General features: G+C 39.2%; 1 protein-coding gene and 1 long non-coding RNA gene across 2 annotated transcripts; one reads left to right on the top strand and one right to left on the bottom strand.

Annotated features, from left to right (window-relative positions):
- Positions 1-6,173: 6,173 nt before the first annotated feature.
- TBC1D22A (TBC1 domain family member 22A) lies at positions 6,174-145,674 on the top strand. Its single transcript, XM_058190068.1, has 13 exons — positions 6,174-6,446; positions 12,015-12,071; positions 21,178-21,512; positions 23,078-23,254; positions 37,101-37,171; positions 41,785-41,913; positions 45,418-45,480; positions 48,281-48,395; positions 78,063-78,169; positions 80,343-80,418; positions 93,219-93,346; positions 112,230-112,325; positions 141,606-145,674. The coding sequence occupies exons 1-13, from the start codon at positions 6,385-6,387 to the stop codon at positions 141,732-141,734; spliced, it is 1,545 nt and encodes a 514-aa protein (XP_058046051.1). The 5' UTR covers positions 6,174-6,384; the 3' UTR covers positions 141,735-145,674.
- A 116,680-nt stretch (positions 145,675-262,354) lies between these two features.
- Positions 262,355-279,326, bottom strand: LOC131202139 (uncharacterized). Its single transcript, XR_009156078.1, has 4 exons — positions 279,305-279,326; positions 272,121-272,167; positions 270,704-270,797; positions 262,355-262,669 (listed from the first exon to the last, which is right to left on the bottom strand). It is a non-coding gene; the product is annotated as an uncharacterized LOC131202139 (long non-coding RNA).
- Positions 279,327-288,358: the final 9,032 nt, after the last annotated feature.

The following is a 288,358-nucleotide window of genomic DNA, read 5'->3' on the forward strand; positions in this document are numbered from 1 at the left end:
TTCCATGTAGATTTGTCAGTAGGTTCAGATGAATCCTGTGAAAAATGATCTGCACCTTAGATCCAGATTTTTGTGCAATAGGGGTGGCAAAAATGATTAGATCTGTGATTGTAACAGGGCTTGACAGGTGTGATGCTTTTTGATGGTGGTTTCAGGTAGAATCCATTGAGAGGACATATAACTTGGATCAATTTTTGTATCATAGTGGTTCCTCCAAATAACTGCATTCGGGATGGGCTTTTTTAAAATTATGTGCAAATCAATGAGATTTTTTAAAAAGTTTTAGCTTGCCTACAACCAGTCCTGTCCCAGTGATGAGTCCTATTTTGGAGGATTCACTATTCTCCTATGACAGACCTTGAATTAAAGGCTTAACTATCTCAGTTTAATAACTCCAATGCAGGGGTAAAATCCAGCAGGTTCTGACAAGTTCTGGAGAACCGGTAGTGGAAATTTTGAGCAGTTCGGAGAACCGGCAAATACCATCTCTGGCTGGTCCCAGAGTGGGGTGGGAATGGAGATTTTACAATATCCTTCCCCTAGGAGTGGGGAGGGAATGGAGATTTTACAGTATCCTTCCCCTGCCATACCCACCAAGCCATGCCTACCAAGCCACACCACGCCCACCAAGCCACGGCCACAGAACCGTTAGTAAAAAAATTTGAATTTCACCACTGCTCCAATGGCTACGCCATGGAACGCTGGGAGGCAGATCAGTGGTCAGTTGCTATCAAGTATCCCTGCATGTGCTAGAAGCATTTGGCAACTTATTATTAGATCTAGAACAGGGGTGTCCAAAGTTTTTTGAGTGAGGGCCAAATACAGAAAAATAAGCAAAGGCCTGGGCCACGGGGTGGGGGTGGGGGGGCTAAATTTTTTTGTACCAGTTCTGTGGGCGTGGCTTATTTTGGGGTGTGGCTTGGTGGTCATGTGACTGGTGGGCGTGGCTAACTCCTCATGTGACTGAGTGGATGTGGCTATGGGCATAGAAACCTAAATACATAGAGACCTAAATACTGACAGCGGCTACCAGTAATCCTCGGCTTGCAACCACTCATTTAGCGACCAATACAACAGCACTGAAAAAAGTGACTTACCACCAGTCTTTGCATTTATGACCTTCGCAGCATCCCCAGTTACATCAAAAGTCAAGCTTTTGGCAACCAGCATGTATTTACTGGGGATTTTCCGCCGTCCGTCGCGAACTCTCTTCCCACTGAGGGAGACACAGCAGCCAATGGAGGGACTCCGGGGAGGCCCAGGCGAGACCCGCACTGCTTCCTCGCAGCCACTCAGGTGTGCCACGCGGCTCCCACCCAGGCCAGAAAGGGATGGGGCTAACTAGGGGGCGAGAGTGGGCGGGCACCGGCCCCTCCTCCGAACGCCGAGTGGCGGCGCGGCGCGGAGCGGCAGGCGCGGCGGCCAATGGGAGCGGGCGAGCTCGGCCGCGTCACGGACCGGCACATGGGCCCGCGGCTGAGGTAAAGCGGAGCGTGTGGCGGGGCGCCGCGGCGGCTGCTTCGGCGGCGCATGGAGGCGATGCCTTGCCGCGACCGCGGTGGTGGACCCGCGGGGCAGAGGCCGGATGCCGGCGAGCGGCGAGGGCGGGCCTCGCAGCTGCGCCGCCGACCCTGGCCCGGCAGCGGTGACAGCCTGAGCCCGGACAGCAGCAGCAGCAGCGCCGACGGCAGCCGGCGTCGCTGCGCTGGCGGGAACAGCTGCTGTGCGGGCGACGGGGCGCCGAGGAGGCCACGCCACGCCGGGCGACGGCGACGTCACGACTGGCCGGGATCGGCGGCGGCCCAGCTCAAACTCCTGCATGGAGATTTTGCAATATCCTTCCCCTAGGAGTGGGGAGGGAATGGAGATTTTATAGTATCCTTCCCCTGCCATACCCACCAAGCCATGCCTACCAAGCCACACCACGCCCACCAAGCCACGCCCACAGAACCGTTAGTAAAAAAATTTGAATTTCACCACTGCTCCAATGGCTACGCCATGGAACGCTGGGAGGCAGATCAGTGGTCAGTTGCTATCAAGTATCCCTGCATGTGCTAGAAGCATTTGGCAACTTATTATTAGGTCTAGAATATATCTGATTCTGCCTGCTTACTTGTCCCATCCTGGTTTCTGTCCTTATTTGAGTATCCTTTTTCAGGTCATGCTCTTGTGCTGTTGCAGTTGCCAAATATGTGATTTCTGATTTGTCAGTGACTTTAGATTGATCCCAAGTAAACATTGTAGGGCTCTGCTTAGGACAAAGGTCTACCTTTTTTCCAGTGAAATCCAGACAAGCTGTGTGTGTGTGTGTGTTTGTGTGTGTGTGTGTGTGTAAGGAAAAGCAATCTTCCTTTTCTCTTTTGTGAAAGCCAGCCAGAAGACCAAAGAATAAAAATTTCCTGCTTTTTCTTTATAAATCTTCGTGTTAACATTTTGGTACAAAGATTAAATTAGCTGATCTTGTCTATGTTCAGAAAGCTAAGCTGGGTCAGGTCTGATTTGTACTTGGATGGGAGACCATCAGGTAATCGGCGAGCTGAAGAGTGAGAAGTAAAAACAAAACATCCTGGAAGAAGGCTGCGGCAAAGTTTCTATACTGTTGCCATGAAAATTGAACAATTGTGCTCTGTGTATCAATGTGTTCAGGAGGATGTTACACCTATAAAAAAGAATTATCCAGGGAGATTTGATGAACTGCATGCTGAACCTATCCTCTTTGATACAAACCAATACATCTGAGTTGAGAGAATTTTGAATCTGGACTATGACCATGCAGAGAGGGAGTAATTGAAATAATCAGATATATCTTATTCTATGATGCATTTTATGCTGATACCTGCTGTGAGCTACTAACCCTGAAACTAATCAAATCCCCTAATCATTTTAATCATTTTATATACAGACAAAAATGGATTCTGTTTCAAGTGTGGCCAAACTTTGTCAAATCATGCAAGATGTGTTGTGATTTGACTGATATACCTACTTAATCAATCTATTAATATTAGTTCATGAACTGTGTTTTATGGGCTAGTCACTGACTATAAAAAAATATCTATCTATTGATGTAGTGTCACTCTGCTACACACACCAGTGTCAGGACATCTATGAATGATTGACTACATACAAACCAGCATGCTTCTGATGCGGTTACGAAATTTTGTGCAGCTACTTTGGGATCCTACTAACAGTTTACCCAAATGAGCCAAGAATGTTAATTGTACATTTTACATTTTATGGTGTCTTATTTAATTGTATCTTATCTCTGATCATAACCCAACAGATTAAAAAAAAAGAACTTTTCCTGTATTTTTACATCCTTGTTTTAAATTGGAGTGAAAATTTAATAAGATTGCATTATACTATGCCAGTGTTTCTTAAACTTTTTCTCTCAGCCCTTCCTACTTTTAAAAAATATGGTTGATTCCAAAGGCGCTTTTGTTGGGTTATATTTATAAACAATTTATATTGAAAATTAAATTTGATGCATGTACTACAGGTAGCTCTTGACTACAATTGAGTCACATCCAAATTTATTACTTTGTCAGAAATGTTAAATAATCACTGCTGTTCTTAAGTGAATATGTGGTCTTTAAGCAAATTTGCTTTCCCCCACTGATCTCGCTTGTCAGAAGCCAACTGGGAAAGTTGTTGGAAGAAATGTCCATCTGGGTTCAGTTCCAAGTGGGGAGAAAGACACTGGAATCATGAAAGATGTTTGGAAAGATGGTTTAATGGTGGACAGGACCACATGGTTTGAAGTCCTGGGCAATCAAGCACATGGGAGAGAGAGAGAGAGAGAGAGAGAGAGAGAGAGAGAGAGAGAGAGAGAGAGATTTATACCCTCCCTTGGGCTTTGAACTTTTTTCATGTTTCTGTGAAAGAAATGCATTCTGATTGGTTGTCAGACTCCCATGGGGCCATGCAGGGGTAACTTTGTAGGTTATCTTGAGTCCCAGACTTGGTTGAATCTTGCTGGGTGATGTAATGTAGGAAGTTAGCACCCACCCCTCTCCTAGAAGGATGAAATATTTTAGGAAATATTAGAAAAGCAGAATATATTTTCCTGGATGAGAAATGGAGAAACATGTTTTAAAGACAAAGCAGCTCCCACCTTCCTGCCTCCCCGCCCCACACCTTTGCCAATGGACCATCATCTGCAACACAATAGGACCCATCTAGCAACAGAAACTCACCACGTGGCACGTGGGAAGATTACATCAGCCAGGAAGGCTAGTTAAGACCCCCACCCCCTGGGAGTCTGACAACCAATCAGGGTACTCTTCCGGTGCCCCAGGAAGTTCAAAGCTCAGAGAGGGCATAAAACCAAGGCACATTCAGCATCTCGGTCCTTTTCTGTTCAGGAATTCAAACCATGTGATCCTGTCCACCATTAAATCATCTTTCCAAGCAGTCTCCATGTTTCCAGTGTCTTTTTCCTGACTTGGAACTGAACCCAGAAGGATATTTCTTCCAACAGTAATGAAGAGGCTTTGGACAATTCCTATTATGGTTTAATGCAGGGGAAGGATACTGTAAAATCTCCGTTTCCTCCTAGTTAGCTGGGACTTGAAAGGCAGACAATAGATGGGGGTGGGGCCAGTTAAAATTTTTACTACCGGTTCTCCGAATTACTCCAAATTTCTGCTATCGGTTCTCCAGAACTGGTCAGAACCTGCTGAAACCCACCTCTGGCTTAATGGCTTTGTCCTGGTTTGGATCTTGAGTGAGGGCTAATCCTATCACCCTGGAACTGAGGGCCTTTTGTCTTGTAGATAAGCTGGCACCAAAGTATTTGCTGGGGCTGAGTTTCTGTGTCCCTTAAGATTTCTATTTCTCTTTTAGGAGAAATATTCTGCCTTTTAAATATTTCCTAGAATATTTCATTCTTCTCGGAGAGGGGTGGGTGCTAACTTTCTACAGTTGCAAATGGCAATTGCATGACCCTGGGACTATAACTGTGCTAAATATTGTATATGTCAGTTGCCAAACACCCGCATATTGATCACATAGGGATGCCATGATGATCTTAAGTGCTAGGACTTTGTCACTTTTTTCAGTGCCATTGCAATTTCAAACGGTTGCTAAAAGAATGGTTGTAAGTTAAGGACTACCATTTCTCTTGATGGCTCGATGGGATTTTAATATTATATTCTACACAGGCTGCCTTTGTATGGAGGATCCCAAGATTTTTTTTTGGGGGGGGGAGGGAAACTCAGTGGTAAAATCCAATTTTTTTTTATTACGGCTTGTGGGTGTGATGTGGCTTGGTGGGCGTGGCAGGGGAAGGATATTGCAAAATCTCCATTTACACCCCACTCCAGGGAAAGGATATTGCAAAATCCCCATTCCCTCTCCACTCCTGGTGGGAAGGATACTGTAAAATCTCCATTCCCACCCTACTCGGGGGCCAGCCAGAGGTGGTATTTGCTGGTTCACTGAACTACTCAAAATTTCCGCTACCGTTTCTCCAGAACCTGTCAGAACCTGCTGGATTTCACCCATGGGTGGGGTGGGGAGACTCTCAGGGTGCCTAGGACCACATTTTTAAGACATACTATACTCTTGCATTTTCTACTCTATTTTCACCTGTTGGTTAAGAGTCTCATTTTAATATCATGAGCCCATGTATAAAAGCATCATGGTGTTTTAATATTATTGCATCATCTTAGCAATGCTAGCCTTTAGGGATTCTTTGACTATCTCGTAGGTTTTATTGTCAGGATTGAAATGATTGTTGTTCTGAAATTGCTGTTACTTTTTATTGATATGCCCAAAATAAAGATTTTTTATGCAGCCCAGACTCAGAAATTTCATGAATCAAGGCTATGTGCGATCAACCCTTTTTAAATACAGCCTTCTGTGTTTAATGTTTTGACGTCAGGCCAGTTTACGATGCCACTAATTACTGGGCGGCGATGATTCTTGTTGTTGTTGCGCTTGTTCTTCTGCAAAGCCAGCACTTGTCAGAAGAGCTCTACATGGGGGCGGGAAAAGAATGCTAAAACAGCCAATCGGCGACCGAGAAAACCCTCCCTTCTGCTCAAAGCCTCCCGGGGATGACTCCCGTTGATTGCAATCCCAACTCTCCTCCAATGGGATTCGCTGATGTTAATTGAACCCACACGGAAGTATGCTCACTTGTGATAGGACGAAAGAGACAGCTGATGCTCGGAGCCAATAGGGAGAGGGATTGCTCTGGGGTATCAAGATGGCAGCGCGCAGGTCTCTGAGGAAAGGGAAAGGGGCCGGGATGGAGTGAGCCCCGAACCTTTCGGCCTTGGTTGGAGAAGAAATCGGGATCCGCCGGTCGAGGTCCGGCATCGGATCCTGTTGCCCTTTCGCCGCTTCCGCTGCGAAGAAGAAGGGCTATGAGGTGACGGGAAGATGGCGAGCGACGCGGGGAAGAAGCAGTTTTGGAAGCGGAACGCGGCTCGGGTGCCGGGCAGGTAAGCAGGCGAAAAAAAGTTGTGGGGTGGCTAAGCGGAGCGTGTAACGTGGCCGGGCCCTTTACGGGGTGAAAAGTACGCGGGCGTTTTCATTTTGAGCAAGAGGCAAGACGGTATGTCGCGTCTACTTTTCTGCCTCCCTGTTTCTCGAGGCGGTCGGTTCCGCAAGATATGAAGCGATGACTTTAGAATCGGATATTTCGGGTGGTGGTGGTGGTTTTGGCAGAGGCCGGGCCTTGAGGGCGAGGGCGGCGGCAATTGTTCTTCGGCTCTGGTCCTACAATGGTAACAGTTAACAGAATTGGAAGGGACCTTGGAGGTCATCTAGTCCAACACTGAGCCACCAAGTCAGGTGTTGAGCTTGCTCGAAGTACTTTGCCCATGTTTCCCCGTGAGAAAAGAGGACCTGGCAGGGCGGTAGGAGTTGTAACTAGAAGAGGTGAGACTTGTATGATGATCTTACTGGGCTGAACCGTGCCTTTAAATCAAGACTAAAGTTATCAAAGAATGTTTAACACAGCCATTCAGAGGCAAGGCATCTCTCGCGAATCTGTTATTCATTTTCTGATAGATAGATAGGAAATTAGATATGTGTTTGGCCACTGTTGTGTTTTTCTCATGGTAGAAGTGATCAGATAAAGACAGGAATGGAGAATAAAGTGAAATGTCCTTATTGGATTCTGGAAAGTATCCCTAACTTTGGAGAGATGGGGGAGGCTTTTTATTTTTTATTTTCTATATTCTGAAGCCTCAGAATGGAGTGCTTTGGGTTTTAATCTGAGAGGCCATAAGTATATTTTGCATTTCTGTGACCTGGCCTTTTTATGGGAAGGGAAGGGGGGAAAAATTTGTGTTTTAAGGGGAAAAAATCTGATTCATAAATATCTGAGATAGAAAACTGGCTCTTTTTAAGTTTAGTTGGCAACAATATTTTATACAAATTAGTCCTCCACTTACAACCATTTGTTTATTGACTGTTCAAAGTTACCACAGCATTGAAATAAGTGACTTATTACTGCTTTTCACACGACTGACCGCTGCAGCATCCTCCTGGTCACATGATCAAAATTCCAAATTCCCTGCAACTGACGTGTATTTATGACAGTTGCAATGCCCTGGAGAAGTGATACCTTTTGTGACTTTTTGACAAGCAGAGTCAATTTGGAAGCCACAATCACTTAACAATTGTGTTACTAACAGTAGAGATCTTCAAGTTTCTATAATTTCTCAGGACTTGAAAGGGACACCTAATATTAGAACCATCATTAAAAAGGATCGACAAAGAATGGTTTATCTATGTCAACTCAGGAATCTCAGATTGTCCAAGAATCTGCTGATACAGTTCTACAAAGGAATTATTGAGTTTGTCATTTGTACCTCTATAACTGTCTGGTTTGGCACAGAGATCAAACAGACCGGACAGATATGGACTTCAATGGATAGTTAGGTTGCAGGAGATGGAAGGCGGGGTGGTTGCAGAAAAAACTAATGGAACTATCCTGCTTTCCCATTGAGGACCTGCATACTGCATAAGCCAGAAAGAGGGCTGAGAAAATATCTATTGACTCATAAATCCTGGACATAAATAGTTTCAACTTCTCCCCTCAAGATGCTGTTGTAGGGCATTGCATGCCAAAACAAGTTTCTTCCCCCATGCCATCACTTAACTAAATACCTAACTTCCACAGTCTTATGCCTAATGCTATTTAGTAGTAGTAGATTGTATTGCTATTATGCTTCTTATCCTTCCCATCTTCTCATCCTTCTCACCTGTCATCTTTCCTACTACCTTCTTCTATTGATATATTGTGATTTGTCAATTGTTGTATCATTTGATTTATGACTGTATCTTATGATTTATTATCTATGACTTATCACTTCGTTGTTTGTAGGTACACTGAGAGCTTATGCACCGGAAACAAATTTCTTGTGTGTCCAATCACACTTCGCTAATAAAGTATTCCAGTCTAGTCTAGTCTCTTTCTCTTTCTATTATTTCTCTTTCTGTATTTATTATTTCTATATTTCTATTTTTATTTCTATTTTTATTCTAGTTTTCTAGTCTATTCACAATTTCAGTGATTCACTTTACAACTGTGGCAAAAAACTTTTAAATGGGACAAAATTCATTTAAAAACTGTCTTGCTTAGTGAAGCTAAGGCAAAAAAATTAGACAAGCAGAGATAAATTAGATAACTTTGGATAACATGCAGGATTTTGGGGGTTGAAAAATCACATAGTTTGTTGAAAGTTGTCCCTGTAACTTTTCTGTTAAGGTGAAAAATCATACCTTCACATCCTTATCTTTGATGGAAAAGTAATCATCAGAACCTATTGTTATTAGACAGTTACTATTTTCTCACAGAAAGACTTTGGACTGGAATTGGAATGTAGGAGGCATAGTTTTGTTGGGACAGCTTGACTTTGTTGATTACTGTGGAAGACTTCAAGCTAAAATTTAAAAGTCAATATTGAAGCATAGTTTGAATTGCTAGGAATGAATTTGCATTCAATGTTAGAAAGTCCTCTAGGGACATGAAAGGTCAGAATATTCTTTAAAAAAAATAATTTCTTCATTTCAGAATTAGAGAAGTTCACCTGGAAAATCACAGGCTTTTTGGAAAATCACAAATAAGGAATGGTGAAAGGACTAGAATAACATAACAGCAAACTTTTGAATTTGACACAGTCTTATTGGGAAAAGATCTAGAAGCCAGTATTAATTCATGAAATGCAGGAAGCATTGTTGTAAGATAGTGATGAAACTGAGCATTAAAAGGATTCTAAAGGCAATTTGACCAGTAGATACTTTAGCCAAGAGACCTGGACACCAAATTGCTCTTCATGTACAGGCAGCAGAAGGTGTTGACAACAGAAAAAAGTGTTAGCCTGATGGGAAGATGGGAATTTAGCTAGGATACAACTTAAATTGTTCTGGTTTGAGGAAGGAGCCATTAAAAGCTTATTTGCTAGGAAAAATATTAAATGATTCTTATTATAACCAAGCTTTACATACAGTGGAAGATATAAATATACTTAAGCAATTGCAGCTTATAAATACATTTATTAAGGAACACTGTCACACTTTTCATCAAAACATGCTATTATATGTAGAGTATTGAGAGCAGTTTTGAGTCTATCTATAGAACTAAAATTATAAATTAAAGGGTTTATTTTAATGGTAGTAATTTAAAGTTTTTTTAAGTCCATCAAAGTGCTTCTTCAAATCAGGGGTAGTGATTGTATGAACTGAAGTCTTACAGTTCTCAAACCTGGAAACACAGTCTGTTGTTAAGAAATTAATATGTATGGACACATATTTCATAATTATACACAGATCGCAATATAATGATATAATTTAATACATACATACATACACACACACACACACACATATATATATATATAACTTGTCACAGTAGTTTGCAATACATAATTAACTGCTCTCAGAAAAACATTCTAGTTGTTAAATCTTTGATAGGAAGAGACTTCAGTTGAGTAAAGTATTTTTTCATAACTAGTTAATATTTTGAGAGGAATAAGCTTTGCTGGAAATAGAAATTTGGAAGAGCAACAGATCACTGGTTTACTATAAATCTGGATGATTTGCTTCACATAATTCTTTATTTTGGAGAGGAAGAATGTTATATCAGGTAGAATATAGTATTTCTAAATTTTATCATGACAAATTGAGATGAAGGTTTGGGATGAAGAATGGACTTGGATGTGGACAATAAAATTGTTCTTGGTATGGTACCTTCCAGAGTAGTTGAATCTCCTCCATTAAATGATGATAACATCTGCCAGAATAACTTCAGCAACTTTGTTGCGCCTGAAAGCATTTTAATAAATATGAGGTTCATCAAACCTCTTTTGCATACTTTGGTATAATATAAATAAACATTTTGTTAACTATTTCTGACTTTTAGTTTTTAAAAGATGTAGATTGCATATAATTTTCAGTGAAATAACATGATTATAAAATAAAAACAAAAACAAATGTTCCATGAAAGAGTACAGTATATCCTTTCTTATACGGTATACTGTATTTCAATTGCAGCATTCAGTTATTGCATTTTAAAGTGAGGGTGAATTAGGATTGTTTCTGTGAACCAAATTTCCTTGCTGAGTTTTATTTTCTCAGTAATAATGATATTTTGCATTCCGAATAACAGAATTTATTAGTACTTATGGAAGCAGCTATATGGAGTACAAAGGTTTGCAGAGCATATTAGAAAGTCTTTACTTCAAACCTTGCATAGTAGTAAATTTACTAGCTGTCCAGGATTGTATGTGACCTATAAGCAATGGGTTGGACGCATCTGCTCTAAATATTGTTCATTCTTAAAGTCTTCTTCAAGAATAAACTAGCTTGGGGGGGGGGCATTTTATCAATTTGATTACTATTTTAGGAAACAAATAATAACTTTAGAAAATGAGTGCTAGAATAGAAAATTACATTGATCCCATATTGACTACATTGATTATAGCCGATGTAGTGGATTGTAAAATACCTGTTCGCATATGGAAATGATTGTTTTCCTTCAAATTTCCTTTTCATCTGTGTTCACTTTCCATTTTCACATAATTCTTAAGGATTCCAAGTACTGCATTATCTAAGGCAAGAAAAACCTCTTCTATTAGATCTTGCCATTTGACCGGGCAGCTAACAGTCCATAAAAATAACAACAAAATATGCATAAGAAAATATCTGTGCCAATAAATAAATTTTATACACACACACACACACACACACACACACCCCTCTTACGTTACTGCAAATAACGTAAGACTGATAATTAAAGAATGATATTTCATGGGCTCGGACTAACCTTCTGACTCCCACGATCAGTAATACAACCAGCTCTTTAAGGCTTTCCAAAGGTTAACCTAATGTTAGCCTTTTGTGTGTATTAGTATCGTGTAGTATAGGTATTAGTTATAAAAATCAGTGCACATCTTTTTTGGATGGTCTTTTTAACCAAGTTAAACATTTCGCCAGTAGATTTTGTTCTTCCATTCAGAACTGGAGGGTGTTAAGTGCTACCACGGAAGGTGAGATAGCTAAGTACTTGTTTTCGCTCCTCTCCTTCTTTCAGTAAGTATTTAGGGCTACCAGATCTAGAATGCAGAAATCTGTGCTCTAGATACAGTAGCAGCACAGGGATATTCGATGCCTGAATTCTTTCTGGCCGTCTAGTCATTGCCCTGATTTTTGCACTAATAGTAGTCAAGCTCAGAACTCCAAAGTTGCTGCTTTGTCCATCTGCAAGGAAGAAGGCAGTTGTGTCATGTTTCCAAACTCTTTGTTTCATTTTGGAGTTGGGGATGAGATCGAGATTACTGTAAAGCTTCAGTGATGACCTATAAGCATCTCCATATTTTGAAAGCTGTTAGGATCCTTTCATGTAAGCTGTAATCGGTATAATTATGAACTCCGTATCATGAAACCTGCTGTAGAAAGTTATTATTGAATATGCCACACTCACATTTTTTTGGACTTACTTCCAAGTATTAGAGACTTGCTGTAATTGAATTGAATGTTATTTCTCTTATTTTTCTTTTTAGTATTCAACATGTATACGGAGCTCAGCATCCTCCTTTTGATCCACTGTTGCATGGAAAGTAAGTTGTTGTTGTTTTCCTTTGGGGACTGAGGGACTTTATTTTTGTGAAAATCTTACTTACAGGTTTACCTTAAACCTGAGTAAATGCTTTACTCATAGTTGTATTCCTATTCTGCTTCTTTCTGGCATAAGAGCCCTCATGAGTACAAGAGCCATTTTAGTTAGGTTAGCTTATTGAATGACTATTTAATGCCATGCATTTTAAAGTAATAAGTAATCATTTCTTAGAGATACAAATAGCCTGATAGACTGAGTCGTATTAACATTTTCAGTTATAATGTTTAAATACAAAGTACCTTCATCGTAATGTTTATAAATGACATTTACTGTTCTAGTACTGTACTGTAGCTTAAAAGGAACTGCAACATACAGTTTTAACAGTGTATTTTACCTTCCCTATATATAAACTGGTGATATTAATTAATGGCTTATGTATTGTATTATCAATACATAACCTTAATCTTTAATTGGACAAAACAGTGCATTATAGGGCAAAGGTTTTTTTAAAAAAAATCAAGGTACTTCATATGGGTTAACTTACAGAATGCATCCGAAATCCAGGACTGATGACTCTCGTGCAACTGAAATTTGGCAAATTTTATAAAACATTTTATAACATAAAAACCTATCATGAAACAATTTGCGACATAATACAAAATGTCATAAAGTATTTCCTGTGCTGTTGTTTGACTGTGCTATGTAGTTCAAAATGGGCTATTTTGAAGGCAGACACATCACTGAATGTATCTCAACCTTCCCAGTAAAGACAGTACACCAGAAGGTCTGTTATTATTGAAGGCATTGAGGAACCTGGAAAGGAAATACGTTTGGAAAGATGCCCAAAAAGTTATAGATTGTCTAGTTTAATTTAAAACTGCTCTATTGCTTGCAGGGCTCTGAATTGTGTTTTGTTTTTACTTTTGTGTTGTGAAACCGTAACTAGATTACTATTGCCATGAGTTCTCTGTTTCATTTGATTGCATAAAGGGAACATAAATGAACAGGTTTTATGTACCAGCATGTGACTTACTCACCATAAACACTTAGCCAAGAATCCTGGATTGTAGCTGTATGTGACTACTGCTCATTTCTTTATGCAAAATGAAAGCTTTGTGATTTGCTTTGCTGATACTAATGCTGGATACTTTGCTTATTTCCGGACAGGAAATCCTACTTTCTAACAAACAATAATTTGATGTTATATATGAACTATAATCTGGTTCACATTTATTTGCTGTAATGGTTTCATTTTCTTACTGTGAGAAATTGGGAAAGCAAGTAGAACACTTGTCTCGTTCTTTTTCTTATATCACAGTAAATATTATTTGGAAATATGCAAGCCATATTGTAGGACCTTGGAATGGCAATCTTACAGATTTACATTGCTCTATAGGAGGGATGCACATACATTCACTGACGTTACTTTTTGTGAATAGAAGCTGATCTGTTTTCTTCTAGTGAATTTACTGTGGACATCAGAATACATTCTGCTGATATGACTAGTCTTGTAAGACATCATGTCAGGTTGAGTAATAATGAATAGAGTTCAATCTAATTCACAGATCAGAAAAGTAAACAAAGGATCCTTACTGTGATAACAGAGAAGACATAAGAACCTAGTCTTTCAGCTATCTCAGTTATAATAGATTTTTCAGTAGTGCTTGCAGTTCCAAAGAGTATTGTAGAGTCTCAGGAGTGGCAATTCACAGTTTATGGCTGTTTCTTCAGTACTGGTAATAAAAGTTTATAAAACAAAAAGCCAACACAGTTCTGGGCTGCATAAACAGAGGGATAGAATCAAGATCACGTGAAGTGTTAGTGCCATTTTATAATGCCTTGGTAAGGCCACACTTGGAATACTGCATTCAGTTTTGGTCACCACGATGTAAAAAAGATGCTGAGACTCTAGAAAGAGTGCAGAGAAGAGCAACAAAGATGATTAGGGGACTGGAGGCTAAAACATATGAAGAACGATTGCAGGAACTGGGTATGTCTAGTTTAATGAAAAGAAGGACTAGGGGAGACATGATAGCAGTGTTCCAATATCTCAGGGGCTGCCACAGAGAAGTGGGAGTCGGGCTGTTCTCCAAAGCACCTGAGGGTAGAACAAGAAGCAATGGGTGGAAACTGATCAAGGAAAGAAGCAACTTAGAACTAAGGAGAAATTTCCTGACAGTTAGAACAATTAATAAGTGGAACGACTTGCCTGCAGAAGTTGTGAATGCTCCAACACTGGAAATTTTTAAGAAAATGTTGGATAACCATCTGTCTGAGATGGTGTAGGGTTTCCTGCCTGGGCAGGGGGTTGGACTAGAAGGCCTCCAAGGTCCCTTCCAACTCTGTTGTTGTTATATTGTTATTGTTAAAACTAAACATTATTTGCTCTTTAAGTGTCTACTGAAGTTTTAGATTTATTTGGTTATGCCGATGTCTGTTTTGATGCCTAACATTTAAATTTCTCTTCATATAACCCATAGTTTTCTTTCTTATATAATTCTTATATTTCTTATATAACCAATGCTATTCTCACAATGTTGCAGACAAGGTCCCAGTTAGGATGTGGACAGTCATGAACCACTTAGGAATTCACCAGATGCAAACACATATATTTACAATTACATTAAGTCACGGTTAAACTCCCTTTTACAACCCTGTAATCTCTTAATTTGGTAGAGTTGGGGTGACTGGATGGAGCAAAGCATTTACTGGCTGGTTGCCCTTCCTGTGACCAGGTGGAGTTTGCAGCAAATATTTTATTTGCATCCTAGGAGAGAAACGTTTGCCACTACCTATGATTGAACTCTCAACCTTCTGAGTGGGAGGCAAGTGTTTTCAGCACTAAGCTACCTCACCACTCACCACTAAGTTAAAGTTGATTACCTAAAAATAAAGTAATAAACCAATAGTATTTTGAAAATTAAACATTGCAGATTACTTCCCTGAGATCTATACATATCTAAAATAAATGCCTGAACAAATATTAAGGGGCAAAAATCCAAGTTATTGTTGCATGATGCATTTAATATGTATAATAACATGGCTCAGGTATGCTATAATCATAATCATTATAGATAATTGTGGAATTGCTTGCTATCTCTTGCATAACTTTTCTGTGTTCTTGCTTTTTGGTATGTAATTAGTACTTGGGTTTGCATGTTCCAATAATTGGCAGTATGTTGGGCAAGGCGTTGACCTGCTTTATGCATAATACTCTATTATTTGCAAATAGCAATGCTTAAGTATCACACAACTTTAAATGAATTGCTTAGTCTGTCTTAATTTGAATGAATCTTGTCACTGTTGTATCTGCACCAACTGTCATTAATGCAAATCAGAATTCAGAATAAGGTTGCAACGCCAGCTTAACAAGAAAGCTGGTTAATATAAAAATATTTCCACTTTCTATTGGTAAATGTACATCGGTAATTGTAGGAGATGAGCAAGATGAGCCCAAGGGTAATTGTAAGTTTTCTAATTTCTGTAAAATTGATGTGTAAGCTTTAGCTCCATGAAAGATTAATGATGAAGGACTGATAGTGATTACTTAAGCTTGACTTTGTGAGGGGATCATCCTGGCTATTAAAGGGACCCTCTTTTGTCTAGTTGTAAGATTCAGACAATGTGAGACAAGGAGTATTATTTAAGTATCAAGTTCGCTAATGAAAGTATTTTTGATACTAATTAGTACCTATTGTCGATTTATTTGCCAAGCCATTATGTGTATATATTTTCTTCTTGAAGTTTTTAAAATATATAACAAAGTTTTTATTTCACAGATGGTAGTAAAAAAAGGCTAAAATGTATAAAATAGTTATGCAGTTTTTTTTCGTACTAGTCTGTTTTCTTGATATATCACTGTTTTATAAAGCCAGACTGAATTTATGGATACAACATAGATTATACATGTTGCATGTTCTGTATAGCAACACTTTTTAGCTTTTACAAAGGCTTTTATTGTCATGATTTTTATTAAATAGATAAACAAGTATTATATATATCTAATGTTATGTGTGTGTGTGTGTATATGTGTATATATATATATATATATATATATATATATATATATATATATATATATATATATATATATATATATATATATCTAATGTTATGTGTGTGTGTGTATATATATATATATATATATATATATATTTGCTCCCAGAAGCACGGCTGAAGCCTGAAGATGACGAATGAGACTTCGTCCAAACGTCGCCAAGACACTTCCAATTTTACGCGGGAGAAAACCCGAATAACCAAAGACCTACATATATATATATATATATATATATATATATATATATATATATATATATATATATATATATACATACATACACACACACACACATACATACACACACACTGTATGTGTATATATATATATGTATGTATGACCAGAACTATCGCCAAAACTGAACACTTTAACAACAGAATAATCAGAGAAGCCATCGAGATAGAAAAACGCCCACACAGCATGAACAAACGAGATGATACCTCCCGCCTACCAGCCATTTGGAAACCTGCCCTTATTGACAAACGTGTCCCTAACAAGAGGAATGACACCAGACCCACACTCACGAGGTCCACACAGGATGTCACCACCACACATCCACCCAGAAAGCAGACCCAAACCCACACTGATCATGAAGCACGACCAAGGACCAGAAGCCAGACCGCAGCTGCAACATTAACCATTTCAAACCCCTCCAATCCATACATGCAGCAGACTGACACCCACTATGAAGATGTAGCACGACCACGAACACGAAGCCAAACAACAGCTATGCAGCTCACCAGCTCAAATCCCCCTGCAGCTCAGACTAATCTGAGCACAACCAAGCCCCCACCCAAACAGGACACACCCCCAGCCAATCAGAGCACCAAAAAAACCCCATCCAATCAGAACACAGCCAAGCTCCCAACCAATCAGTTCAACCCCCCCACTAGCAGTTAAAAGGAAGAAACAGCTGCAGTCACACATTGCTCCCAGAAGCACGGTTGAAGCCTGAAGATGACGAATGAGACTTCGTCAAACGTCGCCAAGACACTTCCAATTTTACGCGGGAGAAAACCCGAATAACCAAAGACCTACATACAAACACCCGCGAAAACCTCAGAAAACAAATATATATATATATATATATATATATATATATATATATATATATATAATGTATGTATGTGTATATATATATATAAATAAATAAACAGCATTAGCTTCTATCCTTCCCTCTTCAAATGAGATAACCAGCAGCAAGTAGGTGTAAAAGAATTTTTTCAAGCTTTCTGAAATAAAGACAACTGTTGAACCAAATGGAACAAAGGAAAAATGGCTCTTTGTGCTAAAATATCCAAAGCCACATATCCAAAATGGCTCTTGATTTACAACTGTGTGTGTGGGCCCTGCGCATTATGGTCACATGTTACGATGACAATTAAGTGAAGCATCTGACTTAACAATCCCTATTCCTGCTTTCCCCATCGCAATTGTTAAACGAATGTGTGGGTCATTAAGCAGAGCATAGGGTGCCTCAGGGGGAAGCTCTTGGAGGCCTAGCACAGGCCCAGGCTCACCTGCCCCAAGCCCCCCACCCCAGAGACACCCGGTGCTCCGCTCTCTGCCCTCAGGGTTACCCAGGCCTCAGCCTGCTCCTAAGACAGCTATTCAGCCAGGTAATGGAGCCTAAAAAGTAGTCTGCAGAAATGGCTGGCACACAGAGGATAGTTGCAGCCTGTAGGCCAAGATCCACTTCCCAGCCACCCGTTTATAGGACTTGAAGGGACCGGGGGGGTGGTGGCTTGGGTGGCTAAATGGGAAGTTGGTCTACAGGCTGTAATTGCCTCCTGCCTGGCTGAGGGGATGATTTGGGAGCAGGCCGAGGCCTGAGGAGGACCCAGTGGGATGGTTGGGGGAGATTGGTGGGAAGATGCTGCAGCATTTATGTGGTTGGTCATAAGGGTAACTATGTTGGGGGCATTGCAGCAGCCATAACTTTGAAACCAGTCTTAAGTATGTTTCAGAGGGTCTATTGTAACTTCAAAAAGTTGCTAAGTGACCCATTGTAACTCAAGGACTGTCTATACTATTTAATTAAAAGATGTTAAAAGTATGGGCAGTACAGTATTTTCAGCAGTATACTAAAGATTGTTGTGGCTCCAGCGCCCCCCTTCCTCCCCGGGCCTGGCTCCCTGCCAGAGAGTGACTCAGAGAGTGAGGGGGAAGGGCCGTCAGGACTCCCTTCTGCAGGGCTGGTCTCTCTGGCTCATCTCCAGGAGCCAGAGGCAGGCCAGGTGGAAGAAATAACGAGGCCTCTGTCTCCTGTATCTCCCCTCGCCCAGGCAATGCTCCCAGACCCAGCTGAGGACAATCAGTCCTGGTTGGATCCTAGGTTTCATAGACAGGAGAGGCGGGAACAACAGAAGCAGGGGTGGGGCAGGCCTAGGAAATGCTGAGTCACGGAGCCACACCCCACAGGGTATAAAAGCAGCAGGGGCTGCTATACTACTCTGTGGCGAACAAATCAATTGCTTAGAGAGAAATTGAGCTGAAGTACTGTTTGTTCCTGGTTTCCTGGTTGACTCGCTGGCATCAAGAAAAGATAACAGAGAAACTTGGCAGATGCTCGCTAGTTTGCTGCCAGAGCTGATAGCTGCCATGGATTGAATTGCTGGCTAATTAAGTCATCGCTCGTGCCTCCTGGACTGAGGTGGGGGGGACAGAACAAAGATATTTTTAGAAAGTAAAACAATGAGGCTATTTTAAACACTTTATCCAAGCAAGCAAAAGAAAGATCTACTTTAATAATGCCATTCCTAAAATTATAATTACACAATATATTTTATGGCACTTTTCAACTAAATATTCTCCCAAGATTTAAATTTTCTTTAAATTATTATGTCAAATGTTTTTAAAAACAAACTCAGTCTTCTGATTTAGCTGTTTTCATATTGTGTTTCTTAATCCACATCTCATGTCTGTGAAGGCCAGCATTATTTACATAAGAAGCAAAATAAAGAAAACACAAACACCTTGTGGAATTTATGTATTACATATTTTAAAAAAACTTATTACTGAACAAGTTAATGTATTAAATGATTTCTGAGCTGTCCTTTAGCATTCAGAAATGATATTCAATCACTGCTTAAAATGTAATGAAATTACCTTTACTTCTTTAGTCAAACATTTAAAGATGTTTTAAACTTCAGTTTCTGCTGTTCTGTTATGATACGATTTTAAAAAGAATCACATTAATTCTTTACTTCTGAGGGGAAAACACACACATTACAGAGTTTTATGTATTTACAAGACATAGAAACTATTTCATGATATATCAAGTAAAGAAGCTCAAATACTTCAATTGCCATTGTGTCTACATCCTTTCTTAACTCTTGATTGATACCATAAAAGCTATCAAATTTCATTGTGGCTTATTAAACCTGCCAAACAGCTCTTACAAGATAACCAATGTTATAGGCAGTTCTATGCTGAAATTTGTTAAATACACTTGTTCATCTCAGAGCCTGTCTTGCTGTGTAGAACCTACCAATTTATATAATGTAATGCTGATAGAAAAATGGGAACAATATTAGGGTTGAGTAGACAACCTGCCACCCCCGTTGGACCATCATTTCAGAGATTTTTCTTTACCTAAACAGAAAAACGGAATGACTACAGGTGGGCAAAAAAAGCAGTGGGGAGCAGGAGTGACTTTGGACTTCCTACCATCTTCTCCATTAACTTTCCCTTTGGGAAGCTGGCAGGGAGTATCAGAAATATTCTCCCCTCGAGTCCCTGCCAGCTTCACATTTACTTTGATGTGGAAAATTTTCAGGGAGAAAGTCAGTGGGGGAAGCCAGCAGGAAGTTGCAAATCGAAGGTCGGTAAGTGGGTATTCGGTAAGGTAGGTGGGTGCAGAGGTGCAGGTCACAAATGGTATGCGGGAGTGAGCTATAGGTGCCATGTGGGTCAGAGTGGTGGGTGAGATAGATCAGAAAGGTGCCTGGAGTACAGGAGAGATGCTGTGCTGGCCAGATAGGGTGCACAGTGGGGTAGCATGAGTCAAGAGAGTATGGAGCTCATGGGGAGCATTAAGAGGTACTGTGTGAGTCAAGTAGGCACGTGGGGGAGGCAAAAAGAGTGTTTGGGTGTCGCAGGGGTATGTGAGAGGTCCCACTCTGGTTGGAAATGGTGCAGGGAAGATGGCCTGTGTTGGGACAGATATCTGGGGTGCTTAAGAAGTCATGTGCAGATCAGGGACAGTACGTGGGGTGGATAGCACAGGTTGGGAAGGCTGTGTGTGGGCGCCCAAGAGGTGCTGCGTGAGTTGAGGAAAGCCTTTGGGGTGAGCATGGGTTGGGGAATGGTGTATGTAGGTGCCCAAGGGATGCTGCATGAATCAGGAAAGGTTAATCCATTTGAGATACCTTGATTTAAAAATTGTTGCCCTATGATACATTGTTTTACTTGTTTAAAAGTTCACAACAACATGAATTTTAGTAGTATATAGATTGTAATTACCTCTGAGCACTGTTTTCATATTGTGTTTTTTAATCCACATGTCTGTGAAGTCCAGCGTTATATTGGAACACTCTTGAGTCTGTAATATATCTGATTGATACTGTTTGTGATAATTCCAGCTGGCATGGCAGAGAAGTTTTGTTTGCACAACGGTTATTCACGTTGAACGCAAACGAAGCATATGAAGACCATGTGTCCTTGAGGAGGACTTTTTGCTGTGGTGTTAATACCTCATACATAACTGCTGCTTACAATTGTTAATTGAGAATGGTCTCTCCGTTTCTCTCTCTTTGCTTGTTTTATTTGAACAGCTACAACTGAATAAATGAAACTTTATGGAAATTCTGGACAGCCATTTTGGACAGCCATTGTCCAGATGAGTCTTCTGCTCGTGCAAGGGGGTTGGACTAGAAGACCTCCCAGGACCCTTGCAACTCTTTTATTATTCTTAAAATGACATCCTAATCTGCTTTGCTTTTTCATCAGAAATATATCCCTTTAGTCAGCTTGAATTTTTTCCTTAATTAAATTTTACAGTAATAAAAGTATTAGTAAAAGCTGTTTTTGTTTGTTTGTTTTTAAACAGTTTAAAACAAGGAACCAAGCCTCCTACAACCCCAGTAAAAACAAAGAAAGTCAGCACATTTCAGGAATTCGAAAGCAACACGAGTGATGCCTGGGACGTAGGGGAAGATGATGATGAACTTTTAGCAATGGCTACCGAAAGCCTCAACACTGATGTAGTCATGGAAACGGCTAACAGAGTAATTCAGAATCACAGTAAATTACAAGAGCAGCACAAATTGCAGGAGGAACAGATAGAAAGGGAACAGCCCCAGAAAATTTCAGACTTGCCTTCAGCTGCTGGTGACAACAGACTGGTTAAATCTGTCAGTGAAACAAACGCATCAAGTTCTGCAGGTATATTACATTTAAGAAATTCATTTGCTGCCCACCTGAATGCAACCAGTTGTTCCTGAGCATCAATTGAAAGGTCATGCTGATTTTTCAAAAATGAAGTTGGAAAATGGCTAATAGCTCAATTCTGATACTGTGAATATTGAATTTATTATCCCGACTTACATGGAAACTAATCCCTCTTAGTTCTCCTCTGGTAGGAGAAATGGGAAAAGTCTACTTTTACTATTTTCAGTATGAGAAAACTGAAATAATGGATTTCTAACAATTATATAAAAGCAGCACTATACTTTCTTGTTATAAGTAGAATACTTCCTTTCGTACAAAAGGAAATTTCAGTTTTCCCATCCGCTTCTTGACAAGCATGAGGTTAATGGCAGGATAGATCTATTCTTGTATCTGATTTTGAGGTAAGGGGATAAATATTGCTATTTATAGTCAAAGGTTTATTGAAAATACATAGTAATACTGTATAGGTAATCCTCCACTTAAGACCACAATTGAGCCCAAAATTTATGTTGTTAAGTGAAACATTTGTTGAATGAGTTTTGGCCCATTTTATGACTTTTCTTGCCACAGTTGTTAAGTGAATCACTGCAGTTGATAAGTTAGTAACACGGTTACTAAGTGAATCTGGCTTCCACATTGACTTTGCTTATCAGAAGTTCGCAAAAGGGGATCACGTGACCCTGGGACATTGCAACAGTCATAAAAATGAACTAGTTGCCAAGCATCTGAATTTTGATCACATGATCATGGGGATGCCGGAAAGGTGGCAACTGAAAAGCAGTCATAAGTTTGCTTTTCTCAGTGCTATTAAAACTTCAAACTATTTTAAGTTGAGGACTACCTGTGTGTGTATCAGTGGTGGGTTTCACTTACCTTTGCTACCGGTTCGCTCATGCTCCACTTCTGCGCATGCACAAGAGCGTATTTGATGACATCTGGCCAGGTGGGCGGAGCCTCCCGCCACTGCTGCTACCGGTTTGCCTGAACCGGGACGAACCCACCACTGGTATGTATGTGTGTATGTGTGTATATGTATATATGTATTTGTTTTCGTAGGTTTTCACGGGTATAGGTATGTAGATCTTGGCGTATTCGGGGTTTTTCCCATGTAAGGTTGAGGCACACAGCTAGGACCACACCCATACAGGATGCTACAAAACACCCGATTAATCTGCAAACATCATCTCCACCAACCAATCAAGATTTAACAACACAGCCAACCAACCCGCTTATAGCAACAAAGCCAGCAATCCCCACCTCCCCACCAGTATTTATAGAGAGACGGCAGCTCTGACCACGCTTTGTCACACAAGCACGAAGCTGTAAGCGCCAGCCTGAAGATGACGAGTGAGACCTCGTCAAAACGTCGCCAAGATACTCTCAACCTTACACGGGAAAAGACCCGAACATACCAAAACCTGCTTATACATATACATATACATATACATATATACGTACATACACACATATATACATATGCAGGAAAATATATATCTTTTCTTTCCCCCATTTCAGATTTAATCAACTTTATGCCTTTTTTCCCCTGTTATATTTTCTAGATGACACTAATGGAAATACTTCTGTGCCAAGATCTCAGTCTCTTCCACAAGCCTCTACATATGCACTTACTGGTGGGGTGGCAGATAATGCCTCTGGTGTCCATGTATTATCTGAAAGAGAAGCATTGCGATTAGATAAATTCAAACAGCTTCTTGCTGGCCCAAATACAAACCTTGGTAAGTATTCATAAACATTAAACAGCACATTAGATTAAGGTCTCTTAAATAGTTGTGAGAAAAGAGTAAGGTGTTTGCTCTTTCCTAAAATGCATATCGGAATTCTTTCACTGCCTTCTACTCTGTTTAATTCTTTTGGCTTAATGGAAAGATAGGTGGTCTATTTCAGTACCTCTCCAAGGATTTTAACTGTAAGCCTATTGTTGAGCTTTTGTTGTCAGATCATATCAATATTAGAGAGGCATTGCAGTTTTAAGGATATCTGGCTGAAATTTCCTCTAAAATGGCTTGGGAAAGAATAAAAACAATGTTATAGATCCCTATAAGATTTTTTTCCCCCATAAAGTTTTTATTTTTTATTTTAAATTAATACATACCATTATGTGGATGGTGTGTTTGAACATCATACATTTCAATACAGAAAAACATATTCATAATTATTACATTCCATTTTCTTTATTCCATATTATTTACCCTTATCTTTTACACAAAATTTTTATTTTCCTATAAATATTAACAAGTATGCAATAACATCTAAACCGATATGCTTTAACGTCCACCGTATTATCTTTTGTTATAATTTCAATAGTATAACCCTCAAGTAGAAAAAATACGAAATTGTCCATCTGTTTTCCCCCGTACACCATATTTCCCAATTTTACAACAATAATCCCATCTCCTTTCCTCTTTCTCCTCCCTCTCTTCCCTTCCGGGATAGGAGAGAGATTTTAACTGCATCCCCAGAGATCTCATCTCTAGGTAGGTTATACCAGGGGTGGGTTCTACTTATCTTTGCTACCGGTTTGCATCGTGCCCGCACGCATGCGCAGAAGAGTTTTGATGACATTTGGGTCAGTGGGCAGAGCCTCCCACTGATTTTACTACCAATTATATAGAACTGGTCCGAACCAGGGGCAACCCACCACTGGGTTATACTCTTCCCAGACCTTCAAGCAATTGTTTGGTAGCCAAAAGGAGTGCGATTTCTTCTAGCTGTAGTAAAGTGTGCCTGTTATTTAAACAGACACAAGAAAATTAAAAAGCCAGAATTTTGCAGGCACCCTACTTGCACAAATTTACTTAACGAAGAGCTTCCTTCTTTTTAACCTCTGCATAGGGAGACATTTAAATTTTTTATCCATATTCAGAGATAAAGATGGAGAATGAGTCTACATTTATAGGTACCTTGGTCTATTTTTCTCTGGAGGTTTTCTTTAATTACCATAGGTTCTGAAGCAGAAGATTTCATGAACATGAGCAATTAATGATATAAATTATACTTCAGATATTCGTTAAAGAGTTTCCTGGGTCCCCATCATAGCCCTGGTCTAGAATTGCACCAGCTATTGAACTGCTCTGAATATATTCCTGATTAGTTAAAAAATATATTGGTGATGGTGATGATAACAAAGAAGAAGAACAAGAAGCAGTAAAAAAAAAAAGGATTCCTTGGCAGGTTTTTTTTTCCCCATTCACCATAAAACAATGAAAGTTTCATCTGTATGTTTTATGTTAAAGACTAAAACATTTTCACATATACACATGCAAAAAATACACATGCTGTTTTTTAGTAAACAGGGACAGGAACAAATTTCAGCTTTGTAGAGATGCCAGTTTTAGGAAACTTTTAATCTGTTTTCTATATAAATGTGGAGGGGAGGAACTGTCATTAAAAATTATCACATAAACCCATAGGTACTTTTCTTGACATTTACAAGGAAGATACTTATCAATTGATGCATCATCCCGTATGTTAAAGACTTGCTTGGGATAGCGCTCTTTCTCGTAAAGAATTTGAAAATACATCATATTTTTTATTTCAATAGAGAGTAATAGAATAGAAGTGTAGTGTGGCAGACTAACATTTCATTATATTTTTGGGTTGCTGCTTTTGCTAATTGTAAGTGGTCTGCCTTTTTACTTTTGCTGTTCTTATTATAACGTTCTTTTGAAAGTACTTTTTGAAACTATTTGAATTAAATAAGATATCTCATTCTGTGCCATTTTTCTTTGGTGACAAGCCATTTCTTTATCCTCTCACCTTTGATCCCTCACCAGGTTAGACAGTTTGTCCGTTGATAACAACCAGGCATTGATATTTACTTAATTCCCAAGTTAAACACAGAACACTAATTTTTTTTACACATATTTCACTTGCAACTTTTGCAGCTGCTGTGTTCTGCTGCCGTGTTTCCCTGATTTTAAATGGTTTTAAAAATTTTGGCCATGTTATAATATTTCTTTTTAACTTCTTTTTTAATGTTTATACATTGTATTTTTACTAGGCTGTACACCGCCCTGAGTCCTTCGGGAGAAGGGCGGTATAAAAATTGAAATAAATAAATAAATAAATAAATAAATAAAATAAGACCCAACTGGAAAATAAGCCCTAGCATGATGTTTCAGGATGGTCATTATATAAGCCCTACACCCAAAATAAACCCCAGTTAAGATCATCAGCCAGATGGACGTATTTAGTACTGTATTTCCCTGAAAATAACACCTAACCAGAAAATAAGCCCTAATGAGTCTTTTAGAGCAAAAATTAATATAATACCCAGCCTTATTTTTGGGGAAACACTGTACTTATCCCTGCTAGGCTCATTCTTTAACTCTTTTTCAATTAACAAATCCAGATGTTAAAGAAAATTTGGAGATGTGGAAGGTTAGGACAGCACATACTATACAGCATATAAAGATTGTGGAAAGATGTGATACAATCTAGGAACAAGAACCTATTTAGATAGCTATTGGAATTTGGGGAAAAATTATAAAAGAAAACTGAATTCAATATTAGAATACTAGATGAGACTCAGAAGTATGTCTGGTTTTGATATTTCTATATATTATATTGGAGCCTTAATTTACCTCTGGCAATAGAAAGTATCCCACTTCTAAGTATACTATGAAGCATGGTAACGTGGTAAGTTATATCTATTTGTAGATATTACTTACTTTTATGTTAATAGCACAGCATAGAAAGCAATTAGACCTTGTCCTGGTTGCTTATTTGTAGCCTATGACTATCATTAAGTATTGTAAGTATTGTACCTTGATGAATATATCTTTTATGTACACTGGGAGCATATGCACCGAGACAAATTCCTTGTGTGTCCAATCACACATGGCCAATAAAAAATTCCTATTCTGTGCTATTCTATTCTATTCTATTCTATTCTATTCTATTCTATTCTATTCTATTCTATTCTATTCTATTCATAGAAAGCAATTAGACTTTAACCCAGTTTGCAGTGCTTTACTGAAGAGGCTTTAGCAATGCTTTAGCCTTTTTGAAAAACAACAATAACGAAGTCCTCCTGTCCTCTCTCACAAGAAAGTGCTAGTCATGTGGAATATTTGAAAGGCCTTGTCTCCTGTGTGAGAACTGAGAAGGGTACATGAGAGAACTATACGTGTGTAAGGGAAGAGGAGCATATATGTGTATGTGTGCATGAAGAAGCAAGGGGCACAAGAAGCAAGCAAGGCAGCAAGGTGTTTTTTGATTTGACATCCATATATGAAATTCTTCTGTATCTTATTTGGGAAATTTGGGAGCAAATATTGAGTTGTCGCTTAAAACTCCCCAAACAAGCTAACCTTGGAAAAAAAATAGTACATATTTATAAATATGACCCCAATTTCCTGAATGGGAAAGAGATTCCATGAAGCACTAAAGCTGTGTAGATCAGCAATATTCCTATATTTCAGCAATTCCCATTTCTCTTGGTAGCCACTCATATTTCAAATTCTCTCTTAATGGTCTTCTACACAATCTGTGTTGTCATTCAGTGATTAATCTGCGTGGTGCTGTTTTTGTTTCTTTCACATCTCTATTTCATCTATTTTACTAGAACATTTTGTACGTCAGCTGAGTTTTTTCGGTTGAAGATTGTTTTCCAAGAATATAATGTGTTCAACATGCTCCATTTGTCTGATACTTCCTAATTTCTGAATCCATTCAGGAAGAAATAAATGCCGTATTGACATGGGTTTTTAGAAATACGTATAACAGAACTGTCTTTTTTTTATTTTTTAAAAAAGCAGTTACTCTGGTTACCCATAGCAATATCAAGCCATTTATTAGATCAATCTCTGTGCTGTTTAACTTCTCAGATACTGTTGGGGGAGCTGCAGTTCCATGAATCTCTATTGTTTTAGAAGAATATTCTAGTTCTTTGGAGTTAAATTATGCTAGGAATTTTTTTTCATAAGAATTTGAAGCTTATAAATTTAGTTTATCATGTCCATCATTTAATTGTTCATTCAAATCACGTTACGATTTACAGTCTCTCAGTGAAGTAACTGTTTTGTGTCAAAAAATAAATAATGCATGAGCAAAAATTGTGGGTTCCCTTAAAATTATACAGCCAGAAATATAACGCTTAAAGGGAAATAATAGAAGAATGCTTTTGTGTTTTGAGCAAAATATTGTGCGTGGTTAGTTGCTTGGTTTTCAGCAGGCCTCCAGGCCAGCAATGACTCCTATTTGAAGCGGAGTCTAATTTTTGATAATAGCAGAGGACCAAATCTCCATGGTAAAAGTATCGTTCGTTGGTATTTATCCTATTGTAATTGTATTCTGTTAACTGAAGGTTGCTGAATTGAAACAGCATATAATGAGTGTATCTAGTTCAGGCTGGAGAAATGTTAGAGATAGGTAAATTATATCTGTTTTAATTAAATGTAAATGCTGATGATTTTCAAGAGGTTACAGATAGGCATACATTTTATATACTGTCTTGGATATTTTCTAGAACCTAGCAATATGCTTGAGTTGTTCGAGTGGAGCTCTTGATACTGAAATAGCCAAGGGTCGATCTGTTTTACCAGAAGGAAGAATAGGCAAGCTTAAAGTGCTCCCTTTATGGGCTTTTCCTTCCTGGAAAGAAAAAAAATCCTTGCATCGCAAGAGTGGCAGTGCTTCATTGCTTCAGGGAAGCCCGAGATGGTGTTCTTGATGTGGTATGATTTCATTATTAAAAAAAAATATCAGTAGTTATTGGGATGAAAAATTATTTTGTTCCTCCACGTTATTTGGTCGGTTATGATTCCATCGTTTAAATAAGAGGTTAGGCATTTTAGTGTTTGGTTGTCTTTTGATCTGGTGCTCTCTTTCTTTCTTTCTGGAAAAGTAGTTTTAATGACTGCCTTACTTTCCGTCTTTTTAGTAACTGTCTTCCGCTTTTCATGTGAAAACTTAAATATATTTTCTGGACTGCTTGATGTTCCCTTGAGCTTGATCGTTTGCTTTGCAGATCTTTCATTACCCAACTTAGGTAACACCATCAATGAATGGCAAGCAAACAAACTAGGCTCAGAGAGCACCAAGGACTCAACATTCAACCCTGAACTCCGTATGTTCTATTGAAACCTGCTTTGCCTAAAATCAAATTGGTTAAATAAGACGTGCAAACAATTATATGATAGAATGAGTCTTGTTTGGTTCCTGGGTCACGTTTGTGCCTGTTGCGTGATCTCAAATGAAACATGGGAACTATTCTTACTAAAGTTAAAGGCCATATACTAACCTGTGAAAATACAGTAAAGTCTGTTTGCCGATAAAAGAATAATATTTAGCCTATTTTAAATTAAGCCAGCGTCTTGGAGTTGCTCAAGAAGGAGGTATTTGCCTTTTAAGCCTTGCACAGAAAGCAATATACACCAATGCAAAGAACTCAAAGGGAAAATGTTGTTTACGTGGTCCAGTTTCTGGCATGCCACAGCTTGGTGCTGATTCAAGGACCCGGATGTGGAGACCCTGAGTTCAGAAACCATCTCTCATCTTCCTCATCTGTTCACTTGTTCAAGTTCTGTTAAGGGGCCCATTCCTTAGTGAAACCCTCTTTTGATGTTTCCAAAAGGAGAAAATTCAGACAAGTCTTTGAAGTCTTTAAGCTCACCTTCCAGGATGTTCACACTCTGTAGAAACAGTGTCTGCAGTTACTTGCACTCTTGTCCATTTCTTTGTTTTATTCTCTTCTTATTTGAATCTAGTGAACGCTGTGTTAAGTGTTTGGCTTCTTGCAGATTGAATGTCAGAGTAGTTGTCTTGTCTCTAGAATCTTGTCAATAAAGTTCAGCTGCCTTTGTAGCGGTTTCTTTCTAGTCCTTTGATACTGGTTAAAATTCCTGGTTACTTATTAAATGTGACAAGTCTAAACGGGAAAAGAGCAGCAGCAAAAGAAAACATCTAATTTTTTGCTTGTCATACCTTTCCTTCTTCTCACCGATCTACTCCCGATACCTCTCAGTTTCATAAAAGAAAGAGTGTGATGTTGACACTGAGGCTTTTAGTTAAAATAATTGGAACATGTTTCTCATGTGCCTGGGTATTTGAACTGCAGGTAGTCTCTGTTTAGAGATTGCCTCATTTAGCAACTGTTTGTAATAATAATAATAATAATAATAATAATAATAATAATAATAATAATAATAATAATAATAATAATAATAATAATAATAATTTAATTTTTATACCGCCCTTCTCCCGGAGGACTCAGGGCGGTGAACAGGCAAATAAAATAATACAATATTACAATAAAACACATTTTAAAAAACTTATTCAAAATAGCCTAAATTTAAAATACCATACAAAATATAAAAAATAAACCCCAATAAAATCCATATTTAAAAACCCTATTTAAGCCAGTCCTGCTCGAAAGAATAGATATGTCTTCAGCTTGCGGCGAAAGGTCCGGAGGTCAGGAAGTTGTCGAAGTCCTGGGGGAAGCTCGTTCCAGAAGGTAGGTGCGCCCACAGAGAAGGCTCTCCCCTTGGAGGTCGCCAGCCTACACTGTTTGGCTGACGGCACCCTGAGAAGACCCTCTCTATGGGAGCGTACCGGCCGGTGGGAGGCATGTGGTAACAGAAGGCGGTCCCGAAGATATCCCGGTCCTATGCCATGGAGCGCTTTAAAGGTGGTAACCAACACCTTGAAGTGCACTCGGAAAACCACAGGTAGCCAGTGCAGCCTGCGCAGGATCAGTGTTATTGATGACAGCATTAAAAAAAATAACTGCAAACAATCCTCATATTTAGGCCTTTTTCAGGTTTTTAAAGCATATAAATGGCTAATTTAAAATCATAAACAGTCATGCTTTCACTTAGTGACTGCTCCACTTAACGACTGAGTTGCCGGTTCCACTTGTGATCTCTAAACAAGGACTGTCGGCTATCTGTATTTATCTGCAGGCGGCTAGGAAAAGAGATGTTGCTACCAGTATTTCTTTTTTTCTAGGAACAAAATGAGCATTTCCATAACTGCACAAGTGTCCTTGCTGAAGGGAGGACGCTTCTTGAAGCTGCATATTCTCCTCTGAATCCATCACTGAGATTTCTTTCTCTCCATCAATGTTGTTTTCAACCCAGATCTGCTTAAATGAGTCAGAAATACTTTGTCTTCATACTTTGAAATATAATAGACATATTTTTAGTTGCCGACATCCCCATGGAATATGGACAAGGATGGCAGTCAGTTCCTTCAAAGACAGCATGTACTCTCTGATGCTAAATATGGTGGAAATGGCTGTTTGAGCAGGATCCCACCTCTTTAAAAATACTTTTATAGATTTTTTAAAAACAAATTACAATTAAAAACAAAAAAATCCTGTAAATACAATTTAAAGAGAATGAAATATTTGTAATATAAATCTAATGATTATCTAACAGACCATATCTCCTATTAATTTGCACGAAAAGAAAAGTTAGAAATCTCTTTTAACCGAAAGGGAAAAAAAAATAAGGGAAAAGGATTCTAATGGAATGTTACAACACAAATACATTAATTGTATTTGTATGAAAATTACCATTGGTCAGTTTTTCAATCTTTGACCACATGGAATCCTATGGTCCAGACTTTCCTTTTTGCCGATAAAAAAACCCAATTCAAAGATTGAGAATTGGATCCAATCTATCTGGCTTCCCCTTCTTTCAAAGTGAACTTGTGATACAGTATATTAGAAAGGGAATATTGCTTTTTGGACCTTCTTCTGGAATGTGCAGCTAAAGAACATTCACATAATTTTCATGTGCAAAAATAATCATTTGAACTATATCAGTCAGCTGATAGTTCAGCTGCCTTTTAAATTTTCATTTACCTTATTTGAAGCTTGTTCGAGCATATGTATTTGTTTCTATATGCTATGGGCAAAACATTCAGTAAAGAAGGTCTATGGAGATTCTCAATCACCAGGTTATGATTGTCCCCAAGGTACTTTTTCAAGAAGCAACTGAACTTTCTTTGTTTTTCCCTTGAAGATGTTTTACTTCTCATCCAAGAAGCTTCTTCAGTTCTGACTGAAGAAGCCTCTTGGGTGAGAGACAAAATGTCCAAGAAAAAACAAAGACAGTCCAATTGTCTCTTGAAAAAGCACCTTTGAGATTAAGGAAATGACATATTGAAGAATGTCACCTACATACAGGCAGAATGGTGAAAGCTTCCACCTTATATTTAGCATTTTATGGCAGGATTTAAGATACTGGCGAATTCAGTGAGCAAGTTTTTTTAAAAAAAAAAAAAATCTAGGAATTCTAAATGCTTCCTAAACGATAACTAGCATACGTGTCTAATGCCCTCCTTAATGTCAGTATAATGACTTATTCATTTATTCACTTAGTTATTAGATTTCTATCTCTTTTGTTTAGAATCATAGAATCATAGGGCTGGAAGGGACGTTTGAGGTCTTCTAGTCCAACCCCCTGCCCAAGGCAGGAGACCTTATTGCATCCCGGACAAATGGCTGTCCAATTTTTTCTTGAAAACCTCCAGCGATGGAGCACCCACAACCCTAGGAGGTGAGCTGTTCCCTTAATTAATTGTACTTACTGTCAGGAAATTTCTCCTTAGTTCCAGATTGAACCTCTCTTTAACAGGCTTTTCTTGTCCTGCCCTCGGCTGCTTCAGAGGATAAGTTGCCTCTCTCCTCCCTCTGACTTCCCCTCAAATACCAGAAGGCAGCTATCGTGTCAGAATACCAAATAACAGATTTGGAAGGTCTTCTAATCCAGCCCCCAGTACAGGAGGAGACACTGTACTATTCCATACAAATGGTTTTCCAATCTCTTCTTAAAATCCACCACTGATAGAGCACTCATAACTTGTTCTCAATGGCAGGAAATTTCTCCTTAATTCCAGGTTGGATCTCTTTTTGATAACTTTCCATCCATTACTTCTTGTTCTGCCCTCAGGTGCTTTGGAGAATAGGTCAGTCTATTCTTCTCTGGGACAGCCTGTCAAATATTGGAAGGCTGCTATCATGTCACCCCTAGTCCTTCTCTTCGTAGACTAGACATTCCTAGTCCCTGCAACCATTCATCCTGTGCTTTAGCCTCCAGTTGTCTCCAGTCTTTGTTGTTCTTCTCTGCGGCCTTTCTAAATTCTCCTTGAGCGTGGGGCCAGCAGTCAGCAATGGGTTAACTCTGTTTGATATCCGAGGACTGAGTCTGCAAGCTGTTAAGCTCCTCCACTTCCTCTTGCTTCCCAGCTTTCAGACTCGGTCTGATCTGGACAGACATAAATTGATGAACTGCCCATTCCTGATTGCTTGGACATCAGATCTGCTCCCAAATCCTTGGTTGAGCCATCCCAGTGTGAAGGGTGTTCGTGCCCGATCCCGCTGAAGGCTGCTCCTTGGCAGAACATTGCTGAGGGTTCCCAGCTCCCTGGTTGAGCCTTCAGCTTGCCAGCTAACACCTGATCCCACTGAAGATCGCGTTCACTGGTGCTTGCAGGTGCCTCCTGGCTTGGCTGGTAGCATGCCCTGCCTTCCAGCGTGAACGGCACATCTTTTTTGTATCGTGGTGGACAAAACTGGACACAGATTTGCAGAATTCCAATCCTTCTCTTTGTTAGGCAAGCTCCTTGTATGATTTAGCCTCCACATCCCTTATCATTTCTACACTCTTTCTAGGGCTTCAGCATTTTTTTTTTTGGTATCATAGTCACCAGGATTGGAAACTACTCCAAATGTGGCCTCACTAGTGCAGTATAGAGTACTATCACTTGTTATCTTGATGGTATCCCTCTGCTAGTGCAAGCCAGGACTGCAATGGCTGCTGACTCATACTTAAGTTATTGTCCCGTAGGACACTGACATCCCTCTCATATTTACTACTGCATCAGGTACTGCTTAATCTATATTGATGCCTTTGGGTTTTTTCCTGCCTAAATTTTTTCTTGCTTTTCTCTCCACTGAATTGCATCTTGATCCTTCTGAATCATGACTCTGTCTCCCAAGGTTTTGGCAGTTTGCTATTGTCTGCAAATTTGATGAGTCCTCTAACCCTAACCCTGTGAGATAGGTTGGTCTAATATCACACAGTGACCCTCCATGGATGAAAGTGGACTTGAACACCAGTTTCCCCATTGCCAGTTCATCACCTTAACATTTACACCACACTGGATCTATTCTGGGGTGAAATCTACTTACCTTCCTTACTGGTTCGGAAGTGCACGTGCTCCGCGTGTGTCACATGCGCGCGCAGACCTGCGCATGCACAGAAGGTAAAAAACAGATTACTTCCTGGTTAAAACCAGGAAGTATGGTTTCTCTCCGCCATCGCTACCGGATCGCCGAACTACCACCCACAATCACTACCGGATCGTGCGATCCGGTCCAATCCGGGAGCATTTCACCCCTGGTCTATTCTGTTAAGGTATCTTGTCAGTTTTTCCTCCCATCCCTCAAAATTTTAGACTCTCTACTACAGGCTCCTGCTATTTTAGATTCAGGAATATAACTAGAGGTGGATGTATAATACCAAGCAGCAGTACATTTTTCAAAATTAAAACTCTGGAACATAGGATACTGAATCAATTATTAGACAACTTGTAACTAGACGTTTTTTCCCAGATAGTATTTTTTATTTATGGGAAGCATAGTTAAGCAAGTATCAGATTTCTAGTCCTTCTTGGATCTAGGCTCTTGATCGTTTTGGAATTAGATGTCCAAATTGTTTTTGTGATTTAAAATTAATTTACCATACTTTTTGGAGTATAAGACACACTCCCCCCCCCAAAAGAGGGTGGAAATGTTGGTGCATCTTACACACTGAATACAGCCATTTTTGGCCTCCTGAAGCCCTGGTCTGCGCATCCCGTTTTTGTGAAAAATGAGCCCGTTTTTTGCAAAAACGGGTTGTGCAGAGGCTTTGGGAGGCCTGCAGAGTGCTCCTGTGGGCTGGGGAGGGAAAAAACCTTTTTTCCCCCTTTCTTTCTTCTTTGAAATCTTTGTGCGTCTTATACACCAGTGCATCTTATAGTTCGAAAAATACGATAATCTAATTTTTTTCCTGATTTTATATCTTCATCTCTTGTGCTTTTTAATCAAAATGTGATGTGAATGTACTATGCAATAAATAATAATTCTAATGCAAACTTTTCCCCATTTTTGAATTAAGTTGATATATTTTATCTGTACTGCCCATCATGACTCATTTTGGAGAAGGAACAAGAAGCATACATAAAAATTATCCTTTGCATGTAGAGAAAAAACTGGAGTGGGATAACGCAAACAACTTCATTGGAACTATTTTAATAGGTGATCCATTGTAGGAGCTCAGGTCTTGCACTTTTTCCCTTTTCCATTTTCATGTCTTTATAAAAAGCAGAATTGCGGTTGATGATGTGGTGATGCCATTAGAGATAGGCGGGGGAGTGAAGGCAAGCATGTCAGGGCAGAAGTATGAGATCCTTGCTTAATGATGGTGCGGTCCTGGCTTAAGGACCTCAACTGGGACTCCTGAAATTGCTGTCACCAAGCAGCACAATGTTTCACCTGATGACCACTTAGCTCCCTTTAGGATCCTTTAAGTTAGGATTATCTGTATTTTCCTACTGGGTGGCCAGTAGATTTTAGAAAACCAGAGTAAAATGGATGTTGGGATTTTATGGAGAACCATAGTCCTTTCTCCCAACTGCCCTGTGTACTCAATTTTAATATCTGTGGTATAACTACATAGAAATTCTTCTTCGAGTGAAATCTGCAAAAGAAGAATGTAACTTTAGTGACATTTCACTCTTTCTGATGTTTGTGCTTTAACTTAGGCCATCTCTCCATCTGCAATGTGCAGCTTGTATGTAAATGTTTCAAATGGTGTAACAAAGGAATTAAATATTTGCATTAAAAATCTTTGATACGGCCTTTCTACTTCCCTCCAAAAGAGGGAAGAATGTATATGTATTAACAGATTATATCAGGTAAACAATGCATGTACTATTTATAAATGCCCAGGATGTTGGACAACATAGCAATCCCTTGCATCTAAGGAGCATATCTAAAGTACAATTAAGTAAGAGCTTCATATGACTTCCTTGTTTCCATTTTTAATCATTGCTTGAAAGTGTGGACATACACTGAAGCACAAAATGGCTAAGTTGCAAACATGTTACGGTGGTGTTTTTATACTTTAAGGCAGATCTAGAACTCACAATTTCCTGGTTTGTAGGCTAGCCATTAACCAATACACCAAACTGGGTTTTATTCAGCCTCTCTATTTAAATGTGTTACGGTAATGTATTCCAAATGTATTAAAAATAATAATAAAAAAGAGAGGTAAAAATGACCTTCATAAACAAAACAAGTTCACTTATTTTGACCTTATTATTTGAAAAGTTTTCTTGTCTTTTTTGATGAAACACTCCCCTCCCAATTCAAATATTGTCAAAAATCCACAAATCCATAAACTATTGCTGCAATTTAAATATAGATTCTTTCTTCCAGTGTTGTACGATAATTCTTTTTAAAAGCTCCTAGTACCTGAGAAATCTTAAATTCACGGTCTCTTAAAAGGTTGTAAATATTGAAGAAAATAATCAAGGAGCCAACTATCTTTTGCATACAATGATTCGGAATCATTGTGTTTCAAACATTATTTGCCGTATCCAGTATACAAAAGGCATTTTGATTAACCTCTTTGTATGATCAAAATAAACTAATTTTATGTTGCAACATTTAAGCACTTTGTTCTAGAAGTAAATAATATCAACTTTGTTTAAAAAAACATTTAGAAACCAAATTCCTCCGAAAATTAATCATTACATAAACTTCAGAAGCAAAGTTAATATTTGAAAAACATAGACTAAATTACTATTAGATTTAGATGCCAAGAGGTTTGTCATATTTTTCAGAACCAAGTTGATCCTGATTAATAATCCTGTGAAAAGGCAATTTTACCTCAAAACAGGTTTAGATGCTAACTTTAAGCCAGTATTTATTCCATAATGTAAATTTTACATGGTTAAAAAGGTCATAATTATATTTGCAAGTCAATATTTTTGAATTGTGTCTTTCATTGTTAAGTGCCGCAGTGGTGGGCTTCAAACTTTTTTTGTTACCCGTTCTGTGGGCGTGGCTTAGTGGGCGTGGCATGGGATGGCTTGGTGGGTGTGGCTTGGTGGGCCTAGCAGGGGAAGGATACTGTAAAATCTCCAAATCCTCCCCACTCCAGGGAAAGGTTACTGCAAAATCCCCATTTCTTTCCAATCAGCTGGGACTCGGGAGGCAGAGAATAGATGGGGGTGGGGCCAGTCAGAGGTGGTATTTACTGGTTGTCTGAACTACTCAAAATTTCTGTTACTGGTTCTCCAGAACTGGTCAGAACCTGCTGAAACCCACCTCTGAAGTGCAGGCATTAAAATCAACCCATGGGGCAACAAATAAACCAATCACAGAAATTCTTTGATTTACATTTCAAGAACCTTTTAATGGTAGGCATAGGAACTGATGTGTAACAATCAGAGTTTACACATAATTTTATAAGGAAATGTTTAAGGAAATGATCTTAACCCCTCAGTATTTTTTTTCAATTTCTTAATTAATTGCTTTTTTTCTTTCGGTTGGGCGAGTAGAAGAATTGCGGAAGCTGAGTTGGTCAGGAATTCCAAAACTTGTACGACCAATTACATGGAAGCTCCTGTCAGTAAGTACTTAAGGATTTTATGATGATGGTGTTGTTTGTCTGCCATATATAATTTTGCTTGAATCACAACTGTTAAATAGCATTACAAACAGTGTGGCCAAAGGAACGGTGTTCTTTTTCAGTTTCAAGAAAAGCTTCAACATGCTTTCAAAGTTCTGTTCTTCTGTCCTACAACAATAAAGACCATTACTGAAATCCTTATTGTGGTTATTCCCTGACTTTGCCTACCTCAGAAGGATAACAAAGCTCAATAAATAGACACAAAGTCAGTTGATCATCAACTGTCAAGTTCCTAAGACAGTGATGGCTAACCTTTTCTGGACTGAGTGCCCAAAATGTGCACATCCGAACCCCCAAAATGCAATGCATACGCAGCCCCGTGCACAGCCCCCGCACACACGCATGATCCCCTGCACGTGCCCCACCCCCTGTGCATGCATGTGTGGCCCCCCCAAGTGACTCATCCTGCATGCATGTGTGCACGGCCCCCCGTGCATGCGTGGCAGAGACCCGTCAACCAGCTGGCCAGCAGGAGGCGTGCGCGCATGCGTGGCAGAGCTGAACTGGGGTGACAATTCGTGTGTCCACAGAGAGGACGCTGCATGCCATCTGTGGCATGCGTGCCATAGGTTCGCCATCACAGTCCTAAGAGGCAGAGGAAGCTGGGACAATTTGCAAATTGCAGAGACAAATGGGATGTAAGAGAGAAATGCATGAGGGAATTGGAAGGACAATCAGGTCACTGTCTTATTTATATTCAGCTTGAGCAAAGAACATCCCAAGTCAAAACAGTAATGTGATTTATTTGGCCATGTATCTTCATCAAGAACCACAAGAGGCTGATAGAATATTATCAGTGAAACAGTGGTACTGAAGCTCTTACCCATGAATTGGCGTATTGAAGGGAAAGGTATAAAGAATAACGGAGGATCCAGAATTGATCTCTGACACCTGCCATAAGGGAAAACTCCTGAAGTTTTCCTCTCAGCTCGCTCAGCTACAGTTGTATCAGATGCCGTGAGAAGAAACAAGCCAACTTGGTTTGCTTTCCGATAGTGACTTCGTTTATTAGGTCTGCTACAAACCGGGTCTCAGTAAAAGTTGAAGTCTCTCTCTATAAAGACAGCGCTGAGAGCTTCTGCCTCTTAGCCCCCTTTTAAACATCCCGCGCTGCTCATGCCCCGCCCATGGCTGAACTGCTCTGTTGATTAGACGCCCGACTGCTCTCTCCCTCCTCGTCTGACAGCCTCAGCTGCCAAAGTAATTCACTTTGCAGACAAACCAGAAGATAGACAAGGGTTGAATCAGTATAAAGCTCCATTATTGATGCCAGAGATTAAAAAGTAGTACCTATTGTCATGTATGTATGAAATACTGCTGTCAAGTCCTAAAGAATCAACCTAGTGTGAGAATTTGGAACTTGGTCACCAAAGTAACATTTAGAACTTGAGAAAGTACTATTTCTATTAAATTTCACAAAATGCTGATTGATACGGATCATGAAGGCCATTGGAAGACAAACAGAAATCATTGTGACAAGGCAAATCTCACGAGAACTTCGGATTAAAAAAGGAAATAGAGATATAGTTCAGTATTGTAATCACAAAGAGGGATCCTGGAATGTTTTTTTCCCCAACAAGATCATACTTAAAGGAATCTGGGAGAGTCCCATTGGGTAATGAAATTTGAATGTCTTATAGCTCTCCTGATGTACAGTTGAATTCCTTGTTTGTAACAATAAACAAGGCTGCTGTATTGTTTTTGAAACTATAGTGATTCATGTTTGTGGGTAATGTATGTTATTTATAGTTTAAAAATAAAAGTTGGCTTGGTGTGTAGAATTTTGAAATTGTTGATCCAAAGAGACAGTGCCTGTGTTAATCTTAAAGAAGACATGTCTGCCCTAAGAAAAACATTTATATCCCATGGAGAGTTAAATTTACTATTGGAAATTAAATTGTTTTTAATGATACTAATAGTATCATGCATAAATGCAAACTGTTGACAAGAAGCGAAGTCTAGAATTTAATATTTAACCTTACATAAATCCATGCAAAAGGATATTCAATGTCAGATTTCATCTAAAATTATAATGCAAGCTAATATAATGTAAAAAATAGCTGGGAAATACTGTATCTCTATGTATGTATGTGCACACTTTTAACAAAAAATGCTTAGCTGGTGCTAGAAAATAGAAGCTGTGCAGATGCCGCTCCTCTAGCTATTTAATCTGACTGCCAGGGAGGTGTAAAGGATCAGATAATTTTTTTTTACATCCTGTTATTTAAATAGAGATTAAATAACAGCTTTTCTGATTTGGCCATAATGATAATTGAGCTTAATTTTGCCTGGACAGTTCAGGAGGTAAAAAAGAATGAACTGAATAACCAGAGAGTTGATTCCCACCCCTGCCTTAGTGTAGATCTTAATAGATTACAACTAACTTTTTCCTGAGGGGTTTGAAGTCAGCTTTCTTAAAATTAAGATATAGACAGTATTTAAGTATTGTAGGCTTAGTTTTATTATCCCTCACTGCCATACATGCTAATATGTGTGGTGTAGTTGTTAGGCATGGGATTAGTATTGGGGAGATCTAGTTTCAATTTGCAAAATGAAGCTATTAGCAAGCAAGACAAAATGTATTAGTTATTCTATTTTTAATAGCTGCCAAGATTAGCTGAAATTGTCCATTACTTCTGTGGCATAATATGAGTGTTTTATTTTTTTGGAAAGCGTAATCTATAATCTATATCTTTGAGTTAGTTGCATTAAGAATTTAAGCCGTACTTCACTGGATCAGGTCCCTGGCTTGTCTAGGCCAACTGTCTCTTCTTTTAGTGATCAACCAACCGCACAGGACAACTCACTAATCCTCCAGCAGATGGTCTTCAGAGACAGCCCCATTGCCATTGAAGCTAATAGCTATTCATCCTCATGATATCTGTAGATTGGTCCAATATTTTTTTTTGAAACCAGCCATCCTGGTAACAATTTCCCACTGGTGGTGGCAAATTCCAAAGTTTAATTATGTAGTGTATAAAAAAATATTTTCTTTTTATCTGCCCTAATTCTTCCAAGATCCAGTTGCGGGTTCCAGTACTTTTAGAAGGGGGAAATAGCTTCACATTGTGCATAATTTTGTAAATTTTTCTCCATTTCTGCTGAATCAATTTATTTTAGGAGAAAAAAAACTGGTAATTCTCGCTTGAGAACTTAAGAAGTGGGACTGGCAATTGTCTGTAAGCAATGCAGCTGTTAAGCGACACTCCATGTGACTATGATGGTCTTACAACCTCACTTCCATAGCAGTTGTTAAGGGAATTACCCACTGGTCATTAAGCAAGACATCCCATGACCATGGCTTGTGATTTTACCGTCAGCTTTTCCATTGACTTTGCTTGTCAGAAGCTGGCTGTGATGCGCAGAATGGTTATCACATAACTGCAGGAGGCTGCAACGGTTGTGAACGTGCCTGAATGTCAGCCACGCAGCCACAGAAATGCTCCGAGGACGAGTCATAAAGTTATTTTTACAGTGCCATCATTACTTTGAACGGTCACAAAACAGGGCAGTCGTCAAGCGAGGACTGCCTCTATTTGAATTTTGACTCGCATTCACCAACTCTCAGTAATTTAATGTATCATTCCTTATTAGGATTTCAGTTCATTTACGAACAAATGATGGCTATTATCTCATTTTCGTCCCTTGTTCTTTAACTTTAGCTTATGTACATAAGAAAATAAGCAGAAAATGGATGTTTAAGAATTCTGTGGAAGTAATGGAGCTCCGTATAGGGACGTTCTCTTCTTTTTCATGCTGAAAAATAAATTGGGCAATAAAGTAAATTAATCTTACTTTTTTCAATTATTTTGCACTGAGTGCACTGCCTTTTTTACATGGATATATTAACATCTATAAGACTGCAAGATGAAGATGAATCAGGCCATGTTCTTTGCTTATGCTTCAGGGATTGGCAATATGGTTCCTGTGATACACTTTTTATGGTTAATTTCAAGAGACTGTCTAAATTTGTGAGTTTTCAGAGTAATGATTCTGAAAAATTGTACACTTTGCAGACTCCCTAAGATTTCAATCATTTTTAAAATAATTTTCTTCTTTAACGATGTTGCCTGTGCCATTATGCAAAATCACATTAGGGTGTTTGGAAAGTTGCCAAAATCTGATTTACATTAATGCTGAATTTATTTGCAAGGAAAGTGTATCTTAGTTTATTTTAAAGTTTTAAAGATCAGATTTTTCTGTTCATATAATGTTTTTTTTATTTGCGTACCTTTTTAATTCGATTGAATTTAAATTCAGTTAGATGAAGTTTCCATCTGTTTGAAATTTAGTAGGTCTTATCCCTTTGAATATTTTCTAATGTGAATACTAAAATAAAAGTGTAAGTAGCAAATATAATTTGGGTCTCCACTGCAGTCATTGGCAAAATGGTTCAGTAAAATGCTGCTCAAAATTTCAAAGGTGAAAACCCCCAATTTACTTGGCTATTTTGCTGATTGAAATTAATTTGAAAATACCTGATACCATGATATTGATTTTTTCCCCTTGAATTAATGATTAACAACTGCCTTTTTTAACTTCTCAATTTTTAGGGTTATCTTCCTGCAAATACGGATAGGCGAGAAGGCACTTTGCAAAGAAAACGGAAAGAATACTTCGCTTTCGTTGAACAATATTATGATTCAAGAAACGAAGAAACTCACCAGGATACATACAGACAGGTAAAGGAATTGTTAAAATGACTCTAATGAGGGCAATTTCAGAAGTGTGTCCTGTAGCAAGACTATCCCTGTTATTTTTTTGTTACCGTAATATTATCCCAAACTGAATGGACATTTGAAATGCACACATTAAAAGTTGACTCAGCCTTCCATCCTTCCGAGGTGGGTAAAATGAGGACCCAAATTGTTGGGGGCAATATGCTGACTCTGTAAACAGCTTAGAGAGGGCTGTAAAGCACTGTGAAGTGGTATATATGTCTAAGTGCTATTGCTATCTGATCATAAGAAACAACTTAGGTTATGGTTTCTGTGATGACCCAGGACGTGGCACGAAAGCAACACAGCCAGAGAACCGGTATGAGTCCCTTTATTGGCACCAACTTTGCCCCCAACATCCTGTTTACTCTCTGGCCTGAAGAAAAGCTCTCCCACAAACCTGCAGCAGCTTTTGATTGCAGATACTTCAAACCAAACAGCTATAAGCAGAATGACCTCAATCAATCACTCCAGCAGGGCAAGATAATGAGTCAGTAATTCCAGCAAGACAAGATAAGCAGACAGAAGTACAGCACTAATTCAAACAGTCAGGAGGAATGCCAGGAATGCAGGCCACAACTCTCATCATTGATTCAGCGTTTGTTCCCGACTAAAACCCCTCCCAGCTACCTCTCCTTTAAACTCCATCCCCAGGTGTGCCTTGTCAAGGGAATCGGGGCTCTCTCCTTCCTTGTAAGCCATGCAACCCACGTTCTGTTCTGCGTTCTTCCCTGCACGCCCTAGGATGAGGAGGGGGTGAGCCTTGGTCTTCATTGGAACCCCCTCTCCCTTGTTCTACCTCTCCCCTGCTCTGCCTGGCCTGACTTTGCCCTTCCCCAGTTTCCTCTACAGCCAATGGAGCTACTTTCCCGCTCTCTGTCACCTGTTCATCTTCCGTCTCAGATTCAGACTCCGATGGGGGCATGTCAGTTTCCCATAGGTCCTGGTTGTCGGAGTCCTGGCTTGGTTTATAGACAGCTGCAACTTTTTTTGAGTTTGCCTACCCAATTATGGAAAGTAGCCTTCCTTGTATTGCACATAATCTAATATGGTCCTTCACCTGATACAACTGCCTAAACTCTAAACTACTTACGCTGTTCATTTCCGTATATTGCATCCTTCTATTCCTAATACACAGATCATATTCAGTTTCTTCAGTCTTCAGGTCCTTCCTTCTGGAAAAAAGCTTTTGGTGTTTATAGAATAGAATAGAATAGAATTCTTTATTGGCCAAGTGTGATTAGACACACAAGGGATTTGTCTTGGTGCATATGCTGTCAGTGTACATAAAAGGAAAGATACATTCATCAAGAATCATAAGGTACAACACTTACTGATAGTCATAGGGAAACAGTCAATATAAATCTTAAGGATACCAGCAACAAGGTTACAATCATACAGTCATAAGTGGGAGGAGATGGGTGATAGGAATGATGAGAAGATTAATAGTAATGCAGACTTAGTAACTAGTTTGACAGTGTTGAGGGAATTATTTATTTAGCAGAGTGATGACGTTCGGGAAAAAACTGTTCTTGTGCCTAGTTGTTCTGGTGTGCAGTGCTCTATAGCATCGTTTTGAGGGTAGGAGTTGAAACAGTTTATGTCCAGGATGCGAGGGGTCTCTCAATATTTTCACAGCTGCCTTTTTGACTCGTGCAGTATACAGGTCCTCAATGGAAGGCAGGTTGGTAGCAATTGTTTTTTCTGCAGTTCTAATCATCCTCTGAAGTCTGTGTCTGTCTTGTTGGGTTGCAGAATCAAACCAGACATTTATAGAGGTGCAGATGACAGGCTCAATAATTCCTCTGTAAAACTGGATCAGCAGCTCCTTGGGCAGTTTGAGCTTTCTGAGTTGGCGCAGAAAGAACATTTTTTGTTGTGCTTTTTTGATGACTTTTTGATGTTAGCTGTCCATTTTAGATCTTGCGATATGGTAGAACCTAGAAATTTGAAGGTCTCTACTGTTGATACTGTGTTGCTAGTATTGTAAGAGGTGGAAGTATGGAAGGGTTTCTCCTAAAGTCCACCACCATTTCTACGGTTTGAGTGTGTTGAGGTTAGGGTTAGGCTTAGCTTTTCTCCTAGGCTTTAAAATCCTGGCATTTGGTATCGATATGAGGATGTGATATTGTTTCTCATGTAAATCAGGAAAGGAACTGATTTTGTAGGACTTTTATGAGACCAGCTTTAGCACACCAATTTTTTTTCTTTTCCCCTCTTTTTCAATTTGTGGCTAACTTCAGAAATAAATATACTGTAACTCATGATATAAAATGGTTAATTGGATTTTGGTTTTTTTTTCCCTAGGTATTTTATGTAAAATTGGGTCAGTCTTCCAATCATTCTATTTCTTCTCTACTTTGTTTCCTTTTGCTTCTCTTTTAATATTAAACTACCTAAAGAGTTGGGGACCCTGAAAATTGAATTGAATGAAGAAAAAAAATAAGTAATTTCCAAATCTTATAGCTTCAGAAAGAATTTTTCTTTGTGACTGTAGCTGTGGGATCTCTCCACATATCAGAAACTGTTCCAACATTGTATAAAACACATATATTTGGTTTGCCCATGAACTAAGCAAGACAGGTTTCCGCTATTAATAAATCTATTAAATAAATTAAATCTCACAAGAGCACTCTGCTTTTGGTTCTGTTCATTGCTGAGGAAGATAAATATTTTTTTCAGGACAGTCTGAAAGTAAGGTCTTTCTGTCACAGATTATCCATGAAAGCCCTTAAAAGATACCTTGGAAAAACCGCTGTGTTAGATCAAAGCTGGAATACTTGTCATTACCTTCAGAAAGTTGCTGAAGTTCAGCTTCTGATTCCTCATCATTGAATTTATCCAGCGGTTTACTGAAGCTATGGGATTGTAGTCCACCAACTTTTAGAGGTTATAAGATTCACTAATGTGATTATATGTCAGTTGTATACAATGAATTAAAAAATAAATATAATTTCCTCCTCTTCATTTGGAAGGAATTCCTCTCTTCTGGAAAGCTAGTATATTGTTTGTGAAATAATTGAAAAATATCTTCATCACCAAAGGTTGCTGTATAAATCATCTGCATAAATTGTTTCCTGTGTCTTATTGTTTGTCTTCATTTTGGGGGTGCTTGTGTAACTGATGGTTTTTATTCTATTAACTGATTAAAGAAAAGATCAAGGATGTCATGCGTTTAGCGTGGTTCAAGGATGATTAAACAGTATGCAATAACAGATGACACCCTATCTTGTACCTGCGGAAGGATTTGGCATGCAGAGAATTTTTAAACAGAAAATAATATATAAGCTGCCACTCATTATACTGAATAATTGTAAGTTTATATTATAAAGCTTTCTAAAAGATAAGGCTCTTAGGAAGCTAAAGATGAGGTACTTTTTTTTTTGAAAAGTAAAACCTGCAAACACATCTGACTTGAAACTGCTTGTATATTTTGAAGGTTTCTGAATTTAAATGCTTCTGTTACAGATTCATATAGATATTCCTCGCATGAGTCCAGAAGCTTTAATTCTTCAGTCCAAAGTAACAGAGGCAAGTATAACCCTATGGTTCTCCAACTTGTGTTTGGATATATAATAAGTTAGAATATATCACTCGCATATGCTATGTTGAAAAAAGGTATTTCCTTTATAAGCAATGCTTATTGGATATATATGGTTTGCCAATCTTAATACAATGGTATTGTTTAGTTAAAAACTAAGGAAAGTTCAATCATGCAGCTGGGCTTCCAGATAGACAATATACCACAGAAGTGACTATATCCCCTCAAGTTTTGTAAATATTTTAAGTACATCTTCTCATGTGACAATGCTGAAGAAATGACACTTGGCTACAATATAAAGTAGTGAGTGTACAGCTTGTATAACAGTGTAAATGTGCTGTCCCCTCAAAATAATGCAACATACAGCCATTACTGTCTAAACGGGTGGCAACAAAAGTGAGTACTGACAGGCTAACCCCCCACCCCTTCAACGTCTGCAGCAATGCTGGCAGCACTCATATGTCTATTTCCCAAAGCCAACCTCTGGATATGACGCTGAGCACGGGCACTCAACTTTTTCGGTCAACCATGGCGAGGCCTGTTCTGAGTGGAACCTGTCCTGTTAAACCGCTGTATGGTCTTGTCCACCGTGCTGCAGCTCAGTTTTAGAGTCTTGGCAATCTTCTTATAGCCGAGGGCTAGGCCACTTTTATGTAGAGCAACAATTCATTTTTTCAGATCCTCAGGGAGTTCATTGCCATGAGGTGCCATGTTGAACTTCCAGTGACCAGTATGAGAGAGTGAAAGCAATAACACCAAATTTAACACACCTGCTCCCCCTTCACACCTGAGACCTTGTACCACTAACGAGTCACATGACATCAGGGAGGGAAAACTTGGGCCCCATTTGGACATTATCACTTAGGGGTGTACTCACCTCTGTTGCCAGCAGTTAAGACATTAATGGCTCTGTTGCGTTATTTTGAGGGGACAGCACATTTACACTGTTATACAAGCTGTATACTCACTACTTTACATTGTAGCCAAGTGTCATTTCTTCATTGTTGTCACGTAAAAAGATATACTTAAATATTTACAAAAATGTGAGGGGGTGTACTCACTTCTGTGATATATAAGGGGCGTGCATAAGAGCACCAGCGGCACTACTGTTCCTGTCCTAATGTTCCCTTTGGTTGTATTCATTTTGTGTGTTTATTTCATGCTTATACTTACATATATTGTTTAGTATGTGTTTGACAAAATAAATAACTAAAATACATAAATAAATAAAATAAAATAAAATAAAATACTGTATGTCTATCTGGAAGCCCAGATGCATATCTCATGAAACTGAACTCTTGGCTTCATTGTCACCCTACCTTCCAGAATCCTAGAAAAAGAGTGGGTACAGTTAATTTGGAGAGAAGATAAATGCTTATTCTCATCCCAATACTCCCATTACTGATGATGTATCCAGCATGAACAAATCCAGAATCTTTAAAGGGGACTTGAAGCTACTTCTTCCATTTTCCCTAATTGGTCCACTACCAACCGCCCTTTTTTTGCTCATTCAGCTGCATTTTCCCATCACTTCTGAAGTCTTTTAGTGTATACCAAGCATTTCCTTAGCTCAGTCTACTACATTGCCCTAATGATATTCACAAGAAATGAATAATCTCAGATTATAGGGCAGGGGGAAAGGATCTGCAATTATACAGTAAGCTTTGGAGAGAAATAAGCTATTCTACTCTCCCTTGATATTAATCCTATATTGTAAAACCTTTAGAGCCTTGATGTTAATCCTATAACATAATACATCTTAATGATCTCAATATGTAAAGTCTGTACTATGTTAATTAGACTAATAAGTATACATGAAAGCTAGAGAGCATGAACTTCCCAAAATATCTACATAAAAAAAGAATCATTTACAGCAGCCCTTGATTTGAAATATTTCTCCATAATTGGGCATATCAGAGTGTCCGTATTACAGCTACAAAGATTGTTTACAAGATTTATGGGACTTGATAGCTCTGATAAAGGAATATCAATATATTCATTTATGTATGTGAATATACTTTATGGACATTGATTTTTTTTTTAAAAAACATGTATTTTACTTCAAGCTACTTAATTCTTACTGCTTTATATTTGTTACTTTAATATTCTCTAGAAAGGCTGGAATTAGCTGATTTCATTGCTGTTATCTTTTTTTTCAAATTCAGCAAATATTTATATATGGAATCTCCATAAAAGTACAATGTGTAATGGCTAATTCAGTTTTGTTAGCTGAACACTGTATAATAACGCTATTTAAATTCTGTTATAAATGTTACTATTTTCCAAGAGCTAGGCATGCTTCTTGCATTTTTATTGTAATGTGTTTAACAACTTCACCAATATCTTGGTGCTAATTTGGTTTTCTGAGTATGCACTGAGACCTCAAGTAGGCTGCTTGAGATTCCTCACCCATCATCTAACTGTTTATTTTCTATTTTTACTTAATATTATATTTATATCCTACTTTTTGTTCATACAAATATACAAGGTGGCTTCTAATAATTAAGAAATTGCAAATTAGGATATATATAACAAAAATATAATTAAAATCAAAATTAAATCTTGTATCGTTAAAATCAGTTAAAGGGTTGGTGAAAGAGACACATTTTTAATGCCTTTCTTCTGAGTATCAAAACTTGGTAGCCAATTATATCTTCTTAGAGGTGGTTTCCATTGCATAAGAGCCTCATAGGAAGAGCCATCTTCCACATATCCAGTACATGAATTTCAGACATATGTGCCTTCTGCTATAACTATATTTTTGTTCCTTATATCCCCCCCCCCTTCCAGATTTTTGAAAGAATTTTGTTCATCTGGGCAATACGCCATCCAGCCAGTGGATATGTTCAGGGCATTAATGACCTCGTGACTCCTTTCTTTGTTGTCTTCACTAGCGAATATACAGGTAAAAATTCATGTTATTGTATACATTGTTTTAATCTGATATTATATTGTTGTCTTGTGCTCCTTGACATTTATATTTTTGAAAATGCACAGTGTATAAAGAATAACCAATTAGTTAAATTTTAAAATTTTATTTTATTTTGTTTTTTAAAAGAATCCCATCTTAAGTTATTTTTATAAATAGCTCAAGATTGTGAACATACCTAATATTCCTTCCTCCTCCTATGTTCTCCACAGAAACAACCGTGTGAGGTGAGTTGGGCTGAGAGGGAATGACTGGCCCAGTCACCCAGCTGACTTTCATGACTAAGGCGGGACTAGAACTCATAGTCTCCTGGTTTCTAGCCTGGCACCTTAATCACTAGACCAAACAAATTGAAAGTTGTTTTTTTTTAGTAAGAATACATTTGATGGATTCTAACATCCATACTTAGGGTGTATTTAAATCTTTGTACTCAGCTCCTCTTCATCTTATAACTCAATTTGCTTTCTATGCCTCATCAACAATTTAGATTGATTTTGTTTGATTAAGGACAGATTACCCTTGAATGCATGAAAATCTGTCCATTTACTGATTCTATCTATTGTTTCAGTGCATGGACAGTCTTCCCCCACTCGTCCCCCCCCCCAAACTGAGCAGCTAATGAGAATTACTGCAGCTTGTTCTCCTAATAATCTCTTAAGTAGGAAAGGGGGCTACTCTAGAGAGTGTTTATAGTTTCTGCCTTTTACTCCCTGATTTGACAGATAATGAAAATGATGTTAATGAGCCTAGAACAGTAGGGTCTGTGCTGGTGTACTTTAGAGTTGTTAATTGAAATAACTTCAAATGAGATGTGATTAGAGGATTGATATTCCATGTTAAATAGACCATTTAATTAATATAGTAAATATGTTGGTCTTAAGTACTTTACCATCAATTTACATTGCAAATCCTTAGCGAGTTGCCTGTATTTTCTGAAATGTTCTCTCTACAGATAAGAAAATAACTGTCTAATGTCCACTTGTAGTAACTGGTCATAGTATCAGTGAAAGGCTGTCACTATGTCACCTTTAGAATGGAAGATACTGCTACGTTACACTAATGGAAAGATTCTTATTGTGATACTTGATTATATAACTACTTTTTCTCTTCATTATCTTCTGTTTATTATGCCTTGCCATAAGTTGTCCAGGATGGAAGCAATAATAGATGTTCTGGTTAGCCCAATGGAGAAGAAACTGAATCTAGTCATCTTGACTGAGTAAACTAATGGCACTAATTACTGAATGCTAAATTGAAAAGCTAGAAGTAAGACTGGAACTCGGTATGATGCTTCTTCATTTCATGACTGGGAAATCCAGACCAGCTACTTGTGAAAGTTCTTGCATTGTATATTTTTTTGAATAAATAAAAGTAATAGCAGTGAGCTACATACCTTATTCTGTCAGGACAGGACCTCATGCAGTTCACTATGGAAGGGTGGACATTCTGCTTCACTAAGTGTTAATTTAGTGTAGAAGTAGCTCTGCTGTAAATTTAAGGTTGTTGGTTTTTTTTTTTTTTTAAATTACCTTCTAGATCTGCCATTGCATATAAAAATTACCATATTTTTCATCCAAAAAGAGTGTGAAAATCTGGGTGCGTCTTATATTCTGAATGTAGCCCCACCCTGCTTCTCAAACGGAGGTTTCAGAGGGTGAAAGAAGCTTCAGAAAAGAAGCTCCCAAACAGAGCTTCAGAAAAAAAAAGCCCCAAACAGAGCTTCAGAAATAAAGCCCCCAAATATAGCTTCAGAAAAGAAGCTCCCAAACAGAGCTTCAGAGGCTTTTTTTCTGAAGTTCTGTTTTGGAGGCTTTCAGATTAGAAAAAGGTTTTTTCTGAAACAGAGTTTCAGAGGCAGAAAAAAAAGTAAAAAAAAAAAAAAGTAAGGCACAGAGCTCACAGCCAAGGAACCTGTTGTTAAAATTCACCTCGGGGGGGTGGGGTATTCCGAGAGGCCAATCCACCTGCCAATCAACTTTTATCTTATTTTCCTCCCCAAAAACTAAGCTGCGTCTTATACTCTGGTGCATCATATACTCTGAAAAATACGGTAGCTACCGTATTTGTGGAGCATCAGTATTGTTCTGTTTCAATTAGCCATCAATTTGAAGAGTTTTGTTTGGAAGGAGTGCTAATAAAAACTTCTGGAATAGGAATTTAGTGCTGTTGTGGGGAGTGTTGAGGTTAATTGGGTTCTTCCTTTCATTGTGCGAGTTATTAATTTTAGAGGCCAAACAGGTTCCCTAGTAGGGCAGGGTCTAATTGACATTAGTTTAAATAATTGTGAAGAATCCTTTAAGTACAGCTTGGAATTGTTGATTGCATCACATATTTTAGTGAAAGGGAACACCTTCCTTTGTAGCAGTTATTTTTATTTCTGCTTTTTAATGTAGAGTGAAATTTGGTGCAGTGGTTAAGGTATCGGATTAGAAACCAGGAGAGTGTGAATTCTAGTCCTTGACACAAAGCCAGCTGGTGACTCTCTCTCACCCTAGGAGCGGGCCAATGGCAGCCACTTCTGCAAATAGCTTTGCCAAGAAAATTGCAGGAACTCGTCCAAGCAGTCTCCAATAATCTGATTTGACTGAATGAAAAAACAACAACAATTCAATTTAATATTTGATTTGCTGTAGACAAATAAGGCTAAGAAGTTTCTGTCAAATTCTATTGGTTTAAAAATGGACGGTCGCTTGAACTAACAACCTTTGTAGAACTTCCACATTTATGGAATAAAAATGTAGGTCCACCCACAATTTTTTTTTTCATTTATATCCCACCCTTCTCCGAAGACTCAGGGCGGCTTACATTGTATAAGGCAATAGTCTCATCCTATTTGTATATTTATATACAAAGTCAACTTATTGCCCCCCCCAACAATCTAGGTCCTCGTTTTACCTACCTTATAAAGGATGGAAGGCTGAGTCAACCTTGGGCCTGTAATTGCAGGCAACTGTGTTTAATAACAGGCTTCTTACAGCCTGAGCCACACCGCGGCCCATTATTAACTCCCTTCCTGTTATACCCGCTTTTCCAGTGCCCTCAGAGTTGACTTTTTGCCCTAATTTCTTCTGCAGCTAATTCTGGTTAACTTATTTTAACTATTGATTAATTTTTATTGCTGATGGGTTATTTGGGGAATATAGTTGCTGAAAACAAATTTGAATTCTTAAATCTTCGTTTTAAGTCACTTTTTGCCATTTTTATTGCACTTACTCTTTTTTTTAAGCTTTTCAGTATTCTACAATCTATTATCATGTTCATAATACAGGTAGTCCTCGACTTACAACAATTCATTTAATCACCATTTATAGTTACGACGTCACTGAAAAAAATTACGAACATTTTCACACTTGCAACCATTGCAACATCCCTATGATCATGTGATCAAAATTCAGACTTTTGGCAACTGATTCATACTTACGACCATTGCAGCGTCCTGGGGGGGGTGTCACGTGATCCCCTTTTTCAACCTTCTGACAAGCAAAGTCAATGGAGAAGCCAGATTCACTTGACAACCATTAATTAATTAATTAATTAAGGAACTGAAGTGATTCACTTAATAATTGTGTCAAGAAAGGTAATAAAATGGGGAAAAATTCACTTAACAAATGTCTCACTTAGCGACAGAAATTTTGGACTCAACTGTGGTTGTAAGTCGAGGTCTACCTGTATTTTTGCTTGGAAAAATCATTTGAGAGAAGACTTTATTTGTGTCTAAATCATCTACAGTAATTCACTTCTTTTATTCACTTTGTATATATTACCTGATCCAGATCTCTTCTATCTTGCTAATAAATTGTTAATATCTGAATAATCCCTACTTGTATTTTGGTAAGATTTTTAAAATCATGTTCATACGATTTATACACTCGCCTCATAATACTGCCCTAATATCTCACCTAACATTCTTGCTGATATTTCATTTATCTTATTTTCTTGAAAAAAGTTTCGATGCCTAAGTCTAGAGTTAGACTTAGTTGTTGCTTTGCTGCTGCATTGTATAGCATCACACTGTAAGGATTAAAAAGCCAATTGTAACTAAATGGCAAATCTCTTCTCATTTAAATGTAATAATCATAGAACATAGAACAGTAAAATTGGAAGGGATCTTGGAGATCATCTAGTCCAGGGGTCTCCAACCGTGGCAACTTTAAGACTTGTGGACTTCAACTCCCAGAATCCCTAGCTGAAGTCCACAAGTCTTAAAGTTGCCAAGGTTGGAGACCCCTGTTCTAGTCCTATACCATTTCAAACAAAGCAGCTGATCTGATACAGGTTTCAATTTGTTGCAGAAATTTGAAAAGGTATCCATAATGTAATCTATCCAAGAATAGGATTTATATCTACCTGAATAAAATATTTTATTGCAGGATTCATTATTGGGCATGCATCTGTGAATCCATGACTATGCATTTTAAGTTTTGAAAACTCTTATGCATTCTAGTCTGTGGTTTTAATATGCCCGTTGTCAGCTGTAAGCAACCAAATCCACATGTGTAGAGTTCAAGCTACCTACTTTATTATATTCTACCGATTATATAGAACTCTCCCCAGACTGCTTGCCTTCTCTTGGGAACAGATAGATAAGACTATGGAAGAGGGTCAGATCTGGATCTCTTGTGCCTGTGCAACAATTCAAGGCTAATCCCCCACTTGAGGCCTCCTCCAATGCCTGACTGGGTATTTCCCAACACCAATTTTGAAGTACCTTCGTATTATAAAATTAGCTGGTGTTTTTTTTAACTGTTCATAACCGATCTGACCCTGACCAAGAGGATACCTTATATAGATGCAAGAATTGATAGGTTATTATCAAATTTCCTTTATATAAATATGTATGTATGTATGTGTGTGTGTATATATGTATTTATGTATGTATCTTCCCTATCTTTTAGAAACTTTTGAACCTTACCATTTATGGCAGCTTTGAAAAAAAAATTATTCCCTTTAATTTATTAGATCCTTGTACAAAAAAACCCAGTTCATCCAAATACCTATCATTCAGCCTGTTTGTTGTTTATGTTTCTTGTAACATAAGCACATGAAGCTTAAATGATTTGACATTATTAACAATCCCTTTCCTTTAACATTATTAATAATCCCGTTCCTTTGACATTATTAACAATCCCTTTCCTTTTAATAAAATCTCCAGGTCTCTGATATTTAGAGAAATAGTTTCCACTGAATTTTTTAGAACATCTCTATGTGATTAACATTTTCTCACATCCAGGCAAATTTAGAAAGCTTATTCACAGGATTTACCGATATGCTTACATGATACTATAACATTAAACATGTATAACTCTAATATTCTTTTTGCATTGATGCCCTCCTCCCTTCTCCCTCCACCCTTTGAAAAACACCCCTTTCTCTTCTCCCTCCCTCCACTTCATTCCCCATTCTGTCATTCTTTCATATCTAACCTGTCTACATTCCAATTCCACTTAGACTCCTATTGAATCCTCTTCATTGATTAAAAGAAGAGGTGACCTAGTGAGATTCCACCTCTTCCTTCCCAGCCATTAAACTCCCACATTTTACTTTAATTTATTTAGTTTCTTAGCCACAGTTTTATCTGTGACTTTCCATAAAACCAGATTGTGGTTGAATAATTAAAGTTGGTTTAATTTTCATACCAAAACACTGTAGCTTTTAAAACGTTGGTATCAGCAATGAATATCTTGGTATCTTCATTTAACATCTTTGTTTGCTTGTTTGTTTACTTATTTATAAAATTTGCCACTCATCTCTTATCCAATGACTCTGGGCGGCTTATAACAGAAAAACATTGACAAACAAACCATCCATCCACACAGTAGCTAAAAAACACAGCAGATAAAAATATTAACAGATAAAATCATAGAGAGAAGATGACATAGAAGGGCGCCGGACACTCACAATGGGAACATTAAGTCACACAATTCAAAATGATTGTTCTATGGGCCTCATAATATTGTACTGATAAGACCCCTTTTTCTAAGGACTCATAGTATGAGCTGTCCCGCAGAAACTATGTGTAAAGTGACTTAGACAGACACCTCCCTAATTCACATGGGTATAAGAAAGGGAGAAGATACAGGACAATCAGACTTACAAGAAACTTCATTAAAAGCCACTCTCATTAAAATAGCCTTTACAATCCTGTGGAATCATCTGCTGTATCTGATACAGCCAGCAGATTCTGACTATGAATTGATTTGAATCTTGTGCTGCTCAAGAAGTTATTTCTGACAGATCTTTATTTTAGTTGTGGAACAATTCCTGCAAAGATTTCTCCAGGACAACTTTTATGCTTTCAGCATAAGAAAAATTCAGGACTTGTCTTTTTTTTTTTTTAAATGACATACAGTGCTTGACTTTGCATCCAAGCCATTTCTTTGGCAAGCTATCAGGTTTGTGGTCCCCCCTCCCCAAATGTATTTGTCTTTTAATTCTCTTTTATGTATTTCTGAATTATTTCAAATTTTGTTTTTAACACGCCCATTTCGAAACTTAATGTGAAAGACTGCTGCTGATACATTTCAACATAATGAAACGTTCAGAATTGATGCCGGATCTTAGAACAATAACAGCATGTTTGTCTGTACATTTCCTAATTGGTATTCTAGTGAACCATCAGCAGAAGGCTCTGTTTCTTGATGATAAATAATTATATGCCTAGCATTGTTGTTTACGTACATCATTTTTTACCTGAGACTGTTTTTAGTGTTGTAGCTAATTAGACCACATGAAGTATGCTCTGTTTTCCTAGGCTTACAAAGTCTGTATTATAGGCATATTAAAGTGAAAGTGACCCACTTTCATTGACACTCTTCCTTTCCCATGCTTGGTGCTTAGTTTGTGCCATGTGAGCTAGTTTGGTGTAGTGGTTAAGATGCTAGCCTAGAAACCAGGAGACGTGAGTTGTAGGCCACTCATCTAGCCAAAGTTGGCTAGATGACTTTGGGCCAGTCACTCTCTTTCAATCTAAACCACCTCACAGGATGGCTCTGGAGAAAATAGGAGGAGGAGGAGGAAGTATTAAAGCCTTAAGACTTGGAAAATAACCCTTAGAACACAAATATATTTTGTGGTGGGGAGAGAGAGGGAGGACATTTTATATACTGCTATGTATTATATATGTATAATATATATACATATATAAGGTAGTGACACGGTGGCTTAGTGGCTAAGACGCTGAGCTTGTTGATCGAAAGATCGGCAGTTCAGCGGTTCAAATCCCTAGTGTCGCGTAATGGGGTGAGTTCCGTTACTTGTCCCAGCTTCTGCCAACCTAGCAGTTCAAAAGCACATAAAAAATGCAAGTAGAAAAATAGGAATCACCTTTGGTGGGAAAATAACAGTGCTCCGTCTGCCTTTGGCATTGATTCATGCTGGCCACATGACCTCGGAGATGTCTTCGAACAGCGCTGGCTCTTCGGTTTTGAAATGGAGATGAGCACTGTCCCCTAGAGTTGGGAACGACTAGCACATATGCTAGGTACACATATGTACCTTTTACATATTATAATTGCCTGAGATTTGAATATTTTTTGATTTCATACCACATAATCTGTCACTTTCTAAGGTAAGAAATGGAGTCACTTATTAAACATGAATCTTTTTCATTATTATGCTTCAAGAGTTAGTCTGAAAATGAAGATTTCTAATTGTTTTTTTCTGAATTAATCTTCAGATAAATGGCTTAAGTTTTTAAAAATTATTTTTATTTATGATGCACCGTTACTTTTAGTAATCTTCTTATGAAAGTATGCAAATGAATAATCCAATTGTTTTCTAACATATGTATGCATTTCTATGTTCTATTTTTAATAAAAGAAGTCTGGAATGTTTGAAACTGAGAATCCTAATCTAAAATAAATATATTCCATAATTTCTGATAACTGCTACAGTAGTGCAATTAATGCTTGTGGCTGAAAATAATTATTACTATAAGTATTATAATGCTGTTAACCGCAATAAGAACTAGAATGATTTCTTAATAGAATACTTCAAAAGAGTTTATAATTCCATGACAGTTATAAGAAAGGAGTTCTGTAGTTATAGCTGTCTCTGCTAACAAAAGATTTAATGTTCTATTAGTATAGACCTTAATGTAAAGCCTAATGTTCCATTAAAGTATGAAGATAGTAGAAGCATGATTATCCTTAAATTGAACTTCAGTGTTCCACATTATAGCTACTTCAAAAGTTATGGCTGGCTGAGTTCAACTTATGTTTATAGTTTGGTAAATTACTACACAATGATTTGAAATCTTGCAGGTACCATATCTCTAAGATTGTAGTTCTTGGGCAACACATCTTTCCTTCTCTAGATTTGTGCAAAAGATTGTAGACTGATTACTCAACATATGAAGAAAGAATTCTATGTAATGAAACATTCCCTTTTTATATGTTTTGCTTGTATCTGTATTGATCACATCACTTTCTCAATAAAATCAATTCTTGTGCAGGACATACATCGCATGAAAAAGGTTCTGAAATGTTTTAAAGCAATAAAATTGGTGGCAGGTATTCAAGAATTGAAAACTGCTGGTTTATGATGTGTAGTAATGTATTCAATTGTACAGTGCCCAGGTAAGGTTTCTATTCCCAAAGGGAGTAACTTCTGAAGTGGCATGATTTTCAGTGAATCTGATCTATGGCATGCATGAGACATTCCTGGAAACATAGCTCCTTCGGGGAAGCGGTTTGTTTTTAAAACAGTATCATCAATCAGATGATTTTAATTAAGACTATTTCTATTGTCAGGTTGGACACAGAAATGAGTGAAGAATTACAAAGTTGTTAGTTGCAAAGTTGTGTCTGACCCATCACAACCCCATGGACGATGTTCCTCCAGGTCTTCCTGTCCTCTACCATCCTCTGGAGTCCATTTAAACTCACTCCTATTGCTTCAGTGACTCCATCCAGCCACCTCTTTCTCTATAATCCCCTTCTTCTTTTGCCCTCCATCTTTCCCAGCATTATGCTCTTCTCCAGTGATTCCTTCCTTCTCATTAGGTGGCCAAAGTGTTTGAGTTTCATCTTCAGGATCTGGCCTTCTAAAGAGCAGTCAGGGTTAATCTCCTCTAGGACTGACTGGATTTGCAGGGGTCTTCTCCAGCACTAGAGTTCAAAGGCCTCAATTTTTTGGGGCTCAGCCTTTCTTATGGCTCTCTACGCCTTTCTGAGTCACAGGTTGTAGCCATGTATCTTTAAAACGTGTAAGTCATGTATCTGCCACTACAAACATACATTGAAAAAGTTCCACTTGTACAACCAATGTGGTCTTCACAAACATACTGTTTTGGAAAGCCATTCTACTATGTATACTGAAATCCTCTCCTGGTTTCCCCAAATTGCCTTTGGTAACACTATTATGAACATGATGATACATGGGAATGTGGAAGAACTATGCATTGTTGATAATAAAAATATTCAATGTTGAAAAGGATTTTAGCCTAGCTGGCAATTTTTAAAGAATAGATTTCTACTCTAGAATAAAAATGGAGCCATAAGAGACGACCTGAAGTAACCCCTTTGTCATCTTTAGAGTAGGTTTCATGATTATGATACAATAGTCTTTGTAAGCTACTATAAGGGAATCGTAGATAGGAGTGACAAATGCTAATCAAGTGCTCTTGCTTCCTTTAATACCTATTTTTTTTTCATCAAATGTCCTGACAGCTTTATATAAGTTTTGCTGTAACTTTTTCCCTGAATGCTGGTTTCAGCAAGAAAGTATAAGTCCTCGAGGCATTGGAAAAAGTGACTTATGACCATGTTTCACATTTATAGCCATTGCAGCATCCCCATGGTCACATAATCAAAATTCTGATGCTTGGCCACTGACTCATATTTATTGGTGGTTGCAGTGTCCTGGGTCAAGTGATCACCTTTTGCAACCTTCCGATAAGCAAAGTCAGTGGGGAAGCCAGATTCATTTAACAGCCTTGTTCTTAACAATTGCAGTGATTCACAACAACAGTGGCAAGAAAGGTCATAAAATGGGGCAAAATTGACTTAACCGCTGTCTCGCCTGGCAACCAGATTGAGCCCAAACATTCTGAGCTCAACTGTCAAAAACTGTGGGCTACCTGTATATATATATATATATGTTTTCTGAGGTTTTCGCGGGTGTTTGTATGTAGATCTTTGGTTATTCGGGTTTTCTCCCGCGTAAAATTGGAAGTGTCTTGGCGACGTTTCGACGAAGTCTCATTCGTCATCTTCAGGCTTCAGCTTCGTGCTTCTGGGAGCAATGTGTGACTGCAGCTGTTTCTAACACGAGGAATGACACCAGACCCACACTCACGAGGTCCACACAGGATGTCACCACCACACATCCACCCAGAAAGCAGACCCAAACCCACACTGATCATGAAGCACGATTAAGGACCAGAAGCCAGACCGCAGCTGCAACATTGGCCATTTCAAACCCCTCCAATCCATACATGCAGCAGACTGACACCCACTGTGAAGATGTGGCACGACCGCGAACACGAAGCCGGACAACAGCTGTGCAGCTCACCAGCTCAAATCCCCCTGCAGCTCAGACTAATCTGAGCACAACCAAGCCCCCACCCAAAGAGGACACACCCCATCCAATCAGAGCACCAAAAACCCCATCCAATCAGAGCACAGCCAAGCTCCCACCCAATCAGTTCAAACCCCACTAGCAGTTAAAAGGAAGAAACAGCTGCAGTCACACATTGCTCCCAGAAGCACGGCTGAAGCCTGAAGATGACGAATGAGACTTCGTCGAAACGTCGCCAAGACACTTCAATTTTACGCGGAGAAAACCCGAATAACCAAAGATCTACATATATATATATATATATATATATATATATATATATATATATATATATATATATATGTATATGTATATATATATATATATAATATATATATATATATATCATAATTGCTACATATGAAGTTTCTGTTCGTGGCCCACAAACAAAACCTTAAAAACAATGTAACTAAACAAGCAATGAAAACTATATTAAAAAAAAACACCTAATAAAATAGATCCAGTCTAAAAAAAATATTGTTAATTAATAGGCCAGCATTAACAACAAGCTATTAAAATAAACAAAAAGTTGTCGCATATAAAAAATTATTCAGTCAGTGATCAGAACAATAAAAGTGTTTTGACAGTGAAATTGCATTATAATAATATAGCAGAATAAACACCAATTTAATACCTTACGTAACATTTTTATGACATCGCTTGTAACCTAACTCGCCCTGGAACATGATACAATAGCCAACAGATTGGAAGAGGTACGTCTACATGCCAATAACAAAAAAAGAGCATTTAACAAAATGTGCAGACCACCATAGAACCTTTAATTTCACAGAATAGCAAAATAATATTTAGGATTATTCAATACATATTATAGACCTACATGGAAGAGGGAGATGTCAGATATTCAAGCTGGCTTCCTAAAAAGTTGAGAAACATGAGTGTTATTGCTGAAACAGGCTGGATTGTAGAGAAATCCAAACAGTAGCAAAAAGAAGTCAAGTATATTCCTTATTAATTATTCACCAGATATTTGGTGTTACAAGAACTGGTACTGATTTAATTATTTCCATACCTTCTTGTTATTTCTTATCAGTTTCCAATTTGAGCAAAACCATCATATTCTACTGGAAACAGCTGCTTCTAGAAATATGTTTGTTTAACAGATTAACAGAGTTGGAAGGGACCTTGCTAACACCCTGCCCAAGCAGGAGACCCTACACCTGTCTCTATGACTTATTTTGAAATGTGCTGCCATGTAGAAGTCATTTTGTAATTATTTTTTAAAAATCTTGAGATATTAGAAATCACCCTGAAAACCCCCAGTTGCACAAGGAGTTCCTTGAAGAAAGATGTTATATCTCCCTGATGATTTAAGCTGCTCTTTATATTTTACAGCTATAGTATTTCCAATTAGTTGGAATAGCTACTGCCACTGTTGTATCCAGTGTCTGTCTGTCTCTCTCTCTCTCTCTCTCTCTCTCTCTCTCTCTCTCTCTCTCTCTCTCTCTCTCTCTTATTGTCAAGTTTTTTATTTTATATTATATACACATATCAGTGCATGAACAGTGTGACACCTGGGTGCCGTACTTTTCAGTACAGATAAAATAATATTATTAATCATTGTTATCACATTCATCCAGTTTATAAATTTCTAGTAATAATACACATTTATGATGACCCTTCCAACTCTTACTGTTACATAATGTTACATATCAAATTATAATCTTTCATTATTTCATATTGTTTAAACATTCATAATACTACCGCCGTTCAGTTTCTAAACCTCCCTCTTATATCACTTATTTTATAAAAATATGTATACTAGTATTCCCTGTTTCTCTTATTGCTGTCTTTATTCGAACTTTTATTCATTTCACCATTATATTAAGAGTTCCCTTTGTATTACAATACTATCCTTCGTTATTTCATTGTTCAATATTTAAATATACAGTTCTAATACCAATCACGATATTATTTAAACATACAAATTAATTCTATTCATATTCTTTACATTCATCCAATCTATATGATTCCACTATTAATGCATGTGTTTATATTAAAATATGTTTTTTCATCATTTTATGACTCATTTTCACTTTATTATTCTACTGCAAATCATAATATAAACATAATACCATTATTCAATCTCTAATTTTCCCATTTTTAATACTTAGTTCTTATTCATATTTCCCATATTTCACTCTTTGAATCTATTTATATTAAAATACTATCCTTCATTGTTTCATTATTCGATGTTTCAATATACTATTCTAATGCCAATCACGATATTATTTAAACCTACAAAATAACTCTATTCATATTCTTTGCTTTCATCCAATCTATATGATTATAGTCTTAATACAAATGTTTATATTAAAATTGTTATTTTCATTGTTTAATTGCTCAGCATTTTCCAATCACAATGTTATTTAAGCTTACTTAATAATACCATCATTCAATCTCTAATTTTCCCATTTTATTATTACTTTTGTTTCATCATGTAAAGGTTTATGTACAAGTAATCCCTCAATCTCCTATTGAACACATTCCTATCTCTGTTCCAATTTCTCCTCATGCCACCATTATAAAATTCACTATTTGCTTTCTATCCATCATCTCTTGCCTGCATCAATACTTTAATTCTTATTCTTTTTTTAACTTGCAAGTTTCACTCTGTGTTTATGTGTTTGCGTGCGTGTTCTTCCATTGAAGCATATCCAAATCTAGAAGACTGCCTAGACAAGTCCCTGCAGTTTTCTTGACAGGTTTTTTTCCAAAAGTGGTTTGCCCTTTCCTCCTTTCTAGAGCTGAGAGAAAGTGACTGGCCAAGCTCGCATTGGGATTAGAACTCATGGTTTCCTGTTTTCTAGTTTGGTATCTTAACAATCACACCAAACCGGCTCTCATACAGCCGTGATGGCGAACCTATGGCAAGCATGCCAGAGGTGGCATGTAGAGCCCTCTCTGCAGGCACGTGCGCCGTCGCCAGCTGCTCTTCTGGTTTCTGGTGCATACATGTGCGCTGGCCACCTGGTCTACACGTGTGCTGGAGCACCGGAAACCTGAAGACCAGCTAGTCAGTGCACTGATGGTCTTCAGGTTTCCGGCACTTTTTGTACATGCATTCCGATTTGGGCACTCGGTGCCAAAAAGCTTTGCCATCACTGTCATACAGCATACGCTGATGTACTAATCAATAATTATTTTGTTTACAATCTTTTCTCATAACTTCACAAGGCATAGATTCGAGGACTGTATGTGTGTGTGTGATGTCTCTCTACTTCACAGGGATAAGTCAATCTAATATATACAATCAGTAATTAAATTTGGCCTTGAAGAACTCTGAATTGTCCAAAATCATATAAGAAAATGTTTGCCCATTTTCTGTTGATTGCATGCTATGTTATGGAGACAATTTTATATTGTTTATTCCAGCATTTTAATAAGTGCGGAGAATGTTAAGTTGATGAAACAATCTGAGTTGTCTTTATTTCAACGATATTATTTTCCTCACTGCTGGCAAAATCTCCTCCTCTCCAGAAAATTCAATTAACAAAATTATGATGAATAAGGTTGTTGCTATTAATGTCTGTTAGTCTATTTACTGTTTCTGTACTTGGTTCACTGTGTTGCCATTGTGTGTGGGTAAAATACAATACAGCGTTAGCTTTAATCCATTTACTGTATCTTGCGACTTTTGTGGTCCTGAAAACTTTCCTAGAATCTCTCTCAGTGTAGCCAACATTTATTTTATTGCTTTCAAATTTCTGTTCTGGTTCTGTTATTGATAATAGTGAGCAAAAGCGACTTGTTTCTGATGTTGTAGATCCATTAGCCCAGATCAACATTATCCACTATAAATTGTGAAAATGAATCTTGGTATGTTTCCGTTGTTGGAAATTAGAAAATTGTGTCTTAGATTTCTTCTTCAAGTAAATTTGCAATCCTACAAATACAGATGGAAGTTACAATTTTAATGTTTTCCTATTTCTACTTGTTCTTGTTAATTATTAAGAATGGACAGTATGCAAAAATGCAAAACTATTTCTACTTGTTCTTGTTAATTGTTAAGAATGGACAGTATGCAAAAATGCAAAACGTATAGCTATAAACTGAAAACAAAAGTATGTTTTAGAAAGAAAGCTGACTTCAAGTTTACAGGATCTGGTATGAATTTTCTAGAGTTGAGCTCTATGAAACAGAGATGGACACTATTAAGGTGTTGTAATGTAGGGATTTGTTGTGATTACCAAAAGGGTTTGAGGCTTGTAGAGATTTCAGACAGTTACTTATGGAATTGTTGCTTGCATTGAGAAACATAAAATTGTATATTCGGCATTATTAGAAAATTCTAGCATGCCGGGGAAGAGCTACTGTAGATTTTCAAATTCAGGAGACAGATGGCATGGCAATCACTTGTCTTATGTAGGTATTACCTAAAAGTATTCATATAACCTACCTTCCTTCCTTCCTTCCTTCCTTCCTTCCTTCCTTCCTTCCTTCCTTCCTTCCTTCCTTCCTTCCTTCCTTCCTTCCTTCCTTCCTTCCTTCCTTCCTTCCACCTGAATCTACTTTGTCTAAATTTATCGACTTTCAATCATCCAACCAGTCAACTGGACTTCAAAATATCACAGCAATACTCCTGTCTGATTAGGAATGATAATTTTGGTGTTAATATACTTTCTTTTGTGATTGCGAAAAGATAGGCATATGAAAAGATATGTAAACCGCCCTGAGTCCTTCGGGAGAAGGGCGGTATAAAAATTTGATTAAATAAATAAATAAATAAATAAATAAATAAATAATAAAAGAGAATCAGTAAGCTTGTTAATTAACAAAAAAGAGATATAAAGAGAAATCTTGTATTTTAGGATTTAAGTAGAAAAGGATTCAGGAGAAATGAGCTAAAAACAATAAGAATAATTAGTAGCAGTACTACTACTAGTAGTAATTTTTTGATAGCAAAATATATACCCTCTTATCTTGTGTTCAAAAGGAAAGAGCTATTTCAGATTATAATAGTCAATTAAAAATAAGCAAAAGTATATTATTCCTCCTTATATTTAAGTTGCTTAAAATAGAAGGCTAAATAATTAAAATTGATTATTGAAGTGTCTTCTTAAAAGCCCTTTGTTTCATAATGTAAAAGCTATTGTTAATATTCAGCAAGCACATTCGTTAGCATAATTTTAAAGACTACTATCTCTTTCATATGTAATATGAAACTGCTGTAATATGGAAAGAAATGAAAATAACTATGTGAGTAATGTTGGTAGTGGTAAAATTAGTAGTGGAAATGCCAAAAATGTTTAAAAGGTACACATTTTTAAGCTTTATGAAGAGATTGGAAGCTAATTACATTAATGTAATTATGAAGGCAGAAATGTACTTGGAAGAGAGCAACGTGATTTAGTAATATTATCTTTGGTCCTTGTTTAGCTATACTTGATTATTTTTTAGTAATAAGAAAGCATAAAATTGTTTGGGCCTTTTGAACATGAAACTTTTAAAATGGTCTTTATTCAAAGAACAAAGAAAAAAGTCTCTACTTTGTTTTGGCAAATAAGTTTTTTCTCCCCATTTAATTATCAAAATGGTAATGTTAAAAAAATTAACCAGCTGGTGCAAGCATTGAAACGCATGCCTATATTAATAATATTTAGAATGATTAGGCTGTTAGCTTCTTAAAAGTATGAAGGCTTTTTCATCAAATGAGAATTTTTTCATGTAATTGATGTTTTCTTTATGTTGTTCAGGCTTGAACACCATCAACCATTTTATTAATTAACTTTTTTCATTTAATTAAATTGAAATTTGCATATTGTGAAGCCTCAAGTTAAAACCATGTTTTAAGTTGACATGACAGAAGGGATAATTTCTTTTTTCATGAAATCCCAAGGACGAATCCACTGCTAGAAAGAAATTATGTTTGATAATTCATTAAATTTGCTTAATACTACTTAAATATGTGTTTAAAATAAATCTGTTTTATAGTCGGCTTGAAAGAACCAGCTGAAAACTCTCGACTTTAGTTTCAATTTATTTGTTTATAGTTATTTTTATTCTTGGAAGCAAAGATCATATTAAGGATTCCTTGTTCTCCCATTTTAATTTTAAATTGGATAGAGTGCGTGCTTGAAAATAATACACAGTAAATATGGAGACCAAAACTCTTAACTTCTATTCACCAGGGGTGGGCTTCTGGGGGTTCGCAGGGGTTCAGGAAAACCTCTAGCTAAGATTCTGTGCAGTTCAGAGAACCCCCAAATCCCACTCCTGGCTGGCCCCACTCACCCACCCCTCCCCTCCCAGGAGTCCCCACGCGACCCGATTTGGACGCAGGTAAGGCAAGGCGCATGGGGAGGCTTGGAGAGGGTGAAAAATGGGCTTTTTTTAATTTATTTACATTTATATCCCGCCCTTCTCTGAAGACTCAGGGCAGCTTACAGTGTGTAAGGCAATAGTCTCATTCTATTTGTATATTTACAAAGTCAACTTATTGCCCCCCCAACAATCTGGGTCCTCATTTTACCTACCTTATAAAGGATGGAAGGCTGAGTCAACCTCGGGCCGGGCTTGAACCTGCAGTAATTGCAGGCTGCTGTGTTCTAATAACAGGCTTCTTCACAGCCTGAGCTATCACGGCCCATTTCCGTTCTCCAGAAGGCCTTTTGAGCCTGGGGAGGCCGTTTTCACCCTCCCAGAGGCTCGAAGAAAGTCTTTGGAGCCTGGGGGGGGGGTTAAAAAGCCCCCCCCCCTGCTGTGGTGCAGGAGGCTAGGCCATGCCCATGAAGGCCATGCCCACACAGCAACCAGGCAGAGAATCCCTTGCTAAAATGTTTGAAACCCATCCCTGCTATTCACTGATTTATAGCTGTCAGTCAGCTGACATCTGTGCTTCGATCCACATTCAAGAAGGAAAGATGTCCTGTTTCACATAAGGTGACAGATAAGTTTGGTACACAGATACAATCATATGACTGACACCTACCTTTCCGGGGTAGGGGGAAAAAAACTTCATTCTTTCAAAAAAAGAAACAGAACTTTGAGGAAGTTGTTGCTGTTCATGAATTGGGAAAAGAAGTGGGGTCTGCCATCTTCCCAGCAGGTCTGATAAATGACTTGAATTACCCGAAGAAGTGGCAAAGGTACAGAAAAAATATTGAATAGCAATGGCAATAGGACTTAAACTTATATATTTCTTCATAGTGCTCTAAAAGTCCCTAAGTCCCTCTAAGTGGCTTACAATGTCAGCATTTTACCCCCAACAATCTGAGTCCTCATTTTACCAACCTCGGAAGGATGGAAGGCTGAGTCAACCTTGAGCCGGTCAGAATCGAACTTCTGGCAGTTGGCAGAATTAGCTTGCAATACTGTATTTTAACCAGTGATTTAACCATATTTTAACCCATGGAGTTTTGCTTCAAATAGAGGCTATTTAAGAAAGAGTAGATAATCAAGTTTACCAAAATACTGTTAGGATGTTGAAATTAATTTGCTTCTGGACACTTTTAAGCCTTGTTGTCTCTTCCTATTTCTGCATGACTAGGGCACCCCATTGAAATCAATAAACAATGCTTATTTTGATTTTTATTAATTTCTTGCCATTTTTGTTCTTGGAAACAAAAAAAAATGGTGCTCTATCTTGTTAATTATAGCAAACCACCATCATCGTGGTTTTGCAAGAACCCTGCATCCATTTGTCTAAATTGGGCTTTGTATTTTGTTTTTTAGTTTGTTTTTTAAAAGTTTGATTTTGTTTATGTCTTGCAAGATTTATTTTTTTTCTAAAGTGATGGAGAAGAGGAAGAACAGAAACCTCTAGGACATGCGTTATCAAACTTTTTATGTAAACCATTATATATTTTAGGCTTTGCAGGCCAAGAGGCAAAATCAAGGGTATTATATACTTACGAAGCAAGAGAGAAAACATTTTTATTAAAAAAAATCAAATAATAATAACAATACTGTACATACCTTTTTGTAATACAGATTTGCTAATGCTGATCTATCTGTTAATGCTGATCTATAATTAAATTTAAGTATTTAATTTTTGAAAACGTCTTTTACACAAATATGTATTGTTGATATTGCTATCAATGCATGAGGGTATGATTTCAATTGAACATATCAATTGCTCAGAAGGCATTTATAGACTTTTGTTAGATCTTCTCTTGAATCTTGTCTTTTAGCACATTATTACATTGCAAATTAATTGCAGTTGAAATTTAGGTGGAAGCTGCTCAGTTGCATAGTTAAATAGAGTTTGAAATATGGGAATTTCTTTTGCACTTGCATCAAGGTGTGGAAACTGCTACTGGAAGTTTAGATTGGACTTGGAAGATTTATCTGCTGCAAATGTGTGCAGCAATGGAGACCTTGATTCTTATTTTAACTTTTGAAAGCACAGGAAGTTTATAAAGCAGGTTGACGTTATTTGTGAACATTATTTGTGAACATTAGTTGTCATCAAAATGATTTTATTTCAGAATGCATTTTGGATATTAATGCTGTTATGCCTTATAAGTTTAGGCTGAATTCATTAAATACTATCAAGTCTGAAGCCAAAGCTAATTTCCAAAGTCCTTCAGTGTTTGATTTTAGTGCCTGGAACAATACTTCTTGTGCAGAAAACTCTCAGCGCTGAACTCAAAAATCAGAATAAAACATTACTACTTGGAAATCATCAAACTGCTGTAGGGTAGGGCAAGTCATGTTATTCAACTTCTGTTTTTGAAGGAAAAAATACTCTTGGATTTGATTATGGTTAAGTCATTGAGAGTGAAAGAAATTAAGCGTTGACATTACTGGTTCAATAGATTCAAATATTTTCTGCAATGTGCCTGTTGATGAATATACAGTGAATAATCATTTATTTTAAATACCTTACATTTTAACAAGTTTTGCAGATTTGTCCAGCCAAGCTTTTTTCTGTTCCACTTTTAAGATCATTTCTGTTCCATTTTTAAGATCATCGGTTGTAACAGACTTTGACAGACTCCGTTTAAGATTGTACGGGAATATTTTCTATGAAAAATATTCCGTTCTGTAGTTGTTTCATGCAGACTACTCATAGAGACTAATTCTCCAGTGATCTCAATGTCAGCATTGATTCTTCAAATAAACAAGAATTCATCAAGAGCTAAGGAAAACCATTCAAAATCATTTCCCTTGTTTTTTAATTGACTATTGATGTTACTCCCAGTGTCTGCAGCTTTTCAACGAACTGTTTTCCTCTGAAAGCTAATAGTCTTAAACAAGTTTATTCTCTGTAGATACATTTTTTTCAGCTGCTGCAATCAAACACAATTTCATTAATCACCACTGGTAAAATGGCTTCCCTTACTTCACTAACAAATCAGTCACTTGACATGTGCTATAGCGGCAGCCTCATATAAAAAAAATAAAGTTTTTTATTATTGTGAATTGATTATCATTTTTGTAAAGTTGATAACATAATAATCCGTATTCCATTGTATGACAGTTGAGGTCCACTTTTATTTTCTTGACATGACAGATATTCATTGGTAAGAAAAATGAAATATGGCGATATGCATGGCACTTGAAACCCTATTGTAACTGCGTTATTGTAATTTGTAGTGCATTGAACAGCAGTGCAAAGTGGTAAAAATGTGACCTATGGTCTCTATCTCAGCTACTCAGTTCTTCTGTTATAGCATCAAAGCAGCCATGAACAATACATAAACAACAAGCATGACTGTGTTCCAATAAAACTTCATTTATAGACACTGAAATTTGAATTTCATACAGGTGTCACGAAACAAAAGTTCTTTTTCCAATCATTTTCAACTGGAAAATGATTACCTTGTGGGCTATACAAAAACTTTGGCCCTGTAGGCTATAGTTTGCCAACGAGTGCTTTACACATCTAGAAGGCTTCTTTTGCCAAGAGGGAAGTAAAAATGTGGGTCTCCTCTACTCCTAATCCTAACATCTTAATTATTCTAATCATACTGACTATGATGAAGATATTGCTGTTGGTAATGGAAAAAGAATACATGTTTCATTTCCTTCTTGGTCAATATGAAGAGTATAACATTCCTGTAATAAGGCCTTGAGCAATGAAGCATATATTTGTTATTCATTAGCTATGTTTGCCCTCCTGTTTACCACTCTACACCCAGATTTCCTATTTACCTCATATGTTCTCTGTGTTAGTTGCAAAACAGTTCTTTGACAATGTTCAAATTTTTATGTATGCTCTTTTTTCTTTAAATCTCTGTAACCCTATTTAAGAACTCTGGCACTCTGCTCTTAACAGAGGAAAACCAGCAAATAGATTTAATAAAAAAAATTATTTGGATTCTCCAGTTATTGGTATTTATTATGGTTTTGTACCATACTTCTATTCTTTAAATATTAAACAATTGAATACAAAAAATATTTTTTCTACCAAATTAATGAATTTGGATAAATATTGTGTAACGCATTCCAAGAAAGTTTTGAATATGATTTGAGGAAGGTAAGCTATGATTTTTAAAAGGAAATAAAAACTCTGAACGGTTGTTTTTTGTAAGTTACTCAAACTATTCTGAATATAGGCTGGCTGCTTACTTATCCATTCTTTTACTTCTTCAGTTTCCACTTTGGATAAACTGTAATTCCTCTAAATACCAGTAGTTCATTTGTTTAGGCCTGTCTTTATGTTTTATAATGAATAAAATATTAAGTAATCTTTAGTGTTGGAGTTAGGAGTTAGGGTTAAGGTGACATTTGCATTTACAATCTATTCTAGCAAATTTTGTTTTGTGTAATTGGTTTATACATTCCCTTTTTATTGTATGAAGTTTTTAACTTGAATTTTTGAGATTGTTCATACAAAGAATCATATTCTGAAAGAATGAATGGGTCAAAAGGAAGGGAAAATCCAAACTGGATTTCATAACTGGATGAAAAGAAAAAGAAAAAAAAGGAGAAAACTCTGTGTTTTAATAAGCATGGTGAAATTAAGAATATTTGCAATTATCAAAACATATGGAGCGATGTAGTGAAAAGTATTTGTGTAAACTAAATACAGTGCCATGGCCCATTGGAGCCCGGATCTAAGGAGTAGGATGGAGCCGGGGCTGATGGAGTAGGAGGGTGCAGTCACTATGGCCCATGAGGAATGACCTGGGAATGAGGACAAGGCAGTCCCGGGTCCCTCAGGCTTCGGAAGATTAGGCAGGAAGGAAAAGAGGGTGCAGGCTGACTGAGGAAGTGGGGAGGAGATGGAAAGGGCAGGCAGCAAAGCAGAGGAGGGGCGGAGCTCCAGAGATGAGCAAATGCTTCCCCCACCCGATTGCCAAGTGCGGAGAATGGAGAGGAGGTGGAGTCATCGCAGGGTGACCCGACTACTTGGGAGGAGGGTGCCTCGCCCCTCCTCCCAAGGCTCACCTGGAGAGTAGCATTTAAGGAGATGTTTTTTGTCGGGAACAAGTGTTGTATTTTGCAGCAACACGCTCCACAGCTCCAAGAAGAACTTTGCTCCAGAACCTTTGCTGATGTGGACTGAAGTTTGACATTCGTCATGAACTTTGCCAAGTTTCAGAGCCTGTCTTGCCCCTGCTGTTCCTGTGGACTTTCACTGTTGGGAAGTTGCACGAAGTATCTGCGGGCGTGTGCATTTGAATCTTGCCCTTGGACTGTAAGAGTAACCTTGGGGCAGAGACCTTGGAGAATGGACTGGGAATTGCTGGATTGTGGGGGATGGTGGTTGAATAAAAGTTGTCAAGCTTCTGACTAGCATGTGTTGCTTGTGCACCAACCCTGGATGATAGGGTACAGATTTCTTTTTTTATTATCTCCTGTGTTTAATTTGTTTTACTTACTTCTTCCTTTTCCTTTTCTGCACTTTGTACAATGCTGCTTATCTTAAAAGCGAATAACATGGTGATGGGTAATTCATGTTCTATGCCTTAATTCCAAAAATCATGTAAGAAGTAGGATCATACTGTTTTGTTTTCAAATGCAGATCCTTCATCATACTATTTCAAGCCCTCAATAAACTAGAATAAAATTAAAAAAATATGGTTTTTAAAAACTATTTCCATGCTTCTAAGTTAACTATAGTGCTTATATTTAAAAGAAACATCATTAACTGTGTTTTAAATTTAAATTAAGTCCCATGTGCTATTTCTATTTTAGAGAGAAAATTTGGATGATTGGATTTATTTGAGGAGGAATATGAATGCAGTTTCAAAATAGAGCTGTAGTGAAAACTAGTTTTTCAATACTTATTTTGATTTGAGTTTTAGATTTCATACGCCATCAAATGAGACTGGCATTATTTTAGCACTGACAGTAATGTCAAATTCTGATCCAATGATAGAAGTGTGAAAGAATAGCCAAATGTTCTGAAAAGACTGGGGAAGAGGGAGAAGAAACCTGCAATTTCAAAACATTGAAATAAAAAGCCTCCTAGATGTTGATATATGAATTTTGATTAACATCTCAAAAGAGAACATTCCCCCATAGTTATATTTTAATTCTGTTTTTAAATGGATTGAATATATGGTGTCCTGTCTAAAATGCTACTTCAGCTATCTAGATTAATCCCTACATCTGTGGCAAATGAGAATTATTTATTTATTAGAATTTATTTTTCTTTTCTTCTAACAAAACCTTAAGCACAATCATACATCAAACAGCAGAAAAGGTATCATATGGGTAAGATTCTCATAAGATACACATAATAATAATGTCATCTAATTTTGTAAAATATTCAAGATAGCACATATATTTTAATGCATAAAGTAAATGTAGTTATTAAACTATCCTTTTAATTACATTCTTATAATTATAAGATATATGATCAAAACACATTTTCAGGCAATCCTGCATATATCTGGTTGGAAATAAGTCCCACTGAATACCAGATATATAAACAAGAGACAGGATTGTAGTTTGGGTCCCTCAGAATTATATTTTTATGTTTTATTCTGAGAGGAATCTTTTGTTATATTAGGGTTAATCACATTTTAAGACTTGGAATTTAATTTTTGCATCAATTCTACTCAGAACTGTCTAGTATCACACATCTCTTACGCTGTGGCTCAAAAAAAAAAGAGTATACTTGCAAGTGTTTCGAAATACTTATATAAAGTTGAACTAATGAGGATGCCATCTACATAGTAAGAACAGGTGAGTGTAATTTTCTTACCGAGCAATGCAAAGCATTCAGATGAGATGCTTTATATGCATAGACCATGAATGAAGTTGCTGTCGTTGAAGTAACTGCACAGGAGCGCCTTTGTGGAGAAAGTGGAAAATTTGATTTGGTAGCATTATGTGGAAATCGCCCATTGTGTTTTAGTAATTGGATTACTGTGGTTCAACAAGCTGTGGTTTAAAATGTTGGCTTGGTGTTGTTACCTGTCAGTTCAGCCATTGTAGCCAGCAGATATACAATAATTATTAAAGTTGTTTTCTTCTTCCTGCCTAATGTACATTCATGGCTTCTGTGACACTTTTTCTGGGATTGTTAACAGCTGATGTTTAGCAAACAATAGGAGAAAGGTGCATTATGGTGAACTGTATTTAAAATAAAAGAATTTCATTGTAACAGTAGTATGAGTACAAATTGTACAACAACAGAGTGCTTCAGTATATATTTTGTCAGACTCGGGAATAATTAATTAACTGTTTCATTGGAATGAAACCAAACCAAACCATTTTGAGAAATAAGAGTGATTTCAACCACAACAATGACAAAAATCTTTGCAGTATTTTAATTAAACCTTAGTTTTATTACTTGTTGTAGAGCAGTCAATACAGATGGATTGCAATACTTTAATAGTTGTAGGTGGTAATTCTTGACTGATTTCTTTTCCCCACCCTACCTCCAAATTTTGTAAACATGTTTATAATCCTAGTAGCCGTCTTAACAGTAACGTGTGGAATAATGAATTGTGGTGTAATTAGGTTATGCTAATGAAGAACGCTGTTGCATGCTATGAATTTTATTCTGAAAAATTAAAATACAAATTATGATTCCCTATTTGTGATAAATGAACTCTCTAAATTCACTTTCATTCATCCAGAAGTGTTTCTATTAGCAAGGCACCAATATGTTTAACGTTCCCAACTTTGTGGATGTACCTCTTGCCAAAAGATAGTCAAGGGCATCTAGTAAATCACAACAGAAATAAAATTCCTTTTAAAGAGCATTGTTTCATACATTCCCACTTCTTAATATTTTTCTGTGGCTCTGACATCTCTAAATGAAGTCAATCATTCTTATTTTTTGTAACATCGGTTGTGAATGATTGAAAATGTTTTATTTCAGGCTCTTTGTCTGAGGGGAATTGATTCAGAATTGTATTTAACTATCTGAATAGAATAGAATAGAATTTTTTTATTGGCCAAGTGTGATTGGACACACAAGGAATTTGTCTTGGTGCATATGCTCTCAGTGTACATAAAAGAAAAGATACGTTCATCAAGGTATAACATTTACAACACAAATGATGGTCAATATATCAATATAAATCATAAGGATTGCCAGCAACAAGTTATAGTCATTCAGTCATAAGTGGAAAGAGATTGGTGATGGGAACTATGAGAAGATTAATAGTAGTGCAGATTCAGTAAATAGTCTGACAGTGTTGAGGGAATTATTTGTTTAGCAGAGTGATGGCCTTCGGGAAAAAACTGTTCTTGTGTCTAGTTGTTCTGGTGTGCAGTGCTCTATAGCGTCGTTTTGAGGGTAGTAGTTGAAACAGTTTATGTCCAGGATGCGAGGGATCTGCAAATATTTTCACGGCCCTCTTCTTGATTCGTGCAGTATACAGGTCCTCAATGGAAGGCAGGTTGGTAGCAATTATTTTTTCTGCAGTTCTAATTATCCTCTGAAGTCTGTGTTTTTCTTGTTGGGTTGCAGAACCGAACCAGACAGTTATAGAGGTGCAAATGACAGACTCAATAATTCCTCTGTAGAATTGGATCAGCAGCTTCTTGGGCAGTTTGAGCTTACTGAGTTGGCGCAGAAAGAACATTCTTTGTTGTCCTTTTTTAATGATGTTTTTGATGTTAGCTGTCCATTTGAGATCTTGCGATATGATAGAACCCAGAAATTTGAAGGTTTCTACTGTTGATACTGTGTTGTCAAGTATTGTGAGAGGTGGAAGTATGGAAGGTTTAAAGATGTTTAAAACTTAAAACCTTAAGAATTTGGTAACAGCTGTGGTGAAAGAAGGGTCAAGATAACGTTGAAGGTGCGCATGCTTTGTGAAATGGGACCAAGCATGGAAATTCCAGAAATAAAACATTCTTGTTCTCTTCAAATGTACATTTGTATTTATTCTGTTTCCTATATTGTTTCACGTGAGTGTATTCATATGTAAGAAATTTCTAGTGTTTTCTACTGGTACAGAGCTCCTATCTGGTAACTGGCAATATTCAAAGCTAACCTCGTTCAACAGGAAAATAATACACCCATTATTATCATATAAACTTAAATATTTATTGTAAACCAATAAGAGACCTTATGCTCAGTGGCAGAAAAAAGTCAAGTAATTTTTTTTAAAGATGCCTTTGAGGTCTCAAAAATTCTGTTTTGCTGCAAATACCTATTTTGCTACTCGTCTGAAAACAGTTTTAAAGGGTCATTGAGTCATAGAGTCTGCGGATAAATCTGAAGCAAGATAAAGAGAAGGTTAACCTGTGTTATGTCTTAAAAGCTCCACTGAATACAGAAGGACTTATTTGGCAATCATTTATATCTGAAAAATTAGGAGAGAATTGTTTTCTCTGTTTTGGTGGTGAACCAAGAAATGCTGCACTTATTCCATGGCTTTTAAAAGTAAAACAAAACACAGAGAGTGTGATGAAAACTGCCATTGGAAACTGAAGAAAATGAGAGACGTTGCTTTGAGACATTGTAATTGGAGACTTTGGTGTAGTAAATATTAATGAAGATGCAAGCTATACCTCAACTTTTTGAGGAAGAAAAGGTAAAGTAAAGGTAAATGTTCCCCTCGCACATATGTGCTAATCGTTCCCGACTCTAGAGGGTGGTGCTCATCTTCGTTTCAAAGCCGAAGAGCCAGTGCTGTCCAAAGACGTCTCCATGGTCATGTGGCCGGCATGACTAAATGCCAAAGGCACACAGAACGCTTTTACCTTCCCACTAAAGGTGGCCCCTATTTTTTCTACTTGCATTTTTACGTGCTTTTGAACTGCTAGGTTGGCAGAAGTTGGGACAAGTAACGGAAGCTCACCCCATTACGTGGCACTAGGGATTTGAACCGCTGAACTGCTGACCATTCGATCGACAAGATCAGCATCTTGGCCACTGAGCCACCGCATCCCTATTGAGGAAGAAAAATAACATGCTATTTACAGGTAGTTTTCGACTTACAACCATAATTGAGGCCAAGATTTCTGTTGCTAAGTGAGACATTTCTTAAGGGAATTTTGCCCCAATTTTATGTCCTGTCTTGCCACTGTTGTTAAAGTGAATCACTGCATTTGTTAAGTTAGTCGCACAGTTGTTCAGTGAATCTGTCTTCCCCATTGACTTTGCTTGTCAGAAGGCTGCAAAAAGTGATCACATGATCCCAGAACACTGCGACCATCATGAATATGAGCCAGTTGCCAAACATCTGAATTTTGATCACGTGACCATGGAGGTGCTACAAAGGTCCTAAGTGTGAAAAATAGTGATAAGTCACTTTTTTTAGTGATTTTGTAACTTCGAACTAAATGTGACTAAATGACCTGTTGTAAGTCAAGGATTACTTGTATTCTTAATTTGGAGCCATGTAGGAACCTCAGCGGTTTTTAAAGTGTTGCTTTCCAATAAGATTATGTTGTATGTAAACTTCCAATATTATGTACTCTTGATTTTTTCAGCTTTTCTTAAATGGATCGCTTTTGACCTATTCTAGGCAATTTACTATAATTGTCTTCTGTCGTTTATTAGATTTGTGTCCCACTTTCCTCCAGGGGCTTAAGGTGACATACATAAAATTCTCCATTTTTTATTTTCTCAGCAACAACCCTGCAAAGATGGGTTAATATATTGAAAAAGCTAATGGCATTTCTAAACATGGTGGCTCCTTACTGTATGTGGGTGTATAGTCCATGGAGTTGTCACATCTTTATTGAGAAAGATGGTTTAACATTTTATTACTAGAAAAACATCCCAGTGTAGATGTTGAAGTTTCTATCTTTGAAAATCTAAAACTGCTGAGTAATTTCTAAGCTTCTTGCTGATCTATTTCATTATAATTCCATGAAAAAGAGTGTCTTCAGTATATTTCAATACAATGAAATAAAATGTAATCTAAAGAGGGTCTGTGGAGATTCTCAGTCATCCAGATCATGGTTGTCCCAAAGGTGCTTTTTTCAAGAGGTAACTGGACTTTCTGGTTTTTCTTTGAAGACGTTTAGTTTCTCATCCAAGAAGCTTCTTCAGCTCTTGAGAAAAAAGCACCTTTGGGATAATCTAAAGCGTGTTTCTTCTATTGTAGCCATGAAACATATAGTACTTTGCAGTTATTGGTAGATTTTCTGTGTCCAGCTGAAAATGATCCACTGAATTGAAGTGTATGACTTATATTGTATCAAATGCAAATAGAATAGAATAGAATTTTTTATTGGCCAAGTGTGATTGGACGCACAAGGAATTTGTCTTGGTGCATATGCTCTCAGAGTACATAAAAGAAAAGATACGTTCAACAAGAATCATAACGTACAACACTTTATGATAGTGTTATTTCCAAATGGTAGGATCCCATATTCATAATACTGAGAGAAGCCTCCCCAAAAGTCTTTATGACTATGACTTTATTATTAATAAAGAATGTGAATGTGAGATCATAAAGAATGAAACAATTTTGCTACTTTGCGTTGTATCCTTCATTGTAAAGATAAGACTATACATTTCCATTGGTATAGGAAAATTTTGGCATTTAATTTTTTATTAGTTTCTCAAAACATAAAATACAAAGAAAAATGGAAAATTGTTTCTACTTGGAAACCGCTTCTGGACTTTGTGCTTGAGGTAGAAAAAAATAAAATAAAATGTTGACTTTGAGTTTTGCTGATTGGATAGGTTTGCTGTTATAGACATAGCTAGTATTCTATTATGTAAAAATAAACAGTTGAGGCTGTATGTTATTATCCTATTCTATTGCACTAAAAAGAGTAAGAAGTCAATGCTATTCTTTCTTTTTTCTTTTTTCCTCTATACTTTTCCTCTCCCCTCCCCTTATTTTTATTTTTTTGCATTTTATATTTTGATAAATCATTGGTATAGGAATTGATGGGTTATATCAACATCTAGACTGTTGAAGCTAGTTAAATTCAGTAAAGTTTATTGTATTTTTTTAAAAATTTGGGAGATAAGTACTACATGAATGAAATGACTTATAACCAATTTTGAACTTTTTGATATTGCCATCATTATTAGAAAGCCAAATAAAACTGCTAGCATCATTTAACAAAAATCACCTTGCAGGGATTTGTGATATTTAATATTTGTGATTATAATTTAAAAAAAAAGAACAGAAAAAGTTGGCTTCTTGTTCTTTTCTTGGCTGATTTACTGGATTAACTGAGCTTAGTTAGAACATGAATCTGAAACTTTCAATATTCCTGGAGATCATAACAATCTCTTAAACTATCATATACTTTGTCTGTTACACCTTGAAATTAACCAATTTATTTCTTTTATCATTTATTGTGTTTTAAACTTTCCTTGGGGATGAACCACACTTTTCATTGGATATGATAATACCTTTGGGATCTTATAAATATATATATATAAACAACTATGGAAATCTTAGGGATCTATTGAGATCATAATGCAGAATGGAAAGAGAACCTGTGTTGGAAGATTTTCGTCTTTTCCAGATTTTGTATTTGTATGCCAAAGTATTTACAATTTTTCACAATGCCTTGTGGGTATTTTTAATATCTAGTAAACTGATTTCCCAAATATTGCTGTTGATCAACCAAAGCTCATGCCTTAATCAAATTGCATAACTTAGAATGTTTAGTCCTTAGCCAAAGACATTCACTTTAACCTTCATAGTTAAATTTAATTAAGGTTATATATTGTGTGTTAAATCTTGTGTTTCTCTTCCACAATTAATTGACATTCTTGCCTTCTCTTTATTTCAGAAGAGGATTTGGAAAATTTTGATGTTTCCAGTCTTTCTACTGAGGTACTGCAGAATATTGAAGCTGACAGTTTCTGGTGCATGAGTAAACTGCTTGATGGCATTCAGGTGAATTGATTTCTCTTTTCTAACCAGTGGGCATATTTCATTTGCATTTGGGTTTGGAGGTACATTAGAGATGTTGAAAAGCAGGCAGTTGATAAATAGGATGTAGCAGTTGGTGATACTGTATTTATTGGTAAAGAGCTATCTGCCTGATTCTTCCTGGTAAAAATAATTTATCATGAACTAGGCCATTATCAATTCTGGGGTACTTTCACCCCCCTCTCTTAAATCAGTTAATGGTTCCTTTCTATGACTGAAACAAACTATTTTGCCACATGTTGGTAGGCATTTTTAGATAAGAATGTATGTGCCATCTTTCCAAACAAGGTGGCCTTATCAGTATTTTCTTTAAAATAAGAAGCTCCCCGCTTTAAAAAAAGCCTAAATCAAATTGCAATGCGGAATAGTAGTTAAAATGCAAATAATACAAAATGATAAATTAATACAAGTAATGCGAACAGGAGTAGGATTAATTAAAAGATAGCTTAGCACAGATACAAAGAATTTATATTAAAGGACTCAAGGTTGCTCTGAACCTTTTCTCAGTGTGTTATGTTTAATTGCAGTGAATATATTTCAATCAAAGATGAGACCAGTGGTCATTGTTCGCTGTAAATTCATACCTAACCCAATGAATTGATATCAGAAGAGATCAGTAGAGTTAAGCACTTATATTTATGCTTCCCATTTGAGCAGTCAGATTTCTTTTTGTATGCAAGTATGAGAGTATGAGTATGAGAATGGTATTTTAAATCATTCCATCTAGTAGCTGGCATCATGTAGAATGCATTGTGATGCTTTACATTCAGTAGGCTTGTTTCAATGAAAGCAGTCTTTGAATGGCCTAGTTTTTAAGCATCCCCTATCATAGCCATGAATATACATGGGCTGAAACAAAAACTTCCATGTAGATGGATGGCATAAGGCAATTTTTATCTGGGGGAAAAGCACCCGTTTAATTTTAATAAGAAATTACTTGGTGAACATACTCTATGATCCTGTGAGCCCCCGTGATCTCCTGACTGCTCTTTTTTTCCCTGTCAGAATAATTTTGTTATTGACAGATGCACTTTTCTGTTTGCAACTACTGCTGTTTGTGAAAATGTTCTCTTTTGCATTGTTTTTACCATTCCTTTCTGTTGTTTCTTAATCATCATAAAACATATCTATTTGTCAAGAGAATGATGTATAAAGCATGTCGCGTAGCATCCAGTAACAATTTTAAGATGGGTCTTAGGTTTGAAAAATGGTTAGTGGATTGAAAGCTTTAATATGGCTTGTGCATTCTTCTCTTTTAAAGTATTGAAAAGAAAATCTGCACCATGTTGCTCTTTTTGAAAGCATAGAAATACAATTACCAATCACTGCCTAGAATTTGCACTATCATTTTCTTTATAGGCAATATTCCTCCATTGAGGACAAAAAAACCCAAACCATACTACTGTTTATTTATTTATTTATTTATTATTCGTACTTTTATACCGCCCTATCTCCCTAGGGACTCAGTTTCAACTGGAATGAAAATCCTTTTCAGATATTTTAGCATGTCATACCTAGAATTCTTAGATACTTTGTCAAAAAAGCTGACTTTTTAGAATACAGAATAATGGAGCATTTACAATGCATTTCTTTTTTCTTAAACAAGAACTGTGGTATAGAAAAGGTAACTATTTCCAAGGTTTGGGAATATATTGTTGGCTTTACTATCAAGAAAGTTCCCTTGACAATTTCTCATGTTTGCAATATTGATGTCATGTCAATCCTTTTTGCTGAAATAACAATTGACACCTTAATAACAAAACATAACACATCAATGAGTCTACACTCTCCCTGCTTCTACTCTCTGTTTGGTGTGTTTATTTCCTTTCAGGTGGTATAACTTCTAACTTTTATTGTTCTGTTGTTGGTGATGCATCAATTAGAGAAAGGGCTCCTTACTTAAATAGGCCACAGTGATCCATTGTTGAATGACAGATTTTAACAGTAGCCAAGTGGTTATAACTAATAAAAATATTTCACTTGGTAACTTCATTATTTTGTTGTTGGTCATTTATCAAAGGTGGGAGGAACTAAAATCTAGAAATGCAATATTCATTTAACCAGGTTAAATTTTTTGAAGCATCTTTTTTGAATCTCTTGGTCAACAGGTAATTTTTAAAATGTTTTTGTCTCCTAGGATAACTATACCTTTGCTCAACCTGGTATTCAGAAGAAAGTGAAAATGCTGGAAGAGCTTGTTAGTCGGATTGATGGTAAGCCTTAAAAACTAAGCAGAACTTGAATTATGTCTTTTGGAGAGTGTTCAATTAGAAGCTTGAACAATAATTACCATACTAATCAATCAATCTATTGTTGTGACCATAGGTTGTCCTTATACAGGATAAAAAAAATAATTCCAGAAGACTGGAAAACATAACAACAAAAAAAGCATATACAGGAGTTAAACTGTAACCAGTAGTAAAATTAAGAGCTTAAAGAATTATTTTTGAGTTTTAAAGAGAGCATGACAAAGGAAGCAACCTGACTACTAACAGTTGGAATCTCATCTGCAAGGAGGTAATTCTTGTCATTTGGCATCTGACCCCCTTAAGCTTGTTTATCATTAGTATTTCTCCTCTAATTTAATCATAGAGAAGGTACTAGAGGATGTAATTGTTGGTGCCATCCACTTGGCTAATGTTGCAAGAACAGAAGGGTCTGCTACTGGAGGTTTACAAAACCTCTCTTTGTGGTCTGTGATGGGCCTGATTTGAAACTGAGCAACTGTAAGTCTTCCTCCATGAAGTGTTAATGATATTGGCCAGATATTGAGAGAGGCTTTTGTTTCTTATAATATGGTACCCAGATGAAACACTGCTATCTGGTTTATCTGAACTTTTTAAACTGTTCCAGGAACAAAATTCCTCTAAAAGAAGCAGAGAATACAGTTGTAGGTCAGGAGATAGGAATTGGGTCCATTGATTTCCATCCGTATAATGCAAAAGGCTGAGTTGAACAAAAGATTGGTTACCTTGAAACATTTTGGCCCCACTGTGATGCAGCTTTTCTTAAGTAATGTGTTACCTTCAACCAGTGTGGGGCACAGTGGTTTTGCAAACTTACTGCAGGGCATCACCTAAAGAAAAGCTACTGGATCAAGGGTGTCAAGCTCTTATTTCATTGAGGGCTGCATCATGGTTGTGTGTGACCTCGGGGGGGCTGGGTAGGCAGTGGACGTGGCCAGCTCAAGTGGTGGCATGGGCGGGGTGGTGGGGATCCATTGTTTCCAGTGGAGGAAGGCAAGACCAGGGAGAGGGGATAACCCTTGTCCTCCAGAGCAGCCTCGCCTTCCCTCTCAGGCCATGCAGAGGACCCCTGGACACTGGTGCAGGCTGTCCAGAGCCCTAGGCAGTGGAGGGCAAGGAAGTTTGTTTTCTTAGCAGTGTGCCAGCGAAAATGGAGCTTGGGAGACAGACTCCGTTTATGGCTGTGATGGCCTCTTGCAGCACTCTGCCAACGAAAACAGAGCTCGGGAGTGCCATGCATGCCCCTCCTGAACTCCATTTTCATCTGGGACAGCCTGCTCCAGCATTCTACCAGCAAAAATGGAGCTCGGGAAGGGCGTGAGCTCCATTTTTGGCTGCAATGTCCTCCTGAAACACTCGGCCACCACCAGATTGTAGATCAGTGCCTGATTGCCGGGCGCTGGGCCAAGGCACCGCAGGCTGGTCCTTTGCTGTTCCCAGGGCAGCCCCATGGGCCAGATTTAAGCACCCTGAAGGCCGGATCTGGCCCCCAGGCCTTGAGTTTGACACCCCTGTACTAGATGATGAACCATTCTCTTTACATTTTATTAAACAATGTAAGCAACATTTAATGTCAATCACTTTGCTGCAGACTGATATCTGCTTACCAAAGGCAGCTAGCTTCACTGTGCATTATGCTCAATAACTGTAAGAATTTGAGATGATTTTTTTTAAAAAAATTATAGCCGTTCCTTGAAATTATGTGTTGTTTGTGTGTTGCTTTGTTACAAGGATCCTGTGAATATTTTTTAAATGGAATCCAATTAATTGCTAGCTTTGTAAATAACATATTTAATACTAGAAATAAATTACAAGTGATGGAAGGGTAGATTTAATGCTTTTATATATTTAGCGGGATCATTCTGAAACAATTTCTGCCTTCATTCTTAAAACAATTCTCATCATGAAATGCTGACTGTCATATTGCTAAAGCAGGGTTTAATTAAATGAAATTCAGGCGATAATGCTTACCGGTTCTGAACATATTCTCTTGGTAGTTTGTTAAATTAATGAGCAAAATGATGCCAAGCAGAACTAAGCATATATTTGTGACACTGCCTGTCAATTATTGGTGTGTGCCAAAAAAATGCTTTTCCTCAAATAGGCTAAGCTGGACAAACTTCTTGAGACAATCACTTGTATGGTTTAATGTACAGTATAAGCTTAGTTCTACCAAGATACTATAAACCATGGCAATGGTGTTTTTTTTCTTTGTGCAATGGGATATGCTAAAGCAGGGGTGTCAAACTCGATTTCATTGATGGCCAGATCAGGGTTTGACTTTGGGGGCGGGAGGGCATGGCTAAGGTGGGCGTGGCCAGCTCGAGGTCACTCATGGGGGGGCGCCTGTGGAGCCTGAGTTGTCTGCCAGCAAAAGCAAGCTTCCGAGCTCTAGTTTTGGCTGCGATGACCTCCTGCAACCCTCTGCCATTGAAAACGGAGCTCGGGAGGACTGCCCTGCCAAGCTCCCTTTTTCCTGGCAGAGGCACCGCGGGCCAGTCCTTTGCTGTATCCGGGGTGGCCCCGCAGGCCAGATCTAAGCACCCTGTGGGCCAAACCCAGCCCCCTGGGTCTTGAGTTTGTGCACCCCTATGCTAAAGAGTGATGCTTGATAGTGTATTATATGCTTAAATATTAATATACCATGTTTCCTCAAAAATAAGACCCTGTCTTATATTTTTTTGAATCCCTGAAATAAGCATTTGGCCTTATTGCCTTGTGCTCAAAAGCCCAATTGGGCTTATTATCAGGGGATGTCTTATTTTGGGGGAAACAGGGTACATTTATCGATGTTTATCATTACATGAAGTTATGCATTATAACTAGTTTTTAATAGGATCAGATTAAACTTGTACATAAGCAATCTTCTAGTAAATGATTTTCTCAGCTCTTTTTTTTTTAAAAGAAAAGTGTGATTACTATTCAAACGAACAGAGACCCATCTTCCTTTCCTTCTTCTCTTGCACAGAGAAATCATGGCTTGGGATAGGTCACACGTTTTCATCCAAATGGCTTAATCCTTGGTATTTCCAAGGGTAACGAGGAAGAGCTTGCCTAAAACCCTGAAGAGTCACTATTGGTCCCTATAAATAAAAATCAAGTTAGATGATAGCATTTTCTGACTTTAGAGTATCTTGTGCTCTTAGTTACAAGCCAAGCAAGGCCTGGATATTTCCTGGTTCTCTTACCAGTTATTGGGCCCTAGATCAGATCTGTAGCTGGATTTCAAACTCCTTGTAAAATCTGAATTAAACCAAGTATTACCAAACAAGAAAGAAAAAGACCTTTAGCTCTATAAAATGGTACGTGAAATATTCAGATATTATAGAAGATGTTAGCTATATAACTGGATAGTAAGAACTGATGCCTGTGAAAACTAGGGTGTAAATAGGACAGCAAAGTATGATGTTATCACAAACTACTGACTGGTTGTTAAAAACTTTAAAGAAAACTAAATAACTTACGACCACGATTGGAACCACAATTCTGGTCACTAAGTGACGTGGTCATTAAGTAAGTTCTCACACGATCAGGCCCAATTTTACAACCATTTTTATTGTGGTTAAGCAAACCACCATGGTCATTAAACAAATTATATAGTTAAGTGAATCTGGCTTCCCCAATTGCTTGTCAGAAGCTGGCTGGGAAGATCACAGAACACAATCATGTGACCCCAAGACACTGCAGCCATCATAAATGCGAGCTGGTTGCCTGATGTCTGAATTATGATTACATGACCCTGGGAGTAATGTGGCAATATTAACTTGGAGGACAATTTGTAAGATCACTTTTTACAAGAACGTTGTAGCTTTGAACCATCATTAAACAAATGTCATAAGTCAAGGAGTACTTGTACTAATGAAAATCACTTTAAAGTAGGCATCCATAACTTGGTGAGAGGAAAGGACCACACTGATAAATTAAAAATCTAAAAATACCTGGCATGCCAATGAGCCCTGTCCAAATGGAAGGATACCACTACTACCACTACTACTGCTCCTCCTCCTCCTCCTCCCCCTCCTCCTCCTGCTCCTCCTCCTCCTCCTTCTTCTCCTCCTCCTCCTCCTCCTCCTCCTTCTATTATTATTATTATTATTATTATTATTATTATTATTATTATTATTATTATTATTATTATTATTATTATTAACTTTATTCATTAAAAATGAAACTCAGTCAACCGAACATTCAAAAATACATCACAAATACCATTGACTGGTGCTAATGGTTGATATGGGTTGCTGCTAGTGTCCTAGGTATCAACCAAGTACCTTCTTAAGATGTACGTGTTCTAAGTAGCACAGTTTTTTGCAGTTCCGCTGGTGTTATTGCAGGAAGCTGCAATTTGTTGATGTATCTTATAAAATTCTTAGACATGGTACCAAGTGCCCCAATGACAATGGGTATCACTTTTACATGTTTCATCCATAGCTGTGTAGTTTCGATGGCCAGGTCGCAATATTTCATGATTTTTTCCAGTTCTTTTTTTTCGACTCTGGCATCTCCTGGTACCGTGATGTCAATAAATTGTACGTTTTGGTTTTCGACAACTGTGATATCTGGCGTGTTGTGTTCCAAATGACGATCTGTCTGTATTCGAAAGTCCCACAAGATCTTCACCTTCTCATTTTCTATAACTTTTTCTACTTTATGTTCCCATGACTTTTTGGTTACAGGTAAGTTGTATTTTTTACATAATGACCAGTGGATTAATTTAGCAACTTGGTCGTGCTTAGCTTTGTAATCAGTTTGTACGATTTTGCTGCATTCACATATTAAATGTGAAACAGTTTCGACTTTGGATTGTCGGTGGATTTTTGTATCTTTGCTTTCATGGCATTGGTTTTTAGTGCTTGTTCTTGAGCAGCAAGTATTAAACCTTCCGTTTCTTTCTTGATCATCTTAAGCCATGCCTTTCTTCCCATCTTAAGCCATGCCTATGTAAATCTGCCATCACATTTTCTGTCATTATTATTATTATTTGTCATCCAAATATTTAGATTAGATTTGGCACTTGTCCACCTGCCAAGTGCTTCTCAAGGATTTGGGATATATATTGTTATTGTTACTATATTTTTATCTTTTTTCCCATTATATGTATTTCTGTCACCTCAAGGCGATGAGCATACCTAATACCATAATAACAAACCTTGTGGTGGGTTGCTGAGAGACAATAAGTGATCCAAAATCATGCAAACAACTTTCAGACCTAAGGAAGGACTAGAATACTGCTACACAAATTGGCTCTCATTGTGATGAAAGGTCATCCTGAAAAATTAAGTAACATTTAATTATCTTAAAGTTAATATAAATTTACTGTCAAAAACTGTTGTCAACACAATTTTACATGGAATATTTCTTAATTTAGGCATGATATCTCTATTGCCTGGTTAGGATTCTCTCCCCCCATCATACATTTTACAGAACGACTTATAATAAATGTACAACTCTTAGAATTATAGGCATATGTTGTCATTTTATGAAAGAGTTGCTTTTTTATCTTGGTGGATTAAGATTTCAGTTTGAAAGGATTTCCTGCATTACAATATTTATAAGCAAAGCTGTTTTAAACTGTATACCAAGTGTTAGAAGACAAACTATTTTAATTACTTTCCTAAGGTGCATTAAAAAAGGGATGCGGTAGCTCAGTGGCTAAGATGCTGAGCTTGTTGATCGAAAGTTCGGCAGTTCAGTGGTTCGAATCCCTAGTGCTGCGTAACGGGATGAGCTCCCGTTACTTGTCTCAGCTTCTGCCAACCTAGCAGTTCGAAAGCACGTAAAAAATGCAAGTAGAAAAATAGGGACCTTTGGTGGGAAAGTAACAGTGTTCCATGCACCTTTGGCTTTTAGTCATTCCAGCCACATGACCACGGTGTCATCTTCGGACAGTGCTGGCTCTTCGGCTTTGAAACATAGATGGGCATTGCCCCCTAGAGTCAGGAACGACTAGCAAACATATGCGAGGGAAACCTTTACCTTTTTAAGGTGTATTAAAGCTTGCTGATCCAAAAACTCAGTTTTACTGAACACGATCAAGTTCATTTCCTGGTATAAAATAGCAAGCCCTTTTTACAAAGTTTGTACCGTTTGATTTTCCTCTCTGATTTATGGAGTTTAGTGATGTAGTGCCTGTTGGTTCAGACAGTAAAATTAAATGTATCAATTGAAATTAATTTCCTGGGCTAGGGAAATTCAATATAAAGTTCATTATTTGAATTTGAAATAAAATGGTAATTTCATGTATTAATCCTTTGTTATTTTGATTGATTACTGCAGCCGATCATTTGTACATAATTGTACAAATCTCTGATCTTTTCGTTAATAGGAACTACTGTTTAATTTTTTTTAAAAAAAATCCATGCTACCAATAACAAATGTTGAATATAGTTACATGAGCATTACCCGATAGTTTGAGAGATGGATAGAATGACCCATCTTAACTTTTTCGCTGCTGCATTTATGTTCTAAATATTTCTATAAGGATGGCATAAAAACCACTAAAGGAGCAATGGGAAAATCTTATTACTTTCTCAGTTTGTGCTGTTTCCTATGGAATTCCTGATCATCTATGGCTACCAAGCACATTGTTAAATACAAGACCAGTTGAATTTAGCCTATTAACATTTTTGCAGCATTTTCAGAACTGAGCATTAGCTAACCTTATAAAGCTACATACTGTTGTGGTCCGTCAGCAGCCTGCAGAGCTGGCAATGGACTCGGACAGCGATGAGACTGAGGAAGAGCGTGGGCCAGTCCTGGAGGCTGGGGAAGGCCCGGATGAGGGCTCTGCATTGGAGGCTGAGGTGGGGCCAGGGCCATCTGGGAGTGATGTGCAGAGCCTGACAGCAGTGAGGCAGAGGAATAGGAGAAACTTGTTCCTAATGCACGCATGAGACGAGCTCAGAAGGCAAGAGCAGTTCAAGCAAAGAACTAGGGCCAAGAGATGATTGGCCCCTCCCATAAGGCTTAAAAGACCAACAATGGTGTTTGGGCTCTTTGCCGGAAAACAATGTTGATAGCTTCATCTTGTTGCATTTACTTTGTATAGGTGTCTTCTGCACTTTTGCCAAAAAAGGCCTTTGGCAGTTTGCCTAATTGTACCAAGGTTGGTGATAGGACTGAGGAATTTGTTTTAGGAGGAATTTGTTTCAATTTAGTTGAACTATGCTGAGAATGAAGTAATTCTCAGCTGTTCAAATAAAGTTTGTTTGTTTCCTTCTATCTACTTGGGCCTGGGTCACAACACATACATAGCTTTATATACACATGAAGGTCATTTTACATGGGATATATGATGAAACTTAATTAGGAGTGGTGCGGTGGCCTAGAGGTGGAGCTCTTGGTTCACAATCAGGAGGCTGTGAGCTCGATCCTTTGGGAGGTAGAGACAGATATTTCTCTCTCTGGGCACACTGAGAATATATTTGCTGAACAAAACTCCGCATTGGCGACAGGAAGGGCATCCAGCCATTAAAACAGTCTGCTAGCTCCATTCAGTTGCTCATCCAGACTCCACCAGGCAAGGGATTATGGCTTCGTTAAATGGAGATGATACGATGAAACTTAATTCTTTCAGGAATGCAAGTAATCAAACTTAAAATAGATGCTTCTGTTTTAGAATTATTTGGGGTTTCTTTATGTAAGGGAAGCGTTTCTACACATTAGGTGGAGATATATAGGGCAAAAGAATTTTGTAATGTTTCTGGAAGCATTTGAAGTTGGTTTTCCAACAGTTAGTCTAATTATTTACAATTTGACTATTCCTGGACCATTGGACAATCAGTTGATTGCAATAATGGGGGGTTTCACTTTTATTTTTGGAGGCTTCAAGAGAGGCAGTTGGCTTGAACAAGACACACAACAAACAAAATTCAGACTGCCTAAAACTGCCAAAGTTTTAAGTTCTAACTCTAGGCAGTACTTTATAATAGAAGTATTTGATCTAGTGAATACAATGTTCTTAGTAAGTTAAGATACCATTTTAACTAAACATTATGTTTGTTTCACATAGTCTGTTTAAGGTTAAATTATGGAGTCATTATTTGAATTGCTTGTAAGACACATCATGCACTTGCATAAAGTCGTTACCTCTTAAGCCCAAACACAGTAAATCTATGATATAAATGGTGTGTTTCTAACCATTCTTTTAAAAAACGGATGCCCTGCTTCAAACATTTTGGATAGTTTTATATAAGATGTAAAAGTGCTGAAAAGACTGCTAAATTAAAATCACTTGTGTTTCTTTATTTTGATACAAGTGCCGTTATTTCTTGAAGATTTAGCATAATTTTATTGTTACAAACTGCTGCATAAGTATCTTTGGAAAAATTCTAAGTCTGAAAGATGGCAATAATTACATCTGCCAAGTCATTTATTACATCTGCATGCTTACTTTCAATGAAATGGAAAATTTAAATTTAGAATTATTGCCAACCAAATTACCTTTATCAGTGAAATAACATCTGCTCACAATTACTTATGAAAAAAGAGGAATGAATCTTTTCAGCCTGTGCGTTTTCTTTTGTCTGTTCATATATTATCAAATAAATGACAATTAAAAGCTTTGCATTTAGTTGTCCATTTTTCAATATGTTAAAAAGTAATAAAGAAAAGCCCATGGGAAATTTCAATATTTTTCTTTTTTCGTTTGTTTTGCTTTAAAAGAAATTTGAAACATTTAAGTTGGCTTGGTTTGCAGGTTTCATTATCCACAAGATTTTCTGAAAATTTTTATATAAATAAGTGGAAGTTACTGCTTATTTGTTTTAAACACGAGTAAAGCTTTAATTAACTTACGATAACATTTAGTTAAAAGTAATATAAATTTACTAATCGGTAATATCTGGTCTTTACTGATGGCATTTCTTAGTGAAGATAAATGTTCTCTCTCGTAGTACAAATTAGCTATATGTAACAAAGATACTCAGCGATGGACTTTTCTCTGAGTAGTAGTCTGAAAGTTCAAAATTTAGAAACCTGTAAAATTAAGTATGGGATTATCAATTACTTCTGGGTAGATAAACAACAATAATTTGCTATCTACAGTTATAAACATCCATTCAGGGATTGTTGAAAGTTGTGATGGCCCTGAACCAGTAGTACTTACAAACAAGATTGATTGCAAATTAGATGCTTGACAAGAAACTCACACTTATTACAAATGCTGCATCTCACACTTATGTGATTGCTTCTTACAACCTTACAACAAAATTCAATTCAGTTGTAAGAAAAGTCGGGTCCTACCCTCAAGCAAAAAAAATAAAATGCACAGGTATAGAATAGGTGGTATCTGACTCAACAGTAGTAACTATGAGAAGGATCTAGGACACGGGTTTCAAACTGGAGGCCTGCAGGCCGGATGCGTCACATATAGCCTGTTACAAGCCTGTTATTAAAACACAGCAGCCTGCAATTACTAGTCCCACCAGGCCCAAGGTTGACTCAGCCTTCCATCCTTTATAAGGTAGGTAAAATGAGGACCCAGATTGTTGGGGGGGGGGCAATAAGTTGACTTTGTAAATATACAAATAGGATGAGACTATTGCCTTACACACTGTAAGCCGCCCTGAGTCTTCGGAGAAGGGCGGGATATAAATGTAAATAAATAAATAAAAAAAATAGACCATGCTCACCCCAGCTCTGTGAATGGAAAAAACATCGCGAAATGTCACATGACGGCAATGTGACGTGGCGAGCTGAATCAACAGAGGGTTAACATCAAGCTCACGTGAAGCGATAATGCTACTTTATATTGCACTAGTGAGACCACTCATGGATTATTGCATCCAATCGTGATCACCATGATACAAAAAAGCTGCTGAGATTCTAGAAAGAATACAGAGAAGAGCAATCAAGATAACGGGTCTGGAGTCTAAACTATATGATGAATGATTGAAGGAACTAGGTGTGTCTAATCTAACAAAGAAAAGAACTAGAGATGCCATGATCATCTCACAGAGAAGGGGAGGTTGACCCATTGTCCAAAGTGTTAGGCGGCAGGACAAGTAGTAACAGGTGGAAAACCATTAATGAGAAATCCAACCTTGAACTTTGGTTAAATTTCCTGACAGAACAATCAGTGGAATAACTTGCCTCCAGAAGTGGTAGGTGCTCCATCACTGGAGGTTTTAAAGAAGAGATTGGACAATTATTTGTCTGGAATGGTATAAGGACTTCTGCTTGAACAGGGGGTTGGACTAGAAGACTTTATTCTATATCAGGGTTTATTTATTTATTTTATTTTATTTTTCAAATTTATATACCGCCCTATCTCCCTAAGGACTCAGGGCGGTTCACAGGCAGTTAAAATACATAAAATACAGATTAAAAACAACAATTAAAAAACTTATTCTATTGCCCAAATTTAAAATAATATAAATAATAAAAACCCCTTAAAACCCATAACTTTAAAATCTAATCCAGTCCCGCGCAGATGAATAAGTGTGTTTTAAGCTCGCGACGAAAGGTTCGGAGGTCCGGAAGTTGACGAAGTCCTGGAGGGAGTTCGTTCCAGAGGGTGGGAGCCCCCACAGAGAAGGCCCTTCCCCTGGGTGTCGCCAGACGGCACTGCCTAGCTGACGGCACCCTGAGGAGTCCCTCTCTGTGAGAGCGCACGGGTCGGTGGGAGGTATTTGGTAGCAGTAGGCGGTCCCGTAAATAACCCGGGTTGGCATGGCCTCACTGGCTCCTGTCGCATTCCTGTGCTCAAATGTGCACCAGCCAGCTGACCGTCGCACGCGTGGTCCCAGCGGACCCAGGAAGTGCAGCAGTCCATCGCGCATGCGCAAGCCGGCACCCAGCCTTCCGGGTTGGCGTCGCGCATATGCGCGATGGATCGCCGCACTTCGGGGGTCGCCGGCACTGCACGTGCGATGGCCAGCTGGTCGGCGCGCGTTTGAGTGCACAAATGCGACAGGAGCCGGTGAGGCCGTGCATTTGGCACGGGATGGTTTCACTTGCCACTTCCGGCACGCGGGCTGGCACGCGAGAACGTGAAAGGTTTGCCAACACTGTTCTGTGTTTTGTATTCTATTTTCCCAAGGTCATTGATAAATTCCCTTACAGTGATTGTTCAGATATAATATGTTATACTTAATGACTGCAATGCTTAGCAGCATCAATCCTGGTTCTAATTGCTGTTGGAAACTGAGGACTACCTATAAATGTAATGGTAGCATATGCTTTTGTTATACTGCCTGTGCATTGTGAAAACACTGCAGAAATGATGGTGTCTTTTTTTTTATTTTTTTTACTATCACTAGGGAGGGAAAGGCTACAGTTCAATTATAGAGCAAATGACAGGAACAACCTACATATTGCAATTTGAACTTTATAGAAAGGAAACTTAGCTTATATCCTAGTTTGTATGCAGTGTAAGCAAATCATGAAAAAACTTCTATAATTTATTTAGTCACCACTATTAAAGGAAAATGGGTGTTAATATATTTTCTAAAGTACCTGCGAATAGAAGTAGAACCAATGGATGGAAACGTATAAGGAGATAGAGGGAAGGAGCAAAATGAAATAATTGAAATTAGGAGGAATTTTTTGGTCATGAAAGAAACAGCTTGCCTCCTGAAATTGTGAGTGCTCTGTTACAGGAGATATTCAAATAAAAGCTAAAAGCCAAGTTGATATGGTGATTAATGTTCTGGAGATTGTGAGATCTAAGTCTCCCTTCATCATGCATCACTTTTTATCTCTCATACCAACCCACCTCACAGGATTATTATGGGGAAAACAAGGAGGCAGGAATATTAAGTACTGTGTTTCCCGAAAATACTACTTACCCTGAAAACAAGCCCTAGCCCGATTTTGATGCCTCTACCTAATATAAGCCCTACCCCCAAAATAAGCCATAGTTAAGCCCCGCCCATTGTCTGGTTGTACGAGGTAGGGCAAGATGCATGTGTAAAAGTCAAGCTAGGGCGAGTGGGGGGGGGTGGAGCTGCCCCACGTGCCCCGTACTCGCTTACCTTAGGACCGCTGCAGCCAGGCCTCCCACACCCCAACACCTATTGCGCCACTGCCTGCCTTCTGTAGCTGGATGCTACGTGGTGCATCGCGCCAGCGCCGCTACTCACAGCACAATGCCGCGAGGCTCATCATGCCAGTACTGCCTCTTGCACGTGAAATGGCACAGCATACCACACAGCCTCCTGCTGCAAGCGGTGGCACTGGCGCAACGAGTTGTGCAACAGAAGAAGTCGGGCAGCAGTGTGACAGATGTCAGGGCGTGAGACACCTGCTGCGGTGGTCCTAAGGTAAGCGAGTAAGACATCCCCCAAAATAAGACCTGTGCTTATTTTGTGGCCCAAAACAAAATAAGACCTGGTCTTATTTTCAGGGAAACGGTTTCTTAGCTGCTTGAGTTGACTATATGTTTATAAATAAACATGGGGTAAAACTGAATAATAATAGACTGGACAGCTATTTGAAAATTTATATTTCCTACATAATCCTGATACATTGTTCAATAGTTAGATGGGCAGCATATAATTTTAATAAATAAGACGTGTAATTATGTAAATGCATTTATTATTTAGATTTTAGTAATTCTTTAATGTTGCATTAGTCGGCATTTGTTTTATTACTGGAACAAAGTCTTAAAATCCTAGCTCCTGCTTATATTCCAGACCAAGAGGGATGGAGAATTTTTTGAACTCTATTTGGGGTATATGTGGGGAACTTATATGACATTACACAGTTTTGTGAAGGTTGTATAAATATCATCAGTAGTTTATTTCTGCTTTTTTTTTGTCTTTCAGAGCAAGTACATAAACACATAGAACAATATGAAGTGAAATACCTTCAATTTGCTTTCCGTTGGATGAATAACTTATTGATGAGAGAAGTCCCCCTGCGGTGTACCATAAGGCTTTGGGACACATACCAGGTGAACCACTGCTTTGACTCTGCAATTAAACATCCCAGGCTATTTTGATACATGAGTCCTTATTCCTGTACTTATTTTAATCTGATTAGTACTGATGTTTGGGTGCTTGAAAATTTTCCTTTGTAGGGATTTTAATGTTGACATCAAAATTGGCCAGCAGAGTTGCCTGCAACTGTCTGTATTTCGATAGGATAATATCTTCCAAAACTATATTTATGATACTGTGGTTAAATGCTTGGATATATCAGCCTCCTATGTTGTAAGTACCAGAAAATACTGTAGATTCTAAGGGAAAAATAGAGAAGAATAAGCTTTAGTTCTTGATCTGTAATTTTCAGCTCTAGTGAAGCCTTAAAAATATGATTTTACAAGTGGTTAATGATACCGTTTTAGACAGGGTGAAATCTAAAAAATTTCTCTACCGGTTCTGTGGGCGTGGCTTCGTGGTCAGTTGACCGGGAGGGCGTGGCCAATAACTAAATAATAAAAATAATAAACAAAGTACATAAAACAATAAGAGGTACCAAAAACCAACTTTCACGCTTTACACACACACAACATAACCGACTCACACACAATGTAAAAGCAGCTGCACTTCATCCAAAATGCCCCCTGCAACAAGCAGGAACCTCACACAGCCACAAAAAGCTCAAAAACCAACTTTCACACTTTACGCACATACAACACAACACAACACAACAGACTCACACACAAACACACACAAAATGCCACATACAGCTTTGTGAGATTTTGTGTGTTTGTGTAGTTAGAGTGAAACACCACAGAAACACACCAAATCTCAGAAAGCTGCACAAATATTTTATTTTATTTATATTTTTAGATAAAAGCAGCTAAATTTAAAACTTCCTTAACTTTAAATTGCTGTTTTTTTTAAAAAAAACAACTCCTAAAAAAAAACCCAATTAACTATTTTTTAAAGCTCCCCCCCAGTTACTTACCCAATTGAAGGGACAAGGCAGGCAGATTGGGTTGCTCACTGATGAGATGGATTGCGGCAGCCGAAGCAAGGCAGAAAGAGCGAGCGAGCCCGAAAGAAGCAGCGAGCTGCCAAGTAGGCAAGTGAGGACCGGGCGATTGGGTGGGCATGGGTGGGGGTGGTGGCCAAGGATTTTTGCTACCGGTTCTCCGAACTACCCGCCCCCATCGCTCCCGGATCACCCAATTTGGTCTGAACCAGGAGCATTTCGCCCCTGGTTTTAGATCAGTGTCTTCCTTCCCTACCCCATCATCAGAACCTAGCTGATAACTCAAGAAAAGAGATACTAATGTTGTTTTTTTTATTTGCATTTATATCCCGCCCTTCTCTGAAGACTCAGGGCGGCTTACACTATGTCAAGCAATAGTCTTCATCCATTTGTATATTATATACAAAATCAACTTATTGCCCCCAACAATCTGGGTCCTCATTTTACCTACCTTATAAAGGATGGAAGGCTGAGTCAACCTTGGGCCTAGTGGGGCTTGAACCTGCAGTAATTGCAAGCAGCTGCTGTTAATAACAGACTGTCTTACCAGTCTGAGCCACAGAGGCCCATGTTGCTCAGGTTCTTAATGACACCAATAGGTATCCTATTTCTAAAACTAATATATGTGCCCCTGGCACATGCTTTTCATTGTACAGTTTGTTCTATCTTATTTGGTGGAAAGGCTAAATACACATGCCTCAATGCATTATAAAGTATAGCTTTTTTGGTCATGTTCTATCAGGCAGGCCAGGGTTGATTCTTAGAATCCACTTAGATTTTCTCCATAACAATCTTTTCCCATAAATTAAAAAAAAAACTTGTTATAAGTTAACGTTCCCTAGCTGGATATGGGAAATCTATAGATTCAAAAGAATGCCTACAGAAATTTCTATACGTCTGATTTTTCCCCCCTTTAACTAAAGCTCTTAGCAAATTTTCCAGTTTCCTTGGCAGATATTCTTCTGTCCACCAGAAAAAACAAAATCACTAAACAGCCATATAACATTAATAAAAAAAAACATGAAGACATGTGCATAGATAATAATAGTAGCAGCATGAAGCTTAATGGGAGGGAACTTAATTTTATAGCTCATGCCCTCTGAAATAAATGTCATTAACTTGCCATCTGAAAGTTACCAGTGAGGAGTATTTGCAGATTTATTCTCACTTTTGGGGGGAAAAAATCCACAAAATAATTACCATTAAAATTTGGCTTCAGGAAGCGAAATGCATGAGCAAATTAATATTGGAGAAGCCTCTTATTTTTTTCTTAAACTTTGGCTGTTTATTTACAATAATTTTATTACTATTTTTACTACTATTTTTTTTTTTTTACTATATTGAGTAAAAAGTAACTTACGTTAAGGTGCATTTTAAAAAATGTAAAAATGCAATTTGATATTATGTATGCTGTTTTTTTTAAAAAAAAATCAAAATAAAACCCGGAAAGGAAATAATAGTATTTTTAATACAGGTAGTCCCCGACTTACAACAGTTCATTTTGTGACTGTTCAAAGTTACAATCAAAGTTAGAATGGCACTGAAAAATGTGACTTATGACCATTTTCACACTTATGACCATTGCAGCATTCCCTTGGTCATGTGATCAAAATTCAGAACTTTGGCAAGTGACTCATATTTATGACAGTTGCATAAATGTCCTGTGGTCATGTGATCATCTTTTACGACCTTCTGACAAGCAAAGTCGATGGGGAAGCCAGATTCACTTAACAACCAGGTTACTAACTTAACTGCTATGATTCACTTAACAACTGTGGCAAGAATGGGGCAAAACTCACTTAACAAATATTTCACTTAGCAACATACATTTTGGGCTCAATTGTGGTTGTTAGTCGAGGACTACCTGTATCTAAAAAGCACTAATCATTTTGAAAGAGGAAAAATAAAATAGCTATTTACTTTAGACAGAAATATTCAACAGAATAAGTGAATATTCAATGACCACTAAAATACAGGGTGACTTAGCAAATCACACAGTATTCCACAGTCAAGTCAAACATCGCCTTTTTAAAAACTACATTGCTCAATCCATTTGGCCAGATGACCTGAACAACAGCTCCTAAAAATAATCTTTTTAGAACACAGAACATAGAATAACAGAGTTGAAAAGGACGTTGGAGGTTTTCTAGTCCAACCCCCCTGCTTGAGCAGGAAACCCTATCCCATTTCCACCAAATGCCTGTCCAGTCCCATCTTGAAAGCCTCCAATGATGGAGCACCCACAACTTCTGAAGGCAAGCCATTGCACTGGTTGCTTGCGCTCACTGTTCGGAAACTTCTCCTTAGTTCTAGGTTGCTTCTCTCCTTGGTTAGTTTCCATCCATTGTTTCTTGTCTTGCCTTTTGGTGCGCTGGAAAACAGCTTGACCCCCTCATCTTTGTAGAAGCCCCTCATCTTTGTAGGAACCCCTCAAATTTTTTTTAGGCAGAAATACAATACAATTTCGTTCTATAAAAATTTATGTGTTTGACAAACATTGCACTTCTTTTCAATAGTAAATAAACAAGTGAATAAAAACAAAAATTGTTTTCCAAACCTTTGAAACAGTGATCCTCAGCTTTATGACCAGTTTGGGGACTGGAATTTTGTTTGCTAAGTGATGCAATCATTATGTGATCATCTGATTTTTATGGCTATTTTTTACTGTGGATATTAAGGGAATCACATGATTCCCTTAACCAAAACACTAGTCATTATGTGAATCTGGCTTCCTCAACTGACACACCTTATCAAAAACTGATTGGGAAGGTTGCAAATTGGAAGCATGTGACTCACAGGATGCTGTAATTGATCATCAACCTGAGCCGTTTGTCAAAGGCCTGAATTCCAACCACGTGACCACGGATGGGGGAATGCAACAGTTGTACATTCAAGGACAAGTCATAAATCACTTTTCCAATTGCATCATAGCTTTGAACCTTCAAGAAACTGTTTTAAGTTGAGGACTCTCTGCAATACGATTTTTGGAATGTATCTGAATTACTATTCCTGGCTGTTAACAATTCTCTTTTTGATTTATTAAATATCTAGTTGTCCTGTTAGCAAAAATGGTATTTTCTCTAGTTTAAGTTTCAAATAGGCTTAATTTTATATATTAGAGACATAAGTAACTATGGATAAGTGTAATATGTGAATAAATACAACTTTCCAGTTAAGTCAACTGAATATCTGATGTAAAGGTGCAAAATAGTCGAAAGGTGAGCACTGGAATAAACAATCTCCCCCTTAAATTGCCAATTAGAACATTTATCGGCTAAAGATATGGAAAGTGTAGAATAGAGTTTTTGGAACACAGTTACAGGCAATTATGCAAATATGTCCTTCTTTGCTTCTGAAAAACCATAGCACTTCAGCCAGCCACCCAAAAAAAAAGTCAGTAGAAATATTCTTTATTTTTACTATTCTGCAGTGAAAATATACATGTAAACTTAGGGGGAAAATGTGTCTATGCATCGGTATGAATCTTTTATCCATTTTCTCCTTTCTGCTAACATTTTGAAAATTATTACAGTCTTTGCGGTCACAGTTTTGACATGGCTCATAATTATTCATATCCTTCAGCGTTTTCTCCTTACCTCGCCAATCTGTGTTATTGCCCAAAACAATGAAATACGGAGGTCCGTAGCAATCATATGGAAGAAGTCAATATTCAGTTCTTGACTTCTGGGTTGCTGTCTGATGAATCTCATCTTTGAGAGATGAACCACATTTTCTGTCTCCCACGATGAATATTCTGTTGCAGTCTGTTCCATTGTCAGCACTGAGGAAATTGCCCATTGAAAATTCAAAGCTTTCAGAGAGCCTTCCCTGTTTGATTTCAACCAGGGCAAAAAGGAAAAGAAAGAAAGAAAGAACCTCTCTAATTCCAGCTCCCACTGTCTCAGATTCCTTTGTACTTTACAAGGCATTGCCAACTCAATTTTCAATAGCTCCATTGTTGATGAACTCTTACACTGTTCAGTCTTTATTGGCTCTTTTTTTGATGTTGATGAAGGGACTAAGCCCATATTCTTTAATTACTGAGCTATATGGCAGCTGTAAGGGGTGCAGTGGCTCAGTGGCTAAGACGCTGAGCTTGTTGATCAAAAAGTTGGCAGTTCAGCGGGGCTCAAATCCCTAGTGCCGCCTAACGGGGTAAGTTCCCGTTACTTGTCCCAGCTTCTACCAACCTAGCAGTTCGAAAGCACGTCAAAAAATGCAAGTAGAAAAATAGGGACCACCTTTGGTGGGAAGGTAACAGCGTTCCGTGGGCCTTTGGCGTTTAGTCATACCAGCCACATGACCAAGGAGACGTCTTCGGACAGCGCTGGCTCTTCGGCTTTGAAACAGAGATGAGCACCCCCCCCCTAGAGTCGGGAACAACAAGCACATATGTGCAAGGGGAACCGTTGTCTTTACCTTTTAGAGAATTCTGTTTCATAGCCCTTCCAAAGTAAGGTAAAATCAGTTATGTAGAATCCTTAGAAGCCTTCCAGAAAGGATTCCTTCGTAACTAAATGGAATCCTTTGAAAATTTCATATGGAAGCTAGCAGTTTAAACAGCACGTCCAACATATTTTAGTCTTCTTTCATCCAAAACAATGAGGTTTGGCTTTCTCTTCAGTAAAGGTAAAATTAGTATTCCTCTGTCTCCTCCTTTCTTCGTTGTCTGATACTTCTTCTTCTAACCTGCTAATGACTAATAAGGGCAGTGTTTTATATGGTTATGTGTGAATTCACACAATATGTGAATTCCAGAGGTGGCATTCTGCCCCCCCCCCCGACGTAATGCCGTCCTATTTAGCCATGTTTTCAAGGCCGGACGCATGTGGGCGAACCCATGGTAAGCATTTCTGAAACCCATTGCTAGTGAATTCCCTACAGTCCTTTAGTCTCAGGTGAGAGTTCAATGTTCTTTTACACCCAAAGTGTCCTTCTTGATTTGAAGTAACCAACTCTTGACTAAACATAGCCTATAGTTAAAAGTTTTTTAAACTTAAAAACTATGTTTTTAAAACAAAATACATAACAAAATGAATGTTAATGTAAAACAGTGATACTAAACTTTGAAGAATGCCATGTTTTTAATCCATCCAGTTTTGCTTTATAACGATCTGCCCTTTTTTTTGGAGCAGGAAATCGGTGAATCTTATTTATTTTAGACTTGCATTTAATCATTTGTATGACTAGCTTGAGGCTTATAAGTTCATCCTCACTTTTCAAAGTATTCTTATAATTTTGATTGTATTGTTCAAAACTTCATCCCCCCTTGGCTGTCTGACATTTTCTCCTTAGATGGCTCATGACAGTTCAATTTAAAGGAGTTAAAAGTATTTGTGTCTGTCCATTTACTGAACTCTTCACTTTCCTGACTAATAACAAATCAGACAATTTTATAACGCAGGTTCGTATTTGCTGGGATATCTAAGCTGTATTTAATGCAAAGCCTTTTTTCTTATATTTAGGAAAGAATCTGAATAAAGTCAAATTTACTAAGGAAAATAGTTTGATTATACCCTTTTCCCCCCAAAATAAGACATCCCCTGATAATAAGCCCAATCTGGCTTTTGAGTGCATGGCAATAAGGCCAAGCACTTATTTCAGGGTTCAAAAAAATATAAGACTGGGTCTTATTTTCGGGGAAACACGGTAGATCAAATACCTTTCATCATACATTGAAAAATTAAGTATACAATGGGAAAACTCAGATAATCTTATTTTACTGTCATGGTTGACTGTGCAAACCCTATAATGGGAGAGCCTTTAAGCATCCAACCAAAACTTGAAACAGCTGTGGCTTCTTCTTGCTTTCAAGCCATATATCCAGAGGGGCAATTCACAAACAAAGCACTCCTCAAACGATCTGCACTGCCCTGGTGCATCAGATGATTTGTTTTATATATAAAAATAGTGAGTTCGCCCAAATGAATAATAGCTTCATATGTACATATGTACATATATGGGGCATTTACAGGTTGCAGGGTAGAAGTCGTCCACAGAAAGGACGACTAGTGAATCATATTTTGTTTGCATATTAACTGTATATTACAGATCACAAATATTTTATTTTATAAAGCTCAGCTATAGATGAGTTTGGATATGGATTAGGACATAGTTGAGCTTTTCCCAGGTTTACTCTCCATAATCTATCCTCATGTTAAAGTAGATACACTGACAATATATTTTATTCTTTCTTTATAATGTATTATCTTACAGTGAATTCAGGGTGAGATGAATGAATTCCATGAAACTCCAATTTTGGCTATTCTCCAAATGATATGTGATAAAATGAAATATGCCATAAGGATATGTATGTATTTGTAAGAGTGAGTGTGAGTGAGTGAGCAAGCAAGAGAGAAAGAGAAATGGGATGAAAACAGGATTGGATTGGATTAAAGAAGTGAATGTGAAATAGCTGTCTGAATTTAGGAAAAACAACTGCAGACAGACAGACATGCTTCCTGCCCCAATTCTCCAAGGTTCAGCACAGTTCATGCTTTTCCCCAAAAAGCTAAAAGTTTAAGTTTAGAAATTTGAGAGATGGGCTCATTAATCCAATCACTTTGAGTTTACTCACAAGTATCCATCCAGCTGTTCCAACACTTGCCTTATTGAGCTACATCCCGGTGTTTTTAGGAAGCTTCTGATGTCCAGAAGTAGCTTTTCCAATCCAAGCCCTTAGCTCAGGGGTCAGCAACCCGCAGCTCAGGGGCCGCATGTGGCTCAGGGGCCACATGTGGGTCTTTCATTCCTTTGCTGTGGCTCCCTGTCGCTGGTTGGCTCCACAATTGATAGGGCTTTTGGTTAGGACAAGTAGAGGAAAAAGGATGCTGTGCTAGGAGGAGACTCTATGGTGGGGGAACCAGACTTCCAGTCGGCAGAGGAAAAAGGACTCTGTGCTAGGAGAAGACTCTATGGTGGGGGAACTGGACTTCCTGTTGGCTCCAGAATTTAACAGGGGGCTTCTGGTGGGACATTTGTGGCTCTTTGAGTGTTTAAGGGGGCCTTAGCTTACCAAAGTATGGTTGACTGGAGAATTCTGGCAGTTGAAATTAAAGTTACTAAGTTCGGAGACCCCTGAGATAAGAAAACAACAAACTGGAAGCCAGAGGTAACTTTTGGAAATTGGCAACTATGACAGCCAGTAAGAGCTCTTGATCAGTTCCATAGTAAGTAGCATATGCTGGTAAGATTCCTGCCTTATAGCTTGGTCTGGAGCTCAAAAGAGAAACCTCACTCAGGTAGCAGCTCATCTCAACCAGTTCAAGAACGTTTGATGAGAGGCAAAAGCTATATGCCACTTAATAGATTGTGGGACTTTTGTTTGCTTTAAGGACTGAGTATTAAATTTTTATTTAATCCCCTACATCAGTATGCTAGGCCTGGGATGGTGAGCTAACTCAGAGTAATAGTCTGTTGTTGGGGGGAAAAAATATAACGCAACATGCTAAATTGTGTGTCCAGTCCTTGAAAAAGAAAGAACGGATAGGGTAGGGTAGGGTAGGGTAGGATAGGATAGGATAGGATAGGATAGGATAGGATAGGATAGGATAGGATAGGATAGGATAGGATAGGATAGGATAGGATAGGATAAGACAGGACAGGACAGGACAGGACAGGACAGGACAGATTTCAGGTTCTCAGAATCTGCCCTAAAATCAGAATGATCCTTGAAATCAGACCATCATCCTCACTTCTGTACTAAAGAAATCTTGGACGATGCTTAATTTTATTATTTGCTCCAGTTCTTCATATGGCAATGCTTTGTGTGCTACTGTATGTTAGCTACCAACTGGTTTAAGGTGGATTTATTTTGCGGAAATACAGTGAGTTATTCTTGCATACCTCTACCTCAAGAAAGAGTATCATGAAGCTATATTACACTTCTCTGTCCATAAAAACTTTATCGTCTTTTATTATGATAGTTGTAATCTTTGCGCATTTAATTTCCTTCCCTTCCAAAATAAAAACTCGTGATCCTAATAAAATCGGTTTCTGAAAACAATTCAGTCTCAACACCTTTCCTGTAAAATTTGACATGTTTCATTCATGTGTAAGTTTATTGCAGCGTTTATTATAGTGAAAAACAAAACTGTTGACAACCGTTCATGCTATTATAAGGTAGTATATCTCAAGCTTAACAATCTTAAGTTGTCTGGATCTTAACTCCTAGAATTCCCCAACCAACATATTGGCTGGAGAATTCTGGGAGCTGAAGTCCATATATTTTACATTTGCCAAAACTGAGGAGCACTATACTAGAGGTTTGGTAGAATCTGTTTTTCCAGCTCCTGCTTCAGATACCAGAATCAATTTTGGATTATTTCTAGGCAACCTGGATTGATGATACCATTTCTCAGAGCTCCTGGTTTTTTCCCCAAACTGAAATGGATTGTGAAATGGGGAGCAGGTAGTCCTTTAAATCAGGGGTCTCCAACCTTGGCAGCTTTGCTGGCTGGGGGATTCTGGGAATTGAAGTCCACCAGGCTTAAAGTTGCCAAGGTTGGAGACCCCTTCTTTAAGTCAAAAGCTAGCTTGATCTGTCCAGAGCTAGTCACCTGACCCTTGAGAGCCAATCAAAGAAAAGGATGCTTAATATGTTGAGCTATTTTACAATAGAGGTAAGGTATTTATGCACCTTACACTCTTTTAAACACTATACCAGGGGTTTCCAACCTTGGTCCCTTTAACCCTTTAACAAAGCTGGCTGAGGAACTCTGGGAGTTGAAGTCCACAAGTCTTAAAGGGACCAAGGTTGGAGACCCCTGCACTATATAGTTTTTGCTATTCTTTTCTATAATAAATAGAACAGAACAGTAAAGAACATCTCTTGACTCAGCTGAGAAACATGTCTTCAAATATTCCACTTACTGGGGTAGGAAAATGCCATGGCAACTTAGTGTAAAACTTCTGAAATGTTGTGATTTCATCTCTCTTGCTGATACGAACAGTTTTACAAGTTTTATACTCCTAAGGGAGAAGTGTGTGTAATGTGTATGATGATTGCCTATAAAATGCAATTTAGGAGTGAAATAATATCATTAGGATTCCAGCAATTATGGTGCCATTTTGGGTGAATACAGCTCAAAATAATGATTCTTGTCACCAGTTCCTTTTAGACCATGCTATCAAAATTGTTCCCAATATTGCTTTGCCAATAATTTATTTTTATCTTTCCCTCTTACATTTTTTATCATCCTCAAAGTTAATTCCATTAATAATTTTACTGTTACGTTATTACCAGGTGCTGGAGATAATTGTTTATTGTGAGGTAATTGTGTTGTTGTATAGAAAATCTTGAAATATTTTTAGTCAGAGATCACATGATAAATTGTAGGCAAAGATTTGACTTTATACAATTTTCTAGGTTATTTTACTTGATCAGAATATATTGCATGTTAGTGGAGGGTGAACAATTGTAAATATATTTCTAAAAATATATTTTGAGACCTGGCATACTTTTATCATCTCAGTGATTTTCGATCATGCATGGTTTGAAAGAAAATGTGCAAGCTGCATTTGTCTTGATTTTTTTCTCTTAGAAGAAAATATGGAGACAAGAAAATGAATGCTGTATATAAAATCTGTTTTTAATATTTTATTAATATATTTTACAATTTTCAGGCTGCCTGATTCCTGTATTTCCACTATCTCTGTGGTAGACCTAATACCATTTTTGGAAAGTTATTCTTTGCTGTATTAGCCTAGTCAATAATATTTTGTTTAGCAAGATAATGGTGATTTAAAACTATAAAACATAGATGAAAGTATTTATTTGGATATTATTGTGGGTATATTTTAAAAGGTCAGTAAAACCATATATACTAAAATGCTTTGAAAAAATTCTCAAATACTTTACCTACGTGGCTAAGCCTGGCTCTTAAGGAAGCATCTAAAATTCACAATTGGCATGTCCCAAATATGGAAAGGGGAGATAACCAAGACAATATGTGAATGATTCATATGTCCCAAGATTTTGCGACCTTCTGACAAGAAAAGTCAATGGGGAAATCAGATTCACTTTAACAACTGGGTTACTAATTTATCAACTGCAGTGATCCACTTAACAACTGTGGCAAGGAAGGTTGTGAAATGGGGCAAAACTCACTTAACAAATGTTTCACTTAACAATTTTGAGCTCAATTGTCGTAAGTTGAGGGGTATGTGTACACAGTCCAATGATTGAAGCAATTATGAGGAAGAAACTGATTGATTCTGTTGGAATAAGGTGGGACAAGTTTGAACAGTTTTTCAAATTTCTGTTGTGATATTGTACATCAATAAAGTAGCATTTCTGGCATTCCCTTGGGTGCCTATTTTTTTTATCTGTCCTACTTTGAAGGTCTGGCAGAACTGTAGCTCCATGTTATCCAATAGGGTAATGCAAGAATTGCCCAATCTACTGTGTAGTCTAGTCTAATATCAAATGTGCCATGTTTAGGCATTCTGTTGAGTTGAAGTACATTCCTGATTTGCAACTGCGTCATTTCAAAGACTTCCAAAATCATAATTTTAGATTAAAGTCACTTGCATTCTAACTTTTTTAAAATGGAAGTATATTCTGTCTTATAATACTAGAAAAATTTCACTGAGAAGAATTCTAGATTCTAGAAGAGTTGAATCCATCCATACTGTAGCTTTTGCAAGAGATATGTTTGTTAATGATGATAGCGATATTTTCTTTAGAAAAATAATTCAGGTGCCTTTTAAAAAACAATAAGTTATTTTTGAAGTCCATTATCCCATAAAATCTATTCCTGCTGTACTTTTTGTGTTTGTCCATTTAAAGGGTATCTACTCTTCATCTGAAAAAGTTGAAATATAAAAAAAAAAACACCACAAAAAGCAAAAAAGAGAAGAAAAGGGAATCCTGAGTATTAATTTTTAAAGTGGTGCTAGTTAATTGAGATAACAATTCAAGGTAAGGATTATTCTGTTAGAGTTCATTTCTCACAGAGTCTCTGGAATCTGCAAGCAGTTATCAAATGGTGGTTTTAGGGTAAGGAATTATGCCACAGCATGGGAAGCTGATTGCATTTCTTCTTTTTTTTAAAAATCTACTTGGAGTTGTTTGACCTTTAGTTCAAAAAGCTAACCTGAAAAGACCTAATGATGCCACATTGATCTGAAAAAGCCTAATGATGCCACATTGAGTTTTATTTCATTTATGGATGCTGCTGTCAGTCCTTTGTATAGTGACAAATGAAGACAAAAACTGTGTTTAACCTCACAAGTGTACTGTTCTGTTACGGTGTTCTTTTTCTCCATCAAACAATTCCATTAAAATTAGAATGGCTGAACTTCGATGTGCCTTCCCCAGTGTAAAAAAGGAAGCGTAGATTGCTGTCACATAGAAATTGGTTTCCAAAAAGCAACACTCGACCACTTTTAACTAACGGGTGAAATGGGTGTCTTTGAAGTAGGCATGGTGAAAATAGTTTAATATCAATAACTACTTGTAAACAGTTTTTTCTACTTAACCATGCTTGATAAATATTAACCTATGATTAAAATAAAACTAATTCAAATCCATCATGAATATAAATGCAATCATGTTCATATCAAGCAAACATTAGCAAGACCTACACCTGACAATCAGACACCAGCCAGCCTCAGACTTATATTTCTGGGAAAGCCTACATCATGGGTTAGGAATAGTGGTGGGATTCAACCAGTTCGCACCGCTTTGGCTGAACCAGTTGTTAAATTGCTGGCTGGCCCCGCCCTGCCCCTTCCAGAAGTCCCCCACGCCCCGTTTTGGCTCCCAGGTAAGTGCAGGGAGGCCTACTAGGCCCAAAACAGGGCTCGGGGGAGTGCGGTGTCCCCCCTCCCCACAGCCCTTTTTGCTCCCAGGGGGGTGCAGGAGGCCGAGTGCTGCCTGTCACACCCCTGGCTACGCCCACCCATTAGGGCAGAGAACCGGTTGTTAAATTATTTGAATCCCACCACTAGTTAGGAACCATTTCAAGCTTGCGGCATTTTCACGAGATTTCATACAGTTATGGATATTAAAATGTATCTCGTATGAAAGCGTAGAAACTTTTCAGAACTTTGTAGAATTTGACTATTTTTTAAAAGCTATTTTAATTTAATATGTATCCTGCCAAATATTCTGATTATTCCTTCGGATTGTGTGTAATTATTTAACTTTGCAGGGGTCAGGGGTCAGTTAGCGATTCTGTGTCGTACAGGAACCACTCCGCCGAAGCCTGGTTTAGAGTTATGTCTTCTAGGCTTGCTGACTGATCACTAGGAGCAGTTGGATCTTCCATCCAGCCCAATCTGCTCTACAAAGAGAAGTTTGTGCCTGGAACTGAAAGCTGCTGTGACAGGAGCTGCCTAAATATTATGCTCAAGAAACAAATGCTGCATTGGCCTAAAGCTTTTTATTAGAATGGCTACAGCAGCAGAAACTTGCAAATTTGAATATGCTCCCAACTCCCTTTTTTAGGGATCTATCTTGGAGTTTGTCATACATTTCTATCTTCATTTGAGCTTAAACCACATTTGTCTGAAATGATGTAGGGTCTCCTGCTTGAGCGGGGGTTGGACTAGATGACCTATAAGGACCCTTCCAACTCTGTTAATCTGTTACTCAAAATATTAATTCCTGACAGAATACCTCTCTCTTTCCACTGTTTCAACTTCTATTTCTTGTGATCTGCAGATCTGAACGAGGTGGAAAGAGTTGCATGTATGAATTTCATGATGGAGGTTGGAATGTATGTCATTAGGATCAGATAGGGTATAAAGGTACCATCAGTGTTTCATTTTGTCTTGGCTCTAAAGAACATGTAAATCCAGAATGTTAATCCTGAGAGAATATACTCACAGGCTGACCAAAGGTTTTGCAGCTGATAAATTCTTATAATTCTTAAATTGGTCTGCAGCTGATCCATTTCAGAGAATCTTTTATCTTACGGCACATTGCCGTTACGTGACGTTTCATGATATTTTCCCCCTTTGTGGGGTAGGCGTGGCCTATGTGTGATACATCTGGCCCGCGGGCCGCCAGTTTTGACATCCCTGTCTTACAGAGATTGCAGTCAAGTGGTGATTGTATCCATTCGTCTAGAATCAAAATCATCTCAGGATTTCAAGACTACTCGATTTGAATTAAATTCAAACAGATTTTTGGCTCAGAATGTTGGGAATTGTAATCCAACATAATGGAAAATAATCAGATTACAGAAGGTAAGGTGGGTGGCTCCTAACAGGAACATTCAGCTATTTTAAGTCTGTCCAGACTGCAATTGTTAATGCAGTTCCCAAAATTTATGTAAAAGAAAAATTATTCAGTCTTAACAGCTTTGCTGGTCAACATTTGGTATTCCCAAATCCCCTATCAGTTCTTACTTACTATCAGTTGCTCATGTCTTATGCATTGTACTTATAATTGGTCTGTCTATATGGCAGAATTATATCTGGTATTAAACAGGGAAGCTCATAGCTAAATTTGCAGAGGGAGTAGGATTATACCTTACTACTTTCTTAATGTTCCTATAAGAGTTCTGATAGGGGAAAACCGTTGTCCACCATTTCCTTCTGCACAGCTTTCTTAATGAAAATGGGGAATATTAAACTATATTAACTGTGTATTGAATAAAACCCTCCTCCAAAATAAATTCATTCGTTCATTTGTTTATTTTGTCAATCATGAGTTTATATTGTGAAAGTCACGTGGAAGGGAAGCCTCCAATCAAATTAACTGGTTGCTGGTCCAGCTGTGTGACCGTACTTGCGTAGCAAAACTATTGAATCCTTGGTGTTTATTCTCTAGTGTGGAAGGGAAACTTTGCAGCAGGTGGTAGTCACAAAGAAGCAGCCATTACAAAAGCTTTTTAAGAAAATTACAGATGACTGCTCCTATTATAGAAAAGAATTTTAGCAATTTGCTATTTTTTTTTATGGATATCCCCTTCTGTTGCTTAAATTACCTGGACATTGCAGAATATGCACTTCAAAGGAAGTTGCAGATAGTATATTTTGGTAAGAGAAACAATACTTAAAGAAACTTGGATTTTCTCCTTCTGAAATCTAATTTAAATAACGTAGGATTAGATAACCTTCTATGTGCTGCAACTTAGTCAAGCAAATTGTTGATCATAGCAAATTTTCACTATGGTTCCAGAGTTGAGAAAGATGGGAGCTATCAGCTTTTGAAACAATGGACTTTTGTTTATCTTGAAAAGGACTGCAACAGTCTTCTATCACAGCTTTTAGGTCTTTATTCTTCCATCACAACTTTATGTCAGGTTTCTAAGTAACACCCCCAACGAAAGAAGACTCCGAGGCTTGAGTTTCCTCAAAGTTCCATTTTATTAGAGATGTCATAGGAAAGTCCAAGTCCCTGCCCAACATTCACATGTCCATCACATAGTCCAATCAAAGCACCGTCCCAACTGGAGATGCCGCCCAGTTCCAGGGCAAGATGGCCCTGACTTTCTGAGAAAGGAATGTTATTATGATTATATTTCACCCATGCTCCATACAATCCCCCCTCCCAGTTTCCCACAGTAATATATGTGGCAGGCCTGAAGATCCAACGAAAAAGATGGCTTCCACGCCTGACACTTTAGATGTTTAGGAAATGGGTGGCTGGTTTAAAATATGGTAGAGAGGACTCCTTAACCTTCCCTTGTGCTTACTATTCACTTCTTTGTAGCTCCTAAACCCAAGAGGACTATTTCAACTGCAATTCTGATTCTTTTTCCTCCTGGTGACCTAATTGCAGGGCAAGAAGTGAACATACCAGCAAAGGTCTGAGATATGACTGGAATGAGTGCATGGGTAGAATTTGATAACCCATGAAAAATGATAGCCAATTGGTACTTTCCATCTAAGACCCATTTCCTTTGCACCATTCTTTTTTGTAACCCACTCCCCTAAACTGATTTGAAAACAACCCTGTCCTCAGGTAGTCCTCAAACAACTACCCTTAAAACTACTTCAAGCTACTTAAACAACTACTCCTATTATTCCAAGGAGGTATAGTTAGACTTTGATAGAACAATGCATAAAGAATTCTACAAAGGAATCAGAACAATATTTGTTGTTAAGGTGTTGGTATTGGGATCTGAAATTTTATTTTTTTTAGAAAAGGGAAAAATCGGTATATATGTTTTACTGAAGTTGGGAATTGACCCTCTAAATTAGCCTGCAAATGTCTTGGTATAACAGTAGGTTTCATTTCAATTATGAACCAATATAACATTAAGCCTCATAATAACATTTCCTTTTGAAGTGGTGGGATGCAATGTAATAACATAATATGTTCTGCTATACTTCCTTCTGTCTCTCAAGTTCGGTTCATGACTAATTCATGAGATTTTTGAGGGCAAAGTCTGAAATAATGGGTTCGATTTCATCCAGGGGAGCGATAAACTTTTTGCAAGTCAATGTGATATTTGTGGTGTTAACCGTCTAAATGATTTTTATTGATGATGACAGCTGATTCTGTGGTGATGCACTCAGAGTCACGCCTAATATGTTCAGAATAAGTCTTCTGGAAGGCTGTACATCTGTTTTTAAGATCTTTTGCTAAAATATTTAAATCAAGGTCATTGTTTATATTTGATTTCTAACCAGCTTTTAGCTATTGGCCTGCCATTTTATACATTTAAAGATGAATCTGCTTGTAACTTCAAGGGCTGCAAATGGAAAGTTATAATAGGTAGCAGGTGTTAGGAAAGGCAATTATGCATTAGGTGCTTTGCTCAATTTCCAAAACTGTCCAAGACTATCCATTTGAAATGCTTTATACCCTAGTTTTATCTCTGAACTATGATGAATTCTCAGATCTAAAGGGAATATGCATTTTCCTTTAATGAACTGAATGCTTAAGCCTATTTGATTTAATTTAAAAGAGCCTGGGCAAACGGTACTGAAAAACAATGTGAAAACAGAAAATATCAAGAATAAATTTAGATCGTTGGCACAGTTTGTTATTTTATTTCCCTTTCTTGGAGGAGAAAAGAAAGTTTCACGCAGCTTGTATAGAGAATGGTATTTAGGCCTTTTTGCATAAAGGATTATTCAAAGTTTCTCGTGAAGTTTTGCTCAGTTTCTTTGACTTTTGCCAGATGGTGTTGGATTAAGACTGAAAAGTAGGGCTTCTTTTTTCCTGCTCCCAGGAACATAAAAGATATACTAGATTAGATCAAAAATCCATTTTAAGCCATCTTACATAGTCACCTTGAAATTCTGAAAATTATGCTTTTCTTTTGCCCTGAATCTCCTGTCAGTTTTGTTGGGTGTTACAGCAGTTAAAAGCTCTGTTTCTGTATGGTTTGGATACTCTGTTGTCTGTTTTCATGCAATCCCTTTAGCTATGGCCTAATTCTTCCCAAAATCTTTGCCTTATACTCTAGAGAGGTGCTGGGTTTCCATTTGAATTGGGTCATCTACAGATGGCATGTTATAACTGGGTCAGGCATTGGGATAGGAAGTGTGTTGTATGAACTGTCAAACTCAGACAATGGTTAGGTTTAAGAAGGAATTAATTTTAAACCCAGACAGCCTCAGGTCTCTTTGGCTGAAACGAAGACTTACTGTGTCTTACAAAAAAGTCCAAGATAGTTAACGTACTTGCAAAAAGGCAGATTCCTAGAGCAGTCTTTTTTTTTTTTTAATTCCCCATCTTCTTTTTGCAACAATGGCAGTGATTCCGATTAAACATTAGGAATTTTTATTTTTATTCTGAGTTGCTTTATGATATGTGACTTTTGGATAAGACATGCACTTTTTTACTGTAGAAGAGTATATATCCTTCCGATATATACCATAATTTCCTGGACATAACGTGATTATGAACGTATTGATAGATAGATAGATAGATAGATAGATAGATAGATAGATAGATAGATAGATAGATAGATAGATAAAATTCTTTGTTGGCCAGGTATGATTAGACACACAAGGAATTTGGCTTTGGTGCATATGCTCTCAGTGTACATAAAAAGAAAAGATACATTTGTTAAGAATCATAAGGTACAACACTAAATGATAGTCATAGGCTACAAATAAGCAATCAGGAAACAATATCAGTATAAATTGTAAGGATACAAGCAACAAAGTTACAGTCATTACAGTCATAAGTGGAAGGAGATGGGTGATAGGAACGATGAGAAGATTAATAGTAGTGAAGACTTAAGTGAATAGTTTGACAGTGTTGAGGGAATTGTTTGTTTAGCAGAATGATGGCGTTCGGGGAAATACTGTTCTTGTGTCTAATTGTTCTGGTGTGCAGTGCTCTATAGCATCGTTTTGAGGGTAGGAGTTGAAACAGTTTATCTCTAGAATGTGAGGGGTCTGTAAATATTTTCACTTTAGTAAATATGATCACTCCCATCTCTAGAAACTTTAATGATCTTTCCCAGCAAGCTCACGTTGATAGGTTGGGGATTAACATCAAACCCTCTAGAACATTTCCTCCCAAAATAGTTTTTCTTACCGGGGAAGAATGCAGCCAAAATGCAGTGCAAAATAGGGCAGATGGTATAGAACGATGCATTGTTTCAGAAGTCATCAAAGCTAAGGAAGAACTAGTGAAGGCCATTGACTGTTCCCTAGCAAAACCTGCCCATGAAGATCAATCACAGCAGTTTTATTCCCTAAAATTGAAGCCAGATGGTTTCCTTGATGCTCAACAACAAAACTTATTGGCGGATATTATGCTTTTTATATACTTGCATAATAAGCTTGGGTACTATTATTTTATTTATTCCTATTTTCTCCACACAAATAAAAAGGCTTTTATTTGGAAGCTTATTCGCTAATTAATCGTGACAATTACATTTTAAAAATGAGGAAAACAACAAAAAGACTTTCTGATCAGCACTGAGTTATCTACTCAAATGTATTTTTATGTTGACTATATATATTCTTTCTTTTAACAGTCTGAACCAGAAGGTTTTTCCCACTTCCACCTATATGTCTGTGCTGCCTTCCTTGTCAGATGGAAAAAGGAAATCCTCGAAGAAAAAGATTTCCAAGTAAGTAAAACATTATTTTTATTTTTTTTACTACAAAAAAGGATTTTTTTTAAAAAAAATTGCCTTCATTAGTAGCAAAAGACTTCCACTTTTACTGGGTTTCAACAACCTTGGACACATTTGGATATTTTTCCGTATTTTTCTTGCTGAGTTTAAAATGAAAAGAAAATACAAAGTTGCAGCTGAATATTTTATCATTTGTCCATCACCTTGTTTTGGATGGGGCAACATCAAGATGGTGTGATAAAACAAAAATGTGGCTAAGTAGGAATAGCCAAATTTCATTTGATACAATTCCAGCATAGCAACTTTCATGTTGAAAAGAAATTAAGCTTTTTTTTTTTGATAATTGGTAAAATTTTGATAATTGGTTAAAACTAATTAACCTGGCCATATAGAATAGAATCATCTTATTTGTCTCTTGAGAAATCTGTATGCGGGTCAAGAAGCAACAGTGAAAACTGGACACGGAACCACTGATTGGTTCAAAATTGGGAAAGAAGTCCGGCAAGGCTGTATACTATCACCCTGCCTATTTAACTTATATGCAGAATACATCATGAGAAAGGCAGGGCTAGATGAATCAAAAATTGGAATTAAGATTACCGGAAGAAATATCAACAATCTCAGATATGCAGATGATACCACTCTAATGGCAGAAAGCGAAGAGGAACTAAAGAGCCTCTTGATGCGGGTGAAGGAGGAGAGTGCAAAAGTTGGCTTAAAACTCAACCTTAAGAAAACTAAAATCATGGTATCTGGCCCTCTCAATTCCTGGCAGAGGGATGGTGAAGAAATGGAGGTAGTGACAGATTTTATTTTCCTGGGCTCCAAGATCACCGCAGATGGGGACTGCAGCCAAGAAATTAAAAGACGTTTGCTCCTGGGGAGGAAAACTATGGCAAATCTAGATAGCGTACTAAAAAGCAGAGACATCACCCTGCCAACAAAAGTGCGTATAGTCAAGGCTGTAGTTTTCCCAGTTGCAATGTATGGCTGTGAAGGTTGGACCATAAGAAAGGCTGAGTGCCAAAGAATTGAGGCCTTTGAACTCTGGTGCTGGAGAAGACTCCTGCGAGTCCCTTAGACTGCAAGGCGAACAAACAAGTCAGTTCTAGAGGAGATCAACCCTGACTGCTCTTTAGAAGGCCAGATCCTGAAGATGAAACTGAAATACTTTGGCCACCAAATGAGAAGGAAGGACTCCCTGGAGAAGAGCCTAATGCTGGGAAGGATTGAGGGCAAAAGAAGAATGGGACGACAGAGAACGAGGTGGCTGGATGGAGTCACTGAAGCAGTAGGCATGAGTTTAAATGGACTCCAGAGGATGGTAGAGGACAGGAAGGCCTGGAGGAACGTTGTCCATGGGATTGCGATGGGTCGGACATGACTTCGCAACTAACAACAACAATAGAATAGAATAGAATAGAATTTTTTATTGGCCAAGTGTGATTGGACACACAAGGAATTTGTCTTGGTGCATATGCTCTCAGTGAACATAAAAGAAAAGATACCTTCATCAAGAATCATAAGGTACAACACTTAATGATAGTCATAGGCTACAAATAAGCAATCAGGAAACAATCAACATCAGTATAAATCGTAAGGATACAAGCAACAAAGTTACAGTCATACACTTATAAGTGGGAGGAGATGGGTGATAGGAACGATGAGAAGATTAATAGTAGTGCAGACTTAGTGAATAGTTTGACAGTGTTGAGGGAATTATTTGTTTAGCAGAGTGATGGTGTTTGGGAAAAAACTGTTCTTGTATCTAATTGTTCTGGTTTGCAGTGCTCTGTAGCATCGTTTTGAGGGTAGGAATTGGAACAGTTTACGTCCAGGATGTGAGGGGTCTGTAAATATTTTCACAGCCCTCTTTTTGACTCGTGCAGTATACAGGTCCTCAATGGAAGGCAGGTTGGTAGCAATTATTTTTTCTGTAGTTCTAATTATCCTCTGAAGTCTGTGTCTTTCTTGTTATAGAGTTATAGAGGTGCTATAGAGTTATAGAGACAGTTATAGAGGTGCAGATGATAAACTCAGTACTTCCTCTATAGAACTGTATCAGCAACTCCTTGGGCAGTCTAAGCTGTCTGAGTTGACGCAGAAGGAATATTCTTTGTTGTCCTTTTTTGATGACGTATTTGATGTTAACTGTCCGTTTTAGATCTTGCGATATGGTAGAACCCCAGAGGGTTATGTGGCCTGTGTAGACAGAGAATGCCTGTTTTCATTGTCCTGAAGTATCTATTTTTCCATGTACAAAAGGAGGAGGAATGTTAAAATATAATTTTGTAATAGCTACTTTCTATCTTATACTAGTTCTTTTTGTCCCTCGGTTTGTCAGAAAGTTCTTTATGCAACCATGCTGGTTTCATCTGGGGTCTCTTTCTTTTCTTTCTCTCTGATATCGTGTTTGAATGGCTTTAATAATCTTTTTCAGAGTTTCCCAAAGCATCTTCAGTTGTTTTTCCCTTTAGGATTTCCCTCCTTGGAATCCTTTCTAATTTCTGCCTTAGTTTGTTGAAGTCAGCTTTCCTGAGGTTTAGAAGTTTAGACAATTGACTTTGTTCAGTTGTCTCTGCCTACATTATGTTGAATACCATGACCATGTCATAGTTGCTCTCTCACGGTCACTCTCTCACAAAGTTCCCGCAACCTGCACCTGTTGTGTCATTTTATCTCTCTTAGTAAGAATTAAGTCCAGTATAACTGACCCTTTATTTCCCCCCTGTACCTTTTGATTGACAAAGTTGTCAGCTAGGCACAACTGGAGCCCAGTTGATCTCAGGGTAGTTAAAGTCCCCCATTACTACAATGTTTCCTGCACACCTTATTTAACTGACTAGCAAATAGTTCATCTATTTCCTCTGCCTGGTTGGGTGGCCTGTTGTATATACCTGTATCAATGTCATTTCCCTTTCTCTAATATTCGCCCAAATGCATCCAAGAGGGCTTTCATCCCTGATATTGTGTACTTCTGTACACATGTAAGTGATTCCTTACGTACAATGCACCTCCTCCTCTTTTGTTGAGTCACTTTCTTTTGAATGGTTTATAGCTTTCTAGCAATAAGTTCCAATCAAGGTTTCCATCCACCAAATTTTGGTAATGATACAATATCATACCTCTTCTCATGTATTAGGATTTCAAGTTTTCCCTGTTTCTTCCCCAGACTCTGAGCATTAGCATACTGGCATTTGAGCTCATTATGACTAACCCTGTGTTTGGTTCCTACATCACCTGATTTATATGTGAGTGGCTCAGTGGCTAAGACGCTGATCTTTGTCAATCGAAAGGTCGGTAGTTCAGTGGTTTGAATCCCTAGTGCCACGTAACAGGGTGAGCTCCCATTACTTGTCCCAGCTTCTGCCAACCTAGCAGTTCAAAAGCACGTAAAAAATGCAAGTAGAAAAACAGGGACCACCTTTGGTGGGACGGTAACAGCGTTCTGTGTGCCTTTGGTGTTTAGTCATGCCGGCCACATGATGACGGAGACGTTGGCTCTTTGGCTTTGAAACGGAGATGAGCACTGCCCCCTAGAGTCGGGAACGACTAGCACATATGTGCGAGGGGAACCTTTACCTTGCCCCCTTCCTTCTCAACACTCCCTTCCTTATTGACTGATTTATTGTGTTGGGGTTTGACCTTAAAAGACCGATCATCCTTTCCTTCCATTTCTAATTTAAAGCCCTGCTGATGACCTGAGCCAGTTGTTTTCCAAACATTATCCCCAGTTCTTGTGAGTTGTGAGAGCAAAGCTGTGATGACTTTGCTTTCCCACACTCACAGGACCATGGTGGAGAGGAAACCCTGTGAAAGGGAAGGAGGGCAGTGGTGCTGGACCAGTTCTGGTAGTAGTGGGGTCTGTGGGTGGGCGCCTTCATTGTTCCCTGTTGGCTTTTATGCAAAATGATCAACCTTTCACTCAACTCAACAGAAACTTCCAGTTGTCCTCATCGAGCCATCACTATGGCCACCTAGGTTTACTCTCTCGCCTGTGTTTTCACAGTGCCATACTTTAATTCCAACACTGCATTTTAAATTCTTCATCTATCCTTAAGTATCAGAAGTGGATGCTATAGCAATAGCACTTAGGCTTATATACCGCTTCACGGTGCTTTTACAGCCCTCTCTAAGCTGTTTACAGAGTCAGCATATTTCCCCCAACAATCTGGGTCCTCGTTTTACCCACCTCGGAAGGATGGAAGGTTGAGTCAACCTTAAGCCGGTGAGAATCGAACTGCCAAACTGCAGGCAGCCAGCAGGCAGCAGAAGTAGCCTGCAGTACAAGAATAAGAGAAGAACAAGCTAAACATCATGACACGAGTAAGAAGAGTTTGGAATCCAGAGAGCAACTCAAAGCTGTTTAGTTTATAATGTACTTTTCCATCATTAGCAGTAGCTTCAGTGGTCTTTCAGGGGGCAGGATGTCAGGGTTGACCCATGTAGCTGTTAAGCACAATTAGTTCTAAGGTTCTTGATAGAAAAATGTTTTTAAAAAAACCCTGTGTGGCAACTTTGTGGAATATATGTGACTGCTGTAAGTGAAGTGTTGCCTTTTGTGGCTTAAACTTGCCTTCAGGGAAGATGCAAAGCCAGCATTAACATTTTATTATATTAACTTTATGCCATCTACCCTTTCTGAGACTAGAATTCTCTTTCTAGACCAATTAAATGGGCTCATTTAAAAGATTGTTTTATGTGTCAGCATTTGCAGTGTAAAAGTTTATTATGAAACTGCAGAAGCATATTTTTCGACTGGTTATATTCTTAGCTGATGTGTTTCTAAAATACAACAAAAGGCCTGCCAAGGCCTGATTGGATGTATTTTATCGATTTGTTTAAATGCTGCCATTATTATTCACTACAGGCAGGTAGCTAATTGGATAATCACTGTAACATAGCAACCCAAGAAGCATATCCGCAACGTATTACTTCACTTCGCCTCTAAAGAGCTGCAATTATAGCAGTTTTGGGGTCAAAAGGTGGCTTGAAAAGAAAAAAAACCCAGAGGGATTATAAAGGAGAAAAGTTATATAGTCTAATATTCACCTCAGGGCGTTCAGATCTTTCTGCTAACACTGCTTTTATGCAAGATTTTATTTTCAGTCCCACTCTGTTTGACTGTGTTTGTGATCCTCACATTTTAATCCCATAAAGGGTACATTTAGTACCTTTCTGCACTATTCAGCAGTATAATAAAATGCACATCCTATAGATTCTCTTTGAAAGTCTTAATATTTTAATATGATTAGGTCAGTGCTATTAACTTTGCAGTGTCATTGATCAGCTCTGGGAATTTGCCTCAGGAATGCTTTCCGGATGTTTGAAATGAGAATATATGTAATTAAATGCTTGCTAACCAAAAGGATTTGTTACTATTAATGGTGGGGTTTTTTAAAAAAAAAATTGAGACAACATGTTTAATATGGGTTAATCTTCCTTACACGATCGTATTCGCTCAAAGTTTTTGTGGTATTTGAATGATCTAAAGAGTCTACAAGGTCAAATGAGGCCAGGTAGATCTTCTTGGAGGAAGATGTGAGGTGACCAGGAGATCCACAAAGAATATACCAGTGCCCTCGTTTAGCGACTGCCTTGTTTAGCAACTATTTGCAATTATAGCAATGACAAAAAAGTAAAGTTTGTCATCATTGTCCACATTTACGACCACGTTTTGCAAGTTTATAAACCATAGGAAAGCTGAAGTGAGATCATATGCACAGTTGCCGTTTTACTTAGTGAGTGCTTCACTTAACAACCGAGTAGCTGGTCTAAATATGACTGTATAACTGTAACTTTGTTGCTGCTAATCCTTATGATTTATATTGATATATTGACCATCATTTGTGTTGTAAATGTTGTACCTTGATGAAGATATCTTTTCTTTTATGTACACTGAGAGCATATGCACCAAGACAAATTCCTTGTGTGTCCAATCACACTTGGCCAATAAAAAAATCTATTCTATTCTATTCTATTCTATTCTATTCTATTCTATTCTATTCTATTCTATTCTATTCTATTCTATTCTATTCTATTCATGGTTGCTAAACAAGGTTTACTTGTAGTGTGTTTTGAGCTTGAAATCTGTTTACATGCCTAACTAGGTGGCTCAGTGGCTAAAATACTGAGCCTGTCGATCAGAAAGGTTGGCAGTTCAGCGGTTCGAATTCTTAGTACAGGTCTCCTGTGTGAGCAGGGGGTTGGACTAGATGACCTCCAAGGTCCCTTCCAACTCTGTTACTGTTACTGTTTTGGTATATATAGCTGCAGCTGAATTTTTCTGATTCCCATTTCTCATTTGTACTGCTTTTACAACAGAGACATTTGGGTCATTTATGGCTCAGCTGTTATATTTTTCTCAAGCGAAAGGTGATATAATTCTTCTCTCAGAAAAGAGAGATACAGAAGCTTTCCATCTATATCGAGAATCTTTCTGTTGAAAGCACACACATGATTCCTTGGTGATCAGTTGTGCTGTAGTATGAAATGTCAGATCATGTCATTATCTTTTCATCCTTCAGCATATGACTATTAGCAAATGAAATGGTTACAACTCTAATAATTTGAAAGGCCCAGGGATGTTAAATTCTTTTAATCTGCTTTACTTAAAAATTACTTTTTGTTTGTAGGTGTCACATTTGTTACATGATTTACAGGGATACGTTGTTTTATTGTGCTTTGCAAACTTTTTTTTTTCTTTGCAAGACCCTTTACCAGCAAAAAGGTTATGACTTGCTGAAGGCTTGGGTGATGATTAGTAATTTTTTAAGTTAAAGTATATATGATTTTTTTAAGGCCTGATGCTATTGCACACTTAATAGACAACAGTAGAGTAAACTTAACTTTCACGTGCACTGGGAAGCCAAAAAATTCATGTGACTTGCTTTATTGCAATATTTGCTTTATTGTCATGGTCTGCAACCAAACCCACAATATCTGAGGAATGCCTATATTGTCTTTTTATAGTTTTTGCAGTAGTACTGTACCCTTTTCTATGTTTTCTCTGTTGGCTTTGCTGATATATTTTTTTGCCACCTCAAATACTTTCTTTCTTCAAACCTTGCCTGTTCCTCCACAGACCCCTGCTGTTTTTTCTCTACTTGTTCTAATTATATTCAATGAAATAATCAGGATAAAATAAAATAAAATCCTGCAGTAAAATATCAATCGTTAAAATGTCAAGCAAAAAGAAACAAGGGAAAAATCATAAAGCTCTAGTTTCTATTTATTTATTAATTTTTAGTGTGGACATGCTTCACAAAATGTGTTTTGAGTTAACAGAAGTTTTACATCCCTAAGAACAGTTGCCCCCCCCCAGCCTTTTGGGGACCAGGGACCAGTTCCGTGGAGAAGGGTTTTTCCGTGGACTGGATGGTCGTGGTTTTGCATATTGCCTGCATTCTGCCAATTGGGTTTTGCTTGGTTGTGCGGACCAGTTGCTGGGATGCCTGGGCGTTGGGGACCCTCCTTAAGAAGATTCAATCAAAATACTATAAGAATGTCATGTCAGTTTCTGGCTACAGAAGAATTTCTCTTTTTATTAAAAAAAAAAATACTTAAATGAGGAATGGGATTGAGTGGATGCTAAAAGAGTTACCATAAGCTGCATGTTTATGTGCGCACCCACAGGCAAGGGTGCAGAGCAGGGGTGAAATCCAGCAGGTTCTGACAGGTTCTGGAGAACCAGTAGCGGAAATTTTGAGCAGTTCGGAGAACTGATAGAGGAAATTTTGAGTAGTTCGGAGAACCAGCAAATACCACCTCTGGCTGGTCCCAGAGTGGGGTGGGAATGGGGATTTCGCAGTATCCTTCCCCTGCCACACCCACCAAGCCACACCATGCCCACCAAGCCACGCCCACAGAACTGGTAGTAAAAAAAATTGGATTTTACCACTGGTGCAGAGCCATGTTTTTACGTTTTATAGAAGGCCAGAAGAATAACGCCTTATTTCTCTGGTGGAGAATGTTCCATAGTGCAGGGCCAATGGCAGAGAAGACTGAAAATGCTATAGAAAATTTTGAAGATGCTTTCTGCGTTTATGGTCCATCTTTTCTTCAGAAATCCTGAACGTATGGACATAATATTCCTGCTTCAATTGTAGCCTTCAGGGACCTTGCAAGAGAAGATCATCTAGAAATAGTAATAGGTCCAACAGTACTCAATAAAGTTAATGAGTTGGGACTGAATCCACGGCTCTTGCGTGTAATTTTGAAGTTTATAAGTCATTTTAATTGGGAGTTAAAAATTGGAATTGCCTGAAATACCATTTTTTTCTGTGTTCTTAAAAATGGAAAGTTTTCCTTTGTGGGTATCTACACTCATATAATGTGATGACACCTGTACATTACTGCATGTAAATAAATAAGAAGCCTTTTTTTTGTATTCATCTAAATATTGTAATAATATTGAAAGGTTGAATGTTTCCCAGCATGGTAACAGCTGCAAAGCGCTGGACTCTCAGATGCTTCAAGGCACAAGGCTGCAAATGCTGTCAACTGAAAAGTATTGTGCAGCTATTTCATTTCCCCCCCCCCCCCTTCCTTAAAGGATTTGCTGTGAAAGAAAATAACTAATGACAGGGTAGAGGAAAACAGAAAGGATGTTTTCTAGATCCCTTGTGAAATTCCATTACTAAGGCATGATAATAATGGCATGAAAAACAACAACTGAGTTTGGTTAATGCTTCCTCCAACTCTTTTGAAAAGAAGCTATATCTCTCCATCTTAGTAACCGTGTAACTTATTTGTCATAATGTTATGTAATGTAGAATCATGACAAATACGACCGTATTCAATAGTACAGTCTTCTTAATTATATAAAAAGCCCCTTTTTTGAGATCTTTACTTTGACATTTTGCTTTGAACTGATGTAGCCTCTTCTTTTCCTGTTTTGCTCTCTTAGTTGCATTTTATTTTTTGTGCCAAACATCGGAATCCAACTCAATTTTACTCATTGAGTTAGAATGCCTTTTTCCTAATTCGTCTACATTTACTTAGTTATTGCATAAAGTGGTTTTTAAATCCTAAATCTAGTCTGATCAACAGATGATGACTGTGAAATACCTTTGTGAAAGATTTTTATATCAAAAGAATTATTACTTTAATTGGCAAACTTTTTAAACTTTTGGGGTAAAACCTCGCAATCAGCCAATTCAACAAAAACCACTGGAAGAACACATTCAGCCTCCTCTTACATTCCCTTGCCTATTCTTAAAACTTGCTTCGGAGAGTAGAGGAGAGCTGGGAACAGGTTTGAGGAGCAAAAAATAATTTTTTAAATTTTTTTTTATTACAATTTTTTTTCATAACAGTTGTACATATTCAACAGAGCTGTAACATTATTATATATTTCGGATCTACCTTCCATATAATTTCTATATACATTATATACATCTAAGCATCAATAGCCTTATATATATATATTGTTTTCTATTTCTATTGATTGTCCGTCCATGTGTACCAGTTTTCCCAGACCGCATAGTATTCTGAATCTTCCAAAAGATAATTTCTATTGCAGAAGCGAAAATGAATGCATACATCTACATTAGATGGATTTTCTAGTTCTAAGAGCATTTCAGCATAAATATTATAGGAAAACGAAGCAAGATAGCAAGAACCACCTAAACTAGCCAAGATTGTTAGAAAATACCAAGTAGCTAATCAAGCACTGATATGCAAAATGTTTAATGGATACTGTATGCCTTCATCATTAAAAAGATGTTTGTTTCCCTTTATTGAAAAAAAATCAAGACATATAATTGATATATGTCAGTTGAAGATTTTTTTTATCTCAGAATTGTTTTGTGATTGAATGGAATCATTACAGAACTACTTTAGAAACTCAATGAATGTTTTAGTATTGGTGGACATAATTGTATTCCTATTCAATTGCAGTTTTGAACAATGTTCCTTATGGGTTTTTTTTTTCCCAAAAGAAGAGAAGGGATGCTTTTTAAATGACTTTATAGAGCCAGAATTTGAAAATAGATTTATTCGAAAGCTAATTTAAAAATTATTTCTTTTTAAGAAATCAAATAAATTATATGTAAATTTGCAATAAGCTAAATCAGGGATGTGGTGGCTAAGACGTTGAGCTTGTTGATCAGAAGTTCGGCAGTTCAGCGGTTTGAATCCCTAGCACCACGTAACGGGGTGAGCTCTTGTTACTTGTCCCATCATCTGCCAACCTAGCAGTTTGAAAGCACGTAAAATATGCAAGTAGAAAAACAGGGACCACCTTGGTGGGAAAGTAAGAGCGCTCCAAGTGCCTTCGGCATTGAGTCATGCCAACCACAGAGACATCTTCGGACAGCGCTGGCTCTTTGGCTTAGAAACGGAGAAGAGCACCAACCCCTAGAGCCGGAAATGACTAGCATGCCTTTGCGGGGGAACCTTTACCGTAAACCAGTAATAAAAGATTTTTCAAATTAAATTAGGAAAATAAAATAGCTTCTCTGTTTGTTACGAGAGCAAGTCATTTGTACTAATATTTGAAGGCAAATTACAGCTAGTGTAAATACGGGTCTAATTGAAAAATAGCTACAATAATCTGAAATTATTTAATGTGAACAATAGCATTAATTGAAAGAAACCCATTGAGTACAGCTTCATGGATTAAAAAAAATCTTCAGCAAAAAAAAAAGCTAATTGAATGATGGGGAGGTTAATACATCTCTTTTTTAAAAAATATTTCTACAAACATGATGTTCCAGAATGCTTTTTGATAGCTTTCTCTTCTTTCTCAATACTTCTTTTCTCCAGAACTCTTTATCCTAGTTCTCCATTAGAGATTAGAGATTTTTTTTCTTTATTCTTTTTCCTTACTACTGTACATAGAGGCCAATAGGCAAGTTGGTAGCATTAGTCATAGGCAGAGTTCTCCATATTTTTAGTCAGATTTATTAAATCTGCAAATACTGCACATTTAAATAAAAGTGCAGGCTTTTGTAGCTATTTGAACATATTCAGACAACTAAACTGTTTAGAAATGAATGGCTGGTTTCTGACTGTTCTAACACTACTGCAAACTGCAAAAATATTTTAGTGCACAAGTGGAATATATTCCAGAAACTGCCTTCATATTCTTTTGACATGTCTGTGAAGCTTGATTGTCAGCTTGATTGTCAGAATGATAATTTAAATTCACTGGGCAAACAAGTAGCTGCTAACGTTCCCATTTTCTGTGAGAATGGTTATCTTTGCTGCATCAAGGGAAGGATGTTAAAAGTAAGTCTTGTTACTAATATATATGAGGGTATTTTTGGTTAAAAATTGAAAATGTTCTGATGGTTATATTCAGTACTTCAAAAAATCTTGCTGAAAAGAAAGAATTTATGCTTAGAAAAGAATCACTTGGTACATGTAAAATACAAGATCATGAAATCTGGACATCTCTAACACTTATGATTCTGACTCTTAGAATTTTATTCCTCAAATATTTTTAATATGCTTCTGCACCAGTGGTAAAATGTAAAATTTGTTACTACCGGTTCTGTGGGCGTGGCTTGGGGGGAGGTAATGTGACTGGGTGGGCATGGCCAGCTTTTTTTTTTTACTTTTAAAATCATTTTTTTCAGCCGAAGAGGTTGTAAAAAAAATGCTTTTAAAAGGCTCTGACGATCCCAGCTGAGCCGCGTGATCATCAGAGGCTTTTTTTTTTACTTTTAAAAGCATTTTTTTTCGGCCGAAGAAAAAAATGCTTTTAAAAGTAAAAAAAAAAATCTCTGATGATTGCACAGCTCAGCTGGGCATGGGGGAAAGCATGGATTTTCGCTACTGGTTCTCCGAACCACCCACCGCCATCGCTACCGGATCGGGTGATCCGGTCCAAACCGGGAGCATTTCACCCCTGTTCTGCATCCTTTGAAGTGCCTCTGAACATATGAAAGCTCTCTTTTCTTAGACCTATTTCAGTTATCTGGCAATACTTCAACTTATTAATGTTTATACTACAGCTAACAGCCATTTTGTTTTTGTCTTATCATATTCGATGCTGTTAATGATTTCGAATCCATCTTTCCTATTTCTAACATTTCTTGAGGCCGCAGCCCCAAGATTTCAGTTTTTGGAGATTGTAGGAGGCCTGTTATGAATCCAGTTCTCTTTCTTGTTTTCCTAATAAATGAGTGAAGAATATCAGGTTCATGGGAATTATTTTGAAGATACTGTGATATAGATACCCAAAAAGTTATGAAGAACCATTTAAAATAATTTAAAAAGGCCAGCATCCCTGTAAAAAAGGGGTGTCAGATTCAAGGATCCGGCCCGCGGGGTGCCCATGGGGCTTCCCTGGAAACAATGAAGGACTGGCCCATGGTGCCTCTGCCATGAAAATGTAGTGCAGGAGGGCCACGCGCAACCTTCTGAGGCTCCGTTTTTGGCCACAACAGCCTCCTGCAGCCCTCTGCCAGAGAAAATGGAGGCCGGGGAAGCCTCCCTGAGCTCCGTTTTTTGCTGCAGGAGGCAGTCGTAGTGGAGCTTTAACCTTGGCCACACACCCCTGGCCCCCAAGGTCAAACACAACCCTGATGCGGCCTTCAGTGAAATCGAGTTTGACACCCCTGTGGTAAAACATGAAACAAAACAGCTTTACTTCTATATAATTCTATAAAGTCTGATCTAATGTTAGCCAGAATAATAACTTATAGCTTCATGTACAGAGATAGAAAGGCCTGTGAAACCATAATACAATCCTTGAGAAATATATTAAAGCTATAATATTTTTTATCGTGATAGAACTGTTTCTTAATTGAAATCTTAGACTAGGATATCAGGAAGCAAGCACTATTTGTTCTGACATGTAAGTTTACCTCCCACTTTTCTTCACTTGCTTTGATCATAACAGAACTCCCATCATCCATTAATGTGATAGCAATATAAATGTAGAAGAAGAAGAAGAACATGAATTATCAGCATGACTCAGCAGGAGAACGATTTTGCCCTGCCAACTTGTACTACAATCCTATCATCAGGGAACCTGCAGAAATAACCAAACTGGTGTTATATTTGGAAGGATTCCAGCTATCCTAAATGGACTGGATTCATGGTCTGCTGATGATGCAGGCATGTTATCATGTTTTCTTTTTTTTTTTATTGAAAGAGTTTAAAAAAAAACAAAAACATTTTTCCCCCTTTTTTCCCCCTCCCTCCCAAAAAAAACAAAACAAAACAAAACACCCCCCTCCCTCCCCCACCCCCTGGCTTCCCGGGTCAATCACAAGGTAAAGTTATACATAAACCAAACATAGAATAAAATTTTCCCTTCCAATCCAAATAACCACATCCAAAGCTTTTCGTCTCCCAAGCCCCTCCCCATTACATAAAATAACTTTCTAATTATTCAAAGGCAATCTGATATTTCTTAATCTGATATCTGTTTTGTAGATAATCAATCCATTTTTTCCATTCAATTAAATATCTTTCCTGCGTATTGTCTTTTAAAAACGCTGAGATTTTAGCCATCTCAGCCAAATTAATAACTTTCAATATCCATTCTTCTATTGTAGGTATCTCTTCTTCTTCCAGTATTGTCCAATCAACAGTCTTGCTGCTGTTATTAAGTTCAAAATCAATTTAGTCTCAATCCCTGTACAATCCATTATAATTCCCAAAAGGAAAAATTGTGGCAGGAACTTTATCTTCTTCTTCAGTACATTTTGAATAATCCACCAAATTCTTATCCAAAAGACCTTAATTTTCTTGCAAGTCCACCAAATATGAAAATATGTAGCATCATCACAATCACACCTCCAACATTTCGCTTGGATATTAGGATACATACATGATAATTTTTTGGGATCTAAATGCCATCTATAAAACATCTTATAAAAATTTTCCTTAAATTCTGTGCTTGTGTAAACTTAACATTTCTAACCCAAATTTTCTCCCATGTTTCCAACATTATTGGTTCCTGAATATTCTGTGCCCATTTTATCATACAATCCTTTACCAAATCCTTTTCCGAATCTATTTCAAGCAACACATTATACAATCTTTTTATATGCTCCTGGGTCTGATTTCTAATTTGCTTTATTAAATTTTCCTCCTTTGCATTATACCAATTTTTTGATCTTCTTTCCATCTAGCACTTATTTGCCCATATTGAAACCAAGTATAATTCCTCCCTTCTTCATTTAATACCTGTAATGATTTTAATTGCAATCTACCTCCTTCAGCATACAAAAGTTCTTTATATGTAATCATTTCCTGTTTCTGTTCTATATTTATATTCTCTATTGCATGTCTAGGGCTCGCCCATATAGGAATCTTGTAATCTAATTTATAGGAATATTTTTCCAGACCATAAAGAGCACTTCTCAACACATGATTCTTAAAAGCCCTATCCACTTTTTTTCCATAAAATAAGTACGCATGCCATCCATATAACAAGTCATAACCTTCTATATTCAAAATTCTTTCCTCTGTTAAGTTAAACCAGTCACTTATTACTGAAAGGGTTACTGCTTCATAATATAGTTTAAAGTTAGGCATTCTTAAACCACCTCTTTCCCGTGAGTCCTGTATTATTTTCATTTTAACCTCGCCTTTTACCCTGCCATATAAATTTATTAATCCCTCTGCCAATCTTCCAAATTTTTATCCTTTTTAATTATAGGTATCATCTGGAACAGAAACAAAAATCTAGGTAACACATTCATTTTAATAGCCGCAATCCTTCCCAATAGGGATAACTGCAATTTCTTCCAGCCACTCATATCATTCTGAACTTTTTGCCATAGCAAGTCATAATTATTCTTATAAAGTTTCTTGTTCGATGAGCTAATATAGACCCTAAATATTTAACCTTTTTTACTACCTCAAATCCTGTCATTTCCTCTAGTTTTTGTTTCTGTTGTATAGACATATTTTTAATTATCACTTTTGTTTTATTCTGATTTATTTTAAATCCTGATACCTTTCCATATTTATCAATTACTTCCAACAAAAATCTACTTGAATTTATAGGATTCGTTAACGTAACCACTACATCATCTGCAAAAGCTCTAACTTTGTACTCATATTGTCTAATCTTAATTCCTCTATTTTCATTAATTCTCGATTTTATCTAATAATGGTTCCAGAGTCAAAACAAACAATAATGGTGATAAGGGACATCCCTGTCTTGTTCCTTTCGCAATCTTAATAACTTCTGTCAAACTACCATTTACTATAATCTGTGCTGTTTGCTCTCCATAAATCGCTTTAATTATTCTAATAAAACAGTCTCCAAATTGCATTTTCTCTATTAATTTAAATAAAAAATCCCAATGCAATCGATCAAAGGCTTTCTCTGCATCCAAAAAAATAAGTGCCGCTGAAGTATTCTTCTTTCCAAATATTCCAATATATTAATAATCTGTCTAACATTATTCCTCATCCGCCTCCCTTTTATAAAACCAGATTGATCAGTATGAATTCTTTGTTGTAAAACTAACATTAATCTATTTGCTATTATTTTTACAAAATCTTATAATCATTATTTAAAAGTGAAATCGGCCTGTAGTTACCAGGTTTAGAGCAGTCTTGCTCCTCTTTGGTATCAGTGAAATAAAAGATGTTTTCCATGACGGGGTATTCCACCCTAATTGTATCTGATTAAATAATTCTTTAAGTGGGCCTAATATTTCATCCTGTGTTTTTATAATAAGTTGCTGTAAGACCATCTGTACCAGGGTTTTCCCATTTTAATTGTTTAATTGCCTCCACTATTTCTCCAGTAGCTATCGGCCGATTCAGCTCCTCCTCTGTTCTAATGTTAGAATATTCACCTTATAATCTTTCAAATAATCATAAATGTCCCTATCCAATATTTTGTCTTTTGCATATAGTGCAGTATAAAATTCTGAGAATGCCTTTTAATTTTATCCTGTTGGTATATCTCTTTACCTTTATATTCTATTTTTTGTATGACACGTGCTTTCTGTTTCTTCCTTAAATTATATGCCAACCATCTCCCAGGTTTATTTGCATTACAAAAGGTATTATGTTTAGCATATTGTATATTCGTTGCCACCTGGTCTGCCATTAACATATTAAATTGACTCTGTAATATTTTTATAGCCTCTTTAAGTTTATGATCTTGTGGGTTTTGAATTAATAACTGTTGCTTCCTTGAATTTCTTCTTCCAAATATCTACGCTGCCTTTGTTTATTATTCCTTTGCCTGTTGTCCAAATAAAATCAATATCCTCTAATAAACGCTTTCCTCGCTTCCCACACAGTTCCTATAGGTGTCCCTTTGTACATATTAAAATCAAAAAATTCTTTTAACTGTTTCTTACAATAAGTTACATTATCCTCATATCTAAACAGATTTTCATTCAACCTCCATGTTCTACCACCTTTTTCCCTTGTAATAATTCCATCCATACTGGGCTATGGTCAGTTAAACACCTCGGAAATATCTTCGCTTTCTTCACCCTAGAAAGCAAGTCATTAGAAATTAAAATAAAATCAATGCGTGAAAAGATTGATGCCTATCAGAAAAAAGTAAAATCTCTCTCATCTGGATTCCGTAACCTCCATATATCTCTAAACTCAAAGTCTTCCATCATTTCAAAAAGATTTTGGTAATTTTGCATGTATAGGTATCTTCTTGGAGGAGGTTCTCTTATCCTTCTTGTATCAATTACTCCATTCCAGTCTCCTAATAAAATAAACGAACTATAATCCCAGAGGGTCAACCTCTCATGTAACATTTTGTAAAACTTTTCTTGTTGCTGATTAGGTGCATAAATACCTATCAACAAAGTCTTTTTTGCATCTATCACCAGTTCAATAGCAATAAATCTTCCTTGAATATCTGCCTCAATTAGCTTAGCTGGTATATCCTTCCTGATATATACAACAATTCCATGCTTCTTTTCCAAAGCTGATGCAACAAAATGGTTACCCAATTTTGAATTAATTAAATATTTTTGGTCTGATAATTTTATATGTGTCTCTTGCAAACAAATCACATCATTTTTAAATTGTTTCAAGTAGTGAAATATTTTCCTTCTTTTCTGAGCTGAATTCAAGCCATTAACATTCCATGACAAGATTCTATTTGCCATTACTGGCCTCCTGAAGCTTTGAAGCAGACAACGGAAGCTCCTCCTCCGGTATCTTCCGTCTAGCTCCTCCCACAGCTTCCATAATGGGATCCTGACTTTTACTTTGAGACTGTTGCTCTTCTTTACGCTTAAGGGCTCCTCTTGTCACCCTTTGCTCTTGTGGTTCCTCTAATACTGGCAGCAATAAAGGCTCTTGGGTCACCACGCCTTCTTGAGTCTCTTGAAGTTTTCTATCACTTCTATTTCGACTTTCAAAACTGTAGAAAGAAAATCCTTTGCCTTTAAAACAGTGTCAATTCTATATCTCCTTCCTTGATAGAATAGTGTCAGTCCAACTGGCACCTCCCATCTGAATTGAATCTGATGTTTTTTAAGTTCTTGTGTAAAAAAAGCAAATTCCTTCCTGTCTCTTAACATCTTTGAAGGAATCTCTTTCAACACCTTCAACTCCTGTTCTCCAATTTTTAAAGTTGTCTGATATGAAACTTGCAGAATTTGATTTCTCATAGTCCTTTTCACAAAATAAACCACAATGTCCCGAGGAAGCTTTCTCTGTCTTGCAATCCAAGAATTAACTCTATATATTTTATCAATTTGGTAAGCTACCTCTTGGGGGTCCACTTCAATAAATTCAGCCAATGCTTCTGATATAATTTTTCTTAAGTCTTCTCCACGCTCTTCTTTCATACCACGAATTCTAAGAGCTCCTTCCATAAGTTTATATTGTAATATCACAACCTGATCTTCATTTTGATCCACTTTTTTCTGAACACCTTTCATTTCGTCTTCTAAATGCTTATTTGACTGAGAGATCTGTTGCATTTCCACTTCCAATCCTTCAATTTTTTTACTCAGTCCTTGAACTGCCATAAGAATATCTTCTCTTATTTTTGCATTAAAATTCTCCATCATCTCTTTTGCCTATCTTCAGAAAGTTTTAATTGTTCTTTCAATATTTCCTCAAGACTTGGTTCAGATCCCTTCTTCCAGAAGGCTTTAAAGGTTTAGCTGCCATTCTGTCTTCAAAAGAATCAGGAATTCAAACTTAATAACTCTCCTTCCCTCCTTTCAGTATAAAAAAACTCCGTTTGTAACAATCCACAAGTAACGCTGCTTCATCGTACTAAAAAATTTTTACTTTCACTTTTAGACGCCATTTTAAAAGTCAATTAATCAAAGACAAAGAAAGGTTTCAAGTTTCAAAAAGGGAGTCGGTACTTGCCGTGCTGATTCTGCATCAAAGATCGAACGCTTGTGAAATTCCCGTCTGCTTGGAATATCAATCAATTTAATAAGTCCTCTAGAGCAGAAGCGACATTCCTCTCCTTTTTCCTGATAAAAACAGGAGCGTGCTGAAGTTGGAGGGAGTGGAATTCGGTGGGGTCATAAATCCAGGAAAATTCGCTCTTGAGAGCAAACCCCCTGTCAGACCTGCCACTCTTCCACAACTCTTGATAACCTCTTTCACCCAGAGATTATACTAAGCTCAGTGAACAGTGATTTATTTTCTGTTTCACTGACTTTTACAATTTTCTAACACGGAGTGCTCTGTTAGAGCACCCAGCAGGAGGGTGACGTTACTGGAGCCTCTGTTATCATGTTTTCTTGTGGTCTTTGCAATTGCGTATTGCCATTCCCTCTGTGCTGGCAGGTTTTGTCTCCAGAAAGCAATGAATCACTTCGTTTCAAGATGAACCACACTGTTAGAAGTGTCCTACACTGCTTGCTTTCTTACTTGATTTCATTTTAACCAACCTAACTTTATTCAGAGATTTGCTTATTTATAGAATAGAATAGAATTTTTTATATTGGCCAAGTATGATTGGACACACAAGGAATTTGTCTTGGTGCATATGCTCTCAGTGTACATAAAAGAAAAGATACCTTCATCAAGGTACAACACTTACAACACTTAATGATAGTCATAGGGTACAAATTTAACACTTAATGATACAACACTTAACAATAGTCATTGGCTACAATTAAGCAATCAGGAAAGAATATCAGTATAAATTGTAAGGATACAAGCAACAAAGTTACAGTCATAAGTGGAAAGAGATTGGTGATGGGAACGATGAGAAGATTAATAGTAGTGCAGATTTAGTAAATAGTTTGACAGTGGTGAGGGAATTATTTGTTTAGCAGAGTGATGGCGTTCAGGAAAAAACTGTTCTTGTGTCTAGTTGTTCTGGTGTGCAGTGCTCTGTAGCATCGTTTTGAGGGTAGGAGTTGAAACAGTTTATGTCCAGGATGTGAGGTGTCTGTAAATATTTTCACAGCCCTCTTTTTGTGCAGTATGCAGGTCCTCAATGGAAGGCAGGTTGGTAGCAATTGTTTTTTCATCCATTGTTGATGTCGTCCATTCCAGGAGATGTGCTGCATAATGAATGGAGATGTCCTCTGGGAATTGTCTTGGTGGGGGAGATCTTTTAAAAGAAAAATAAAATAAAACTAAACTACTGAGGGCAAAAAATGGGTAAAATGCCTCTTGAGATGCTTTTAATAAAGTACCTGAAATGATAAAATACTTTTTATTCAATCAATGAGCAGCAATAAAGTTTTTTTTAAAAAAAAAATGCAACACCAAGTAAAATTCAAATACAGGTAGTCCTTGGCTTACAACAATTCATTTAGTGACCGTTTGAAGTTACAATGTCACCAATGTCAAGTGACCGTTGATCATTTTTCACATTCATGACCGTTGAATCATCTCCGTGGTCATGTGATCAAAATTCAGCTTCTTGGCAACTGACTCATATTTATGATGGTTGCAGTATCCGGGGGGACGGGGACGGGGACGTGATCCCCTTTTTCAACCTTCTGACACGCAAAGTCAATGCGGAAGCCAGATTCACTTAACCATGTTACTAACTTAACGACTGCAGTGATTCACTTAACAACTGCGGCAAGAAAGATGGTAAAATGGGCCCAAACTCACTTAACAAATGTTTCCCTTAAAAAATGTTGGGCTCAATTGTAGTTGTAAGTTGAGAACTATCTTTTCACAGTCCAATGATTGAAGCAATTATGAGAAAGAAACTCAAAATAACCCTGCCTTGATTTTGTTGGAATAAGATGGGACAAGTTTGAACATCAATAACGTAGCATTCCTAGCATTTCCTTGGGTGCCTGTTTTGTGATCTGTCTAACTTTGAAAGTCTGACAGAACTGTAGCTCCATATTATCCAATAGATTAATGAAAGAATTGCCCAATCTACTGTGTAGTCTAATTTAACATCCCATCACATAACATGAGAACTGTCCCCCCACCCAACCCCAACCCCCCAAATCCAGCTCTTTAGCTCTTGCAGTAGTGCACTTATTGCCATTGTAATCGAGATCGTTTTTTTGTTTAAAAAAAAAATATTTTTATTTGAATTTATATCCCGCCCTTCTCCGAAGACTCAGGGTGGCTTATACTGTGTTAAGCAACAGTCTTCATCCATTTGTATATTATATACAAAGTCAACTTTTATTGCCCCCAACAATCTGGGTCCTCATTTTACCTACCTTATAAAGGATGGAAGGCTGAGTCAACCTTGAGCCTGGTGGGACTTGAACTTGCAGTAATTGCAAGCAGCTGTGTTAATAACAGACAGACTTAGTCTGCTGAGCCACCAGAGGCCCTCATGATGTATTACTGAGCAAAATTTAGTTTAAAGCTAGACTAAATCTAGTCTAAAGCTAGAAAGATCATAAAATGGGCTCAAACTCACTTAACAAATGTTTTGCTTAGCAATATAAATTTTGAACTCAATTGTGGTCATAAATAGAAGACTATTTGTTGATGAGATAAGATAAAATACTAGCATAAATAATAAATCAATAAAAAACACATATACTATTATAATGGTGGATTAACAGTTACCTGTGCAAGTGTAAATCTAAAATATAGTTTATGAAATAAAATACATATCTCTAAGCAAGATAACTAATATATATTGAAACTCAAGTGAAAAATAAAACACAAGTGATTATTCCTGTAACCAATTATGTCTTATTTTCATTATGGCTACTGAATTTGGCTACTGCATAAATGGTAAAGGGTTTTGAATCTTCATGAAGATGGTTCACATAGAAATTGCCTGGCCTTCTTGGAAATGTACATATTAGGGACAAAATATAAGGAGATCTGATATGCCTGAATAATTTACATAGTAATAACTCATGCAAAATGTCTTCCATCCCTTTGTCACCATTTCAGTAGGTGACAAATTTTATTTGCTCTGGAAAAAAGAATTATTTGGGTTAAACTGCCAGTTTAAAGCCTCTTCTCAGAGCTTTTGCCAGTCTCCATGAGCTTTTTTTTTCAAGCGACTCAGCAATTCCTGAACCTTGAATGATAAAACGATCTGACATTTGTTCCTGAGGACTAAATTTATATTTGCAGCCAGATAAATACTGAACTTTGGAATTCCTTAACATAACAGAGCCTTCTCTTAAGCTAATGCTTCCCATATGCCCTTGGCAGGCAGAATTATTTCTCTTAATCCCTTCTGAAGACCATGAACATCCCTTCAGAGGTCAGGATGTCTTGCTAGACATGACATTTATTGGGTTCATATAAATTCTGCGGTGCTTAACAGTTTGTGATCCCTTTTGAATTTTCAATCTTTTTGCATAAATATGACTTAATTCAACCTACATACTTGATCCAAAGCTGCATCCCACTGATGTTCAGCATTCTCTTCTGAATGCTGATAGTCTTAGAAGTTTGAATACTTTTGCTAAATACAAATACAAAACTTTGGATCATTTTCCTTAATAAATAAACGAAGAAGGATAATTTCGACTTGTTTAATTAGGTTCTCTTTGGCTAGTTTTAAGACGTGTGGCAAACAGATCTCATTTTAAGTCATATTTATGCAGAAATATTGAAAATTCAATCGGGTTCAAAACGTTTAAGGCTCTTTAGGGTAACTTTATTGTCACTTTGAATGTACACTGATCAGCATACATTAAAATGAAATTTCAGTGCATATGGTTCTCAAAGGGTCACCACCTCCACTACATAAATATGACTAAATAAATAAATATGCAGAAAAACATCACAGCCTAGTTCGGATATATACATGAAAAACGAATCATGCGAGTTTACCTTACAGATGCCATAGGGAACAAAGCTGTAACAGAATCTGGTAGTCCTGCTGGAAATACTTCGAAACCTCCTCCCAGAGCGGAGAAACAGAAACAGAAACAGGGTGTATGGGGTATCTAACAATGCTTTGAGTTCTAAGCACAAAACGCTTATAAGCAGTATCCTGAATAATAGGAAGCAAGCTTCCTACAATCTTCTCGGCTGTCCTTACCACTCTCTATACGGACTTTCTATCTGAGGCACTGCTGCCACCAAACCAAACAGTGATGCAGTTTGTTAAAACCCTCTCAATCATGCTTCTGTAAAAAGTGGTCAGGACAGAAGGAGTAAGATATGCTCTCCTCATCAGATGCAGGAAATGAAAACGCTGGTTTGCACGCTTTGCACTCATTTTAAAAAAATTGTCGAAGCCACCAAAAATAACAATCCTTCTAACTTTTTTAAAAATCTTTGGTAAGATAGTCTACTACTGTCTATATTGTAGCTAAATTGGCTACATCTAAAATGGAAGCTTGTAAAGTGTATCAACAGATGACATCAGGATACCTGTAAAACTGACAATCCATTTCCCTCTGCAGTTGTAGTGTGTAAATACTGCTTTTTTGTTACTTTTGGAATCCCTGTGTACTGTATTCCTGTCTGGAGTTCTAGTCGGTTATTTTAAGTTGTTGGCCTCTGGCAATCTTGAAGGAATCCATTCATATCTTTAAAGAAAGCACACAAAAGTTGAACAGAGAATAGTTGCTTCTCTGCTATTGTAAGCCTAGTCTGTATACTTTCTAATAATCGGATAATAAATTCAGAAGCCTGTGTCCATAGGATTACAGCACACACACTATTGTTCCGTCCAGCAGATGCACACATATATAAGATCTGTGCAACGAATGGAATGAATCATTTAATGTATTGTTTCTCATCTTTTTTCTTTTTTCTTAATTTAATGCTTTTAAGAAGGGTTAAAACATATTAACTACCCAAAATACAGTATAGGCAGATTTAATAAATCCTGCTGTGTGTCTAAAAGTTCTCCGGAAAGCATGAGTTCCTTAAAATGCTTCAAAGAAATTATGACTCGGCTGTTATAATTTGGTTTTTAAAGGTTGCATTTTCAAAGCTGAATCTTTGAAGTAAGGAAGGTATAGTTCGTTGTGTGTGGCTTGAAATCCCAATATGTAGTCCTGGCACATTCCAGATTGTGGAAGTACTGCATTGTCCCCACTGTGGAATCTGCACAGCAGCAACTCTGAGAGAGATCTAGATGTCCTAATGAACATGAACTTAAACATGAACCAACGGTGTGCTGCAGCTGCCAAAAAAGTCAATGTGGTTCTAGGTATTCAGTAGCAATACCTGCTTTATACTGCACTGGAATACTCTGTCCAGTTCCATGATACAATAAAGCATTTGAGGCTGTAGAAAGGGTGCAGATAGGCGCAACAAAGATGATTAAGGGACTGGAGGTTAAATCATGTGATAAACGGTTGCAGGAACTAGCCTAAGAAAGAGAAGGACTGGAGATGACATGATAACAGTCTTCCAATTTTTGAGGGTCTGTCACAGAGAAGAGTGGGTTGACCTATTTTCAAGAGCGCCTGAGGGCAATCAATACAAGAAGTATTGTATTATGTAAGTATTATGGAAGATTATCAAACAGAGAACTGACCTAGAACTAAGGAGAAATTTCCTGACAATAAGAACAATGAGTGGAACAGCTTGCCTCCAGGAGTTATGGGTGCTTCATCATTGGAGGGTTTCAAGGAGAAATTGGACAACCATTTGTTCAAAATGTTATAAGGTCTTGGACAACCATTTGTCTGGAGTGCCGAGAACAGAGAGTTGGACTAGAAGATCTCTAAGGTCCCTTCCCGCTCTGTTAATTTTAAGAACATTCTAATTAATTTCTAGGTCATGTTTGTATTCTAGGTCATGTTCATAGTCAGATCTATGATCTGTTTGTGAATTTCAGAATAACTTTTTTCTCCTGACTCAAATTATTGTTAGCTGTTTTAATAACGATCACCAAAGAATTGCTCTTTTTCAAATTGTAGATCTTTTTCCATTTTCTAAAGGGTTTTCTGACAGTTAGTTTAGGTGACCTAAGCTAACCAAAGTAAATGTCTTAGCCGTGATTCTTTTTTTTTGGGGGGGGGGGTGTAACTCATAGCTGTCACAGGAGAGGCCTTGCTCTAAAGAAAATTGTTTTCTTTTTTGTGGCTCTTTCTGCAGTACAATCCGAATAACAATGCCAATTACTGGCGTTATCATTTGGTAGCCTCTAGTGAAAATAAAAATGAAAATCACAGACATCCTGGATGCAGCAAATTCAATCAAAACTGCTGATGAGAGCAAGCCAAACTTCACCCTCCCCCCCCCAAAAAAAGGGGGGGGGAATCCTTGGGCTTTAAAATGGGTAATATGAAATAAAGTGACACATGCTTGTTTTTTTCAGACAAAGTGACAGAAGAAAAGTTATTTACTATTTTTTTTCCTTTTTTAAAATTGCATCTATTCTCTTATAACTCACTAAATGCTAAACTGTTACCCTGCAACAGCAAGATGGGAAACAATCGATGTAAATATGTCTTGTTTTGCCACCTGATGCAAAGCAGTTAGGTACAGTTCCTTGTTGTAAATGGCATTCTGCTTCCTAGAGCTGGGTTTTACAATTTGGTTAAAAGCCAGGATGCTAAATTTACTTTATTTGTACTTACGTAAGTAATCTCATTCATTTTCATAAATAGGCCTCACATTTTCCCTTCCCTCTGCCCTACACATTTTGCATTAAAATCTTTCTCTTTTAACGCCAAATCAATTTTTATTCAGCCTTTGACATTATATGCCCCCTTTTTTAGAGAGCTATAAGACTGTTGTACCAGTGAATGTCAGTATTCAATTTTATTGACACATCCTTGATATTCTCTTCACCAATTAAGAAGCATTTGAATTACAAGACTTCCTCTTGAGTCTTCTGTTTCGGTTAGTCTATAAAATATTACTGTTTTTTTAATAATGTCTAATTTAGTAGGAGAATCCAGCTGGCTGCTTCACTCATGTAGACCTTATGAGCTTTACAGTTATTTATTGTTTGCCTCACCAGATCAAATAATTGACCCAAATAATTTCACCTCCTCTAGGGCATTATTATTTCTGACCTCAGTTTTACTGAACTGAAAGTCAAGGATAGGCAGACACTATTAGGGCCCTAAATACTTTCCTTGGCTTTCTGCTCAATCTGACTTTCATTACCTTTTTTTTTTTTTAGATTTTTCTAATTAAGAACTTAATTATATGAAAAACTGACATGCTCCAAAGAAAGTACCAGCCTCAAATGTCAACTTTATAACAATTCTCACAAGTCCCATGCATAGAATTAAAAAAAAAAAAATAGAAATATTAATTAACTCCAGCCCAGTTTGCACCACTTTGAAAATCTATAGTATTGTATTCCTTTTGAAATATTAACATGGTGAATAATATTCCTTTAATTTGTTAGGTTTATTTTCTACATCTTAAGGCAGTCGCTTATTTTGGCTGAAAGTTTAATGGAAGTTTGCTCTGTCAAAATGTCACCTTCCCGGTTTCACCGTCTTGGGAGCTGTCAATCCTACTTGACCAATTGTACAATCTGACAGTTGAGTCAAATATAACTATCACTTATTTTTTCTATTTTTGTTGCTAGGTCATCCAGATTTTGGCTAGAATTTTCCCTCCCCAACTAGTAACAGAGTTGTTAAAGAAATCACCTATATAAACTGCTTTTATGGATTCATTTGAGGTTTAGAATTATTCTGGAAACCTTGTCAAAAGTAGTATAGAGGAAGATGGACATAAAAAGTAATACTGTGCAAATCCAGGTCAGATTATAGAATTGTTCTAAAGGATAATAACATTTTTAAAGGCAGCATGAGTTTAGTATAAAGAATGAAATTACGTTCTATGAAATCTGTGGATTGCTTGATAAATATGACACAGTGCAGTACACAAATTTGATTTATTCACCACTGTGGGATAGAGTGAGAGACAATAAAGGAAGAAAGGAGAAATAAAACTTCCATAAAATATATACTAGCGGTAGTCAACCTGGTCCCTACCGCCCACTGGTGGGCGTTCCAGCTTTCATGGTGGGCGGTAGGGGTTTTGTCAGATACTGAAGCACTTTCCTTTTTTTAAAATTTAATTGACTTTTTTCTTAGGAAAAAATTCATAGCATTATTTTAAAACATTTTCATTAGGTTTTCATAAAATTCCCCGTGACAATTTAAATTTCTGAAAATATACTATTTGTATTGCCTGTGCATAAGTTTAGTTCACGTTACATAAGTGAAACTAAATGGCGCTATAGTGTGACCGCAAACAAAAGAGCCTCGTCCCAGAATAGCTCGCGCATCTCCCCCCACAACACCCAGCTGTAACAGACAAGCAGAGCTGGTAGCTGGCGCCCCCCCTCCAAACCCAATCCACGATGTGCGAGAGGCATGTGCAGACAATACACGGCATATTACTGTGGAACCAGTGGGCAGTTAGAAAATTTTACTATTAACAGAGATACAAAAGTGGGCGGTAGGTATAAAAAGGTTGACTACCACTGATATAGATGATTTTTTTTAATATATAGAATTGAGTGGGGGAAAAGGTCAAGCCATCTTCCCCCTGGTCACATGACCACCATTTTATTATGCTCAGAAACCTCATAAACTGCATTTATGACTGGTGGCCAAAAGCTCTGCGGTCATGTATTCGACCTTTGCAATCTTCTCTGCTGGTTCCCCTGAAAGTCAATGGAGAAGCTAGCAAGGAAGGTTATAAATTCAGATTTAGATCTGTTCCTCTAGCCCAGTGTTGGCTAACCTTTTTGCCATCGCATGCCAAAAGCGGGGGGAGCACGGGGAGGGGTTGCACCTGAGAGTGCCCGCACCCATAATTATATGCTCCCCACTCCCCATGCTTTTGGCACGTGATGGCATGGTGGGCCCAATAGACCCATTTTTTGCTCTCCCCAGGTTCCAGAGCCTCTCTAGGAGTTGGGGAAGGCAAAAACGGCCTTTCCCACCCACCCCCAAAGACCCTCCGGAAGCTGGAAATGGCCCGTTTGCCAACTTCTGATCCCACCGGAGCTGAGCTCATGTGCCCAGTGATATGGCTCGGTGCCACCTGTGACACGCGTGCCACTGGTTCGCCATCACGGTTCTAGCCCAAGAGAGGTTTCTTCCCCCTCTGTGTGTCCTCCCCGGCACTGGAGGAACTGACCTTGAATCTGTCAAAAACGCTAGCGAAGGTCATTATTCTGAATCTTTCAGAATGCTGGTGTTCACTAGTATTTTTTTCCAACATTTCCGCCTTTCGGTAGGGAAAAGGTAAGCTAATCGGGCAAGTCCCTACTTTTGTTCTCATGTAATGTGTTGGCTTGTGTGAAATGAGAGTAGAGATGATGAGCCATATACTTTCCCATTCGTTTTAGAGAGTTACCGATCTTACATCTATCCTTTATGTCAGAAAAAAAGCATCCATATTTTGTACAATTGTTATTAAACCCATGGCAGCAGTTCATTATAATAGCGTAGTTTTATTGGTATTACTTAAAACTTTGGTTTAATATTTGTTCTACTTTGATACAAAGCTGACACATTATTTGTGTTCTTTTACAGCTAGTCCATGTCAATATTAGGATGTCTTAACTATTAATAGCTGGCTTAGTTTTAAAAGAATTCATTTTACAAATGCTTTTCAAGTTTTTAAAATATGTCTGAATAATATTATTACAGGTTATGTTGATCTTATTCCTAAGAACAAATTTGTTCTTAGAAATAAAATGCTTAGCCATTTGAGAAAGCAGATAGTGAGCAACAATTAAACTAGCATGAATTATCTAGTGAAACAAAATCTATTTCCCACTGTTTAAATTGGCAAACTATTTGTTTCCTTCAGATTTCTATCTCTTGGTTCTTAAATGTACGTATCTTTGGAGCAGTTGTTCACATCTAGAGATATGATGGTGTTTATATGCTTGGTTTTAACATTATTTCATTTAGGGATCCAGTTTTTGAACTGGACTGATCAGACAGCATTCCCTGTCAAGAATTCTTGAAGAAATAACTGATATTTAAAGATGCTTTGTGTTGTTATACTTTGCAGCTGTCCTGGAAAAAATATTTTGTTGTCATTGTTTGTTGTGAAGTTGTGTCCGACCCATTGCGAGCCCATGGACAACCTTCCCCAGGCCTTCCTGTCCTCTACCATCCTCTGGAATCCATTTAAGTTCATGCTGACTGTTTCAGTGACTCCATCCAGCCACCTCGTTCTCTGTCGTCCCCTTCTTCTTTTGCCCTCAATCTTTCCCAGCATTAGGCTCTTCTCCAGTGAGTCCTTCCTTCTCATTAGGTGGCCAGAGTATTTGAGCTTCATCTTCAGGACCTGGCCTTCTAAAGAGCAGTCAGGGTTAATCTTCTCTAGGACTGAGCTGTAAAAAATATTTACAGAAATACTATTCATGTACAATATATTGAATAAATAAAAAGTTAGATAATAATGTTGTAAACTGTACTTTTTCCAACCTGCTATCCTTCAAGGATATTTGGCTTCAATTTTCACCCTAAATTATTAGTAATTAATACTAAATTAGTACATATGCCATAATTCCATATTGTCTGGACAGTACTGGACAATATATTAGAAGAAGGTTTCTGTAGATCAGTTCTAGTTGTATATGAAATTAACACATAACACTGTTTGAGTGTGTAGGAAGATTAGTTCATTCCAAGTGAGAAAGGGTTAATTAAAGAAACAGTTTTTGCCATTAACCAATGAGTTTGAATTTCTCTTTTTACTCATTCTACTGGACTTAAATAGAATTTTGCCTTGGTTTTTTTTTCCTGTTCTGAATTGCTGCTTTATTAATATGGCCATGCAGTTTCACTGGTTGTCAGAATATTTGATCTTGAATCACAAATGACACGCTCAGTATTTTAGCTGCACTTTTTACGGATCTACCGTACATGTTGAAAGAACTCAAATTTGATGAACCCGATCTTGAAGTTTTAGATTGATACTGAAAAACCAACCAGTGAAGTTAACAAAATACATCTTTTGATTTATTTCTCTTCTTTTTCTTCCTACCAGGAGCTACTAATATTTTTACAGAATTTGCCTACGATGCACTGGGGAAACGAAGAAATCAGCGTTCTCCTTGCTGAAGCCTACAGATTGAAGTTTGCATTTGCAGATGCTCCGAACCATTACAAGAGATAAAAAAAAACATATACAAAATGTGGCTCTGATTGTGACATCAAGTTTCCATATTGTGGTTGTGCTGGCACACAATTGTCTACAGTTTCTATATTACTGTTGAGCAAGAAGCTATTGGATTACCAAAGAAATGAGAATACAGGCTTAGGGGAAAATCTTGTGTACTTAAAAAGAAATATTCTTGTTCACTGATTAAAAAAAATTAAATTTTATTTTCATTATGGTCCCTTTTTTCTTTGGTAATTGAGTTACCATGCGAATGAATAAAGTGTGCTAGGGATCTAAAGACTGATTGTGTTGTCTCCATCAGTTTTATTCCTAGTCAATTATGTTCAACATTTTGATGGAAGCATTTTTGGTGTCTGAGGTGCGTGCAAGCTAATAAAAATAATCAGTCTTGCATTAAAAGTGAATACAAATAAATTAGACAAGAAGGTCATGTAGCGGTGGTTGAACACTTACTTTGTTCGCAAACACAGGATATTTAACTCCTTTTAATAGAAAGCTTGTTTACACAATGAAATCCAGGAGTAGATTTTTATGGAACACAATATTTAAAACTTGAAAATAATGCCACATGCGTGATCAAATGAGATCCTTGGACGTTTTACTCAGCAGTGTGCAGATAATGTTTACTATGTTATTTGACTTTAGAGTTTCCAAAACATATTGACTACAGAATAGGAAATAAGTTTTGTTTGCCATAATGTATTACTTAAGCTAATGGTTTAAAACCTATTTGTGCATGTAGATCTTTTAGTTTCAATATTTTTCTAATTAAAATCTTACTTTATACATGAAAAATATTTTTTGATGTGCTGCTGCATTATGTTGAATTTATAATATGATGGGGCACTTGATAATGTAATTTGGTGTGAGTGTGGGTATACCTCAGCTCTTAGAATATAAGCATGGAGTTGCAGTGTGCTAATCAGATTTAGAAAATTGGACTGATGAAGTCTCCTCAACTGTACTCTCTTGCAACCATCATCCAGAGTTCTTGATTAATTAAGAGCCAATTTATATAAAAATATGTATCGTTAGCAGCAACTTATTGAAGGAATTCAGTGAAAGGACGTGGTTAGTAATATAAATGATTTGGCTTTCTAAAATATTCACCAACCATTAATTTTTTGAAGCATCCAATTTAACAGACTCAAGCAGTTAATGTTTCCACTGCAATATGTATATATTGCAAAAGTAGCAATGATACCATTATGTGTCTAGTATACCAGATCATCTAGTCCTGAACCAATCTGAACTATAAATGGAATAAGATAATATTAGGAGCTCTTCATGTGTGCCTTTAAGTCTTTATTTGAATGCCTTAGTCTGGTTATATATGTTAACTTCCTTTTTGAATGGACAGATGCCAAAATACATGATAATTATAGGCAATAGCACTATTTATCTGGCCTTTCATAGGCTGCACAGATGTTTTAAAAGTTTCTTGTTTAAAAGACATTTTGTTCAGTGGAGCATTTGCCATCTTCTCATTCTGATATTGTTTAACTATGCCTTCGGATTGTGTTGGGCTACAACGTGATTGTGAAACATATTCCAGTTCCATTTGAGTTCCTCATTTTCAAATGCATGCTTTTTAACAACTTTATTCAACAAAGCAGAATAGTTCTGTTATTGTCTTAACACAGATGCACAATCACAAAGAGGATACAATTTATGAGAGCTTTCAGGTCAATAGTGATCTGAGGGGGCTGCATTCTTGAGGAATTACACCATCCCTTTCTGTTAAGGTGTCTGTGTTAATTCTAATCCTTTCATCCATCTACTAATATACCATGCATAGTCATTTACTGCCAATGTATTCCAATAGATTCTTGACTTTAATCATATCATGGAAATGACATTTAGTTTTTCAGAATTCCCCTCAACCCCACTAAGTTTGTAAGGTAAAGGGAGATTCTTAGCCAGAAGAGTTAAAGGCAGGGGTGAAATGCTACCGATTTGGACCGGTTCTGCCGTTATGGGTAGGGAAAATTTTGATTGGCCCTACCCACCTGCCCTCCCGCTCCTCTCACCTCTCCTATATTCTGTTGTTTGTTAGCTCAGCTGATTCGCGCAGCAGAGTGATTGCCACCTCAGCTGAGCTAAGAAAAAGCAAATGAGTCTTAGTCTCATTTGCCCTCAGCTAGAATAATAAAGGGAAATTTTCTGCCGCTTTTTTCCTCCCCCCACCCCCAAGCAGGGAAAGGAATACTAGCTTTAATGAGATATCTGGACATTCAGCCAAGAGCAATTATCACCTCCTTAAAATGTTGGGAAGCTGCAAACCACCTTGCCTGAATTGAGAAACTGCCTCAAAAGAAACTGCCTTTTGCTTCCTGTGGAACAAAAGCAGAGAGCCTCTTCCAGGGAAGATTTCTCTGTCTTCTATTTCTCTTCCACAGCAGAACAAAAAAAGCCTCTCCCTGTGAAGGCTTTTCCAGTTCTTTATTCTGATTTTCTTCTGGAGCAAAAGAAAGCTCTTTCTAGTGAAGCAGTTCCACTGATTAATAGTTCTCACTGTCAGGAAGTTTTTTCTTAATTTTACATTGCTTCTCTGTTTCTTCAGTTTTCATCCATTGCTTTTTGTTTTGCCTTCTAGTGCTTTGGAAAATACATTGCCCCCCCTTCTTTCTGGCAGCCCCTTAAAAGCCTGTTGCCTATCACACTCTTGGGCAAAGCATGTGAGCCATTTCCCCGTTTCAGTGGTCCATGAAAATACATCTATAGTATGTAGATAATAAACTTGAAAAAAGATGAACAACATTTTTACAGAACTATAGATATGTTGATGCTGGGTGTGACAAGGAATGGCTGGGCGGGGAGGGGCCAGGCGAGGCACCCCTTGACGTGAATGACATTGAGTTGGCCACGCCCACCTGGTCACATGACCACCAAGCCACACCCACAGAACCAGTAGGGAAAATTTTTTAGATTTCACCACTGATTAAAGGTTTTTTAAACGTAAGGATACTTTAAAGTTCAGTGCATTATTATTTTTAAATTGTCAGATTGTGTCAAATAAAATAAATAAACCTTCCCTGCCCTCAAGGGGAAAAAAAACACACCAAACCAGCTGAAATGCAGTGAGAGTGAAAATTGTATGAATCATTAAAAAAGAAAATAAGATATAGAGCACATGGATTTGTACTTTTTAAATTGTATAATTTGCATAGGAAATTTCTCTTATGTAAAATGGGTCTGTTTTACTGTGTTAAATGTATTTGGAGAAATGAAAAAAATGTTAATTCCATTTGATATGACTTGCAGGCTTTGTTAGGATCGTTATTGCTTCCTCTTCAAAACTGAATATTATTTCATGCTGTGAAAAAAACAACAACCCTTGAGTACATCAGAAACAAAGGGCGTCTCTATCCTCCAATGTTGTTTTATAAAAATTGGGTATTAAGACAGCTGATATCATTCTGGCCATATGATATATTATCTGTGTACTTATTTTTTTTTCCTTGAAATTGTGTCTTGATTTTGTTGTATAACTCAGGAAAAGTGCCATCCCAACCAGCTGTTATATGGAAAAAATATTTCTGCCACTTTTACATCCCTTTGTTAAAATTTTGAATTGCTCTCTAATATCAATATTCTTCCATTTAAGATTTACTAATGTAGAAAAGATATTGGAACAATTCAATAATTTAGCATGATCTGTAATGTTATATTGAAGGCTTAATGCTGCCTTGTCATAAATGCAATATTAAATGTACAGTGCATATAACCGATTTCTATCTATAGTATATGCTTAGTAATGTAAATAAGAACAATGTACTAAATATGTAAATATAAAATATGAAAGATACAGCTATCTTGCAATCACCTGTACATCTCAAATATACTATAACAAACTAGTTGCACTAGTCTTTAATTTCATATGGAAAAGCCCATAGATTTGTATTACATCAATAAAAATGTAATTAATACCCAAGATTTTGTATATATGTGTCTTATTATATAATTTTTGGAATTAATATGAATAATAATAAAATGAATAAAACTTTCTATGTCAGAATAACTAGGTATAATAGAGGAAAATCTTAAGTATTTTGAAATTATTGTAATGATAAAATTGTATGATGAACGCAAAATGCTGCCAAGTATATAAAAATTACTAGGAGGGAGAGAGAGAGAAAAAACAAAGTTTTGCAAACAAAGCCATAGAGATAGTGTGGTTAGATTTCAGTACTGACATCAAATACTGACCTTGTGTTTCTCATTTTTGCTCAGCGTTTTAGGACAATTGAGGCAATGCAATATATCTTTAAAAGCATATTTAATGAAATATAACTGCTGTTATATCTGTTTGCTTTTTTACATAACTATTTTTGTCCGACAAGGCTTTTAAGAATTAAAAAATAGGTCTCGGATGGCTGAAGGGGAAAAATATAACTTTATGTTGAAAATTGCAAAAATGAGATGATTCATTCCAGGTCAAAGAACAGGATTTTAAAATTTAAGTTTTAAATTGTGGTTTGTTTGTTTTTTGTCAAATTCAATTTGACAACCCAATTCCTTTCTCACCCACCTTTTTTGTCATTTAGTAACCTTCCTTATAATAGCTCTACAGATTATACTACCTGTTCTGTAAAGATCCTTTTCATTTATGTAGGGATTTTTGTTTTAAATGCCCTTTTTAAAAAACAACAACCGTAAAACACAGTGGCAAAATGTATGTGCAAAAGGACCCTGTTTTCTTTTGATTGTCTTATCATTGCAATCACATTGCAACTAGTGATTCATATCATACTTGAAGAAAATGTTTTTTTTGGGGGGGGGTTGTTTTCTTACTAAAGTATTGGAGACTCTTCACTAAAAGAACATTTTACAGAAATCATAATAAATTAATCCAGCTTTGCATGGAGTCCTGCAGAGAAGAATCAGAGGAGATATATAGGTTTATCAAATTCTAAGGAGAAAATAATAACATTAATCATTTACTTGGCATTCTTCATGCATATGATTTATTATTTCACTTTATAAACCTTGTTTATTAAGAACCGGTGTACAGATAGCACATATCTCTACGGCTAAGATAATGATAGTAGTCTTTCAATTTCAAATTATCTCCTGCCCATTAACCAGCAGGGTCACATCAAGGAGGTCTGCAGAAAGTGTGGATTTATTGAAGAAGGATTATTCTGGAAAACAAGTTTTTTTTTATTGTCTTGATGGTTAAAGGAACATCTGAGAAGCTTATTCTGATATATGTATTTCATCTAGGTGTTTATGTTTTTAATATATATCTTCTGGGATTTTAAGCTTCTGCTGGAACATTATCAAAAAAGATAAAACTGGAGCAAAACAATCTAGCATAACATCCATATTGTGGCAGACACTGAAAAGTATAAAATAATCTAGCGAGAAACTCAGATTTCTTGGTCCAAAAGCAAATGAAACATCATGCTAGGGTAGCAATTTAATGTTGAGCCTGAAATTGGACACATCTCGACCCTCATCCAGTCCAAAACTTTTTATATATATAATTTTTTAAATTTTGGCTGGCTTTAAATCGTCAAAATGAAAAACAAGGACAGCTAATATCACACTTTGAGGATACTTGTTTAACTGTGATTTATTGAGGAGCAGGTGGCCAGATTCAATTCAACATGCTGAGCCAATAAGCCACAGTTGGGTGCATATAACACAGCACCAAAATTAACTCTTTAAAGACGACTGAATGCACCCACTAATGCTCATATCCGCAACACTCCTTTGATTTTATATTTTGTTTGGAGTTAAAACCATCTGAAAGTTTTACGCCCTCCTTTGGAGCAATATTCCAGGTTCTCTTTGTCCTTTTGGGGGCCTGGTGTTCTTTTATTTATATAGTTCAGAAAGGCAGAGCATATTAACATGTGCTCTAGCAAGAGTTTGCAATAATTCTGGATGGCGTCTCTCCATTTCTTTCCAACTTTGGTCATTGCTATACTGTTTCCTTGGGCTCCTTGCTGTGGCCTGATCTGTGGAGAGAGACTGCCAAGGCTGGAAGGTAATTACCCATCCTGTGTCCCTTATGGGCAGCCCTAGGATTCTATTGATGGAACTTGCTAACAATGAAGTTGTATTTTTATGCTTGGCAATGATCAGCACTCTGGACAGAGACCAAGAGATGGTGAAAGTCCCAAAAATCTGCCAATGCATCGTGTGTGCCTGCTACACTGAATAATTAAAACAATTTAATTTGAAATGCTTCCATTTGCATTCTCTGGCTTTCATTTCCCATATTAAGAGATTGCACCAGGCAATGAAAACCAAAATGGATTTTGCTGATTTTTCAAGTCCATTTGCATTAACTTGTTCCACTTTGAAAAGTCGGACTGCATTTAAGTCATTGGATTTCTTGAAGATCGTTGTGAGATGCAGCTAACATGCTTCCTCCTGGGAATGTAGTACAGTGCAGAACGTCTAATTGAAGGCATTTTTTTTTCCTATTATCAACAAATGTTTTTTAGTCCTTTGGATTGGAAAATCTATTATTTATTATATTTCTGTTTTCTGTCTGTCAACCAAAGGTTTATTATTTTCAGTAGCTGATTAGAAGCATTCATGCCCATTTTCTAAGAATCCCCCTGAACCATTTTATTGTTCAGTAAACTGTCTTGCTGGGTGTGGCAATTGTTTGAAAGTGAAGATCTGTGATATGTTGGAGAATATATGGTTAATCATGGGACAAAGTAGGCCGTGTGGCATCTAATTTATTCAGAACATCCACAAACACTTGGAGAATTCACGAGGAATAGGACAATGCAGAATTTGGGTTACCTGGCACTCCAATAAAAATTAAGAAAGCAAATCTGGATTTAAATGAGCTACAATTTAAACTTTATACTGGAGCAGTGGGAGTATTTTACTCATTCTCCTCTGTCAAACCATTTTCAGTCTGTTTCTACTAAGTTTACGACGTTACTCAAATATGTTCTTTGGGTTTGTTTCTATTTTGGTTTTTGATGTTCTGCATCAAACATCTTCCATTTGGGAAATTACTATTTAAAGCATATTTAAATAAATGGTTCCTTTGATGATACTCTGCTAGAGAAATACTTTTTTAATTTAAGCTAGTCTATTATCTTGAATTTTTTAAAAATAGTTTCATAGGTTCTTGGAATAAAATTGTCTTTCCAGCAAACTGCTTATAATGAGGTAGTCATAACTTGTGAAGCTTTTCTCATATGTTTGAACTCTGATGTTATTTAGTTTGGGATAATTTCTGGACCCTTGACTATGATGATGGTTATTGCCATCATCCTAACAGAATGGCTGAAGAAATGGAGGTGATCAGCATCAAATGCAAAGAAGGTTGATAAGAAAAAGGACAAACAGCAGTGGCTCTGAAGAGTAGAAGAAGGAAAACAATAAAAGAGTGATAAGAGAAATAAAGAAAAACTGTTAAAGGACAAAGCTTCCCAAAACGAAAGTCGAAAGCAAAACAAGAAACAACCCCTTAAAACGGGTGAAATCTAAAAATTTTCCCTACCGGTTCTGTGGGCGTGGCTGAATTGGTGGGTGTGGCTTGGTGGTCAGGTGGCTGAATGGGTATAGTCAATAATAATAAATAATAAAAATAATAAAGTATACAAAACTTGGGAAGCACCGGTCTACCTTTTTTAAAAATAGAGGCCCCGATCTACCAAGTGCCTTTTACTGAGAGGCCCCGGTCTACCAAGTGCCTTTTTTTGGCAGGCATTGGTCTATCTTCTTTAAAAATAGAGGCACTGGTCTACTTGCTGCCTACAGCGCTGATCAGCTGTAGTGCGGCCCTTTGAAGTGCCACGGCAGTCATTTAAGGCCATTTGCAGCTATATCACCACCGAGAACTTCAGGGACAGAGAAGAGGAACAGTGAGGCTGGGCAGTGGGGGAGGCAGGGATTTTTGCTACCGGTTCTCTGAACTAACTGCCCCCATCACTACTGGATCGCGCGATCCGGTCCAAACTGGGAGCATTTCACCCCTGCCTTAAAAGCTACAGCAATGCTAATGGATTGAAATTTCTTACCTTGGAATTTGCACATTGTTTTTCAAAACAAAAAGTAATCATTGAGTGACCCTTGCTAAGACTAATTATTGTTTACATGCTGGCTGGAAAATTCTGGGAATTGAAATCCACCCATCTTAAAAGTTGCGAAGGTTGAGAAACACTGGTTTACTATCTATTGCCATTGTCCTTCAGCATTTCTTATCCTTTGTCAGGTTAACTCAAACACCACAGCTATCCAGATATTTTTTTATTTTATTTATTTTATTTATTTTGTCACAACAGTATATATAAGCATAAGCATGAAGTAACTATATAATATATAAGCATATATATGAGTATAAGTATCTAATAACTATATAAATTGGATATAATGAAAGGAAACAGTAGGACAGGAACAGTAGGCACACTTGTGCTCTTATGCACGCCCCTTAAAGTCCTCTTAGGAATAGGGTGAGGTCAACAGTAGACAGTTTTTGGTTAAAGCTTTGGGAATTTTGAGTAGATACCACAGAGTCTGGTAGTGTGTTCCAAGCATTAATAACTCTGTTACTGAAGTCATATTTTCTGCAATCAAGATTGGAGCAGTTAACATTAAATTTAAATCTATTGTTTGCTCTTGTTTTGTTGTGATTGAAGCTGAAGTAATCCTCAACAGGAAGGACATCAGCTTCAATCACAACAATACAAGAGCAAACAATATCTGTGGAGTTATCTGAATTGAGCCGTCACTAGAAGGAAAGTCACAATATTCAGTGCTGCAAATGTAAATTAGGTTTTTAAAATAGATATCCCAATTGTTTTTGTCAGTCCTCAAGTTTTATTACTTTAACCACAATGGTTGAAGTTTATCAATTTATAACATTTCTTTCAGCTGATAGCTTGATTGAAAGCTGCAGTAAACAAATAATCACAGACTCCTCCTCTTTTACAGTGTGGTGCTTTACAGGTATTCTGGGATTATGTCTTCCCCAAAACCCCAGCAAGGGTGGTCTTTGGCTGAGAATGTGTTTTGCTCCCGAAACATCTGAAAGGGTGACAAGAAAAGAAAAGCATGTTGGTGATATAAGCTGAAATCGGTTTTAAATGAAGCTCTGTCAGACTTTGCAGCAGCAATCGCATCCAGAAAGCATACACAGGCAACTGATTCAGGATTCATTAACTTCTCTTTATATACATAGCACATCAGTAAATATACAATACCAAAATCAGAGGAGAGAAGTTTTCAATTTGAGTTCAGAGAGCAGACTAGTTTCAGTTTCAGTTCTCAGCACAGCACTCAGAGCTAAGCACAGCTAAGCCACGCCCACGTCTCAGCTCCCATTGGCTGACCTTGTTACTAAGCCCTATTCATTGGCTGACCTTGTTACCATGTCTCTGCCAATCATGAATTCATTGACAAGCTCAGATGGGGTTTTATTCATTTCACTCTGTGCAGCTTCTTACTGTGTTAGAACTCCTTCTTTCCATTCATTTATTTTTGGTTTTATACACCAACTCTTCCATTTGCTGGCTTTTCTCAGAAAACAACACGAATTCTGCTCTCTTTGGAGACCTGATCTGGTTAAATTATTTAACATGGCAAGGATTTGAACATCTTTTAAAAGGAAAGAAACATAATCTTAAACCGATGGCCTGGAGTTTTGCAGTCAAAGAGATAGTTCCTCTGTGTCTTCTCTCTCTCTCTTTCTCACTCTAAGGGAGGGATGAGGAAGATAATCTCCAATTAAGCTTTGGAGGCTCCACAGATAGAAGCAGCAGTTATTTCTATTCTGTTTCTACAGGCTGCAAATCAGTTGTGGTCTGCCAGCAGCCTGCGGAGCTGGCAATGGAATCGGACAGCGATGAGGCTGAGGTGGGGCCAGGGCCATCGGGGAGTGAGGTGCAGACTTCAGAGCCTCCAGAGACTGATAGCAGTGAGGCAGAGGAACAGGAGGAGCCTGTTCCTAATGCACGCATGAGAAGAGCTGCCAGAAGGCAAGAACAGCTCAAGCAAAGAGGACAACTGGGGATTAGGGCCAAGAGATGATATGGCTTAAAACAGACCAGCAACGGCGTTTGGGCTTTGCTGGAAAACAAAGTTGGTGGCTTCGTCTACTTGCATTTATTTTTGTATCGGTGACTTCTGAACGTTTGCCAAAAAAGGCCTTTGGCAGTTTGCCTAACTGGACCAAGGTTTGCGATAGGACTGAGGAATTTGTGTTGGGAGGAATTTGCTTTAATTTAGTTGAATTACGCTGGGAATGAAGTAATTCTCAGCTGTTTGAATGAAGTTTGTTTTTTCACTGACTGAGTTTCCTACTACCTACTTGGGTCTGGGTCACAACAATTAAGTAGCTCAATGTGCTTTGAAAAATATGGTGCTTTGATTACCTTGAATCATGTCTATCTGTATGAATGACCAGATTTGGAATAGAATCAAATCTTAATTCAAGACCTCAGCAAGAGTGGTTGGTGGTGTGTGTGAACTCAGGTTTTGACTTCCAACTCTTCCTAGAAGCAATACAAGATAAACACGCTCCAACCTCAAGTTTTTGCGTTTACACATTAATATATAACTAGCCATTTCTATAACACCAAATCTTTCTAATCAACAAAACCAAGATCAAAGTTTCATTTTTTTTCTTCACAAGCACAAATTCCAGAAGTGATGTCCAAATAAGAACATATTTTCCTCTTCAAATAAAGTAATCAATTTAGCCAGGAAGATAAACCAATTCCTGCTTTATTTTCCTGGCTATGGAAATCATGAGTATTTCTATTTGCACCTAGTAATCTTTATGCACTGTCACCATTTTTATTTACAAAATTTATTGTAGTCTTTCATATTCTTTGGCCTTACTGAGAAAAAATGTTTCTATTTTTTTATGTGATGTGTTTGGAGATACATGGACCTATTAATGGCATTGATATCTGCCTGCCTTTTCCTGGTGGACCACCAGGAATGACCACCTGGAATTGGAAACCTAGCCAGGTTGGAATCATTGTTCCTCTCAGACTCCTTCATTTTGGACTCTTCCTTGGGCTGCTGGCTTTGAGAGGGTGGAATGATATGGTTCTCCAGTTCCCACAGACTTACATCTATAGCAGGAGGCCTATATGCAGGTCTATTTAGTTCAGTTTAGTTTAATTTGATTTCTATACTGCCCTTCTCCCAAAGGACTTACAGCCAGATAAAACACAATTATACATGTAACATAAAAGTTTAAAAAACCTGTTAAAAAACTAATACAATTTGGCCGGGTTTGGAAAAAGTTTGCCAGAAGGTGGCATTGCTACCATTCTATCTTCTATGGGTGGCAACTCATTGTTGGTCGGTATGGCATGGCATGGGTCTTTGCAACGATTTTGCTTTTTGACATTTATTTCATGTAATATATGTATTTATTCGTATTGTTTTAATTGTATTTATATTTTATGCTCTACCCCATCTAAAGTCATTTGTTGAGATGGATAAAATAAAATAAAATAGAGAATTAAAAGTCTTAAGACCCACATGGACACATTTGTAGAGAAAAAACTTACGTTCAGTAGAGTTAAATGGAAATGAAATATCTGAAGTATACTTCTGATCACCTACTTAAGGTTTAAATATATGCAAACTAAGTACACATTTACAGCAGCAGCAACTAATTATAGCAAAACTACTCTACCTTGGCTAAACTAATTAACACTTGTAATGGAACAGTAGACCATTGTCTATATTCATGTATGTACACACAAATAAAATTAAACATTCCTTCTAATTATTTCTAACTGAATTTGTTCATGCTGGAAACTTTCAGGACCAGCACAGTACCTAGAGAAATGTAAATGTTCCTGTTATTTATTTATTTTAACATTACAACATCTTATATAAAACAATATATGGAGGAGGTATTCAGAAACCAGCTGGAGTGAACTTCAGTGTTAACTGCATCTCCACATGGTTGAAGCTAGTTTTTAGTTCATCAGAAAAATAGGAAGAGTTAAAATATAATATGTACCGGTAGTTCTATAAAGAAATACTTAAAACATTATGATGATTTTACATGGATAACTAAGAATTTTAAAACTTCAAAACCATCAAGATTGATGGGTGTTGCGATCTGCCAGCAGTCTGGCAGTGGAATCGGACAGTGAGGAGGCTGGGGAGGACAATGGGTCAGTCCTGGAGTCTGGGGAAGGCCCAGACGAGGGCTCTGCATTGGAGGCAGAAATGGGGCCAGGGCCCTCTGGGAGTGATGCATGGACTCCAGAGCCTCCAGAGGCGGACAGGAGAGAGGCAGAGGAACATGAGGAGCCTGATCCTAGTGCACGCATGCAAAGAGCTGCCAGGAGGCAAGAGCAGCTAAAGCAAAAAGGATGAGTCGGGAGTAAGGCCAGGAGATGATTGGCCCCTCCCATAAGTCTTAAAAGAGCAACAAAGGCTATTGGGCTCTTTGTAGGAAAGCAATGTTGATACATCTTTTTCTAGTCGGCATCTCTTCTTTCTAAACTCTGTGGGGCTTTGCCAAGAAAAGCCTTTGGCAGGGTGCCAAAGAAGACAAAGTTTTGTGATAAGGCCAAAGGACTTTGTTTTGGTAACCATCTTTAAAGCGCTCCATGGCATAGGGCCGGGCTATTTACGGGACCGCCTACTGCTACCGAATACCTCTCACCGACCCGTGCGATCTCACAGAGAGGGAGTCCTCAGGGTGCCGTCAGCTAGGCAGTGCCGTCTGGCGACACCCAGGGGAGGGGCCTTCTCTGTGGGGGCTCCCACCCTCTGGAACGAACTCCCCCCAGGACTTCGTCAACTTCCGGACCTCCGAACCTTCCGTCGCGAGCTCAAAACACATTTATTCATCTGCGCAGGACTGGATTAGATTTTAAATTTATATGGGATTTTAATGGGTTTTATTATTTACTATTTATATTGCTTTTTAATAATCTGGCTAGGTAGAATAAGTTTTTTAATTGTTATTTTAATCTGTATTTATATGTATTTTTACTTGCCTGTGAACCGCCCTGAGTCCCTAGGGAGATAGGGCGGTATATAAATGTGAACAAATAAATAAATAAATAAATAAATAAGCTGAGAATGAAGTAATTCTCAGCTGTTCTAATAAAATATGTTTGCTTAGGACTGATTGTGTCTGGCAATAACTACTTGGGCCTAGGTCACAACAGTGGGTCACAAAAACACACACATATACAAATATATCATATATTTATTATTATACCCCTATTTATGAAATTCAGCCCATTCCTCCTCTAATGAAGCTTTCTTCTTCTTTACAATCTAGAATGGGACCAGGTCACTTGATTACTTCTTTTAGAAACCAATGTTTGTCTCATGATGGTCTCTACACCTCCATGCATTCCTTTTATCTTCTTGCATATCTGAAAGCCACATCAAAGCCAGGTCAATTTTAATTCTCATTATAAGCTCTAGCAAACCAATCCCAAAGTACTGAGGTGGATTTCAAATTTTTTTACTACTGTTTCTGTGGGTGTGGCTTGGTGGGCGTGGTATGGATTGGTGGGTGTGGCTTGGTGGCATGGCAGGGGAAGGATACTGTAAAATCTTCATTCCCACCCCACTCCAAGGGAATGTTACTGCAAAATCCCCATTTCCTCCCAATCAGCTGGGACTCTGGAAGCAGAGAATAGATGGGGATGGTGCCAGTCAGAATTTTTACTACTGGTTTTCCGAGCTACTCAAAATTTCCGCTACCGGTTTTCTAGAACTGGTCAGAACCTGGTGAAACCCACCTCTGCCAAAATACACACTAACTGAAAGGAAGCGTTGAGGTACTGCCATAATGGGAACAACTTCCTGTAGCTTATTTGATCCTAGTTCAGCATACCAAAGGAGAAAAAGCACACATCTTCATTAACACTTCATTAAAATGTAGAAGCATAGGCTGAAAAGCTGGAGAAATATACTGCACATAACCCTGCTTATTAATGCAAGCACATTACAGGAAAACACAGTTAAGCAGAGTCCTAGAAAGGATGCACCATAATACCCACGGCAATTTCTGTAAGTGGTTTTGGGTGTTAGCAAAAAGAAAGGAGTAATAACACTATAAACAGAGGACGGGGAAAAAAATAGCCCCCTTTGATAGAACCTGCATGCAACTGATGTATATGGTCATCTCCATGTTAACAAATAATTGTAATTGAAATAGCAATACAATATCACCAGAGGGGAAGACTTGAAAGAATTACCAGATAAGCAGCGACTGTTCTGCGTTCAGTGTGGCCTTTATAACTGTTCGGATCAAGAACATATTCAAATGAGAGATTGTTCTCTGATAGCCTTTTGAAAAGAGGTCCCTTTAAATAGAGAATTGTTCTTGAGTTTTATAACTAAAGGACACTTTGAAATAGAAGAGGGCCTCTGACAGTCCTTCAAACAGAGGAACATTCATTGTAGGGCATGCAGTCCGCCTGTGATTGTAGGGCATGCAGTCCGCCTGTGATTACACCTATTGTAATGCTCCCTGTTCCATCTTTTAGCTGATTTTGAAGACTTACCTAATCATTTAGGCCTTCTCTGTTGGACAAATAGGTTTTCTTTTCATTTTTATTTATTAAGTAGGTTTCCATCCTGTCACACACAAACACACAAAAAGACTCTTAACAGTTTACATAAAATATGTTTTATTTTACCTTCCTTCCTTCCATCTCTTTATTTATATCTTTTTAAAAACTGCTTTTAATGTATTCTTTTTATTACGTGTTTTCTACTTTGCAAATCATCTTGAATGCTTTTGCACAGGGAGCAGCCTAAAACTCTATCCGATAACAGTAAAATAATGACAACTGTATGAATACGTTGATGAGGCTTGCCAGGAAGTGTGAAAAGGTAAGATTTGTTTGACCTCTCAAAAGAGTTCTGTATTTCTCAAATAAGCGTCTGTAGAATAGAATAGAACAGAATAGAATAGAATAGAATAGAATAGAATAGAATAGAATAGAATAGAATTCTTTATTGGCCAAGTGTGATTGGTCACACAAGGAATTTGTCTTGGGACATATGCTCTCAGTGTACATAAAAGAAAAGATACGTTCATCAAGAATTCTAAGGTACAACACTTAATGATAGTCATAGGGAACAAATAAGAAATAACTGTACTAACAGTTGAAGTTTAATCTTTATTATACAATCACTTATGCACTATATAACCTTTCCATGATTCCTTTCAGATACTACTTCCTCTGAAGAATTACAGTATTAGAATGGTAAACACCAACTGAACTGAATGCAGATGTTTGCTTTCCCAGGATAACCTATTATATACAAGATAGTTGTGAAGCCTTGTTCTGGGGAATAGGCCACCCAAATCTCAAAAAGGATTAGAGTTGCAAGAACAATCCCATTCCTGGCATTCTTGATCTTTTCCTTTTTTTGCCTGACTCTTGCTTGGGAGAAAGAGATAAGAGCAGGATGACCCTCCACCACATCACGGCTCGTCTCTATCTACCTCTGGGCCACAACATTATTCTTGAGGGAATATGTCAGAAATAATACGCTACGCCTCTAGTAACTATTTTGTAGTAACTTTAAGTTGAGGAAGTCATCATCTAGCCCAGTGATGGCTAACCTTTTTCTCATTGTGTGCCGAAAGTGCGCATGTGCTGGTACCAATAATGCAATGCGCCCCCCGTGCATGCATACACAACCCTCCATGCTCCCCCACCCCCCTCCATATATGTGCATGTGACCCCACTGCCCCCCATTTTGGGCCTAGCAGGCCTCCCTGCAGCCTCCTGGGTCCAAAAATGGGCTGTGGAAGGGGGTGCTGCACCCGCCCATGGTCCCTTGTCTCATGCATGCACACAACCCCCCTGCGCATGCGCACACATCTCCTGCATGCACCCCGCCCCCCACACATCCCAAAAATCAGCTTGCCGGCAGGAGGCGTGCACGCATACACGGTGAAACTGAGCTGGGCAATGGCTCGTGTGCCCGCAGAGAGGGCTCTGCATGCCAGCTGTGGCACGCGTGCCATAGGTTCGCCATCATGGATCTAGCCTTTTCACTCATTCACCCTTTCATGCCCCTGTTGGAGCATGAATCTGGGAAGTAGGATGATCCGGAGCTGGAGTTGAAGGAGATCGAGGGGGAAGCTTTGTTGGCTTTGGAGGAATGGGGCTGCCTCGTCCTGCTCCTCCCTACATTCCTCCAAATCCCCCCCAGGATTGGAAAGGCTTGTTAGCAGGGAGGAACAGGGGCAGGATACCGAGAGAGGACAAATGAGGAGCAACCAAACTCAGGCGATGAGCAAGGACCACCCCTCCTGATCCCCAAGCGGAGAGTGGAGAGAAGCACAGGCTGACCCGATGAATCGGGAGGAGAGCGCCCCGGCCCCCTTCACAAGGCATACCTGGGGACCAAGATTTAAGGAGACCCTGTGGGGAGGGGCGTTTGTCGGGAACAAATGCTGAATTGGTGGAGTTTTGTGTGCCGTTGCCCACCTTTGGCATTTCCTGGACTTCTTGCTTTATTCCTCACTTCCTGGACTTCGTGCCTTATTCCTTTGCTTCCTGGACTCATTGACTTATTCCTTTGCCCGACTGAATTTTTTGCTTTGCAGCAGTTGTGCTAACAGCTGCAGGACTCCTTGAAGCCAGAGGCTTCTGGAAGAGTGTGTGTGTGTGTGTGTGTAAGCACTTTGCTCTGGTACTTGCCACAAATGTGGGAGCATTTGGGGGAAAGTTGGAGCAATAAAAAGGTGGTTTGAACTATCAGCTGCCTGTGTTGCTTCTGTGACTTGCTTCAGGTCATCACACATCCTGTAATATAGTTTATATGGCTTCCCATGTTTAGTATGTATTTATTAAAGAAATTGATCTGGCACAGGAACACTGGAAGCTTTCATCTGAGGTGTTGGAGGAGGTCTGGAACTACCACAGCACACATAACCAAATAAATAAAAGGAATGTTGCTGCTGTTGTTATTTTCTGTTTAAGGATAACCAGTCTCAATGGTTAAGTAAGACGGCATTTACTAGATATTACAGAGTTCCAGAATTGAAGATCTGTAGGGTTGGAAAGGACCACATCAGGGGTGAAATGTTCCAGGTTCAGACCGGATCACTTGATCCGGTAGCAATGGCGGCGGGTGGTTCAGAGAATCGGAAGCAAAAATCCCTGCCTCCCCCCCCCTCGGCGCATGCCCAGCTGAGCTGCGCGAGCATCAGAGGTGATTTAAAAGCATTTTTTCTTCTGCTGAAAAATGCTTTTAAAAGTAAAAAAAAAAGCCTTTGATGATCGCACGGTTAAGCTGGGATCGTCAGAAGCTTTTTAAAGCATTTTTTAAACAATCTCTTCAGCCGAAGAGGTTATTAAAAAATGCTTTTAAAAGACTCCTCTGGCAATCCCAACTGAGTTGCCTGATCGTCAGAGGCTTTTTTTCTTTTAAAGGTTAAAAAAAATGCTTTTAAAAGAAAAGAAAAACCTCTGACAATCAGACAACTCAGCTGGGATCATCAGAGGAGCCTTTGAAAAGCATTTTTTCTACAACCTCTTCAGCCAAAGAGGTTGTAGAAAAATGCTTTTAAAAGTAAGAAAGAAAAGAAAAAAGTTGGCCACGCCTACACTGTCACATTACCCATCACCACCAAGCCACGCCCACAGAACTGGTAGTAACAAATTTTACATTTCACCACGGGACCACATGGATTACCTGGTCCAACTCTCTACAATGTGCCAGTCAAGCCATCCGTGACAAGCAGCTGCCCGACCTTTTCATAAAATCTCTAAAGATTTTATTTATTTATTTATTTATTTATTTATTTATTTATTTATTTTGTCACAACAGTATATATAAGCATAAGCATGATGTAACTATATAATATATAAGCATATATATGAGTATAAGTATGAAATAACTATATAAATTGGATATAATGAAAGGAAAAAGTAGGACAGGAACGGTAGGCACGTTGGTGCTCTTATGCAGGCCCCTTAAAGATCTCTTAGGAATGGGCTGAGGTCAACAGTAGACAGTTTTTGGTTAAAGTTTTGGGGATTTTGGGAAGAGACCACAGAGTCTGGTAGTGTGTTCCAAGCATTAACAACTCTGTTACTGAAGTCATATTTTCTGCAATCAAGATTGATTGAAGATTCAAGATTGATTGAAGATTCAAGATTGATTGAAGATGGAAAAGCCAGAACCTCCCTAGCCCTAATGTTCCATTGTTGTAGAGATCCTACTGTCAGGAAGGTTTTCCTTGCATTTAAATAAGATCTAAACCAGTGGTGGGATTCAAGTAATTTAACAACCGGTTCTCTGCCTTAATGATTTCTTCCAACAACCAATTTGCCAATCTGCTCAGAAAGTTAACAACCGATTCTCCCAAAGTGGTGCGAACTGGCTGAATCCCACCACTGATCTAAACCAATATCGAAGCAGATCCCTTTTCTTCTTCTGCAGATAAAAGTAACAGCCCTGCATTTTCCCCTTTTGGTAGTACACACTGCTTGCTGTTATCCTTTTTTTTACAGCCATAATAGAATTTTTCTTTTTCCTCATTCTCGGCATGAGGCTTTTAAAATGCACCAATACTCTCTGGCTTTTGCAGCAATCCACTAGAGAGCTATTTTCCCCTCCAATTTCTTTCTATGAGCCTTGACAGATTTCATTTACAAAAGTAGATGGTATTTTAAACATTACCTGTCTGGTTCTTCTCACACCATCCAGACCTCAGGAGTAGGTTTCAGTAATTCCATTCCATTGACTGGCAGCGAGAGCCTTGCAAACTTCAAGGCACCACATGTTGTTTTCTAGCAAAAACTTGTTTATCACAGCAACATCCAAAGAGGCCATCTGGAGACAAGTAACCTTATAAACCAAATTGGTTTAGATTCCAACCTGAGTCAGCTACTGGAAATGGAGTGTCTTGCATTTTGGAGAGGGCAAAAAAACAAAAAAAAAGCAACTTGAATTTTAGGCAGTGGATAGTAACTTTGTGAAGTCACGTCGAGTGAAATCTGTCCAGATGAGGCCTTTGAACTGGGGACAATGTTGCTATGATCACATGCTTGAAGAATTCAAGTTTTTGTGGCTTTCCCAAAATGGACTGAGTCCGCAGCTTCCGTTTGCAAATGAATCAGGTGTTTGCAATAGCATTATGCTTCAGCTTTCCCATGTAATTGAACTTTCTGATGTTCTTCTTTGCTTAGAAAAACCCAATCAATATGAGCTTTACAATGCATATTTTATGATAAAATACACTTCAGGAAGCTTGCTACAAGTACATTTATAAAAGTACATCTGGAGAAGAAGAAGAAAAAAAAATCAGCAATGCATATTTAAACAGAATTTTTTTTCATTGATTTTTCTTTAAGACAGCGGAAAAAGGCAACGGAATGTAATGAATGAATGAGCTCAAAAGAAATTGGCACAGACTATAAAAAAAAAGCTGATGTATCTATCCCCAGTAAAGGACAGGCCTGGAATTCAATCAGTCTCTGTTTTCTATATCCGCCATCTGTTTCCATGCAAATCATTGCTTTAAAAATACCCACAGAATTTTTCCTTTAAATATTCAGTTTTTAAAATATACCTTTTGAAGGTGAGTTGTTTCTCGGTCTCTCTCTCTCTTTTCTTTAAAGTTCAAGATAAAGAAATGGATGGAGAATGGTTATGAATCAAAAGTGACACAAAACTCAGCCAGAAATGTCTTTGAATCAGAAATTATGGAGATTTTAATCCAGGGATGTGCCAATATATGAACGTCCCACACGACTGATTGGAGAATTCCGAGAAGTGAAGTCCACACATCTTAAATTTGCCAAGTTTGAGACGCACCAGTGTAATGAATCTATCCATCCTTATTTCTTTTCCCTTTTAAGAGTGGCTATAACTTTAATTCACAATCCTGTTCATTACAGCTTCATTCATGGGCATGTACAGAAGCACAGTCTCTTTCTTAGACATCAGGGAAAAGGAAATTTAAAAAAAACAAGACACAAGGTGTCCTCTTCCCAGCAATATCTTTCAAAACCCCCAAATGAAATCCCACCGAAAGAGTAGCCTTCATTTTTTTTTAAAAAAATGGTGTTTACTTATTCGTTAAAAAACAAACAAATCACGCCATTTTTGCTCAGTCAACTCCCAAAGTGGGAGTAATAAGAAATATTAGACAAGCATAGAACAGGTTTATCCCCTTAACATTTTGAGATCAACCACAGCCAGTTGGGTGCTACCACTTGGATGTCCGTGTTCTGGCCAAATTGAAAGAAATGCTGGTAATACAGAGATATGCCTTCACTTGATGACATAAAAGACTAAGTCCCGTGGAATCAATTTTAATTCCTGGTGGCTTCATAGATAACATCTGTGGGCTCTTCTTGGCAGCAGGATGCAATTTTGGGGGAGGGGATTTTATTTAGGATCTTCCAGGCTAGACTACAGCCCTGCAAATAACGGGGACCATAAACTCAAAATAACGAGTGGTGCGGTAGCCTAGAGGTGGAACTCTCACCTCACAATCAGGAGGTTGTGAGTTCAATCCTAAGGCTGATAGTTCTCTCTCTGGGCACAATGAGTATATATTTGCTGAATAAAACTCCGTATTGGTGACAGGAAGGGCATCTGGCCAGTAAACAGTCAGTTCCATTCAGTTGCCCAGACTCCACCCTGCATGGGATTATGGAGTCATTAAAGGAAAGAAGATAAACTCCAAACTAGTTTTGGACTGTTTCAACTCACAATCAGGGGTGGGCTTCAAAATTTTTAGCAAGGGGTTCCCTGCCCGGTTGCTGGGTGGGTGTGGCCATGGTGGGCATGGCCTAGTCGACCTCCTGCACCACAGCAGGGGGGGGGGCATTTTTGCCCTCCCCGGGCTTCAGAGGTTTTCATTGAGTCTCCAGGAGGGCGAAAATTTCCTCCCCAGGCTCCAGAGGCTGGTTTCTGGCCTTCCTGAACTTCTGGTAGGCCCGTTTTTCACCCTCCCTGAGCCTCCGCATGCACTTACCTGCATCCAAAACAGGCCGCGTGGGGACTCCTGGGAGGGGTGGGGCAGGATGGGCGGGGCCAGCCAGGAGTGGGATTTGGGGATTCTCTGAACTGCACAGAATCTTAGCTAGAGATTCTCCCGAACCCCCAGCAACCCACCTCTGCTCACAATGCTGAAGATAAAAGCTGTTGCTGATCTGAGCTCTATTTTCTGAGATAAAGAGCATGAAGGACATGCTTCCGAGATTCAGAGGTGTCCAGAGGGAGGGATCCTAAGAGATCTGTAAAGGGCGTGCATAAGAGCACAAACGTGCCTACCATTCCTGTCCTATTGTTTCCTTTCATTATATCCAATTAATATAGTTATTACATACTTATGCTTATATATATGCTTATATATTATATAGTTATTTTCATGCTTATGCTTATATATGCTGTTGTGACAAAATAAATAAAATAAATAAATAAATAAATAAATTTGAGTTGGTGGCCACAACCATGCAATCAAAGGCTTGTTCTTTTTTTATGTGCACCATGAACCTTCTTTGGGGACAATCCCTACTGTGATTAATTCTGCAAAACTGCATCCTGGGACCGTTTGCACATCTCTGAAAAGGTCTTGCCAGGGACCCTATGAAAATAGTTACTACATTTCCATGTTTAATGTGACATCAGTGGAAAATCATTAATGACATGACTACGGAATGATCGTGCAAAGTATATTTAATTAAAATTACATTTACATGTAAATTAAATCAAATTAAACTCCTCTAATCCCTTTACAGGCAAGTCAATTTTATAATAGCTAATAACAGACTCATATAAAAAAAAAGAGATGTGGAAGTCGGAAAGAATTCCTTAAAATTCTACCTACTTCAAAGCGTCTGCATGAGATACAGTCCTCCCATTATGGTATCGTCCTAAATTGCAGTTGAATTGGAAATTGTGTATGGATGGTACGGAAAAAACATAAAATATATGAATAGCAATCCTATTAACAATTAACATTTTCATTGCAACTGAAGCCAAATGATTTTTGAATAATTCCACCCACTTATTTTATAGCTCTCTCACCTCATTATTAAATGCTTGCAAACACTACTCAAAACAATACACCCTGCTTATAACTAAAGGAGGTTTGCTGGGTACCTACCTAGTCAGACTGCAGAGAAGAGAGTACTACAGGAGCCAGATATGACCTGAATCCCTTGGAAGAGAAATAGAGATGCCTTCCTCATTTTTATTCTTTGAGGAATATGAGTTTTCAGCAGTGGTGGGTTGCTACCAGTTTGCCCTGGATCAGGCGAACTGGTAGCAGCAGCAGCGGGAGGGTCTGCCCACCCACCCGGAGGTCTTTGTGCATACTCAGAAGCATCACACGCATGTGTGAACACCCACGACTGAATCGGTAGTGACCAAAATTGAAACCCACTACTGCTTCTGCGGTGTTTATTATTCATTGGCTGAAGAGGGCAATGTCCGCTATTACTCAGATAAGGATTGCCTGGAGAATTCTCAGAATTTAAGTCAACATATCTTAAAGTGCTGAGATTGAGAAACGCTGGCCAAGAAAACTACTCCCAGATATGGTGGCAATCTGGTCCCTCTAGACCAGAGGTGGGTTTCAGCAGGTTCTGACCAATTCTGCAGAACCGGTAGTAGAAATTTTGAGTAGTTCAGAGAATTGGTACATACCACCTCTGACTGGCCCCGCCCCTTCTATTCTCTGCCTTCTGATCCCAGCTGATTGGGAGGAAATGGGGATTTTGCAATAGCCTTCCTCTGCCACGTCCACCAAGCTATGCCCACCAAGCCGTGCCACGGCCACCAAGCCACATCCATAGAACTGGTAGTAAAAATTTTTGAAACCCAACACTGGTCACATGGAACATGGTTGCATTTTATGTGACTCAATAGCTAGCATATTTAGCTTAGTGCAGTTTTGTGAGATTCTGTGTGTTTGTGTGGTGATTCACACTCACCCCAGAAACACAAAATCTCACAAAGCCACATGACCACAAAACCCCGCCCAGTCACATGACCATCAAGCCACACCAATGTCACATGACCATCAAGCCACACCCACAAAATAAGCCACACCCACAGAACTGATAGTAAAAATTTTTGGAACCTATCCCTGCTCTAGACACCAGCTTCTTATACAGGAAGAAGATTCTTTACAATTACTTAGTTCCTTTTTGGAAGCTGGGACGACTTCCACAAAATAGATCTTCTTACTGAAGTGTATAGCAATCAACATGCATTGATGCGTGGGCATACATATACATCTTGAATCTGACTTCTTCCTCCTATCTTTCTGATACAGTGAATATTTTACCATTCTCTTCAAATCCATGGCATGTAGCCACAGCTTTGTGATTGCCTGCTTAGAATCTTTCCTCACCTGTCAAGGGCATCTACAGTAGAAGTAAGCAGAATTGTTTGGGTGGGCATTAGATACATTAGCAACATTTTAAGAGCAAGTCTTGAGTAATCCCAACAAAATAGCTGCCACTGTGAACACAAAATTGAAAAGATGAGATTGATCCCATTGTGAAATAAAAAAGGAGACCCATTACGTAAAAAGAGAGCTCTAAGGGAATGTTATTGATGAAGAGATTGCAGGAAGGCTGTTAGAAAGAAAAATTAGAAAATCTCCTTCCTCAATGTGTTAGGAGGATATGTGGGCGTATATGAACATCGATTAGTTGCTGTAATTCTTGCACTCCTAGCCTTATTAAAGAGAAAGGTGTTTATCTTTGCTGTTGGGGCAGATGAGCACAGATTGAACAAAGCTTCAGCCCCTGGGCCTCTTTATTGTCTACAAATGCCAACAGAGGCCCAGAGGCATTCTGGAAATAAAGATGAAGAAGACTCTTGTACCGTACTTTGCAGTGTGTCAATTCCCATTTCCTATGATTTGGTTTTTAAGGGCGAGAGATGGAGCCTGCTGGAAACCATGAGAAACACTTATTGTTTCACCACATTATCTACTCATTTTCCACCGAGAATGCCCGTGGCCATCTTCTATTAAGGAGTTACAATACACGGAATACATGAAGACAAAAAATAATACAATTGTGCTCTCCCACTCACTCTCACACACACATGTAACAGTGGGCGGATACTCAATAGATCTAGACAAATGGCATCAGTTATGAGAGAGGAACTACAAATTAACAATGTCCACTGCATATAAAGAAAATCAATATAAAATGTTTTATAGATGGCATATTCCTCTTGAAAAACCGGCAAAAATGTTTAAAGATAAATCAGCTAAATATTGGAAATGTCACCAGTTACCAGGTTCTTATTATCATATGTGGTGGACATGCATAGAAGCTAAAAATTATTGGAATAAAATAAAGGTATGGTTAGAAGAAATGACCCAACAACATATTGATTTAAAACCGAAGTTGTTCCTATTGGGTATCCTCCCAGAGAAAATCAGTAAAGAAAATATTTATTTGATTATACATGTAATAAAAGCAGCAAAAATTGTTTTTGTACAAAACTGGAAAACAGAGAAAATACCCCTGGAAGGAGAAGTTATAAAAAATTTTTTTAGATTGTGCAGAAATGAATAGATTAACTTTGATGATCAAAGAAAGAGAGGATTCAGAATATTTTAAGATATGGGATCAATTTTACCATTGGTTAGAAAAAAGATATAGATAAGCAATTGATAGTTATGTAAGAAAATGGTATAATTAGAATATTGTACTTGTGAAAAAATTGTGATAGATTAAATTGAAATGAAAAAAGAAGAAGCAACAAGAAGATGGAGCTGTGAAGAAAACACCGATGGAATGACTGATGTATTAAATGTTTATTTATAAAATTAAAAAAAATATTAAAATATTAAAAAAAACATGTAACAGTAGATTAGTGGATTTATTAATATTCCCCAGTGAACTCCCTTCACTAAGAACTGTCCCAATTAAGTCCAGCCAAAAGCAGGCTAATGCTAGTCCATAGAGCAATGGCCTATAACTCCACAAGGCACTTGAAAATTTCCCAAACAAGATAAATCCACTAGGCAAAATTAAATCCACAATACAAGAGGGTGCATGAGACAAGACAAGTCCAGAGTTCACACGGCACAATCCAAAGTCAAGGCACAGGGTCTATCCAAGGCAAGGCTGGAATCACAACAACCAGGAAACACACAGCTAAGAAATGGACACGTTCCACTAATATCTCTGCCATTTTCTCTCCCAAATCTTCCTCTTTTTCTTCTGGAATATTTTGGAATCTTAAAAAGTGTGATGCTTTTTCCATTTCCAGAAATGCAATTGACTCAGTCAACTCTCTGTTTAAATGCACGGCCTTCTGTTCCATCGTTTCCATTTTGCTACCGACTTGGCACAAGAGGGACAAGGCTGCCTCCTCATGAATAATCAGGCTGATCTTCGCTGGTCCTGCCTTTTCTCTGCCCTATATGTTTTTGGATCAGGCACAGAAGGCAGTTCCTTCTCCTCATCACTAACCGGCTGCAATGTCCTCACTTGCTGCAGCTATGCTTCAGCCAAACCACTTTCAGCCGGCTGCTTGGAGCCATTGATCAACTCCCCTCCTCAAGTGCCTGGGACTGGTTCACCTTCCTCTGAACTGACATCTGGAGAGGCATCTGGAGGAGTTGTCACACAAATGGTGACTTCCTGGTGGGGTCCTCTTGGATCATTTCCAGTCTTTCTGATACATCATTAGTGCGCTTAAGAGGAGTGAGAATACATCCAAAATACAAAGTCTGCTGTGAAGCTCTGCTATTAAAATAATTGGACATTTTTTAAAAGTCTGAAACACACTTTGCTTGCAATATGCATTATATCCACTTTGTTTCCATAGTGATTCTCTCCCTCTCCCTGTGATTGGGGGAGAGAATCACACAAATAATGTGGCTAAGTGGGGTGGGTGGGTGGCCATTTAATTTTTTTAAGTGCTACACTTTTACTCTTGCAGAACAGGGTGAAATGGCAGGAACAAATGAGAAGTTTAACTTACCCCAATATTCCGTATCTTAGAATTATATCTCATAATAAAGGGATTTTATCTGAAGAACCACCTCCTTTAGACTGAAGAGCTGTTCACACACGGAGTTCTAATAAATTAGAGGTGCTTCTGGACAAGAGAATATCTATTTGGCCCAGAGCCTTGAAGCATGCAAATCGACAAAACAGGGTCTCTGTGTAGTTTTTCACATTACCTGAAATTTGCAACAGGTAAGGAAGAGCGTTGTGCCTCGCCCGCCCTCCTCTCCTCAGCCGGGCCCTTCCCATCTCCTGCTATCTGAGCCCAGAGACTGATAGTGAAGAAGAATGGCCTGGCATGCCTCCAGCCCCCAGCCCTGGCACCATACTTGGGCAGACTGAGCAAACAAACCTCCCTACAGTGTGTGAGCACGAAGCCAGCCACGAGCTAGAATTGCCGGCAGCTGAGCAGGAGGACGAAAAGTGGACAGATCCCCACTTCCGGAGAATGGAGAGGCGACGTCAGCAAAAAGAAGGGAGGGGCAGGCCTGGATAAGTGCTGAGTCATGGAGCCACACCCCATGGCCTATATAAAGGATCTGCTTTTTGGCATTCCTTGAGCCAGGCAAAGTCTCATCTGGTTGCTGAAGTCACACCTTGGATTCCTGCTTGCCCTGAGAACTCTGACAGGAATTTGGCAAAGCTGCAGAGGCTTCGTGGCCATGCTTGATACAGACTTCCCAGACCCGGCCGTCAGAGGAGGAGTGGGACACGACATTGAGTAAGTCCCTCTGACCTTTCTTAGTCTCCTCTTTTTCCTTGTGGGCAGGGCAGATTCTTGCTATCACTTTTTTCTGTGAAGGCTCTCCATATCATCCTCTATTTATAATCAAGACAACATGCTCTTGAAGTTTCCTCTAAACATAAGAAAGGCAACAGGAAAAAAGATAGGAGGAGTTAGTGATCTCTCTGTCTGTCTGTCTGTCTGTCTCTCTCTCTCTCTCTCTCTCTCACTCTCTCTTTCCCCTCCCTCTCTGCACACACGCCAGTGGTGGGTTTCAAATTTCTTTACTACCAGTTCTGTGGGTGTGGCTTGGTGGGCGTAGCATGGCTTGGTGGGTGTGGTTTGGTGGGCATGGCAGGGGAAAAATACTGTAAAATCTCCATTCCCTCTCCAATCCAGGGGAAGGTTACTGCAAAATCCCCATTTCCTCCTGATCAGCTGGGACTCAGGAGGCAGAGAATAGATGGAGGCAGGGCCAGTCAGAAGTTTTACTACCGGTTCTCCGAACTACTCAAAATTTCCACTACCGGTTCTCCAGAACTGGTCAGAACCTGCTGAAACCCACCTCTGACACACACGTGTAAGATTTGAGAAGTGATCTTAGGACTGAGAGAGATCACCCAGCTAGCTTGGTCCTAAGGTGGTACTAAAACATGCAGCCTCCTGATTTCTAGCCTGGTGCCTTAACCACCACACCAAACTGGCTGTCAAATATAAGGAGGGTGGCATGAACAAGGACAGAAGGAGCTGGTGATGGAACCAAGTTTACATACATATATTGTGTGCTTTTTATTTCCATGCACTTTGCTTTTGGGGTTTATTTTTTTTGCCAGTCGCTTTTGATTATGCTTAAAGAAGGCATGACTCCGTGGGCAGGTAGCTGGGTTGACATGTAAACTTGCCCTATTTTGAAATTTTATTTTGGTTTTCTATTCTGTTCCCTGAACTCCCTCTATTTCAGAGGTGAAATTGTTTTGACTTCTATCTCCTCAAAAGAATAAGAACAGAAAAGTAAGAACAAAACTAAAAAACTACCTTCTAGGTTTGAGTGGGCAGAAAAATATTCTAGCATAAATTGTTTTGCCATAAGAGAAAGAAGGCTGGCAACTGACATTGTCCTAACTGATTGATGGCAGAATAGTTAAGAGGAAAACAGCCAAAGCTATTCTTCATTTAATGGGACTGGCAACTAGATCATTAAGTGAAGCAATCACTAACTGAAACTCTGGCTATGCTTATGTTATTACTTCTTTCTTTTATTTTACAGACTTGCAAAGTCATACATGTGAGGGGTTGCTCACAGTTATTTTTTCCATCATCATTGTAATTGCAAATGGCCACTAAGTGAGGCATTTGCTAGGTGAGGACTATTTGTACCAATGTCAAGCTAAGCCCAAGTTTGATGAACAGCAATTCATCCAGCATTCAGTTCTTTATTTACTTACACACAATAGACCGAGTCTTATCGGACTAAACTTTATTATTCTCATCCTAAGGGATATACCTGAGAGTATATAGGGACTGTCTATCCTTACTCTCTCCCTCTGTTTCCTGTCTAGAACTGGACTGTGCTGCCTCTTGTCTGCTCCTGCTTCCTGGAATGTGCTCCCTCCTTCCTGGGAGATTGCCAGTTCACTGTATTCCATCAAAGCCAATCCCCCTTCTTAGTTTTGAATGGGTGGGATGGGAGTATATACACATACACATACATTCCCTTTTTGCAACCCTGTAATTCAGGGTAAAGTCAGGGATGGAGCTGAGTGTTTATTGACCGGATGCTCTTCCTGATGCCTACATGGAGTTCATAGTAGATATTTTTTTCTTTTGCTCCCAAAGAGAGAAACATCTGCTGCTACCTAGGATTGAACTCTCAAGTATCTTGGCGATGTTTCGATGAGGTCTCACTCATCGAAACGTCAAAAAAGCACTCACCAATTTGAGGAAAGACAATAACATAATCATTCTCCCAGCAGACGAAACGTCGCCAAGATACTCTCAACCTTACACAGGAAAAGACCCGAAAATGCCAAGACCTACATACCTATACCCGTTGTTATGTCTGGGCAGTAACGAGGCAGGAGACCAGGGTAGTGACAACAGCTCTTTAATATATGATGAACCCAGCAACCGGGCTGGGGAAAAACCTCTCCTTAAATACAGTTTAGCCGGCGGCTTCAACCAATCAGCAACGTGCTTGTTTCCCGCCAAAACATTTAAAGGTACATTACACTCCTTCCCTCCCAGAAAACACTTTACCAATATTTACATGATATTTACATATTATTTTTCAACGTAATCACGCAAATAGACTGGGCGTCTCCTGACTCTTTCGGACCTGCGCAATTCATTCCCTGGGAGTGGGTCGAGCTGACCGGAGGGGCTGTTTGCTCCTCTCAGCTCCTCCTCTAGGCCATCCGGCCCTGGATTATTTGCCGAGTCGTCCCTGCTGTTTTCTAATGGAACCTGTTGGCGTCGCTGGACCTCCTGGAACTCAGATAAGTCCTGCGATTTTCCCGGGTTTGAGTCAGCTGTGGATTCAAACATTGTATAGTCAGGGCCTGTTTCGTCTAATTCGGGTTGTTCTGCTATGCGTTTTCTTATTTGGTCTATGTGGCGCCTCCATACCTGGCCGTCTTTTATCTCCACCAAGTATGATTTTGGACCTGTTATGTTTAGGATTTTTCCTGCTACCCAGGTCGGGCCTTCACCATAGTTGTGTGCCCACACTCGGTCGCCTATGTCCATCCCTCTTGTTTTTTCGAGTCCCCCCTTGTAACCCTCCGGTGTATAGTTTGGATTTAAACGGTCTAGTGGGCACCTGAGCTTTCGGCCCATTAATAATTCTGCTGGGCTTCTGCCGGTTGTGACACAGGGGGTTCTGTGTTGGACGGCCAGGAAGACATCGATTTTTGTTTGCCAGTCGCCTGGCTTGAGTCTGGACAATGCCTCTTTTGCGCTCCGGACGAAGCGCTCTGCAAGGCCATTCGTCGCAGGGTGGAAAGGCGCCGAGAGGGCATGCCGGATGCCCTCTTCTGCCAAGTACTCCTCAAACTGGGTTGCCGTGAATTGCGGGCCGTTATCGGATACTAACGTGTTGGGCAACCCATGGGTTACAAATAGGTGTCGTAGGACTGAGATCACGGCCTCGGCTGTCATGGATCTCATGAGAATGATTTCCAGCCATTTGGAGTAGGCATCGACTACTACCAGAAAGGTTTGGCCATGGAAGGGGCCGGCAAAGTCAATGTGGATTCTAGACCAGGGCCCTTGGGGTCTCTCCCATTCCCGAACCGGAGCCATTGGGGGTAGCGGTCTGGACTCCTGGCAGGCCTGGCATTTCCCTACCCTTTCAGCAATTTCCGAGTCCATTAAAGGCCACCATACATAGCTTCTCGCTAGACCCTTCATCCTCATGATCCCTGGGTGACCCTCATGGAGGAGATCCAACACCCTTTTCCTCAATTTCTCTGGGATCACCACTCGATCCCCCCATAGCAGGCACTCCCCTTGAGCCGAAAGTTCCCCACATTTCTTTACAAACTCTTTAAAACGCTCGCCCGGCGCAGCGGGCCACCCTCTTTGTACCCAACCAAGTACAGTTCTCAAAATAATGTCCCGATATGCGCCCGAGCCACCTCCTTAGACGTGACTGGGCCAGAGTCCAGAGAGTCAATTAACAGTATGGGCGTCCCCGGAGTGGGGTCCTCGATCGCCCCTGGCAGTGGGCATCTGCTTAACGCGTCCGCATGCCCCAACTCTTTTCCTGGCCGATGCCGCAGTTTATAGGAGTAGGCGGCTAAAAAGATAGTCCATCGGGTCAAGCGGGGCGAAAGCGCCACAGGCGTTGGGCGGTCGCCAGCCAGTAACCCTAACAGTGGTCTGTGGTCTGTAACAATTTCAAAGTCTCTACCAAAAACGTATTCGTGAAACTTTTTTACCCCTGATACTATAGCTAGAGTTTCCTTATCCAACTGACTATAGTTCCTCTCTGTCGAGGACATCGTTCTGGAGTAGAAGGCTATTGGGGCTTCTGTGCCATTTGGAAGCCTGTGGCTGAGCACAGCACCCACCCCGTAAGGGGAAGCATCGCAAACTAATACCAATGGCATTGTGCTATGATACTGAATCAGTAAGCTATCGCTCGAGAGTAGGTTTTTACTGCTCGAAAGCCCTAGCTTCCGCCTTTCCCAAGACCAAACAGTATTCTTTCCCAGTAACTTATGTAGCGGCTCGGCAACGGTTGCCTTATTTTTCAAAAAGACCGCGTAAAAGTTCACTAGACCCAGGAATGCCTGTAGCTCTGCTTTGTTTTTAGGCGCTGGAGCCTTTCTTATTGCCTTGACCTTGCTCTCCGTGGGGTGTATTCCTTCCTTGTCTATTCTGTAGCCCAAGAACTCTACGGATTCTACCCCTATTTGGCATTTGTTCACTTTAACCTTTAGACCGGCTGACCGGAAAATGCCCAAAACTTTCCTCAAACGCTCCCCTAATTCTTCTAAATTCTCTGCTGATACTAATACATCATCAAAATAGGGGACTACCCCCGGGAGCCCTTGCAGAAGTCGCTCCATTAAATTTTGGAATAGACCAGGTGCCACACTCACCCCAAACTGTAACCGGGTACACTTGAAAGCACCTCTGTGAGTCACAATTGTCTGGGCTTCTGCTGTGTTGGCGTCTACAGGCAGTTGTTGATAGGCTTGGGCCAAATCTAATTTGGCAAAAACGTGCCCTTGCCCCAGCGAGTGCAGCAAGTGTTGCACCACGGGGACCGGGTAAGCGCTTTTTTGCAAGGCTTTGTTTAACGTTGCCTTGTAGTCAGCGCAGATTCTAACTGACCCATCTGGTTTCACTGGGGTGACGATTGGCGTCTCCCACTTTGCGTGATCGACTGGCACTAGTATCCCCTGACTGATGAGTTTGTCTATCTCCCTGTCAATCTTGGGTTTAAGGGCAAAAGGGACCCTCCTTGCTTTTAACCATATGGGGGCTACCTGGGGGTCTAAATTGAAAGAAATAGGGGTCCCCTTGTACTTGCCCAGGCAGTCCTTGAAAACATCTTCGAATTCGTCCATGAGTGTGTCCTTTAGGTTAAAGTCATTTCTGTAGATGCCAGTCACTCCCATTCCCAATGCTCGGAACCAGTCTAGTCCCAACAAGCTTGGCAGGTTCCCTTCGACTATCGTGATGGGCAGGGTTTTCTTGTGTGGTCCGTACTCGACGCGGACGGATGTCGTCCCTCGAACAGGGATGCGATTCCCTTGGTAGTCTTGGACTTTTAGCCGCTGTGTTTGCAGTTTGCGTTTGGCGATGTTCGGCAGTGCTTTCGCAAAAGTGTCCCAGGACATGATTGTGATCGCTGACCCTGTGTCCACCTCCAGCCGGCACGGTACTTTTTCAATTTTTGGTTTAGTGAATATTTTCTTTTCTAGACGGGTCGCCGCACGACCCACTATTATGGTCGTTCGGTTTGACTTCGCGCCCTTTTTTTCCTGACCAATCGCGGGTCGCCTTGCCGATCCCGCGCTCTGATTGGTTGGTTTGAATTTTCGGCGGGACGGTTGAGGTGCTCGACAAACTTGAGCCAGGTGCCCTCTCTTCTTGCACCGCCGACATGTAGCGTCCTTGAACTTGCATTGATGACGCTGGTGTTGCCCTCCGCAACTTCCGCATTCATCCCGGTCTTCTTTTCTCGGTCTCCCGGTGTGAAAAACTCCTTCCTCATCCTCGCCGTCTGATTCGGTCTTGGCTTCTTCGTAGTGGACCGGAGTTGATTTCGCGCTCACCGTTGGCGTGAGCGGCTTTTGTAGGGTTTCCGCCGCTTGGGTGGACATCTCATGAGCTCTGGCTTCGTCCAGAGCGTTTGCCAGCGTTAGATTGCTTTTTGATAGCAGCCGCCTCCGCAAACGAATGTCTCTAACCCCACGGATGAGTTGCTCTAACAGTTCCTCATCCACAATCCTTGGAGGCTTTCCTCAGGGCGGCCATGTAATCGCTGATGGATTCGCCCTCTTGCTGTCTGCGCTCTCCAAATTCAAAACGCCGTACATATTTGGACGGTGTTGGCGCGAAATGGTTCTTCAATAGATTCTGCAGCGTTTGCCACGATACCGATTGTACCGGCGTTGGCTCTGCCAGGGCTTCCGCGATGTCGATGACCTCGGGACCGCAGTGGCTCAAAAAATACGCCCTTTTTCGGTTGTCTGGAACTCCTTGCAGTTCGTTCGCCTCGAGGAAACTCTCGAAACGGGTCATGTATGTCCCCCATTTCTCCTTGGACGGGTCAAATGGCGCGGGCGGTGTGTAGCTGGCCATCGCTGTGTTCCGCCCTGAATTTTGCTGGGTTCGGTCCTCGTAGTGCGTTCAGCTCTTTCCTGGTGCTTTTAGCCTCGGGATCCCACCTTCGTCGCCAGAGTTATGTCTAGGCAGTAACGAGGCAGGAGACCAGGGTAGTGACAACAGCTCTTTAATATATGATGAACCCAGCAACCGGGCTGGGGAAAAACCTCTCCTTAAATACAGTTTAGCCGGCGGCTTCAACCAATCAGCAACGTGCTTGTTTCCCGCCAAAACATTTAAAGGTACATTACACCCGTGAAAACCTACGAATATATATATATATTCACACACACATACACACACACACACACACACACACACACACACACACACACACCCCTATATATATAACATAACATAACATAACATCAGAGTTGGAAGGGACCTTGGAGGCCTTCTAGTCCAACCCCCTGCCCAGGCAGGAAACCCTACACCATCTCAGTCAGATGGTTATCCAACATTTTCTTAAAAATTTCCAGTGTTGGAGCATTCACAACTTCTGCAGGCAAGTCGTTCCACTTATTAATTGTTCTAACTGTCAGGAAATTTCTCCTTAGTTCTAAGTTGCTTCTCTCCTTGACCAGTTTCCACCCATTGCTTCTTGTTCTACCCTCAGGTGCTTTGGTGAACAGCCTGACTCCCTCTTCTTTGTGGCAGCCCCTAAGATATTGGAACACAGCTATCATGTCTCCCCTAGTCCTTCTTTTTGTTAAACTAGACATACCCAGTTCCTGCAACCGTTCTTCATATGTTTTATCCTCCAGTCCCCTAATCATCTTTGTTGCTCTTCTCTGCACTCTTTCTAGAGTCTCAACATCTTTTTTACATCGTGGCGACCAAAACTGGATGCAATATTCCGAGTGTGGCCTTACCAAGGCATTATAAAGTGGCACTAACACTTCACGTGATCTTGATTCTATCCCTCTGTTTATGCATTATGCATTATGCATACATATATATGTAGGTCTTGGCATATTCGGGTCTTTTCCCATGTAAGGTTGAGGGTATCTTGGTGACGTTTCGACGAGGTCTCACTCATCATCTTCAGGCTGGTGCTTTCAGCTTCATGCCCGTGTGGGCAAAGCGTATATATGCTTTGTTCACACGGGCACGATATATATATATAATATTTATATGCAGTCGCATTCACGACAAACCATTTTATACCAAATATATATTTTATATATATTTATTGGTATATATTTTATACCAAGTATATATAACACACACACACACACACACACACACACACACACATCAATAGCACTTAGACTTATATACTGCTTCACAGTGCTTTACATCCTTCTTTAAGCAGTTTACAGAGTCAGCATATTGTCTCCAACAATCTGGATCTTCATTTTACCCATCTCGGAAGGGTGGAAGGCTGAGTCAACCTTGATTGAGGTTGAGTCAACCTTGAGCTGCTGAGACTCGAACTGCAGAACTGCTGAATTAGCCGCAATACTGCATTCTAACCACTGCACCCCCACGACTCATTTATATCTGACATATGACACTATGAACGTTCACTTTGTAATCACCCTACATCTTCCTTCATCCATGATCTCCTACTTGTTATCCCATTTTCAGGGATAGTGGTATATTTCTGATATCCTTTATAACTTGAAGTTGCTGAGTACATTTCTAGGATATCCATGCCTTTTACAGAGCTGTGGGAAAAGCCACTGGTTTTTGCATGAAATGCTATGCAGCTGTTTGATGTCTTTTGTGCATCTGTCTGGATGAGAAAAGCTCTCTAGTTTGGCTGGGTGTAAATCTTAAGTACCAGAAAAAATGGAACACAATACTCTGAAAGGTAAATGACAACATGTTTTCCTTTGTCGTTTTTCAGAATAAGCCACATATCCTATAGCATGCTGCATCCACTTATCTCTACAAAATGTCAGAACACCTAACATCACTGCATCACATGTGAATAAATAGAAGCAGATCTTCCAGGATAATATTTCTGCACAGGCGCTTCAAATATAAGGGCCAAGCAGAGGCTATTTGTAAAGACACGGAGATAATATCTCCTTTCTCAGAACCAAATTGGAATCTTTCATTTTACTTTGTAATAAGACTGATACGATACATAATTTTTTCCTGCTCCCTCCCTTTCTCTCCTTAGTAATAGATTTCTTCCTCTGAAAACAAATGTTGGTCGGTGATAAGTTGCAAATTTTTAAAAAGCAAAATAGAAAAGTAGTCTATTACCAACAAGTCTAGCCGATTTGCCAAATTAATGTTTTAGATCACCGTGCAGCAGTAGACATACCGTATATACTCGAATATAAGCCGATCCGAGTATAAGCCGAGGTCCCCAATTTTACCCCAAAAACTGGGGTAAACTGGGGACTCGAGTATAAGCCGAGGGTGGGAAATGAGGCACCTACCGGTTGGGGAAAGCCTCCCTCCCTCAGCTGAGAAGGCTGGCGGCTCCCCCGCCCCGCCCTCTCACTGCACCGGCAGGGCTTCCGTCCGGTAAAATGTGAAAAAAAGAAAAAAAAAAAACTCGAGTATAAGCCGTATATACTCGAGTATAAGCCGAGGGGCTTAAAAAAAAAAACTCGAGTATAAGCCGTATAGACCCGAGTATAAGCCGAGGGTGGAAATGAGGCACCTACGGTTGGGGAAAGCCTCCTCCCTCAGGTGAGAAGGCTGGCGGCTCCCCCGCCCCGCCCTCTCACTGCACCGGCAGGGCTTCCGTCCGGTAAAATGTGAAAAAAAGAAGAAAAAAAAACTCGAGTATAAGCCGTATATACTCGAGTATAAGCCGAGGGGCTTAAAAAAAAAAAAAACCTCGAGTATAAGCCGTATAGACCCGAGTATAAGCCGAGGGGACGTTTTTCAGCACAAAAAATGTGCTGAAAAACTCGGCTTATACTCGAGTATATACGGTAATTAAATGTCAGAGAGAATGGGAGAGAGGACTCAATGCATGAATAAAGTATCTTTTATTTTATCATTACATTTTGATAATAAAATTTACTTGTCATCCTAATGTAATAATGTAGCTAGCAAGGTAATTTATTCCTAAAACTAATGGAGATGTACAGAATGAAGAAGCAAGGCCTTCTGAGATGTTGAGTTCCCTCTGTTGGAGAGAACTTATCTATGGACGCTGAGAAGAAATCTAAAGAGAAGCCCATTGAACAAAAAGCTGGGGTTGAACTATGATGATATATGAGAAAAGCAAAGGGTAAAAAGGAGGAAGCATAACAGGTTTAGCAGATTACGGGGTGGGGGTGGAATGATGGTCTGATTGGTCTTAATCAGGAGTGGGATTCAGCAGGTTCAGACTGGTTTGGGTGAGCTAGTAGCTCCAACGATCAGCTGAGAGCAAACTGGTTCGCTCTGACGATTAGCTGGGCTTGCCTGCCCTTGCGCTATACTGACCTATATTTCCATTGTTTGAAGCCCGCTGAGAGGCGCAGAAGATCGAATTGCCACGCCTCAGCTGTTTTACTCATCGGGGCTGCACTAGAAGGTTAGTTTTAGAACTATTTTCAAACGCACTGAGCGCACACAGAGCACGTATTTGGCGGAGCGCACACTCAGTGAACCGGTTGTTGAATCTCACCACTGGCCTTAATTGCTCTAAATTATTTTTGAAAGGGTATATGAATGGCCCACTTCTTTGAGTGTCAGATTTGGAGTTTCTCATGTTCTACATCAGTGGTAGTCAACCTGGTCCCTACCGCCCACTAGTGGGCGTTCCAGCTTTCATGGTGGGCGGTAGGAGTTTTGTCCGATACTGAAGCGCTTTTCTTTTTTTTAAATTTTATTGACTTTTTAAAAAAATTTCATAGCATTATTTAAAAACATTTTCATTAGGTTTTCATAAAATTCCCCGTGACAATTTAATTTTCTGAAAATATACTATTTGTATTGTTTAATTCATAAGTTTAATTCACGTTATGTAAGTGAAACTAAATGGTGCTATAGTGTGACTGCAAACAAAAGAGCCTTGTCCGAGAATAGCTCACGTATCTCCCCCCACATCACCCAGCTGTAACAAACAAGCAGAGCTAGTAGCTGGCGCCCCCCCAAACCCAATCCATGATGCGTGAGAGGCATGCGTATGAGGCATACATGGTGCATTACTGTGGAACCGGTGGGCAGTTAGAAAATTTTACTACTAACAGAGATACAAAAGTGGACGGTAGGTATAAAAAGGTTGACTACCCCTGTTCTACATAAACTTAAAATTAGGATCATTTGTGGGATTAGCTGAGGTTCCTTCACAAACTTCTTTTGTGTATACCAATTAACTGTAGTGTAACTTTTCTTTGTCAGCCCAACAAAATAATTCAGTGGGGTGCTTCAGTATAGAAAAGACCAAGATATTGAAAGAACACAGAAGATAAAAAAAAGAGTATATCATACTTTTTTGTGTGATATAGACACAAGAGTTGTCTATGGGGAGTCTCAGCCATCCAGGTCTCAGCCATTCAGGTCATGGTTGTCCCAAAGGTGCTTTTTCAAAAGGCCACTGGACTTTCTGGCCTCTTGAAAAAGCACCTTTTGAACGATCACGACATGTTCAAGAAGACATAAGACTAGTCTGGAATGTTAAATAGATACCTCTATCCAGACTCCAAAGAGCCACAAAAGCATAGGACCCTGGAGAGATACTGGTAGGTTTTCTTTTTATATCTACCTATAAAGTTTGGGGAGGAAGGATGCGGTGGCTCAGGGGCTAGGACACTGAGCTTGTCGATCGAAAGGTCGGCAGTTCAGCAGTCGAATCCCTAGTGCTGCCATGTAATGGGGTGAGCTCCCATTCCTAGTCCCACTTCTGCCAACCTAGCAGTTTGAAAGCACGTAAAAAGGCAAGTAGAAAAATAGGGACCACCTTTAGTGGGAAGGTAACAGCGTTTAGTCATGCTGGCCACATGACCACGGAGACATCTTCAGACAGCGCTGGCTCTTCTGCTTTGAAACGGAGATGAGCACTGCCCCCTAGAGTCGGGAATGACTAGCATGAATGTGCGAGGGGAACCTTTACCTTTACTTTATAAAGCTTGGGGAGAGGTTTTATTTTGAAATAAATAAAAATGAATGGAAAACTTATACATCTATATGTGAAAGCTTTCTATTTTCTTTATCCTATATTCTAGGCATGTCCAGATCATAGCTAGTAATGTGGCCCTACAAGATTTATAAAAAAAATAAAGGAAGTCAATTAGTTATATCCATTAAATATATTATATATTTTATATGTGGCCCAGGATAATTCCTCTTCACTCAATGCAGCCCAGGCAAGCCAAAAATTTGGACACCCGTGCTATATTCCATTCTGTTGCTATTATTTTTACAGCACTATGCTAATATACTATTACTAGTATATTTCGTGCTTCGCTACAAAACTATGTGATTGGGCATGATAAATTGACACTTAAAGCCTGAAACTTAATGTAGAATGTGTAACTCCATAGCATCAGAGTGTGTTAATATAAGGCAACTGGTAGTTGGAACAGAGGGGGAGGAGTAGAATGTCCCAGCCCGCAGGCCAGATGAGTCACGCGCTGGCCACACCTACACCCAATTTAGTGAAGTGGTAGCATCAGAGCATGTTAATATAAGGCAACTGGCAGTTGGGACAGAGTTCCTTTCAGATGGGGAGGGGGATTAGAATGTCTTTAGATCAGAGTGTGTGAATGTAATGCTGTATATGAAATGCTAATGATCTGATGGTCATTTTGAAAAATCCTTTCTTAGTTAACACATAGAAGCCAAGAGGAACATATGTGCCAAATTTCAAGTTTGTAGGCTTTACAGTTCTGGAGATTTCATGATGAGTGAGTGGTATTTGGCTTATATATATATAGATTATTACAATTTCTATGCTACTATTCTTTTGCTATTACATTTCCTCTATACCAGGGGTGTCAAACTCAAGCCCTGTGGCCCAGATCCAGCCTGAGGGTTGCTTAAATCTGGCCTGCGGGCCTCCCTGGAAACAGTGAAGGACTGGTCCACTGTGCCTTTGGTAGTAAAAAATGGAGCTTGGCAGCTCGTTTTTGTTGACAGAGTGCTCAGGCCACCACCTTGATATACCATATTTTTCGAAGTATAAAACGCACCTTTCCCCCCAAAAAAAGAGGGTGAAAATCTGGGTGCGTCTTATACTCCGAATGTAGCCCCGCCCAGCTTCTCAAACGGAGGTTTCAGAGGCTGAAAAAAGCATCAGAAACAAAGCTTCAGAAAAGAAGCCCCCAAACAGAGCTTCAGAGGCTTTTTTTCTGAAGCTATTTCGGAGGCTTTCAGAGGCAGGAAAAAAAAAGTTTTTTCTGAAACAGAGTTTCAGAAGTTTCAGAGGCAGAAAAAAAAGCAAAAAAAAAAAAAAAAAAAGCAAGGCACAGAGCTCACAACCAAGGAACCTGTTGCTAAAATTCACCTCTGGGACCAGCTGATTGGGGGTATTCAGGGAGGCTGATCCACCCGCCAATCAGCTTTTTTATTATTTTCCTCTCCAAAAACTAAGGTGCGTCTTATACTCCAGCGCGTCTTATACGCCAAAAAATACAGTAAGTGATTTCAAGCTGGCCACGCCCCTGCCTCCATCTCACTGATGCAGCCCTCAATGAAATCTAGTTTGACACCCCTGCTCTTGCTATTTACACTTTAGAGTATTCTTAGCAATGGTTTTACAAATCCTGTTCTGCCTTCTGCCTTAATTCCACCACTCCTCCTCTCAACCTGGAGATTTCTTTTTTTTTTTTATTCAAAAAGTTTTACAGAAAACTTTCCCCCCCCTTTCCCCCCCTTTCCCCCCTCCCTTCATAACCCCCCTCCCCCCCCGACTTCCCGGAACGAGCACAAGGTATAGTTAAAAATAAAACAAACATATGCTAAAAAATTTTCGTCCCAACTTAATTATACCCCTAAAATCATCAATTCCTAACTTCCCCGAAAACAATCAAAATAATACATCATAATCATTCAAAACAGTCTGATAACTCTTAGTCTGATATCTACTTGAATATAGTCAATCCATTTTTCCATTCCTTTAAGTATCTTTCTTGCGTATTGTCTTTCAAAAAGGCTGATATCTTCGCCATCTCAGCCAAATTGGCAACTTTCAATATCCATTCTTCTATTGTAGGTACTTCTTTTTTCTTCCAGTATTGTCCTATTAGTAATCTTGCTGCTGTTATTAAATTTAAAATCAATTTAGTCTCAATTACTGTACAGTCCGTAATAATTCCCAACAAAAAAAATTGCGGCAGGAACTTTATCTTCTTTTTCAAAACATTTTGTAAAATCCACCAAATTTTTATCCAAAAGGCCTTTATATCCTTACAAGTCCACCAAATATGAAAATATGTAGCATCATCACAATTGCATCTTCAACATTTTGCTTGCATATCTGGGTACATACACGATAATTTCTTAGGATCTAAGTGCCATCTATAAAACATTTTATAAAAATTTTCCCTCAGATTCTGTGCCTGCGTGAATTTAACATTTCTAACCCAATTTTTTCCCCAAGTTTCCAATAATATTGGCTTCAACCTGGAGATTTCTTCTGCTTTTTTTCCTTCTCTGTTATGGATAGCAAGGAGAGTACTTGCACCTTTCCACACTGTGAAAGTTTGCTGTGCACACTACACTTTGTTCTCCTCTGAACCATACACTCTCTTTGGGAAAAAAAAAGCACCTTTAAAAAAAAACGAAAAGAAATTCAGCTGCTTTTCTCTGGTAGCTGCAGAGCTTCCGAAACACATGTCTCTCCCATTTTTCTGCCATCTCCTCCCACATCTGTTTAAAGATTGCACTTGGCAACTGTGCCATGCTGACGCAGGGGAAAAGGCTTAAAATGGGGGAGGAGGAAGGAACTTCTCCAGTGTTTCTTAGCAGCCTGTTCTTCCACAACCTAAATTTATATCTCATTGTGCTACTTGGATGTTCAAAGCAGATGCAAACTTGGGGATTATTATACATTTCTGATACTGTAGTCCTCGCATGAAGAACATTTTTGCCTGAAAGCATTTTCTGCCACAGTGAAAAGAATGGGCCCAATAAACTATTCCTCTCATTAGACTATGAGCCAGATATCTCAGCATGGATATAAGAATCACTTCCCAAACTGGTACAGACAGTCAATAGCAGTAAATAGCCAACTGCATGGCACAACATAGGAGAACAAACTCATCAGGGCTAGATTCAGCAGTCCACCTGCATTTAAAAGACACGGGCCACTCTTTTGAAGACAACAAAGTCCATAGAAGTCCAATGAAGTCCCAGACTGGACTTCTGAGTTTAGAAAATTTAGAACTCTGCCGCCTTCGACATAACCCGATTTTAACTCATAGAATCATCTGTTACAACGTCCTTCCTGTTGAAGACTACTTCAGCTTCAATCACAACAATGCACGAGCACACAATAGATTTAAGCTTAATGTGAACCGCTCTAATCTGGATTGCAGAAAATATGACTTCAGGAACAGAGTTGTTAATGCCTGGAATGCACTACCAGACTCTGTGGTCTCATCCCCAAATCCCCAAAGCTTTAACCTAAGACTGTCTACTGTTGACCTCACCCCATTCCTAAGAGGTCTGTAAGGGGTGTGGGTGCCTACCGTCCCTGTCCTAATGTTCCCTTTAATTGTATTCATTTTATGTATTCAATTCATGCTTATACTTATATATATTATTTAATATGTACTCGACAAAATAAATGAATAAAATAAATAAATATTTTGGACAGAGAGGATCGCTGGTTTTGAAAGAGGGGTCAAAGAGGCCATCGATGTCGAAATTGAACAATTTTGTTCAAAAAAGGGGGGGAGGGGTATGACATCATCTATCTCCAGTCTACAACACAGTTCTTTCAACAGTTCCAAGAAGCCTCCACACCAATTTGCACCACTCATGTGACCCTGATGACACAGATAAACCTCCAGGTGACCTTAATGACTCACTAGAAGAATACAAATGATCAGCTGTCTGCAAGGAATATAAATCCTTCCATTCCCCACCATCCAGTCAGAGCTGAAGAAGCTTCCTGGATGAGAAGCAAAACATCTTCCAAGAAAAAAACCAGAAAGTCCAGTTGCCTCTTGAAAAAAGCACCTTTGGGACAGCCAACAGCAAGCTTCCCTATTATATATAACCTATGGTGTCTCCTCACTGCATCACGAAAGTGAAAAGGCTCTTCATTCTGATGTACATCAATAAGTCTTAGTTCTAACTTAAAAATAGTTCAGTTGCTGCAACTCCTGTAATCCCATTGCCTTCATTTCAATTAACCTTGCTAAAGAGAATTCTGTGAAAATCTTGCTTAGAATTGAAGCGTGTTCAGATTTAGGCAACCGCCAGGGGAAAAAAAAATATTATAACCAGAGATAAAAGTAATGTCTGAGGCACAATGGCATTGCTTCTACATGCCAGGTTTGCAGTGCAAATCATATGTGAACGCTTAATTTCAGCAGCAGCACTATTTCAATTAATCCTCCATTTGTTTTCTCTCTACCTAGAACTACTAATATGCCTCACCTTTGCCTAGAAAATTTAGTGAAACAGTCATGCTTTTTCAGGGTCTAATCCAGTGGTGGGATTCAAATAATTTGATAACTGGTTCTCTGTCCTAATGTCTGGCTGGATAGGTGTGGCTTTGTGGTCATGTGACCGTGTGGGTGTGGCCAACTCAACATCATTCATGTTGATGGGCGCTTCGCCTTAGCTGTTACAATGTAATAAGGGTTAACCAAGAGGCAGTTTCTGTAAGCACGGCAACAAAGATTAGGCTAGAAACACCACCAGAATGTTTCCTTCCTGCCTTCCTTACAGGATTAGCCCTGCAAAGTGGAAATACACAAAATAAGATTTCTTCCAACAATTGGTTCTCCAAACTGCTTAGAAAGTTAACAACCGGTTCTCCCGAATAAGTGCGAACCGGCTGAATCCCACCACTGGTCTAATCTACACTGAACATAGTATCCAGGAGTTTTGAAAACCTCTTAACCTGAAGAGCAGTTTTGTGAATTCTTTAAAAAAGAATTTCCCGCTATTTGCAGAGATAGTGAGGAGTTATATCTCGCATGCCACCTCGGGAAGACTGTAGCCTTGAAAAGTAGCTAAGAAATACATAAGCCTGTAAATGCCTGTAAATAAAATTACTTAACTTGAATGAAATTGCACAGTTACTTGAGAAGGGAAGATGTAGTCGAAGGAACCCTTGACAGGAGTGGATGTTTTGAATGTTGTTCTTTGCTTTTTCATCTGCATATGGTAGGGCTTGGTGTGTTGTGAAGCTTTGGGCTGAAGGTTGCATTTGCCATAGCTGCAGTGTGTCATAACATCTAACACTGCAGCATGTTCTACAGCACACATAATTATACAGCAACTGTATTTCTGTGACATAAATTAAGGCTGAGAGTGCAGGGCTGCCCATCAATTATTTTTAGTGCTCCACTGTCTCCCATGTACAATTGGTATACTATGGTGTATTATTTAGAGTGTGCACAACAGACTACCTGTAAATTTTGCATTGTTTGTTCCTTGCAGCTGCCAGATGGTGTGGAACTCTATACACAATCTCACAGTTACTGAATTTTAAGCAAGCAAATATAATGTTATGCTATCTTTTCTCTTTTTTCCTTGTTCTTCCCCATTGCTCGCCTGGTTTAATTTTCACTGCAATGAATAGCTTATACTCCCTCTTTGCCCCTTATTTTGTATTTTACATCCTTGCTGGTTACACTCTGTGCAAAGTCATTACTACATTCATGGTGGTAATCATCAGCATTCAGGCTCCAATATCTCAATATGTTTTAGAATTCTCTATCCCAGAAGTGGAGAAGATTTTCCAAGGCACCCGAAGGCCAGACAAGGAATATAGTCTATTGCCCCTATTGCCAAGGGTTGGATACAATTAATTTATTAAAAACAACAACATAAAATCATGGACCATGGAGAAAGTGGACAGTATTTTGTCTTTTTCAGATCTATGAAAAGATACTTGAGTTGGGATTTTTTTTCTTGTTTATATCGAAGCTTTTTCCAGAACAACTCCACAGAGTTTGCAAAAATTAAAATATATATAGTCAATTCAAGATAATTGAGTAACACTTTAAGGTTATAGAATAAATCAACAATGTTACAACAACGAATCAGTTGTGAGAAAGGGAAATGTTTTCACCTCCCTTTGCTATTACCCCAGAAAATCTGGTTGACTATTTTAGAGAAATAAAATATTGGACCATGGCTGGTCTTGGTTTCATTCAGTCTGGTTAGATTTATATGCTTAAGTGCTAAGACAGTCATTTTAAAAAAATAAATGTTGTATATAGTAATACTTTTTGACATTATATACTTATGTGCCTATTTACATTAGCAAGCTGGTCAATTAAGTAGACAGTTAATTAAAACTCTATTTGAATCACACATGTGTTACAAAATGAAATCATATTTTGGCTTTCTCTCAGATCTCTATCTACCTAAGAGGCTTAGTAGCACAACCTGGATCTACTCAAATCACCATTTTTGTGGTTTAAATTGGTCCTTTAATAGGTTTGAACCTAAGCCAGATGATTACAATAGATAACTAATTTTAATATTAAAGAACTGAATAAAATACCTAGTGTAGCAGAAATAAAACTGCATATAAAATTTGATTGCATTTTTCCAAATTGTATCTCCCATTTTAAAAGATTTTTATCCCACTTGTTTTAAAATATGCTGAAGGCGATGAATAAACCACTCTTCTCCTATTTTCTGCACAATAATAATCCTGTGTGTTGGGCTGACTGGTCCAAACTCACCCAAACTCACATGCCTTAGATGGGATTTGAACTCACAGTCTCATTTTCTAGGCCAGCACCTTGGCCACTACACCAAACTGTCTCTCTACCTTTGGCTACACATTCCTGACACCTGGTATATGTTACATACACCTCAGTTTACTTTCTGAGGTATAGACGATTCTTTGAAGCATATTTAGGCTACCCAGAGAATGATGAGAAATCCCATTTGCAAATAGAGGTCTCCTCTTATATTGCTAGATTGATACAAATAACAGAAGACTTACTAAAGTGTATTTTCTCATTAAAAAAAAAGGATTTCTGCTGCCTTCTGCTCAGGATCAGAGATGGATTTCAGCAGGTTCTGCAGGTTCTGACCAGTTCTGGAGAACCGGTAAGCGGAAATTTTGAGTAGTTCAGAGAACCGGTAGTAAAAATTCTGACTGGCCCCACCCCCCATCTATTCTCTGTCTCCCAAGTCCCATCTGATTGGGAGGGAATGGGGATTTTGCAGTAACCTTTACCTGGACTGGGGTGAAAATGGAGATTTTACAGTATTCTTCCCCTGCCACGCCCACCAAGCCACGCCCACCAAACTGGTAGTAAACATTTTTGAAACCTATCACTGCTCAGGATCGTCAATTTGCACTAGCTTGAAAGGGAGGCCCTTCAACCACAAAATCCTGCATCTGTGCTGTGACGTATGCTTACATATTTAAAAACAAAATGAACCAGGATACAAAGTTATAGTTTGGTTTGCTGCTGCTGTTTTTTTTTTCCAGCAGACTGAGAGTGAGAAAGAAACAAGATACCTTTATACCAGTGGTGAAATCGAAATTTTTTCACTACCGGTTCTGTGGGCATGGCTTGGTAGGTGTGGCAGGAGAAGTATACTGCAAAATCTCCATTCCCACCCAACTCCAGGGGAAGGATATTGCAAAATCTCCATTCCCACCTCACTCTGGGGTCAGCCAGAGGTGTTATTTGCTGGTTCTCTGAACTACTCAAAATTTCCACTACTGGTTCTCCAGAACCTGTCAGAATCTGCTGGATTTCACCCCTGTTTTATATCGTTTTGTCTTGTTTAGGATTGAATACTACTGCAATACTGCAGCAAAAACTGCAAACAAATCTTTATTAAAATTAAGCTTGTTTCATGTACTAGCTAGGTGACTGGTATTTCAGTATAGTGGAGTAATGATTGATTTTCAGACCATGGGTATAAATACAAGCAATGGATGCTTGCTACAATTTTAGAAAGCCCAAAGGTTTAACTCACAATAAGCCAAGAATAAAAAGTCGACATTTTCTATATATTTTATATGTAGAAAACATTTGAAGCATAGACTATGGAAAAAATCATTCTTTTTGCCAATATGTTTCCAAAGACTATGGAATAGACTTTATTTCACACTGAAATCAGACAGTAATGCTGCATTTTGGATTCATCTTATCCAAAGCTTCCCGTTGTTGATTCACTTTTATATTCAGAAGGCTGACACTGTTCCTTCCTGATTTTCATCCTCCGGGTTTCTTACCTGTTGGTTTTAGGCTCATTAATTTGTTCACCAAGTGGAGCAGTAATGAAAGAAAACAAAGTGAAACTAACTGTTGCATTCAAATTCAGTAAAGGTGAACTTCCATCATTATTATCCACCAGAATAAGTGCCACAAACTTCGTTGAATTCCTCTGGTCACACCACCTACCTTAGGAAGTGGCATGCAATTCTGAGAGGCATACTAAAAGAAAAGATGGCAGGAATGTACTGAGGGGGATCTTATTCCCACAATCTCTACATCATTTATATTCTTTCACTGATAATCATACTCCCCTCCCATTTGTGTACCCAGTTCTCTGAGGTGAATGCTCAATACAACACTTTTATTTTTATTTATTTATCAGGTTTAATTCTGATAAATTGAATTCAGTCTCAGAACAAGCTGAAAGGTTGGTTATGGATATGTAGCAGTGGTGGGATTCAGCCGGCTCTGTCCGGATCGTGCGAACTGGTAGCGACGACTGTGGGATGCTCCATCCGCCCGCCCAGACGTAGTGACTATGGCACATGCGCACATTTGCGAACCAGTAGGGAAGGTAAGTGAACCCCACCTTTGATATGTAGGGAGAAGATTTACAATGATAACCACAAAATGTTTTTGTTTATTCTTGTCCTGTATATTTTACTCAGATGAATGTCTTTTCTTCCTCCCTCCCTCCCTCCCTCTCTTTCTCTAAGAAAAGTTGACCAAATAAAGCCAAACCATGCCTTGGAATATAACAGATGAGTAACATCAAATGCAGCGTATTGATTTCTCCTGGGTGTTGATGATCTGCATCGGACAGAATGGAAACTTTCTGGCATGTTAATTAAAGAGAGCCTGGGATTATTTACAGAACAAGTGGTTGATCATTCTTCGGGAAGAAAATAATTTTGTGTCAGACCTGAATAGGCCTTACAATCAAGCTATTGATTTAGTGGAATGAACATTTTTTAAAAAAAAAAATATGAAAATCAAACAAAAGGCATTGCTCATGTTGTATAACCAAGCAGCAGGCGCCCATTTGGATGAATACAAGCATCGCTCTGCAGATATTTCACCCCCCCCAGTCCCTCAGAAAAGAGTCGATCAATTTTTCCCCCTCGGTTACTAAAAAAGACTTTCCTCAAAGTGCTGTGAAGAGGCTGGACTTCCCTGTGCCAATATACATCCCAACCTTTTTGTTAAATAAAAATAAACACCCCCAATCCTGCACAATGCAAAAAGAAAGGCGAGCTGTAGGACATCAACGATGGAGTGATTTAATGTCACGGGCAAGAATGTCTGTTTTAAGGGCCCTACTGCTTATTTTTCGAAATTGCTCCCCTCCTCCATCGCTTTGGTGTTCAAACAGCGGCCATGGCAGCTTCGGTTCTCTGCTTGTGAGGAAAATCACTGCGACCTCCAAGGCTTTCCTCAGTAGATGGCGATCTTCCCTCACAGTCTGCAGGTGAAGCAATTACGCAGCGAGGGGCTTGGGGAGACAGATCTGCAGGAGATGCTGGACCCCTGAGGAAAAACAGAAACAAGATTTTGACTTCATGTAGCTTTTAAAAAGCCTCAGTGCTGCCCACTCACATTTCTGAGCCACTGCTTTCCAATTGTTAGAATGCTCTCTTCATCAACATTGATGCAACCGCCTTGCTCTACCTTTTAATCTGAAAAAGTCCATGGAAATCAGAAGCTTTATTCTCTCGGGAATTCAGGAAAACAGCCGGATCTGAAACTGACGTCTGTTTTTATCTGTCTGTAGGAGAGAAAATGTACATCAGGTTTATTCCATTTTTCTCTAGCTCCCCTACTCCATCATGCACCTAATTTTGTTCATTGTAGAATAGTTAGTGGTTTCATCGGTAAGTCTTGTATCACCTTTTTTTTTTTTTGAGAATTTTTAAAATTTATTTTTAACAGAAAAAAACTTCATCAAATCAATCAAAACAATTTACAACGTGCTGCATGGGTGTTAACATATCTTCTTGTGCATTCACAGAATAAACACCTCTTTCATACATATATCTTATATTATCTTTTCTAACATATCTTTCCATCTAGCCAATGATAAAATAAATCCCATATTTTGTAATATTGCTTGTCTTCTCGCTGTCTAATTTCAAATGTTAATTTACTCATCTCTGCACATTCCATCATTTTTCTAATTATTTATTGTATCACCTTTTTTGACTAGCAAATTTTACTTAAAGATATAAGTGAAAGGCTTTTAAGCTTTTAATAAAAATATGATTTGGAAGAGATGCTGCCAAAATTCCTAATTTTCTTCTTTATAAACTCATACAGCTGTTATTCTACAATGTCTACTGTATTTCGTGGGCTCTTTTCCTTGAACAATTATAATTCGCCGTCCCCTCAAGAGAAAGGAGATGATTGCTGAAGCAATTTTCTGGTACCAGTTTAGCAGGGGCACATACAAGAGGGTCAAACTGTTTTCAAACTGCTGGGTGACTTCGGGCTAGTCACTAGTTACTCATCGTTCCCATCACCAATCTCTTTCCACTTATGACTGTATGACTGTAACTTTGTTGCTGGCAATCCTTATGATTTATATTGATATATTCACCATCATTTGTGTTGTAAATGTTGTACCTTGATGAACGTATCTTTTCTCTTATGTACACTGAGAGCATATGCACCAAGACAAATTCCTTGTGTGTCCAATCACACTTGGCCAATAAAAAATTCTATTCTATTCTATTCTTTCAGTACAATTTACCTCTCAGATTTGTGGTGGGGAAAATAGGAGATGGAAAGAGTATTAGATATGTTTGATGAGAGTTATTTATAAATAATAATAATAATAACTTTTTTTTTAAAAAAGGTGGGTCTCCCAGGATCATCAAAGTCTCACCCCTTTTGTCATGTTGATGTTTGTGACTCAAACTGTACTAGAGGGTCAGCTATACTGGAATCAATCCTAACTGATAGGATTGAAATGATTGAGGGAGTAGAAATTGTAGGAACTTTGAGGGAACTTTAAGCCCAAACTAAAAGACCCCAACACAGGAAGAAAAATAAAAGATACCAGGCAAGACCAGCATGGTTGCACAAAGAACTTTCTAGCAAACTGAAGCATAAGTATAAAAAATGGAAACGGTGACGTATACCTAAAATAAAATACCAGCAAACAGTCCAAATCTGCAGGATTCTCTTCACAGTTTCTAGGCTCTCAGCATCTTTTTTGTATTATGGTGACCGGAACTGGACGCAGTAGACCAAGTGTGGTCTCACTAGTGCAGTATAAAGTAGCACATGATCTTGATACTATCCCGCTGTTTATGGAACCTAGGACTGCATAGGTTTGTGGGGGGGTTTTTTTGGCAAAAAAACTCTTGAAAAAATATTGAGACTAATTTCTCATTTTCTGGTAAGAGACATCTGCTAGGTAAGATACAGGGGTGACATGCTACCAAAAGGCTCCAACAATCGCACGTCTCAGCTGTGATTGTCAGAGCCTTTTTTTTACCTTTTAAAAACATTTTTTTATTACCTATTTGCCTGAATAGATAGTAAAAAGTTGCTTTAAAAAAAGTAAAAAAAAAGAGGCTCTGACGATTGCGCACCACAATCGTCCAAACTCACAAACTCACCCATACCGTGAGTGCTGTTTTACTTACCTTCCTTTCCATGCCTCTTTCTGGTGTGCACTGGGCGTGTGCGCATGTGCTCACATTGCTTTTGGTGCATGGTGTGCACTGCGTATGCGTGCATGTAGTGTGTGTTTGATGTGCAGTACATATGCGTGCATGTGCAGCCACCAAACCGGCAGTAAACCGGTTCAGATTTCACCACTGGTAAGATATATCAGAAGTTTTTTTTCTGGCTCTATCATTTTTCAAGTGCATCTCCTTGGTGAGCACAAGCCCAAACAAAAAATGATACTAGAATAGTATCAAGGTAGAAGGGTAAAGACATGGATTTGCTGGCCAAGTGATTGACTGGTAAAAACATGGGCAATACAGCTATTTGATAGATTAAGACGTCTTATTTCAGGATTACATAAGCAACTTATAGAACTCAAGCGACCTAAATGGTAGTGACTCTCAGTGATCTGAAAATGGTCTTTTCCCAAAGAAAACTTTGAAAAGCCAAGTTTTTTTTTTTAGCCCAAATTAGTTTTGTCGCTGATCTTGGAGAATGGGGAAATCCTGCTTTTCCATTCTGCTCTAATGTATAGATTGTGCAAATCCTACTTCTGCTTTTTGGAAAGCTCTGTTAACTTTCTGGCAATTTCAGAAGATCGTTAACTGAGAGATTATGGAAAGGCTGGAAAAGAGAGGAGACATCAGTAATGAAGAGCTAGAAGGAAAATCAGTTGACAATCATCTCGTAAATGGCAATTTGTTCTAGGTGACAGAAATGCTGGGAAGAAGCATTTTAAAGTGTTAAAAACGTGTGGCCTTAATTGAAGTCACTGTAAATAAAGCAACGGGCAAGATTCTGCATTTACTCCAGATTAGCATTAAAGTCGCCAAGAACTAAAATCTGTAATTCTTGCTTCCTTGATATTGTCAAGGAATATGTGTGTGAGGCTAGACAACATGTTCCTACTTCTTTGGGACATTTGAAAAAAGGTGAAATAAAATAACATGTTTGAGTATAACCTACTGACTGAGAAATTCTGGGAGATGGAATTATCTGCTACAATGTCCTACCTGTCAATGACTACTTCAGCTTGAACCGCAATAATACACGAGCACACAATAGGTAAACTTAGGTAAACCGCTCCAAACTCGATTGGAGAAAATATTATTTCGGTAACAGAGTGTTCAATGCCTGGAATGCACTACCTGTTTCTGTGGTTTCTTCCCCATAACTTTAACCTTAGATTATCTATTGTTGACCTCACCCCATTCCTAAGAGATCTATAAGGGCATGCATAAGAGCACCAACATGCCTACCGTCTCTGTCCTAATGCCCCCTTTTATTTGTATCCATTTCATGTATTCATAATCATGTTTATACTTATATCTGTTATCTAATACATGCTTGACAAAATAAATAAATGAAAATGAAATGAGGTCCACACATCTTAAAATTGCCAAGTTGAACGCAACTGGTTTCAATCTAAACTAAGCATGCAAACAAGATTTCCCAGTCTAGCCTTCTGAAAGCTGAAGCAGATGCAATGTACTTCCCTCTCTCAACATTGTCCAGAGGGAAAATGTAGTTTTGTTTCTGAGAATAAATGCCAAACTCTCTTCAATAAAACAAAATTTCATTGACTCCTTTGACCCAATCCTTCTACACATAGCACACCTACTTTAGCCTAGTTCGGTTGTCAGCGACCTGAAGCTCCAGAGCTGCATATGGTTCTTTGGGCCCTCTTCTGTAGCTCCCTGTCAGGTGATCTCACCACTGGCTGGCTCCGCCCCTCACCCTCCCCTCCTAGTCACTCCTCGCCTGACCTGAGAAGGTAAGCATGGACGGCAGGGGATGGAGAAGCAGCCAGGGCAGAGACAGAGAGATACAGAGGGGGGGAGAGAGAGAGACATAGAGAGATACGGGGGGGGGGGGGAGAGGGAGAGTGCCTGATCTTCGGACCTTCCGTCGTGAGCTCAAAACATATTTATTCATTAAAGCGGGACTGGCATAATTATTGATGAATTTTAATTGGGTATTCTTAATATTTTTTAAATTTTAAATTTAAATTTTAATAATCAGCCTTTAAAATTTGCTCTTTTTAAATGTTGTTTTAAATTGTATATATTTTGTTCTTATTCTGGCTGTACACCGCCCTGAGTCCTTTGGGAGAAGGGCGGTATAAAAATCTAATAAATAAATAAATAAATAAATAAATAAATAAAATAAAAGAGGGAGAGGGGGAGGCAGAGGGGGAGGGAGAAAGAGATGTCAAAAGGGTTTTGTGGTTCCCGGTGTTTTTTAACAACTGGTTCTCTGCCCTAATATCCTCTGCCTAGGCGTGGCTAGGGGGTCATGTGACTGGTGGAAATGAGTGATGTCGAGTTGGCCACGCCCACCCTGGTTTTGTGGCTCCCGGTGTTTTCTTTTCTGTGGGAAAGGGCCCAAATGGCTCTTTGAGTGTTTAAGGTTGCAGAACCCTGGCCTAGTTACACGTGCTTAGTCACGACTATCAGATAGTTATGGTCCATTATCCCATTGATTTTGAAAGGACAGACTCAGTGAATGAGGCCATTTATCCCTTGTTATAATGTTATTGTCAACACTAGGCTCTCATTTAGCCTAGATTGAATCTGATGTGTCTCCATACAAGGATTGTTTTCCACACTTAAGTTATTTCCTCTCACTCATGGCCCTTTTTCATTTCTTCCTGCGGTGATCGACAAGTTCATACATTTCTCAAGATGCTTTCATTTATACGGTGGTTGTCATTTCTGCCCTTATACCATACATGAACAAATACCTCAATATACTTGATTTCCTTCGGCAGCAAAGAGATATCTCTTCCACACACAGCAATCATAAATCTGGCGCCCTGGTGTTCTCTCTTGTGTCCCCGGTCCCTGATTTATGTTGTGACTCTTCCAAATTGTTTCTTCCATAAGAGAAGATAGGCAGATTCAAGAGACAGAATAATATGGCTGATGAGATTCTTTGAAGTGGAAGTGCTATTTGGGTGCTTGAAAAGACGTCTTTTCACTTTGAGAAACTGTCTGTTTCCTTCTGCTTAGCAACTGTGGGCAAGATAGCCCTCTCACCGTTTTTTTGCAGAAAAAAAAACATAGAACTAACTTGCTTCAGGCTTAACAAGAAGAGTTCATCAAAAGGTTCAGTGATGATTATAAACGAAATATGCAAAATGGAGAGAAAATGAGAAGCTTTGGTAATTTACGGAGCCATTTTCACCCCTTCCCAAACAGTTAAGGCATCTGGGAAGAAAAATCTCAATTATCAGGCTGAACACACAGTTTAAATAGGCAAACATCTCCACAACATGAGGTTATCTCATTTACCTTTTTGGTTTATTCATCATAAATGCAACCCACTTTATTTCTACTCATTATTTCAAGCTATTCTCTGCCCATCTAACAAGGAAGACACTTAGGGCACTGAACATGGAATGCAGGATTATCAGGGTGTTTTCTGAAATCTTACGTATAAAATTGATGATAGGTTATGTTCCCTGGTTAAAAGTGAAGCATGGCTGTTGGTCATAAATAAGACTGTGACTTGCATTGTCAAGTTAAAACCTAATTTCGGTCATGAACTTGTGCGTTAGCTTTGCACCAGCTGCCTTTCCCTACCCAGAAACAATTTGCAAAATAGGGTCAGTAATTCTGAGTGATGTTATAGAGCTGTAATATATAAGTAGGTAAATTATAGGAAACATTCTGAACATATTCTGCCTCTGATGTGCATTAATCACTGATACAGGAAAATTTTCTGCAGAAAAGACGCTTCAGAGGAAGAAGCCAAGATTCATATTTTGGTTTGTTTTGAAAAAGCTGGATGTAATCTCGGAGCCACTGAATGTAACTACCAAGTTTTTGTAGTATAGGAGAGCTACCAGAAGATTGGAGGAAAAGCTGATGTGGTTCCAATCTACAAAAAGGCAAAAAAATGGATCTAGAAAAGTACAGACCAATCAGCTTGACATCAATACCTGGGAAAATCCTGTAAAAAATAACCAAACAGCAAATTAGTAAACACTTAAGAACAAACAAGGCAATCACTAGAAGCCAGCATGAGTTTGTTAAAAACAGATCGTACCAGATAACCTTATTGCCTTCTTTGATAAAGTGACTAAATTGGTGGATCAGGGAAATGCTGAGGAAAGCCAATGTAATCCTAGAATGCATTAAAAGAGGGATAGCATCTAGATCACAAGAATTCTAATATCACTTTATACTGCATTAGTGAAGCCACACTTGGATTAATGTATCCAGTTCTGGTCACTATGAAAAAATAAAGATGCTGAGACCCTAGAAAGGGTGCAAAGAAGAGCAACAAGGATAATAAGAAGATTAGTGATACAATCAATGGTTGAAGAAACTAAATATGTCTAGCCCAGGGGTCTCCAACCTTGGGAACTTTAAGACTTGTGGACTTCAACTCCCAGATCAACTCTCCTATCAAGGAGAAGAGTTAGGAATGATATGGTATCTGTCTTCAAGTACTTGTGGAGCTGTCACAGAGAAGAAGGGATCAATTTATTCTCCAAAACACCAGAGGGCAGGACAAGAAGTAATTGATGGAAGTTTATGAAAGAAACATCCTGTCTGGAACTAAGGAGAAATTTCCTGACAGTGAGAACAATTAATCAACGGAATAGCTTGTCTCCTGGGGTTGTCGAGGCTCCATCACTAGAGATCTTAGTAGACTGTCAACCATTTGTCCAGGATGCTGCTAAGCCATGTCAATTTTTTCAACTTTCAATTTCCAAACATTAGGGGTGCTTTTGTTGTGACATGCCTTGGGGATTGTAAAGATGTTTTGGTTACTTTAATATAATTTACATGTGCTTGGTTAAGTAAATACATAAATATCATAACTTTTTAACAATATTGTTTGTTTCATGGTATGTTTTCAGTGAAATGATAATCCAGACCAGGGGTCTCCAACCTTGTCAACTTTAGGATTTGTGGACTTCAACTCCCAGAGTACTTCAGCCAGCTTTGTTGATCTAGACACTCTTGTGTTCAGAGGACATTCTAGAGAGGAGAGCTGGTGTGCAAAAGATCATTGACGATGATGCGCTGGGAGATTTTTCTGTACGTGCAAGAAAAATGCCTTTAATCAACGCCAGAGCATCCACTCTGCTGGAGTTGATTGACTGGTCTGAAGATGTATATGAGCCACCTTTGACATGCAAACTGACTACAGCAGAAATAAAGAAGTTCATTGACAAACCAATGCAAGTACCACAGTGGCCCTGTCATGCCCAATCAATAGAGAGATACGTGAAAACAGGACACAGAGGCAGCAAGCAGAGTGTATACATATGAGAAATGTGAGGCCAAGAAGCAAGTTGGTGGCTTCTGTTGAAGAACGAATTAAAACAAGACTTGATGAAGAACGCTTAAACATTTTTGTAACTCAGATAATTGCTTTCTGATGCTAGTTTATGATTGCATGGATTATTTTTTGCTTAGCTAAATAAGATTCATGCAGAAAAAAACCCTGTAATTTTTGTTGCACAAGATGTAATTTTGTGAAGATAAAGTTAACAGCATTTGGGTTACAAGAGACTTTTGAGGGGTACATTATCAGACGTGGATTCATCACATCAAGCTAAACACCAAGCAATTGCAAAAATAACAGCAGATTTGAATTCTTGGTGTAAAAACATATGTTTTTAGAACCTCTCAGTGAAAAAAAATTGCAAAAATTAATTTTCACTCCATTAATTGACACACCCTAATTTTTGCTATAAGGTCTCCTGCCTTGAACAGACTAGAACAGAAGTCTCCAACCTGGGCAGTTTTAAGACTTGTGGACTTCAACTCCCAGAATTCCTCAGCCAGCAAAGCTTCCTTCTCATTAGCAAAGCTGTCTGAAGAATTCTGGGAGTTGAAGTCCACAAGTCTTAAAGTTGCCCAGGTTGGAGACTCCTGGACTAGAAGACCTCTGAGGTTCCTTCCAGCAGTACGATTTTATGATTTCTATATTCTATGATGTTATATTTTGAGAGAGAAAAAATGAGGACAGAAAGGTAGTTCTATAAATGTCAAAAATAACTGTCTTTTGTTGCCTGGCTCACCCTATGTATTTGTCATGGTTCCGAGTAATGCTCCCAACCAATTCAAGAATCTGAGGTCTTGGCTTCCTCAAAAATTCTGTTTATTGGGTACATCATATCAGCACGGTCAAATGCGAAACCAACACTGAATAATTCCCACATTTTTGATACAATTAAATAATGGATACTGTCCACCCCCCCTTGTGCCACAGGTCATGTTAGCCAACCAAGTAAGTGACGAACTTCTCAGCACTCCCTCCTGCCATTGCTAGGGCACATTGATCTGGCCTTGGTTCTCATTTGCACGCTTGGACCCTCTGCACATGTGCAAACCCTTCTGTGCATGCGCAGAGGGTAAAAAACAGGTTACTTTCTGGTTAAAACCAGGAAGTAATAGCATTCGGGAGGGTGGGCGGAGCCTTGTGCTGCTGCCGCCGCTACCAGTTCTCTGAACCACCCACCGCCACCGCTACCCGTTTGCCTAAACCGGTGCGAACCGGTAGCATTTCACCCCTGATTCAGACTGAGGAAAAATAGTAATAGATTGTCTTTCACAATACGTGCAATATGTTTTTATAGTGTAGTGACTACTTAAGGGAGATTAAGCCAACTTGTTTCTCAAGAAATAACAGCAATATGTGTCAATAGGAAAGATCTTGCTTAGAGCATCTGCCTTTGGAGAGAGAAGCTAGGATAAACATTGCTTATCATTATACAGAGTCTAATACTAATGAGTATTTTCTTTGCTTTAATCATGCTGGCGGTAGACATGTTCTGAAATAGAAGAGCGTTATCTGTATGCAATACCAGTTGGGCTAGAAATCCAGGTTTCAGCGGAAGATTCTGTGTATGCATATTTTACAGCCCTGTAAAATGAAGAAGCATAATTGAAAAGCTTATTGATCTCCAATAGTTTTGAATACTGTATACAGAGTTGTCAGCAGGGAGCAATTGCCAGGACTGTGATAAATGGGAGAGATCATGCCTGCAAGGAATATTACATCCCCTTCAGTGTTCAAAGATACTTGGTTAATGACCTAGTGCCTGTGCTAGTTTTTGTAAGCAATAAAGGGTACGAGACACTTTCGGCTACTGATCAGATAATTTTATTTTGATTATTCTTTTCTTGCCTAAACCTTGTTTTGAAATCTTTTTATTCCCATTCTGACCTTATAGCTTGACTTCTGACAGTTCAGTGCTTTTGTGGACTGGCAATTAATTATGTCAATGAATATTTTGGAGGGAGTGATTATAAGATACAGTTAATGGCCATACATAGTGCAAAAATGTTGCCTTAGTATTAAGCTTAATAGTAGGAAAGCAATTAACTGTGTATGTGTCGGGAAATCAAGTTAAAATGTCTTAATTGCACAAATTAAAATTAGACAGGGTCAAACACAGAGTTGAGCATGCCGCACAGATGGGAAGATATATAATACAATGGATAAACATGTCTTAAAGCAATGGTGTCAAATTTACTGTTAGTATCATTTTATCCAGATTCTCAGTGACTAGAGGTAAAATACTGTATTATTAATATGTGCCTGAATATTATGATAATATAATAAATATAATATAGTATAGTATAATGTTAATATAATATAATGTTAATATAACGTAACGTAACGTAACATAACATAGTATAATGGTAATATAATATAATGTTAATATAATAAAATATAATAAATATAGTACAGTATAATGTTAATATACTATATTATACTATACAATACAATATAAATTTTTGAGGATGTATTGGGAAATTCTCAGTAAGTTTAGCACACAAGCAACAAATGCACACTTTGAAATAGCAAAAGGGAACCCAATGGCTACAAATTACGAGTCCAAGATCCCAATAACTGAGTGGGCGTTACTCTTAAGAACAGATGCATAGGAAATTCCACCAAACAAATGGAAATGCATATAATTCTAGACTAGTCCATAATGTCAACCTCGGTGCTCCTGTAATTTTGTAGAAATGGAAGTTAAATAGCTTCTAAAAGCAGACGTGTTGCTATTGTTTTAAAAAGCAGTTCTAAAAAGCTGCTTGCTTGTCTTCCAAGAGCTCTTACAAGTTATGATATCTATGATATCCATGCACCAGAATCTTTTTTGCAGTTTTCCAAAGCTGCAATCAGCAAGTCAAGGGGTTTTTGGCAGCCTGTATGCAAGATTGCAACCCAAGGTTTTATCATGAATTTCTTTGCTACTAGGGTAGCCCAATGAAGCTTTTATTTTTCCTTCAGGAAGGCCCTCATGTCAGAAATAAATTTCCAGGTATTACTTTGGAAAAGAAATGGCAAAAGGGATCCGTGTAATAAAAAGTGAAGCTTTGATAAAAAAAGAATTAAAAAAGGGAAGGAGGAATGATTGAGTTACAAAGTTACAGCCAAGTGGAAATATTTCCAGTTATCACATTTGCTGGGATTCACTGGTTTGCTCTTAATATAGCAACATCAAGAAGAACAGGTAATCTGCACTTAAGAGCTCTATGTTTAGCATAAATATCATATGAAATGTTCCATACCAAGTTATAAGACGAATAGTATGATATTCAGAGAAACGGTGACTATTGTTTTTCTGCAGCCTTGACTAAATGCTTCTGTGTGGTTGTATATATGTTAATGCCCAGATCTAATGACGGCACTGGTATTTTCCCCAAAGCCATAGTGCACTGGTTATTTATATGCAGGCTACTCATATTTGTATAGAAATTTTACCTGCATCCAAACTAAGGTGACCAACTTTTTTACAATGAGAAGGAGGACACAAATAAATTGAAGGAAAAAAATATCGTAAATAAAAGAAACATTTTATTCATTGCAACAATAATACAGAATACACTATAATATGATAAATGCATAATAAAAAACATTTGTAACAATAACATTTTATATTGTAATTATGCTTACATGCCTATTAATTATTATTTAAATGAGTATTTTAAATACTTGTAAATAAAATTATACATATTTGGAAATTATTAAATAGATAATGAATTAATAAAACGTGAATTATTGTGCTCATCTGTGTATGATTGAATATTCATTGAGAAAGAAGTGAGTCTAATGCGTACGTGTGGTGTTTTGTTAAAAGTAAACAAAGCCACTTGCGCGTGACGTATTCTTGCGCGCGGTGCACTCTCTCAAAACAATTCTCCTGTGCGGAGCTCATGCTTCTCATAATCGTATCTCGCCGCACTGTACCAAGCCTTGACAAATCATCGTGTTAAATACAAATACGTCACATTACAGGCAATGGATTGGATTGGCATCGATCGAATAGGGAGATTTACAGATTAGTCTTCAAATATCGAAAAGGAGGACATGTAGGAGGACACTTTTCGAGAGATGACAGAACTTACAAAAGAAGGACTGTCCTCCCTAAAGGAGGACGATTGGTCACCTTATCCAAACAGACACATTTTTAAAAATGCCTCCTTGTGGTTTTACACTGGAGCTCTTTGGTTAGATATGTTTTTTTACATGTGTCTAGTGCTTTATTTAGAAAGAATCAAGGACGATTAAATACCATTAAAATTAGTTAAAGGATGAAGGGAGGGCTTTCGGGACTAATCAGCCCCATCGCTGTATTCTCCTCCATGCAAGGTCTCAGAGTCATGTTTTAACTCCTTTTTGGAAGGCCAGGACAGTGGGGCCTACCTACCTCCTGAGGAAGAATATTCCTCAAGGAATATTCCACAGCAGAGAAGACTCTTCCTAGTTTCCACTAGTTGGAGTCCTTTAACTGACAGAATCTTAAACATACCATTCCTAATGTTCCCTTTGATTGTATACAATTTCATATAGTTATTACATACTTATGGTTATATATCGTATAGTTATTTCATGCTTATGCTTATATATAATGTTGTGAGAAATAAAATAAATAAAAAATAAAATAAAATACCTTTCCTAATTTTTTTAAAATCATGCATCTGCTTCTAGTACCAGAATTCCCTTCAGTTTCTATGTCACTTTAGTCTAGAATAGAGGGGGAAAACATGCAAACACCAATTAGCCCAAAGAAGTAAATTAAGGGAAATCATTTGGGGATTTTGGAAAAAAAAAGAAGTATTTCTAAGAGGAATTTGCATATTTTGCCTCCCTCGTATGGTTGTGATTTGCTTCCTTGTTGATCAGATTTGTTTCTGTTTTCTCATATCAGGTGAACCTCATCTTCTGTAGAAGATACTAACTTGGCGAATCAGTCAAGGGCAATAATTCAGTTCTTAGGAGTTTGATTGTCATAATTATCAGTTCCTGAAAAAGATTTGATGGAAAGCTTAGTGCAGAAGATAAGATAAAAGGATGCGACCCACACAGGGACAAACATACAAAGCTGCTCATAGCCACATTTTGAGATCAAAATAATTTTCCATGAAATTTAACCACATCAAGAGAAAGATGTTAATCTCTGGCCATCTCTGGCCACCTAAAAATGTGTCTGTTTCACTGGCCATTGTTTTGGGAGATCTAAACAAGGCAAACTTAAGGAAAGAACTACCAAAATACTTTCAGCATGTCAATTGTCCCACCAGAGGCAAGAATACTCTAGACCACTGCTACACAACACTAAAAGATGCCTATCGGTCTTTACCACGTGCAGCTGTAGGACACTCTGATCATTGCATGATTCACCTTGTACCTGCTTACAGGCAAAGACTTAAAGCCATAAAACCAATAATTAAATCAGTGAAAACCTGGACGGAGGAATCTGAATTAAAGCTACAGGCATGTTTTGACTGCACTGATTGGAATATTTTAAAGATACCTCTGCAGACCTGGATGAACTCACAGATACTGTAACATCATATGTCAGCTTCTGTGAAGACCTATGTACCTACAAGGAACTTGCGAATACACAGTAATAACAAACCTTGGTTTACACCTAAACTTAAGCAGCTACGACATTCCAAAGAGGAAGCCTACAGAAAAGGTGATAAAATGCTGTACAATCAGGCCAGAAATGCACTAACAAGGAGATAAGAGCAGCAAAAGAAGCTACTCTGAAAAGCTAAAGAATCAATTTTCAGCAAATGAACCAGCAAACATGTGGAAAACTCTTAAAAATATCACCGGCTATGGCAAACCTCCTTCCCAGGCTGAAGGTAATCAACAACTGGCAGATGACCTGAATGAGTTTTACTGCAGGTTTGAAAGGAAACTACAGCCACCTATCTCCACAACCCCATCTCAGACACACCAACAACAGCCAAGCCTCCTACAACTGACCCCATTTCATTGGGTTCACAACCCCTAGTGATCACAGAAAAGGAAGTGCAGGACCTATTTCACAGACAAAAGCCAGGAAAAGCTCCAGGCCCAGACAAGATAACTCCTTCTTGCTTAAAAGTCTGTGCTGACCAATTGGCCCCCATCTTCACCCATATTTTCAATAAATCACTAGAGATGTGCTATGTTCCTTCTTGCTTCAAACGCCTACCATCATCCCAGTGCCAAGAAGCCCACCATCAAGGAACTGAATGACTACAGACCAGTTGCTCTAACATCTGTAGTCATGAAAACCTTTGAAAGGCTAGTGCTTTCCTACCTGAAAACCATCACGAATCCGCTCTTAGACCCCTTGCAATTTGCATACCGAGCAAATAGATCAACAGATGATGCTGTTAATATGGCTCTGCACTACATCCTACAACATCTTGAGTCTCCAAAGACCTATGCAAGGGTCCTTTTTGTAGACTTTAGTTCAGCATTCAATACCATCATTCCAGACATTCTTCTAACTAAACTTAAGCAGCTACGACATTCCAAAGAGGAAGCCTACAGAAAAGGTGATAAAATGCTGTACAATCAGGCCAGAAATGCACTAACAAGGAGATAAGAGCAGCAAAAAGAAGCTACTCTGAAAAGCTAAAGAATCAATTTTCAGCAAATGAACCAGCAAACATGTGGAAAACTCTTAAAAATATCACCGGCTATGGCAAACCTCCTTCCCAGGCTGAAGGTAATCAACAACTGGCAGATGACCTGAATGAGTTTTACTGCAGGTTTGAAAGGAAACTACAGCCACCTATCTCCACAACCCCCATCTCAGACACACCAACAACAGCCAAGCCTCCTACAACTGACCCCATTTCATTGGGTTCACAACCCCTAGTGATCACAGAAAAGGAAGTGCAGGACCTATTTCACAGACAAAAGCCAGGAAAAGCTCCAGGCCCAGACAAGATAACTCCTTCTTGCTTAAAAGTCTGTGCTGACCAATTGGCCCCCATCTTCACCCATATTTTCAATAAATCACTAGAGATGTGCTATGTTCCTTCTTGCTTCAAACGCTCTACCATCATCCCAGTGCCAAAGAAGCCCACCATCAAGGAACTGAATGACTACAGACCAGTTGCTCTAACATCTGTAGTCATGAAAACCTTTGAAAGGCTAGTGCTTTCCTACCTGAAAACCATCACGAATCCGCTCTTAGACCCCTTGCAATTTGCATACCGAGCAAATAGATCAACAGATGATGCTGTTAATATGGCTCTGCACTACATCCTACAACATCTTGAGTCTCCAAAGACCTATGCAAGGGTCCTTTTTGTAGACTTTAGTTCAGCATTCAATACCATCATTCCAGACATTCTCCTAACTAAGCTAAACCAGCTACAGGTACCGGAACAGACTTGTAAACAGGAAGCAGCAGGTGAAGCTAAGCAAGATCACATCAAATACCTGTACAATTAGCACAGGGGCCCCCCAAGGCTGTGTGCTCTCCCCACTTCTCTTCTCTCTGTATACCAATGACTGCATCTCCAATGATCCATCTGTTAAGCTACTGAAGTTCGCAGATGACACAACAGTGATTGGTCTCATTCGAGACAATGACGAATCCGCATATAGACGAGAGGTCGAACGACTAGCCTTGTGGTGCAACCAAAACAATCTGGAACTGAACACACTCAAAACCGTAGAAATGGTGGTAGACTTTAGGAAAAACCCCTCCATACTTCCACCTCTCACAATACTTGACAACACAGTATCAACAGTAGAAACCTTCAAATTTCTGGGTTCTATCATATCGCAAGATCTCAAATGGACAGCTAACATCAAAAACATCATTAAAAAGGACAACAAAGAATGTTCTTTCTGCGCCAACTCAGTAAGCTCAAACTGCCCAAGGAGCTGCTGATCCAATTCTACAGAGGAATTATTGAGTCTGTCATTTGCACCTCTATAACTGTCTGGTTCGGTTCTGCAACCCAACAAGAAAAACACAGACTTCAGAGGATAATTAGAACTGCAGAAAAATAATTGCTACCAACTTGCCTTCCATTGAGGACCTGTATACTGCACGAATCAAGAAGAGGGCCGTGAAAATATTTGCAGATCCCTCGCATCCTGGACATAAACTGTTTCAACTCCTACCCTCAAAACGACGCTATAGAGCACTGCACACCAGAACAACTAGACACAAGAACAGTTTTTCCCAAGGCCATCACTCTGCTAAACAAATAATTCCCTCAACACTGTCAGACTATTTACTGAATCTGCACTACTATTAATCGTTTCATAGTTCCCATCACCAATCTCTTTCCACTTATGACTGTATGACTATAACTTGTTGCTGGCAATCCTTATGATTTATATTGATATATTGATCATCAATTGTGTTGTAAATGTTGTACCTTGATGAACGTATCTTTTCTTTTATGTACACTGAGAGCATATGCACCAAGACAAATTCCTTGTGTGTCCAATCACACTTGGCCAATAAAATTCTATTCTATTCTATTCTATTCTTTGGATGTTACATCAAACATTATACTTCACAGAATCCTCAGGTTAGAAGGACAAGCTCAACCCTTCTTTGTGCAGGAAGATAGATAGATAGATAGATAGATAGATAGATAGATAGATAGATAGATAGATAGATAAAATTGACCAAATATATTGGCTCTGTGTCTGGTAGGTAGACTTTCATAATTAACTGTCGGCTGTCCTGAGTAGAGGAGACCATGGATTTGGAAGAGAAGGTGGCTTGGGCCATCCATTTCCATAAGATTTAGAGGGACTTACCGAAGATCTCCCGAAAAAGCTGTTAATAATCTCAATGTATTTATGAAGCCCTGCTCTATTGCTTCTGAGTGATTTAAAAGTATCTATACAGGATTTTTTTAAAAAAATTCTCTTTAGATCTACAGTATATTTTGTTTTGGTTACACTGAATGAATACTTTTTTTCCCTCACAGATAATTATCAGTTATTCAAATGGTAAGGAATTAATGATGGTACATTTTCTCTAAAGCGGGGATGTCAAACTTGATTTCATTGAGGGCCGCATCAGGGCTGTGTTTGATCTTGGTGGGGCCAGAGGTGTGGGTGGACAGTTCAAAGTCACTTGTGTCAGGGGCACCTGTGGAGGCCTGGGGAGATAAGGACCGGGTTATTTATGGGACCGCCTGCTGCCACCGATAGCCTCCCATCGACCTGTGCGCTCCCACAGGGAGGGTCTCCTTAGGGTGCCGTCAGCCAAGCAATGTCGGCTGGCGACCCCCAGGGGGAGAGCTTTCTCTGTGGGGGCCCCTACCCTCTGGAATGAGCTTCCTCCGGGGTTATGATCACTCCCCGACCTCCGGGCCTTCCGACGCAAGCTCAAGACCCTCTAGTTTCATCGCGCAGGGTTGGCCTAATTGTGTTATGGTTTTTAATTGGGATTTTATTATCGTTTTTTAATAGTTTTAATGTGAGCCAAAATTTAATTAGATTTTTATAGTGTTTTTAATTTTTATTATGAATATTGTTTTATATTTGGCTGTAAACCCCCCTGAGTCCTTCGGGAGAAGGGCGGTATAGAAATTTAATAAAATAAATAAATAAATAAATAAATAATGCGGCCTCCTCTGCCGGGGAAAATGGAGCTCGGGGGGGGAGGGGGCGCACGCTCCATTTTTGGCCACGACGGCCTCCTGCAGCCCTCTGCCAGTGAGAATGGAACTCGGAATGTCCACATGCGGCCCTCCCGAGCTCTGTTTTCTCTGGCAGAGGCACCACAGACCAGTCCTTTGATGTTTCCAGGGTGGTCCAGATCTAAGCACCCCATGGGCCGGATTTAGCCCACGGGCCTTGTTTTTGACAACCCTGCTCTAAAGGATTTGATTGAAAAATTAGAAATTACCAAGGTATTCGTCCTAGATAGAGAGGAAGAACATCTACCTTAGAAAGCATCCAGCAGTTCCTGAGATTTATGTGGTATCAGTGGAGGCGTGGTGGCCCAGTGGTTAGAATGCTGTATTGCAGGCTGATTCTGCTGACTGCCAGGAGTTCGATACTGACTGGCTCAAGGTTGACTCAGCCTTCCATCCTTCCGAGGTTGGTAAAATGAGGATCCAACAGAGGCTGACTCTGTTAACTGCTTAGAGAGGGCTGTAAAAGCACTGTGAAGCCATATACAAGTCTAAGTGCTATTGCTGTTGCTATCAAAGGCAACATGTTGTATTTGTCATTTATGATTTCATCTTTTAAAAATTCCTGTCAGCATAAATTTGAAACAATGCTAACAATACTGAAAATTCTCTCTTTTTCTGTGACACACACACACACACACCATAAAGTTTCCCTAAGAAATATAAAAACCAAGTCCCTATCTCTAATTCTTACCTACCGTAGTTTTGAGGAAAATGTGATTACCAGCCATTTAACCATTGTGTCACCTTCATCCACCAAATTGTTATGCTGAAGAACAGAGCATGGATCACATGGTGTATTACTTTCTCTCTCTTTTCTGCTACTCTTATATATATAAAAAGGTTAAGATTAGAATAAGAAAAGGCCACTCCCTTTGTGAGTGCCCATGTTAATTATCCAGAGGATTGTTTCCAACTGCTCTGGAAAGTTCTGTGCCTTTTGATGCAAAGATAGACAGATAGATAATAAATTCTTGTTATTGAGTTTTCTGCTGCCTTATTATTTCCCTGTAGTTCCTGTGTCTTTCTCTTCTCCCTCCGTTTCCCTGGTTTTTTTGTCCCATTTTGCCAGTTAACTGCCAGTTTTAATGTTTCCTAATGTTTAATAAATAAACCTCAAGCTATATTTTTTGCTAGCTAAACTGCTCTGATCTGAATAGAGGGACTGACTGGGTGAAAACTAAACTGGAAATTACCCTCACTAATTTTCCAACAATGAAAAAACGAACAAACATGTTATTTATAATGTATCCCTCTGGGTTACAGTGCAACCATAATTTTTTTTAAAAAAATCAACAAGAATAAAGCACCCGTTGAAATTGCAGGAAAGGAAATTGAAATTGTATGTTTCGATATTTTTTTGAAAAAAATCTATCCACCGACTACCTTTACTACTTAGGTCTATCATATTTTCAGCTTTTTCTCATAAGCACCTGTGCACAACATTCTGCTTTAATGGGAAAATCTATATCGTACTAAATCTTGGGTTGTCATGACCTTTAAAGGACAAAATGGTGCATTAAAGGACAACAAGTTTTGAATTAAGGGACCTCAACTGACCCAACTTGCAAAATACGTGCAAAATCTGGAAACGAGGACTCCCAAGGGTTAGAGTGTCTAGAAGGTTTTAAATCCTTCTTAAACATGTCCAAGGCCATTAAGAAAAGGTGGCTTATATAACAATTCACATTCTGATGCTTCAGACATTTATTGTACTGCAGCTGCTAAAAAAACCAAATGCAATCTTACGATACATCAATAGATGGATAGCACCAAGATCACAGGACGAAATCGCACCACTCTATATTGTTCTAGTAAGGCCACACTTATTCAGTTCTGTTCCCCACAATACAAAAAAGACGCTAGAAAGTGTACAGAGAAGAGCAGCAACGATGATAAGAGAACTGTTGGCTAAATTCTTTGATGAACAGTTGAGGGAGCTAGGCATGTATAGCCTATCAAAGAGAAAGATGATGGGTGATGTAATGTATTTTGAACTTTGAGAGGGAATTTTGGGCGGGAAAATTGCATGTTGCTGATTGGTTGAAGCCTCAGCCAAAAGAGTATTTAAAGAGGGGTTTTTACCGGTTCTCTTTCGCTGGGTCACAATAAACTAAAGAGCTGTTGCCACTCATTGGTCTCCTGCCTCTTCATTGCCCGAACTTAACATTGGCGATGAAGGTGGGATGTTGAGGCAGTGAGATCAAAAGAAAGAGCTGAAGGAACCAGGAATTCCTAAACCCAGCCAGTTTGCGAAGGCGGAAAATAGCGATGTCCAGCTACACGCCGCCAGCGCCATTCGACCCAGCCAAGGAGAAATGGGGGTCGTACATGGCTCGTTTCGAGTGTTTCCTCGAAGCGAACGAACTACAGGGAGTCTCGGACAATCGGAAGCGAGCATACTTCCTGAGCCACTGCGGTCCAGAGGTCTTCGATACGGCGGAGTCACTCTCAGAACCAACGCCGGTACAATCGGTACCGTGGCAGACACTACAAACAACACTTCGAGCGCACTACGCACCGGTACCCTCAAAGTTCGTCCAACGTTTCGAATTGAGGCAACGGGTACAGCGAGAAGGCGAATCAATAAGTGTGTACATGGCCGCATTGAGGAAAGCCGCAAACCACTGCGAGTACAGAGATTTGGAGGACTCCTTACTCGAACAGCTCATTTGTGGGGTCAGAGACATCAGACTACAAAGGCGGCTGCTGTCTAAAAGCAACCTGACTCTAGCAATAGCCCTGGATGAAGCCAGAGCTCATGAGATGTCCACCAAGGCGGCGGAGACCTTGCAAAAGCCAAATGCGCAGGGTGCCGGGACAAAGACTACACCGGTCCACAGTGAGGAAGTCCAGGCCGAATCGGAAGGTGAGGAAGAGGAAGAGGTGTTCCACACCGGGAGGCTGGAGAGAGGTGACCGGGACGAATGTGTGAGTTGTGGGGGGCAACACCAACGGCAAAACTGCAGATTCAAGGACGCGGTTTGTCGGCGTGTGAAAAAAGGACACATAGCTCGGGCCTGCCGAGCCCCCAACCTTCCCGCCAAAATTCAAACCGACCAATCAGAGCGGAGCAGCGAAGCGGCCCGGGATTGGTCCATTTAAAAGGGCGCTGGTTAAACCAGACCACTGTGAGAGTGGGCCACGCATCGACACGACTAGAGAAGAAAATATTTACCCAAGTCTACGTTGAAGGGGTGCCGTGCCCCATGGAAGTAGACACTGGGTCGTCAATCACAATTATGTCCTGGGACACCATCGTGAGAGACTTGCCAGCGATCGCTAAACGTCAGCTACAAACCCAGAAGCTGAGAGTGCAGGACTACCAGGGGAATCGGATCCCTGTTCGAGGAGCTACAGCCGTCCAAGTCAAATATGGACAATTCACAAAGACCCTGCTGATCACCATAGTAAACGGAACTCTACCGAGTTTACTAGGGTTGGACTGGTTCCGAGCTTTGGGTATGGGAGTGACCGGGGTCCACAGGAGCGACGTCATCCTCAGAGACGAACTACTGAAGGAGTTCGAGGACGTATTCAAGGATTGCCTGGGCAAGTACGTGGGGACCCCTATTTCTTTCAACCTCGACCCCCAAGTCGCCCCTATCCGGTTAAAGGCTAGGAGGGTCCCATTCGCCCTAAAGCCTAAAATTGACTGAGAATTGGACAGGGAATATTAGTCCCCGTCGACCATGCAAAATGGGAGACACCCATAGTAACCCCAGTCAAACCGGACGGTTCGGTCCGAATTTGCGCTGACTACAAAGCAACGCTTAACAAAGCATTGCAGAAAAGTGCATACCCCGTTCCAGTGGTGCAACATTTGCTACACTCATTAGGGCAAGGGCAGGTCTTCGCCAAACTCGATTTGGCCCAAGCCTACCAGCAGCTACCTGTAGTTAGCAGCACAGCTGAGGCGCAGACAATCGTCACGCACCGCGGGGCTTTCAAATGTACGCGACTCCAGTTCGGAGTTAGCGTGGCCCCAGGGCTCTTCCAGAACCTAATGGAGCGATTATTACAGGGCCTGCCAGGAGTGGTACCATACTTCGACGATGTATTGGTATCAGCTGAAAACTTAGAGGAACTTGGGGTAAAACTAAGGAAGGTGTTGGGCATCTTTAGGTCTGCGGGGCTTAAGGTTAAGCTCAACAAATGCCATATTGGGGTGAAATCTGTACAATTCCTAGGATATAGGATAGACAGGGAAGGGATCCACCCCACGGAGAGCAAGGTACGGGCCATTAGAAAGGCCCCAGCCCCCAAAAATAAAACAGAATTACAGGCATTCTTGGGGCTTGTTAATTTCTATGCGGTATTCTTGAAGAATAAAGCAACAGTAGCCGAGCCGCTACATAAGTTGCTAGCAAAGAAAGCTGTGTGGTCCTGGGGAAAAGAAGAGGCTAGGGCATTTGAGGGGGTAAAAATAGAATAGAATAGAATAGAATTTTTTTTATTGGCCAAGTGTGATTGGACACACAAGGAATTTGTCTTGGTGCATATGCTCTCAGTGTACATAAAAGAAAAGATACGTTCATCAAGGTACAACATTTACCAGCAAGACTGTTGATTGGACAATATTGGAAGAAAGAAGAGATACCTACAATAGAAGAATGGATACTGAAAGTTATTAATTTGGCTGAGATGGCTAAAATCTCAGCTTTTTTAAAAGACAATACGCAGGAAAGATATTTAATTGAATGGAAAAAATGGATTGATTATTTACAAAATAGATATCAGATTAAGAAATATTAGATTGCCTTTGAATAATTAGAAAGTTATTTTATGTAATGGGGAGGGGGTTGGGAGATGAAAAGCTTTGGATGTGGTTATTTGGATTGGAAGGGAAAATTTTATTCTATGTTTGGTTTATGTATAACAATACCTTGTGATTGACCCGGAAGCCGGGGAGGGAGGGGGGAAGGGGGTTTTTTGGGAGGGAGGGGGGAAAAAGGGGGAAAAATGTTTTTGTTTTTTAAAACTCTTTCAATAAAAAAAAAAACATTTACAACACAATTGATGATCAATATATCAATATAAATCATAAGGATTGCCAGCAACAAGTTATAGTCATACAGTCATAAGTGGAAAGAGATTGGTGATGGGAACTATGAAACGATTAATAGTAGTGCAGATTCAGTAAATAGTCTGACAGTGTTGAGGGAATTATTTGTTTAGCAGAGTGATGGCCTTCGGGAAAAAACTGTTCTTGTGTCTAGTTGTTCTGGTGTGCAGTGCTCTATAGCCGCTTTGAGGGTAGGAGTTGAAACAGTTTATGTCCAGGATGCGAGGGATCTGCAAATATTTTCACGGCCTCTTCTTGATACGTGCAGTATACAGGCCCCCAATGGAAGGCAAGTTGGTAGCAATTACTTTTTCTGCAGTTCTAATTATCCTCTGAAGTCTGTGTTTTTCTTGTTGGGTTGCAGAACCGAACCAGACAGTTATAGAGGTGCAAATGACAGACTCAATAATTCCTCTGTAGAATTGGATCAGCAGCTCCTTGGGCAGTTTGGGTTGGCGCAGAAAGAACATTCTTTGTTGTCCTTTTTCAATGATGTTTTGATGTTAGCTGTCCATTTGAGATCTTGCGATATGATAGAACCCAGAAATTTGAAGGTTTCTACTGTTGATACTGTGTTGTCAAGTATTGTGAGAGGTGGAAGTATGGAAGGGTTTTTCCTAAAGTCTACCACCATTTCTACGGTTTTGAGTGTGTTCAGTTCCAGATTGTTTTGGTTGCACCACAAGGCTAGTCGTTTGACCTCTCGTCTATATGCGGATTCGTCATTGTCTCGAATGAGACCAATCACTGTTGTGTCATCTGCGAACTTCAGTAGCTTAACAGATGGATCATTGGAGATGCAGTCATTGGTATACAGAGAGAAGAGAAGTGGGGAGAGCACACAGCCTTGGGGGGCCCCTGTGCTAATTGTACAGGTATTTGATGTGATCTTGCTTAGCTTCACCTGCTGCTTCCTGTTTGTTAGGAAGCTTGTGATCCACTTACAAGCCTGTTCCGGTACCTGTAGCTGGTTTAGCTTAGTTAGGAGAATGTCTGGAATGATGGTATTGAATGCTGAACTAAAGACAAAAAAACCTTTTGTCCAGCGATAGCTTCCTCATCCAGTACAATGGCACGTTGCCACTAGTACTAGTTTGCGACGCTTCACCATATGGGGTGGGGGCAGTGCTCAGCCACAGGTTACCGAATGGAACAGAAGCCCCTATAGTGTATTATTCCCGGACTATGTCCTCTGCGGAAAGGAACTACAGCCAGTTAGATAGGGAAGCGTTGGCCATAGTCTCCGGGGTTAAGAAATTTCACGAATACTTGTTTGGATGAAATTTCGAGATAGTCACGGACCACAGACCCCTTCTAGGGCTTTTAGCGGGTGACCGCCCGACGCCCATGGCACTTTCTCCCAGGCTGACCTGATGGACTATTTTCCTAGCAGCATACTCCTACAAATTGCTCTACCGCCCAGGAAAAGACTTAGGGCATGCGGATGCTCTGAGCAGATGCCCTCTACCAGAGACAATTGAGGACCCCACCCCGGGGACACCCGTTTTACTAATTGACTCTTTGGACTCTGGCCCAATCACATCTAAGCAGGTGGCTAGGGCATCGTATAGAGACATTACAATTCGGACTGTGATCGGTTGGGTGCAAGGTTGGCCATACCGGGCGAGCGTTCAAAGACTTTATGAAAAACAATTAGAACTATCTGTTCAAGGGGGGTGTCTGTTATGGGGGGATAGGGTAGTTATCCCAGAAAAATTACGCGAAAATGTGTTGGAACTGTTGCATGTGGGCCACCCAGGGATCGTGCGGATGAAGAGTTTAGCGAGGAGTTATGTATGGTGGCCCTTAATGGATAAGGATATCAGCGACAGGGTAGGGAAATGCCAATCCTGCCAAGAGTCGAGGTCGCTACCCCCTACAGCCCCAGTTAGAGAGTGGGAGAAACCCCAAGGGCCTTGGTCCAGGATTCACATAGATTTTGCGGGGCCGTTCCATGGGCAGACCTTTTTAATTGTGGTAGATGCCTACTCAAAATGGTTGGAAATAATCCTCATGAAAAGCACAACGACCGAAGCAGTAATCACAGTCCTAAGGCATCTATTCGTAACACACGGCCTGCCCGACACCCTAGTCTCTGACAACGGCCCGCAATTCACGGCAAATCAGTTTGATGGGTATCTAGCGGGAGAGGGTATCAGACATGTCCTCTCGGTGCCTTTCCACCCAGCGACGAACGGACTTGCAGAACGTTTCATTCGGAGCACCAAGGAAGAGCTATCTAGGATAAGTCCAGGCGACTGGCAAACGAAAATAGACACTTTCCTGGCTGTCCAATATAGGACCCCTTGTGTAACAACTGGCCGCAGCCCAGCAGAACTTTTAATGGGCAGGAAACTCAGGTGCCTACTAGACCGACTAAACCCAACTTATACCCCAGACGGGTACAAGGGTATTCAAGGAAAAACCAGGGAAATGACAGTGGGTGACCTAGTATGGGCACACAACTATAGCGAGGGCCCAACATGGTTAAAAGGGGAAATTCTGGGCATAACCGGACCCAAATCATACGTAGTAGACATGGAGGACGGCCGGGTATGGAAACGCCACATAGACCAGCTAAGAAAACGTATACCAAACAAACTAGAAACCAAACAACCAGGCCCTGACTACCAATTGTTTGAATCTGCAGCTGACTCAAACCCGAGGCGAGCGGAGGATTTATCTGATTCCGATGAAGTCCAGCGTCGCCAACCGGTTCCTCCTGAAGGCAACAGGAACGATTCAGCCAATAATCCAGGGCCGGACAGCCTAGAGGAGGAGCTGGGAGGAACAAACAGTCCCTCCGACCAGCTCGACTCTCTCCCAGAAAATGAACTGCGCAGGTCAGAAAGAGTTAGGAGACGCCTTGTCTACCTGCGTGACTACGTAGAGAGATAGCATGTAAATATTATGTAAATAGAGGTACAAAGCGTTCTGGGAGGGAAGGAGTGTAATGTATTTTGAACTTTGAGAGGGAATTTTGGGCGGGAAAATTGCACGTTGCTGATTGGTTGAAGCCTCAGCCAAAAGAGTATTTAAAGAGGGGTTTTTGCCGGTTGTCTTTCGCTGGGTCACAATAAACTAAAGAGCTGTTGCCACTCATTGGTCTCCTGCCTCTTCATTGCCCGAACTTAACAGGTGACATGATAGGTATCTTCCAATACTTGAGGGGATGTTACAGAGAAGAATGGAGTTGATTTATTCTCCAAAACACCTGAGGACAAGACAAGAAATAAAGGATAGAAGCTTGTTAATGAGAGCTCCAACCAAGGTCTAAGGAGAAATTTCCTAACACTGAGAACAATCAATCAGTGGAACAGCTTGCATTCGATAGTTGTGAATGCTCAATCACTGGAGGTTTTCAAGGAGAAATTGGGAAAAACATTTGTCCAGAATGGTTTAGGACAGTGTTGGTGAACCTTTTCGGCACAGAGTGCCGAAATGGGAGAGCATGTGTATGTGCTGGAAACTGGAAGCTGTCCAGTGCGCATGTGTGCACCAGGAAGATGACCTTCTGGTTTCCAGCATGCGCATGCGCACCGGGCGGCTGCTTTTCTGGTTTCCAGTGCTCCTGCACATGTGAAGATCAGCTGGCCAGCATGCCAGAATCTGGAAGAGCAATGGGTGACGGCTTGCACGCCTAGAGATATGATGACCTGCTGGAGCAGGGAGTTGGAATTAGAAGACTTCCAAGGTCCCCTCTATGTTCTATATAGTTTACTGTATATTCTAACTCTGTTAGAATATCTCAGGGGTGAAATGTAAAATTTGTTCTGTGGGCATGGCTTGGTGGGTGGTAGTGGTAATGTGACTAGGTGGGTGTGGCCAATTTTTTTTTTACTTTTAAAAGCATTTTTTCTACAACCACTTCAGCCGAAGAGGTTGTAAAAAAATGCTTTTAAAAGCCTCTGATGATCCCAGCTGAGCTGCGTGATCATCAGAGGCTTTTTTTTTACTTTTAAAAGCATTTTTGGTGGAAGAAAAAATGCTTTTAAAAGTAAAAAAAACCCTCTGATGATTGCTGGGCATGGGGGTTGGCAGGGATTTTTGCTACCGGTTCTCCAAACCACCCGCTGCCATCGCTACCGGATCGGACGATCCAGTCCGAACTGGGAGCATTTCACCCCGGAATATCTCCAAATAAGCAATGCAGATATTTGATCGGATGAATGTACCTGGGTATGCATGAGCTTCTGTCTGATGTAACAGTTAACGTGCTGGATAGGTGTTTTTACCATAATCACAGTCTAGCAAAAATTAGTATATAACAAAACTTGCAACCAATTCAGCAAGGAGAAACTTGGCTTTAAAATTAAGACTAGGCAAAACATCATAAAACCAGAATACAGTAAAAAGATTTCATTAAACGCAATAACATAAAAGTAAAATTTAACAAGCTACATTATCAAGAGTAATAAAAATATAGAATATAAAAAGGCAACCAGCTAGCTTAAATTTAGCAAATCACAACACTACTCAGACTGGTATAAGGCAAAAAGACAAAATGCTAAAATTAATAACATTGAGTAGCAGATAACATTAATGCTTATTGGTCTGCTCTGTTCAGGTTTTCGAAGCAATGTTGAGCTCTTGAACTAGGAATGGGGAGGCCAGAATTCCAGCTCATCTTCAGCCATGCAAGCTGTCCGGCTTTAGAGCAGGGGTGAAATCCAGCAGGTTCTGACCAGTTCTGGAGAACCAGTAGCAGAAATTTTGAGTAGTTTGGAGAATCGGCAAATACCACCTCTGGCTGGCCCCAGAGTGGGGAGGGAATGGGGATTTTGCAATATCCTTCCCCTAGAGTGGGAGAGAATGGAGATTTTGCAGTATCCTTCCCCTGCCACACCCACCAAGCCAAGCCCACAGAACTGGTAGTAAAAAATTTGGATTTCACCACCGCTTTAGTGGATATAAGGAATACCCTTGAAGAGCAGGGCCTACATGGCATTGGTTTCTCTGTCTGATCTACCTTGTAGGGCTGACACCGGATAATTCTGGGCCAGTTGCTATGATTCAGACCAAGAGGAAATGTGTTATAGTGGTTGAGCTGTTGAATTGGTAGCAAGGCAATCCTGTATCAGGACTAATTTGCACTTTCACCTACATTTTTGCTTCACTCGCAGCTTGACAGTAACGGGTGGTGGTGGATAAATGCAAGGGTGGGGGAATGGTGTCCAAGTAACCATCGGCTTCCGTGAGACATTGATGGTATTCAGAGGTGGGCTTCAAACATTTTAGCAAGGGGTTCTCTGCCTGGGTGGCCGCAACCATGGTGGGTGTGGCCTAGTTGGCCTCCTGCATCATAGTGGGGGAGGGGCACTTTTGCCCTCTCCAGGCTCCGGAGGCTTTTCTCAAGCCTCCAGGAGAGTAAAAACAGCCTCCCAGGCTCCAGAAGCCTTCTGGAGGCCGGAAACGGACCCATTTCCTGCCTTCCCGAACTTCCGGTAGGCCCATTTTTCGCCCTCCCCAAGCCTGCACTTACCTGCATCCAAAACAGGCCATGTGGGGACTCCTGGGAAGGGTGGGGTTGGGTAGGGCCAGCCAGGAGTAGGATTTGGGGGTTCTCTGAACTGCACAGAATCTTAGCTAGTGGTTCTCCTGATAAACCCCCAGCAGCCCAGCCCTGCTGATATTTCAGGGACACACCAAGCAGATGTCCCAGCATGACTGGCTGTTTCCCATAACAAAATGAAGAGAAGTGATTGGTGGACATATTGGATTGTGGGTGGCCCTTAGGGAAAGGGGGGAATTCACCATACTTGCTTTTGCACGGAAAACCCAGAACTGGTTTCGCTTCTTCTGTGCCAATGTGGTTTTTTCAATAAAGTTTTATACTCCTGGTAAAATAATGTCCCAGGAATTTCTTTTTCTAGATTCACCAACTGGACAGTTGGCATCTTGGTTCCAGTCCATAGTCATTCATGGAAGCTTACTGTGGAGCTTAGGCCAGTTATTTTAGCACAATCTACCTTGTTGTTGTAAGGGAAACTAGGAGGAGGGAGTGCTATGTACATGGCTACCTCTGCTACCAGTTCGCCTGACCTGGGGCGAACCGGTAGCAACCCACCACTGGTGTGGAGAGAATTCTATGTACCTCAAATCCTCACATTTCAAACACGCCTATTTCAAGCAGCAGCAATCACAACATTTTTCCTTTCTTTGGTTATCGTGCCAAGCCAGCTCTCCAACTTGCCTCCCTGAATTGGTTATCAACCAAGCCAGCTCTCCAACTTGCCTCCCTGAATTCAGTAAAGATAAGACTGTGGTGGAATCTGCACCTAGAGAAGCAGTGGAGGAGAGTCTTGGCAGCACAGAGTTGTCCGAGGGAAGAGGCAGTGCCTTCCACCAGAGAGAAGCCCAAATTAAGAGATGGATCAGTCCTGAACTGAGTGGATGGGGGTGGGAGAGGTTCATGGTATCCATGCCCTAGAACAGGGCTGTCAAACTCAAGGCTGAATCTGGCCCACGGGGTGCTTAGATCTGGCCCATGGGACCACCCTGGAAAACAACAAAGGACCAACCTGTGGTGCCTCTGCCCAGGAAAACGGAGCTCACGAGGGCTGCGGGCGACCCTCCCGAGCTCCGTTTTTGCTGGCAGAGGATTGCAGAAGGCCATTGCAGCTGAAAATGGAGCCTCAGAGCCTCTTTTCACTGGCAGAGCATTCGGGCCATCACTGGCACCCCTAACATGAGTGATGTTGAGCTGGCCACCCACACCCTGGCCATGTCCACCCCCTCCCCAAGGTCAGACACAACCCTGATGCAGCCTTCAGTGAAACCGAGTTTGAAATCCCTGCCCTAGAATCTCTCAGGATTTATCTTTCAGGGTAGAAGGTTATAGCTTTAGTTTGGCAACTTTCTGTCCATTAGGTCTAACCAATGATCGGATTTTCATTGCCTCATCTTTGGACATGGGCTTTCTGAAGATGGATGCTGTAGAGCAATAGAAATGAAACAACTCACTTTAAGGAAAATCTAAGATAAATATCAACCTCCTTGAAAATACTCTATACGACTCCAATGTTGGTTGTTACTATACTTAGCAGTCTAGCTTGATCTCTTGACCTGCTGGAACGCACAAACGGGCTTAAAATACTATCAACAATCTCATCAAATGCAGGGTGACTAATGATTGCTGACAGCTGACAACATGATTCCACTGAGGAGAGATTGCTCAGCAGATTAGAGGTTCATATATCCTAAATACAACCCTTTTGTTTGGCTAGGAGGTCATTTCTGGAGATGATTCATTGCCAATCTGACCAGATAGACCAGACAGGAATATAAGTTAATTCTACTTTATTGTAAAGCTATACTAACAGAATCTTTTAAGTTTGAAAGTACCATTCTCTCTCTTTTATAGTTTGCAAAACTACGGAGGAGGGTCTCTTTTGGGCCTCTTCCCAATGTGCTACCCAGCTACAGGCTATGTCATCTCTTATCTGACCGTTATCAGTCGAGCTATTCAATTGAGCTCATGAAGATAGCTTACATAGATAACGCAAAGCAAACTGTACTTGCAACTTGGAATTTTCAAAGGTGTCCCCCTTTCATCCAGAGGTGGGTTTCACATACTTTTATCACCCGTTTGCCGCGCAACGAAAATGTGAGCACGTGTGGTCTTTTGCACATGTGCTTTGTTCACGTGTGGCTTCCATGCATGTGTGCCAGTGGTGGGTTGCTACTGGTTCACCCCGGATTGGGAGAACCGGTAGCAGTGGCAGCAGAAGGCTCCACCCACCTGTCCAGACGCTTCTGCACAAGCCACGAGCAAACCGGTAGTAATGGGATTTGCAACCCACTACTGATGCGCACAGCTTAGAAAACATGACTAAGTAGGATGGCATAGCGCCTGGGCGGGTGGACGGGCCCACCCACAGGTTGCCACTATAGATTCGCCCGAACCGGTCTGAACCCGCTGAATACCACCACTGCTTTAATCTATGGTAAAGATGATGCTGTGCATATGGGAAGTCAGTGTGATAGCTGTTGGTTCTGTCTCATTGTTTCTGTATTTAATTTATAATATTCCCACTATATTTCTTCACACTTTCTCCTCTGCCACTAAGTATGTAAATTGGGCCTATATCACTTATTCCATAATGAAACCAGTTACTTCAGGAGAATTTAAGAAGATTCTTTTGCCTAATTTCAAAGCCAAGTCCAATATACTCACTCTCTGATTTTGTTTTTCAGTTTAGCTATCTCTTTTGGTTCAATAAGTATATGATTTTAATACCTCCATGTCTCCCAGGAGAAGAGTTAAATGCTCCCTTAGAATCCGAATTTTTAGGTGTTCTCAAAAGGAGATCCATGGCTTAGGACCAGGATATTTATGGGACCGTCTACTGCCATCTTCTATCTCCCAGCGACCGGTGCGTTCTCACAGAGAGGGACTCCTTAGGGTGCCATCAGCCAGACAATGTCGACTGGCGGCCCCCAGGGGGAGGGCCTTCTCTGTGGGGGCTCCTACCCTGTGGAACGAACTTCCCCCTGGACTTCGTCAACTAGCCGACCTTCGGACCTTTCGCCGCGAACTTAAAACCTATTTATTCCATTTAGCTGGACTGGCTTTATTTTAAAATTTTTAATTTGTTTTTATGGGTTTTAAATTTTTGTAAATTTTTTATAGGGTGTTATTATATTTTAAATTTTCGGCCAATTGAATAAGTTTTTTAAGGGGTGTTCTTAATATTATATGTATTGTTTTTCTTTGTATTTTTATTCTGGCTGTGCACCACCCTGAGTCCTTCGGGAGAAGGGCGGTATACAAATTAAATTATTATTATTATTATTATTATTATTATTATTATTATTATTATTATTATTATTATTATTATTATTATTATTATTATTATTATTATTATTATTATTATTATTATTATCTGCAATATATTCAGGTTTAAATTTTCCAAATGAAAATCCTTGGATACGAAACAACTTGCAGCAAAGTGAAAGATTTCCATACCACCCTCATTTTGGCTAATACAGTCTGAAGCTGATCTTCACTGGTTTTCATTGCTGCTGAAGTCAACATGCTAAGAACATGCAAAGAACAGCATGTTGCATAAAGCAACATAAAGCATTTAGTGCTTATGTCCAACTGACCATCCATAAATGTTCACTAATCAGAATTAGTTCCTCTGAGTTACCATAGATCAATGGTAGTCAACCTGGTCCCTACCGCCCACTAGTGGGTGTTTCAGTTTTCATGGTGAGCGGTAAGGGTTTCATCCAATACTATTTTTTTTAATTTAATTGACTTTTTTAAAAAAATTCATAGCATTATTTAAAAACATTTTCATTAGGTTTTCATAAAATTCCCCGTGACAATTTAAATTTCTGAAAATATACTATTTGTATCCCCTGCACATAAATTTAGTTCACGTTACGGAAGTGAAACTAAATGGCGCTATAATGCAACCGCAAACAAGAGAGCCTCGTCCCAGAATAGCTTGCGCATCTTCCCCCACACCACCCAGCTGTAACAGACAAGCAGAGCTGGTAGCTGGCGCCCCCCCAACCCCAATCCGCGATGCATGAGAGGCATGCGCAGATGAGGATACATGGTGCATTACTGTGGAACCAGTGGGCGGTTAGAAAATTTTACTACTAACAGAGATACAAAAGTGGGCGGTAGGTATAAAAAGGTTGACTACCCCTGCCATAGATCCTGGACTTCTATCACAGCCCAAACAAACCCCCCTCTCTTTTCCCAAAAGAAAATAAACTTAATTGCTATCCAACCAGTGGTGGCGATTTGCTAGTGATTTGCCCCTGATTGGGAAAACTGGTAGCGATGGCAGTGGGAGGCTCCGCCCACTCACCCGGATGCTTCTGTGCATGCGCAGAAGCATTGCATGTGTGCATGAGAGAACCCATGAGCAAACTGGTAGCAACAGATTTTGAAACCCACCCTTGTATCCAACCCCTGAGTTTACACTATGTACATTTGCCTAGTTATTTACAGGAAAAAGAAAGAAAATCTGTTGTTGCTATGGAAAAGGAGTTATGGAGATGGAAAAATAGCATGTCAATCGTTTTGCAATGAGGCATTTTTAACACTTCACACAGCTACAGTGGTTGAGATGCAAAGGGTGGGGAAAATACATTTAAATGTTGCTTCCAGACAGGCACAGAAACTCAATGGTAGGAAAAAAAACAGAATCCTTGCCACTGGGAAAATTAATCTCCCACAAGCTCTACAGAGCTATATATTGCAAAAGGAAAGTTCAGTGAGACTGAATAATCATTCATCCTTCTTGTCCTCCAAAAAAGGCACGAGAACTGGTCTGGAACTGATTCTGAAGAGGATCAAACATTTCAGATGGAAGTGCCCTTAGCATTGCAAACAGTAACAGCATTTATTTTCACAACATATAAACAGATTTAACCATAGTTTCAGTTGGGAAAATGTGACCATCCTAGACCAAGCCAAGTCCCAAAATGCCAGGGGATTTCTAGAAGCCTGGCACTCTGAGAAATCAGCTATCAATAGACACATAGACACGAACAACATCTACAGACTATGTAAAAGAGACAATCAACCAACCCAAAAGAGAAAAAGATTCCAGCACCTCTCCATCAATATTCAGCACTCAGATCAACATAGATTAACTCCAAGCAGGGGTGGGTGTTGTGGCTCCAGCCCCCACCAGGGCCTGGCCCCCCTGCCAGAAAGTGACTCAGAGAGTGAGGGGGAAGGGCCGTCAGGGCTCCCCTCTGCAGGGCCGGCCTCTCTGGCTCAGCTCCAGGACAGAGAGGCAGGCCAGATGGAGGAGGTGATGAGGCCTCTGTCTCCTGTATCTCCCTCCGCCCAGGCAACGCTTCCAGACCCAGCTGTGGACAATCAGTCCTGGTTAGATTCCCGGTTTCGTAGACAAGAGAGGTGGGAACAACAGAAGAAGGGGTGGAGCAGGCCTAGAAAGTGCTGAGTCATGGAGCCACACCCCACAGGGTATAAAAGCAGGAGGAGTTGCTCTACTACTTCATGACGGAGAAACCAAACTGACTGGAGAAATCTTGAGCTGAACTATTTGATTGAGCATTTGGCTTGGATTGCTGTTTGTTCCTGACTTCCTGGTTGCTCTGGTAACGAGCTTCCGACACGCCGGCATCAAGGAAGATAAAAAAAATCTTGGCAGACACTCGCTGGTTTGCTGCCAGAGCTGATAGCTGCCGTGGACTAAATTGCCGGTTAATTGAGTCAGTTCATGTGCCTCCCGGACTGAGGTGGGGGGACAGAACAGTGGGATTCAGCCAGTTCGGACTGGTTTGGGTGAATCGGATGTTAATTTTAATCTGGTTCGCTGAACCGGTTGTTCCAAGGACTGGCTGACCCCACCCATCCTATGCAGGGCATGTGTGGAGGCTTTGGGAGGGCAAAAAATGACCCTACCAGAAGTCCAGAAATGGACCTGTTTCCAGCCTCCGGAGGGCCTCTGGTGCCCAGGGCAAGCTGTTTTCACCCTCCTGAGGCTCCAGGAAAGCCTCTGGAGCCTGGAGAGGGCGAAAAATGGCCTTACCAGAAGTCCAGAAATGGGCCCATTTCCTGCCTCTGGTGCCTGGGGGAGGCCGTTTTCAACATCCAGGAGGCTCGAAGAAAGTCTCTGGAGCCTGGGGAAGGTGAAAACACCCCCCCGCCACGGTGCAGGAGGCCGAGTAGGCCACGCCCCCATGGCCACACCAACCCAGCAACTAGGCAGCGAATCGGTTGCTGATTTTTTTTAATCCCACCCCTGACTCCAAGGTTAACATCAGACCAATAATCAAGTAAACAATGCCTCAATCAAGAAACTGCCAAAGAAGCCAACCAAAGAACCTCTAAGACCACTCCCACCAACACTGACAGGCAAATCACCAGAATATAAAATGAGAGCAAAGGCCATTCCCTACTAGTGATACCTAGTTGGGTATCTAGGTACCCTAGGTATCAAACTGGTGATACCTAGTTTGGGTAATGAAACGTCTGCAAGCAAACGGGTGATAGAGGGAGTCTCACGTACTGCGCGGGTAATAGAGGGAGTCTCACATAGCTCCCATTTGACACCTCTCCTGCGCAGACTGCACTGGCTTCCTGTTGCCTTTTGGGTGCATTTCAAGGTTTTGGTTACCACCTTTAAAGCGCTCCATGGCTTGGGACCTGGGTACTTACAGGACCGCCTGCTGTTACCTCATGCCTCCCACCGACCCGTACGCTCGCACAGAGAGGGTCTTCTCAGGGTGCCGTCCGCCAGACAATGTCGGCTGGCGGCCCCCTGGGAAAGATCCTTCTCTGTGGGGGTCCCTACTCTTTGGAATGAACTTCCCCCTGGTTTACGTCAAATACCTGACCTTCGGACTTTTCGCCGCGAACTGAAAACATATCTGTTTGTTCGTGCGGGGCTTTCTTAAATTGTCTAGTTTTAAATTTTAAATTTCTTTTAGTTTTAATTTGGGGTCTTTTAGATTTTTAACTATTTTAATTTTGGCCACACTGTATAATAAGTTTTTTAATTTACTTTTAACTGTACATTGTTTCTTTTTTACTTTGGCTGTACACCGCCCTGAGTCCTTCGGGAGAAGGGCGGTTTATAAATCTAATAAAATAAAATAAATAATAAATAAACAAACAAGCAAGCAAGCCAGCCAGCTCAGAGAGCACCAAGGACCCCTCATATCAACCCTGAGCTACAAATATTCTTCTTTAGTAATAGTCTTAACTAAGAACCAGTTAAAAGCCCTGGGCTAGAAACAGGAGACTGTAAGTTCTAATCCTGCCTTATACATAAAGCCAACTGAGTGATTTTTGGGCCAGCCACTCTCCCTTAGAAAGCAGACAACGGAAAACCACTTTTGAAATCTGCAAGGGCTTGTCAGGCAGTCACCAGGAGTCAAGAATAACTTGAAGGCAGAAGAACAAACAAATAAACAAATACAGCTAGTCCTCATCTTACATTAGTTCATTTAGTGACTTTTCTCGGTTACCTTCTTCTTGTGACCTTCTGACAAGCAAGCAAAGTCAATGGGGAAGTCAGATTCAATTTACTAATTTAACAGCTTCAGTGATTCACTTAATAACTGTGGCAAGATAGATTGTAAAATGGGGCTAAACTCACTTAAACAATATCTCGCTTAGCAATGAAAATCTTGGTCTCAATTGTGGACATAAATTGAGGACCACTGTAGTCTAAAAGCCTGTTAATTGTCCGGAATGCATTGGCAAAAGCTTTGGTGTTTTTTGGTGGACTGAAACCACAGTACATGTATTATATTGCCTTGTAAAACATGTTTATTTTAAAACCAGAAGGACACAAGGCATTGGGATTAGGAGCACTGTAAAATCTGGGCGAAGGGAGAACTCATTTCAGAAATAGAGGTTGGCATCTATTTCTTGAACTTTGGGAGAAAATATCTGGAAAAACCAGTGGAAAACTTTTTCCTTCTTAGATTTGGATTGCTAATAAGTTAATACCAGGATTTACACCTGCAAATTACACCTGACTGCTCTTTAGAAGGCCAGATCCTGAAGACGAAACTCAAATGCTTTGGCCACCTAATGAGAAGAAAGGACTCACTGGAGAAGAGCCTAATGCTGGGGAAGATTGAGGGCAAAAGAAGAAGAGGACTGCAGAGAACGAGGTGGCTGGATGGAGTCACTGAAGTAGTCGGCATGAGCTTAAATGGACTCCAGAGGATGGTAGAGGACAGGAAGGCCTGGAGGAACATTGTCCATGGGGTGACAATGGGTCAGACTTGACTTCGCAACTAACAACAACACCTGCGAAAAGCACCTGCATTTTGCCATTGGATGACCAATGGCTCACCTCCAGCCATTTCAATTTTCATAGTTCTGGACTATCTCTGGAAAAGAAGTAGAGCAGAGAACTAAGTGAGTTTGTCCTTCAGAAACAGAATCACCTGTTTTTTCAAAGCTACTTCTATGGAGCTTTGAAATATGGTCAACATAGAGCGCTCCCTTTAAAAGCTTTACACAACCCTCTTAGAGATGTGAGGCTCAACCTACATCTAGTCTATGACTGATATCCCGGATTATTTTTCTTTAAAAAATATTACTCTCTTTGGTTAATATTAATACACGGAATAAAATTCAAATGACCAAGAAATTGACTTTCCTTGTTATTTGCAGAGGTTTCCAGTGCAGGCCGTTGTTTCAAATACTGGATATGTTTTCTTTTATAAATGTTTGAGTGGACTGTTTATGCCTGCCTGTTTGTGTTATTTCTCTTCCATTGAAGTCCTCCACACCGTTAAATAATACCCACATCAATGGTCACATCTGTTGCTGCTACCTCAAGAAACGGCTTTACTTCCAAACCTCTCTGAAGATAAAGGTAGCTTTGGAGACTGTGAATCCTAACTAATAGTCTAATTAAGCTTTACTCTTCAGCCAAGGGTTGGCTTGGGCCTAGTAAATATTAGAAAACCAGGTTCAACAAGGGCCCTCTTAGATGCATTAGGCTGAGAATTACCCATCTGTGCTCAAGTCCAACCAGATGTTTAAAAGATAATGCAGTAGGTTTGACTCACTTCCAGTTCTGGGACAGACTTTTTCTTAGGATTTTAATGAAGTTGCAGCCTGGTTTATGATGTATGTACATGAATCTCCCTCCCTCCCTCCCCCACTCTCTCCAGAAAAATTAACTCTATCGAGCAAATTGCTGGCTAACTTGAATCTCATAATGACTGTCATTTTTAATAGCACTTTTAATTTGCAAATTGCATTTCAGTTGTGGCCCCCAACCACTCAGTAAGGTACAGTGGTATTATTCACTAAGAAAACTGAAAATTGCTTTTCTTTGCTCTCTAATAATAATATGCTCCAGCTTTTCCATGCCCAGAGTATTTAAGGCAAAATGGAGAGTTAATGGTCCCTCTTTCTTTGCTGAGTGGCAATAATAGCATGACAGAATTAGAATACTGTAAAATGCTTTACTCCCTTTCTATTCATTGTTTTTTAATCCATCATTCCCTCAAACTGTCCTTCAAATTTTGAAAAAAAACCCCACATCATCAGGCACGTTGGGGATCTCTCTCTCTCTCTCTCTCTCTCTCTCTCTCTCTGTGTGTGTGTGAGAGAGAGAGAGAGAGAAAGAGAGAGAGAGAGAGGAAGGTCTATCTATCTATCTATCTATCTATCTATCTATCTATCTATCTATCTATCTATTGATCTATCTATTGATCTATTGTGTGTGTGTGTGTATATATGTGTGTATGTATATACACACACGCAGTGTATATATATATACGCACATATATAGTATGACCAGAAGCCAGACCGCAGCTGCAATATTAGCCATTTCAAACCCCTCCAATCCATACATGCAGCAGACTGACACCCACTATGAAGATGTAGCATGACCACAAACACGAAGCCAAACAACAGCAATGCAGCTCACCAGCTCAAATCCCCCTGCAACTCAGACTAATCTGAGCACAACCAAGCCCCCACCCAAACAGGACACACCCCCATCAATCAGAGCACAAAAAAACCCCCATCCAATCAGAGCACAGCCAAGCTCCTACCCAATCAATTCAAACCCCCACTAGCAGTTAAAAGGAAGAAACAGCTGCAATCACACATTGCTCCCAGAAGCACGAAGCTGAAGCCTGAAGATGACGAATGAGACTTCATCGAAACGTCGCCAAGACACTTCCAATTTTATGCGGGAGAAAACCCGAATAACCAAAGACCTACATACAAACACCTGCGAAAACCTCAGAAAACACACACACACACACACACATATATATATATATATACACACACACATACACGCACACACATATATAGTGTATATATACATATATAGATATAGATATAGATATAGATATTGTGTGTATATATATATATATATATATATATATATACTGTATATACACTATATATATACCAGTAGTGGTTTTTACATATCTTCGCTACCGGTTTGGAACTGTGTGCGCGCGTGCATGTGCTTGCTTCACTCACGTATGATGCTTTTGCACATGTGCAGAAGGTTCTGCGCATGCGCAGAGCATTCGCGATGACATCCAGGCGGTTGGGCAGAGCTGCCTACTGCTGCCGTTACCAGTTCATCTAAACCGGTAGAAACCCATCACTGATACACAGACAGACAGACAGACAGACAGACACACACACACACACACACACTCACACACACAAACACACTATATGTGTGAAGAAGCTTCTCGGATGAGAAATGAACTGTTTTCAAAGAAAGTAAAAACCCAAGAAAGTCCAGTTGCCTTTTGGAAAAGCACCTTTGGATCAGGGGTGAAATGCTCTGAAGTCTGCTACCAGTTCTCTGTGTGCGCTCATGTGCACTGCGTGGCAAATGTGCACTTCATGCACAGCACTGAAAAAGACGGATTAAGAAGGCTTTTCTAAGGTAAGTAGAACAGCGAGGGCGGGGAGCAACTGTGCCGCACGATTTTGATTTGCTAGAAAGCAGGATTTCCTGCTTTCTAGTGAATATAAATTATGGGGCACAGCTGATCGTCGAAAATACTGATTCGTCCAACTGGAAGCATTTTTTTTTTACTACGGGTTCACCCAAACTGGTAGCTTTTATTACTATCGGTTCGGGTGAACCGGTCTGAACTGGTAGCATTTCACTCCTGCTTTGGATGATTCTAAGGAGAAAAGCTTGATGTTTGGGGACATACTGCTTTTGAAACTTTTTTTTTGCTTGGGAATGTGCTTTATGTAAACCTGGGAGACAATATTATAACAGTTTCAGGCTGGTTTTCTCTGGAGATGTTGAATTTCAACTCTCTGGTCAACTTCCCAGAGGGCTCCAAGTTCACTTTAACATTCAAACTATTCTTAAAGCATTCTGGGCTTAGAAGCAAAGCTGTTCTCGTTACATAAAAATATACTTGTTTACATGTGCCACACTCATCTTCTGGAATAAAGTAAAAAGATGGCTATTAATGAACACTGTGATTAGGAGCTGACTGTTTTTTTGCTGCTTCTAGCAATAAAATATACCTTGCTGATTCAGATTCCAGGCCTGCAGAAATGTATTAATTCTATATATCATTTGCTGCAAAACCAATTTTTGTACATTGTTGGATAAAATAATTCACGGGAGTAATTTAGCACTCTTATTTCTTAAATCCATGTGCATACAACACATTATAATGCTTTTCCTCTTGCTTTATGTTCACAATTAATAGAAAACAATATTTCTGCACTAAGGAAGCATATTGTTTATTAATAATATTATAATGTCCTAAAAGTACATTTTTGGTTTTCTGTAGAGATTATCAACTACGCTGATGATTTTAAAAAGAACCTATAATCATGAACCTCTGGCTGAAAATTTAAAATAATATAAGTAATATAGTGTGAGGAATAAATATAGGCCTCTGTTGAAATCTTACAACCTATTGAAGATGAGATAGGCACGAATGAGATATTTAAAGAAGTAAAAAACAAAGGAAGAGCTAAATTCCAGTGCATGGGGACTGTGGACATTCATATTCTCTTCTTGGAATCCTAGTGGATGATCATTTAAACATGAGCCAGCAGTGTGCAGCAGCAGCCAAAAAAGCTAACACAATCCTTGGTTGTGTGTTTTTTTTTTATTTGCATTTATATCCCGCCTTTCTCCGAAGACTCAGGGTGGCTTACACTATGTCAAGCAATAGTCTTCATCCATTTGTATATTATATACAAAGTCAACTTATTGCCCACAACAATCTGGGTCCTCATTTTACCTACCTTATAAAGGATGGAAGGCTGAGTCAACCTTGGGCCTGGTGGGACTTGAACCTGCAGTAATTGCAAGCAGCTGTGTTAATAACAGACTGTCTTAGCAGTCTGAGCCACCAGAGGCCCTGTAATCAATGAAATAGAATCAAAACCACTTGAAGTATTAGTGCCGCTTTATAAATCCTTAGTGTGACCACACTTGGAATACTGCATCCAGTTTTGGTCACCACATGACTGAAAAGGTGTTGAGACTTTAGAAAAAGTGCAAAGAAGAGCAACTAAGATGATTAAAAGCCTGGAGACAAAAACATATGAAAAATGTCTATCATCTATCTATCTATCTATCTATCTATCTATCTATCTATCTATCTATCTATCTATCTATCTATCTATCTATCATCTGATCATAAATCTATGTATCATCTGTCTATCTGTCATCTAATTGTCCGTCGGTCTGTCTATCTATCATCTATCATATAATCAATGATCTATCTATTATATAATCATATATCTATTATCTATCTATCTACCTACCTACCTACCTATCTATCTATCTATCTATCTATCTATCTATCTATCTATCTATCTATCTATCTATCTATCTATCTATCTATCTACCTACCAACCAACCAACCAACCAACCAACCAACCAACCAACCAACCATCTGTCTAATAGTGGTAGGAATTGGTTATGGTTAGTCTAGAGAAAATAAGGTCTAGGGGTGACATGATAGGAGCATTCCAGTATTTGAGGGGCTGCCACAAAGAAGAGGGGGGTCAATTTATTTTCCAAAGCACCAGAAGGCAGGACAAGAAACAATGGATGGAAACTACTCAAGGAGAGAAACTACTCCTGGAATTAAGGAGAAACTTAACAGTGAGAACAATTAAACAGTGGAACAGCTTGTCTTCAGAAGCTGTAGGGGCTTCATCACTGGAGGTTTTTAAGATGAGACTGGACAGCCACCTGTCTGAAATGGTATTGATCTCCTGCTTGAACAGGGGGTTGGACTAGAAGACCTCCAAGGTCCCTTCCAGCTCTATTCTGATTCTGTTCTGATACTGATGTTGCAAAATGACAGTCGACATTGGGACCAAACCAGCTTATTATTTTGTTATTTATTTGTCAGGATCTTTGAGGTAACTGGCTTTTTTTTTTTTTTGCATTTATATCCCGCCCTTCTCCGAAGACTCAGGGCGACTTACACTATGTTAGCAATAGTCTTCATCCATTTGTATATTATATACAAAGTCAACTTATTGCCCCCAACAATCTGGGTCCTCATTTTACCTACCTTATAAAGGATGGAAGGCTGAGTCAACCTTGGGCCTGGTGGGGCTTGAACCTGCAGTAATTGCAAGCAGCTGCTGTTAATAACAGACTGCATTAGCAGTCTGAGCCACAGAGGCTTAAATTAGAAGCTGCAGAAGCTAGGACCTGATGTAGGAGAAGCATCAGTATTGGTATGTTGGCTGAGCAAAGGAGTAGCAATATCTTCCTCACAGCCTTCCCAACTTCTGAGATTTAGACTGGGCCAATATAGGGACTTCTGAGTGCTTGCTAATCATAGGGGGGAAAGTTGCAACTCTTCTCTCTTTCAATTCCTGAACAAAAACTAGACCAGCATAATCATGATTGTTCATTAAAGTTAGCTCCAATCTAAGCCTATTTGTTCTGAACTGAAACTCAAATCTATCTTGATAACACTCTGCCACCTGAACAACATTGCGAGAAATGCTATTTAACATTCACTCAGTACTCTGCTGATACACCAAAGTTTGTTTTGATAGCAGAGTGTCACACTGACACATTTTGCAATCTAAGATTAGCACTTTCAGTTTGTTATTATAGTGCATTATGGTTGGGTTATTGTGATTGTGTTTTGATTTCTGCAACCCAAAATACTTCGGTTTGATGAGCAATACTGAAGCTTTAAAAGAGAAACAATGGAAGCTTGTTAAGAGTTTAGATCAGCCTTTTTGATGATGTTCAATATATTTTTCAGGGGAATTAAAAAAGATGCTAATAAAGAAATCTGAATTACAGGGAGCTTTTACTGAAGGTTTATACACCACAGCTTCTATCATTATGTTTTGCATCCTTCTAACCGCTATTAGAAACACTTCCTAGGTAAAGTTCCCCTCGCACATATGTGCTAGTCATTCCCGACTCTAGGGGGCGGTGCTCATCTGTTTCAAAGCCGAAGAGCGCTGTCCGAAGATGTCTCTGCAGTCATTTGGCTGGCATGACTAAATGCAACAGGCGCACAGAACATTGTTACCTTCCCACCAAAGGTGGTCCCTATTTTTTCTACTTGCATTTTTTACATGCTTTCGAATTGCTAGTTTGGCAGAAGATGAGACAAGTAATGGGAGCTCACCCCGTTATGTGGCACTAGGGATTCGAACCGCTGAACTGCTGACCTTTTGATCAATAAGCTCAATGTCTTAGCCCCTGACCCACCACGCCCCTTAGAAACACTTCCTACCAGGGATGAAATCCAGCAGGTTTTGACAGGTTCTGGAGAACCGGTAGCAGAAATTTTGAGTAGTTCAGAGAACCAGCAAATACCACCTCTGACTGGCCCCAAAGTGGGGTGGGAATGGAGATTTTGCAATATCCTTTCCCCAGGAATGGGGATTTTGCAGTATCCTTCCCCTACCATGCCCACCAAGCCAAACCACACCCACAGAACCGGTAGTAAAAAAGTTTGGATTTCACCACTGCTTCCTACCCTTTGTGTGGTTTGTCCTTTGGAGAAATCAGTAAGACAAGAAGCCAGGGGGAGGGGTGTGAGAGGAGAAGAGAGACACCAGATCACTACTTCCATTAATTTTAGTTTGAATAGATTTATCAGTTTTGTTGTATGGAAATAGTCTTTTTTTCTTAGGCTGCCTAGATTACAAAATTTAGATAATGAGAGAATTTTAGTTACAGAACATCAGCAACCCTGGACTATTCCCTTTGCTTACTTATAGAATTATCAATTTGCAGGTATATCAGTGAACAAATATTCACTGCATCTAGTTTTTGCATATAGTATATGCACATTTGCATGTTTTCCAAAATTCAACCACTGATTAGTAGCATGAAATGAAGTTGGATTTGTTCCAATCCCATAGTTTATAAATTAAGGAATTACATAGAACCATACAATAGTTTCAAACATAGTACCTCCTTTATGCTTGTCCTAAGATCAAGTCTTACCAAGTCTTATTATCTAAGATCAAGCCTTATGCGGGACTCAGTAGCTAAGATGTGGGAAGGAGCAGCCGAGGCAGCCCAGGTCTCCTCAGGATTGGGACGTCTTATTAGCAGGGAGGAACGTGGGCAGGATGACCGAGAGAGGGCAAGCAGTGGATATGAAGAGCTACGGAGCTTAGGCAATGAGCAAAGACCTTCCCCTCCTGATCCCCAAGCATGGAGAGTGGAGAGAAGGTGGGAACAGCACAAGCCGACCTGACAACTTGGGAGGAGAGCACCTCACCTCTCTTCACAAGGCACACCTGGGGACTGAGATTTAAGGAGACACTGTGGGGAGGGGCATTTGTCAGGAACAAATGCTGAATTGGTAGAGTTTGGTGTGCCGGTGCAGACAGTTGGAGTTTGTAGGACTGTTTGCTTCTTCCTTATTTCATGGACTCAGTGCCTTGTTCCTTACTTTGTGGACTCTATTCCTTGGTTCAGGGACTCATTGTTTGTTCCTTGTTGCATGGATTCATTTCCCTGTTCCTTTGTCTTGCTGGACTGGGAGCAGCCAGAGGCTGCTCTGTGTGTGTGTGTGTGTGTGTGTGTGTGTGTGTGTTTGTGCACTTTGTTCTGGGATTTGCCAAGAACATGGGAGTGCTTGGGGGGGAAATTTGGAGCATTAAAGGGGAGTTTGAACTCTCAGCCTCGTCCTGGGTCATCACAGAAGTATGCTGTCCGGTTCTTTTCAAAGGCTGCAAGAGCATTTTCCAAAGTTTCTGTGCCTTGTGTGACCTGGACTTTTTCTGCAGAAGCCTTTAAAAAAAACACCCTTTATAATTATGTAAGTATTTGTTAACCAAACAATAAATTTAAATTTAATTTATTACTCTCTGTTATGAATTGTTTCTCTTTTGTCCTGTGTGCACGTGTTTGTAGGTAAGTCAGTGAGACCAGCAGAAGCAAGGTGGGCATTTTCTGAATTTTTGACATGCCAAGCCCAAACGGTTTGTGATCACTGCCCTTGTCTAATTTGTAGCTCAGTCAAATTTAAAAGTTCTTTTGAATCAGGGGGAAAAGGGTTAATACCAATGGCCACATCTTCATCACGTAACTAAGTAGCACACCTTTGGCAAGTTCATACATTGGGGAGCCGTAATGTGTATTATTGTAGTGTTAATAATGTCTAATTCATAGTCAATAATAGTTGCCACAGATAGTCCTTGACTTACGAACCCAATTGAGCCCCAAATTTATATTGTTATGTGAGAATTTGTGAAGTGAGCTTTCCCCATTTTATGGCATTTTGTTGTTGTTGTTGTTTACATTTATATCCCGCCCTTCTCCGAAGACTCAGGGCGGCTTACAGTGTATAAGGCAATAGTCTCATTCTACTTGTATATTTTTACAAAGTCAACTTATTGCCCCCCCAACAATCTGGGTCCTCATTTTACCTACCTTATAAAGGATGGAAGGCTGAGTTAACCTTGGGCCAGGCTTGAACCTGCAGTAATTGCAGGCTATTGTGTTCTAATAACAGGCTGTAACAGCCTGAGCTATTCCAGCCCTTGCCGCCGCAGTTGTTAAGTGAATCACTGCAGTTTATTATTTATTTATTTATTTATTTATTTATTTATTTATTTATTTATTTATTTATTTATTTATTTATTTATTTATTTATTTGTCACAACATTATATACAGGAACATATATTGAAAGGAAACAATAGGACAGGAACGGTAGGCACTTTTGTGCACTTATGCACGCCCCTTATAGTCCTCTTAGGAATGGGGTGAGGTCAATGGTAGACAGTTTTTGGTTAAAGCTTTTAGGAGTTGGAGAGGAGACCACAGAGTCAGGTAGTGTATTCCAAGCATTAACAACTCTGTTACTGAAGTCATATTTTCTGCAATCAAGATTGAAGCGGTTGACATTAAGTTTGAATCTGTTGTTTGCTCTTGTATTATTGCTATTGAAGCTGAAGAAGTCTTTAAGAGGAAGGACATTGCAATAATGATTCTGTGTGTTAAACACAGGTCTTGTCGGAGTCGGCAGAGTTCTAAGTTTTTTAATCCCAGGATTTCAAGTCTAATGGTATAAGGTATTTTGTTGTTTACAGAGGAGCGGAGAAGTCTTATTTTAAAATATTTTTGGACTCGTTCAATTGTATTAATGTCAGAGATGTGGTATGGGTTCCAGACAGATGAGCTGTATTCAAGAATAGATCTAGCAAATGTTTTGTATGCTCTGGTTAGTAGATTGTTGAGAACAGTTGATAAGTTAGTAACATGGTTGTTAAGTGAATCTGATTTCCCTATTGACTTTGCTTGTCAGAAGGTTGCAAAAAGTGATCACATGACCCTGGGATGCGGCAACGGTCACAAGTATGAACCAGTTCCCAGGCATCTGAATTTTGATCACGCAATCATGGGGATGCTCCCATATATGCTACCTAAAAATGAACTGGACCTTCCCTTAAATATATTTATTTCAACATTGTTACGAATGTAAGTCTAAAAGTTGGTTTCCAGATTCATAAATGACTTGGAGTTCATTCCAGCTGCAAGTTTCCCTTTTATTGGAGACACGACTCACCTCTTTGCTGGATCACAGGGAGGCTGTTAGAAAGGAATTCTCTAAAATAATGCACAATAGTGTAGTGATAACTTGGTTACAAATTGAAAATAGTTTTGTTGCTGGAATTCTTGTAACCCCATCCTTTTTATTTTGATACATTTTACTAAAGAGAATACAAGAATACAAGAATCGTGCTGGCAATCAAATTACTTTTAGCTTTAGGCAGCTTGAAAGTAAGGCTTTTTTTTAAAAAAAAAAGTGTTGACTAATAATTTGTGAATTCACAATAACTATAACAGAGTTGGAAGGAACCTTGGAGGTCTTCTAGTCCAACCCTCTGTTTAAGCAGGAAACTCCATACCATTTCAGACAAATTGTTGTCCAATCTCTTCTTAAAAGCCTCCAGTGTTGATGATTAGAAGAAATCTAACCATAGAACAACACATTGATTTAAAATAAGAGCTGTATTATTGGGTATTCTCCCAGAGAAAACCAGTTAAAGAAAAAATTCATTTGATTATACATGTAATAACAGCAGCAAGAATTGTTTTTGCAGAAAACTAAAAAGCAGAGAAAATGCCCCTGGAAGGAGAAGTTATTAATTTTTTTTTAGACTGTGCAGAAATGAATAGGTTAACTTTGATGATCAAAGAAAGAGAGGATTCAGAATATTTTAAGATATGGGATCAATTTTACCATTGGTTAGAAAAAAGGTATAGATAAGCAATTGATAGTTATGTAAGAAAATGGTATAATTAGAATATTTGCATTGGTGAAAAAATTGTAATAGATCAAATTGAAAGGAAGAAAGCAGAAACAACAAAAAGATGGAGCCATGAAGAAAACACCGAGATGTCACACAGAAGGAATGACTGATGTATTAAATGTTTGTTTATAAAATATTTTTTTATATATATAAAAAGCCTTCAGTATTGGAGCATTCACAACTTCTGCAGGCAGGTTGTTCCACTGATTAATTGTTCTAACTGTCAGGAAATTTCTTCTTAGTTTTAAGTTGCTTATTTCCTTGATTAGTTTCATTGCTTCTTGTCCTGCCTTCTGGTCCTTTGGAGAATAGGTTGACCTCCTCTTCTTTGAGGGGGTCAATTCAGTAGAGGAATTTGAATAGCTGTCTTCGTGTCGCCACAAAGATGACATTTTACTCATATTTGCATATCCCATTGGCTTGATTTCTATTATCTTACATTTTAATTAAAAACTGTAAAGGTGTGAATTAGGACATTCTTCAGGTGATCTTCCACATACATCTTCAAAACGAAAAAAAACAAAAAAACAAAATCCTTCACCACCTTAACCAGAATCTAGCATGTTCCTCACAATTCTTTTCTGGCAGATTCCACATGGATGATGAACCGGTTCTTGGCCTCTGCTATTCCTTATTTAAATTGCCAGTAAAGGCAATAATATGCAGTTGCTTAAAACAGACAACTAGAAAGGAGGAAAAGTATTGTAATTATAAATTTTGTACATTTTTCCATCCTTACAGATGACAATATTTAAGCCAGCTTTGACATATTTGCAGATTTTCAAGCAGACGGTCAAATTTTGGTGGAATGTGTGCAAGTGCATGTTTACACACCAAATATAGAGTGAATCTTGTCAAACTCAAGGCCAGTTCGGCATGCAAGGTGCTTAGATCTGGCCTGTGGGGGCGCCCTGAAAACAGTGAAGGACTAGCTCGTGGTGACTCTTGCAGTGAAAATGGAGCTAGGAAGGGCCACAAGTGGCCCTCCTGAGCTCCATTTTCACTAGCAGAGGGTTGCAGGAGACTGTCATGGCTGAAAATGGATCTTGGGAACCCGTTTTCACTGGCAGAGGGATGCAGGAGGCTGTCATGGCTGAAAATGGAGCTTGGAAACCTGTTTTTGCTGGCAGAGTGTTTGATCCACCACAGGCACCCCCGACATGAGTGATGTTGAGCTGGCCATGCCCACCCCAGCCATGGCCACCTGGCCCCCGAGGTCAAACACAACCCTGATGCAGCCCCAGGGGTGAAATCCAAAAATTTTCCCTACCGGTTCTGTGGGCGTGGCTTGGCAGGCGTGCCAGAGTAAGGATATTGCAAAATCTCCATTCCCACCCCACTCCAGCGGAAGGATACTGCAAAATCTCCATTCCCTCCCCTCCTGGGGGAAGGATATTGCAAAATCTCCATTCCCACCCCACTCTGGGGCCAGCCAGAGGTGGTATTTTCCAGTTCTCCAAACTACTCAAAGGTTGTAGCTTTGCGACACCCTGGGAAGAATAAGAGGCGAGCAAGTGAGATAAGAAGCAATTTGAAATAGGAAAACCCTCATTTGGAAGGGACAAGGGAAAAGCAGAGGAATACGGTAAGTTCCCCTACAGAAGGTGAGATAATAAAAGCCACAAGCCACAAAGGGACTGAAATATTGAAGAATTTGAAGTAGTGAAACTTTATCAAAGTAATAGTACAGATAGTCCTCGACCTACAACAGTTCATTTAGTGACGGTTTGAAAGTTACAACAGCACTGAAAAAAGTGACTTACAACTATTTTTCACAATTACAACCTTTGCCGCATCCCCATGATTGCGTGATCAAATTCAGTTGCCTGGCAACTGGTTCAAACTTGAGACCATCCCAGGGTCATGTGATCACTTTTTGCAACCTTCTGACAAGCAAAGTCAATGGGGAAGGCAGATTTACTTAACAACCGTGTTACTAACTTATCAACTGCAGTGATTAACTTAACAACTGCGGCAACAAATGCCGTAAAATGGGGAAAGCTCACTTCACAAATTCTCACATAACAATATAAATTTGGGGCTCAATTGGGTTCGTAAGTCAAGGACTATCTGTGGCAACTATTATTGACTATGAATTAGACATTATTAACACTACAATAATACACATTACGGCTCCCCAATGTATGAACTTGCCAAAGGTGTGCTACTTAGTTATGTGATGAAGATGTGGCCATTGGTATTAACCCTTTTCCCCCTGATTCAAAAGAACTTTTAAATTTGACTGAGCTACAAATTAGACAAGGGCAGTGATCACAAACCGTTTGGGCTTGGCATGTCAAAAATTCAGAAAATGCCCACCTTGCTTCTGCTGGTCCCACTGACTTACCTACAAACACGTGCACACAGGACAAAAGAGAAACAATTCATAACAGAGAGTAATAAATTAAATTTAAATTTATTGTTTGGTTAACAAATACTTACATAATTGTAAAGGGTTTTTTTTTTGAAAGGCTTCTGCAGGAAAAGTCCAGGTCTCACAAGGCATGGAAACTTTGGGAAATGTTCTTGCAGCCTCTGAAAAGAGCAGGACAGCATAGTTCTGTGATGACCTGGGACGAGGCTGAGAGTTCAAACTCCCCTTTAATGCTCCAAAATTCCCCCCAAGTGCTCCCATGTTCTTGACAAGTCCCAGAGTAAAGCACGTGCACATACGCACGCAGCAGTCTTTGGCTGCTCCCAGTCCAGCAAGACAAAGAAATGGGGAAATGAATCCACGCAACAAGGAAGAAACAATGAGTCCACAAAGTAAGGAACAAGGTACTGAGTTCACGAAGTCAGGAACAAGGCACTGAGTCCATGAAATAAGGAAGAAGCAAACAGTCCTAGAAACTCCAAATGCCTGTACCGGCACACCAAACTCTACCAATTCAGCATTTGTTCCCGACAAATGCCCCTCCCCATAGTGTCTCCTTAAATCTCAGTCCCCAGATACGCCTTGTGAAGAGGGGTGGAGTGCTCTCCTCCTGAGTCGTCAGGTCAGATTGCGCTGTTCCCATCTTCTCTCCACTCTCCGTGCTTGGGGATCAGGAGGGGAAGGTCTTTGCTCATCACCTGAGCTCCATAGCTCCTCATATCCACTGCTTGCCCTCTCTCGGTCATCCTGCCCACTTTCCACCCTGCTAATAAGCCGTCCCAATCCTGAGGAGCCCTGGGCTGTTTCAGCTGCTCCTCCCCACATTTCTCCGAAGCCATCAAAGCTGCCCTCTCGATGTTCATCGGCTCCAGCTGTGGTTCACCCTCCTCTGCAGATTCAGGCTTCGACAGGGCCTGACATTGTATTTCTACTTGATATTTGGAAGCTCCAGAGGCCACATGAGAGCAGAGTCCCCTTCCAGGGGGTTCAGAGGCTTGATGTGTTACCAGAAATGACATGGCATCTCACCTGTGACACATGTATCATACATTTTCTTTCAGTGTAGTAGGATAATTCTCTCTGAAGGATTGCTAGAGATTATTAAAGGTTCACCCTCATTTTAGTGGGATAATTCTCTCTGAAACCTTGCTAGCGATGATTAAAAGTTCTAAAATCTCAGTGGATAGTGAATGCCAACTTTAGTCATTCTTCCCCTCAACCTTCCTTATGTTCTTCTATTGCTACAGCCTCCTCTTGCTCCTTTCTTCCTCAGCTGCCTGCCTGGGGAAAACTAATAAAGCTCTCACAGCCACTTGTATCTCATTATCATTCCTCATGAAAAAGTCGCTCCTAAAGGAAATCTGAATTATTCAGCACTGTGCAACTCTGCATAGACAAAGATTTTGTGAATGATTCAGGTGGTATTTGTACTCCGTTGGCTTGTACTGCCAGTGACACTCTTCTGGGGATAGTTCTCAATCCCTAGAGAACAGCTCTGGAATTACCCAATTATGCAGCTAAAGGAAACGGTGAAACACTTAGGTGCCCTCTTCATTTCTGGACATCATTTCTCTTCATTTCTGAGGGAAAGAAATGGGAAACTGAAGATGGTTCTGGTAAAAGTGGAGCCAACGAGTGCAATGGAATCTGCTCTTTGCAATTCCTCTCAGGTTTTTAGAGTTCTGAGAAATGAAGGAATAGACAATTAAACATCTTGTTCCAACTCTGGTCAGCACCTTTAAGGATGTTGGATTCCCTTGCTTCCTTTTTTAATCACTTTTGGAAATTACTTGCTAAATGCTTTTCAGATATAAAGAAGCATTGGATGGACAGGTTTTACAGCACTGGGGTGAGTTTCTTTCAATCCTTAGTGAAAGAAGTTTTAAATATAAGTTTAAGGACTTTTATTTTTTTTTCCTGAATTAAACAGCAAAAGGTTATTAAAACTTTGATTTAAAAAAGTTACAAATGGACTAAGGATCCAGATAAATTTGAAATAAGATTTTGGAATTATATAGAGTTCTTGGGGAAATGCTTTTATTTTCATTTTTTCATTTTTTTAGATACAGAACAGAGCATTTTTTTTCATACTGAACATATTTAACATTGTGAACAATGGGCTCAGAAATTAATTTTAAGAGTTTCTATCAATATACATAGACAGTGTCCAGCTTCAGGTTTCAATTATACCACTAAAACACAGTTGCTATGGAGAATAACAACTTTATTTAACGGATAGCTGAAGAAATAACAATTCTTAACAATTCCATCTCTTCTTAAGTAAAGAGATAACAAGGAACAAAGAATGTAAACAAAACAGAAGCTTGCTGTTGTGGCTCCCACCCCTGAACCTGGCCTGAAAGTGCCTTGGAGCCAGGCCTGCTGCCAGAAAGTGACTCAGAGCTGGGCCTGCTGCCAGAAAGTGACTTGGACAGTGAGGGGGAAGGGCCATCAGGACTTACCTCGGAAGCACCAGCCTCCCTGGATCAGCTCCAGGAGCCAGAAGCAGGCCAAGTGAAAGAGATAATGAGGCCTCCTTCTCCTGACTCTTCCCCCCCCCCAGGCCACGCCTGCAGACCCAGCTGACAGCAATCAGGCTTGGCTCAATCCCAGATTTCGTAGGCAGGAGAGAAGAGAACAACAGAAGCAGGGGAGGCAGGCCTAGGAAGTGCTGAGTCATGGAGCCACACCCCACAGGCAGTGGTGGGATTCAGCCAGTTCGCACCACTTCGGGAGAACCGGTTGTTAACTTTCTGAGCAGTTTGGCAAACTGGTTGTTGGAAGAAATCATTAGGGCAGAGAACCGGTTGTTAAATTACTTGAATCCCACCACTGCCCACAGGATATAAAAGGCAGCAAGAGCTGGTGTGTCTCTTTGTATCAGGCAAATCCACGGATTGACTAGAGCTGAAGGTTGTGACTCACCAGCGTCTTGGCAGCCAACGAGGGCTCTTGGCAGACGCTGGCTCTTTTGCTGCCAGAGTTGATAAGAGCCGGCTAATTAAGCCATCGTTCGGACGGAGACAAGGAGGACATAATAGAATAGAATAGAATAGAATTTTTATTGGCCAAGTGTGATTGGACACACAAGGAATTTGTCTTGGTGCATATGCTCTCAGTGTACATAAAAGAAAAGATACGTTTATCAAGGTACAACATTTACAACACAATTGATGATCAATATATCAATGTAAATCATAAGGATTGCCAGCAACAAGTTATAGTCATACAGTCATAAGTGGAAAGAGATTGGTGATGGGAACTATGAAACGATTAATAGTAGTGCAGATTCAGTAAATAGTCTGACAGTGTTGAGGGAATTATTTGTTTAGCAGAGTGATGGCCTTCGGGAAAAAACTGTTCTTGTGTCTTGTTGTTCTGGTGTGCAGTGCTCTATAGCGTCGTTTTGAGGGTAGGAGTTGAAACAGTTTATGTCCAGGATGCGAGGGATCTGCAAATATTTTCACGGCCCTCTTCTTGATTCGTGCAGTATACAGGTCCTCAATGGAAGGCAGGTTGGTAGCAATTATTTTTTCTGCAGTTCTAATTATCCTCTGAAGTCTGTTTTTCTTGTTGGGTTGCAGAACCGAACCAGACAGTTATAGAGGTGCAAATGACAGACTCAATAATTCCTCTGTAGAATTGGATCAGCAGCTCCTTGGGCAGTTTGAGCTTACTGAGTTGGCGCAGAAAGAATATTCTTTGTTGTCCTTTTTTAATGATGTTTTTGATGTTAGCTGTCCATTTGAGATCTTGCGATATGATAGAACCCAGAAATTTGAAGGTTTCTATTGTTGATACTGTGTTGTCAAGTATTGTGAGAGGTGAAAGTATGGAAGGGTTTTTCCTAAAGTCTACCACCATTTCTACGGTTTTGAGTGTGTTCAGTTCCAGATTGTTTTGGTTGCACCACAAGGCTAATCGTTCGACCTCTCGTCTGTATGCGGATTCGTCATTGTCTCGAATGAGACCAATCACTGTTGTGTCATCTGCGAACTTCAATAGCTTAACAGATGGATCATTGAAGATGCAGTCATTGGTATACATATACCAATGACTGCATATGAATATGAATATATAACACTTGCCTGAAGAGTTTGCTTTCAATAGGAGTGTGCAGAAAAACAGTCCAAGTCCATTCCAAGATTCCTGAGCCGATTCTTGGTTATCAGCCAGTCCAGACATTAAAGTTTTCCACCTAAACAGGATTTAAATGAACACAGTGGTGGAATTCAAATTTTTTTACTACTGGTTCTGTGGGCATGCCTTGGTGATCATGGCTTGGTGGTCATGTGAGTGACTGAGCATGGCCAACTCAATGTCACTGCCAGAAAGTGCCTTGGACAGTAAGGGGGAAGGGCCATCAGGACTTACCTCGGAAGCACCAGCCTCCTTGGATCAGCTCCAGGAGCCAGAAGCAGGCCAAGTGAAAGAGATAATGAGGCCTCCTTCTCCTGACTCTTTCCCCCCCCCAGGCCACGCCTGCAGACCCAGCTGACAGCAATCAGGCTTGGCTCAATCCCAGGTTTCGTAGGCAGGAGAGAAGAGAACAACAGAAGCAGGGGAGGCAGGCCTAGGAAGTGCTGAGTCATGGAGCCACACCCCACAGGCAGTGGTGGGATTCAGCCAGTTCGCACCACTTCGGGAGAACCGGTTGTTAACTTTCTGAGCAGTTTGGCAAACTGGTTGTTGGAAGAAATCATTAGGGCAGAGAACCGGTTGTTAAATTACTTGAATCCCACCACTGCCCACAGGATATAAAAGGCAGCAAGAGCTGGTGTGTCTCTTTGTATCAGGCAAATCCACGGATTGACTAGAGCTGAAGGTTGTGACTCACCAGCGTCTTGGCAGCCAACGAGGGCTCTTGGCAGACGCTGGCTCTTTTGCTGCCAGAGTTGATAAGAGCCGGCTAATTAAGCCATCGTTCGGACGGAGACAAGGAGGACATAATAGAATAGAATAGAATAGAATTTTTATTGGCCAAGTGTGATTGGACACACAAGGAATTTGTCTTGGTGCATAAGCTCTCAGTGTACATAAAAGAAAAGATCGTTCATCAAGGTACAACATTTACAACACAATTGATGATCAATATATCAATATAAATCATAAGGATTGCCAGCAACAAGTTATAGTCATACAGTCATAAGTGGAAAGAGATTGGTGATGGGAACTATAAACGATTAATAGTAGTGCAGATTCAGTAAATAGTCTGACAGTGTTGAGGGAATTATTTGTTTAGCAGAGTGATGGCCTTCGGGAAAAAACTGTTCTTGTGTCTAGTTGTTCTGGTGTGCAGTGCTCTATAGCGTCGTTTTGAGGGTAGGAGTTGAAACAGTTTATGTCCAGGATGCGAGGGATCTGCAAATATTTTCACGGCCCTCTTCTTGATTCGTGCAGTATACAGGTCCTCAATGGAAGGCAGGTTGGTAGCAATTATTTTTTCTGCAGTTCTAATTATCCTCTAAAGTCTGTGTTTTTCTTGTTGGGTTGCAGAACCGAACCAGACAGTTATAGAGGTGCAAATGACAGACTCAATAATTCCTTTGTAGAATTGGATCAGCAGCTCCTTGGGCAGTTTGAGCTTACTGAGTTGGCGCAGAAAGAACATTCTTTGTTGTCCTATTTTAATGATGTTTTTGATGTTAGCTGTCCATTTGAGACCTTGCGATATGATAGAACCCAGAAATTTGAAGGTTTCTACTGTTGATACTGTGTTGTTGAGTATTGTGAGAGGTGGAAGTATGGAAGGGTTTTTCCTAAAGTCTACCACCATTTCTACGGTTTTGAGTGTGTTCAGTTCCAGATTGTTTTGGTTGCACCACAAGACTAGTCGTTCGACCTCTCGTCTGTATGCGGATTCGTCATTGTCTCGAATGAGACCAATCACTGTTGTGTCATCTGCGAACTTCAATAGCTTAACAGATGGATCATTGAAGATGCAGTCATTGGTATACATATACCAATGACTGCATATGAATATGAATATATAACACTTGCCTGAAGAGTTTGCTTTCAATAGGAGTGTGCAGAAAAACAGTCCAAGTCCATTCCAAGATTCCTGAGCCGATTCTTGGTTATCAGCCAGTCCAGACATTAAAGTTTTCCACCTAAACAGGATTTAAATGAACACAGTGGTGGAATTCAAATTTTTTTACTACTGGTTCTGTGGGCATGCCTTGGTGATCATGGCTTGGTGGTCATGTGAGTGACTGAGCATGGCCAACTCAATGTCACTCCCACACAGTCACATGACCCCTCCCCCAGCAACAACTACACAGGTTTTGGGGCTCCTGGTGTTTTCTGTGGGAAATAGGTCATGTGACTGGGTGAGTGTGGCCAACTTGATTGGTCTCACCCTTAGGAAATTTCTTCTTAGTCCAACTCACAATAAAGTAGCACAATAAAATAGCACTGTTCCAATATTTAGAATAGAATAGAATAACAGAATTTGACAGAACAGAAGATATTGTAAAAGGAACTATGATAGCCTGGGCTAGAAATATTGGGCATAATATTGAATTAGAGGATTGGGAAACAATTTGGAACAAAAATTATAAACTAACCACATTGGCAAAATACAAAGAAAATCAATATAAAATGTTTTACCGTTGGTATTTGGCACCTCCTAGATTGGCAAAAATATATTCAAATTTAAATCTCAGTTGCTGGAAATGTGGACAAAAGCAAGGTACCTTCTTTCATACATGGTGGTTATGCTCCAAAACAAAAAAATACTGGATGAAAATAAATAGCTGGATACAGGAAGTAACAGGCTTCCAGATAGAATACACACCAGAGCTGTTTCTTCTAGGAATGATGAAAAGGGACCTGACCTTGACCGGCAGGAAGAATGTTGTTATGGCTAATAGGCCCTTGTACCACCACCACCCCTCTCTTACTTTCCCACACAATAGAAAATGGCAGCGTGTGGAAGCCTTCGGCCTAGCTTGGCTTCCAAAGCTGACACAAGAATCCAATAGGTTCAGGAGTTTGGTCCAAACATTTTCTACTATAATATGATGAACTTTTTGACTGAGCTCTCTTCTTTATCTCTATGGTGCCAAGACTCTTTTTATTTCTCATTTTTTTTTTATAGAGCAAAATTTTTTTATTTTCCATAATAATTCCCACAATTTGACCAGTGTACAATACAATCACTTATCCAACGATCAGTCCTATACTCAAATTATACTCAATCAGGGCTGCTCGACTGCCACTCCCCCCTTTAATCCTTTCTTCCCTTCTCACCCTTCTTAAACTTTCCCCACCACCTTCTCCTCGCTTTCCTACTTCCCCTCCTCTTTCCCACTTCTAACTACCATCCTTTCTAACCCTCTATCTTCTCCTTCTTCTCCTCCTATCCTTTCTTCTCCTCCTTCTTTCCTCCCTACCCACCTGCCTACCTACTTTCTTCCTTCTTTACTCCTCTTTCCTTACCCTTTCCCTTCGGGAGTGTTTGCCGAGCAGTCCCGACATTACACCATTCCAACTTGTTTAATTCTACCATTATTCCTGTACAATGGCAACCAATCAATTTATAGTCTTCCCCTTCCCCCCCTCATTCCCCCCCCCCGGTGCCAAGACTCTTGAACAAATACAGCTGAGGTGGCAAATATTGGACAACTGACAAGGCTAGGTCCACAAGACACATTATTAAGTCTTTCTATAGAAATGTGTTTTGCTACACATTATTAACGGGTGCTCTTTTCTAGAGTAAAGTCTGCTATAAGTTAAACAAATCATGAACAGAGAGTTCTCTAGTTTCTAGTGATAGACATTTCAGATCAAAACAATCAATGCCCACTGCATTGAATTTGTGTGTGAGGGAGGAAACGACATGGATTTGAGGTTAGTCTAGAAATATGATCCTAGAGCACAAATCCTCATCAGGATTCATGGTTTTCTTCATTACAACTTTTGTTTTGGGCACAATAGACTTGTCTGCAGACTCCCTGAAATGATAGGGATTATTGGGGGAAAAAAATCTGATGATACATCATTAAGTTCATATATTACAGCAACACTTTTTGGTTCAGCCACGTATCTGAATCTGTCCGAACAATGTGGCAAACAATGTTTAAACAACTGAACACTGTTATATTTGAAGGATCATTGGCTGTTATATTAGATTTCTGAAGGCTCATTCATAAACCATTTCACTAGGACACTGCACTGTAACCAAATGATGAACTTGCATGTGTGAACAAACCCTATTCATTGCCTTGTTGTGAATGGATGTGGAACATAAAGAAAATTCTGCCAAATGGGATGGATGAGGTTTAATTGTGCTTACAGCAGGGCAATTAAAATCAATGAAACAAGCTATCCAGAAATAATTTAGCACCCATTGATTTCAACAGAGCTACTTGAAACATGACTCAGCTTGGATTCAATTTAATGCTGGTCAAAACATACCCTGTTTTCTCATGATCATAGCTGCTGGTTGAATACTTTTGGAACTCAGAAATTGCTATTTATTGAAGGTTGTGATGCTTAGCTTTGAGTGAAATGTCTTCCAAAACCTTGTAGTGTCATGGAATGTTGTCCATTTTGTTGTGTGTGTGTGGTTTATTATACTTAGGAAGTTATTCCAAATGACCACAGAAATGGATCTTGTGCCCGCCCATATCCTGAATCACTTTCTTCATGACTTTACTTATGCAGATGTCTGTGGAGAGTCTCAGTCATCCAGGTCATGGTTGTCTCAAAGGCACTGGACTTTCTTGTTTTTTTCTTTTGAAAAATGAAAAGCACTTGGAGTACTTGAAGAACTTGAACCCTCTAAAGCAGCGTTCACCAACTAGTGGTCTGAGGACCACTGATGGTCCGTGAGGAAATTTTGGTGATCCATGGAGAAAACTTCGTATTTTTTGCTGGTACACTCTGGTGGAGGAGCTGCGGCGCAAACGGGCCAAAGCAGCAATTGCAATGGCTGGAGGCTGTGGGAGCGAAGCACTACTTGCACTTGTTCAGCATCAGCATTCCGCCTCAGTATATTTGCCCAGCCGGTGGCACAAAGCTGCCCTCGTCTCCTGCCACTTGGGACTCAGAGAGAGGGGAGAGAGAGTGGAGAGGGGGAAGAAAGAGAGAGAGAGAGAGAGAGAGGAGGGAGAGTGCCTGAAGGATCCTATCCCATCACTGAGAGTCTAGGGTCTTCAGCAAGCAGTTCCATTCCCCACTATCATGTCAGAGCTGAAGAAGCTTCTTGGATGAGAAGTGCAATGTCTTCAAAAGAAAAAAACAAGAAAGTCCAGTTGCTTCCTGAAAAAGTACCTTTAGGACTACTTCAATGGTGGGTTGCTACCGGTTCACCCCGGATCGGGCGAACTGGTAGCAGCAGCGGGGGGAGGCTCTACCCACCCGCGCCGGACACTTCTGCTCATGTGCAGAAGTGTCAGGTGCACACGCCCACAAGCAAACCAGTAACAACAAGTTTTGAAACTACTTATGCAGATATTTTAGTGACATTATAGAAATGGAAAATATACAGAAAAATGCAAGATTTGGCCCTATTGATCTTAGCAATGAAATTAATCTGAATTTAAATTGGATTCTTGGGTCACTACAATACAAAAGAGTTGTTGAAACTCTGGAAAGGTGACATGATAGCTGTCTTCCAAGAGAGGCTGTCACAAAGAAGAGGGGGACAACTTATTTTCCAAAGCCCCTGAGGACAACACAAGAAGTAATGGATGGAAACTTAGCAAAGAGAGATCCAACCTAGAATTGAGAGAAACTTCCTGTAAGTGAGAACAATTAATCAGTGGAACATCTTGCCTCCAGAAGTTGTGAATGCTCCGTCACTGGAGGTTTTTAAGAAGAGATGGTTGCTGAATATGCTATTAAGGAAAGATAAACTTGCATATGTTGAGTTGAATGTTTGATCCTTGAATCCCAATTAAAATATTTTAAGTAAACTCTTTTTAATGAGCTGTATTAGTTGAAAAGAAATCTGCTAACAACAGGATAGATAAAGGAGAGTGTGAAAAATTAGGCAGTGGCACAGAATATTTGTAGAAATCAGGCCTCCATTTGTAATTATAATCTCTCTGGAAAACTGAAGCTGAAAACTGAATTTACCCAGTCAGCTTAGAGTCTGTATTTGGTGTATTAGTGCAGTTCATATTGCTGGCCTTGGATATGCACAAAATGTCACTTAGGTTTTCCACAGATCAAGTCTTCAAGGAGGAAGGAAGGCAGAGAAAATAAAACATTAAACCCAAGAGAATGATAGAATTCCTGATTTTGCCTTGTTTTATCACATAAAGGTAAAGATAAAGGTTCCCCTCGCACATACATGCTAGTCGTTGTTGACTCTAGGGGGTGGTGCTCATTTCCGTTTCAAAGCCGAAGAGCCAGCACTGTCCGAAGACGTCTCCGTGGTCAAGTGGCTGGCATGACTCAACGCCAAAGGCTGTTACCTTCGGAACGCTGTTACCTTCCCACCAAAGGTGGTCCCTATTTTTTCTACTTGCATTTTTACGTGCTTTTGAAATTGCTAGGTTGGCAGAAGCTGGGACAAGTAATGGGAGCTCACCCCGTTACATGGCAGCACTAGGGATTCGAACCACTGAGCTGCCAACCTTTTGATTGACAAGCTCAACGTCCTAGCCCCTGAGCCACCGCGTTCCTATTTTATCACATAAGATGATACTATGACTCCATGTTTTCTTTCTAGAAAGTCAAGAATGAGTTGTAGGTATTTAACGTAAAGGTCCTAAAATTATATGTAAATATACTTATACGTCACTAGATGACGATGACACTCCATTGGTTTAAAATATCTTGTACCTTCACTACTAATAGCTTCTTAATCATATAGCAAATCATTCATTTCTACCCACTATTGCGATTTTCGCCTCAAAGAAAGCAAATGTTCAGCTATATGTGGGCAAATAACACTGATAGATTCCATTCTTCTATATTTGGGGGGGGGGGTCAAACTCAAGGCCCGCAGGCTGGATCCAGCCTGCAAGGTGCTTAGATCTGGCCCACAGGGCCGCCTGGAAACAGCAAAGGACCAGCCCACAGTGCCTCTGCCAGTGAAAATAGAGGTCATGAGGGCCGCACATGGGCCGCTCAAGCTCTGTTTTCAGCTGCAATGGCCTCCTGCAGCCCTCTGCCAGGGAAAATGTAGCTTGCTCCGTTTTAGCTGGCAGAGCGCTCGGGTCACCACAAAGCACCCTCAACATGTGATGTCAAGCTGGTCATACCCACCCTAGCCATGCCCACCCTTGCCACACACCCCGGACCCCCGAGGTCAAACACAAGCCAGATGCAGCCCTCAATTAAAGTTTGACACCTCTGTTCTATGTAGTATCCTTCTACAGGGATTGGTTGGGGTGTGTGCTGGTTTACGGTGAGGTGAATAGTTGTCCAATACATCTCGAGGGTGCCAATTTTAGGGTCTAAGACATTATGCTAACTGGAAAGATCTCTCTAGGCATCGGAGTTCTAGACTGGAAAAGTAAATAAGCAATCAAATCTTGGTATTTTGGCATTGCCTGATTTTTTCCCCCCATTCAATACTGTCTGTGATGTGCTGCTGGTTTATGAAGTAGTATGAATGTATAACTTACTTATTTATACCAATTTGCATGCTGCCTACTCATCAGTTCTCATATTTCACTGATGAAAGGATCTTATTAAATTGCAAATGTGCAGCCAGCTTCACTCTCCATGCTATATGGGGTGTTTGGAAGAACAGTAATTCAATCGTTATACATTGAATTATATCTTAGAGGTGGTTTTGTTCAAGAATATGATTGGCGAGACGTGATTCCTAAACTGATAAAAGATTCAGGAAACCAACTGTACACTTATCTATTCTCAGTGAAAAAAAACCCACCTCCACATTGCATAGAATAGAATAGAATAGAATAGAATAGAATAGAATAGAATAGAATAGAATAGAATAGAATAGAATTTTTATTGGCCAGGTGTGATTGGATACACAAGGAATTTGTCTTGGTGCATATACTCTCAGTGTAAATAAAAGAAAAGATACCTTCATCAAGGTACAACATTTACAACACAAATGATGGTCATAGGGTACAATTTAATAATTAATGATACAACACTTAATGATAATCATAGGGTACAAATAAGCAATCAGGAACAATCAATATCAATATAAATCATAAGGATTACCAGCAACAAAGTTACAGTCATACAGTCATAAGTGGAAAGAGATTGGTGATGGGAATGATGAGAAGATTAATAGTAGTGCAGATTAGTAAATAGATTGACAGTGTTGAGGGAATTATTTGTTTATCAGAATTATTTGTTTAGCAGAGTGATGGCCTTTGGGAAAAAACTGCATGAACATTGCATGAACAGAAAGAAAAGTGAAAGTTCCTGCCCTAACTTAACTTATATAGATAAGATATAGATTCTAAATGGGAGACAGTCCAGTTGTTGGAACTGTCTCCTATTTGGGGGAGTTTTGGAATTTTCTTCTCCAACTTTCTGAAGACAACATCGAGAGATTTCTCCAGTAATTCTTTTATATATTTCAGATACTACTTTTGTGTTCATGTAGGAACTTGCACAGACACTGACTTGCATAATCTTTTTAGAAAGTAAGAGATTATGATTGGCGAGAAAAACATTCATTACATTAGAAGGTATATGGATGTGGATGAGTGTGTATCAGTGGTGGGTTGCCCCCAGTTTGGACCGGTTCTGTAGAACCGGTAGTAAAACTGATGGGAGGCTCTACCCACTGACCCCAACGTCATCAGGAAGCTTCTGCGCATGTGCAGAAGCTCGCACGCCACTGTTGCAAACCGGTAGTAAAGATAAGTAGAACCCACTCTTGGTGTGTATGTGTGTATGGAACAGGTAGTTACCAGGCTAGCTCTTTATTTGTTCCAATTAATCCTCAGGGCATCTTAGACATGAATTCTTCAATGTCTTTTAACTGCAATTACAAGTCCTTGTTTAGTGACTGCCTTGTATAATGATTGCTTGCAGTTATGATGGTGATGAAAAAGTAACTTTGTTATAGGAGGCACTTACCACCAGCGAGACTAGCAAAAATGTTTAAAAATATGTCCACCAAGTGTTGGAAATGTAATCAAAAATTGGGCACATACTAACACCAGTGGTGGACATGCTTAAAAGCAAAAAGATTTTGGGTGAAAATGCATATGTGATTAGAAAAAAATGTTAAGACAGCATATAGATTTTAAGCCAGAACTATTTTTCTTAGGCATAATACCAGAAAAATATGACAAAGAGAATGTATACTGCTCAAAAAAATAAAGGGAACACCTAAACAGTACAATGTACTGTATTTAATAAGAATATTTCATGCCTTCAGATCTAGGATGTCTTACAGTATTTTTGTGTTCCCCTTTTTTTTTTGAGCAGTGTATATTTAATATTACATGTTTTAACAGCAGCAAAAATTGTATTTGCACAACACTGCAAAAGCGAGGAAACATCTACAGAAGAAGATGTAATAAAAATATACTGGACTGTGCAGAAATGGACAGATTAACAAATGAAGATAAAAGAAAAATAAGACATGGAATACTTTCGAACTTGGGACTTATTTTATCAATGGTTGGACAGTAGAGGTAGAAATTAGGAACTTGAGATGTAAATGAATTGACCCAGATAGTGACCAATCCTTGTATTTACAACCTTTGCAGGTCCGTAAAGCAAAGAAAAACTGAAGGAAGATCATAAACACAGTCACTGTTTCACTCAGTGACCAGTTCAATTAATATGATCCCCAATTCAACTGGAATTGATTATGACTTTGGCTATCACTCACAGGCACTCCAAACCTGGCATATAGCACTTCTGTTTATTTCTTTGTTCCTGCACTTGAGAGTGATGGCACTGTATATAGGGTTCAGAGCCTATACAGTACCCATGATGGCGAACCTATGGCCTGTGTGCCATAGAGGACCTCTGGGGGGACCTCTGGGGGGATGGGGAAGGCCGTTTTCATCCTCCCCAGACTCCTAGAGAGGCCCTGGAGGCTGGGGACAGCAAATAACGGAACTTCCGGTCCCATTGGAAGTTGGCAAATGGGCCATTTTCAGCCTCCGGAGGACCTCCGGGGGCGATGGGGAAGGCCGTGTTTGCCCTCCCCCCAGACTCCTAGAAAGGCTCTGGTAAGGTAAGAGAGAAAAACAGGCCTACCGAGCCATCACATGCCAGGAGTGGGGGAACAGGGGGGGGGTCATGCACGGGGGCGGGGCGTATAGAATTATGGGTGTGAGCATGCACAAGCGTGAGCTTCCCCCGTCCCCCCCTCCTGGCACAAGATGGCAAAAAGGTTAGCCATCACTGGCCTATACAGTATGAACATGCCTTAAAGACTAATGCTTCAGCTTAAAGATGAGAGATCCCATCACAACAGGCAACCCCTTCCTCTATGTTAAAAATCCAAGGCAGTCATGAAACAGTTTTCATCCAAAGGGACAACAGAAGCTGCAACAATGGGACAGCTGAATCTTTGTAGGGGAAAGAGAGGAAGGAAGAGATGGTTGGAGCCCAAGAACTTGCAAAACCTTAGCAGGACCTTTCTTACAAAATCTGAAAATATTACAACGCAGAAAGAAAAGAGAGTTCAGTACATCTATGACACAGTTTCCAATAATCCCGAACAGAATAAAAAAATCAATTAACACAATCTTTGTAAACAGATGACATCTTGAGAACCAAATGGATCAAAAGCTCATTTTAAAGAATATTTTTGTGCCCGATTGAATGACGAAGTAGCTCATGTTGCCTAAAAACTCATCTTTCTTTGAAACTGGCTCTTAATATATAATTTATTAAAGTAGTGCATATAATACTGTGTATATTATATACTAGAGACGCGGTGGCTCAGTGGATAAGAAGCTGAGTTTGTTGATTGAAAGGTAGGCAGTTCAGCGGTTCGAATCCCTAGTGCCGTGTAACAGGGTGAGCTCCTGTTACTTGTCCCAGCTTCTGCCAACCTAGCAGTTCGAAAGCACATAAAAATGCAAGTAGAAAAATAGGGCCCACCTTTGGTGGGAAGGAAACAGCATTCCGTGCGCCTTTGGCGTTGAGTCATGCTGGCCACATGACCATGGAGACGTCTTCGGACAGCGCTGGCTCTTCGGCTTTGAAACAGAGATGAGTACCGCCCCCTAGAGTCGGGAATGACTAGTACATATGTGCAAGGGGAACCTTTACCTTTACCTTATATTATATACTACATTCTATATAATACATCTATCTCTAATTGCTGGATTCAGTCATGTGAAATGGTATTCTTTGACCCAAAAAGGAGACCCTGCCCCTGTGGGAAAATACTAGAAGAAGAATCAGCATTTTAACTGAATCTACTTCGTTGCCTTTATATATGGACTGTGGGTATTTCTAATGTTGCAATCCCAAGCCATTTTATTTGCTCCAGCTGGTCAGAAACCTGGGCTTCTTGCTTAATTCCATCTGCTATTGTACTTTTTCAATGCAAATAACCCTTTAATATTGGGGATAACTCACCTTTTCAACCTTGGATGGTTCAGTGGGAATGCAAGGAGCTAGGGAACTATAAGGTAATTTATTTCTGATCATTTACAAGTCAGCAGCAGCAAGAATCTATATTTCAAGCTCCATAATTATATTATTAAAGGATTAAACAATATTGTGCATTAAAACCCCTTCTAATTATATATTGCATTAACTGATGTCAGAGTCTGCTGAAACAGAGCAATTTTACTTTATTGTACTGAGAAAGTAATTAATTAATACTGAAACATGCATTTTTTCTGATAATTTTGGGGATGTTGATCGTGAGAAGGAATTAGCACCTGAGGAGGCTGAATGGGTGTGCCACGAAATGTAGAAATGTCTATAGTCTTAAGACGCTTAATATATTAATAATATATCGTGTCTAATACAGTAAGTGCATAATACACTAATACCTATCTTTTTGAGGTACAATTAACTTCACTGATTATTATAGAAAGATCATAAGTATAAGGAAGCACATAGATATCATCTTAATGTCTTACTTATAGAGGCGTTGTTTGTCATATCAGACTAATCTGCTTGCCTTGCATGGTATTCAGCTCTTGAAAAATGTAAAATGATAAATTAAATTAGGGACTCACTCAGTCCTTAATGTTGTATTTTTAGTACCTGTACTGCTGATAATAATTTTCAGTACAGGTAGTCCTCAGCGTATGGCCACAACTGAGCCCAAAATTTCTGTTGTTAAGTGAGGCATTTGTTAAGTGAGTTTTGCCCCATTTTATGACCTTTCTTGCCACAGTTGTTAAGTGAAACTCTGCAGATGATAAGTTAGTTACCCGGTTATTAAGTGAATCTGACTTCCCCATTGACTTTTCTTGGCAAAAGGACGCAAAAGGGAATCACATGACCTTGGGACACAGCAATGGTGTGAACCGGTGAATTGGTTGCCTCTGAATTTTGATCACGTGATCATGGGGATGCTACAAAGGTTGTAACTGAAAAATGGTCCTTTTTTCAGTGACATAACTTTGGACAATCACTAAATGAACTGTTGCAGGTTGAGGACTACCTTTAGTCTAATACAAAGGATCGAACAGGACCAAAAAAAAATGCTTCAAGAAATAACTTTTAAGCCAGGTTTCCACCGACAGTAGATTTTCATCTACTGTGTTTAATCTGTGTTTAACAGATTAGCAGAGTTGGAAGGGACCTTGTAGGTCATCTAGTCCAACACCTTGCCCAAGCAGGAGACCCTACACCATTTATGGCAGTCCAGTCTCTTCTTGAAAGCTCCCACAAGTTCCGAAGGCAACTTCTGTTCCATTGGTTGATTGTTCTCACTGTCAGAAAATGCCACCTTATTTCCAGGTTGAATCTCTCCTTGTTCAGTTTCCATCCATTATTCCTTGTTTGGCCTTTGGGTGCTTCGGAAAATAGCTTGATCCAGGGGTGGGCTTCAAAACTTTTAGCAAGGGTTTCTCTGCCTGGTTGCTGTGTGGGCGTGGTCATGGTCATGGTAGGCATGGCCTAGTTGACCTCCTGCACCACAGTGGGAGGAGGCAAAAATGGCCTCCCCAGGATCTGGAGGCCTTCCCAAACTTCCAGTAGGCTGTTTTTCACCTTCCCAGATGCACCGCACAGGCCCTGCACTTACCTGCATCCAAAACGGCCGCGTGGGGACTCCTGGAGGGGCGGAAGGGGTGGGAGGGGTCAGCCAGCAGTAGGATTTGGAGGTTCTCCTAACTGCACGGACTATTAGTTAGAGGTTAATACCACTTTATAATGCCTTGGTAAGGCCACACTTGGAATATTGCATTCAATTTTGGTCGCCACCATGTAAAAAAGATGTTGAGACTCTAGAAAGAGTGCAGAGAAGAGTAACAAAGATGATTAGGGGACTGGAGGCTAAAACGTATGAAGAACGGTTGCAGGAACTCGGTATGTCTAGTTTAATGAAAAGAAGGACTAGGGGAGACATGATAGCAGTGTTCCAATATCTCAGGGGCTGCCCTGAAGAAGAGGGAGTCAAACTATTCTCCAAAGTACCTGAGGGTAGAACAAGCAGCAATGGGTGGAAACTAATCAAGGAGAGAAGCAACTTAGAACTAAGGAGAAATTTCCTGACAGTTAGAACAATTAATCAGTTGAACAATTTGCCTCCAGAAGTTGTGAATGCTCCAACACTGGACATTTTTAAGAAAATGTTGGATAGCCATTTGTCTGAAATGGTGTAGAGTTTCCTGCCTGGGCAGGGGGGTGGACTAGAAGACCTCCAAGGTCCCTTCCAACTCTGTTATTATGTTATGTTCTCCCGAACCCCTGCCAACCCCCAGCAGCCCACCCCTGGCTTGACCCCCTCCTCTCTGTGGCAGCCCCTCAAATATTGGAACACTTCTCTCATGTCTCCCCTGGTCCTTCTGTTCACTAGACTAACCATGCCCAATTCCTGCAGTTCATTGTAAGTTATACAGAACAGTCTTAGAACAATAGTTTCTATAGAGGGGCTTGTCAGGCCTGGAAACCATACTAGACTTTAGGGTTCCAGACGCTGCCACATTTTTCCCCTGAGGGGAAGAAGGGGGGCTGAGGGGTATGGTAACATTCTTCAAGCGGTCAAGGTCGGATGGTGTTCACATCTGCAGGAAGAGTGGCAAGAAGATATTCGAATGAACTGGGAGAACTTGGGACCATGTGACCATCAAAGGGGTCAGGGGGGTGGGACTCTTGGGGTTTGTATAACTGGGAAAAGAATCCGGAAGTTCAGTTTTGGAATTTCACTCATCGTGTGCCAGTTTCCTCATGCTAGTAAAGAACTCTGAAAAACAATGGCTTCTGAGGTTTTTTTAATGCAGAAGAGGTTTTTCTGGAACCTTGACATTATTCCAAAACTCCTAACTTTCTTTTGCTAACGGTACCCTCTCCTCCGCTCAGAGGGGGCCCGTTAGGGGGGTGCTGGGCCCCAGTCTCCGCAACCTCCACAGCGGTGCAAAGACCCAGCGAAGATGAAAGAGCAGTAAGCTGAAAGCGTGGAAGTAGCACAGAAGCTTGAATCTGACGATTTAGTTGAAATCACCTACTTCCCATCAGAAGATAGGACTCCTACAACCCGTAGCCGAACCCACCAGGCCCTGGGAAGAGATTGCCATGGATTTTATTGTTGAACTCCCATCTAGTGGGGGAAATACAGTGATATGGACCGTAGTGGACTTGTTCTCTAAACAGGCCCATTTCACTGCGTGCAGCGGATTGCCATCGGTGAGAAAATTAGCAAAGCTCTTCGTCAAACACATCTACAGACTGCATGGAGTTCCTAAAAGGATAATATCCGACAGGGGTGTTCAATTCACAGCCAAGTTCTGGAGGGAGTTCCTACGGTCCATTGGGTCGTCTCAAGGACTTAGTTCTGGGTTCCATCCAAAGACCAATGGGGCGGCTGAAAAATTGAACTCGATGGTGGAACAATACATACGGTGTTATGTAAATTACCAACAAGAAAACTGGTCAGATTTGTTACCATTTGCAGAGGTCGCATATAATAATGCTGTACACAGCAGCACGGGGTTAACCCCTTTTCAAGTAACCACCGGCATGGACTTTGTTCCAATGCCTGAACTCCCCGTGCAACCCCCCACTTCCGTTTCCCTAACGGACTGGATGAATTCGTTGAAAAAAGGTTGGGAAATACAAAAAAGGCCTTAGCTGTGACAGCTCGGAATTACAAAGCCCAAGCTGACAAACACCGTTCCCTTCAACCCCCTTTTCGCATTGGAGATAAAGTCTTTTTATCTACTAAGTATCTGAGGTTGAGAATACCCAGCAGAAAATTCGGTCCAAAATTTTTGGGCCCTTTCCCCATTGTAAAAATTATTAATCCCGTTACCGTCCAACTCAAGCTCCCTCGAATGTTGGGAAAATACACCCGGTATTCCATACCAGCTTATTAAAACCTGCTAGACAGTCTGGTCTGAGACCTCAACCTGCCGCTCCCCCACCACCCTTGATAATCCAAGGTGAAACCCACTATGAAATCAAGAAAATCCTTGACTCTAGACTATACAGAGGTCAATTACAATATTTAGTCCACTGGAAGGGGTATCCATCATCTGAATCTACTTGGGTCAAAAGTTGGAAAGTAAATGCGGACAATTTGATTAAACAATTTCACAACACTTTCCCTGACAAACCTAAAAAACCTCTTGGAGAGGGGAGGTGGGGGGTAGAAGGGAAGTGTGGACCACTGACACTCTTCTTTATCAACTCTTTGTTTTCTTTCCTAGGATATAGCTTCTTTTCCAAGGGGGGATGCCTGTCAGGCCTGGAAACCATACTAGAATTTAGGGTTCCAGACGCTGCCACATTTTTCCCCTGAGGGGAAGAAGGGGGGCTGAGGGGTATGGTAACATTCTTCAAGCGGTCACGGTCGGATGGTGTTCACATCTGCAGGAAGAGTGGCAAGAAGATATTCGAATGAACTGGGAAAACGTGGGACCATGTGACCATCAAAGGGGTCAGGGGGGTGGGACTCTTGGGGTTTGTATAACTGGGAAAAGAATCCGGAAGTTCAGTTTTGGAATTTCATTCATCGTGTGCCAGTTTCCTCATGCTAGTAAAGAACTCTGAAAAACAATGGCTTCTGAGTTTTTTTTATGCAGAAGAGGTTTTTCTGGAACCTTGACAGGGCTACTGTTTACGATACTGTTTACTGCTTTAGTGAAAAGATGGCTCAGCTAGAATGGCTAAAATAGGTCACTCTTAATCATATCCTAAAGTTTTTCTGAATCAGTGATGTGAAACATAAAAATAGTGTGAGAAGCCCAATGCACCTACTTTCTGTGCTCCAGGCAGACTACTGGTTTATTCTCTCTCTTGTTCATCTGTCAGAATAGACTTTCCTTGCATTTGAGATCCAGTTCTCAAGTCATGTCCATCTGAATGGTTCTATTAAGAAACTGAGATGGAGGTCTTTGGAACATGCTTACAAATATATTTCTGCTCTTAGATTTTTTCAGATGTGTTTCTTGTCAATAGATTTCTTCACAAGAAGAGGATTACGATAATTCCATGTCAGGATTGGTAAGCGAATCAATCTAAATTGGAAAATTTTGGCCTACAGTGCAGATCAGTGCACAATTCTCCATTGTTCACTTTTCAGAATTTTAGCTGATTTAAATTATTAGATCATCTTTTTCTTTGAATATAACAGGTTAGGGAAAGAAATGAAAAAAAAATTATTTTACATTTTTTAAGATGGGCCAAAAAATATATAGATCCAATGTAATGAATACTAAAATACTACTACTAATAATAAATAATACCAAATACTAAAAAATAATAAATAATGCTAAAAATAAATTATGGAATCAGTATTTACTTTCTTTCTTTCTTTCTTTCTTTCTTTCTTTCTTTCTTTCTTTCTTTCTTTCTTTCTTTCTTTCTTTCTTTCTTTCTTCTTTCTTTTAGAAGTTAGCTTCATGAGAATAACATACATATGAATATATGACTTGTGTAATTTAAACTTCTTTGGATTAGATTAAATTGATTGTCTTTTGATTCTCTATGGCATTCTAAACTTGGTTGACAATTATTTTGCTAGAATGTTTTCCTATATTGTAAAAATATTACGGTAGGCACATATTCCAAGACAGGAGTTCCCAAATTGATTTTGTCTTATCAAATAGCCATTATTTGTGGTTTCCACTAATTCCTCTCCCCTAAGACTTTAGACATGGATGGAGAATTGAGAGAATTGAAACCTCACTTGATATAGAAGGTTGGGACTAGTGGAGTTCTTTTGATCAATGGGAACTTCAAGATACAGTTTTACTGGCTGGTTCTCCATATTTTCCAGGCCAATTGGTGAATCAGTTTGTAAATAACTGATAAACATATCCAGTATCAAACAGAGAGACAACTACTGAAGTGAAAATACTTAAAATGGCAGGAAGGCCATTACGCTGCCCTTTCAATAGGTTAAAAACACTAAAAGCATTGCATAGGAGAAGAACTGGAAGAAAGAACAAAAATAGAATCAAATATTCGCAGGGGAAAAAAAGTCTCCATGTATATTTCTTTTATTATGTTGACAATAGAAGGAATTATGAATACATATGAAGAACAGATCCCAGCTGTTTCTCACGTGAATGGCTCAATAAATATAAATAGGATGTGGCAGAGGCATTAAAACCATATAAGTTCCTTAAGCCACCTTGATCCAAGATTGGTGCAGTTTTATTTGAGTTCAGCAAGCGGGATTATTCTGACAGGCTAAAGTCTATTTCTAAACGGAGGTGCTGCATAATATAATACATCAGCCAGCTTAAGCAATGTGTCTTGGCACTTCTGATAAATAAATAACGGAAAGCCATGTGCTTAATGGGCAGGTCATAAAAGGTAATAAGCCATGCATTTCCCAGGTGATGGAAGCCTAGAAGTTCTTTTAAAGTTCTCTAAAGAGCCTCATCCTTTGGGAAAGAGGGGCAGCAGCAGGAATGGGGGAGTGACATGATATCCCCCACTGAAAATAGCTAGCTGGATTTGATTCCAATTTCAAAGGCACTCTGGTTGTACTATTTAAAAAATGTGCAATGCATTATATCTTTAAGGAAGCACAGATCCTGATATTTTTGTTGGCTTCAACCAGTGGTGGGTTTCAAAATTTTTGTGATACCGGCTCTGTGGGTGTGGCATGGCTTGGTGACCTTGGCAGGGGAAGGATATTGCAAAATCCCCATTTCCTCCCGATCAGCTGGGACTCGGGAGGCAGAGAATAGATGAGGGCGGGGCCAGTCAGAATTTTTACTACCGGTTCTTCGAACTACTCAAAATTTCCACTACCGGTTCTCCAGAACTGGTCAGAACCTGCTGAAACCCACCACTGGCTCCAACCCAAACATTATAGAATATATGAAGCCTTCCAATAATAGTAAAGAGAAGTTCTAGCATGATATATCTTGTTTATGGTGGCAAACGTACATTTCTCCAGGAGGAAATGTCTTGCTTATATTTTTCATGGTATTCTTTTGGTTCTCCATCAAAGGCAGAACAAGACAGAAATGGAAGTCCTTCTTTCTATGTGAAAAATATTCCTCTCCCTCCCCCTCCCCAACAATATTGCAGTATAGAAAATATGCCAATACACTTTAGTTCTTCACTTATGACCAAAGATGAGCCCAAAATTTATGCTACTAAGCAAGGTAGTTGCTAAGTGGGTCATGTCCCATTTTACAACCTTCTTTTGCTATGGTTGTTAAGTGAATAGCTAGAGTTGTGAAGTGAATCATGCAGTCATTAACTGAATTTGGCTTTGCTTGTCAGAAGCTCCCTAGGAAAGTTGCAAACACACAATCCCAGCACCTTGGAACATGGCAACCATTGTAAACACATGGTGGTTGCCAAGCACCCAAAGTCTCATCACATGATTTTGGGGATGCTGCAATGGTTATAAATGTGAGGACTGGTCATATCGGTCGTTAAACGGATGGACTTTAAAAGAATGGTTGTAAATCAAGGACTATCTGTAATCACTTATAATCTGCTTGTAAATTCAAAATATAATATTGTGGGTGGCTTTGGGATAAATGTAAACAGTGACTCACCTGTTAATGTTCAATGTGATGCTTTGAGAACATCTTCCCATAACAACCTTCAATTGATTTTGTTTTGTTTCATGTTTACCACTATTGAACTTTAACTACATGCATCATCATCATCATCATCATCATCATCATCATCATCATCATCATGACAGTATACACAGCAAACGAGATAACTATGCTGGATTTCGTATCACAGATCACTAGTCAAACACTTCCCAAACGTTTAGGACTGCGTGATGTATTGGTGAATTATGCGAGCAGATCCCGTTATTATTATTATTATTGTTGTTGTTGTTGTTGTTGTTAATATATTTATTTTGTCAATCTTATATAAGATAACAGGTAATTTGGATACATGAAAAGAGTAAGTGAAAAAGGAATATTAGGACAGGGACAGTAGGCACGCAGGTGCACTTACAGACCTCTTAGGAATGGGATGAAGTCAACAGTAGACAGTTTAAGTTTTGGGGGTTTGGAGAAGAAACTACAGAGTCAGGTAGTGCATTCCAGGCATTGACCACTCTGTTACTGAAGTCATATTTTCTTCAATCAAGTTTGGAGCGGTTTACCTTGAGTTTGTATCTATTATTTGCTCATGTATTGTTGTGGTTGAAGCTGAAGTAGTCACTGACAGGTAGGACATTGTGCTAGATAATTTTATGTACTATGCTTAGGACAGACCGAAGTCAGCGTAGTTCTAAGTTGTCTAAGCCCAAAATCTGGAGTCTGGTGGCATAAGGTATTTTATTGCAAGCAGAGGAGTGGAGGACTCTTCTTGTGAAATATCTCCGGACTGTCTCAATTGTATTTATGTCCGAAATGCAGTGTGGGTTCCAAACAGATTCTATTATATATTATATATATTCTATTATATTATAGAAATGCATTTCTAGTCTTTCCTCTGGCTCCATGATAACAATAATCTCTCTTCTCTATTTATACCAATGAAATAACATCTTCCTGATTGGGTGCATGCATGAGTAGCCTCTCTTCTTCCTTCAAATATGCAGGAGTCATTTGCCACTACTGTTTTTTCCATCATCAGAATGAGTTTTTCTTTTGCCACAGCCAAGAAATCTTCTGGACTTCTTTTCATCAGAAGTTACAAGGATGGATAGCAGAGGAGAGGGCTGGTTGATTTAAGATAGTAAGTGCACCATAAGCAAATCTCAATAGTTTTTCTCTTTTCCCCACCTATTCCTTTTTCTGTCTTCATTATCCTTCTTACACTTGTGTTCAGACTTCATCAGCGTCATTCCTTCAGAGATTATCCTTCTCAACTTGTAGAGGCCATCTATTTTTGAAAGAGGAAGGGGAAAGAGGAGGGAGCATTTTGCTCAGAATCCATCCCATTTGCATTTCAGCATTCAAACTGGAAAAATATTTGCCCAGCCCAGAATTTGGCAAATGTAATTAGCTGTCAAGAGTATGCACAGCATTACTACATGAGACAACCCAGGAGAAATAACCGCAAACAGAGGTTTGTAAGAAATAGTGGTTTTATCTACCAAAGAATATATACTGTACATACATGTGCTGTAGGCAGAAGCCAAACAATCAGTAAATTACTGCAAGGAAGAACACATGGAGGGAGGGAGGGAGAGAGAGAAAGAGAGAGTGAGAGAGAGAGAGGCAGTAACTCATTACATCAGTGCATCATCGTAGCAACTGATGTTCTTAAATCAGTACCCTGACATTAGCCAAATCAAACCTGGATGCTGCAATACATTTACCTAATAAAGTGGGTATGTTAGGTGAGAAAAAAAGGAGGTATCTATGGGGAATCAAAGATCTAGGGCAGGGATCAGCAACCTGTTGCTCTGGAGCCGCATGTGGCTCTTTCACCCCTGAGTCACCCTGTCACTCAAAATATGTGACTCACTGGCATGTGATGTATTGAGCTTTTCAATTCCCGGTAGGCCAACCATGGATAAATCCGAGAAAAGAAAAGTTTCAGAAGAAAACAGAACATTTAATTCAAATACATATGCTAGTTTTGTGGCCGCTCAAGAAATCGTCAGGCACGGGAAGGGTTTTTGTGGCTCCCGGTGTATTTTTTTTCGTGGGAAACGGGTCCAAATGACTCTTTGAGTGTTTAAGGTTGCAGAGCAATGAACTAGGACATCACTGCATTTTAGAAAACAGCTTGTCAGAGTCCACAGTGAAAAAAAAAGTGCCCAAAAATGCATATTCATATACATTTTTGGATGGATTTAAAAGAAAGCAGTGGACAATAAATCTGGAAATTTGAAAAGTGAAAGCAGGGAGATCAAAATCCATGGACTTTTATATTTTTGGACTTTTGTTTCCTTAAAGGAATTTAATGATCGCAGCATATTTTCTGAGGAATGATTAGATTCTACTGTTGTGGCTTTGGAGTTCCTGATCCCAGGAATGTTATGTTAGCTATACATTTAAAAAGTGCAGTTATATATTGCTTGTTTTTTTCAGTATTGTTATTATTGCTTTGGCTAGGGGTTTGTATACTGTATAATATACTAGTATATGCTGCTTAGAATCAGCTTGACTTGAATTTCTAAACTTGAATTTCAGTTTAGAAATCCATAAAGAAATACTGTAAGTAAACCATTTGAGCCTTAAAGGGGGGATTCTACCGGTTTTCACCAGTTCAGTAGAACCGGCTGTTAAATAGTTAAGCAGTTCAGAGAGCCGGTTGTTAGATGAAATCTCCCTTTGTTTTTTTCCACTTTACAGGGTTAATCCTATAAGCAATTACAACTTTCTGGTGTTGTTTCCTAGCCTAATGTTGTGTCTCGCTCGCTTTCCCTGCAGCCAGGTCCCTCTTATCTCCTGCTGAACGCTGAGGAATGTCCTGGCATGCCTCCAGGCCCCAGCCCTGGCACCATGCCCAGGCAAACGGAGCAACTAGACCCCTCCCCCTCCCCCACAGCATGTGAGCCTGAGGAATGTGAATTGCCAACAGCTGGAGCCTGGAGAGATCCTCGCTTCAGGAGAATTGATAGGCGGCGTCAGCAAAAGGAAGGGAGGGGCAGGCCTGGATAAGTGCTGAGTCATGGAGCCACACCCCATGGCCTATATAAAGGATCTGCTTTCTGGCATTCTCTGAGTCAGGCAAAGTCTACCTTGGATTGCTGAAGTCACTTCCTGGTCTCCTGCCTGCCTTGAGAACTTTGCTAGGACTTTGGCAGAGCTGCAGAGGCACGCCTGATACGGACTTCCCCGACCCGGCCGGCAGCGGAGGAGTGGGACACGACACCTAATCTCTATTGCCCTGTTTATAGAAACTGCCTCTTGTTAACCCTTATTACATTCTTGGCAGTATGCCTAGACTTACTTTTGCTTCCGTTCTGGAGCTTCTCAGAGTTTTTTTCCCCCTTGACTTTCTTAAAAGGGGAAGGGTTGTTTTAAGCTTTTTACACCGCTATTGGGAGGAAATACTCCCCTGGAGTATTGGAGTTTTTCCAGCCAGGATGCAATCATCAGCACTTTGAAGAAATAATTGAATAACGAAGCAGAAGCTTTTAATGACAGGGAACCAAAATGAGTGACATTCAGCAAGGCTTATTGGCTAGCTAGAAAGATTGTCATTCAAATGTGAGTTTACATACCCTTTCTGATTTTTGGTCTAAAACCGGTTTTTGGTGAAGTTTAATTCTGTGCTTGGTGATGTTTAATCCTGTGTTTAGCGATGAGATAATTTTCCCTATTCAGCTTTGTTTGGAAGGAAAAATATTAATCTCTGTTCCTCAAAAGAAGCAGCTTCGGAAATCTGACTAGTTCCTGTTTCTATTTGTTCTGGTAATTGATTGAACAAGCAACAGATACTCTGTTTGCTCCTTTGCTTCATTCTGGAGAATTTAAATGACCTCTCTGCTAAAGGGTTTCACTTTAGGAGCAAGAGTTGGCTGCTGATAGTTATCATTGCATTTTAACTATTTTAATTCCTCAAGGTGCTTTGGCACCCTGCCTGATTTGTAACTCCAGTTTGCAGGTATTTCTCATCTAATGATTGGTATTTAGGACAGCCTTTTGCAAGTAAAGACACTTTTTGTATATTTGTACAGGTAATCCTTGACTTACAACAGTTACAATGGCACTGAAAAATGTGACTTATAACCGTTTTTCACACTTATGACCATTGCAACAAACTATCATTAGGGCAAAGAAGTGATGTCACATGACCATCTGGCCCTACCCACCTGGTCATATGAAGCACCACAGTTGTGAAATGAGTGACATGGTTGTTAAGAATGCTACAATGGACATAAATGATGACCGGCCATAAGTGCGAGGACCGGTCAAAAGTGCAAGGACCTGTCAGAAATCACATTTTTCAGCCATCTGGGTAGTCCCTATGTGCATAGGGACTACTCAGGGGGCTGAAAAAGTTATTTTTGACCAGTCCTCGCACTTACAACTGTCCTCACATTTTACGTTTTGCACCCTATCTTGTAACCATGGTGAAGAGAAGCAGTTGTGAAATGAGTGACAAGGTTGTTAAGAATGCTGCAATGGGCATAAATGTGAGGATTGTCATAAGTGCGAGGACCGGTCAGAAATGACTTTTTTCAACCCTCTGAGTAGTCCCTATTCACATAGCCATGGCCACTCAGTCACATGACCAGCTAGCCACCCAGTCACATGACTACCAAGCCACTCCCCAAAATAAGCCACAGAACCAGTTGTTAAAAATTTTGAATCCCACCACTGGTAAAATCTATCACACAATTGTTTTATTTCTTGCCTGCATTGCTGTGTGAGAAATGATGTCTGAATTTAAAATCCAAGAGACAATTTCTCTCTCCGTCCCTCCCTCCCTCCCTCTTTCTCTCTCTCCCTTCCTCCCCCCGCCTCTCTACCTGTCACTAAACACAGCTTTGTCTCACAATACTTGGGCATGAAGAAATAGGTGTCTGCACATAAGCAAAAATAACGCAGGGAGCTGGCCCTAGGCAGACGGATGTTGCAAGAAAACAAAAAAGACCAACAGCCAGGATGGCAACCAAAGTCTACAACCAAAGTCTACAACCAAAGGGCCAAGCCTTCTGTGCCAAAAGATGAGACATAGGCAGCTTTGGGGAGTAGTTAGTAGGTTCCCTTGGGTTGCCATTGGTGTGTCTAGAAAAGGTGGAGAAGGTGAGCTTTGACAGGATCCCAAAGGAGGCCTGTCATCTCCTTGGGGTTTTGTGATGTCATCCCTATCAGTCAACTGTCAGTTTCTGTCAGTTGTTGGTGACCAGATTGAAGATGGCTCCTAAGATGTAAGTAGGTCTTTTTAAGGGCTGCTGGGGCTCTGGGTAACCTTCCCCATTTTGTAGCCAGTTTCTCAGAGAATTAGGAGATTCCAGGGAGAACCATTTGTTGTCCTTTTAGAAAAGGGGAACGGGGGAGGGGCAAATGTGTTCCAGAGAAATTTTATATTTAATTCCTTATTGGTCCTAAAAGACTTGGTTGAGTACTTTATAATTGGTTGGGATAACTTAGCAGCCTGACCTGTGAATTAGGAAAACGTTTTTAAAATTAGATAAAGTCAGGTGTTTTTTTTTATTTATTTGAATTTATATCCCGCCCTTCTCCGAAGACTCAGGATGGCTTACACTATGTTAAGCAATAGTCTTCATCCATTTGTATATTATATACAAAGTCAACTTATTGCCCCCAACAATCTGGGTCCTCATTTTACCTACCTTATAAAGGATGGAAGGCTGAGTCAACCTTGGGCCTGGTGGGACTAGAACCTGCAGTAATTGCAGGCAGCTGTGTTAATAACAGACTGTCTTACCAGTCTGAACCACAGAGGCTCAGAGGTTGAGGAACACATCCAGTCAAGTAAAACCAAATCAAGGTTAAAAGTGATGAGCTCAAGCCAGTATCCTTTTTATAATGCCCCCCAGATCTGCTTTGATCTCCCCAGCCATTTCTAATTTTGAGTTTCATACTGATACATTTTATGTTTATGCATTTTTTAAGGGATGCTAACTCTAACCATGTGGCTAACTATGTAGCCAAACCAGTGGTGGGTTTCAAATATTTTTACTACCAGTTCTGTGGGTGTGGCATGGCTTTGTGGGCATGGCACGGGAAGGATACTATAAAATCTCCATTTGCACCCCACTCCAGGGGAAGGTTACTGCAAAATCCCCATTTCCTCCCGATCAGCTGGGAATTGGGAGACAGAGAATAGATGGGGGTGGGGCCAGTCAGAATTTTTACTACCGATTCTCCAAACTACTCAAAATTTCCGCTACCGGTTCTCCCGAACTGGTCAGAACCTGCTGAAACACACCTCTCGGCCAAACATATTCATCCAGTCCTAGAATTGCCCCCAAAATTAATTAAATGTGTTGTTTCATTGTCTTATTGTTTTCTTCTGCTCCCTGATAACGAATTGCTGCAGCAACTGTTTTCCTTTTCCTATTGTGGAAGCTGATCAAAGACTGTAATAAAGGCACTGCATTTTAAAAATCTAAATATGTTTAGCTAGGCATGTGATACAAAAGTTGATGTGAGAATTATCAAATATTTGAATGGTTATACAGTTGATAAAGCACCTATTTTTTGATTGTAATGTTTTATAGCACATAGGGCTAAACCATGGGTGAAATGCTCCCAGTTCAGACCGGATGGCCCAATCCAGTAGCGATGGTGGCGGGTGGTTCGGAGAACCGATAGCAAAAATCCCTGTCCCCTCCCCCCACCTCAGCTGAGTGGTGCGATCATCTGAGGTTTTTTTATTTTTTATTTTTAAAAGCATTTTTTCTTCGGCCAAAAAAATGCTTTTAAAAGTAAAAAAAAAGAGCCTCTGATGATCACACAGCTCAGCTGGGATCGTCAGAACTCTTTAAAAGCTTTTTTTTCTCTGGTGATCCCAGCTGAGTTGCCTGATCATCACAGGCTTTTAAAAGCATTTTTTTTACAACCTCTTCAGCCAAACAGGTTGTAGAAAGAATGCTTTTAAAAGTTAAAAAAAAAAAAAAGTTGGCCACGCCCACCCAGTCACATTACCACCACCACCATTTATTTATTTATTTTATTTTATTTGAATTTATATCCCGCCCTTCTCCGAAGACTCAGGGCCATCACCATGCCACGCCCACAGAACTGGTAATAACAAATTTTACATTTCACCCCTGGCTTAAACCAATGAGAATCAATGAACAAGCATATAAAGCATTTTAACAATGTATTAGGAAGAATTGCCTGAACATGAAATAGAGACATGTGTGCACATAATTCAGCTATCCCAATCTATTATTACCCCTGGGTAAATTATTGGTATTCTGTTGTTACAACAATAGAATTTGAATTTGGGGGAAAAAATGCTGACTACAAATGTAGTTATTACTACATTATAATTAAAATAACTAAATGAAAAGTCATAAAATATTAAAATGCACACAACACAAGCAAAAGTTTCTTGGATGAAAGATGAAACCGTCAACATTCAACTTAGCCATAATGTGCTATAATTTTTAATTGTGTGCCTTTTAGAAACAAAATAGCAGTTTGGTAGTTTACACAATTATTGTAAATTGGTCTTTGTTTTAGAAACATAAGTGAAATTATATTTAGCAATCGTATGATTTATCCTAAGTGATTTTATATTTCTTTGTAGAAGTCTTAAATGAACATAATAATGCTGTAAATTCATGAGAAAGGATAAAATTATGCTAGCAGGCTTTGAATTAACTAACTCAAATCCCTATGACTTCAAAAGAATAGAAAATCCATTTTTATATTCCTGATGTTTGTCATATTTTATTGACACTATAGGACCATCTCTTCCATGTGCATTGTATCCAGTGTTAGAATTATAATATTTAGAGAAGAGTAAAATAATGTCCAACTTCTTCATGAGCTAGAAGAATATTTGAACCCTTTTAAAACACATTATTCAAGTCATTTTTAAAATTACTTTGTATTATTTGTGTATGCGTGCATTTGTACCATAATAAATTGCTTGTATATTGTATGTGGTTCATGTACTGTGGTTTTAATTTATAAAGGGTATTCAGTTATAAATCTTTTGATATTTGTTTTAAATTAGCCCTATTGGACTTTCTTGGCAAAGCCTATTGACATAGTTGTTCATCAGATAATTTTATCACTGTTGGATAGATCATCCCTGATCATAAAATTGCTCCTTTCATAGTGTAGATTAGAAGAGGGTTCATCCTAGGTTTTACTTTCCACCTCTGTTCTGGTACATAAAATATACATAAAATGTTTAAAGATGGAATAGCCAAAGCTCATTTCCTTTGGGACTGTCCATGCTAATTATCCTCCCAACTGTTTCCAGTGTCCCTGGAAAATTCTGTCTCTTTTTGTGAGGGGATTTCTTGGATTCAGTCCAGGGGTGAAATCCAGCAGGTTCTGAAAGGTTTTGGAGAACTGATAGTGGAAATTTTGAGTAGTTCGGAAAACCAGCAAATATCACCTCTGGTTGGCCCCAGAGTGGGGTGGGAATGGAGATTTTGCAATATCCTTCCTCTGCCACACCCACCAAGCCACACCCACCAAGCTATGCCTATAGACCGATAGTAAAAAAATTTGCATTTCATCACTGAGTCAGTCTGAGGTGAGCCTAGGGCTGCATTGTTGTTTCATTTTTTGGAACAACTTCTTGGAAATTTGGATGATTTTCTTCTTAATTGATTTTCTCTTCCTAATTCAGGAGGACCTTAATGTAAAAATATTTTTCAGTTTTTAATTTGTGAGAATTGTTACAGGTGATTATGGATACTAGGTAGTGATGGTAGATGCTGTTTGTTTCTTTATGTTTTAGTCATATTTTAAGTTACTAGATATTGGGAATAACTGAAAGTGTGGTGAGTTATAAAATGACCAATAAATAAAAACATACCTGTTGATAAACTGCTATTATAAAAGTTTAACTAATTATGATACAATTGTTTTGTGTAGGCAGAAGGTAGAATATATACCTTCTCTGTCCCATTCACCTCTCCACATAAATACTAGAGTTATCTCTTATAGTATTAATAAAAGAGGTGACAACATCAACATTAGTTCAAATGTCAATACAAGAACTCTATATTTATTATTTAAGGGTAATGGAGTATTAATTTTTTATTTATCCTCCCAAATGTATTAATTTATCCTCCCCAAAGTATTAATAATTGATTTATCCTCCCAAATTAACTTCCAAGATTCTACTTTTGTACAAGACGTTCCGTTGTTACCAAAACTTTAGCTAGATGCAGTCCACCCAGTGGAAATGATGTGGACAGGAAATTTATGGATAAAATATATAAGGAAGAAACTGAGAAATGTGCAACTATTTGAAAGGGAAATCTTTACCCAGAATCACAATAGCTGGAGCACAAACCTGAATAATCCCACCATACGTGTTTGCGTAGTACCAGAAGAATGTGAAGTTCCTTTCTGTAATTACCCTATCAGAAGCTGCAACTTCTTGAGGTCTGGAAGGAATTGAGTTTCAGTTTCAAAAGAGAAATAGACAATGTAGGCACTACCACTCCCTCTCCTGCCCCCTTATATAATTATCTTTATATAGTACCCAGTTGTGATTAATTTCAGGGCAAAGAGTAATATAGTCATGAAATATATTTGCTAATGATATTTTTTAATTGTTTTGATATTTAATCAGAATCACATTGGTAATCTAATAAAAATTACTCAATTGTTTAGATTCAAAGTTCATTAGAGTAGAAATCAGCTTTGTCTGCTGGTATAGAAAAGGTGTTTTGTTTCTCCCTTTAAATTAATTTATTCAACACAGAGAGGCAATTTTGAAATTGAAACAGCAGGAAAGCTTAGTTTTTTTCGTTCAATATTTGAATGTGGAGGAAGGTACAAATAAAGATGGAATTTACTCCCTACCAATTTTTTTTGTTAGTTGACCTAGCTAGAATTGCCTACTTTAAAAAATGTTTATGAATAAAACAATTTATTTATATTATCTATATTATGCCTGGAAACAAATAGAGTTGTTAATTTTTAAAAAATCTATTTATTTTTTAAATCTATTGTTGGGAGAAAAAGCTAGGCAGAACAGGATTCTGAATAAAATATAAATGTTACTAATGTCCCTTCACTTAGCAGTTTATGGTAAAATTCTCCAAATAGTCACATGTATTAATTGAATGGGAACAGGTTCAACTCCTAATGATTTCACAAATTCATAGCTGGTTTCTTGGCATTAATGGCATTATATTCTCTTTTTTTCCTGAGTATTAATCTGAAGAACAATTCTGATTAAATGATTGTTTCACATGGCAAGTATAATTTTTCAACAAAAAAAACCACCCTTTGTTTTCTGCATGTTGAAAAATACACAGGACAACTAATGAAATAATGAAAATCAGTAAAATACTAGAAATGATTATAGCCTTTTGCAGAACTGTAAAAAAAATGGACATAAACAATTCAAAGTATTCCCGATGAACAATTTGAATCAAATTGATTTAGATCAAATCCACACTCTGTGAACATATTATCAGTTTCAGAAGGATCTGGATCAGATCCTAAATGGAACTTCAAAGAGAGAACAGCTTCCTTCTCATATTAGTGGTAAATATATATATATATATCAGAAAGCATCTCAAAAGGAAGGTGTAAAATTCAGAGTGATTGAAGTTCATAAAGAAACCTTGGCACAGATCAAAAGAGAAATCAGAATTTCAAATCATCTCTCCTACAAAATAACTAATTAAAACACAATTACAAATGTTAAAACTTCTTCCGGTTATTGCTTCCCCTTTAAAAATAATCTATACTTTAACCTTTAGGTTTTTGAAGAATCAGTCTTGCTTCCTTTTTCTCTGAAAACCTGCAAATAGAAAAGATTTAGGATGTGTGGCTGAAATCATTATTTTTCAGTGGGATATTTTTTATTTATTTATTTATTTGTCACAACAGTATATATAAGCATAAGCATGAAATAACTTTACAATATATAAGCATAAATATAATCATAAGTATGTAATAACTATATGAAATTGGATTCAATCAAAGGGAACATTAGGACAGGAACGGTAGGCACATTGGTGCTCTTATGCACCCCCCTTACAGACCTCTTAGGAATGTGTTGAGGTCAATAGTAGACAGTTTTTGGTTAAAGCTTTGGGGATTTTGGGAAGAGACCGCAGAATCTGGTAGTGCATTCCAGGCATTAACAATTCTGTTATTGAAGTCATATTTTCTGCAATCAAAATTGGAGCGGTTAACATTAAGCTTAAATCTATTGTTTGCTCATGTATTGTTGTGATTGAAGCTGAAGTAGTCTTTAACAGGAAGGACATTGTAACAGATGATTCTATGAGTTAAACTCAGGTCATGTCGAAGGCGGCGGAGTTCTAAATATTCTAAACCCAGGATTTCAAGTCTGGTGGCATAAGGTATTTTGTTGTAATCAGAGGAGTGGAGAACTCTTCTTGTAAAATATTTCTGGACACGCTCAATTGTATTAATGTCCAAAATGAGATATGGGTTCCAGACAGGCAAGCTGTATTCAAGAATTGGTCTAGCAAATGTTTTATATGCTCTTTTTTTTTAATTTGCATTTATTTATTTATTATTTATTTATTTATTTGTCACAACAGTATATATAAGTATAAGCATGAAATAACTTTACAATATATAAGCATAAATATAATCATAAGTATGTAATAACTATATGAAATTGGATTCAATCAAAGGGAACATTAGGACAGGAACGGTAGGCACATTGGTGCTCTTATGCACGCCCCTTACAGACCTCTTAGGAATGTGTTGAAGTCAATAGTAGACAGTTTTTGGTTAAAGCTTTGGGGATTTTGGGAAGAGACCACAGAGTCTGGTAGTGCATTCCAGGCATTAACAACTCTGTTATTGAAGTCATATTTTCTGCAATCAAGATTGGAGCGGTTCACATTAAGCTTAAATCTATTGTTTGCTCATGTATTGTTGTGATTGAAGCTGAAGTAGGCTTTAACAGGAAGGACATTGTAACAGATGATTCTATGAGTTAAACTCAGGTCATGTCGAAGGCGGCGGAGTTCTAAATATTCTAAACCCAGGATTTCAAGTCTGGTGGCATAAGGTATTTTGTTGTAATCAGAGGAGTGGAGGACTCTTCTTGTAAAATATTTCTGGACACGCTCAATTGTATTAATGTCCGAAATGAGGTATGGGTTCCAGACAGGCAAGCTGTATTCAAGAATTGGCCTAGCAAATATTTTATATGCTCTTTTTTTAAATTTGCATTTATATCCTGCCATTCTCCGAAGACTCAGGGCGGCTTACCTTGTGTTAAACAATAGTCTTCATCCATTTGTATATTATATACAAAGTCAACTTATTGCCCCCAACAATCAGGGTCCTCATTTTACCTATCTTATAAAGGATGGAAGGCTGAGTCAACCTTGGGCCTGGTGGGACTTGAACCTGCAGTAATTGCAAGCAGCTGTGTTAATAACAGACTGTCTTAGCAGTCTGAACCACCAGAGGCCCTTTCTCTGGTTAGTAGTGTAGTGTTTCTGGAGAAGAAGCTACGCAAGATTAAGTTTACAACTCTTAAAGCCTTTTTTGCAATGTAGTTGCAGTGAGCTTTGGCACTTAGATCATTTGATATGAAAACTCCAAGGTCTTTAACGGGGTGAGGGTCATGTACAAGGTACTCTCCATCGAGCTTGTATTTAGTGTTCAATTCTTTTTTCCAATGTGTAAGACAGAGCATTTGCTGGTTGAAATTGGGAGTTGCCTAGTTTTTGACCATTCTGACACAAAGTCAAGGTCTTTTTGAAGGGTAGCTGTATTGTTGGTGGTGTTAAATAGTTTAACATCGCCAGCAAAGAGAACCCAATTACTTATAATATGGTCACAGAGATCATTAATGTATAATATGAAGAGTGTTGGTCCAAGAACGCTGCCTTGGGGAACGCCGCTATTGACAGGCACAGGATTTGATAGGGCACTGCCTATTTTGACCACTTCTTGTCTGTTTGACAGGAACGCGGTCAATTATTATTATCTCAGAGAAAAGTTGTTTAAAGAGCACAGCCCACAGACTGCTACTTTAAGCATAACTCGTTGTAACAAACCATTATTGAAATGGTTGAAACTCATTTTAGAGAAAAATTCATTTTGGGCTAGGTAGCACATCTGCATTTTTTTCCCTATGACTTTCATTGACCAAGCTCTAATGGCAAAAATCAAAATTAACCCAAAGTTTAAACTACTCTGCATTGTTATCTAATCAAAGGCTCAGTTACATGCTTTTCTAAATGCATGACTAAATAGAAGTGGCGAAACTAATGTATACAACAGTAATTTTAACAAACTATGCTAAGGTAATATTCAATAGATTCATTATCTATTTCCACCTGTTGGTTTTCCCATTTATTATTTTCTAGTGTTGCTGATGCAATCTTCTTCTCATCTGCTGCCTCTAAATTCATCACAATTGTATCTGAAGGTGAAACACTGGGGCAAAATTAGACCATTATTACAGTATGTAATTTGTACAAGGAGATGCAGTGGCTCAGTGGCTAAGATGTCGAGCCTGTCGATCGAAAGGTCAGCAGTTCAGCGGTTTGAAGCCTTAGTGCCACGTAAGGGGGTGAGCTCCCGTTACTTGTCCCAGCTTCTGCCAACCTAGCAGTTCGAAAGCACGTAAAAAAAATGCAAGTAGAAAAATAGGGATCACCTTTGGTGGGAAGGTAACAGCGTTCCTGGCTCTTCGGCTTTGAAATGGAGATGATCACCGCCCCCTAGAGTCGGGAACGACTAGCACATATGTGCAAGGGGAACTTTTACCTTTACCTTAATTTGTACAATGGAAAAACAGCCTTAAATTAATGGCTTTCAAACTATCTTAGCAATCTTCACCAGAGGTATTACCATACAACTCTATAAAGCCTTAGTAAGGCCACATTTGGAATATTGCATCCAGCTTTGGTCACCACGCTATAAAAAAGATGTTGATTCTCTAGAAGGAGTACAGAGAAAAGCAACGAAGTTGATTAGGGGCCTGGAGACTAAAACATATGATGAATTGTTGCAGGAACTAGGCATGGCTAGTCTAATGAAGAGAAGGACCAGGGGAGACATGATAGCAGTGCTCCAATATTTGAGCGGCTCCAACAGAGAGGAGGGGAACAACCTATTTTCCAAAGCACCTGAAGGCCAGACAAGGAATAATGCATGGAAATTGATCAAGGAGAAATTCAACCTAGAAATAAGGACACATTTTCTGACAGTGAATACAATCAACCAGTGGAACAGCATGCTTTCAGAAGTTGTGGGTGCTTCATTACTAGAAGCTTTCAAGAAGAGACTGGACAGCCACTTGTCAGAAATGGTATAGAGTCTCCTGCTTGAGCAGGGGGTTGGACTAGATGATCTGCAAGGTCCCTTCCAACTATTCTGCCTCAAAACCTTATCAAAACCTTCTCCTGCAGTATGCAGTGTGCAAAAACAACAACAACCCCTTCCACTTAACTCTTATTTCAAGTGAGGATCACAAGAGGCTTATTCATGTGAATAAGATATCTGCTGAAGAACATGTCCTCAACCTTTTGTAAGATAGATATTCCAGGCTTCTTCTGCAGAAGCAATATAACATTGGACTCTCAAGTATAGATCTAAAGTCCTACTGCTAAGAAAGAACAATACTTTCAATACTTTTTCTTCTTACTATCCCCAAAAAATCAACAACTGGCAGATGACCTGAATGTGTTTGAGAAGAAACCACTGTCAACTATCCCCACCATCTTCATCTCAGATACACCACCAACAACAACAACCAAGCCTCCTGCAACTGACCACATCCCTTTGATCCCCCCATCTCTGGTGATTACAAAAAATGATGTGTGAGATCTATTTCACAGATAAAAGCCTGGAAAAGCACCTGGCCCCAGACAAGATAGCTCTTTCTTCAGTGGTGGGATTCAAGTAATTTAACAACCGGTTCTCTGCCCTAAGGATGTCTTCCAATGACCAGTTTGCCAAACTGCTCAGAAAGTTAACAACCGGTTCTCCTGAAGTGGTGCGAACTGGCTGAATCCCACCACTGTATTTCTTGCTTAAAAGCTTGTGCTGACCAACTGACCCCTATCTTCACCCACATTTTTAATAAATCACTAGAGAGATGTTATGTACCTTCTCGCTTCAAACGTTCTACTATCATCCCAGTGCTGAAGAAACCCTCCATCAAGGAGCTGAATGACTACAGACCAGGGGTGAAATGTAAAATTTGTTACCACCGGTTCTGTGTGTGTGGCTTGGTGTGTGTGGGGGGTAATGTGACTGGGTGGGCATGGCCAACTTTTTTGTTTTTACTTTTAAAAGCATTTTTTCTACAACCTCTTTGGCCGAAGAGGTTGTAAAAAAAGGGTTTTAAAAGGCTCTGACGATCCCAGCTGAGTTGCCTGATCGTCAGAGGCTTTTTAAAAAAAACGTTGAAAAGCATTTTTTCTACCTCTTCAGCTGAAGAGGTTGTAAAAAAATGGTTTTAAAAGCTTCTGACGATCAGGCAACTCAGCTGGGATCGTCAGAGGAGCCTTTTAAAAGAATTTTTTTTACAACCTCTTCAGCCAAAGAGGTTTTAAAAGCCTCTGACGATCCCAGCTGAGCCGCACGATCATCAGAACCTTTTAAAAGCATTTTTTCGGCCAAAGAAAAAATGCTTTTAAAAGTAAAAAAAAAAAGGCTCTTATAATCACGCAGCTCATCTGAACATTTGGGGGGGGGTGCAGGGACTTTTGCTACTTTGCTACTTTTGTTGTCTCTGAACCACCCACTGCCATCGCAATCTGGTCCGAACCGGGAGCATTTCACCCCTGCTACAGACTAATTATTAACTACATCCATATTTATGAAAACCTATGAAAGGCTGGTGCTTGCCCAGCTGAAAACCATCCCAGATCCGCTGTTAGATTCTTTGCAATTTGCCTACTGAGCAAATGATCGGCAGATGATACTGTTAATATGGCTTTGCTCTACTCCTACAACATCTTGAATCTCCAAGGACCTATGCAAGGGTCCTTTTTGTAGACTTCAGCTTGGCATTCAATACCATCATTTCAGATATTCTTCTGACTAAACTGATTCAGCTAACTATGCCTGACCACACCTGTAAGTGGATCATAAACTTTCTAACAGACAGGAAACAGCAGGTAAAGCTAGGCAAAATCGTATCAGATCCCTGTACAATTAGCACAGTTCCCCCCATCCTTCCCAGGGCTGTGTGGTCTCTCCACTTCTCTTCTCTCTATATATATCAATGACTGCATCTCAAAGGATCTTCTGTTAAAGTATTGATTTTTGCATATGATACAACAGTGACTGGTCTCATCTGAGACAATGACAAATCTGCATACAGGCAGGAATTTGAACAACTAGCCTTGTGGTGCGGCTGGAACAATCTTGAACTGAACACACTCAAAAGTGTAGAAATGATAGTAGATTTTAAGATAAACCTTCCTATCTTACCACCTCTTACAATACTAGACAACATAGTATCAACGGTAGACACCTTCAAGTTTCTAGGTTCTATAATATCTCAAGGCTTAAAATGGACACCTAACATAAAAAATATCATTAAAAAGCACAACAAAGGATGTTCTTTCTGCACCAACTAAAAAGCTTAGACTGCCCATGGAGCTGCTGATACAGTTCTACAGAGGAAGCATTGAGTCTGTCATCTGCACCTCTGTAATTGTCTGGTTTGGCGCTGAAACCAAACAAGACAGACACAGACTTCAATAGATAGTTAGAACTGTAGGGAAAAAAAAATTGCTTCCAGCTTGCCTTCCATTGAAGACCTGTATACTGCATGAGCCAGAAAGAGGACTGTGAAAATATCTACAGGCTCCTCACATCCTGGACATAAACTATTTCAACTTCTTTCCTCAAGACGACACTATAGGGCATTGCACACCAGAACAACTAGACACAAGGACAGTTTTCCCCCATGCCATCACTCTGTTACTAGCAACTAATTCCCACAACACTGTCAAACTACCTAATAGGGCTGTGTTACTATTATTCTTCATCTTTCCTATTACCTATCGCCTTATCTTCTTATGACTGTAACTTTGTTGCTTGTATCTTACAATTTATATTGTTTTATTTAGTACCCTAGTATGATATATGTTGATTGCTTATTTAGTATCTTATGAATTAGTGTTGTATCTTATGATTTACGATGAATGTATTTTTATGATGATTATGATCATGATTTATCATTTGTTGCTTGTATATACACTGAGAGCTTATCTGACAGAGACAAATTCCTTGTGGGTCCAATCACACTTGGCCAATAAAGAATTCTCTTCTCTTCTCTTCTCTTCTCTTCTCTTCTCTTCTCTTCTCTTCTCTTCTCTTCTCTTCTCTTCTCTTCTCTTCCCTTCCCTTCCCTTCCCTTCCCTTCCCTTCCATTCCATTCCATTCCATTCCATTCCATTCTTATTTAGAAGAAGCAAATATAATAGACAGCTACCTCTTTATTCTGTAGTACACAGATTCTTCTTTAAAAAGAAAAGGATGTAAGCCTGCAAAAATAGTGATATGAAGAAGATAGAGAGAAAAGACCCGGGCCGAATGGGAAACTGGGGGGTATTTAACAAACTATGAGCTAGTCAATGTTACTTCCTGGAATAATAGCCAATTGAAATTATTGAGCACTGTTAGTATTATTATTGAAACAGTAAAGGTCTTCTGCTGAAGCTATTTCTGAAGTGTATTAGTCTCTCATTCTCCATTTCAATTCACAGATTTACAAAATTCATGAGTACATGTTGGGATCTGGGACCTTATGTAAACTTTTGCAACATATAGCTGTGTCTTACTGTGATTATCATCTGGAGGAGAATAATGACAATTTTCTGCACAGACACAGTCATGTGTAGGCATTACTAACATTTACAACCTTATCCTCTGTACTAAGCTTAAACCTGAAGAAGAACAAATAGAATTGTAGGCTTACCTGGTTTATAGCAGCCTTTGAGATTTGTAAAACGGTTTATGGCTGGATGCAAATGAGACAACACCCATTAGAATAAGAAACAATCATTGCAAACTCACAATCATATGATTAAATATTTGCTAAATGGAAACTATACTTTTATTGTGGGATTTCAACAATGGATTCCCTTTCTTTAATATACCACAGCACAGATAGTGCTGCTGGCATTACACCATCATCTGAAGTTGCCAATTCTACAACACTAGCACAATGCCCTGTTTCATTAAGACAAAATAAAGGATTAACAAAATGCAGCCTGCCTGCTCCCTATTATTGTACGCTATCATCACATTTGCATTTGACTTGGGCAACTGGTTGTTTTTGAAGGTGGATTTAAGATTCTTATAACGTGGCCCTCTTGATCAAAAAGTTATATGAAGTTTTCAAACTTTGCAAGAAAGCGCTATTGGAGCCAAGCAGTCAATGGATGGGATGGAACTTGAATGAGTTTGTTACTGGCCTGATAAAAAGGGCTTTGAACATTTTACATCTGTAACGTTTTGCAGAGCTCTGATATGTTTAGTAGGTAGGTGGAATCTGACACAGATGTGCTGCATCCTTAATGCACAGAGCCTTTATCAAGCATCAAAAGAAGCAAAGAGTTTAAACATTCAGATAAATATCTTTGCTCTTTGAGTGCAAATACATAGTTGGAGGATGTTAGAAAATAAGAAAGTAGAAAGTCTTACACATTTTTATTTCTAGTCTTACACAATATTTGTGTAATTTTATGGATATAAGGCCGTGATGGCGAACCTAAGGCACGCGTGCCACAGGTGGCACGTAGAGCCATATCGGTGGGCATGTGAATGTTGCCCTAACTCAGCTCTGGTGCGCATGCGTGCGCTGGTCAGCTGATTTTCAGGCCTTCCAGGCCAATCAGAAGTCAGCAAATGGGCCGTTTCTGGCCTCCAGAGGGCCTCCGTGGGGGGGGGACTGTTTTCGCCCTCCCCAGGCTCCAAGAAAGCCTCTGGAACCTGGGGAGGGCAAAAAATGGTCCTACCCAGCTCACCGTACCATTGCGTGCCAAAAGTGGGAGGGGGAGTACAGGGAGCTCATGCACGCATGCGTGGGGGGAGGGTGCATTGAATTATGGGTGTGGGCACACACGTGCTCCCCATGCTTTTGCCACCTGACGACAAAAAGGTTAGCCATCACTTATGTAAGGTGATGTTGATAAGGAGACCTCACTGAAATTTACCTATAATTTTCTGGGCAAAATGTGAAGACTGCTTGCTACTGACCAGGAAGTAGATAACCCAGCAAGAACATTGATTAAAGGAATAAGTCAAATGGAAGTTGCTGTAATAATGACACTATCACTGAGATGGTAACTGAAGACAAGTTATTAGTAATGATGTTGACAGAATCAAGGATGACCTACTCATAACATTGTAATTTCAAATCCAGCTCAATATCTGATAACTTCATTGGCAACTTTCTGTGGTTTTCTTGGAAGCAATACGGAAGATGTTTAACATTCCCCCCCCCCACCGCTCCTAGAATTTCTTTAAAAAGCGTCAGTCTAGTATATTGTTTTGGAATGTCCCATCTGTCCCATTATTGAACTTTTTGTGATAATCCAACTTCAATTAGATCAGGGGTGTCAAACTCAAGGCGCGCAGGGTGCTTAGACTTGGCCCACAGGGCTGCCCTAGAAACAGCAATGGACCATCCCACAGGGCCTCTGCCAGCAAAAATGGAGCTGGCAGAGTCACTGTGGCCCCTCCCAGCTCCATTTTCATAGGGCCCTCCCCAGCTCCATTTTCACTGGCAGAGGGTTGCAGGAGGCCGTTGCAGCTGAAAATGGAGCTCAGAAGCCCATTTTTGCTGGCAGAGCACTCAGGCCACCACAGGTGCCCCCGGCCAGTGGTGGGATTCAGCCAGTTCGCACCACTTCGGGAGAACCGGTTGTTAACTTTCTGAGCAGTTTGGCAAACTGGTTGTTGGAAGAAACCATTAGGGCAGAGAACCGGTTGTTAAATTACTTGAATCCCACCACTGCCCCCGGCACAAGTGACATTGATCTGGCCACACCCACTCTGGCCATGCTCACCCCAGCCCCCCCGAGGTCAGACACAACCTTGATGCAGCCCTCAATGAAATCGAGTTTGACACCCCTGAATTAGATGATGCCTTCTGTTGATATGACATCCATATTTCATATTCGCTCTCTCTCTCCCACCCTCTCTTTCTCTTTCTTTCCCTCTCCCTCCCTCCCTCTCTCTCCCCCTCTCTCTCTCTCTGTGCACACACACACACACACACACACACACTAAATCAGGGGTCTCCAGCCTTGGTAACTTTAAGACTTGTGGACTTCAACTCCCAGAATTCTGGGAGTTGAAGTCCAGAAGTCTTAAAGTTACCAAGGTTGAAGACCCCTGCACTAAATATATATACAATAAATCACTTCCCAAAACTTCCACCTCCTGCTGCTTTTTCTGTAGGTAAAACTAAATTTTTATTTATATCAGTATATATTTATTTATTTATTTATTTATTATTTAAATTTGTATACCGCCCTTCTCCCGAAGGACTCAGGGCGGTTCACAGCCAGATAAAATAGACAATAATATTACAATATAAATACTATTAAAATACAATTAAAAAACTTATTCAATTGGCCGAAATTAAAATTTAGAATAAATGATAAAAAACCCATTAAAAAACCCACGAATTTAAAAACTAATCCAGTCCTGCGCAGATAAATAAGTGTGTTTTAAGCTCACGATGGAAGGTTCGGAGGTCCGGGAGTTGACGAAGTCCTGGGGGGAGTTCGTTCCAGAGGGCGGGAGCCCCCACAGAGAAGGCTCTTCCTCCGGGTGTCGCCAGACGACACTGTCTTGCTGACGGCACCCTGAGGAGTCCCTCTCTGTGAGAGCGCACGGGTCGGTGAGATGTATTCGGTAGCAGTAGGCGGTCCCGTAAATAGCCCGGCCCTATGCCATGGAGCGCTTTGAAGACGTTCACCAGAACCTTGAAGCGCACCCGGAAAGCCACAGGTAGCCAGTGCAGTCTGCGCAGGATAGGTGTCATACGGGAGCCACGAGGGGCTCCCTCTATCACCCGCGCAGCCGCATTCTGGACTAACTGAAGACTAAGTCAGATAATACTGAAATGATTGTGTTCAATATAAATCTTTAAATGGAGAAACTGAAGCCAAAGATAACTAATTCTAAGTGACAGTAACCTTAAATAGGATAAAGAAAGCTATTTCAATCATTTACAGAGGGATATGATAACATTAATCTCAGTTAGGTTTGAAACAGATTCTCTTTGTTTTTCCCTATCTAATCCTAAACCTTTGTTAACCAGGAATTATTCACACAAATCTTTATTTGACGGTTGCTAACAGCCAAGACTATATAATGTCAATCTCAACGTGGCAAAACAGCATTTTTGTTAGAATTTTTTATGCTATTACCATAACTCTTGTTTTACTTGATTACCACAGGAAAGTTTTGCAAATTGCACCAAGAAGGAAAAAAAAACCTACACATCTGAGAAAAAAAATATTGAAGGCACAGAAATCTGTGGCTATGGTCAATTTTCTACTTCTTTATACAGTATTATATTTCTACCACTGAATTGTCACAGTTTTGTTTAAAAAGAAGGGACATACTGTTTGTGGTGGGCATTGGTAATGCCTTTATGAGAAAAAGGAAAAAATTAGAGACTTGTGTATCTACTTCTGTTATTTCACAACAAAATTATGGCGGCATATAGAAATTGCAATAGAATCACTTTAGTGAGAATGTCACTATCCCATTCACACTGGTCACTAAACTCCATGGACCCAGAGGTGGGCATCACATACTGTAACAACCAGTTCACCCGGAACTGAAAATGTGAGCATGTACAGGGCATTGAAAAACCGGCGATTTTACCTTCACTACCAGTTTGGAACTGTGAGCGTGCGCGCTTGCTTCGCTCATTAGAGGCACTTTTCCACATGCATAGAACCTTCTGGACATGCGCAGAGCATCGGTGATGATGTCTGGGTGGGTGGGCGGAGCCTCCTGCCACCACCACTACTGGTTTCCCTGAACTGGGGCGAATGGATAGAAACCCATCACTGACGTGATAGCCCCAGGGTGGGTGGGCAGGCCCAGTTGCTAGTTGGAACAACTGGTTCTCCTGATCCGTTCCGAACTGGCAGCAGCCCAGCCCACCACTGCATGGACCCAAGGGAAACGGAAGAGAAAAGAAGACCACTTTTTCCTCCTTTTTCATACACTATTTTTTTTCTTTTTTGTGGTTGTTAGGGTTGATTTCATTTTGTTTGCTTGTTTTACTGTTTTGTATTTTATTTTCTATCATAAAACAATACATTTAAAATGAAAAGACCAGAGGTCCAGAGAAACAACAGGTCAGTCTTCTGTCCCCAATGCAAGTCACCTTCTAAGGCAGCGGTTCCCAACCTGTGGGTCGCGACCCCATTGGGGGTCGAATGATGATTTGCCAGAGGTTGCCTAAGACCATCGGAAATATGGGAAGTATACTTGTGGGTTGAAGAATCGCACTCCAATGGTTGACTCCACAAGCCAGCTGCAGGCTCTTCAAATCGCTAGCCGAATTCGGCTTCAGGCGCAATGAATTAAAAAAGAGAGAAATCTTTGCTCTGATGTCTCCCCCTCAAGCCAGCTGCAATCACTCCCAATCGCTAGCCTAATCTGGCTTCAGGCGTGATAAACTTAATAGGGGAGGAGTCTCCGCTTTAATGCCTCTGTCCTCAAGGCAATCGCAAGCAGTTCAGATCGCTAGCCAATATGGCTTCAGGCGCAATAAATTCAAAAAAACAGTTTGCCGTTTTTTTCCCCCTTCTGCGGTTGGGGTCACCACATCGTGGGGAATTGTATTAAAGGGATCGCAGCACTATAAAGGTTGAGAACCACTGTTCGAAGGCGACCAATTGTATTCTGATGTCCAAACCATAGTTCTTCAAATTTATTCTCCAAGTGACTTTAGAGCAGGGCTGTCAAATTCCTGGCCTGTGGGCCAGATGCGTCACATGCTGGCACACCCATGCCTGGTTTAGTGAAGGGAGGAAAAAGTCTCAATATGTCACGTGATGCCACTGTGACGACATGAGTTTGACACCCTGCTTTAGAGCAAGGAAGTCATAGTATCCCAATCAAAAACATCCAGGACTTAGGGAACGCTAAGTAAGTTATTATCAGTAATCCATATGGAATGCCAACATGAGCGTCAAATGTTGCCCCAAAAGCAGAAATAGTGTGAGTTCCTTGTTGTGTGAACAGCTCAGGAATTGTCAACTTTCAAATGTTATCATCTAAAATAATGTGTAATCCTTTGCACATACATCACAGGCTTAGTGTATCCATGTACTTGCAATGGGAAAGTGGAACAGATAATAAGTCTCTATAGAATTATGTATGTATGTTATAGTCTCACATTGTCTACAATCTTATTACTCGGCCTGAACACGGATGAAAAAGGGTAGACCTTCAATCATGCACTCCTAGCTGCCATCTTGACTTCCTTTAAAAAAAATATCCATATGCATGTTGTCAGGTACACAACTGAGAGACAAGATGTGATTGCAGTTCAGCCAGAAACTGGCAGCTTACAATGGAAAGTTAGTTCTCTTTTTTGTTGCTGTTGTATGAAGAGTATTCTTGCGTTGCTCTTATTCAAGCATGGAGTGTTCAAAGCTCATGTGTAACAGAGTGTAGAGAAAGTTTTTCTCATAAAATTCAAATCTCAACGCTTTTCTTTTCACAGACAAAATGCTGGTAAGGATCTATTTCTGAGCTGTGAATTCGTATCACCGTACAATAATTAGCTAATTAGAAAAAAAATACTTTTCATTTGAAGCATGTGTGAAATACTTATAAAGGTTGTGAGGTTGGAACTGGTTTTTCAAATGCTTCTTTCTTTCTTTCTTTCTTTCTTTCTTTCTTTCTTTCTTTCTTTCTTTCTTTCTTTCTTTCTTTCTTTCTTTTTCAGAATAGAGTAGAATTCTTTACTGGACAAGTGTGATTGGATTGGAATTTATCTTAGGTGTATATGCTCTCAGTGTACATAAAAAGAAAAGATATGTTTGTTAAGAATCATAAGGTACATTATCTTATCATAAGGTATATTATCCATCATAAGGTATATTATAAGGCGAATAAAATACATATATTAAGAATAAAAAGATACAGCACTTAGTGATAGTCAAGGTTACTAATAAGCTATCAAATCGTACTAGGAAACAAATAAAAACAATATAAATTGAAAGATACAAGCAACATGGTTATAGTAATATTTATTTATTTATTTATTTATTTATTTATTTATTTATTTATTTATTTGTCACAACGGTATATATAGGTATAAGTATGTAATAACTATATGAATTGGATACTATAAAAGGGAACATTAGGACAGGAACGGTAGGCACGTTGGTGCTCTTATGCACGCCCCTTACAGACCTCTTAGGAATGGGGTGAGATCAATAGTAGATAATCTTTGGTTAAAGATTTTGGGATTTTGGGAAGAGACCACAGAGTCTGGTAGTGCATTCCAGGCATTAACAACTCTGTTACTGAAGTCATATTTTCTACAATCAAGATTGGAGTGGTTCACTTTAAATTTAAATCTATTGTGTGCTCGTCTATTGTTGCGATTGAAGCTGAAGTAGTCTTCAATAAGTGGGAAGAGATAGATACTAGCAAGGAAGAGAAGAATAATAGTAATACAGTCTTAGTAAATTATTTGACAGTGTTGTGGGAATTAGTTGTTAAGCAGAGTGACGGGAAAAAAACTGTCCTTGTGTCTAGTTGTTCTGGTGTGCAGTGCCCTATAGCGTCATTTTGAGGGTAGGAGTTGAAACAGTTTATGTCCAGGATGTGAGGGGTCTGCAGATATTTTTACAGCCCTCTTTTTGACTCGGGCAGTATACAGGTCCTCAATGGAAGGCAGGTTGGTAGCCATTGTTTTTTCTGCAGTTCTAATTATCCATTGAAGTCTGTGTTTGTCTTGTATGGTTGCAGAGCCAAACCAGACAGTTATGGAGGTGCAGATGACAGACTCAATAATTCCTCTGCAGAACTGAATCAGCTGAATTTTTCTTTCATAAATACAGTTGAAGAAAAACATACCGCTATATTCTATTTACACTAAAGGGCATCATTCTCATATTATTTTAATAAAAAGCTAGAACATACATTCAGATAGGCTGTTGCTCCCCACTCACCCAGTAGAATTAATCATCAGCTTGAAATAAAATATATTTGAAAAGAGCCATTAAAACTAAATGATTTAAATGGGTGTTTTTGAAAATCGCACTCTGACAAGTCCTTTCACCCATATAGATAGTTAGTTTAGAGGAAACAGTGGAACATTACAGGAAATGAATTATTTCTCCGCTCATTTTTCAATTGAAGTTCAAGAAATTATGTATTTAACTACAATTACTAAAATTCTTTAATGATGCTTTTGGGTTTGTTAAGGAGATTAATATCAATGTATTAATATCAATACAACAAGGAGAACATTTTCTGTAGTGGTTCTCTGTAATTCTCTTCCCAGAGAGTTCGAGTGACAACTTGTGACCCAGGCCCAAGTAGGTAGTATTCAGTCAATGTAAAAACAAACAAACTTTATTCGAACAGCTGATAATTACTTCACTCTCAGCCTAGTTCAACTAAATTAAAGCAAATTCCTCCCAACACAATTCCTCAGTACTATCATGAACCTTGGTCCAATTAGGCAAACTGCCAAAGACCTTTCTTGTCAAAAGTTCAGAAGACACTGATATGAAATAAATGCAACAAGATGAAGCTATCGACGTTGTTTTCCGGCAAAGAGCCCAAATGCCGTTGCTGGTCTTTTTAAGCCTTGTGGGAGGGGCCAATCATCTCTTGGCCCTTCTCCTGAATCGTCCTCTTTGCTTGAGCTGCTCTTGCCATCTGGCCACTCTTCTCAAACGTGCATTAGGAACAGGCTTCTCCTGTTCCTCTGCCTCACTACTGTCAGTCTCTGGAGGCTCTGGAGTCCACACCTCAGTCCCTGATGGCCCTGGGCTCACCTCAGCCTCCGACGCAGAGCCCTCATCTGGGCCTTCCCCAGCCTCCAGGACTGGCCCACACTCTTCCTCAGCCTCATTGTTGTCTGAGTCCGTTGCCAGCAGGTGGTGGACCACAACACAATTATACTAGCTTTGTTTTAGTGCCTTTCTATTTTCTCAGCCTTTTAAATTGTATTTTAATTTATATTGTTTTAATCTTTGAGTGATTGCCTTGCACACTGCCTGGTTTGTACAGTGGTGTTATTTTGCATTTTATTGTGTGTTTTTATTTAGACTGGTTTTGTTTAGTGTGTTCTATTGTAAACTTATTGGAGAGTTTTGGCTTCTGGTTGATTTTAAACAAACAAAGAATATATATTTAGTTTTTTGGATTCAGTTGGACAGTTTCAACAGAATGCTGGGACCGCAAACCAAAGAATAACCATATTTTAATGGGTTATACCTTGAATTACTGTATATCTGATTATTGTTACATTTTGAACTCAGCCTTTGAGTAGTTCTCTTCTAGAAGAAAATCTTCAGATTTATTTATTTATTTATTTATTTATTTTTGTCATAACAATATATGTAGGTATCATACAAAAAGATTATATAATATATAAACACATATATGGGTAAATATAAGGAGGTATAAGCATTTACTTATTTATTTATTTTATTGAATTTTTATACCGCCCTTCTCCCGAAGGATTCAGGGCGGTGTACAGCCAAGTAAAAATCACAGTATAAACATTAAAAGAAATTAAAACATATTATAAGTGGCCAAATTTAAAACAGTTTAAAACATTAAAAATAAATAACCCCAATAAAATTTTAGGCCAGTCCCGCTTGGATAAATAGGTGCGTTTTCAGCTCACGGCGAAAAGTCCGAAGATCAGGCACTTGACGTAAACCAGGGGGAAGCTCGTTCCAGAGCGTAGGAGCTCCAACAGAGAAGGCCCTGCCCCTGGGGGCCACCAGCCGACATTGTTTGG

The sequence above is a fragment of the Ahaetulla prasina genome, chromosome 7 (assembly GCF_028640845.1).
Source record: "Ahaetulla prasina isolate Xishuangbanna chromosome 7, ASM2864084v1, whole genome shotgun sequence".
Classification (NCBI taxonomy): Eukaryota; Metazoa; Chordata; class Lepidosauria; order Squamata; family Colubridae; genus Ahaetulla; species Ahaetulla prasina.

What these genes read in the sequence shown, in the direction of transcription:
- TBC1D22A (XM_058190068.1), top strand. Translation starts at nt 6,385, where the DNA reads ATGGCGAGCGACGCGGGGAAGAAGCAGTTTTGGAAGCGGAACGCGGCT. An exon ending in TTACATGGAAGCTCCTGTCA is followed by an intron (nt 37,172 to 41,784) that starts GTAAGTACTTAA and finishes CTCAATTTTTAG; the next exon opens with GGTTATCTTCCTGCAAATAC. An exon ending in TTCAGTCCAAAGTAACAGAG is followed by an intron (nt 45,481 to 48,280) that starts GCAAGTATAACC and finishes CCCCCCTTCCAG; the next exon opens with ATTTTTGAAAGAATTTTGTT.